General features: G+C 40.1%; 13 protein-coding genes, 2 long non-coding RNA genes and 1 other non-coding gene across 40 annotated transcripts in view; 9 read left to right on the top strand and 7 right to left on the bottom strand.

The window, feature by feature from the left end:
* LOC114160889 (fish-egg lectin-like) overlaps positions 1-7,452 on the bottom strand; it is an 11,333-nt gene extending 3,881 nt beyond the window's left edge. Inside the window, exons 1-4 of the mRNA XM_028043805.1 lie at positions 7,323-7,452; positions 2,872-3,012; positions 2,662-2,763; positions 2,179-2,304 (exon numbers count right to left, since the gene is read on the bottom strand). Coding sequence (XP_027899606.1) covers positions 2,179-2,304; positions 2,662-2,763; positions 2,872-2,941 — 298 coding nt within the window. The 5' untranslated portion in view covers positions 2,942-3,012; positions 7,323-7,452. The remainder of the gene's footprint in view (positions 1-2,178; positions 2,305-2,661; positions 2,764-2,871; positions 3,013-7,322) is intronic.
* Positions 5,715-14,049, top strand: e2f7 (E2F transcription factor 7). 2 transcript variants are annotated; one of them, XM_028043801.1, is made up of 13 exons: positions 5,715-5,979; positions 7,090-7,188; positions 7,344-7,652; positions 7,779-7,938; positions 8,023-8,262; positions 8,381-8,536; positions 8,623-8,766; positions 10,026-10,184; positions 10,293-10,377; positions 10,623-10,944; positions 11,442-11,598; positions 11,696-12,090; positions 12,728-14,049. In XM_028043801.1, exons 2-13 carry the CDS (start codon positions 7,099-7,101, stop codon positions 12,881-12,883), a joined length of 2,373 nt encoding a protein of 790 aa, XP_027899602.1. In that variant the 5' UTR covers positions 5,715-5,979; positions 7,090-7,098; the 3' UTR covers positions 12,884-14,049. The 2 variants fall into 2 exon arrangements, with proteins under 2 accessions (XP_027899602.1, XP_027899601.1); XM_028043800.1 differs by having other exon boundaries at positions 10,620-10,944.
* On the bottom strand, positions 8,331-15,792 carry LOC114160891 (uncharacterized). Of its 3 annotated transcripts, XR_003598885.1 has the most exons (5): positions 14,778-15,792; positions 12,694-12,959; positions 10,744-10,840; positions 8,615-8,754; positions 8,331-8,513 (listed from the first exon to the last, which is right to left on the bottom strand). It is a non-coding gene; the product is annotated as an uncharacterized LOC114160891 (long non-coding RNA). The 3 variants fall into 3 exon arrangements; XR_003598883.1 differs by lacking the exon at positions 10,744-10,840; XR_003598884.1 differs by lacking the exon at positions 10,744-10,840 and having other exon boundaries at positions 8,368-8,510.
* Positions 14,296-21,442, top strand: csrp2 (cysteine and glycine-rich protein 2). The gene is made up of 6 exons (XM_028043806.1): positions 14,296-14,475; positions 15,799-15,921; positions 17,762-17,930; positions 18,977-19,106; positions 20,524-20,617; positions 21,260-21,442. Exons 2-6 carry the CDS (start codon positions 15,810-15,812, stop codon positions 21,334-21,336), a joined length of 582 nt encoding a protein of 193 aa, XP_027899607.1. The 5' UTR covers positions 14,296-14,475; positions 15,799-15,809; the 3' UTR covers positions 21,337-21,442.
* A 2-nt stretch (positions 21,443-21,444) lies between these two features.
* zdhhc17 (zDHHC palmitoyltransferase 17) lies at positions 21,445-42,621 on the bottom strand. 2 transcript variants are annotated; one of them, XM_028043802.1, is made up of 17 exons: positions 42,491-42,621; positions 37,121-37,224; positions 36,099-36,221; positions 35,863-35,940; positions 33,299-33,443; positions 32,366-32,430; positions 31,991-32,153; positions 31,193-31,318; positions 29,494-29,636; positions 29,180-29,280; positions 26,692-26,816; positions 26,012-26,074; positions 25,835-25,928; positions 24,690-24,773; positions 24,449-24,606; positions 24,259-24,353; positions 21,445-24,092 (listed from the first exon to the last, which is right to left on the bottom strand). In XM_028043802.1, the coding sequence occupies exons 1-17, from the start codon at positions 42,551-42,553 to the stop codon at positions 23,954-23,956; spliced, it is 1,869 nt and encodes a 622-aa protein (XP_027899603.1). In that variant the 5' UTR covers positions 42,554-42,621; the 3' UTR covers positions 21,445-23,953. The 2 variants fall into 2 exon arrangements, with proteins under 2 accessions (XP_027899603.1, XP_027899604.1); XM_028043803.1 differs by lacking the exon at positions 42,491-42,621 and adding an exon at positions 42,217-42,376.
* Positions 42,622-45,764: 3,143 nt separating this feature from the next.
* osbpl8 (oxysterol binding protein-like 8) lies at positions 45,765-119,555 on the top strand. 11 transcript variants are annotated; one of them, XM_028043792.1, is made up of 25 exons: positions 45,765-46,106; positions 70,536-70,633; positions 86,223-86,259; positions 89,108-89,290; positions 101,964-102,037; positions 103,385-103,465; positions 103,698-103,799; positions 103,885-104,088; positions 105,539-105,623; positions 107,458-107,623; positions 107,843-108,059; positions 108,435-108,619; positions 108,725-108,806; positions 108,888-108,986; positions 109,332-109,428; positions 109,508-109,606; positions 109,688-109,785; positions 109,977-109,982; positions 110,382-110,471; positions 111,020-111,156; positions 111,347-111,532; positions 112,634-112,721; positions 114,499-114,601; positions 115,463-115,568; positions 115,651-119,555. In XM_028043792.1, exons 2-25 carry the CDS (start codon positions 70,589-70,591, stop codon positions 115,778-115,780), a joined length of 2,700 nt encoding a protein of 899 aa, XP_027899593.1. In that variant the 5' UTR covers positions 45,765-46,106; positions 70,536-70,588; the 3' UTR covers positions 115,781-119,555. The 11 variants fall into 11 exon arrangements, with proteins under 11 accessions (XP_027899593.1, XP_027899588.1, XP_027899594.1 ...); XM_028043787.1 differs by having other exon boundaries at positions 112,634-112,787; XM_028043790.1 differs by lacking the exon at positions 45,765-46,106 and adding an exon at positions 59,669-59,688 and having other exon boundaries at positions 112,634-112,787.
* On the bottom strand, positions 55,232-64,484 carry LOC114160892 (uncharacterized). The gene is made up of 3 exons (XR_003598886.1): positions 64,475-64,484; positions 64,425-64,431; positions 55,232-55,545 (listed from the first exon to the last, which is right to left on the bottom strand). It is a non-coding gene; the product is annotated as an uncharacterized LOC114160892 (long non-coding RNA).
* On the top strand, positions 112,002-112,073 carry trnad-guc (transfer RNA aspartic acid (anticodon GUC)). Its single transcript has one exon. It is a non-coding gene; the product is annotated as a tRNA-Asp (tRNA).
* LOC114160888 (E3 ubiquitin-protein ligase TRIM21-like) lies at positions 116,284-122,489 on the bottom strand. The gene is made up of 2 exons (XM_028043804.1): positions 122,419-122,489; positions 116,284-122,257 (listed from the first exon to the last, which is right to left on the bottom strand). Exon 2 carries the CDS (start codon positions 122,246-122,248, stop codon positions 120,635-120,637), a length of 1,614 nt encoding a protein of 537 aa, XP_027899605.1. The 5' UTR covers positions 122,249-122,257; positions 122,419-122,489; the 3' UTR covers positions 116,284-120,634.
* Positions 122,490-140,203: 17,714 nt separating this feature from the next.
* nap1l1 (nucleosome assembly protein 1-like 1) lies at positions 140,204-157,657 on the top strand. 4 transcript variants are annotated; one of them, XM_028043297.1, is made up of 16 exons: positions 140,204-140,348; positions 143,569-143,595; positions 144,886-144,974; positions 145,835-145,937; positions 148,004-148,145; positions 149,386-149,478; positions 149,609-149,737; positions 149,843-149,914; positions 150,015-150,154; positions 150,234-150,379; positions 150,466-150,485; positions 150,572-150,694; positions 151,517-151,549; positions 151,629-151,679; positions 153,094-153,130; positions 155,879-157,657. In XM_028043297.1, the coding sequence occupies exons 2-15, from the start codon at positions 143,579-143,581 to the stop codon at positions 153,097-153,099; spliced, it is 1,164 nt and encodes a 387-aa protein (XP_027899098.1). In that variant the 5' UTR covers positions 140,204-140,348; positions 143,569-143,578; the 3' UTR covers positions 153,100-153,130; positions 155,879-157,657. The 4 variants fall into 4 exon arrangements, with proteins under 4 accessions (XP_027899098.1, XP_027899097.1, XP_027899096.1 ...); XM_028043296.1 differs by lacking the exon at positions 153,094-153,130 and having other exon boundaries at positions 149,386-149,466; positions 155,879-155,992; XM_028043295.1 differs by lacking the exon at positions 153,094-153,130 and having other exon boundaries at positions 149,386-149,466; positions 149,603-149,737; positions 155,879-155,992.
* A 229-nt stretch (positions 157,658-157,886) lies between these two features.
* phlda1 (pleckstrin homology-like domain, family A, member 1) lies at positions 157,887-248,850 on the top strand. 2 transcript variants are annotated; one of them, XR_003598814.1, is made up of 5 exons: positions 157,887-159,750; positions 161,270-161,475; positions 193,751-193,818; positions 225,596-225,705; positions 248,322-248,850. XR_003598814.1 is itself a non-coding variant. In XM_028043299.1 (2 exons), exon 1 carries the CDS (start codon positions 159,001-159,003, stop codon positions 159,709-159,711), a length of 711 nt encoding a protein of 236 aa, XP_027899100.1. In that variant the 5' UTR covers positions 157,887-159,000; the 3' UTR covers positions 159,712-159,750; positions 161,270-163,884. The 2 variants fall into 2 exon arrangements, 1 of the variants encoding a protein (XP_027899100.1); XM_028043299.1 differs by lacking the exons at positions 193,751-193,818; positions 225,596-225,705; positions 248,322-248,850 and having other exon boundaries at positions 161,270-163,884.
* On the top strand, positions 203,760-206,827 carry LOC114161284 (WD repeat-containing protein on Y chromosome-like). Its single transcript, XM_028044503.1, has 2 exons — positions 203,760-206,536; positions 206,797-206,827. The coding sequence occupies exons 1-2, from the start codon at positions 203,760-203,762 to the stop codon at positions 206,825-206,827; spliced, it is 2,808 nt and encodes a 935-aa protein (XP_027900304.1).
* LOC114160632 (cAMP-regulated D2 protein) lies at positions 236,885-251,082 on the bottom strand. Its single transcript, XM_028043293.1, has 8 exons — positions 249,847-251,082; positions 248,670-248,871; positions 248,314-248,447; positions 247,333-247,460; positions 247,043-247,161; positions 245,560-245,700; positions 245,208-245,380; positions 236,885-237,906 (listed from the first exon to the last, which is right to left on the bottom strand). The coding sequence occupies exons 1-8, from the start codon at positions 250,306-250,308 to the stop codon at positions 237,454-237,456; spliced, it is 1,812 nt and encodes a 603-aa protein (XP_027899094.1). The 5' UTR covers positions 250,309-251,082; the 3' UTR covers positions 236,885-237,453.
* A 363-nt stretch (positions 251,083-251,445) lies between these two features.
* LOC114160915 (uromodulin-like 1) lies at positions 251,446-259,763 on the top strand. 3 transcript variants are annotated; one of them, XM_028043839.1, is made up of 19 exons: positions 251,446-251,564; positions 251,650-251,702; positions 251,778-251,838; positions 252,906-253,060; positions 253,139-253,203; positions 253,316-253,409; positions 253,623-253,886; positions 253,982-254,275; positions 254,513-254,764; positions 254,891-255,205; positions 255,291-255,412; positions 255,955-256,165; positions 256,256-256,408; positions 256,856-257,046; positions 257,225-257,376; positions 257,468-257,725; positions 258,388-258,541; positions 259,320-259,449; positions 259,628-259,763. In XM_028043839.1, coding segments are annotated over exons 1-19 (3,048 nt in total). In that variant the 5' UTR covers positions 251,446-251,562; the 3' UTR covers positions 259,750-259,763. The 3 variants fall into 3 exon arrangements, with proteins under 3 accessions (XP_027899640.1, XP_027899638.1, XP_027899637.1); XM_028043837.1 differs by having other exon boundaries at positions 251,474-251,702; positions 259,292-259,449; XM_028043836.1 differs by having other exon boundaries at positions 251,477-251,702.
* Positions 259,764-260,559: 796 nt separating this feature from the next.
* krr1 (KRR1 small subunit processome component homolog) lies at positions 260,560-264,300 on the top strand. The gene is made up of 10 exons (XM_028043840.1): positions 260,560-260,698; positions 261,151-261,326; positions 261,774-261,908; positions 262,023-262,148; positions 262,464-262,547; positions 262,747-262,803; positions 263,130-263,300; positions 263,463-263,540; positions 263,693-263,789; positions 263,866-264,300. Exons 1-10 carry the CDS (start codon positions 260,623-260,625, stop codon positions 264,015-264,017), a joined length of 1,152 nt encoding a protein of 383 aa, XP_027899641.1. The 5' UTR covers positions 260,560-260,622; the 3' UTR covers positions 264,018-264,300.
* Positions 264,301-264,962: 662 nt separating this feature from the next.
* glipr1a (GLI pathogenesis-related 1a) lies at positions 264,963-276,665 on the bottom strand. 5 transcript variants are annotated; one of them, XM_028043844.1, is made up of 7 exons: positions 270,137-271,336; positions 267,345-267,528; positions 266,746-266,991; positions 265,949-266,058; positions 265,638-265,723; positions 265,487-265,513; positions 264,963-265,390 (listed from the first exon to the last, which is right to left on the bottom strand). In XM_028043844.1, the coding sequence occupies exons 2-7, from the start codon at positions 267,495-267,497 to the stop codon at positions 265,224-265,226; spliced, it is 789 nt and encodes a 262-aa protein (XP_027899645.1). In that variant the 5' UTR covers positions 267,498-267,528; positions 270,137-271,336; the 3' UTR covers positions 264,963-265,223. The 5 variants fall into 5 exon arrangements, with proteins under 5 accessions (XP_027899645.1, XP_027899644.1, XP_027899643.1 ...); XM_028043843.1 differs by having other exon boundaries at positions 270,173-271,335; XM_028043842.1 differs by lacking the exons at positions 265,487-265,513; positions 265,638-265,723; positions 265,949-266,058; ... (1 more) ...; positions 267,345-267,528; positions 270,137-271,336 and adding exons at positions 273,970-273,996; positions 274,121-274,206; positions 274,453-274,565; positions 274,828-275,076; positions 276,252-276,602.
* Positions 276,666-287,039: the final 10,374 nt, after the last annotated feature.

The following is a 287,039-nucleotide window of genomic DNA, read 5'->3' as shown; positions in this document are numbered from 1 at the left end:
TCAGTTATTACAACTAAAACCCAGCGATCAGGCCTGAAACCTGGGAGTAGTGATGGACTCTGACCTGAACCTCCAGAGCCACAAAGTCGGCCTTCTATCACCTGAAGAACATTTCCGGGATTAGAGCATTTATGTCTCAGCCAGATCTAGAGAAACTCATCCACGCGTTCATCTTCAGTCGTATTGATTATTGCAACAGCGTCTTCACAGGTCTGTCTAACAAATCAATCAAACAGCTGCAGCTGATCCAGAATGCTGCTGCTCACGTTCTCACTAAAACCAGGAAGATAGAGCACATAACACCAGTTTTAAAGTCCCTCCACTGGCTCCCTGTAGCTCAAAGAATAGACTTTAAAATACTGTTGTTAGTTTATAAATCACTGAACGGTTTAGAACCACAATACATTATAGATCTGCTGTTGTTGTATCAACCTTCCAGACCTCTCAGGTCTTCTGGTTCTGGTCTGCTCTGCATCCCCAGAACCAGAACCAAACGAGGAGAAGCAGCTTTCAGCATCTATGCACCACAAATTTGGAACAAACTTAAAAAAAACTATAAAACAGCTGAAACACTGACTTCTTTTAAATCTCGACTAAAAACCCACCTGTTTAGGATTGTATTTGAAATGTAATCAATTACAAATTTAATGATGGAACTTGACTTAATGTCATGTTTTGATTTCTGATTCTATGTTGAAATTGCACAAAAATCCGTGAGGGACGGCAGAGTCCCAGAGCAAAATTCCGTGAGAGGTGTACGGAGCCTGGTGCCAGAAGAAAAACGGCGAGTGACTGAGGGTCACTGCGCGTAACACAAACCCTGTAAATTCTAGACACAAAGATCCGTGAGGGACGGAGGAGTCCCAGAGCGAAATTCCGTGAAAGAGGTGTATGGAGCCCCGTGCCGGAAGCCCATTAAAATGCTGTCTACATCGTTTTAACCTGTGTGATTGTGAGCGTGAGTGGGAACAAAAATAGCAACAGGTATTTTGTTCCATATAACACAGTAGGAGTGTAACAGGTAAACCTTCTGTCGATGCAAACTCGACTAAAAACCCACCTGTTTAGGATTGTATTTGAAACGTAATCAATTACAAATTTATTGATGGAACCTTGACTTAATGTCATGTTTTGATTGTTGATTCTATCTTGCATTGTGTTTCTGTCTTTGATATGATGTAAAGCACTTTGAAATGCCTTGCTGCTGAAATGTGCTATGCAAATAAAATTTGAGTGATTGATTGATTGATTGATTGATTGATTGATTGATTGATTGATTGATTGATTGATACAGACTTAACAAAGTGGTGCTAGGTCCACAGATAAATCTGATTTTTACATAACACCGTAAAGGGAAGGTCAGATCTACTCTAAAGTGATTTAAAGAATAAAAAATACACATTTCCAGCTTTCACTAATCACTTTGTTACAGTTTTCTAACAGTTGACACTGACGACTCCTACACCAGTCCTCTAGTCCTGCTTACTGTGTGTGATGGCAAGATAACTACAGGTCCTCTTGGTGGTGAGTGGTTAGAAGTAACAGACAAGTCATGTCATGTTTTTACCCCAGTCCAATGGAAAGTCATGCTGACTTTGTTAAAACTAATTTCTCAACCTTGAATTTTTTTTCACCACTGAATAAATGTGCCCAGATGAAAGGTTACATATTCCTGTCTAATTAGAGGAGCGCTGTTATGTATTTTTTTTAGGCACATAGTGCCATTTTATTGCACAATCAAGTTACTGTAACTTTCAGTTGGTAGAAACATTCTGAATATATCAAACATGATTTAACACAAATCTGACTTGGAAATGTAATGCCTTGAAATCGGGCCTCTCTGTTCTTTCCCTTCACTCTTCCTGCCTGTTTTGCGGTCGTCACAATGAAATATTTCAAATATTATCATTGTGATTATTATTAAAATGCTCATTGCCAAGCAATACAGCTGCAGTCAAGTTAGTATCGCGACATCTGAAATAGAAGTCACATTGTTTGACCGTGGCAGCTCCACACTCCATCAAAAGTGAGTTGCCACTGATATGAGTGGCAACAGTGTTTATAGTTTTTGCATTCTGTTGCACTGGGGACCCACGCAAAACAAAAACCTAAGCTGTCCAACGATCTAAAATATTAATCTTACTGATTTCAATACGATTTTTTGCTATTTTGACTAACCTCCAGACGATTGTAGTTTTTTAACCATTTCGGTGAGGTTAGCTTTGAGAGTGGCAGACAGCTTGTCATTGGTGTCCTCGGTCAGGCTGTGCTTGATGTCGGAAAGATGTGCTGCCAGGTAACGAGCTGAAATATACCAACAAACATGTTTGTGAAAAGAGGAATCATCTTACTTTCACTTGAAACTTAGAAAACAGCTTAATAGCTGTGGTCGTATTCATGCCTGCGCCTGTAAACTGTTGTGTATGCGCTTTTAAAAACAGGAATAGCATGTCAACTCAAACGGCGGCGAATGAAGAAGTGCTGCCGCTGCGTTCTGCGGAAAGGCCAACGCTGAAAACCAATCAAACACACGTCGTACTTATTTTCACTAAGCTTTGTCCTTTAAAACCCTGGTATTTAGTTCATTTGATTTCAGAAGGGGCTGATGACATTAGTATTACTGGAGCATAGAGTATTTATGATGAGTAGAAGAAGACTCACAGTATACGCCGAGGGCAATGAGTCCAGCCAGCAGTACAACGTTCAGGATTCCCAGAAATATAATAACTTCTAGGTAAAGTCTCTTCTTGGAGCTGCTTGAACCTTAGCAAGCAAAATTAATATTATTAATATTAACTTTAAAAATAATAATAATAATAATAATAATAATGATAAAATACATAATGCATTTCTCTGTTATTTCATTCTTACCTCTGTTCTTACATGTAGGAGTTTTGTAAACGGGTTCATTAGGATCCAAATTCCCATAAGTTCCTTCCATTGCTTGATGCTCAGCGCTGGTCGTCTCGCACCGACTATAAAATCTGCTGCAGTCGTTACGCTAAGTGAAAACTGCAGAAAAGAGCTATGTCACCTGATGGGAAATACCATGATTAGAGATAATGGCAGAATAAAGAAACTTGTGACCACAGTTTCAACATAAGCTTCCTGAAACTTATTGATTTCATAAGTGTAGATTTGGTTTTGCTCTGAGTTTCCTCGGTTTTGAGTAAAATTGTTTTATATCTTTCAGCTCTTGAACTAAAGATACCTGTAACTTGAGACTTTTCTTTGCCGTTTCCCTCTTGCTAAGTTTGCTCCCTACACGCCGTCGGAAAAGTAGGTCCCAGATATTCTCACTTTTTAATCTTCTGTATAAGAGGTTTAGTTTTAAAAGAATCAACAACTCACTGCGTTTCATTTACTTTGTACTTTTAAAGCAAGCATCTTTATCGTGCTGTCGTGTCGACCGGTTTTGGAAGTACATCAGGAGATTGAAGGAGGGAGAAAGTTTGTTCCTTTAGCAGGATGTCGTTGTTGCACTTGATTATTCCTTTACAGTGTGATGGTTTCATCAACAAGGGAAAAAATGCTCTAGGTTGGCTGGGGCACCAGGCACAGCTCTACTGATCCAGCACTGTTTATTCATGACTATTATTATTTTTTCGTCACTTCAAAGAGTCTAACTTGTTGCCGCGGGTTTTAAGATCCTTTCTGACAAACATCTTGAATCTATGGAAGAGGTTAAAAAATATGCATTTACGTCCAACACTGGATGTTCATCAGAAGAAATCATGTTTATGAATTTAAAAATAAAAGAAAGAGTGTTTTCTAAATATGCTAAATATTCATACAAGGGTCAAATACATGTTACTTTGATATAAGACAAAGCTTTTTTTTCTATTAGTAAAAGACCAAAGAAATGTTTATTATTATCCTTTTGCCTCACTTCAGATTTTTTTTTTTTAACAAAGAGAAATAAAATGTCATGAAACTTGAATTTCATTAATTATTCGTTTCATGAATTAATGAGGTTTATGACACAACAGTTTGATTTTATTCCCTTAATAAAATCATCATGCACAAGCTATATATTTTTGTGATATCACATATTTTTTGGTGATATATGCCATGTAAGAGGAAAAAAAGACATTGAAAATAGAAGAAATCAGCAAGTGAGGCAATGTTTATATTTTATATTTTAAGTGTCACCCAGAGCCCCAACTTGAACGTAATAGAGAATCTGTGCAGGATAGTTGAAGATTAGGGTGAAGATCAAATTGGCAACATTTTAAAGAGTATCACACACTTTTACTAGGTGTTGTTAGCCTAGTTAAAGTAATCTGGGATTTAGCTTTTCCACCTACACCAACATTTCCAAACATGTCTGAACATGCTCCCATCAGCTTCACCTGATGCTCATCACTAATGAGCATCAGTCAAGAGACAGAACAAAAAGCCATGCACTGGGCAGAAACTCTGGCTGCCTTTATGTGACGCTTTAAACCAAGAAACACATGAACAATACATTTCTTTTTCAAGTCAACTTGAAGGAAATGCATTTGAATTGACACTCTAATCACTCAGCATTCATTCATCTGTCCATCCATCTATCTCTAGCAGGGACAGGTCGTTTGGTTATGTTGTGTGAAAATAGAGGGAACAGAGAATTTATACTGAAGTGCAGTATAAATTTGGTTTTCTTGAAGTGAAGTTGTATAAGATATTTTAGAAAACAATACATTAGAAGCTTTTTCCCGTCCATAGTCAGAGTCCAAGTGCTCGAATTTGGCGTATCAAGTGGATATTATGCAAACTACAGGGGTTCGCGTTCTCTCCCACGTTTATTTGCATGCAGAGCGGGACCTCTAGTTTCCCTCCCGCTGCAACTTTTCGCGCTATGGTTTAGGTATTGGCAGCGCCATCCGTGTAAATCCCCACGTGGCAGCTCTCACTTCCATCTGTCATTCAGTTTCATCCGTTGATTACATCCCACTGCAGAGACAAACGCCACGTTGATTAGTTAAAATCAGAGGCTTTTGTAGGCCATGCGTCTCTGTGGGAATTGGAAAGAAGCAGCGGTGCAACCCAAAACTATCTGCAGAAGAGCAAAGATTGTTGGTAAGGACGATGAGTTACTCTTTTCAAAGCCCTGGCGTCCAAATTGTATGTATGTGTACGAAATGGTTATTTTTGTCGGACAAATGTCCCCTAATTAAAAAAGGTAATAACCATGAAGAAAGTATTTAGTAGAACGACGTGATTTGGAGTATTGGTAGTGTTTTTGTTGCAAACTCAACGAAAAAAATTAAGCATTACTGACGGGTTTTTAACAGTAATTTACTGATATACGTTATAATACTTTTTTGTTCCCAATATTTTGAATGCGTTTCATAGCTCATCATGAACAAGATCATAAATACTCTGTGAAGCAACTTTGCGGGCTTTTTCTGGAGATTGGGTGTGTGTTCGATATGGCTGAATATCCCGTTTCCACACAAAAAAACGCATCTGTCACATGGCCATAGGTCTGGTCGACAGATGCGGTTTTTTGTATAAATGGGATCTTCGACGACATCCTAAGTTAGGAAGCAGGGTGCGAAAACACGTAGAGAGTGAGACCTCTTTTCTTTTTTTTTTTCAAAACCTATCTTGAAATGAGCGCGCCGGCTGCCCCGCCACCAAAATCAAAGGCGTGGTCGTTCAGCCTCTCACTCCCTAGGAAGCGCAGAGCGCAGTGCTGTTGATTGGCTGGAGCTCGGTGACGACACCAACCAACGCGGTTCCCGATTGGCTGGAGCAATCCAGCTGCTTCAGAGCGCCAGAAAACAAGCTTGAGCGGGTGTTGCTGTTCAAGCGGGGCAGCAGTACACAGTGTCCGCTCTCCGGATGACACGCAGGACACACATACGCGGCTAGGAGTTGCCCGCTAATTTTAAAGAGGGAAAGAAGCGGCTATGTTTGGCTAAAGCAGCTAACGCAGTGACAAGACTGTGACCCACATCGGAACACATCATTCATTTCAACGGTCACAAAAAGGTGAATAATTGTGCATTTCTTCCAGTTGTTTCCTGTTATCTGTGTCGTGGTATGCTGCTCCACTGACCTAATACCTTCAGCTAAGTTGATCATTAAAGTTATTTTTGATTTCTTTTACTATGTGTAAGTCACAAATAAAGTATTTTTAGTTCATAGGTAGCTCATGTAGTGCAAGTAATTGGGATTAATTTAGCCGAACTGGCCCTTTTCTGGTTGATATCGTTAGCGGTATAAGTTACGTTTCAGATCGGATTGAACTTTGATTTGTTGCAGTGTAATAACACATTAAGTTTCCATCACATGGCACGGGTTATATGTCAGCAGGTTAAGCTTAAAACATGGTAATAAGGGAGCGAATTAGCTTGCTGTTAGCCCGCTAGTTACCAGATGTTTGCGCCAAATTCTTCTGAACGTCTCGCCTGACATTAAAGCTACTCTTCCGCGGTGGGTTTCTTTATTACTAACCAACGTACAGTGACGATAAAACCGATGGGTAACGACGTATGGATCACATTTGGAGGATTTGGTCAAACAAAAGGTTTTCAAAAGCATACAGAAGTGCCATTCCTGGTTTACGTTCAGTTGGGTCGATGACATCACAGGAGGGACGATCAAGTCAACACGCTGGAGTTTTGATCAACTTGGAGATTTATTCTCAGACGTCAGAGTTGAGATCTGTGCATTAAATCCCATCCGAGTGGAGAGGATTCTAGTTGCAAATCGAGGAAGACGGTGGAATTAGCTTCCTGTTGTAATTGCACAACAAGGCTCTCTGGACTCCCTGTGAGATCAGAAATCCAACAGGGAAACCCAGAAGTCGCTGAACTCCCAAGTTCAGTATCCAACATGCTACGCGTTTGAAATGTTAAAGTTGTAGGTGTAAACCAGCGATGCACAATATGACTAGTATTTATCGCAGCATTTATTCGTTTTTCTTGCCCACATCCGTCTGAATTGCTATGAAAAAGTGCAATTTCTCTCTGCGATTCATAAAGTATTTTTGAATTTGAAACAAACAAACCAAAAAAAAGGCTGTTGCATAGGTAAGAAACTGCAACAAAATTTTGTTTTGTGAATTCAAGTCTGAGCACTGTTACTTTTTTTTGGCAGGTTTTCCAAATGGAGGTGGAATGCCTGGCACTGAAAGACCTCACAAGTGTGGGGAAAAGTTTTTCTGTTCCTAAAGAAGATGGGAGACAAGGTGAAAAGGTGGGCTTGGATGTGCTTTTTACTGTTGAATCTACGCCTAGTCAACTGCATCCAGTAAAATCCGGCAAAACGTTTTCAATCCAACTTTGAGTTTACGCAAACGCACAACGAGCACAAACGTTCCCGATTCTCACCAAACTCTCTCTGTGTTGCAGGAAAACGTGTGCTTAGAGAGGAGGAGGTCCACCCCGCTGAAACCGTCAGAGTCCGGCGTTCCCGTTTTCCTGGTGAGCCGGAAGGCGTCGACCTCCGACCTGGCCCACATCACTCCCATCAAGTGTGCGGGCTTGGCCGAGCCGTGGTCGCCCACAGCCAACCTGAAGGTGCTCATCAGCGCCGCCAGCCCGGACATCAGAGACAGGGAGATGAAGAAGGTTCTGTTCAGACCTATAGAGAACGACGAGGACCAGGTGGTAGACTCAGAACCAGCGGTGGAGGATGCAGAGGTAGAAGACCCAACTCAGGTATTTGGACCCTGGAAAGATTGGTACCGAGCCCAAACTTGATAAACATGACGTATTAAGGGATGGAAAACAATTATGGAGTCTTATTATATATACGTCTATATATATTTTTGTTTGTTTTTTTAGTTTGAAGGGGCTTTTGAGGAGGAGGATGCAGAGAAGAAGCCGAGCAGGAAGGAGAAGAGCCTGGGTCTGCTTTGCCAGAAGTTCCTGGCTCTTTACCCCGATGACCCACCAGCTCACAGCCCCGTATGGATCTCGCTGGATGAGGTCGCAACCAATCTGGGTAAGTGCAAGAAAGCGATCGGAAGAGCAGCTTTACCTTTTTACAACCCGGGGCTGTTTTCATAAATTCCACTACGGCTGTCAGGAGTGGAGCGCCGACGGATCTACGACATCGTCAACGTGCTGGAGTCGCTGACCATCGTGGGCCGGATGGCCAAGAACAGCTACACCTGGTATGGCCGACAGCGGCTGTGGAGCACGCTGGAGGTGCTGCAGCGGAGGGCCCGGGAGCAGGGCTACCACCGGCAGATGGACCTGCCCGCCGAGGCCAGGAGGTCCGGACTGAGCCGAGAGGAAGATGGAGGGGATGGAGACTCAGGAAATGGTAAAAAACAAAAAAAGACAATCAGAGAAATACCAATGTTTTAGGCATTTGTTGATAAATTTATATTTCCTCTTCTCAAATAGCCTGAGTGTGAACTTAAATCTGCTTCGTTCTGCAGCCGGGGGCAACAGAAAGGACAAATCTCTGCGCATCATGAGCCAGAAGTTTGTCATGCTCTTCCTGGTGTCCAAAACTCAAACCGTTACCCTGGACGCGGCGGCCAAGGTCCTCATCGAGGAGAGCCAGGACTCCTCGAGCCACAGCAAGTACAAAAGTAAGAAAGAACCACAACGCGTCGCACTGTTTTGGTCCAAAATCGGAATACAGCCCAAAAATGTTTCATTTTCTTTACCCGTTTAGCCAAGGTGCGGCGTCTGTATGACATCGCCAATGTCCTGACCAGCCTGGAGCTCATCAGGAAGGTTTATGTCAGAGAGGAAAGAGCCAGGAAGCCGGCCTTCAGGTGGCTGGGGCCCGTGAAATTCAGCAGCTCTGGAAAAATGGGTAAGAGTTAAAGAGAAGCTCAGAGACAAAGCTCAAAGAAAATATCTGATCATCTGGATTTTACTGATGGAAAAGTGGAAGGAAAGATCTGCTGAATGGAATCAGCTTATTTTAAGCTTGAGTGGCTATGAAATGAAAAAGCTAATCAAACCTGGTCGCACTAAGAACAACACTTTTAAATGCGGACATTGCAATTAAGTGAAGAGGACTCAAAATTAGCTACTTTTAGTTATTAAGGCATGTAGCAAACCAAACTATTTCCTGTGACATTTTCAAGCATGTCTGCTGTTCATGCAGGTTGTGAAGGAGAGCAAAACTAAGAGACAACAGGAAGTAGGGGCGCACCGACTGCAGTTTTCTGGCTGATCACCGACCTTTAAAAAGATTTGGCCAATAACAATTTATTTTTGCTGAAAAGTTGCCAAATGTAGCTATAAATATAGCTAATATGGGTGATCCGTGGTGACGTAGCGGTTAGCACAACCCGTATTTGGAGGCCTCGAGTCCTCGACGCGGCCGTCGCGGGTTCGACTCCCGGACCCGATGACATTTGCCGCATGTCTTCCCCCCTCTCCTTCCCCGTTTCCTGTCAGTATACTGTCATATAAGGGACACTAGAGCCCACAAAAGACCCCCTGGAGGGGTAAAAAAAAAAAAAAAGCTAATATATTAAAGTTGCTAAGTTGGTGACTACAGCGGAGTTTCTGTTGTTAGCCGCCCATGTGCAGATGTGACCTTGTGGGTGGGTTTGTCGGGTTGATTTTAAGACTTTTGCTGAGGTAGGTAAGATCGGTTAGATTAGATCGGTTTCTTAAGTATCGGCTGATCTCCCAAAGTTGAAGAAACTGGGCCAATTTATCAGTTGACCTCTAACAGGAATGCTAAACATAGTACAGCAAAGTAGATCTTTTTATGGAGAAACACAAAATGCAGAGTTTAGTTAAGGATTTACATTCTCCAAAGAATTCACACAGTTTCAGTAATGCTAACCATGCCATTATAACTAATTTAAGATGCTAAAGCCATCATGAAATATGAACCCTATAATTTCTTAGCCTTTATTTTAGAGTAGTAAACCTGCTTCACAGCTTTTGCTCAAACATCCGAGCTCTTCAAGGTAAATCAGAACCAAGCTTAAAAAAACAATCGGAAGCCGGCCATAACATTCTGATTGGTGCATCTGCATCAGACATGCATGTCCAAAGCTTTGCCTAAATTCCGGTACTGTGCCATTGTTTTGTTTTTTGTTTTTTTAACAGAAAGCTCCTTGGATGACGCACAGAGCGAGGCCGCAGCGAGCGAGGACTTCAGGAAACGAAAGATGGCACGCCATTCCTCCTTCACCGTCACACCTGCTGCGGCCGGTGTGCAGCGGCAGGTCAGCTCTGCCCCCAGCAGCCCGCGCCACCACCTAGCAGGTACCAATCACATGAGGATGCTGGCTTTGACTGTTTTTTTTTCTTCCAATTATTATTCTTTTTTTAGCTCAGAACATACAATTAAACTTGATATTCTGCACGCTGCAGGTATCCAGAATCACTCTTTGGATTACTCAAGAACGACCACAACCAACAGTCCCGCGTGTCAGCTGCAGTGTGGAGGCAGCACAGAGTGAGTTCATACTAAAACATTCTGAAACGTTTTGAGTGCGCCTTGTAAAAGAATTTGTATTATTTCAATTTTTGTCACATTTTGTTGCGTTACAACCAGCGTTCGATGCTTTTTGTTGAGATTTTATGAGAAGGATCCACAGGAAAGAGTAAAGCAGAAGGAAAATTAAACTAGTTCCCATTCGGGTTTTGATTTGGACTTTGACTAGGCAATTTTAAACATACAGTATTGTTTCTGTCCAGCAGTTGCCTCAGCATGCCGCTGTACGCCCAGCTCACACACACCGCCAGCAGCTCCCTGCCCCCGGCCTCCACTCAGCCCTGCCCTGAGCACCTCCTCGTCCCCTCCCCGCACTGCCTGGCCTACCTGCCCAGCCTCTCACACCCCTCCGTCGTCATGCTCTACAAGCCGCCGGAGCAGCAAGAATGGGCGCCTGAAGGTCAGAGGTCAGCCAAGATGGAGTCTGAGGACGAGGGGAAGAGGAGAAGAGTGTCGGGTGAAGGTGAGGAGGAGGAGGAGGCGGTGTTGAGAAAGAAGAGCAGATCTGGTTCAGAGACGTCTGAAAAGGTGAGGGGACAGTTTGTGGCGTTTTGGTTAAATCCTGTAGAGGTCTCTGGTCCGCACATCCTTAAAAAGTCTTCAATTCATGCATCTAAAATTAGTTAAAATATCTTAAATTTATTTTAAATAAACAATATGCTAATCACAGGTCTTACATTTTGTGGTAGCAGGATTATTTAATCTCGTATATTCTATGTAGTCTTTTTTTTTTACTTGTGGGACTTTTCTGTCAGGCAAACGTTGAAGCTGCTTCTTCATTGTGTTCTGTGACTCGAGGCGGTTGAAGTTACTGGTAAACTTGCTGCTAATATACCGTTGCTAGCTAGCAAGGAACCATTGGTTAGGGTCCATTTCTTTGTACATTCCTGACATTATATGGGTCTTAAATTTCATTCCTAATGGTCTTACAAAGGTTTTTAAAAGTCTTTATTTTGAATTGGTGAATCCTGCAGAAACCCTTTATGAAAGTGTCATCCTAAATCCCTGTTTTTGTTTCTGCGCAGATCGGAGCTCAGTCTCAAAGAGAAGCAGCAATGTTCTCAGAGACTTCTGCTGTATCGTGCCCCTCTGGCCAGCAGAGGGCCACAGAGAGTCGTGCTGGCAACAGCATTGGGGAGAACACGCAGCCATCACACTACCTCTACGTCCCCAACAGTGCAGGTAAAACATGCCACACTCAGAGAGCAGGCATTAAAAATATGAACGTTTAAGAATAAAGAAATTATAGGCTCCCTTCTTCTCCGTGTCTCTTATTCAGGATTAAACAACTTCAACTTCCTTATCCCCGCTGGACAGCCTGCAGTCAACATGTCTCTCCCTCCCAGCAGTGTGCCCACCATGGCTCTGCCGTTCGTCCTGGTGCCTTCTGCCGCACTCTCTCACTACCCCCTGGTGGCCGGTGGCGTACAGCAGACGCAAACGTCCGATAATCCCAGCGGTCTGCGTTTCAGTCTGCCCACCATGATGTCCCCCGCCACCTTCATGGTGGGGACGGCGCCTCATAGCGTAATGGAGGCATCAGACATCAGCGTGCAGCATCTTCCATCGCCGGTCGCTCCGGAACAGGGCAGGCACCGTGTGTCGGCAGCGGGGACGCCGCGCTCTCCCGCAGGGCCCAGACAGAACGTCGGCGTCAGCACACCAGAACCTTCGGTACGGACCGGCTGTAGAACCTCCGTCTTTCTCTTTCTCCTGCTTCCGTCTTCAAATTCACTCGTACCGAATTATGATGCTGCATGTTACATTTTGTTTGTTGGTCAAAAAGTTCTGTTTGGGTCTGGTCCAAACAGAACACTTTCTTCCAATGGCTTGAGTGAACTAAACTATAGCTTTATGTACACACCATCATTATGGGTTCTATTTGAAAGGTTACACAGTCAAAAATAATTTAGATTATTTAGCCTGTCAGATGAAAAATAAAATTGGAGTTAACTTCTCAAAGTCATATTTTCATCATGTTATTCATATTTTAATAAATGTCACAGCTCTAAGTATCTAATTAGCCAGATAGGTATTTTGCTCCTAACTAAATACTTGGAGGTAAGTTTTTACCTTACTAATTAAATATTTTTGATACGGAGCTAAACTTTCAGCACCAAGCTAAATTTTTAGTTTGCTCAGTATGCATTTGGTTTGAAAATAAATATTTAGCTTGCTAATTTAGTTTGAAACCGTGACATTTATTAATTAAATAACAGGCCAAATTATCGCTGGTATTTTTTTTGACAGTTTTAACTTAATAAATGACACTCATACCTCCAGTCACATCTTTCTTCTGCTCTCTTTTCAGACTCCACATACACCCAAGGAAACCACAGCTTCCTCTTCCAAAGAGTTCTTCCAGACCCCAGGAACTCTGGGAAGTGTAGTGAGTGCCGTGCCAGCCGCGCGGAAAAGAGGCTCCGCCCAGAGGAGACTGGACGTCGGCCACTCCGCGGCGCCATGAAGGGATGAGAGTTTGCGTTTAGGCAGCCACTTTAAAGTGGGGAAACATTAAGGAAAGCTTTTGGTGCTCACGTTACCTGGAAACAAAAGGGAGAAGAAATGTTTTTAGCAAAACGACTGAAGTTTTTTTTAATTTTTTTTTTTTACTATGTATCACTCTGAAGATATTAGCAGATCAAAAATGCCTCGAGGTTCGATTCCAGGACATTTTACGTAAATTAGCCAAGCAGTATTGCCAATCTACTGCCCTCTCGTGGTGGGGATTGGTAACTGCTCTGTTTTTTGTTTTGTTTTTTTAAATTCAGCCTTAATATTCCCTCCCATACATGATCAAGCTACCTAATTCTTCCCATTTTATGTATAAAAGCCCAACTAGTATTTATACTTTAGCTAATATATGTTAATTACAGAAGCTGTAATGGGACACTTAGCTTTCTTTTAGCACTAAACATTTATACGTAATATGCATCTCATTTTAAAGAGATCTTTAGCTGGCCCCCATTGTATTGTGTTACATGAAGAAGGTGTAATAGGAAATCTGCTCTCGGTTAGCGGTAGGAACGACCTCGTTTTAGACATTTCTGTACAAATCACTAAAGCCTTAAACGTTTACAGCCTTTCAAGTTGATATTACTCTTCAGGAGGATGTTACTTATTTTATTTTCAGGGTAAGCCTCAAAAGCCCAGCGCTAATACTAAGAACGAAATGTGACGATGCTCTCAGGTACTTGAATACTGGTACTGCATGAAATGTATTTATATCAGAGTACTGTAAAAGACGTACAGGGGGATCGATCTTTTGTGTTTTTAATCTTTGTCCTCACATATCCAGCAGCCTTACAGTGTTGGATGTTGACAGCTGAGATAAGAATGTTGTCTTTAACCACTGGTTGGTCTTGCTTTCAGTCAACCCAACAGAAATCCTGGTGCTTATTCAGGACTTTGACACACCACTCTAACCAGTGGGTGTGTGGGTCTCTATTTTACAGGTTAATGTCAGTTGTTAATATTCCTAAATAATAGCCGGTGTTCACCGAGCAGAATGTGGGTTTCTGTGTTGCTCTCTCACTGTAGCGCTGCTCTCTATAGTTCTGGGAGTGCACCGGTTTTCCTTCGATGCATTTCACAAGCTTCATTTTAATAAAATGTGGTGTTTTTTTTTTTTTAGTTTTGTGTTACATGTGTGTTTTCATTCCAACATTCCATTCAGCCAACAAGCAGTTTTGTTTTTTATCACAAGACAATAACGTATTAACTTATTGAGAAACGGCGGTGTTGCATTGTGTTAAAATGTCGTGTTGAGTCAGTTTTTTTATGCCGAACCGAGGCTCGGTGCTGCCTCGTGCCGTTACGTCACACTCCGGCCGTGGTGACGAAGCTGCTCTGTCAGGTGCGCTCCGCCCTCTACGTCAGAGCCGACAGTAAATGTGAGCTGAGCTCACCCCTCCGTGAAGCTCCTCCTCCCGGAGAAACAGTAGAAATGTGGAATATGTGGCATTTCGGCGTCGCTGTTAGTCTGGAGCCTCCGTGGAAGCGTCTGCATTCAGGGTTAACGCGGAGCAGCAGCTCAGCTTTTCTACCCTCCGGAACCAGGTCTGCCTTTTAATGAGCGAGTACTGTTTAATTTGAGTTTTCTATCAACTAGAACTCTTAATGATAATGTTGCTCTGCTTGTGTTTATAGTACTGAAGGTAATATTTAGCTAGGAGGTGCCGGGGCTGCTTTCCAGCTGCATTTGCTAAGTGACGCAATGTTTTATTATTTAGTGGATGTAACTCAGTTTGGTTGTAGAGTTTTACGCTCAGCCTAAATATAAGGCGCACAATACATCTGTTAATGTTCAGTTGCAGTGTTTAAATTGACATTTTACCCTTATTTAACAAAAAAATGTTTACCTTTCCCATGACGTCTGTTCTCATTTTTGCCTTAAGAGTTGTTCCACAATGTTCCACAATGCTCGAGTTCTGTTAGTGTTGGTTCTGAATATCAGCTTTTATATCCCCCAATTGTCCCCAGGATGTTGCAGGTCCCCTTCTTGGGAATAATTAGTGAAAACGGGATCAACTTTCCCCACTTTAAAGCTAAATCCAAACTAACCAGACCTTACTTTCTATTGGTCCGTTTCAGTGAAAGTGCACCTTGCGCAGACCTGGATAAATATCTAAAAAGAAAACGGAAAAAAAAAAAATTCCGGACTGTAACCCGCACTATCCATTCATCTGTTTTTTTTTTTTTAAACAAAAGAGATTATGGGAGAATGCTTATTTTTTTCGTTCTATAACAGATGTTTTCATCTGGCTATCTTCCATTCATTTGTGTGGTATAAAGTATAAAAATAATCAACATTTTCAGACTTTATTCACTATCTTCCTTTTAAATTGCTCTTCTCTCCATGTTTGCAGCTCCCATATTGGAATATTGCAAACAAATGCTAATAAAGAAAATACTGCCAAAAAAAAGTCAGAAAAATGTGTAGACACCCTGTAATCACCGACTGCTTTTCTACTCTCTCCGGTTACTTTTTAGTAGGTCAGAGTTCACATAACGTTCATATTTTCATCTGTCGAACAGGAGTGAATCTACAAAGCCTGGAAAGAGCGCAGCTTCTCACTCAGACGCCGTCATGCGCTGATCCCAGGGCCGCTGCAGCCCCAGGCATGGCGCCTCGCGAACATTCCTCTGGGTATTAGTCTGCCCTCTTGTTTGGGTTGACCTTGTTTGCACAGCTTTGTTTTTATTTTCCTCCGTGTAGCAGATGCGGCCATGATTTGGGGTTGATGCCTCAAATTATGGACCGTTAGCGCAGTAACCACAGGCTTTTATGGAGGGGGCGAGTACAGTGTCAGAATGCAGAACGGCCTTTTGTTGCGGGGCATGTCAAAGCAGGACGGTCATGATCTCACCACCTTTCCGCAGAAAGACGCACAATGCCCAACTGGGGAGGAGGCAACAAGTGTTCGGCGTGCCGCGGAACGGTTTACCACGCCGAGGAGGTGCAGTGTGATGGGAAGAGCTTCCATAAATGCTGTTTTCTTTGCAGTAAGTACATCTGGAAAAAACACACAATAGGAGAGGGAGGGTTTTACGAGAGCTCCGCTCAGCGTTCATGTAAACAGGAAAAAAAAAAGAAAGAACAGTAAAATAAGTCGTACCGTCATGGTAACAAAAGGATATTGCAATAGTTACGAGGTCATAGGTGAAATCGGAGAAGTTTAAAAGATAAGGATGTGTCAACGGTGTGTGAACTCGCCACGCCAAGCAAGTGAAACCTTGAAGCAAAGTCTTGCTGAATGCAAAAAATGATAGAGTGAAGCTTCAGCTAAACCTCATTGGATTTATAGCAAAGGAAGAGAATTTCTGACTTTGAAAAGTCAAAAATTGCCTAGAAAAAAACTCACATTTTGAGGTTAATCTCAGAAATCTTTAGGAAAAAAAAAAACATGGGAGATTTTAGAGTTTAAAAATATGTTGAAAATGTTTGACTCTTCTGATTTCTGGTAGTGTTTTTTCTAGCAAGTTTTTGATTTTTCAAACTGAGAATGTGAGATTAATGCCAGAAATTTTATGAAAAAAACCCAACAAGAACATTTCTGAATGTTTTTTTCTGAAATTTGCTATTTTACATTTCTTTTATATCTACGGTGGCCCCAACATGCCATTGATAGGAATGACTTGGCTAAATTAAGTTTCACTTATTTATTTTTGTCATGTTTTCTTGTTTGTCATGGTGAATTCACACACAGTTAACGTCCTTATCTTAAATAGCCATAAACGTCTCAGATTTCATCTATGACCCTGTAACTGCTGTACAGTCACTTTTATATAACGATGGGAAATAACAAATCCACACTCTTACTCTTTCAAATTTTATGTTTCAACATAGGAAAGACTGCACTTTAATTATTTAGCCTCTTAAGTCTGCTTATGGAGACTCAGAAAACTGCCAAAAAGTCCAACTCTTCATCAGTGGAGTGTCACCATTAGAGGAAGTTAGAATATGGTAAAGTGAAAAAGTTGTGGCTAAACTCTTCCGTCTCGGCACATGGCACCATCTGATCGGATGTTATTAAGCCGATGGTTATGGAAATTTGCTGCATATATTTGTTTATCGGGAATATGGGGAGATGTGTGTTGGTTTCACAGCCATGAATGGTCATGGAAGCCGAACTCTGTCTCACCTCTTCATCAGCCTTTTTGCTCAGGTTATTGAGTTCGCGTTTTCTTTTTGTGGAACGGCTGAACGATTTCATCCCCGTCTTGAACTGGCCTCGAAGGAACCCTGAGTAGGAGGATTACACGTATCTGTAGACAAGAAGAAAATGATCAAAGCTGCAGAAAAGGTTTATTTTTCACCTAGTTTAGAGAGCTTGCTTTATTAAATCTTTTTTAAACACGTGTATAGAGGTCTTTTTAGTCCCTCCCTTTGTTTCTCTTGCACCATGAAAGACGTCTTTATTTGCACACTGTAGAAAGAAGGGGCCTCATATGACTCTCTGTATTTATTGTCCGTTTGCTCACAGCCAAAGCTTCTCACCATAAAATTGATGATGTAACTGTACAGTAGTGAGGAGGAACAGTAAACACAGGGCCTAAACCTCGGAGATTCTCCAATTAGAGCAAAGACAAACAAGATGGAGGGATTGGACGTGCTTTCACCATAAAAACGATGCTCACCAGAAAAGGAGTCCTCCTGCCATTCAGTGAAAATCTTTGTCTGACTTTGAGGTTATTTATCTACAAATTAAGGGAAACAGAATTGTATTCTGAAGAAAGAAAAAATTAAACCTAAATGACCAATTTGTTTAGTTTTTGAACCGTTTTCATGATCTAATCAGAAATGTTTCAGCTCATGTCCCCGCGTCTTTGTGCGTGTCCCCAGTGGTCTGCAGGAAGGGTCTAGACAGCACCACGGTGTCCATCCACGACCAGGAGATCTACTGCAAGTCGTGCTACGGGAAGAAATACGGACCAAAAGGCTACGGCTACGGTCAGGGAGCGGGAACGCTCAACATGGACCGAGGCGAGAGGCTAGGGATCAAACCGGAGGAGTAAGTCGGCCAGCCCCATCGGTGCAGAATGATTACAGAATTATAGGTTGTTCGTTTTTGTTACTAGGCCTCCTTTTGTCATTCTAATTCAGTCCAATTTTCAACTCCAACCCGACTCTTTGCAGTTTTCCACGTCGTTTCCAGGTTTTTGTATATGAGCGGTCACAGGACCTAAGTGGAGCAGCGAGGTCGACGGGTTCTGTGGCTCGTTATGTGGAATGATGCTTATTAGATGTGGCTGCTGACCGAGACAACATGTGCTGGAATCTGTTCTGCTCAAAAGCTAGCCAAGCTTCACATGGAATCAGTCATTATGGCATTGCAATCATATGTATCTTTTCTTTTTGATAAAGCAAACATCAGCCTCATACACACCCATACGTCAGGTGATTAGTTATGAAAGAGTTGATTATGTAACCCAAAGAACCCTGTTCTCACTCTGCTCTCTGTCCTTCACAACAAAGACCCTCATTCAGTCATCTCTCAATAAGCATTGGATCAGGGGTCCTAGAGTGGGGAGGAGTCAGGTTTATGCTTCCATCTTTTAAAAAAAAAACATGTTTATTCCTTTATCTTTCTCATTTTTGTCACAATCAGGGTGTCTGTGCATACTTAAAGTCTTAAAAAGTCTTCATGTATCTAAAACAAGGCCTTAATATTTCTTAAATTCATTGAAAAAAATAAGTTAGCCTTTAATATATTAATCACAGGACTTACATTTTGTCTTGGCAAGTCTATTTAATCTTGTATTGTTTCTTTTCTTGCCGAGAGGCATTCAGACCCCTTTGTGTTCTTTGACTTGAAGCATTTACTGCTAACAAGCCCTTGGTAGCTAGCTAGCTAGCATTTTTGCACTGATCATGGCTAAGTGTAAAATTATCACTACTTAAAAAAAAAAATCCTAAATTTGAGGTGGTGAACCTCAAATTTAAGTAGAAACAAACAATATCTCATTGTCAGATTCTTAACGTTGATAACTTGAAGGAGGAAAGAACCTGTTGACGGATTTATTATTTCAATATGGGCCAATTTCTTTCCTCCTGTAGGACTCAGACTCACAAACCTACAACCAACCCCAACCCGTCCAAATTTGCCCAGAAGTTCGGCGGGTCGGATAAGTGTGCGCGGTGTGGAGACTCGGTCTATGCAGCAGAGAAGATCATGGGGGCAGGCAAGGTGAGGCCACAACAACCGCTAGCATCAGCTTTGCATGAAAACTTCCATCTAGTTTTTTAAAATCAAAACTCAAAATCCAATCTTACGAGTTACATTGCAATTGCATTGAGTCCTTGAACTTTTTGACATTACTTATCTGTATTTATTTGTAAAAAAAAAAAAATGGAAATAATCTTAGAAGCAGCTTTGTGTTGGTCCGTCACCTAAAATCCCTATAAACCCATAGAAGCTTGGAGCTGTGATGTACAGGGTCTCCATGCATCTGAAACTGAAGGTCTTGAAATGTCTTACATTTTTAAATGAATTTTAGTCTGAAATATGTTAATCACAGATCTTCAGTTTTGTCTTGGCAGGACCCAAGAATCATTTAATCCTGTATATTCCAGGATTTTCTACTAGAAAAAGTTTGTGTTTTGATCACGTTCTGTGTCTCAAGATGGTTGAGGCTACCAGCAACTAGCTGCTAATGTATCCTTGCTGGCTAGCTTTTTTTGCATCCATCATAGGTTAGTGCAAATGCATCCCCTGTTGGATGGACGACGTTTGTACATTTTTGTAGGCCTTAAAAAGTCTTTCATTTGAGTTGCTGAAGCCCACAGAAACTCTGTTGCAACAAAGTATGAAAAGGTTTCAACAGGGTGAGCAGTGATGAACCTGCCACTGTGAGGGCTCTGCTGATTTACAACAGATGAGGTCACATTACACATTAGGAAATTAATGAACCATATAAACAAATCCTCAAATAATAATTGTTTGCAGAGAAGAGGGTGTTTTTTGTTATTTAGAGGCAGACCAAAGTATTTCCTCTAGCTGATGGGTTGTGGCTTCACTAAAGAGCCGATTTATGGGCCATGATGTAACCAGAAGCAGAGTCGTTAATGGTTTTCCAGATGAGAGCAAAACCTTCAGTTGGTGCTGAAACCCTAACCTGTATTTTCCAGAGTAATGAAGACACCGAGAGGAGCCCCAGGCTGCTGGGAAACTTTCCTTTACGGCTTTTAATGGGAGGAATTTAGAGGCTTCAACCTACATCTGGAATCTGTTAAAATCACTTCTGTCTTACAAATCTATAAGGAGTTGTAAAGTTGATTTTTTTTGTGTGTGGACATTTTACACAAACCTCAATGAACTTTATTGTGAATCTGAAAGAAAGAAAAAAGCAAATAACCTGAAAACTGAGGCAATCTAGCAAGAAGAAAATTAGAAAATAGCGAGTGTAATATTAAAGTTTATCTCCATATTGATTACTTTTGCAATAACAAACAGCTATATCTGAATGTGTTATAATTAAACTGGCAAGTTCAACTAATTGTACCATGTGCTGGACACCATAATCATACTTTCCTTTGCAAAGGTAAATAAAAGTGAGCAGAAATTGAACTAAACTGTCACTTTCTTTGGGGTTCTGTCTACGTAGCCGTGGCACAAGAACTGCTTCCGCTGTGCAAAATGTGGCAAAAGCCTGGAGTCGACCACTCAGACTGAGAAAGATGGAGAAATTTACTGCAAAGGTAAGACGGAAATGAATGTGATGTCAGTCAGTCACTCTGATGTAGCTTTGCTTTTTCTTATTTGAATAATCTACTGTAATAATCTCATCCTTATGTAATAACCAGATGACTCCTGAAGACAACTTTCTTCAGTAGTATCAGTAGAGTGGGTTTACCCTAATGCACAACATAACTTTACTCGTTAAAAACACAAAATGCTGTAGGCAGAAGCAGCAAACTGTACATTTATCATCAGTAAGATAAGACTGCAGCTGCTGACCTCTGAGAATCTGGTCCTGTTGGTGTTCATCACGTTCCTCTCCTCACATCAGCCTTAGTTTTGTTGGTTTGGCTGGATTACATCAGCTTGGTCCCCGTCCAGACAGTGTTGCAGAAACATCCATTATTGTTGCTCTCCCTCACCACAATGACTCACAATGGTTTAGTTAAGCAGGCGACACGCACACACGTCAGCAGATGGGTGTTTGCTCTGTGTCAAAGTGACGCCTGGCACTGATCAGCAGCGTCAGGCTCAAAAAGATGCAGTGATATCTGCTGTCTCTTTAAGAGAGCAGGAAAGTCTCATCTGGCACATTGCTGTTGAGAGATTTAAAGCAGGGTTTGGTTAGGAAACATGTCAACATTTCTCACCGTCTTCTGCAGCGTGCTACGCCAAGAACTTCGGCCCCAAAGGGTTCGGCTACGGCCAAGGAGCCGGCGCTCTGGTCCACGCTCAGTGATGTCACTCCCCTCCATCTCCAACTTGAATATTTTCTGACTGCTTAGTTTCCTGATGTCCTGTTGTGCTCAAAAAATGTGCTGTTCTAAATAAACACATAAACCAAATATTCACGTTTGACTGTATTTTATTATTAAAGCCATTAAAACTGAACCATGCCCATATGTTTACATCTGAAGCGGAGTTACAGTGGTATCTGAAGGTGGGCAGAGAGGCACTGGAGATGATTATGTGCTTTTTTTTTTTTTCTTCTTCTTCTTCTATTATCCCACATGGTGAGGTGAATGATCTGGGGTGGGGCAATAGAGTAGACATTTGCAGCTGCTGGAAGATCTAGTGTAATATAAGACAGGTTTTGAGATCACAATGAGCCTGAAAGTGGTGAACCAAACAGCCAGCATTCACTGATGTCCACTTTAAAAAGAAAAACAAAAAAAGGCATTGTATGATATGAGTCACATGTGAGGCATCCGTAGTGACATCAGTGATTAGCAACGGGCGTAGCGCCGCCATGACGACGGAACCGTCTTCTTCTAGTGATGCAAAAGCCGCTTCGTAACCTCTCTATCCTTTAAAACTATTGCATGAACAAATCTCCGCTTTTAGAAAAAAAAAGAAAAAAATGTTGTATTTTTGCTTTACAATTTTTACATCCAGTGGTATAACAAAAACCCAGCAATGTATGACATTAAAAAAACTAAACAACAACAACAAAAAACAAACTTGAGTATGAAACATTCAAATATATTACACACCTGTTTGGGATGGCCCACCTGGGAGTCTGGCAACCTCCACTTACAACACACTGGATCTGAAGAATGACTCAAAAACCCCTCCCAAAAAACTGGATGAACATAATGCAGAAACATACTTGCAAATACTTTAACATTCACTATATACAGACAAACGTGGCTTTTGCTGGGCCGTCACCATAGTGACCATGATAAGGGGGGGTATAGGGAGGGCCCGTTGCGAGAGCCCAGCTGTCCTGTACATGCAGTGGAGAGATTCCAGGTACTTAAAGGGGAATGGGGCGGGCTCAAATGCCTATAGACAGCAGCGTCGGACATCACTAAAAGCTACAGTCATACAACATGGATTATAGTAATTTGACTGTCTCCGTTTTATGTTTAGGTCAACAAAAGAACAATAAAATAAAATCCCCAGGAGCACCTTCAACTAACACTGACAAAGGAGAAAACTGTTTATATACAAATGCACATTCTTTACATCTCAGTCCTTCCTGCTGCTGCTGCAGGATCCTCTCACACACGCACACACGCACGCAGGGGTTTCTGGGAAGAGAGGACCTTCCCTCCCCCCACGGTTCCCCTCTCTGCTAACAATGGAAGTGTTGGCGTGAAGCTGCTGGACCTCCTGTTCAGTAACAGCCAAAACAAAAATAATTCATCGAACTAAAATAAAAACACGATCAGTGCAACATCGTAGGCAGACAAAAAGACACAACAAATAAGACTTTACAGCTTTAAAAAGAGAAACGTCTGGAATGAGGCTTTTCTGTAAACTTCTTACTTCCTCTTCTGTTTCTATGAATAAATACACTCACCGTACCTGTTTTGTTTTCTAGTTATCCACTTTCATGTCATCTATACCTCTTTAAAATGCTCTCTTCCTTATTGAAAAAAAAAGGAAAAATCCTACACAGCTAAAATGATGTGAAATGTAAAAGCGCTGGCGCTAGAACATAGTTACTTTCTCTATAAATAGTTTTCAAATAAATAGACCTGTATCACATTGTCTGGAGGATATCTGTGGTGTTCAGCGTGGTGGCTGCTGACGGAGTCCCAGTTCTGCTTGGGCGCTGCACGTTTCCAGATTATTACAGTGGATGCAGCTTTATTTTAGCAGAAAGCGGTCGGGGTGGGAAAAAAAAAGGTGCGATTCCTCCAACAGTTCCCTCCTGAAATCCCAACACTTTTCATCTGGTAAGTTCGGCAAGTCCTCGTCGGCTCTGTTCGTGATTCGGCACGGTGCAAAAATCAAGACCTTTAAAAAGACATTCCCTTATTCCTATCAAACCGAGAGTCAATTCACGTTTCCTTTCCCTAAATATCGCTCCTTTAGGCTTCCCTGGCAACAATTTAGCACTGCCAAACCGAAACATCCCCGATCCGATCATCATTCGAAACATCAAAGACACACAACAAAATTGGGATATGAAGTACAGGGAGGGCAGAAGGGACAATGCTGCCTCATCACTGAGTTTCACGTCTCCGGGACAGACAGACGAGCTTTTATTTTAGAACTCTCCCCACTCTGCTTGTGTTTGGCAGCAACACACCGTCCAAAAGGCCCAGGAGAGAAGATGTGGGTGGGAGGGGGTAAGTAGTAGTAGTAGTGAAAAAGGGCAGGGGTGATGATGATGCCCCATAACTGCATGCTTGTCTTGTCTAATTCTCCAGTCATAGATTGGCAAAGGACAGGTGGTCCGCAAAAACAAGAGAAAACCGAAATGAAGAAAACCGCTCCAGAGAACCGCATCACTCAAAATTCCAGCGCCAAAGGGGGAGGGGATCAATACTTCCAAAAAGCTTCGTTTTCCACTATTCGCTTCCCTCTCAGCCTCTCCGTTTTGTCTTTGTCCGCCACTTCCTTCTCTACACCAGCTGGTAGCCTGAGCCGGACGTCTGGTCGTAGTCTATTGTGTACTGCGTGGTCCAGTCCACAGTCACAGGCCGGATCAGGCCACAGCAGCGGATCTCGAAGAAATCTATGAGATTTCTGATGCAGCCGTGGCTAGAGGGAGTCACAAAGAGAATGTCGCAATGCCCCAGTTAGCTTAAGATAGAACAGAATAATTAGCACGCAGCTGGAAGTTGCTTAAAACTAAAAGGAAGTGGCACAACAACGGAACCCTGCGGCACACCTCTCCAGATGATATGAAAACAAGGACATGACTTACTTGAAGGGGCTCTCGATGGACGTGGCCGTAACCTTAAAGTGCTTGTATCTGCGAGCGTTCATCCGCTCGTTTGTGGTGATTCCAAGAGCCGCGATCTACAGTCCACAAAGACATGGTCAGCTGACATTCCAGAGAAACACCAAACCGTGTCCCCTCCCATCCACCCATTTTCATCTAGATGAAGCTGTACCTGGTAGAGCTGACACATGATGAGCACAGCCACCCACATGAAGTGGAAGACGCTGTTGAGGAACATCCAGAAGATCCAAGGCGAGCAAGAGGCAATCTGGGTCAGGTAGAGCCAGAAGCCATCCTTGGCATAACTGGTGGCGCAGTGCATCTTCCAGTCTGGAGATCAGAAAGACAGGAGTTAGAAGGACGTTTGAAATTAGGAACAGATGAAGATAAAACAAAAAGTGTGCGGAGCTTACAGGAGATGCAGCCATATATCATCCAGCAGATCATACAAAGCAGAAAGAAGAGATAGCCCATGAAGTAGCGGTGATTCCCACTTCCTGTAAAGGACAAAATATTTGATTTCATTTATCTATCTGTTTGTTGATTGTTTATTCCTCCTATGGTACGAGTCGGTGCGGTTTGGTATGCTATATTGTCCATGTCCTTTAAAGTAGTGGCCAATCATACCACACCATTCTTAGTCCACCTTTAGTTGTAGGTCAATAGGACGATGGTACGGAAAGGTTAGAGTGGAACTACTGGCATCACTGAACACTGTCCATTGAGTGAGAGTCCAAATGTTTATGGAAACACTTTCCTGACTACGCCAGACCATAAATTACCATACCGAACTGACCGTTGATGTACAGCGCAATGGAAACGAGACATAAGTGTTGAACATGTCAACATTTTTGCTCAATTTAAATCGTTCTGAAGGAGTCATTGACATACAACTCACATCAGATGTCAGCTACCAACTCAAGTAATTCACAGATACAAAGAAATCAAAGATACTTTCACAGATGAAGATATGGTTAAAGAATTTGAATTACAGGAAGTAATAGGACTATTTATAGAACAGGATTGTTTCTGACCAGTGTCAATATCATTGTTCCAAAATTGCAAGCAACTACTTAAATTACAATTAGTGGGTTTTAATAATATTCGATGATCCCACAAGGTGAGGCGAGTGTAACACATGATGCTGTATTATATCTCTGAAGAAGTTTTTAAAACAGAGGTTAAGATTACACAGATGGACCTGCTGTTTGTTCAGACAGTTTCCTCACTTTTAAACCATCATCCTGACCACAAGGTTAGAAAAAGGAACTGTTCAAAGCCCCCCACCCCCTGCATAACTTCCTTCCACTATGGTCTCCATTCTGTTTTACAGACAACAATGACTCAGGTTTGCTTGTTTTTCCCTCCATTCTCTACATTGTTGGGTTTCTGTGGTCAATTGTAACCAGTTTTCCCTTTTCCAGGATGTTTGCTTCAACCCACCAGGGCCTGATGGAATACCATGAATGTTCAGACGCACGCTGGGTCTTAAAGAGTTAAGATGCTTACATCGGCTTCTCAATCTTGGATGTTGAACACATCCTGGTAACTGACTTACCCACACAGTTCCCCACCCAGGGACAGTGGTGGTCAAACTTTGCGATGCAGCGGTTGCACACGGCACAGTGTTTGGACCGGACGGGCTTCCGTATCTGAAAGAAAAACACAACCAGGTGAGCTCTGCTTTCTTTTCTTATGACCTGCAGGACATAACAGCTTTCAAGGAGGAGCTTACCAAGCAGGTGCTGCAGAATATGCTTAGATCCAAGCTGCCTGTCTCGGCTAACTCCACAATTGTCTGAAGAAGAAGAAGAAAAAAAAACTGAACAGAAAATATTTATGGTCTACGCTATACATTAGCAAGGATCACATTATGGTCTTGGATAAAGGAGAGGCACAAATCAGAATATTGTGGTCAATCTCTTTAGCATCTTACATAAGCAATTAGCAGTGTGTACATCTGGAAGAATTTAAAGCCTCATTTCAATTCTGAATTGTCAAATAGCCATGTTCCATTGCAGACACAGGCAGAAAGCCACATACGGCAAAACGATGCAAGATTGCAGTACTTTATTTAGACTTCCTGTTATCTAGTGAGAGTCTTGGTCTCTCTTGTAGCCTACATGAACTGCGGAGGGCTTTGTAGTCTCCAAACTAGGGAACATTTGGCTTTCCTCATTCACAGGTTGTAGAATCTGGGGCCTGGTAGGAGACAGAGACCCTTCTCTCCTCTAATACTTTGTGATAATGAGGGACAAAGAGGCCCAAAGCAGCAGGGCAGAAAATCTGAAACGTTATACAACACTGCAATGCAACACGGAGAGAAATATCAGCCAAGACTGTAATTCAAAGTAGAGCAGAGAGATTAGTGTTATATAATCACCCAGTGATTATAAAGCTGGAAGGGAGGGATACCTTTTTCTTCTGCTCCTCTGACGCCTTAATGATTCCAGGATCAGACTTCCAGGATTTGCCAAAGTTGTAGAACAAAGCCAGGGTGTTGACCAGGAACGGTATATGGACCGTGGCAAATGGAAGGTGTGCAGAGGGGTCAAGGCAGATATTGAAAATATGGCTTTATTTATTTGTTTTTTTTTTAATTCTCTATGATTTTTACAGTGAACTGACTCTTGAAAACACTGAGCTACTAATTTAAAACTGACTCCAGTTGGTTTTACAATGGCCACTTTTTATTCGTTTCTCTTGATTGAAGCGAACTGAAAATATACTGTACAGTACTGTGACTTTAAAACTTAAGTACGTACTGAAGTGTGATATTTGTGCGCCATTACACCCCTAACTAGGACTATTTTGTTTCCTTTGTATTCAAAACTACTGCCTCCATGTAAAAACCTGCAGCATTATTTTACTTTTATTTTTTTAAGTCATTAGAAAGGGAGCAGCATCAGGAAGCCAAAGAAATCTAGAAACTAGTTTTAACCAAATAAAATGGTTTAAAAAATTCTTTAGCGAGTAAAACATGCAGCATATATAATTTTCTTTCATGTTTTGTGATTGTTAAAGAAAAAAAAACCTGATTCGCAGGACAGACCTCAAAGAAAACAGGAAATTGGTATAAACAAGGAAAAAAGTTGCTACAAGGTACAATATTAGAACTGAACTTGCTTTTGCCAACAACAATGGCCTTTAACTATTGTTAAAGGCTTATTTTAACAATAAAAAGTAATAATTCTAATGAAAATGCAGTTAACTGTTTCTCAATAACATCCTGAACTGCGGTGAGTATGTTCAGTGAATACTAGAGGTGCACTGATAAATCAATGCCAATTTCAGTCTGTACATGTGCAGTTAACAGTTAACAGCCCCCCCCCTCCCCCCCACTGCTCCCAATTTGGCAGGTTTGTCACTATTTTTTACTTTTCAGAAAAAAAAGAAAAAAGAAAAAGTTATCGGAAAAAATTGGAAACAGTTTTCTACTTTGAGGTTCTCGATTAACACTCAGATGGAGACACTCGGGTCTCCTCTGTTTCACAAACACACCCAGTTAAACTGGAGGTATCCTGCACCAGCTCACCCCAACTTCCTTCCAAGAATTCATTTGGAAGCTATAAATCACAACTCATCTCACTCAGGAAAAAAAACAAAACTTCTCCAGCTCCATCAACAACTGGGATTTGTTTGCACAAGCTAGGATATGAAGTGAACGATGCCTGGACCTAGAAAACCTGCGTGTGACGCTGTCAGGGCAGCCAGTCACTGACGTTCCTCTAACCAAGGTGAAGGAAGGATGATCAGTTACTGGACTGTCGGCTGTAATTTGACGGTGAGTCAGCTGGATCCCACAGGAAACCAGCCAGTAGACACTCCGGACAACGCCTTTGTGTGACAGGCTTCTAAAGAAACATGCAAATCTCCAAACTGAATCAGAATTATGAACCAACGATTCATATAAAACCAAAAGATTCCTGTAGCGCTGAAGACATGAAAGGGAAACAGGAGCTTAATGTTACAAGGATGTGTCACCATCTTCCTACTGTGTGAAAGAAGCCCCAAACTCATCACCTTCAGATTAAAACATCCAGTTTAAGGAAAATTTGATTTACCAAAGACTTTCTGGAGAAAAGTTGTATCATCTGTTGAGATAAAAATCAGCCTATTTGACCCCAATGAGGCTGACATGGCTAAATGAAAAATCTGTAGAATTTTTGCATCTGATTAAATAAAAAGCAGATTTTTCCATGGCTTCCTTTTTGTATTTTTGTGCAGAAAAACATCTGGATGACTACTTCCTGTTGGACCATAAGGCACTTTAAGGGGGACAACTACTGAATTAACACCTGCTGAAGCTCACATGGTTATTTCTAATTATGTCTACACTCTAGTTAAAGGTTGACAAAATAATCTAGAACTTGGTGTATGCATCAGCTAGTTTCTTTATGTGACTGAACAGAACAGAGCAATATGCTAAGTGCTAATCTTTCTGCGAGTAGCTGCAAGCTAACACTGAAGCCAGCAAGAACAAACGGAACTGAAAGTCTAGGTTTAATAGGAACTCATTTCCCCTTGACTAATGATCCATGTGCGATCACTACGCCATGATCGACTTTCTCTCTTTACAGATGACTGCACGTGTGCAAACATGTCTGCTCGAGAGCATTTAAGCAACTGTAATGGATGTAATGTTAATGCACCGTTGACATGGCAAACATTCGCTTTTCTTCTTAGATTAGCTCAGGTTAACGAAGCAGTCAGCGCCCTCCCACATTAGAGATGCAATGAGGTGTAAAATGAATGTTTCCCACAGCAATGATGCCCTTATCTCACCTGGTGTAATTAGAAGCTAGTGACCAGAAAGGCTAAAACGCGAGTACTGATCTGCTGCGGCCGATTGCCATGAGAACCGAACACGTGCTGCGCTCGGAGCGCCGGGGTGGAAGGATATCATTCCAGAACCAGTAAAACCAGGTGGAGTACATCCAGAACTTGGTCGCCAGGTAGATTCCCAGAGGCAGAGCGCTGTGCATGGAGTGGTCAAAGAAAGCCCTGTAGAGGAAGGGGATCGGGAGGGGAAACGGTTGCCGTTAGGAGCAGCTTAGCTCTGATTGGACCACAGCATGTAAGTTTTTCACTTCCAAGTATGTGCATGCACACAATAAGGGTGATAAAAGAGGTTCCTTTTTGCTCCTAAAAAAGTTAACTTTAACTAAACAAGGGAACGTGTGGAATCTATTTTTATTTTTTTAAGCTGGGACATACTTGGAGAGGAACTGCACGGCGACCCAGACGCCAGCATACATGACGCCCTTGATCAGCCAAGAGTCGACGTCCAGGTCAGCGATGAAACCCACCAGCCAGATGACGACAAACGGAGTTCCCAGCATCACTTTCTGTCTGAACTCCTGATTTACAAAGGAAGACATGAAAATTTTAAGAATGCACAACTCAAAAATATATATAAGAAACTAAGTTATAAAGTAAAAGTATGAATGTTAACGAGTTTGTTTCCAGCCTGAGAGCAACGTCCAGCAATGTTGAGCACAAATGAGCTGAGACACATGTCCTGGTTTTACTATATAAATATGAACTGAAGGCAACTAAACTTGGTGACAAAAAGACTCTTTTAAAGATAAAAAGCTGCTTTAAACAGCCAAGTCAGCATAAAGTCTTGTTATCTATTGCACGAGTACAGGGTGAATCTAGATTGGACCAGAGCAATGAAAATGCAGTAAACAGAAAAAATTGGAGATATTTGCAGCATTACTACCTGTCCTCTGCGACCACTCCACAATAACAACATTGGTTTCCCTAACTGTGGGTGATTGGCTGATGTTTACGTGTGAAATCAAACTCATCTACTTCTGCAAAGGTCTGAAAATCTATCACTCTGACAAAAACCAGACTCGCCAGGTCCGTTTTTAAATATATTTTCGAAAAATCTGTTTTTGGCCGCAATAATTTACAGTAGTAATACTTAGAGACCCACCAATGAACTAGGATAAAACTGAAATCGGACAGTTTTCTGTTTTTTTCTGATAATTTAATATATATATATATATATATTTAAAAAAAACTTCGGTCTATAGAAACATCAACTAATTCCTTGTAGTTTGATGCAATCTTTTTAGTTTAATTCAATAAAAAAAACTGTTAGGCTCCTAACAAACTAGTCCAAAACACAAACTCTCTTTAATCAGACATTTTGAGTTTCCATTATTATCAATAACATACCACAGAACACCATTTCTCCAGAATACACAGAAGTTGCTGTTCAACAATAATACACTTCTCTAAATATGACAGGAACATTCAGCAGTCTCAACCTGGAATTATTTGTAAAGACATAAAAGAAATTTAATGAATAAGTTCTGGGACCATCTGATAACTACAGTAATGTGAATGTAGCTAAAAGCCAGGCGTGTCGCAGGAATCTAAAACTACTAAAGCCAATCTATGCAGATAATGGAAAGCAAGCTAATTTACCTTCATGAGCTAACATTCCAACAGGTAAGCAGGGAGACAACAAATCATTTCAGGAGAATTAATAAAGATAATAGTTGAAGCTTTGAGACAGTCTGGGGTGTGTTTTGGCTCGTCCACCCACTCATGTTAAGTTTAATGATCAAACATCAAATTCAGGCATGTTTAAACGCTGCTGTAGGATTTGCTCCTTAATAAAAACAAATAGAAGGAACCACCCAAGGTGATCCGAACAAAGACAACAGACTGGGACACTTCTGGCTGTTCTGTTCTGACTTCCTTCAGAAGCCTTTTTGAAAGGAGATGTTTCTGGACAACAGGAAGCAGCAGTCTGACCAGCCTGGGATGACATTAACTATCTCTGAATAAAGTTGGAAAGGCACATTCAGTCTGAGCATGCCTCCAGCTGCCGTGTTCACTCTTAAACAGAGATTATTGATGCTTCTGATAAACTATACAGCTACAATAAAATGTGTACCTTGTCCATCTTCAGTCTTTTCAGATATGACGGGCTGTCGTAACCTTTGGCCTGCCGCGCTTCCTGTAAGTGATTGATCATCCAGACATTCTTCCTTTGCTTGGCGAGGTCCAGAGGCGTTTCGCCCTGAAGGTGGGAGAAAGAGCAGTCAGTACAGAACATTGTTCTGGTTTAGGGCTGAACGGTCCAGGAAGAGTCATTATTCTGTCATGCAAAGTATTTTGCTCACAGCCGCTGATATTTATTACCTAAATATGAGGGGTTGAGGAGGTTGTGGCGTTTAAATAACCTAAAATCATTAAAAAATTTAACTTAAGTCCATGATTAAATATCCAAACTTGCCATTCCACACAGAGGAATATATTACAAGCATTTGTTTCTGATTATTTTGACTATTAAGCTAATCGAAAACACCTAATTTAGTTTCTTACAAAATTTGAACTTTGCATTAAAAAAAACAAAGTCTATGTAGGGTGGGCTTAACCAAAGTCTACGCCTCAAGAATCCTCTCCTCCGTCAGCGGCTATCCTGTTGTTTTCCACTTTTTCCTTCCACTAAACATCTCATTAAAAATGCATGGAATCCAACATTTTAACAACCTGCAGTCAATTTCTGCATAAAACAATCTTTTTTTTCTTCCAAACTAGTCTTATACTTTTATTTTCTCAGAAAGTTAGGATTTATATTAGCCGAAATATATGAGAGTGCAATGACTTTTTTCCGTTTAATTCCTGAACTGAATGAATTTCTTGGTGATTTTTACACCGACAGCTGTGCAAACGAAGGGGAAAGCATCACCTTGATGTTCTGCGCGTCGACGTTAGCGTTGGCGTCCAGCAGCAGGCTGATGACGGTGGTGTTGCCGGCCAGCACGGCCCAGTGCAGCGCCGTGTTCTTGTGATACTTGTCGCCTAGATTGACCGACACGTTAAAGGTCAGCAGCAGCCGGGTGGGATCGACGCTGGAACGAAGGGAAGAGAATAAGGTCAAAAATAGAAGAAATCCTATCTGATAAAGATGGTCATCTATGTAGTGCTTTCAGAAAACTACAAGTGTAGCTTATCTGGGCTTTTATGTACCGAATTTTATGATTTTTTACATTCCAAATGGTTTTCCCACTATGATAATGTACAGCACTATAACAAAAACATGCTACTGTACAAACATACACACCTGTGTGTCCTGTAAGCTGCCCACATGAGAGGAGTCATGCCGTTCTGATCCATCATATCCACATCCTGCCACAAAAAAAATAAAAAAATAAAAAATCATAGGATCACTGGAAGAGGAGGCAGAAGAACAGGCTAAAAAGTGAAGCAGTGGGCGCCCCCTGATGGAGAATACTGGTAAAAAATAATAAAAAAAAAAAACTTGTTTCCTTTCCACACCTGAAAATAAAATACGCATCATATTTTTTACAAGATTATTTCAAAGAACATCTGTGTCTGACTTCATATTTAAGAGGAAACCCATCTATTGGCCATTATGTGATAGATTGTTAAACCACTGATTCATTTATTATAAAGATGTAGCAACCTGTTGTTTTTCATCATCCTTTATTTGCAGTTGCACAAGAGGTGACGTCACACTGTGTGTGTTAGAGGTTTATATTTTTCATGCTTTGATGTTAAAAACTGATTTCATTACTTTTAAAATGAGAAAAACGCAATTACAGAGTTGACATTTTAAACTAGGGTTTAAAATGGGCTTTTAATAGCTAATATTAGCATTAGCATTGTTAGCGCAGTTAGCATTATTAGCAGCGGTTTCTGCATGTTTTTCAGCTACACTTCCTACTTCAGAATGTTTCAAGCTGCCTGTTATTTACTGCACTCTGGCATTCTGAATTATCACTTCTGTAGATAATATTTTTCCTTTAAATAGACCAAAATGTATAAGAAGATAAATCTGCATTTATTTTATTAGTTTACACTAAACTGAACCATTTTCTTTACTCAGTATCAGGAGTGTTCTTGCCAGAGGCATCTAGCAGTGCTTATGTACTGTGGAATTGCTAATTAGAACACAGTTGTTTTTAAGGGTTTGTTACGGGTCAATCACTAATCATGGAATCAGTCAGATTGGTAAGTAGTTGGTTCTTCCTACCTGTCCTTTGGCGATGAGGTATGCCACAATAGAAGTGTGGCCGAACTGGGCGGCCAGATGAACACAACTGCACCCTTCCCCATCGATTAAAGACGGGTCTGCGCCATACTTCATGAGCTGCACCACCATGGAGAGATGGCCTTGTCTGTAGGACAAGAAGAGTACAAGACTTTAAAACACATGCAGATAATTCTTCTACACCATCCACTGATTGGGGGACAGAAAAATATCACATACTTGTAACCAGCATGTGACAAACTAGTGCGTCACAGTTGTTGTGGCAGTAGGATGATGCAATTTTAGGAATTTGCGTTTAACCCTGTCTGCCCAGTGAGAGTCCAACTGGTGGTGGAAACGCTCTATGATACACCAGACCATAAAATAGTGCACAACCATAGTGCCGTACCACTCAGTGGAGACAAAGGATTATCTATATCATGACAGAGACGTAAAACAGAAATACTGAACAAAACTGAAATTATTAGGGTACTTTTGTGGCTCTTGGCAGCAGTTTTGTACTTCTTGCATAGCATATGTCTTTCTAACTAGCTAGCAAGCAGCTTGTTGCCTGATTGAAAAGTCCCAGAAGAAAAAAACCCATACGGAATATATGAGATTAAATAGTGGTGACACGCAAAAATTCAAGACCTGTGATTAGTGTATTTAAGGCCAACTTACATTTTCTTTCATGTATTCAAGACATTTTAAGGCCTTAATTTTAGACAAATTAATTTAAGACTTTAAATAACAACTAAAAAAACAGAAGTTCCCGAACAGTTGTTAGGGGCTTCAGAAAGGTCACAGACAGCTGGTGTTGGTGGCAGGGGGATGAAACCAGACCCTTCGGTGTCTAAAGCAGTGATAGTGCGGATGTCTGCTGTTGAATGGGCCCATCAATAATTCAGGAAGAGGGAATGCAATGCCACCTGTGTGCTTTGGGTGCAACTCGTGTGACCTTCCACAAAACGAGGACTCAGTGGATATTACGGAAAGAAATAAGGAAGGAAGTGTTTTTAGTGCATGAAGACACGGTTTTATAGTCTTAACAGTGAAGAAAACAAGTCCAAAATGTATGACTTAGAAACTGATATCCAGAAGATGGACACATTTTTATATAAAGGAATTAAGTTTTGGATGAAAAGGTACATATTTTATAGGTATTCTTCTATTTCATTCCTTAAAATGTATGAATTTACAACATACATACCTGAAAAGGGTAATATAACGAACAGAAATACTTCTGACACTTTAAATATATGTGTTGGAAAACATTAACCTTAAATGGCAGCACTGCTGAACCGGTTAGGAGTGTTGAGCTATTCCAAGGTTTTAACTGTTCTTTTTCCATAACCAATACAATTTGCCGTCACACCTTTATCGCAGTATGGAGTCCTTTTAACAGGATGCCAGAGGATATGCTGCGGTGACCACGCTATTCTCAAAGCATGCAGGAAGAAAGTGCTGGCCCTTCCCTTACATCAGGGGTCAGCAACCTTTTCAGTTCAAAGAGTCCTTTTTATGCTAGCACAATAAAATACACCTAGAACCATAAAACCATTTTAACTTCTAGAAAAATGATTGAGATTTGTTTCCATTTAGACAAGAAGTTGAGTCCTAGAAAACACAGAGTGGAGTACCTGAAGCTGCCTGTTTGAATGGGCTGACTTCATTAGTTTGACAATCTAGAAGCTACTTCTACTATCCTTCTGACTCAGTTTGAAAGGAGCTGGCATCATTGCAGATGAGGTAGAAGCAGGAAGTACCTATGAGTTATGCATTTTTAAAATAATTGCATTTTTAAGGTTTCTGCAGGTTTCACCAACTCAAATTTCAGACTTTTAAATACCACTACAAATGGAATTTAAGACGCATATCTCCACTAAAATGTACTAACTTTGGCCAATTATCTGCTGATAATTTTTCACTTACACAAAAATAAACACAAAAAAGCTAGCTAGCTAGAAAAGGTATGTTAGTCACCTTGAGTCACAGAATGGAATAATGATGTCTGAGTGTGACTCAAACTTTTGCCTGATAGAAAAGTTCCGCAAGTTACAAAAAACATGCATAAAATATACAAGAATTTTTAAAAAGTCCTGCCACGGCAACATTTGTTAAAGGCTAATTTACTTTTTATAGTGGATTTAAGGCATTTTAAGGCCTTAATTTTATATACATAAATGTATGACTTTTTAAGTTTCTTTGTAACTCATTAGTACTCGACGTGCGTCATCCCACCCCCAGGTTATCTCTGGAATATCCAAATAATAACCAGGGTTAAGAAATAAGTGGAATAATGGCGTTAAATAATAAATAATTATTGTTTTGTTCCTCTTTGTGAATTAGCTCAATCTCAGTCAAACTCGATGGGATTTATTAAGTACAGGAGACTCAACCACAAAAAGTAAATTTCAGTTAAGACGTATGAATCACAGTACAACTCTTTGGTTCTTAAATATCCATTTTCTTGTTCTGCTACAGTAAAAATGAAATCCAGTATGTTTAAACTCGATCATATGAAGTGATTTAATGTAGACAGGTTAGATCAGGAAGATGTGTGTCACCTTGTGGCCCAGTGCAAAGGTGTAGAGTTGAGGTCTCCGCCCAGCTGGTCAACTATGGCCCCCTTTGATATATAGTACCTGCACACAAACACAACACACTGAGTGAAATATGCCACTTTGTCTATTTTCCCATCTTATCAGTGTTTAAACTCTATAAACAGAGAAAACAGCTTGTTCCTCTCACAGGAAATTACACCCAAGCTACTGCAAGCACAAGATGTTCTGCTCCAACTTACTTCACCAAGTCTATCCTGTTGTTGATGGCGGCCCAGTGGAGAAGCGTTACGTTTTCTTTGTCTGGCTGCCGAACGTCAAAGCCCGCCTCCACCAGCTCTCTGCAGCGCTCGAAGATGCCGTACCTGCAGCACAAGCAGGAGCGCGATCAGACACTAGCTGGGTTTCCACTGACTATAGAATTGCACAATTTGACATTTGCTTTATGGAAACACGGCAATTTGATATTGAAAAAAACCCCCCTCATTTTTCAATAAAATGTTTTGGCGCTGGGATGAGGTGGTTTGTTTGGCCGTATCGAAACTGGTTTACTTCACAAAAATGGAATGGAAACACTTCTTATGCATCACACGAGTCACATGATCAACAACGGGAAGTTACTACTGACGTAAACTACAAAGAAAAAGACAACAGGAAGTAGTTGCAGGATCATAGTCTGGCATATCTTTTAAAGACTTATTGGGTGAACAGAGTTTTTCACTTGTGATTTTTATTTTTTTTAGGTGTTGTTGTCTCTAGTGGCCTTTATTTGAAAGTAGTTTGACAGGAAACAGGGTAATGAGAGAGGGAGAAGACACATGGCAAATGTCGCCAGGCCAGGAATCGAACCTGCGACCACCGCCACGAGGACTAAAGCCTCAATACGCGGGTCGTGCTTTGCCCCTGCGCCACCACAACACCCATTCACGTGTGATTTTAACTGCGTTTCTTTTTTAATGGAAACACCACAATCACAAAACAGCTTTTTTTTCAACACTCGTGGAATATTGACAAAGTTTCGTGCACCTTTGTAATATGATCAGGTTTAAACGATTCAAATTCATTCATGTGGATAAACCCCACAAGACATTATGGAAAGTGGTTCCTTACACTAAGAACAAAACAGTTTGTCATTTTCCTAATAATTTCTCATAAAAACATTCAGTTACTTCAGTAACGACCACCCTCATTAAGCCACTCGTTAGTGAGAAAGGAGTGGCTTAATGAGTCCATTTCCCCTGACACAGACAAGTCTTGTGCTCACTGTGTGGCTTTGACGATATCCCAGGTGCTGTAGTCGTCCACATGGTTTTTCCGGCTGACGTTCTCGCTGTAGCCGTGGTTGTAGTGACTCTGGGGTTTGATTTCCTGGGAGATCAGAGGAAAAGAAAGGAAAGGAAAAGAAAAGCCAGGTTAGGCTGTGACAGAGTCATGGAAGAGACTGTAGACTGGACCGTGTGTTTCGAAGAAGACAAAATATCATTGTTAAAGAAGCTGGTTGTTCACAAAGTGGTGTATTAAAGCATATTCAAAGAAAGTTGAGCGGAAGGAAAATCCGCACCATCAACGGGGATAAAGACAGTCTTGAGAAATTTGCTGTATTATAAATTATTAACAGTAATTATTGTGCCAAATGATAATATTGTTGCTTTGAAAACATTTTCAAGAAACATATTGATAATAACATAATAATCCAAATTTGCTCTCTCTGAAGATTTTTTTTGTAAAGAACATTCAATACTGGAACTGGAAGACATTTTGATATAAAAACGCAAAGTCAAAACCAATGAATAAAATGGAAAGAAAAACCACAACCGAAGCCATAAATCAAATGGATTATCATCTCTCTGTAAACAAAACTGCCCTTCAAAAAATATTAATCATCAGAATGGAAATGATCAAGCACATTTTAATTTATAACACGACTAATTGCTCATTGTGACAGACTTATTCTAGAATTGCATAAAAAAGGCTTAAATGAAAACTTTTATAAACGCAAAATGAGAAATTTTGCAGTTTTTAACATCCAATTAATCTTCAGAATAATCTGTAGATTAATCGATAACTAAAATAATCTTTAGTTGCAGCATACTTTTAAGCGTGCCTCTGGATTTTATTTGCAGGGGACGTCTGCAACTGTAAGCCTTCCAACTCATCTGGAGACTCAGTTAAGGGGAACAAATGTCTTTCTGCTTCCTCTGAGCCTCTGGAGCAGAAAGAATCTGTTTTTGCTTTAGCGATTATTATTCAGTCGCTTTCTCAGTTCCTCCCTTCCTGTAGAGAGAACCTCTGAGCTCTGTTTTGATCCACCTTCTCCCCTCTGCCACCTGAAGAGCTGAGGATTGCATTTGTCGCCATGGTGATATCACCTGGGGGCATTTCTTTTTTCTTTTCACTTATTTTGATGTTGTTACCTTAACGTTACGTTCAGGTTGGTGCATCGTCTTCAAGCTGGGCCTCGGCAGAGCGGCTCGGTGAGGCGTGAGGCTGCCGTTCCCTAGGAGAACCGGCTCACATGTTTAAGGCTAAATACGATTCCCACAATCATATATCACACTTTTAGTTACTGCTGTATAAGAGAATCAGCATCGGCTGAAGATTCTCACTGAACTTGGCTGCCTCCCGGCCATTCTTTAGCTGCTGCCGGCTGTGGCCATGGCTAACAATCCAATTCAGCCTGAAATTAGAGTCATTTCAGGAGGCTAATTCAATACAGAAGAGCAGCTACAGTGCAGTGATTGGAGGGAGAGAGGGAGAGCGGATGATTCTACTCATTCTTCACTTGAGTAGAAGAATCAAGTGACTGAGCATCGGCCTGCCTTTGTTTTCATTTAATAACCAAGCGAGCTAAAAGCTTTCTCACTCACGTTTAAATTCTTTCTAGAGTCGCGCCGCTCATAGCGTTGGTATGTTGGAGTGGCTGTGTTAATGCTGCGGCAAAAGCAAATGAGGTGGATTAGCACCGGTTGCCAACAACGAATGGTTTCATCCAGGATGCGCTGCTGTGGCCTATCGTCGCTGCTGCGCAGAAGTTTATTTGTTAGCATGCTAATAGTCTTCGATCAGAGGCCTCTGCAAATGAGTCACCACACTGACTGCTACTGGCCCACAGCATCACTGTCCACAACGGCCTTTTGAAGATACTTGTGTGATACGAGTTGTGACAACATCTCCTGTCTTTTTTTTGTATTTTTGAGTAACTGAAGTTGATAAAGAATAGGTTAGGTTGTTATGGTTCCTTTTAATTTTTCATATGAGAATTAAACACCTTCTCACAAACCAATTTTCTGAATTCTCCATCTGTTTTTTGCGGATTTCTAAAATACAAAAATAAATATTGCCAATTATTTTAACATCACTTTTTCTACGGAGATCTGGACTTTAATATGAAATCTACAAAAACGGATGGAGTTCCATAGTTTTTCAGTACCTGCAAAAACTATGGAACTATGGAACCAAAAATCATTGGTTCTGAGATGCTATGCAGATTAAAATACGCAACCAAAACATACAAGCATTTACAGTGTAGTTTTCAGTTATTCTGATAAATTTCTTAGAAGAGCTGTGATTTCCATTAATTGGAATAAACTCCAATTAATGTCTAAAACCCCACAAAACTGTCTGGATTGATAGTTTTACTATTTTCTCCACTGTTTGTTCAATCAATACCAATAAATTTAAAATACATCTTTTAACAAATTACTTTGTGAAAACATTACACCATAAAAGCTGATATGGTTTTTCTAACAGCGCAAGATAGGAAATAACTCCCAACGAGGACAACATCCTGTTGTGTTCTTCCAATTACAGAACAAAAAGAGTAATTACATCTCATCTCCACAACAGCAGGCACTGCATCTCATTCAAGCTCCGTGACCCACCCGTCTCTTCTTCTATTGTTCGCCGGCTGCGTGGGAAGACAAGGATCAAGACGGGGAAACCTCCAGCTTCAGTATCAAGACTTTCTACGCAAATATAGACAGGAAGGAATCCCAAACAATGGACAAATGCTTCTGTTCTTCTGTATTTCACAAATGCATCCACCTAGAACATTTTTTAAAAAAACAACAAAAAAACCCCTACAACCTCTATCAAATGAGGCTAACAAAACCCCCCGCCCCCAAAAGCAACAGATATTGGTATTAACCCCAGAAAGCATGATCAGAGCATCTGTAACCTCTACAGAAAATCTGTAGAGTAATATCAGAAAACCTTAACTGGAGTACAGCACAGCTATGAATAGTTTGTGAAATTGTGTTAAATTACAAATAGAAGCCATAACTAAAATACGTCCAGGTATGCAGTTTGTACAAAGTGCCAGAAATCCTCCATCTAAAGCCATCTTTACTGAGTAAATTAACCCATATGGCAGCATATGGCTTGAACAACGAAGTGCCACCATGAATCATTTCCAGTGCTCGCCGTTGAAGGCGACAGCAGGATCTAAACCGGGCCCTGCTGGCCACAAACCAAGTAGTGAAACAGGACTGCTGCTAGAGGAGCATGCCAACTACCGCTGAAGCAAACTACAAACAGACACGCTGCGACTGAAATCCCTGCCAAGCAAAAAGAGCAAATAATAAGCAGTGCACAGACAAAGTAATAAAACAGAGATTGAGAATAGTTTGAATTTACAATTTGTCTTTTTCTAATGTGTGCAATATTCGATAAGCGGCTTTGACCGTAAATGATCTGAATAAAGTAATAAATTAATCTCGGTGTAGATCACTGGGTTTGTTCAGAACAATTAGAACATTGTACTTGTTGTCAGGTTAAAGTAAATATGCATAAAATAAATCAAATCAGAATTGGTCAAAATTAGTATCAGCCAGGACATTCTTATTGGTTTGGAAATTTGATCATTTCTATGGTAAATAAAAGAAAATATATTCTGAAGATTCCTCAATGTAGATTTGAAGCCAGCAGATTTTTTTTTTCATAACTGATGAAGGAAATGCAACAAAGTGCATCCTGCCGGTTGATGATTTAATAGACCAAAAATTATGTTTGATAAATTTTATATATAGGAAGAAAGAATTGTGCACATCCAATTATTTTTGTCCTCAGACTTTATGTCAGAAGCAGGAAAACAATGTTTTGGGTTGTTTCTGATCTGCAGTGCTCCACAAATATTAAAATCCTAGTAAGGAAAACTGGTGTACCACATCTAATTAATTCATCACACACAATGACACATTCCCACCAAACCTCTTCCTTCCACTCAACTTTACATTTATATGATTAGATGTCGTTATCTTGGATTAAATAGAGACTGTTTTTAATGTATGTTTTTTTGTAAATATTTCACAAACATAAAAGTATCTAATTTGGGTGAATAGCATTTTTTTCTGATTTTTAAGTTTTGGGGTCTCAGTCAGTGACCCAAAAGCCAAAAACATCAATTATTTGACAATAATTGTTATGGGAAACCAAGGACAAGTGTGAATAAATGTTAAATGCTCTTTCTTTTGATGACTTTTATCTTTTTAGATTACTAGACAGAAAAATGTTTGGCAATTTAAACATAATTGGTTTCTTGTTTTCCCCCCAAAATTTCATACTTCATGAAGCTTGAGGAACTGAATTGTGGATGGTTTTATTAAGTGATCAACCCTAATACAACACAACACTGATGGTTTTTTTTTTTAATCTACAAGAATTAAAAACCTTTCTAATGACAATTTAACTTGAAGAAATAAACCTGTAAACATCGTTGCTAATCATATTCACCAGATCAGTGTTCTCTGCTGGCGAGGGCTTCTTCTCAGCAGCTCTACAAAGCAGAAGCGCTTCAACAAAGCTGCATGTTCTACAGATTTCAATCCGCCTTTGCATCCATGGATTGTGATGGAAAATCAAGTAAGATCCGAGGAGGCCAAGCCTCACAGCTTAACGCTATTCCATAGCTTTAAATGGTCTGGGCTGTCTTTGGCAGAGAAGGGAATGTTAAACAGGTGGCCATAATGCAAAGCCTGATTATATATACGCACTTGTTTGTAAATTGCACATTTTAAAGCACGCGCGACAGAAACAGGCATGTTTACAAAAGTGTTATCCGAAAGAATAAGTGCTAGTTTTGAGAAATATCAAAACATATTAATTGTTGCCTAGTAAAGCATTTTGTATTCCTTTTCCGGCATGTTTAGTATATCATGGTTTTACCTAGTCGCTTTGTGGACAACTGTTCAGTTGACGTTCATTTCCATATCCCAACCAGCGATAACAGCAGCAGCCAGGGCTGTCACTTTAGCCACAAAGCTAACCTCCTATGACAGGAAGGATTAACCCTTAACGTTTTCCGTCGCTTCCTTTATTGTTCAGCCTCGCTCGGGACACACAAACACATAGTTCCTCTCTTACCAACAACATTTCTCAACGGTAACATCCACACCAACATCTGCCCAGCGGTTGCTGGCTGGGCAGCAAGAGGAGGGGGCTAGCGTTAGCGATTAGCATCGCTAGGCTAGCTGGCTGACACCCCCCTCACCCGCCTCCATCGGTGGTAATGCAGGGGGCATTCGGAGTTTCCAACAAAGGCCCAGAAAAACAGCGAGCCGCACCGAGCCAAACCGGCAGAACCCGTTTTGGGTGTGTTCATACCGCCGTGCAAAGGCGTGGAGCTCCCGGAGCTTACCTCGGGATGGAGAATAGGGACGCAGCCTGCTTCTTTCTCATATTCCTCCATAGCGTCGGCCATCTTGGTGGTGACAGTCGCCTAGCATTGTGGGAAACAAGAAGCTGCGTAGGGGGGGAAACAAACAGAGGCGGAGGGGTGGGGGGCGGTGTCAAAAACAGATTAGATCAGTGCAGCACTGATTATATGGGGCCCCAACTCTGATTATGATGCAGCTCAGTTTAAGTTAAAGGTAAAGTTTTGATATTTTAAAAGGAGATTCTGTTAAAAAAAAAAAAAAGCAATGGTTCCTCTACCTGTGGTAGAGAGATGTAGATGTCACACTGGGTTTGTAGAAGCTTAAATAAACCATTGGATTCTAACAGCTAGCCATAGCCATACCCTTTCTGTTTCAGCTGTTTTGTTTTAAAATTTGAGTCAACTAAAATTGAAAATGTTAATTTCCCTGTTATGAGGCGCTAGTACAGTAGAGCACCCTGGATGTCATAGAGAAAAGAAAGATATCCAGAAACTGCTACTGATGCAACACCACAAAGTGCATTTTTGTTGTTGTTGCAGTGAAGGCTGCACAGTTCATCTCCATTTTGGATTTGAATACAGGCCTTGGGTCTCTCCACATTGCATGTACCAGTTATGTCCATGTTAATGTCCTAATGTCATATAGTTACATTGCAACATTTCTTTTTTAAAGGTTCTGTTGGCTCTAGTGGCCTTTATTTCAAAGTAGTTCGACAGGAAATAGGGTAATGAGAGAAGGGGAAGACATGCAGCAAATGTCGCCAGGCCGGGAGTTAAACCTGCAACCACTGGCACGAGGACTAAGGCCTTAATACGTAGGTTGTGCTTTACCCCTGCGCTACCACAGCACCCCCACACTGCTACATTTCTGTAATAAAATAATAAAACACTGTAAATAGTTATTCAGTAAGTTCAATAAGTGAGGAGCATTTATTAAGTGGCAGTTCTTGCATGACTCCTTCTGGTTCCCTCCAACCAATCAAAATGCGGGAACTTATGTTAAACTCTATGTTGGGATAAAACACAGTGGCTTTGCATTTATCTCCATCTAGCGGTTGTGCGATCCCTTTGAGATGCCGCCCTGGGCCACTGCCTATGTGGCCCACATCAAAAACCGCTACTGCCTTTACAACAGAATATATTTTGTAAAAAGACACCAAAACAGCACCTGAATTTTTATTTTTAATTTTGGAATTCTAGATGTTTACAGCCGATTAAATCTTTAACAAACATACAACTATACATCCATGAATATGTTAATTGAAAGTGACTTTTCACCCATTTTCATTATTTTTTTCAGATATAAAATCGACAGTGACATATCATTCTGTAGGTAGCAAATTGTAGCTAAAGTGAGTTGGTTTTACTATTAGTTTTAAGTTGTTTTTTTTTTAAATAAAATGTTTGCGTATTGGAATTAGGACAAAATATTATTATCTAAAGAGTGATTTAAGCAGATTCATGTCTGATCATACAGATGCCATTGTATTAACAAGTGTTTGATACAGGCTAGAAACATATTAGAACACAAATAAACTGATAAACTCGGTCAAACAAAAAAAACAAAAAAACATTACAAGTCTCATAGAATACCTAGAGATTGTTTTAGCTTTTCTGCGCTTGGAGGCATCTGGGATAGATCGTCTTACAGAGGAATCAGTATTTCTTATACTTTCTGGAAGAAACCTGCACTGTGTGCTCTTGATCGAAGCCAATAGGATCATCCAGGTCATTGGCAACAACTAATTTAAAAACTTGGCTCCTGGATGGTATGAAATTTTACAGACGTTTTAAAGAAAACTTTACAAAAACATACCTGAGAACAAAGATGACCTCTGCACTGCTCTGACTTTAGAAACTGGATTTGACCGCATGTAGTTTAACTAGGATTGTTTGTTTTGTAAAGTGCCTTAACACTGGTGGTTGTTGCCAAATATGAGTAAACTAAATAATTGTAACCTGTTTTCAGTGTGTCATAAGAAATTATAGTTGAGTAAAACATTAGGCATGTATAGAAAACAATTTTTAAAAATCGTACTGACATCCTTATATAATTTGAATGTCAGGATAAGGGCTGCAGTTTCATATTTCTGCCTCTAGATGGCCACCACGAACAGTTTCAATCAGGGGGAAAAGCAAGACCTGCAGCGGCCGCGAGATGTCGTCATTTACCAAATTATGAGCAGCACCTCTCCCCTGAAGTGGTTGGGCATATTAAAAATGTCAAATATTACTTTATTTTACAAGTCAAAGGGGGAAAAAGATTCCTACGATTATACCCCGATAATGCATGTTATTTAATTAATCTGAACCTGAATGTATCAAAATTATTATGCAATAACCGTATATTTCCCCAATCCTGAAGCACATATACAAACAGCCAAATATCAATGTGACCGAGTTGTATGTAGCTTTTTTTATTTAGGGTAACATAAGACGTATTTATTTAGCGCAAGGCGATTATTATCTAATGGAAATTAAAAACTATCTTAACTGTGTCCATGCTGACCGACGTGACAGCGCACATGAACGATCACGTGCGTTGCTTGATCTGCCAGGAAAAACAGACGATCGCCGAGTAAGAACAAGGGATATTTCGCCTTTCTCTGCTAAATTTCAACATAATGATAGTCACGGATGGGTGTGTACCCTTCAAAATAAAGTTCGTTTGCCTTATTGTTGAAAAGAATACAGCATTTACAATTTACACAGTTTTACAAGTGTAACAAATTCATGTAGCCTTTGAGATGATCAAATACTGGAGAGTCTTCCTGTCGATAGCATCACTCACAACTTTTGAATATAATTTGAGTGATACTTGGATGATGTAACATTTATTTTCCCTTTGAAATAACTAAAGTATTTTTTGAATTGAACGGAATTTGAATTGAATTGTAAGAGAAAAAACTAAAGGGTCTCACGCCCTTGACTTCACTGTTTTCTATTGAAAAAACACTTTAACAAAATTGTAATACATTTTTAGACTAACATAATTCAAGCTTATTCAAACCAGGTAGAAAAATGTAATTGCATTTTAAGCAGTTTTTGTGTGAATTAGTAATATATTAGTAATATATTACAGTATGTAAAAATTATTCATAAAAACGAGGCGGGATTCCCCGTTTCCAATTACTCGTACACCGCTTTCCAAAGTCAACTTGACACTCACAATATGGCGGTTCGCTGGCGTATCCTTCCCCTCTTTCGATGCAGTTTTTAATGTGAAATTTTAACCGGAAGTGACGTACCCTTCAACAGTTTTCACGTGTGCTCACCCCAGCAGTTGACAGAAGAATTCAGACTCTCTGGTCGCTTTCAACCACACTAAATTGGTTGAGAAATGGACAGCAAGGAAAGGGGGAGGAGAAAAATCGTGAAATTCAATTTGAACTTTTCCTAACTTTAATCTTTTAGCGAGGCGTCGCCATTGCGCCGAAGGCTAGCGCGTAGCGCCCTCGCGCCAACCACTGAATGCCGAGGGACATTAATAAACATTAAGCGTCGTCAGCTAACAGTTAGCGAGCCAGAGGACTGCTTCACTACCTCCTCCCAGCCTGTCACGCAGTCAGAGAGGAGAACCCCAAAGCCTGAAGCAGAGGTGAGTGCCATGTAAACAAATAGGCAAAAAAAACTGCATTTATTTCTATGATTATTTTTTTCTAACCCCGCTTGTTGTTAAACGCGACTTCCCTAATTGCTAATTCTCTGAGTGTCTGCTGGGGGTGACAGACGGATGCTGCGGTCGAGCAATGCGTATTATTATGTAATAAATCAGGATTAGCGGGTCTGGGGTGAGCTCGTAGCAGCAGGTTCATCCCTGTACGCTGCCCGTTGCTTTTGTCTCCGAGTCTGTCCCACATTGAGTTCAGAGGTGAAGCTAAACCAACCCGCGCTGCTGGGACGGCATGACGTGCAGCAAATAGTTTCTGCTTCTGTGCTTCACATTCCTCCCAGTCGTATTATCTTCCCACAGCCTCCTCAGTCCCAGTGTGCCGTTACCACTTTCACCCGGAGTACTGATGGAGGAGACCGCTTCCTGTTGCTACCTGGTATCAGGTGGCAAATTGCTACGCGATATCAACCTAGCTTCAATTTCTTCATGTGCGGTACCATACCACACTATTCCCCTTTAACTTTTCTGCATTTTATCACCAGGCACAATTTTTAATGGGTGAAGTGTGGTGAAGGATTTTTAAAAAAAATTCAATTTATTTTACAATCAATTTTTAATTGATCTAGGACAACTAAATGCCTTCAGAAGTGACAGAAATTTAAATCTTGATGATGAAACAAAAATGAATAAAGGACAATACTTGAAGAAAGTAGCTGTAAGAGGCTGAAAAAGACTTGAGTCTGCGGTAAAGAGGCAACAATCTAAAACAAACAGCCTGAGGTAGAGCTCGGCAATGTGGCTTAATAAATAAAATGTCAGATTTTTTAAAAAACCAAATCCAATTTTTTTCCCTCTTCTTAATTTATTTTTATAAATGACAGAAAATATACAAAAAAAATGGCTTTAATTTTAATCATTCCTTCTGTGAGTTCACCGAAATTCAAAGTAAAAGCAAAAAACAAAATAACTTTTGCAAGATATGCATGCTAAACAAGATGGTCCTTTGAAAAAAAAAATACCAGTATATATTTTTAATTTCTCAAATTGACAGTTGAGAAATAATTTAAAAAAAAAATCCAGGTTATCCTGAAAACTGGAAAAATTTGATTTATCGATATAATCAATTTATCACCCTGCCTTAGCCTATAATGAAATAATTTAGATCAAAACATCTTCATGGCCTATTCAAAGTCCAGGCAAATGTGATATTCAGACACTCCAATCTGAATTAGGCTGAGCTAATTTGCTGAAAATGAATCAAATCCATCAACGTAAAGATTTTCTTTGTGGGGGAAAAAAGAAACGTGACGGTAATTTAGATAAGAAGTTTCCACTGTTTTGCCCGTGCCCGACTCTTGTCTTTTGGAATCTTGTCGAACATTTCCATATTTCCACTCACTGCTTGTTTGCGCATGTAAAACCGAAACGGGTCATCCCAGACTGAACTTCTGTTTGTTGGCAGGGAGCAACAGACGGGCACAAGAGCTCCCGGCTCATTTGCAAGTTAAATGCAGTTTCCGCTCTGCCCTCGTCAGAACCATGGCGCCGCCCCGCTGCCGCACGCTTAGCTTCGAATTTGAATTGAGTCTGCATTTTGGAGCAGCAGAGAAGCTGATGTGAGAAGAAAATGTTTCGCTGTGGTGCGTTTGTGGGTGTGTGTTTTAAAAATTGGCTAACCAGAGAGGAAAGATGCAACTCTGTGTTGACAGCGGATGTGCTCACTTCCTCTAAGTGTTTGGCCTTTTGAGATCAGATGATGTCAAGTCATGAAGGAAATGTATATTTAGGAGTCTGGTTGCCATGGAAAATAGGTCTTCGGTGGAGTATTTACCTCTGGATGTGAACTTGTGTAACCGGAGCTGATTAATTATGCCGAGTGCATGGCTTGCATATGGAAAGAGGCTGCAAAAGATGACTTTTGCAGAAATTTCACATAAGTAATTCTTTGCTAAATCAGATGAATGTGCATGAATTAAATTTTTTTAGTTGACTCATGCTTCTATGTGCGAGACGAGTTCCTTAGTAAGGATTTTAGCGCATTTTTGACTCCACAAGATACTCCAGAGGTGGTCTAGATCATGTCAGTGCATCAAAATATGCAATAAGATAAAGGATGAATCAATTAATCACACAATAAATTAAAACAAACAAAATTTCCATTTGCGTAATTTATTGTTTTTCTCTTTTCTCTCTCTCTTTCTACCAAAAACTGGACAACAAAAGTTTTAAGTCTGGTGCATTTATCTCAGTTTGCCCTTTTTTGGAAGGACAATTTTGTTTACTGAGACTTCATAATTCATTTTATTTGTTGTTTTTTGGATATGCCGTTGAGTTCCAGTGTTACATTTTCAATAGAATTTAAAGTTTCTTGATCTTTGAGAATGTATTCCTGCATCATTATGCCATTATCATGATATTACTTGAAAATGGTCTCAAGACAACAATATCATTTTTTGCAATAACGTCTGGGAGAACTTATCAGCAAAATTTGTTATTGCAACAGGCCCAGGTTGTCATGCTTGTATAAATAATCTCTTGCAGCATTTATTTATTAATAAGACCTGTTACGTGTTTGCTGAGTTACAGGCCTTATGTGTGACTTGTGTGGGCCTTTTTACTTTTCCACGGAGGTCATCTGTTTGTGTCGCATCAGAAGGCGTGTTTACATGCACATCAATATTCAGACATGATCCCGATTTAAGAGCGTACTCAAAATGACATGCAGTCAAGCATTTGCCGATCACCTCAGCCTGAAGGTCACATTCAGAGTTGGTAATAATTGAATTAGGCCGAGTGGAGTATCTCCCACCTTAGTGTCACGCTGTGGAGGGGGAATGTTATTGTAAAGCACAAAGCAAAAATAAATCTGTTTTGGTTCAAAAATTTCAACAGTTTGGGGAGACATTATGTGTAGCAGATTTACTAAATTAAATTACAATATACGCATGGAGTTCATGGAAACTAGGGAAGCTAAGGTCTCCGGATGCCGTCACTGTTTTGTAGAATGTAATAATCTTTTGCATTTGGTTGGCTGCCAAAAAGTGGCACGGGCTGTTACCACATCAGATATCGATTTAGTGACCGAGGCGCTTAGGCTCCCAGTAAGTGATAAGGAAAGTGATAAGGAAACAGAAGAATGAGATAAATGGGCCTCAGGTGCAAATCTCTGCCTTGTTCAACGATTACTGCTGTTGATGTATCATCCCACATTTACAAACAACTGTACCATTGTAATATTTCTCCTAATATTTGAATATTTGGATAGTTTATACAAAATAATGACATTTTTGCTCATGGTTGATCTCTTGACAGTTGAGAAATTAAATTGCTGTCAGTTTCTATCATGATCAAAGCAGAATCGCTAACTGTGTTCCCGTTGCAAATGTGCGCAAAACTTTGTCGACAATCCGCTAATGTCGAAAAGACACAATTTGCAATTGTGGTGTTTTCATTAAATCAGAAATGCAACTAAAATGAAATGAAAGAGCAGGGGGGCGCTGCTGAGCACCGACTATGTAGGACGTGTTTTGCGGGTGCTCGGATGGGATATGTGTTTTAATGTAAATTTTTGCACCTCTTTACACACTTTTTTGGAACATACTGGACTATTAGTGAACGAAAATACATATCTGATGTGCAACTTGTAAGTACCGTGGTTGAATATGGGGAAAAACGACAAGGCTACTCGCAGCAAGGCTGACCACGAGGCTCCTGCTGAACCAGATGCTAATAGCATACTGCTAACCAAGATGCAAGAGATGCTGAACGACTCTCGCACTGATCTCATCAACAGGTTTGAGAACATTGTTTCGAATGTAGTTAAGACGGAGATCTCAGCCGCGCTGGCACCGCTAGAAGCTAAAATTGCCTCGTTTGGGACTGCCATTCACGATTTGGAGCGGGCTGCTAACGATCAGGATGGGAGGCTAGCTACCATGGAGGCCTCGGTCAAATCGTTAAATGTATTAGTGGACACACTGTCCAAGAAATGTGAAGACTTGGAGGGTCGCTCCAGACTAAATAACATCCGCCTTGTGGGCGTACCGGAGGGATCCGAAGGTCAACAGCCGACGAAGTTTGTATCGAAGCTGCTTCAGGATCTGCTCGGCCTCGACGCTAAGCCTGCCCTTGACCGGGCTCATCGCACATCGCGGGCCAAGCCAGCAGAGGGGGACCCACCGCGCCCGTTCGTTGTCCGTGTCAACCTGTTTCAAGAACGGAATGAGATTCTACGGAGGGCTCGTGAGTCGTCTCCCTTACTCTATGAAGGAAAACTTGTGTTCATTTTCCCCGATTATTCAACCTCAGTTGCTAAAAAACGCGCATCGTTTACCAAAGTGAAGAAGGAACTCCACTCTTGCCCTGGAATCAAGTTTGGGCTTCTTTTCCCTGCAATACTACGGATCACTCTTCCCAACGGGCAGACCCGTAAGTTTGAGGACCCAGCCCTTGCTGCAGACTTTGTTGAGAAAAACATTAAAAATGTGGTTGATCCAGCCACAGTTTGAAATGTGGTTGTTCCGGCCACAGTTGAATCCCAGAGGGGCCGCTACCCAGTGATGGGATAACATTTTGTTTGGGAACTGTAATACTCTGTACAATACAATTATTATTTAATGCATTGTGGTTCTCTACAGTGCCTTTTGAGTACTCTGGATACACTGTGGATTTAACTCCTAGTTTGGAAATGTATTTTTATTTTCTTGGTTCTTGTTGATACAAGGGGACATTTGTGTGTCCGATTGCACATTAGTTTTACATGCCTTATAATATATTTCATGTTTCTACAAACCTGTTGTTCTCTAGATGGTGCATTTTTCGCATATTGTTATATTTGCATCACATTCCCAGGAGAGTAGTCAGTAGTTAGGACTACTTTCATTTTTCAGCCTCTAGTAAGCTGGATGCTATTTTTTGTTTTCTTTTTGATGGGGTTTCGCGCATCCCGTTTGGGGGAATGCTTCAGCGAATGGGTTGGTTTAGGGAGGGTTTCAGGTGGCAGGGGTGTGTGCGTTACGTTGTTCTTTTTGTCTGTGTATGTCTCTTTTTTTTCGGGTGACCAGGGTGATTCTCGTTTACTTTTGTGTTTTACTTTGACCTATGGCTGATCTTCACTTGACACCAGCTACAGCGGTAGGACGAGAGATCCATTTCACCAGCTTTAACTGCAGGGGGCTCAACAATCCGGTGAAGCGCAGTAAGGTATTACATCATTTGCAACGATTGGGGGCACAAATAGCTTTCCTTCAAGAGACACACCTAAAGAACGTGGACCATGTGAAACTGAAGCGCACCTGGGTTAGTCAAGTTTATCATTCCTCTTTTAACACTAAATCTAGAGGAGTGGCTATCCTTATCAGTAAATCTGTCCCCTATGTGCACTCTCAAACCATTTCTGATTCTTGTGGTAGATACGTTATTATCACTGGTACCATTTGCAATATCCCGGTGGCATTGGCTAATATATATGCTCCCAATTATGACAACGAATACTTTTTTAAACATGTTTTCCAGTCACTTCCCAATCTGTCCACTTATCATTTAATATTGGGAGGTGATTTTAACTGCTGGCTTGATCCTCAGTTGGATCGCTCCTCAACAAACATAACCATGCCCTCGCGCTCATCTAAAATGATTAACTCCTTTATGTCTGAATTTAATGTTCATGATGCCTGGCGTTTTCTTCACCCCTCCCAGAAGGTTTACTCATTCTTTTCCCCAGTCCACCACACCTTTACGCGTATTGATTTTTTCTTGATTGATAATAGATTGCTGTCCTCTCTCACTGGGTGCAAATATGATGCTATTGTCCTATCAGATCATGCCCCAGTTTCTATATCTATTAGATTTGACTCTCACCCCATTGAGCGGCCTCCATGGAGGCTAGGCACCCGTCTGCTATCAAATGAAAAATTTGTATCTTTTGTAGCACGACAAATAGATTTTTTTATAGAAAATAATAGAGGACCTGAGGTGTCGGCCTCACTACTCTGGGAGACACTTAAAGCCTTCATCAGAGGGGAAATTATTTCCTATGTAAAGTATGAAAATAAGCTGCGAAGAGAGAGAATTAATACTCTGACACGCCACATTTCTCAAATTGACAACTTGTATGCAATATCACCTTCTCCCACTTTGTACAAGGATCGCCTCGTGTTGCAAGCTGAGTTTGATGTGCTCATGACACAACATACTACTGAGCTACTACTTCAATCTGGTGCCCAGTTTTACGAACATGGAGATAAGGCTGGTAAACTCCTGGCTCACCAAATTCGACGAGTGTCAGCCTCTCGCCACATCTCTCAGATCCAAACTACCCAAGGCATCACAACTGACCCAATGAAAATTAATTTGGCCTTCAAGGATTTCTATAGGTCATTATACTCCTCAGAATGTAATCCTTCTGTAACCGACTTTGATAACTTTTTTAACAATTTGGAAGTCCCCACCATCAATCAGGGTGTAGCCGACGATCTTGAGAGACCTATTGTAATCTCCGAACTCACTGAGGCAGTTAAGGCCCTGCAGGGGGGTAAATGTCCAGGCCCTGATGGGTACCCTTGTGAGTTTTATAGAATATTTTGGGACAAGCTTTCTCCACTACTTTTAGAGGTATACAACGAATCTTTAACCTCTGGATGTCTACCTCAGACCCTTAATCAGGCAGTTATTACTCTACTGGCTAAAAAAGGCAAAGACCCTCAACTCTGCTCTTCCTATCGCCCGATAAGTTTACTTAATGTTGACTTTAAATTGCTAGCAAAAACAATAGCTCTAAGACTAGAAACAGTGCTTCCCACTGTGGTTGGGATAGATCAGACTGGATTTGTACAAAATAGGAACTCCTTTTCCAACATAAGACAACTCTTTAATGTAATTTACAGCCCACCCTCTGTCAGTACTCAAGAAGTTGTGATATCTTTAGATGCTGAAAAGGCCTTTGACAGAGTGGAGTGGCCATATTTATTCTACTCAATTAAGAAATTTGGCTTTGGGGAAAATTTTCTGTCGTGGATTAAGTTACTTTACTCTGACCCATATGCATCGATTAGGACAAATAATAATCAATCTGACTATTTTCGCCTCAGTCGCTCTACTCGCCAAGGCTGCCCACTGAGTCCCTTATTATTTGCTTTGGCAATTGAACCCCTCGCAATTGCGCTTAGATGTAATACAAGTATTATAGGTATTAAGAGGAATGATACGGAAACAAAGGTCTCTTTATATGCTGATGATCTTCTTTTGTACATTTCTAATTTGAATATTTCTATTCCTGCTGTACTTGCCACACTTGATAAATTTGGGCAGCTGTCAGGCTATAAATTAAACCTCAGCAAAAGTGAATTACTCCCAGCTAATGCCTTAGCCAAGAGTTACCCACTGCACACATTACCAATTAAGGTCATAGACCAGAGCTTTACCTATTTAGGAATCCAGGTTACATCTAAATACGAGGATCTTTTTAAAGCTAACTTCTCTCCTTTATTAGTGCATGTTAAGGAGGACTTTGATCGTTGGTCGATGCTTGGCCTCTCGTTGGTTGCTCGGGTTAATTCAATCAAAATGAACATCCTCCCACGTTTTTCCTACCTATTTCAGTGCATTCCTATCTTTCTCTCACGGTCCTTTTTTAGCAAACTCGATAGTATAATTACCAAATTTCTCTGGAATGGGAAGGCCCCTCGTATACGCACTCAATTCTTACAAAGACCTAAAAGGCTTGGGGGGATGGCCTTGCCAAATTTTAGATATTATTATTGGGCTTCAAATATTAGACTTTTTAGATATTGGCTCCAGTCAGATAGCCCTTCTTCTCCAGCTTGGCTTGTTATGGAGGCCAACTCTGTAAAACCTGTGTCCTTGGCAGCCTTACTACATTCACCATTACAGTCCTCAACGAAACCTTATACTTCTAATAAACTAGTTGATGCATCCTTGAGGCTGTGGATGCAATTCAGACGGCATTTTGGCTTGCAATCTCTTTCTGTCTATTCCCCTATAGCTTCAAATCATACCTTTCAGCCGTCTCTCACAGATGGTATCTTCCTGTCGTGGCGGAGAACAGGAATTTCAACTTTTCATGATATGTATATTGATAATACTTTTGCCTCATTCCAACAAATCTCTGAAAAGTTTGGTATCCCGCGCCATCATTTTTTTAGATACTTGCAAGTGCGCAGCTTTGTCCGCTCTACTTATTCAGATTTTCCCAACCTTCCCAAAGATTCACCTTTAGACATTCTTCTAAAACCTACTGTCAAATTGAAAGGAGCCATATCTTTTATTTACAATCAAATCACGCTTCTACGCCCACAAACCCTGAATTCCTATAGATCACTTTGGGAGGAAGACCTTGGACAGTCCATTTCAGAGGATCTTTGGACACTAATCCTGTCATTGGTGCATAAGTCCTCTATTTGTGCCAGACATAATTTAATTCAATGCAAACTTGTGTATCGCACTTATTATACTAAAGCACGTCTGGCCAAGTTTTACACCAACGTTTCTCCTGCCTGCGATAGATGCCAACATTCTCCAGCCAATTTGATCCACACTATCTGGCTTTGCCCTCAGCTTTCTAACTATTGGTCCAAAGTTTTTGCTATTCTGTCAGATATTTTTGACAAGAAATTGGAGCTTGACCCCTTGACTGCTTTGTTTGGAGTTGAACCTCCACAGTCCACCCTGTCCTCCTTTCAGAAATCCTCCTTGGCTTTCTTGACTTTTTTGGCACGGAGAGTGATTATAATAAAATGGAAGTCGCCTCAACCTCCATCATATACCCACTGGCTTAGAGATACACTGTATTTCATTAAACTTGAGAAAATCCGTTTTACTTTAAGAGGCTCTTCTACGAGATTTTTGGGTTTGTGGAGCCCCTTATTAAGAACCCTTAGAAAGATTAATTTCCCTAATATTCCGGACTGATAAGGTAATACCTACTTTATGTAGCTGATGTTTATTATTCTTATCAATATTTCTCTTTCTTTCATCTTCTTCCTTGAGTTAAGTTTGATTGATACATTAACAGAAGTATCCCCTGGCACCTGATTTTTTTTTTTTTTTTTTTTTTTTTTTTTTTTTTAATTTATTTATTTATTTATTTTTTCTCTCGTTTTTCGAGTGTATGTTTGTATGGGTTGAGGGAAAGAAATTTACATATATTTAGTACTGTGGTCCCTTTTTATTTTGTTTATCTTATGATATATCTGTTTCTGTCCGCTAACGCAATATGTTTACTTTGACTTGATCCATTTTATGTATTTTGTGTAGGTGTATATATGTGGGTATAATTGGGCTTGTTCTAGCACAATTATGTTTGTAGTTAAAGGTACACTGTAACTATATAACCATTGCATTGCCTTTACACTGTACCTCATGTTAAAGCATAAATAAAGTTTGGAAAAAAAAAAAAGAAATGCAACTAAAATCGCACACGAATAAGCTTGCAAAATACACCGATTTTGATACAGCCGAGAAGCCATCGCGTCCGAGCGCAAATTTTATTTTTTATTATAGAAAAACATGAGCTTTTCCGTAATTGCCGTGTTTCCATAAAGCAATTTATTTTCATAATTCCAATATGCACAAATATATGGTCAAGGGAAATGCAGACAATGATTAGCGATAATTTCCTGGACGTAGGTCTGGGTGATATGACTTTGAAATCAAATCTCAGATTCTTATTTGATTTTTGATTTTTTTTTGTCCTTAAAAAAAAAAGGAAAGTATCTTTTTTTAAGAAAGTATCTTAAAAAAACAGGCTTTTATTTCAGTCGTTTTTCTGTAAGTTGACCTGAATTCAAAGTTGGAAAGAAAAACAGAAACTGTAAAACAAGCTCACCAAACAAGCTAGTTCTTCTTGGGTGAGCTAGCTAGCTAACTGGAATATTGTTTTATTGGAGACGTAAAATTCCTGTGACACAGTAGACTATGAATGTGTTGTAGTAGATAAGTTCTTGATTAATTATGCTAGATAGAGAGATATAGTATTATTTTAAATATTTGTCCTAATATTCACACCTGATTCAAATACAAAGAAGCTTTTCCAGGATTTACTCCGGAGATAATTCAGTCATGTGACGCATAATGTGTCAGAGTAGTTTAAGAGCCAGCAGGATCCAACGAGAGAACATCAGGGAAACGTTTTTGTCCTCAATCTTATATTTAAGTTAAAAATATCTCCATTGTCGAAGAAGAATACAACCCCTCCACAACAGACCTCGTCTCTTCTGTTTCCATAGCATTTGCGTGGATCGTAACTAAATCTTTGAGCTTATGAGGTTATCGAAATGCCAAGCCTGATGCGGCGGTCGAGGATAATCTCTCCTGCTGGGACGCTAAAGCCGCTGGCTGTGTTTGGCTGATTGGATCCATTTGTTCTGGCAAATGCCAGATGTGCTCGAGGAGTTGTTGCCTCGCGCTTCACGTCAACGTTGATTTTCCCAGACAGCAGCACCTGAACCAGAACGCAGTTCAGCCTGTCTTTCCCCCAGTGACCACCTTTATTAGCCTCCTCACGCCCCGACCCCCTCCAAAAGGTTAGCGAAGCCATACTGAACTAAACAGCTGCTTAGATTCCAATAAAAACAACTGGGGTTTTGCTGGGGGTTTCATCCCAGCGTCTCTTTGCTTTCACCAGTTCTCGTATGTCCAAGAACACTGAACAAACGGAGCATTAATTAGCTCGGTTTCTAATGTATACAGTCTCACAGGGTGCAGGTAGAGGGGGTTTTGTTGGGCTGGTTAAAAAGCGTGGGCACCTAAAGTCCCAGCGCATTACCTGGACTGTCCATCCTCGTTAGACTCTCAAAACATTTCTGTGGCCAATATTTTCTTTGTGTGATATGCGTTTGTTTTTCTTCATTTTATTTCAATGAGCTTTTCTGCAAATTTTCTCTCTTTCTCTAAATCCATACAGGCATGGGGACATTTTTGGGCATCACCAGAAAATATCCCTCAAAATCTTTTCAGCTACAGCATTTTCACTGCTGTTGCAGCAGCATAATTGTCCTCTCAAAAAGCATAATTTTGTGTCTCATGAAGCATTTCCTCGGTGGTTTGACAAAATGCTTGAGATCATTGTCTCGCTTAATCACCCAGTTTTGCTCTTAATTTACTATTTTCACTCCACAAGAGTTTTCATTATAAAATTTAAAAGAGGTTTCTGTAACAAGATTCCTAGGGTCTTTAGTTGAGAAAGTGGCCCACAGCATCACAGGCTCTCCACCATAGTTAACAGTAGTGAGGTGGTTTTCCATGTATAGTGGACCCTGGTATTCTCGAGGGTTAGGGACAAAGCGACTGTGAAATGGCTAAAATCTGCCAAAACTTGAGACCCCTTCTAAAAACACTTAGAATTTCATATTTTAATAGTTCAAACAGAAAAAGTACTTTAATATACATTAATACACACAGTGGAAAATGTCTTGGCACTAACACAGAAGCTAAATTCCACAGTCTTCGCTCTTGGGGGTTCAGCCAATCAGCACCAAAGAAAAAAAAAAAGCTCTGGGATTGGCTGCTTTGTGTTAGGCAGCATTGAATCAAGATATTTCAGCTTCTCAAGTTGTGTTTATATTTTTATTTCAAACAAACCCAGAAATAGGTGAATTTTCTCCAAATAATTTGGAGTTACATTCTGCAATTCCAAAATCTGCAAATATGTGAATCTGAGAATAGGTCGGAGTCAGCTGTATTAATCCTTTCTTCCAAATCTACCCAGACTGGGGCTCCAAATTAGTCTCATCTTCTAGTACAAAGCTCCGGTTAAGTCTTAGCTGAGTTTAACTTACTTCATATCACAATTCTTAAAACTAGCAAGACCCCACTCTAAGGCAAAGTGTAATGTAAAAAAAAAAAAAATTTCTTGACGTTTTTTTTTTTTTTTTTTTTAATGTGGCATAATGCTTTTGTAAGCAAAGATGAATTTATCTGAAGGCTTTGTACCCGTCTTCACTATGGGTGGCCAACAGATTTGTTTGCTTTATATCATTAGCATTTCCTGCTTCCGTCCTTTCTTTTTTAAGAAGCATGTTTGTGTATTTCTGTTTCCTTGTTACATTCCTCTGACTCCTCTTTCACATTCCCATTTGCTTAAAGCTTCAATGTGCAGATGAGGGAGGCCTTCTTTTAGAACCTATGATATAATTAATATAAAACATTGCAACACAGACTGCATTAATTGCATTAATGCTGTAAAAAATTGCTCCAAAGCTACTTCTTTGCTTGTTCTAGCTTTTTTAAAAACCAAAAAAATGCTGCGTTTTACAGATTAAGAGATCGTGAGAACGGAAGTTTTCCCAGTGAAAACGAGAAGCTGCATTTTCATGATTAGTTTTTGTTTTTAGTGCTTATTTGCGAAAGGTTTGTGCATTGTGACTTAAAAACAATCATCTGCTCAGGCACTTTAGCAGCTTCCCTTATTTGCATAATGAAAAGGAAATGCACGTGGGGACGTGAGAAGGTGTCGGAGGAACGTGAAAAAGAGGCACAGAAATAAACATGCCTGAGTAAATAAATACGAGGGGAAATTGCAAGAAGGAAATGCAATACTATGTAGCATTAGAAAAGAATTAGTGGTCTGTTTAGGGAAATAAAGAGGAAAAAATACAGCTAACTATAAGTAGATTGAGCTTTTATCGACCTTGTTTAGTCATGCTGGATATTCAAAGCTTCAGTCACCAAGCAACACTACCAGTAAAAGAAAGCTTTTTAAAAATGTCAATAGAATTTACCGGTCTCTTAATATACCCACTGAGTTGGTTAGAAACACTAATTTATGTAAAAAAAAAAATCAACACACACTCCACACACAAACTTTCATTAGCAAGGAGCCAGCACCAAAGGGCATTTATTGTGGCGTCACAAATGGAGTGATGCGCCGCTGCCAGACGGCATTCGGCAGTCAGGTACAACACTGACCGGATGTCAATAAACAGAAGCATTACATGGCATTAGCTGACCCTTGCTGACTTAGAAAAAGGTTGTATTCATGTGTTGCAAGTGGTCATTATGTTGGGCACACTCACAGTGAGGGGTGACGGTATGCTCCACTAGTACCCTCTAGAGAATGCAGAGAAGTGTGCTGATGACCGGGACAGGACAGTTATCTGCATGATTGCCGCCAATCCTTGACCAACCAGTGTTGAATTCAAAATCGTATCCCTGCCTACATAGTCACACAAGCTGCGTTTCCATTACAAACGTGCACAAAACTTTGTCAGTATCCTGATAATGTTGAAAAAACACAGTTTCGCAACTGCTGTGCTTACTTTTAAATGAGACACGCAATTAAAATCAACTGAATACATTTGTTTACACCATAAGTCATTCAAAAACATGCCCCGCCATCATCCTCCTCTTACTTCGTGTCGTCGTCTTCTTCTTTGTGGTTTGTGCCTGTAGCAACATTTTGTTATTGATCATGGACCCTGTTACTGAGTGAAGAGGACTCAAAGCAGCCATTTTCACTGTCACATAGGGGTTTGAATTGAAAGTAGACGACAGCGCAGAGACGTCAGGACATGTCTATTCGTGAGGCTGTGAGCATACCTAAAGTATTGTGGTAAATTTGCTCTTGTTGAACTTTCTACCTCTGTCTGTCATCCAACATGTTAGATTTGTGAATGTTGGCAGACTTAAGGGCAGGGTCTACATTCTTTAGGGAAGGCTGCTTTGTCTTAGTTAACTATACATTTGTTGTTTTATGTGGGAGAAAGTTCTTAGATGATATGAGTTAGGGTAAGGTTTCCCTGTGTTTTATTATTATATTTTTAACTTCGAGTAGTTTTGTTCCTTAATTCACTGCTGCTCCTAACTCAGATAACTTCTTTAATATTATCAGATCAAACCAAGAGCAAGAAAACAAAGGCCCGTTCGTGGCCTCTACCCTCTACTCGTTCGTGGCCTGACTCTTAAGTGAGTCAGGCTAAAGCTCTGACTCACTTAGAAATGCAAACAAATGTCAGATTATTTATCATAAATTTATCATAAAATTTTCAAACAAGAACGGTTTTTGCAGACGATTTTTAATAAGTTGATGATATACTGTACCAGTATCTGCTGCGAGTTCTGAGACCTGGTTGATTAAATGTTTTAGAGAACTGTGAACTCTGGTATATAGTTCAGGCTAAACAGGTTGCTCTTGTGTGTGTAGTTTCTAGGTAAAAAAAAAAAGAAACTAATTTCTGCCTCTCAGAAGGATCCGGAACTACATCCGGAAAATCTAAGACTGAAGAATGAAGAAGAGAAAAGCTTCTTAACAGTTATTTCTACAAGTTAAATTATTATAGCAGTGAGTCAGAGCCCAGCCTCACCTCTCACAATGAAATCCTGTTTTGCAACATAGCTATTGCACTGCTGCTATTGCTACAAAACCGCACTTTCACTCTACAGCTGTCTAAACCTAGTACATTTAGATAAAATAATCAGTAGAGTCAGTTTATTGTAAATAAGAAGTTGCAAGTGTAATATTTGGATGTGTTATGGGAGTACTTTTGTTTGTTCTGAATTGAAATTGTGGGAAAACAAACAGCCCACCCAAATAAAGTTTCTGTGGGAAACACAGGCAGGTGTGCCAAACCTGGAATGAACACACCCCACCTTCATACTGTGGACATGTTAGACATTACACAAGGCTGTTTCCAAGAGGCAAATAAAACCAACAGATTAAAAGTTGGACAGATGGTGCCGTTTGAAATGGATCATAGCAATCCACTGGAAGAGGTATCTGAAAGAGAATTAGTTTCACAGAATCTAATGGCAGCAGTATCTTATTGTGTTGCTCATATATATGTTGGCACAAGTGCTTCTGTCTATAAAATCAGAGCCAGCTACTGTATTCAAACTTGGACACAGCAGTGCATGTTTGTGAAGTGGAAGGAAAATGGCGCGTTGTTTGATACAGATTTTACAAATCAGAATCTGAAAAGTGTTTTGGGGTGGCTTTGGGGGCGAACAAATGTCCTTAGCACTAGGACTACCAGGATTTTGAGAAATTCCTATCTCTACCAAGAGGGGCCAAATTGGGTATCTTCCTAGAACTACCGAGAGAGGGCCAAACTGGGTTATTAGCATCCAAATGTGGCCAAACTGACAACTCTGAATGGTCTAATTAGCATCCCTGTAGATGAGCAGGGGGGAGGAGAGCCAAACTCACTACATCAACTTTCACGCTGATTGTCCTTTGTCATTGTCAGTAATGGCCTTATTTACATAACAAAGGCGCCTCTTCACACCCTGTCTTGGAGGGCCAAACTGGCCCCTCTCTGGTACCTAGACGAAGATTCCCATTTTGGGAATCTTTGGTAGTTCTAGTGTTAGACACATTTGTGCCCATTTCACTTCAGATAATTGCTCTCTCTCATTCATAGATTTTTAATTGGATTGAGGTTTGGACTTTGATTGAGCCATTCAAACACTTTGATCTAAACCAGTGCATCTCCAGCTGTATCTTTAGTGTTGTTGTCCTCAACGTTGCTCCTAAGTTGACTTGTAGCAAACAGCCTTTTTTCAATAATGGCTTTCATCTTGGTAGGTTTTAGGTTTTGCGTCACGAGTGCCGATACGGTTTCAGTTCATAGCTGACTCATTGATATATATATATATATATATATATATATATTTTTGAAACCTCAGGAACTCTAGGTTCTGTTGGTGTTCTGCTGTGTTGTGTCCTAGCTGTCTCAGTCAGGCACCAGAGCGCTGTGCACAGCTGCAGCTCCTTTAGGATTGCACAATGCGTTGCTTTTGAAGAGTCTATTTGATACTGTGGGATAGCAAAGTGTTGTTTTGCTGAGCCCTTGTTCTGACACAGTTTGTGGTGTTTAGCAAGAGTTCATTTTGCAAGATGCTAGCACACGGTATCATGATGACTAAAGCCAGTGTGTGCTCAGCTTCTCCTCTGTCTGGTTGAACTGATCTCTTTGTTGATTGGAGGATTTGAAAATTGTAAATCAACCATAGTCACCCAGTGAAGTGGACTTTTCCTGAAAAATGTCCAAATATAGGATATTAACAGTACTGCGCAAATGTATTAGTTGATTTTGTAGAACAGTCATTTAAAAAGGTTGTGAAATAACTGAGTTTAACTCCATATTGGATGGTGTACCACAAGGATCTATTTTGGGTCTGATCTTATTTGATTTCTATATATTGTACAATTTTGAGACATGTTGTTGAAGGCAGCAGAAGAGATGAACTTTCACATGTAGTGACTCAAGACTGACATACAAATACATATACTTTTCAGCTTTTTATTTTGTAATTTTTAAGCTAAATGACATAATTTTATCTCTGCTTCAGAATTGTGCAACATGTTGTGTTTATCTGTTTCAAACCCCCATTGTAATATAAAGAACTTATTATTGGGGAAAAAACATGTTTTGAGGCATTGCACTCAAAAACAGGTAAGATAAACATTTGAAAACTTACATAAAACTGAACATTCACCACCAGCTTTACTACAGTAGTTTGCCATTTTTCCAACACTGGTGAGGTATGTACTGAACTTAGTCCCTTAGGCTACATTTGCTTCATCTCCACACCCGGCTGACTCACTGCTACTTTAAGTCATTCCTAAATGGAGCATCAAATTAAATGTGTGTTTTAATAAATAAAAATACATTACGATTAAACTGTTGTGAAAGAATAGTTTAGATGGATGAACACCTATAATAGGGTGTGAGGGTGGAAAATCTGCCATGATAATGCAACAAAAAAAAACCCAACTCATGCAACTGTATCAGAATACTTCTATTTTTAATTACTGTAGATGTGCCCCAGCTAATTTCTGCTTTCCAATATGTAATTATTAATCTTAAATTTTAAGACTTAAAGGGGAGATGCTTAGGACCATGTAATTTTATTTGAGATAATCCAAAGAGAGATTATGAAAGAGGTTCACACAGATTTGCATGATTATCTTTCTTTCCTTTGAGGAGGCTTAATCAAATAGTTTATAGAAACTAATAAGTTTTTTCTAAATTACATTTGCAAGAGAGTTTTTTGTCTGAACTGCTGTCTTAGTCAGAATCACATTTTAAAAACAAACATGGTGAATTTTATTTTATTTTTCTCAAATCCAGTTGATTCTAGTTTAAAGCTTAGAAGCCACTCAAAATAAATTCTAGTTTATGTTGTGCAGTGGATTTGCAATATTTGTCTAATTAGTAGGTTTTTATGTGTTTTTCATCATTTAAGTCTTACACTGCCGTGTTTAGCGTGCCTTCCAGTGTCCAATTCACTGTATGCAACACCGGCCATAGACGTGTTTTGTCTGGTTGACAGGTCACATGCCTGAGTGTCCTTTTAAAGGGAAACCTGGTGTCCGTTTCCCTCATAATTTACCCTAATGGATCAGCTTAGCAGACGTAGTAAGCAAACAGCGCCTGCTGTTCACATTTAATATGGTGACCTGGTAAGGGGAGACAAAGCAAGTTTATTTGTGCCGCAGCCTTCATACACAATTATTTAAATGGCATCACAGAAAATAAAGGAACTGGGTATTAAAAATAATGATAACATTTTGGCATCACAAAATATAATACTTTAAAAAATATATATAAAATGTGATCAAAATAAATTGATCTATGACCCTTATAGGAAAGCTGTGGGAAACAGAAATGTTTTCAGCCCTGATTTAAAGGAGGCAGCCGTTTCTGCAAATTTCAGGTGTAGGTGATTTGCTCCAAGAGCTGGAAAGCATAGAAACGTCATTATCTTTTTTCTTCCTTTGCTAAGTTTGGGTTTTTGAACGTGATGGTTCTAGATGGTTTAGGGCTGCAACTAAGGATTGTTTTAGTAGCCAATTATTACAGGAGGTGTTTTGGATGAAACATGTCTACAGACAAAGGTGCTTTTATTAAAAAAAAACAAATAAACACCTTCTTTTAAGTGAAGACAGATTTTTATGAAACAATTTTTTTCCTTTGAAAGCAGAACTATCGACACAGTTTTGACTTATGTACTTCTCTAAGTTTTTTTTTTTCACTAAATGGTTTATTTTGGGTCTGTATACTGCAGTTATCAATTAATCAACGGTTATTTTAATAATCGATTAATCAAGATTGATTGTTTCAGCCCAAAGATGGTCCAAGGCCCAAGACCGTGTCCTTCTGACTTTTCAAACCCCACCTGACCACTCTTATCAGTCCGCATGTGGGATTTTCAACAAGACGCCGCAACACTTTAGCTATGCCTGTTGCTTTAACACACGCAATAAGAGGTGCAGCGGAGGCTTTACATGTGGGACACACACACTCAGAGAGGGAGCTTTGCTTGCTGCTGCTCCTCCGCTGACACCGGCAGCCTTGCAGCAATAGCCTACATATCAGAGGAGGAGGGTGAAAAACATGATGTCATCTCGAGGTTCCTCTTCTTCCTCTGTTTGTCCATCTGCGGTCCGAGCTGCGTAAGGTAGGTCTTTCCCCCCCAGACCTCTCCCCTGTTGTTCTCTTCCACACGTGCTAGCTGCGCCGAACAGCCTCTGTTTTTATGTCCTCTGCTTTCTCATTAGAATTCCCAGTGTCTGCCTTGCATTGGCTCTCCGATAGATGATATCACAGTGTGTCTGTGACAGAACAAGAGATTGTCAAGCAGGGAAGTCGCGTCCTGCCGTGGGATAGATGCTCTCTATATCTCTGAATGGTGTGTGTGTGAGGGGTCGTCGTCCCGCTCTGCTTTAAGGTCATTCTCAGGTTACAGATATATCACTGGTGACCTTTGTGTCTGTGCAACTCCTTCCGACGTCCTCAAATCCATCAGAGGTTGTCTTGGAAATGACTGCATAGTTGAGCTCAAATCTGTAGCCTTGTGTGTCCCGTTTTTTTTTTCTTCCTGTTTTGCACAAGGTATGGCAACACAAACACACATCTTGTATTCCACTGGAGCTGCATGCGTCATCCACATTTTCATTTTGCAGCGCTGTAGTTGAGCTGTCGCCTTGTTTGCTCTGTGATGTTCCTTTCGCTCTCTGTTCTGCGTGTTATCAGCCAACAGTCAGTTCAAATCTGAAGGACAGCCATTCTTTCTCTCATCACAGGAATGAACAGTGTGAGGTGTCCTTGACGTCCTGCGAGCCCAGCGCTCTCCACCTGATCAGCATTTGCGTCCACAGATGTCTGAATCACATTATTTTTAAAGCATTTTCAATATGCAGGCTCATACTTATAGTCTTTTTATGTGGATGTCTAACAATGAATAATATGAACTTCACATTAGGGCTGGACAATAAATCAGTTATTGACAATAAACATATGATCAATATCAATAGATAATACATCTGTTACATTATTCATAGAATATTTACTGAACTCCGATCCAGCATTTTGGGAGATGTAGGCAGAGGAAAGGGTTTCTGTTCTCAACCTCTCACAGTGAGCTAAGCAAGGTTGGTGGCATCAACCAACTCGCTCTTTGGTTACCTAGCAACAATCTGTTGAGTGTATTGCAGCAGCAGTTTAAGGTTTTGCCACACCGTGTCTCATGGTGAAAACTGTGAATAAAACAGGGAAGGCCACACCACCACTTTGGCATTATTTCAGATACATACTTCAAACCAAAAAAACCGAATCAACAATTATCGATATCGATTGATATTAAACAGTTGTATCTTCACAAGTTTTTCAACCACATCGTCCAGCCAGACTTCACACACAAAAAAAGAAAATCTGGACCTCATCAATTATTCCTTCATTGTAAAAAAGGATCTTGGTGATGAACCTTATGTCGTTGGAGAGCCGGAGTTTGATTCTTTAGTGTCATTTATTAGAGTAGATACATTTTGTAGAAATAACATTGGCAAATACAAAGAATTTTTACAATTTATTGAACTGCCTGACACCTCATCCTCCAGCGTGGTCACACACTGCTGTGGGAAGGCCTATTACGGTGTTGGATTGTGGTCCCTATGGTTACTTCTTGATGCGCAATTCATTAATTTTTGCTGAAATCTGTTTTTTCAGGATGTTCAAACTGTTAATTTCATTATCAATTCAAATTAGCTCAATAATTAAAACTCTGGTGATTAATATTTTTTGAAGGGCAATTTTGCTAAGAGAGACTGCATAATCCATATTCAGCTTGGTTTCAGTGGTGTGTGGTTTTTATTTCCTTTTTATTCATTGGTTTTGGTTGTCTTGTTTTATTTTGGACATTTAAAATGTTTTTCAGTCCATTGTGGAGTATTCCTTACAAAATTAGTTGGAGTTTATAGGTCTTTGAGAGAGCAAACTTGCATTATTATACCATGATCAGTGTATTACTTTATGTAATTTCTTTTGTCAATGAGGATTAAAAAAATCTAGTCATTACTAGGCCTTCTGCTACATAAATATCTTTTTAAAACATGCTCTGTTAGTGTAGAGATAGCAAAGACTGGCTTGGTAAATTTGTTTTGGAATTATGGTACAAAGCTTTTCTAAATTAGATTCAACCTTTTAAGCCAGGGGTATGTATTGTTTTAATATTGTATCCCTTAAATGAATCCCCATTTCTCTCTGTTTTGGTTTCCTTTATGCAGAGTCAGAGTTTGTTCATTTAAAACCCCACTTGGGAATAAAAAGCAAACCTTATTTTTGTAGATATTCTTCAATCCTCTTTGCACTTGAAAGGCAGTGGTCTGTCCCTCAGGCTCGGTTGATTAATATTCCACTCTCTCTGACCTACATGGTTTAATTTTTCTTTTAAGATGTCTTTCCCCTGAGTACATCATCAAACTGGGACACTCAGAAGATTACATTGGTCCGGCTCTCCTTCTTCTAATCTTTGTCTTTTTATTACCGGACATTCATTGAAGCATTTACTCCTCAATTCTGGCAAGATGAAATTTGTCATAAAGTTGCATATTTGCAACCATAAAAAGCATGACGTGCAGGTTGATAAAACCGCAATGTTTGTTCAAGTCTAGGCCTCTATCATTTTGTATTAACGTTTAAGTTATTTCGATATGTAGTAGGGATACTTGGATGAAGTTTCATCCCATAGAAAATACCTTTGATTGAAATTGATTGCCACACCTTGGATCTTGTTTAATGTTCAGTCATAGGGATCTTAGCTGGTTTAACTGGATATCAAGTAGCCTGTACATCAGCTAAAATCAGAATCGGCAGATCAGGTTTTCTACAGATCGGTAATCAGCCAGAAAACTACAATTGGCACACCACTACCGAAGAACAAATGTCAATGCAAACATGGAGAAAAAATACAAGGTGTGGCACTCTATTGGCATTAGCTGTACTTGTCAACATTCTGTTCTGTAACCTAATCCAAATCTCCAAATACCAACAAAAAGAACAACATTCTCTTGATAAAATGGTAAAAACAAACCTTAGAATGATGGCGTAAGTCATCATAAGTGATTTGACCAAGAAATTATCCTTTTTTTATTGCCCTAAGGTGATTTAGACAAAAACAAAAATCACTTTGGGCAAAAATGTCTTGGGAATGTCTTTAGGAATGTGACTATTTGCGATGCTGGAATCCTAATATAACTTATTTCTTATACTATTAGTTACTTTAAGCTCACTGAAGCCCTCCTCCCTGACTAATAAGAATCAGACTACCTTTAGTCTGAGAGCAAAACATGCACACAGGGCATACATTAGCTTAAATACTCACTTTTCTGCATTTACAGAAACTTTTCACCTTTTAAGTAGCATTAGAAAGTTGTAAGTTTACGTAATCAAAGTGTTAAAACCACACACTCTTCTCTATTTAGACTTCAGTTCAGTCTTCTTAAGATCGTAAAGTAAATTAGATATTTTCTGTGATGTTTCAGTTTTCTTAATCTTTGCAGGATGTTTAAAACTTGACAGTCATAAGTCGATGTTGATAAGACCCTAATTAGAGCAGGATAATTTCCTTAATTGGACTATAATTCTGATAGTAATTAGGCCTTCCTTTGCGGTGTAATTGCTCTACAATGGTTGAGCTTAAAAAAACTCTCAACATTTTGGAAGCAGCTCTGTCACATCTGCCTCAAAGGAGAAACCCACCAGCCAACTGTTCTGTCGAGGTGGTTGGCTCTGCTGGTTTCTAAGGATTCCCTCAGTTTCAGTGTCCAACAGTGAGTCAGAGCTGTTGGCTCACTGAGGTCTGTGGGACAATTTAAACAAACTGAGTGGTGCCAGCTTGCAGTCAGAAACGGACCGAGTGAACATTGGGAAGGGAGTCAGCACAGCAGATGTTAACGGGAATTGACTGCTGCTGGTTCAGCCACCGCTTCCAAAGTGGTGGAAATTTAAACTGTTCTTCAGATCTGCAATCCTCAAATAAAGTAGGAGTCACACGTCAACACTAACTGCGCCACAAACCAAAACTTGAATAAAATAGCCCAGTGTGTTCCTCCAACACGACTTCCTAAAAGAATATGTATTGCAACTAATGTGGCGAATATATGCCTCCAACTGCTTCTTATTAGGACACAGTGGATTACTAAAACCGTAGTGTTGCAAACTGCTACATTAAACAGATGTTGCGTGATTTAAGGAGAACAGGAGGGAAGGTATATGCTGATCATAGCTGCCAATTATTGCCCACATAACTTATTTTGGAGCCATTTTAAAGTTCTGTACCTTCCAAAATGTCATCACATGCACTTATGGAGGGCCGCAAGCTACAGATTTTTTTAATTGTCAGAAAAAAAAACATGAAATAAAAAGATTTTTCTATTTGTGTATTTATATGAAATTTGGAATCGGGTTTTTGATACAGCAGATGCTTCTTCCAGTCTTAAGCCTTGGCTAATGGCATGTCTATCTCAATTGTTTTAAATGGTGAATATATTTTAGCAATCTGTTGAGTCATGTGGGTATGTCTTTTAGACTCTTACTCATTGTTATATATTTATTGTGTCTATCCAGCTAGCTATTTTGCTAGACACGTGTTACTAGCTATCTGGTAGTAATATGGCTAAGAGTTTCCACAGTGACACAAATCTGCTTAGTGACTTTTAAAATTTTCTTTTTCTTTTTACACCTTTGTATACTCAAGATAAATGAATACAACATTCAAAGGCTTTAACCTTCTAAACTTGAGAGTCTACTCTAAAGGCTTTAATTTGGACTTAAAACTGGAGAAATTGACATTTGTTTTATTGGATATTGCATTATTTTAAACATCTTTACTCATTTGAATAAATTGCCTTGCTGCTTGAAAATAACCTAATTTTAGCTTCACAAAAATAATGTAAAGTAATATAATGAATGGAAAGGCAGATTCCCAGGCTTTTGTGCAGGAGCAACAAGGAGAATAAGAGAGTCTTAGCTTTCAAACGCTGCTTTTCAGTACCTCCTTGTGATGTACGATCAGTGAGATATCACCGGAAATGCTGGGAGAATCATGCTTTAATGCGGATGAATGACTTTAAGGACATTCAGAGTTAATTGACAAATACATCAACTTTATGTGAACATTTGGCAGTGCTGACCTTTTCTTGTTTATACCGTCTGTAATTCCCTCTGCCACACCGGGTATCAATGTCTTGGCCAAATTGTAACTGATGGTGGCTAATTCTTTTCTATTTAGCGGTTTAAGTTGATCACATTTTCAAGAGCTGATCTTTGAGTTTGATGCTTGGGTTGTTGGAAGAAACTTGTCTTGACGGAGTGCGTCTTTCAACATGAATCTTCAAATTTTCCCCCCCAGATTGGCAACTAGATTTCGGTCTGGGCTGAAAATGCTGTTCTACGATCTAAAAATATTTTTTGACCTAATCTGTTGCATTACCTGTATTTCCATCTACCATAAAGGTGTACAAATTGCAATTATGAAAATAGATTTGCTTAATGGAAACACACAAATAAAAAAAACAAAACTTTTTTTTCCCTTCATCACACGAGTCATGCGATCAACTGGCGAAAGAAACAAAGAAGACAGTGCTGCATGTTTTTAAACCTCTTATCACATGAATAAACTTATTCACATATGATTTTAATTGCGTTAAAATCTGAAGTAATTTCTTAAAATGATTCCTTTAATTAAGGGATCATTTTGTATGTAAAAATTATCTGAAATTATGGGTGATTTTGAAGTTTTGTACAACGTTCCACATTTGGTTGGATTTGAGCAGTTAAAATGACAAGACGTCATAAAGTTGAAGTTAATAAAGGTTAAACGTTGTCATGCTCCAGTGATTCTACTGGGAAGAAAGGTGAAAGCAATGGGAAAAGATGCATTGAGAGAATATTTTTTGCAGGACACCTTGGGGAAGGCAGCTGGCAGAGATTCAGATCCTCCTCAGTGTGCAGTCGAAACGGGTCATTTATTAACGGGCAGAAGTTTGGCTCAAGCAAACTTTTAGGAGCGTGGAGAGCAGGTGTTTTACAAAGAACTAAAATCTTGACTCTACTTTTACAAAGCTCACTTCATTACAGGTATACCATGTAGTAAGACATTGCTTCTTCGTCTCCACAGAGATGCAGTCATCAGCGCAGCATAGGCAGACTTGACTCCGGTTACAGACAAGCATGGAGTCCTCTTCTGAGTCCCAACTGGAGCCTGAGACAACTTTGGTAAGTAGCTCCACACTTTCATGGCAATACACAGTTAGACTGAGAAATATTTTGAGTTGTTTGGTAACTTTATGAAGAATCCACATCAACCTTTTGTTCTATAACTGACATGATCAAATAACGTTTGCTGTTCAGCATTGGAAGGAGATGTTGAAATGTTAGACATCCTAGCTGTTGAACACCACATACAACGTTTCTTGGGAAAAGAGAGAAACAGTACTAGTTGCTAATTAAAAATAAATAAATAAACAGCTGCTTAAATGTGTAAGTTGTGTTTCAGCTATGTTTAAGTATTAAAATCCACTATGTTCCAAAGCTCAAGAGGGTAAAACATAGGTATGCAAAAGTATTGCGCTCTCTCACAGCCTAAATAAATCACAGATATATCGCAATATATTTTACATAGCTTCTTCAAGATTTGTCATTGTCATTATAAAATTCTTCACTGATATGTTTAAAAGCTAATTTGAGTACCTGCAGTCTGTAACAGCACTCACAGCAAAGGCCATGGTTAGCATCACCTGTTAGCATTCAGCTTCCATATCCACCTTGCAGAGTTTGGTTCCAACTTGGCTGGAGTGAATGCTACAGATTTGAAAGTTATCCAATGCCATGGACCCATTTGCAAACCGTCTGGGTTACTGAAATCATTAGTGCGTGAGAATTTAACAAAGTCTGGATTTTCTTTCTCTCTTTCACTGACAGTATCTCTGTTTAATGTTTTGGGTTCGCATCAGTGGCTTTCCAATGTTAATGCCACATTTGGAGTCAGCTTTCTCTTTAAGCCCATATTTACTTTGTAGTAGAGTGTAACCTTTCTATATTTTGGTGGACAGAACACACAACTTGGATGTAAATTACACCACAACTATATCTGGTGATTTCTGGACATGGAAGTATTTTTCTTTTTGTACATCTGTATTTACAGGAATTTAACAAATTATCAACTATTATATATATATATAGTAAATTCCAATTTAAATTATGAGCTAATGCTCCTCCCTCCCTGCGTTATTGCTTTCTACACATTGATAGTGGTCTTTACTCAATCCCCACGCTCTAATGCTAAATTGGAGAAGCTTCCTGTGTCCTGCTGGTATCTGTGACATATTATCTGCTACTAGAGTGTACCCTTTGAACCTTAATAACCAGTCTAAGGTACAAATACTCTCAGTCTACCACAGGCTTGTCTGGCTGACTGTGACAGACACTGAACTTTGCTGTACATAGTTACACTTGCCTCAGAGCTTGTGTGGTGGAGGATGGCCACTCTGCCTACAGATGATTAAAGGTCAGCCATGTCTGTTCAACATCCTCTTTCCAAAGAACAGAGATGGTGAATAAGCTGGTGGCTAAAAATAAAAAAGAACATAGCAATCCACACTTTCTTGTTCCGCACTTTGATGGAAAGTTAACACTTCCTGGTATTAGAGCGCTCACAATACACGCTACAAATGCTTGTTTTGCCTATCTTTAAAAGGCAAACAATCATTAATTTCTTAATTTGTATGTCAATATTTTTCTTCTTTTTTTAGTTGTTTATCTTTCTGGAGGCTTAATTAGATTTCGAGTTTTATTTTTTGCAAAGCATTGGATTTTCTAAAAGTACATGTGATTGTATTCCATCTGGTTAACAAACTTGCCAGACGTGGGGGAAGTTGTGAGAACATGTAAGCCCATATTTACATGTTCTAAATATAGAACATTTGTGTAGTTTTCATGAATTTCTTCCAAATTTCTTTTAACTAGAAATCATTTGGATTTCATTCACTTCTGATCCAAAAGACTTATTGGGTTCTGCTCATGGGTTGGAAACATCAGGCTTAAAAGTTATTGTCAGAACAAACTATTGGGGCTTTTAAGGTCAATAAACTCACTGTTAAGGTCATTGTTACAAACATTGTTAGTAGACGATCCGAGAAGATTTCATCATCTCAGACGTTGCTATCTTCATCAGTGACTTTGTGCTTAAGATGGAGATGAGCCGCTGAGTTCTCATCCATTGAATTAAGCCGTTGAGCCAGTCGAAAGTTGTTGTTAGGAGGCTTTTCATCCAGTGTGACTTGGATTAAAAAAGGGGCAAGAATTCAGTCTCAGTCTCTAACTGGAATAATAAAGTTTTCTTGTACAATTTTACACCACATTGTCCAAAGTTTTATTTCAATCAATATAGAAAAACTGAACTCATTTTTCTTCTAGTTTAAATGTATTATGTTGGCCTGATCCAATGCCTGTAAAATACATTTAAAGTTTGTAACATCCCAAAATGTCAGACATGTTTTAAAATATACCTCTTTAAAGTTCCCAATGTATCTGAATCATCATCCTAAGCAGCAGCGTTTCTAGGAATAATGGGGACTTATGGTGACAGATAAATTAGGTAATATTAGTCCTGAATCCATCTCCCACAGTTTTTTCTGTCCAATCAACCACAATGAGGTTGAGTGGGAGCAGAACTAAGCACTTTCCCCTCTTTGACACAGGCTGAAAGTGGGTGTGAGTTTTAATAATGCTTTTTTTCTTCTTTTTTTTTTTTCTGTGTTAATATTGCAAGCTCATTCCCCCTCCCAACCCCTCCTGCCTACATCCCTCCCTAATTTAGTCAGTGGATAATTAATCTGCCGATGATGGTTAAATTAAATTGGTTTGAAAGCTATGTGGATAGATTTACTCTTGAATACATTTTTCTAATTGACTTCCTGGGCTGTATGTGGGGATTCTATCACTTGGGGTCCACCTTAATAAGAGCTTGTGCAAATCGGAGCGCCAACCAGAGCCCCTTGGAAACATCCACATAATCAAAACCAAGTTCATATGTCTGTCAGTGCCTAGTGGGGGGGGGATGAATAATCTTCTGTACCCTGAAGCTGTGATTATGATCATGCGGTTGTTCTTTTGTGAGTTCTGGCTCAGCGTCTACCTTTTTTTTTTTTTTTTTTTAGACCCGGAACATTCTGTGAAAGTCTGCCAACTAGCAATGGCAAAGGAAGAGGAAATGTGTGGTTTTAAGATGTTTTTTAGTGGCTCCAATGAATATAATTGTGCTTTGACTGCTGTATATATCAGCTAATTGTCTAAGCACCATGTGTTCAAGCTTTCTATGCCTGTGATAGATTTGCTCTATTTGAAGTGACATTAAAAACTGTTGGCCAAGTCAATAAGAAAGGACAACTAATGTGCTTTAATGCAAAAACAGCACAAGTTGGCAACTTTGTCAATAAAACCTTGATGCTGAGCTAGATATCTCAAATTGTATTTTTTTCCATTAGGGACTGCAAAGGACCCATGCCTATTTACAGATTCACCTATTGGCACACTTTTCTGTGGAATGTAACTCCACATTACTCAAGAAAAATCCACATATTGGCAATTTTTTATTTTTTATATCAAACATATCTAGAATATTTTAAAGCACATGTACCTTGGGAAGCTGAGACATCTTGATACTTGATATGCTATTGGCTAGCGTTTGCCAGCCTGCCAATCGAGGAGTGTAATCCACCAATCCTATCTCCTGGACTGGTGGATTGGTGCACTCCACCAATCCAGGAGTGCAGATTATTTTCCTTGGTGCTGATTGGCTGGACCTCCAAGAGCAGAGATAAGGAAGACTGTAAGTGTTAGCTTCTGTGGTAGTGCCAAAACGGTTTCCTCTGTGCGCATTAAAGCATATTAAGCTATATTTGGTGCTATGAAGTCATAGACAGACAAGTATTCAAGAGTGGCTGTGAACCCTAACGTCCACTGACACAGCTATGAAGCCAAAAGAAAGAAATGAATTAACACATTTTATTTATTAGTCTGTAGTTTTCACAACTTTCACCAATATTTTTCCACATCAGGTTTTTCCAATATTGTCACAAGACTTTTCCATTGTCTTTTTATGGGTCAGAAGTAGAGCTGCACAGTGTATTCAATTAAAGATTCATTCTTTCATAGCAACACCGACTTAAAACTAAGCTTCTCTTTTCAAAGCCTGATCTGTGGGGGGAACTGGTATCGAGTCCAGGAGGCTAATGGAGCCAGATGTAAAAATTGACTTGAGGCTTCTGTTACACAGCGAGACACCAGGTCTGAGTCAGCCTCTGTACATCAGTGGTTGGGGGAATGGGAGGCGTGGAGTTGATCTGAGAAGCTTCCACTTTAGAGACATTCTCTCTGCTGTAGTAAACTGGTCTAATTGAACAGCAGGGGGGGGAAAAGACAGTATCTCCAGCAGTAAATATGGCAAAGATGTTGCGGACAAAAAGTTAGAAAAATATGCAGCCACTTGGTATGTAAATGATGGAGTGAAATGCAGATGATGTAGGTGCAGTTGCATATTTTAACATTCAAAAAGTATAAATTTCTAGGCAGATAAATCAGCTTGTTGGGCCAGAATGGTGGGTGGAGGACAGGCAAGAGAGAAAACTGAGTGGATGAATAAACACTGTTTTGCAGAAGCATGTGAGTAGATGTTTGACTAAAGTGTTTTCCAACTCTAAAACCTCAATATAATTATCCCTTTGAACTTAAATTCATAATTAATAATTAGTTGAGGTATTTAGCTGATCTTTCACTATTGACAATATTGTAAATCTGTCAACACCTTCTACAGAATGTGAAGTCAAATTTGCATCCAAGCAAAAATAAAAAATTGTTGTTAGGTAACCAGTGTGGTGGTGTGTGACTCAAGTTTTCTATTGGTATTCTATAACAGGGAAAGGTATGACTCATAACTTTATTCTGACCTGCTTTTAACGTTTTTTTTCTTTTAATTTGCACATTTCATTTGGTTTTTACAGAAATAGTTTAAAAAAAAATGCAATTCTCTTCCAGTAATTGTTCAGAGATTTTGTTCTGCTGTCATGTAGCCGCTATTAAATGGTTCTGTTTTTCTGGTATTTGAGAAAACCTATCCAAAGTCACAGACTGAAAGTCACTCAACAGGGGGTTTCCTGCCCACAGCTAAAGACTGTAGTCTATTTCTAAAGGCTGGTGTTCGACTGCAAATGAGCTTTGCAGTAAGAATGACTAGTTTTTTTTCTGCTATTTTGAGTGGAAGAAGCAGTTTTTTTTTGTCATTCCAAAGATAATGAGTCTCATGATGTGAATCAGACTACTCTGTCAGCAGACTGGAGAATGTTTGACATATTTCAATTATTGCTTTGTGAGTGTGAATGAAAAAAATGCAATTAATGTCCTCAGTGTGACTCGTCAGGAGAGTGGGATGAAAAGTAAATAAGTAGAAATGCTTATTAGACATAATTGATAGAAAATTATGTCTAATAAGCATTAGACATAATGCTTTGCTGTGCCTTAAAGAACTATTTATGCCATTTGAACCTCTTTTTTTGTCATGCCTTTTTTATGCCTTCTTTCCACTGAGCGGTGCTATTCGTTACACTATTTTATGGTCCAGTGTATTTAGGTTTCCACTGCCAGTTGGACTCTCATTGGGCAGGAGGTGTTAAACATCACATCAGACAAGAAAAACAACAAACTTGATGCAATAGAATGTCTTGTTTGTCACAAGCAAGTTTTTCTTTTCCCCCAAATCAATGGACTGTTGTATAGCTTCACCATAGCCATACCAATGGACCTACTACTGACGTAAGCCCTCGAATGGTGCGGTACGGTTCTGTTGTATGGGCCGCTTTTACAATGGAAGCACAAAATAGTGTACCAAACCACACCAACCCGTGGCAAACCACTCGGTGAAAACGAGGCATTATGTCTTTCTAAGTGGAACTATAAAAAGGTTTCAGGATGATTAGGGGGTAAGCGAGTCGTCTTCAGAGTTGATTTTCCATTGTGACCTATGGAGATTACCCTGGTCACTGCTTTATTGATGCAGTGGTGCTTCAGTCAACAAGTTCCCAGGAAGGAGTAGTGTGGTTACAGTAATTGAGCCGGATGGCGCACAAATCCCCATTTTTAATAGCCTACCCCTCATGTTTGGTTTATATTTTGCTTCCTTATAAACAATTAACGGCGTACTTCACTGAGGTGGTTGCTTGAAGTTTTGCATTCACGGTTGAATTGCGTCTTAATAAGACCAGTTCTCAAAGCAACAAGCAAGGGGGTGGATTGATGAAGAGATAGGAAGGGGGAAATCACAAGGGCTTTAGAGAATGGATGAAAGCTGAGTAAGAGTATTCAATGGCAGTGATGTAACAACCGCTGAGAAAGTAAACAAGTAAATTACTGAAGGCTTCATGTGGGGGGGGGGGAATGTAGAGGAAGAAGAAGTAAGCAAAGAGAGGAGAGATCTCTCATCAGAAAGAGAGAGAAAGGAGGAGGCTCAAATTCTCCTGCATGTGTGTTCTCTCTCCGTCTTGTCTCCTCCTTTCCTTTCAGTGTGTGTGTGTGTGTTGGAGCTCAGCGGCATGTCACACCACTTTTAGTCTGAACAAGAAAACGGTAGCAGCGATAAACTCCTCTCCCTCGATTGACTGCAGTTCCTGTGTGCTGTAAGTGAACCTTAAACTGTTAGACTCATAGCAGGAAGCAAGAGTGGGTAGCTTAGACTGAGGAGAGTTTGGGTAATGCTCCGCTACTCTTGAGGTATGTTGCTCTATAATTTACTAGAAAGTCATTTGTTTTAAATAAACCATTTTCTAACCATTGCTTATCGGCTTTCTGTGTAGCTGGGTGTTTTCTTCAGTTACACAGGTACAGAATCACAAGTGTTCAATTGTTGCGTATCAATAAATTATCAATATTTATTTTATATTGGGTTTTTTTCTTAGAAAATCTTGTGTTGTACTTACTTCCATTGACTGTGGTTCTGATTCTTGTCGGACCAGTAAACTCTATTAAATCAGACAAATTTGGACTCCCTCAATCGAACCAAAATTCCTCCAACAGCATTGTTGTTCTAGATGTTTATTGGCCAGATAGCAACACGGTCTTTAAAATTTCTGGGAAAGTTTATTTTAGTATGTTGCATGTCTGGATTAGTATGGAAGAGAAAATTAAATTTTCTCTTCCATACTATATATAGAAAATATAGAAAAATTATTGTAATTTCTAGACTTTTATCCCCCAGATGTTTATTTTTTATTTCATTCTTTCGTTTTTTATTTTCTTCGTTCGTTCATTCCTTCGTTCTTTCATTTGATATTTCATTCATTCCTTCGTTCGTTCATTCCTGGTTCCTGTGTTCGTTCTTCGTTCGTTCCTGCATTGTTCCTGTGTTCCTTCTTTCCTTCATTCTCCTATTTAATCTGGCATAGTTAGCTTTTTTGTTTTATCTTTTTAAATGAACAAGAAGGACCAAGAACTCTTGAAAGTTGGAACCCCACTTTGATTAGGTATAGAAAATTACTTTAAATTGTCTTTAGCAAAATGTCGTCATTGCAAGTATCAGTGTTTGTTGCTTTAATTGTCTTTCAGTTATTCTTCAGAAGTGAGTAAGGAAGACATCTAGGCTAAGAGCTGAACTATGGTGCAAATAACAGGAGGTACAAACGGCTACCGTTTGAGATACGAAGTACTGAAGCATAACTCCTTAATCAGCAAACCCTTTCCAGTCCACCTACATGCCTACTCCGGAGTTAGCTCCTATCTGTAAACGCTGCTGAAATATCCAACCATGTTCATACTACTTAGATGGGAGCAAATTAACTTGATCTGTTTCTAGGGTTCTGCTTTGTATCATCAGTATTCCAGAAACAGTTGCGTTTTTGTTCCTATTTATTTTCCTCACAATACAGTAGAGGCTCTGCGGGAGTGTTGGCTGTGTTCAATAGGTGCAGGCAGACAGGTTAGTGCTGAGAGTAATCAGCCTGACAGCACTAGCCAAGGTCTGTGCTTGTTCATTCTGAACAGCAGCTGGACTGTGAAGTCTACCTTCATAACGCTTCCCCTCAAAACGACAGATGCAGCTTTTAACCTAATAGATAGAGACTCACCAATCACTGCTTTGTGGCTCATTTACTGTATCTGCCCTTGTAGTTTTAATTTTGAACTAGTTTGATGTAGTTTAAGACATAAACTACATTCAGATTATCTCTAACCTCAACCTGCATAAGATTAAAATTTAGCTTTATCTCAATACATTTGAGCTGAATTCCAATTTAGCTAAAATTGTATGTAAAAATTATAAATAAAGCCCCAGAACATAATTAGATGCATTGTTTATTTTTTGTTCTCCAAAGTATGCTCTGAGATTGTTTTATTTCTGGCTTGGGGAGAGCTACGCATCAGTTCTGGACAAAAGCTATTTTCCAACTAGATGCCAAAAAATACTAATAAAATGTTCCTCCTGGTTCGTGGTATGTACACAAGATCTTAATTGGTGCTCTCTTCCCCAAACTCTCCTAATGAAAACCTCATGCAGACTGTTTACCCAACTCAAGCTATCATCCTTGAGCCGGTCCTCCATGTCACTTCTTGGTTAAAAATCTTACATTGCTGATTCTTTTCCAACTGAGAATCATTTTTATTTTATTTTTTATTTTTATTTTTTTTTCTCCGAAGAGTTTTTGCTGCGCTAGTGGCTCGTATTTTTTCCGACAGTAGGCAGACAGGAAGGAGGGTGAGGAGAGGGGGGAAGACATGCGGCAAAGGTCGTCGGGACCGGGAGTCCCGACGACCGGGAATCGAACCCGCGACGTCTGCGTCGAGGACTAAGGCCTCCAAACGTGGGGCGTGCTAACCCCCTGCGCCACCACAGCACACCCCCAACTGAGAATTTTACTAAAACAATCTACCCTTCTATTTGTCTTGTTATCTATTATTACATATTTTCTTTTTAAGTGGGTTCCTGCTTCTAAATGTTGTGTGCAGTGTACCAACAGAGCTTTAGTTAGGCTCTTTAACACTGGTGAAAGTCTATTATTCTTGAGGACTTTCACCACCTCACCTCTGCGCTCTTCCTGAGCCCCTGGTCTCCTGCTGTGATGAAACTGAGACACCACTTAGTGTGAGGCCCATTTAACCACCAGGCCATCCTCTATCTTGATCTTTTTGGATCATGTTGAAACACTGCTGTCTAATGAGATGCTGCAGACAATCCATCACCATTGCCCCTACCAATGCCCCACAAAAGAATTTTGTTGCATTCACACCAGCCCTGTTTAATCCATTTTAATCAAATTCTTGTCCGTTTGTCTAGAAAGTCTGGTTCATGAATGCACAGTCAAGCTCTTATATGGACTGAACAAGCAAACCTTTGTCCATTTACAAACTTAGGTTTGGTTCAAGTGAACTCTGGTGCGGTTCAATTGCATATGGGAATTCAAATGGACCGGAGATTGCTCCAAAAACCTTGTAAATACAACCAAAACAAACGTGGTAGTCTAGCGCTGGGGGGAGATGCGGCTCGTGGTCTCTTACCAAACACTAAAGAAAAAGTTTGCAACAACTAAAATCTGATGTTACTCCATTTTTGTTTATATGTTGTGAAGAAGGGAGTTGTGATTGCGTCTTCTTCTGAGGTTTTTGTGTCGTTTCTTCCAGGGGTTCTTAGTGCAGCACCACAGGAAGGGAGGGGAGCTGTTTTTTTAATTAATTTGCATCATTTGGCAAAGCAGAGTTTGTAAATTAACCACACCAGCTAAAAATGTTGCAATTTTGGTCCCCAATCAATCAGAGTCTACCGCACTGTCAAGTGTGAAAACACCCTTAGAAACATCCTTTTTTCTTAATGACTTACTTACTTGATGGCTTTGAGAAGGATAGATTTTATTTAGTATTTAGGGGGAAAAAAAGAAACAGGGCCACTCTGTTTAGAAAAGGGTTGAAATTAGTTTTCTTTCAGATCATTGTCTCGTTTGGATTGTCATTTTGTCGTTATTTGTATCAGAAGTAATGTAGACTTAAATGAAAAATGGTTAAACTAATAGAGGTTTATTCATACACCAGAAAAGTGCAAGACTTGCTATAATTTTGGGAAAGCTTGATCACATTTTTTCCACAAATGGAGTAAAGGTTTTACAAACCCAAACTGTGTTAAAAAGTTTGAATAACTCGGCCAATCCTTGTAGTTTTTCTGCTTCTGTAATTATAAAAGGGTCCTCGTGTCAATAAAGCATTGAAAAAGCTCCTTGTCTGGGGACTGGATGTATGATCTTTGGGTAACCTTTATACTTTGATATCTTTCAAATTACAGCTAAGGTCAGAATTTCTAGCCTCCCTGATGAAATCAAACAAAACTAATCCACTATGTGTTGTTCTTAATATCTCAACAGAAATAACCACAGTGAAACCTGGTAGTACTTGTATTGCTTCCAAAAGAACAAAGAGAACATTTCCACAAAGTCGGATCAGTATATTTTATTGCCGTGCCAAATTGTAACAAGAACACTGAAAATGTTTGGTGTGATTTCATCACCCAAACATGAAATCACATGTTGGGCTAATGGTTCTGACTGTCTGATCACACAGAGAGTGAACCATACCATATTTTCATATTTTTATTTGTAGAAAAAGTGTGTGATTTTTTTTTTACTTCCACTTTACAATAACACACTTCATACTATTCCATGACATGAAGTCCTAATAGAAAACACTTAAATTTTGTTAGCATGAAAAGGATCTTAAGCAATTTATTTAGTAACTGGTTATGATTACTGGTTAGTTTTAGTTTGTCATTATGTGATGAAGATGGCTAACATACAGTAACGGTTAGCAGCTCTCCTTGCTCATCACAACTCTTTAGCTACTTAGGATCATAGTAATGAGGTCAAACAAATTGTTTCTCCTGTTATTGCCACATGTATTTTCGGATTGGAATTGTGAGACTCATCATATTGGACAGCAGCAAATTCCATTGACTCAGGCATTTCTTCAGACCATACCTTCTACACTCTATAAACCAATATGTTCAAGCAATATTATTTATGGTTTCAGTTCTAGCTCCTTCCGGCCATTTGGACAGACTCCAGGTTTTCCATCTCATACTGTAGCTCTCTGCCTGCCTGGGCTCAGGCTTTAGCCATGAACTCACTACTTTACTGACAGACCTGCCAGTTCCTTAATAATGGATTCAGCTGTTCTGACGTCAAACACAGGCTGAAATGATCTATGTGATTTCACACCATGACGATACTGCAGTGGAATGTGAATGTAGAGAATAATTGGAATTTGGAGTTTTCTAGTTGATCAAAGTAAAAATTGACTTTTAACCAGTAAGGCTTCTAGTATTCACTGTTAGCTTATTGGTGATTTATATCACCTGCTATTCTAAATGTCTATGTTCATTCTAAATCTTTCATTTTTTTCATACTCGGGAGAATATTAGATCAGTTTTACCCTCATAACATGTTTGAGTTTCAACCTGCCCTTTAGATATAGTACAAAAAATAACTTGTTGTTGTTTTTTACGTCCTCCTCCTCTCTCTGTTGCTGAAAAGGAAACTGGGTCAGAAATGTGCTGCAAGTGATGTTCAAACGTTATGCAATATGTCACAGCGCTTTATCCCCCCGTTAGCAGTCCCCATCTTTTCATAGGAAGAAAGAGCAGCCTGTGTTTTAGGCTGTTCATTCTGCAGACGGTTCGAGGCTTCCAGGGAAATAGGATGTGATACAATAGAAGATTAGGTCCTATTTTTGTTCATGACCCTTATTGTTGTTTATATTGTTTTCTATTTATGTTGTTTGTAATTTTTTAAAATTGGAATTAAGTACATTTTATTAAATCATTTGGACCAGAAAGAATCATTTCTGTCCTAACTGCATTAAAGTGGTGGAAATTCAGACCCGTCTAATCACTGTTTTTGGACACACTGACTGAGTAGAGCAACTATTGTAATGTGTTCACCGATGTAAAACGTTGTTCTCAGAACGTGCATGTTGAGAGTATGTTGCAGTGTTCTGTTGTCTGAGCTAGGATGATTATATTGATGTTAAAGCAACGGGACCCGAAGATAGAACCCTGAGGAACCCCATATTTAGTTTCTATTTCAGATAAAGACTGCAGTGTTCTGAACATCAAGTGAGTAAAGTTGTACAAAGTTGCAAGACCATGTGCTACTGATGAACTGTATTGAAACAACAACTCAGTATTTGCAAATGTCAGTTTTTGAATGGGCATCTGGGACAAACAATCCCGATTGGAACATCAGTAATCTAAACTGTTTACTGTAAGTGATTGAACACTCATTATTAAGTTATTAAACAAAACATTGTTATGCGCCATTGTCCTTCCCTCTTTTTCTTCTTTCTGTGTCCAAGCAAATATGGACATTTTAGGTTGAGCAGTCAAGCTTACAGTCACTGTTCATTACTTGTCAACACAGCAGGGCTGCTGTTTTATGTCTGAAACCAATGAAAGGAGAATAGAACCGATTCCCTCGGAAAAATGTCAACTTTCATATTTATAATCTTCCTGATGCAGAACTGCTCACAGTCAAACTGCATCTTGTTCAAAGCACTCATTCTTAAACCGTGGGCTTATGAAGGCGGGCGCATTTTAACAAGAGCGATTCTACCAAGTAAAGGTTTTGTTGACTGATTTAAATGCATTTTCTTTCATGGCTTCAAGTGCTACATGCATTGTGTCTTAAAGGCAAACTGTAGTTCTTTTGCACAGACCTGGCTTCTCTTTGCACTGATCAAACACACCAAGGCCATCTGTTTTCAGCTGCTATCTTTAGAGTACTACAAGCTCATGTTAACCAACAACTTTGAATGCTTCACTCACAGGCCTTATCTTAGATGTGCTGTTTCACATCCTAAGCTGTAAAGGAAAAACTGCACGCATGAAAATGTTGGTGTATCAGCAGGTAGTTCAAAGGTGATCACATTTACTTTCATTAATCTGTCTGTTTTTTGTAATTTTTTAAATGGCCGCTAAAATGTTTTGTATGTATGTTAAACAGCGTAAAGCACACTATATTAACCTAATTTAATCTCATTATTAAGGACAGTCATATATAATACCGTATAATATCCACAAGCAAGCTGAAAATGTATTTCTAAGGACTGTTTAACTATTCCCAGTTATAAAAGGCTTCTGATTGGAGATTCACCACTGGATACCACTCGTTGCTTGTCAGTTTTTTGATAATAAAAGCTCTAATATTATCTCACCAAACGCTGAAATCCAACAATGCATTCTCTTTCCATTGAGTCAGTGTTTTCCAGCTCTATCATTACATCTTTTTTCACCAAACCTTTGTCTTCCTGCCAGACGTTGTGTCACCTCTGCTTCCTCATCTGCATATGTAGTAATCAGCTCTGACAGCTAACACTTTTTTTTCTTTCAGCCTGGCCCTTTAGTCAATCAAGTAAAGCAACTGGGGTTATTTTAAGTTGACGTCTTATTGAACCAACTTAGAGAAATTGACTGAGTAAGAATAGTTTTATTATAGGATTAGACTCCGGCTGTGATCACGGAAAGCCGCGGTATTATTCAGACTACAACAGCTGAAGATTTTTTGCCTTCGACTATGTACCCAGAACTATCCAGGAATCTCAGACACAAAGCCAACTAATGGTACTATCTCAGCATTGGAAGGGCATGTTTTGGAAGGCAGAAACAGTGTCCAGGTATAACTGTACTTTCCAACCGCATGACGATCAGATGAGCTGAGATTAAGGTTTGTTAATCGACCTCTGACGTTCAGTGACTGTTTGCTAATCCCTTCCTCTTATTGTTGCAAGCAGCTCTTAGTGTTGTCTCTCTTTTTTGTTTCTTCCTCAGCTAGAAAATGTCAGGGTTCCAACTCAACAGCTTTTTGCAATTTTGTTTTCCCTTTCTTGGAACAAACATGGGTGCCATTGTTTTCTATGGCTTCTACCGTATTGAGCTACTTATGTTAGCATCTTTCACCACAAATGTGATGGGAACAACTGTGAAAGGAATCCATCAACAGCACAAATAAGATAAACAGCCAACTCTGACTACACCATATTGTAGAATAATACACCTCCCCTTGAACCTAACAAGAAATGTTAACATTGTTGAATATTATTATGCTGATATCAATTGCGCTTGACACATATTTTCGATGCCACTTTAAAGTACACATCTAGGTCACTTAGATCTATATGAGGTGTTGGCGTAATTCCATCCAACTGGGATTATATATTATTGGAAATCAGAGTTTGAATTTCTGAAATGCAGTAGTATAGAGGAGCCCCTGGACCACAGCCACTCGAGATTAGCTAAACCCTGCAAATACTAAAACCAAATATACATTAATGCATTATTAAGCTCAGTGGAAACAGTCTTAGCCCTATTACAGAAACAAACTTCCACAGACTGTCTTATCTCCACTCTTGGGGGGAACGGCCAACCAGCCGCAAGGAAAATGAACGGTGCGCCTGGATTGGCTGCTTTGCAATCGCCAATGCACCTAGCATTATGTCTAGGTGTTTCAGATTCCCAGACTGCATTTTCAAATATTTTAGAAAAAAATTGCAAATAAGCAAGTTTTCCACAAACAACTTAGAGTTATGTTCAGAGTTATGTTCCACTGAAATAATCATGACTAGGTAAATCCATGAATGCTGAACTGCAAACAGGCGAGGCTCCACGCTTTATCACATCCAACGGTCCTTTCCAATTGAGATATTTCAGTCTGAGATTGAGAATTGATTTATTCCTTAAATCTTCACTGTGCAAACCACACAACTATAGGTTGTAATTCCTAAATTTTCTTTTATTTACCATAACTTTTTTGTTCATTATGTACCAGTAAAAGAATGCAAAATTTCTCACACACGATAATTATCATAATGCTAGTTTTATTTATTCTTGGGGTTGGCTGTACAAGTTGATGTGTTAATATTAACTCCCATCTCTCTGTTAGCCAAAATGCTGTGTCGTCTTCTTCACTGCTTCGCAGCAAACAACTTGGTACAACACTGCCTCCTTGTGGTAATAGAAACTAATTTCACTGTCAGGGTTGAACATGCTTTACAGAAGGTGACTAATCTAAGCTGGTAACAATAACTGTTTCTCTTATTTTAAGATGAAGTAATTAATATGTATAACCATAAAAACATATAGTCATGTCATAATTGACAAATCTAACTGAGAATCTGTTATATGTTTTTTAACTTTTGAGCTGGTCAAATAATGAAAATTAATTTTCTTATTTCACATATTTTAACAAATCCAGTTGAGCCTGACAGAATGGTAAATCAAAATAAAAGGGCATTCTTAGCAGCTACTGAGTTTATGTCTCTTTTGTTTGCTCTGTTAATTTCTTCATCTTTTATTTCTTGAACATAATCCACCGTTGTACCCTCGCAGGCCTTTTTTTTTTTTTAAATGTTTTGCTTCTGTTGTTTTAAGTTGACTCATAAACATTTTAGTCCAACTAATGTCTGTTTTTCATTTGTTTTTGTCTCTTTGTCTTCTTTTTTGGGGGGATTAATGTCACTTGTTGTCGTCCCATGTGGCTGCATCCTCACTTGCTGTTGCTGATGCTGCCCACTGTCGCCAACCCCGCTGCACGCAAACCTGCCAACATCTGGCCAACACAACAACGCATGGTGGACACAAACCCATCTCCGCCCTCCTCTCCCCTCCTTTAATCTTCATCTACAACCCCCCCCCCCCCCCATGTCACTTTTTCAATCCCCACAACTCTTTCCTGCTCTTTTTCCTCTTTTACTTTTCTTGTTCTGTCTCCACCTCTTCCCCCCTCACAAGCTCCATGCAGAGTTGAGAGAGCATCATGCCGCCTCTGGTAAGCCAGCGACCTTTCAGGGGAAGGGCTTTGGGCAGTTTACACAGACAGCAGCCAGTCCAGGGCTGATATTTAGAGCCAGAAGAAGAGAGGGAAATGTTCAACTAAAGTAATTCACTCATTTTTCAAACTTTTTCTGTGAAAGAATTTTGTTGTTGTTTATGCTTTTCCTTTGCTGCTATTGACTTCAGCTTGCAGAAATCTGTTTGACTGTTTTTATGTAAGGACATATATTTATGTTTTACTTTTTTACATTTCTTCATTCACAATTTCTTTATTGAAAAGAAGTATTGAACGTTATTATTACTTGCACCTCTTATTTAAATATCCTTTATGTGAAATTTAGTTTTAGGCCTTTCATGTTAAACTTGGGATTTTTAATGGGTCGATAGAAGATTTTTATTTTTATTTGAATCGTCATTAAAATTCCTTTACATTCACCGTATCACGGTTTTTACACAAAATGTGAAAACAGAATAACATAATCTATTTATGAGAAGCATAAGAAGCTATTTTTAGCTAGTTAATTAGTGTGTATATATGGTCAGGTAGCTAGCCTGCATTCTGCTGCTTTAAACACATGCTACTAATTAGTTTGCCTACTGTACTTAAAGGGTATTTTATGCTAGAGATGTTTGGTCCACTTTATTTTCACTTTGTTTAGACAAAGTCATAAGTCATCTGAACTCTGTGAACCAAACAAGCAAACTCTGTGATAACGAGACTCTCCCTCACTTACAGTAAGAAAGCGTTACAAGGAAAGCCAAAGACATGAACATTCACCTCGTACATGTAATTTTTATAAACATATACGTGATTTGAAAACTTTGAAATCCTCGTTCGGTGTCCGGGAACCACTGTGTTCTCTCTCCATTTCTGTCATCTTTTTGTTTACATCCATGAACTTTGGTCAAAGTAAATCAAGGCAAATCAAGAGGCGAAAATTTTCACCATTCTCTGCCCAATTAAGCCGAGTCCTCAGGACTAATGAAAACGTGTTCCCTCCATTACAGTGACGGATGGTGCCCTTTTAGATTCCACACTGTGACCTTTAGGGGGTTGAGTACAACCTGATAAATTTCCAAGAACTAAATTTGTTGTTCTTGTTAGCAAGGAAAAGGTTTCATACCATTTTTCTTTCATCCACTTAACTGGCAGTACAATGCAAAACTTAAAGGAGCAGTATTATGTAGAAATTGACTTTTTTGAGCTTCACATCATGTTATAATGTTATTCCCTCATCAAAAACATACCTGGAGTGTTACCTTTATTCTTTCATGTATGTCTGAGAAATCCTTCAATCTCCAAGGCAACCATTCAACTTTGCATAACACCTGGTGGGACTGAGGAGCTTTGAGACGAAGCTCTTCCTCGGAGCTGCAGTTTCCAAGCAGCCCTCCCCAGAGACTCATCTACTCAGCTCCTTCAGACTAGTCAGCAGCAATTAGCAAACACCTGGTGGAACAGAGGATCTGCTGCGCTCATTTTAGAAACTACTTCTCAGTGGAACGCTGGTAAAAACACCGCTAAAGGGTTAATAGAGGAGCCATATAGTGATGATTTCCTGAAGGTTTAGTTTCAGAAAGAGCAGGAGTTTTTAAAGAGACAGAGACCCAATTTCAAGGTGTTAAATTATAAAGTAAAGTTTCTTTTAAGTCAAATTTGATATATATAATTATAGTTAACATAGCTACTTGATAAAATAAATAATAACACATAATACTGCCCCTTTAACTACTCTGTCACTATGTTTTTGAAACAACTTTTATAATAGTTTAATTCTGTCTTCCATAGGAAGAATGAGGTATACTTGTGAATAGATTTATGTTTAACTAAAAAAGTCTGGTTCAGTTTGGATAATCCGGGTTATCAGTGTAATAAAATATTCCTTCGATATTTAGTGGAACACTGATTCAATCAGAGAAATGCGCATTTGTCTTTTTATATTTTATTTTAGAATAATAAAATATCCTTAGAGATCAGGATAGAAAGAGAAGAAGAGAAGGAAGAAAAGGGAAGAAGTGAAACTTAACACACACAATTCTCTTGAATATCTTCTTGAGTCATGTACACGGCACCTCCCATCCAGCTCCCTCCTGCAGGACGTTTCTCTCAGTACCTCTGTCCCTAAATCAAACCCGGTTCAAAGGAGTTTTGGTGGAAAGGAGAAGAAAAACACCTCCTCTGAAACTTTCGTTATCAGTTCAGTCTTCCCAGTAAATAAGCCAAAGTTTCTATTTTGTCATTACATCAGCTAACCCTGATATAAAATGCTCTTGCATGCTTGGAGCCTTCAAAGTGATTTGTTTCTAATACATTTTGTATTTTAGAAGAACATTGTATAATTAGAAATTAGAAAAGGTTTGCAAGCTCAAAAGAAAACCCAGTCTGTGGCGTTCAGATCTAGCTTCAAGCAACTATTTGATTAATTGAGCGCTTAACCCACGACACTAATACACGAGCAATCTGCATCTGTTTTAATATTCATCATCTTTACCATTTAACTGCCAGACACCTTAATCTGGCAGTGCAACACTATTGGAGGTGCTCACCTTAAAATGGTTTCCCTTTTCCTAAGCAACAACATGCATGCTAGTTTCATTAGCCTCAGGTAAACATGGTGGAGTGATAAGGGCTCATATATGCAGCTTATCAGCTCCTATGAAACATATTTCCAGTCATAAGGCGTAGATAAAACCGAATGTTATGTAAGTTATCAAAAAGGGGTTATGAAACGGGAGGGATGCACCAAACTGGTGTGCCACAAGAGGGCCCTTTGTAGATCCTCTCTGAAGCAAGAGATGTCCTAATGACCTGTTTTCATCTCATTTCCTATTTCCACCTGTAGGTGCTATAACGTCCACCGATGACCCCATCCTTCTGACCCCAGGCAGGATGAGCCAACGCCAGGCGAAGGAGCGGGACAAGGACAAGGAGAAGGAGAAAGAGAAGGAGGCGGGCCTTCAAACGCCCAACAGGGAGCACATAGCCACGCCCTCTAACCTCAGCCCAGGGGTCAGCTACACCCACGGTAAGACCCACTGGCGCGCTGTTTGCTCTGCAGTTGTGCAAAACATGGAGGTTCATTCACTTTTTTCTGTTGTAAATACACACTATATTCACATTATTGCTCTGTGGAAAACTATGCTTCATCCCTTTGGTTCAGTCGAACTGGCTTGTTTGAGTGTGGGATATACACTTTAACACTCCAAAACAAAACAAAACAAGATGATAATGAATAACACGGGGTTGTCATAAGGAGTTATTCTAATACGAGTCTTTTTTGTAAAACTTTTTTCTTTTTTTCATGTTTACAATCAGCCTTCCGCCTGATTAAAGCAGTAAACATTTATCATTTGCAGAATAATCAGATTAGCTGTCTTAGTCTGGATTGAGCAGCAGCAGCATGGCTCAGAGTATGCCTGCACTACTGAGTTTGAGGCGATAAAAACCTTGTCTTTTCCTCACTGTGTGTTTAGCGCTTAAATGCAGGAATTTAGTTTTTTTTTTACCTTTCTGTTTTTTTTTAAAGTTTGTTGTTTTACTTTGAGAATCATGTTTCAACATATTGAAATCAATTGAAAGGAATGAAGATATAACAATCTGGGTGCATAATCGCAGTCATCAGTTAAAAGCCTGGAGGAATGAGTTCATTTAAGGCCTTTTAAGCAGGATGGAGCTGATTTTAGCGCCTTATCCACTAACACTGACGCCACTCTAAAAAGTACAAATGTATCTCTTTTCATTAGATTAATGTTGTTCTGCATTTTTTCTCACACCAGATAAAAGTCTTGCTGTGGAACAAAATAGAGTAGATTTCACTAAAGTCTTACATAACCACTCATTCATCTCATTGCAGTGTCAGTGCGCCCTCTTGTGGCTTTCTAAAGAATCCGAGTTCATGATTCATGCAGGTCTTATTGATGAAATTGGAGTTTCTGTTAATCACTGATAGGATTATGGATTGAAGAGCTTCCTGAGGGTGGTTGCTCTGTTACCTTAAAGCTACATTACAGTATATCATCTTGACAAAACTCCATTGATTTCTCTTTCTTTTGATCAGTTCCTCATTGTCTTAATAATGAAGTCTCTCCTGATCATGGAGGCAGGAAAGAATGGTTGTCCAACTTAGTGATTCGATGTTGATTAGATAGGAGGTGTAAAATGACGCCATAATGTTAGAGCTTAATTTCATTTGTTAGTGGTTTTAGAAAACATATGTAGGTTTAAAAGTGTGATCATACCACAAGAGGGAGCTACTATCACACAAATGTAAATCTGCATTCAGTCACCTTGAATTGTTTTTTTTTTGTTTTTTTTTTTTGTTTTTTTAAGTTACTGACTCAAAGTAGTGCACAGTTCAGAATTGGAAGAAAAATTCCGCTTGGTCTAACATCAAACATTTTAAAGCATTCTCAACATTATTTTTTGAGAAGAGGAAATGGAACAAAGTAACATCTGTGTTGTGAAGTTATTATTTTAAAACCATATAGATTGAAGTTTCTGGTTTTAATTTGGCAATCGATGTTTTCGATGTCCAGCGTATTGCTATCAGTTATGATCCAGATTTAAAAAGCACTTTAATATTTTCCTAAGGAGACACCTTAATATGCTGCAGCATCATCCAAACTGCCTTTGTTTGTTTTCACAATGACTCGCGAAAACCTTCTCTGACCCTCAACTCCTTCAAGACCAAAATAGGTATCCATGGCAACAGATTTTCAGCCCGAACAATACTGATGTCAGAGCCACTAATGGCACTGGTCTTGATCTGTCGGAGAAAAATCAAAGCTGCGGTCCAGAACAACCGTCTCGATAACAGCTTGAGGTTTGGTTTGCCTGTTTAAAAAATGTTGTAAAAATGTTTTATCCCCTTACCCACATAATTCGTCTGTCACAATCCTTTACAGTTTGTCCGTACAGCGAGACGCATGGCGGTGATGTAAGATTACTCAAATCCAGCCGGAGCTGTGAGGGAACATTCACAGCTGAGGTGTGAAAATGAGCGGTTGTTTCAGCAGTGTCAAGTACAAGTACGAAGGTTTAGCATATTAAATACACGGAGTCATCTCCAGACATCAAAGCTCCACTTATTCTCATATTTATATGCATTTCTTCCATATTTTAACTTGTTTGCGTTTGTTAAAATCCCTCCATGATTCTTTCGCACCAAGAACTGACTTCTGGAATCCTCTCTGAAGAATCATGCATTAATGTCAGTGTTTAAATATTTAAAGATGCTACTGCTTTCATGGTGCATCGGCTTCATCTCAGTGATTTCCTATCGCACATGCACAGAAACGGAGTTGCCTCTGCTTTATGACTCAGTGAGGAGCCGTTTTGATGAGACGCCTTTAGCCGTGGGCGCCGACTCCTTGAGGATCAGCAGTCTGGAGTCAGAAAACAACCGACTCCAGTTCTTACGTATTTATTGCACCTTGAACGTTTTCTCATTTCCTCACGTTGTAGCCACGAGCCATAGGAGGTTTTATCTGGATTTGATGTGGGACGACGATCTGAAAAGTGTGACGTTGGGTTGGTTAAGTACTTTGCGGAAGCACCTTTTACTGCAGTGACTTCTCATTAAATTTACAGCCTTTGACTGGGTCATTTTGACACATGAATGTGAACTGATCTAAACCATTCAGTTCAAATTCAGTTCAATAATACTGTATTTCTACCAAAATAAAACTAAACGTAACTTCTATCATCCAAGTATCTTTGAAGAGTTGTCCTAAGTGGTGATGCAGCGGACGGAAGGATCGCCGCCTGTCATGAAAACAAATTTTACTTGACAGTAATTTGTGAATGCAACAAATAATATTGTTTTGAGACCATTTATAACTAACAACATGCATAACAATACAAATACATGCTTTCAAAGATTCTTACTGGAACAGGAAGAATCTTGTCTCTGGTAAAAAAAGAGAGACGAGAAAAAAACCAAACCACCAAGAAAATGAAAATTAGAATAAGTGTTACTGTATTAATCCAGGGCAATTTTGTTGACAGAAATGTAATAATCCATTTTATTCATGGTTTCGATTGTTAGGTTGTCATGTTTTATTTTGGATCTTTAAAAAAATCTTCCAGTTCCAGCGTCAAGTGTTCATTACAAAATTCAAGTTTATTAGTCTTTGGGATGTTCAACTTATTACTTGTAAATTGGGTCAAAACGACAATATCATCATTCATCTCAATAATTACCGGGACAATTTATCATCCGTCAAAATTTCTTATTATGACAGGCCTGTAATGTGGCGAAACGCAGAAAACTTCAGTCTGCTTAACACTTTTGTGCGCGCGTTTCCATTTAAAAGAAAATGAAACGGGCAGCGGAGGGAGATGAAAAGCGAAGGGAACAGGCGGGGTCAGTTTGGATTTAGGATCAGCTGCGAGGATTAGGCGCTGCCATACCGGGTTAGCTACACAGAGGGGGCCACTCTGATCTGCAGCCTCCCTGTCTTCCTCCAGCGGGCTACCCGAACACCGACTGGGTCAGGAAGACACGATGGACGACATCTCCGTTTGGGTTTCTGAGCACTGCTCGGACAGCTGGAGCACTCGGAGTGACCATAGCGCAACATGGGAGGTTAAGCTGCTGTCTGCTCCTCAGCTTTGGACTCTTTTGAGTTTCCCTTGATTGTTAGCCAGAAGAAAACCGAGGTACAGTACGGTAGAGTAGTAGTTGTTTTTTGTGTTGGCGTCGTGGTTTTATACCTTCTATTTTCCTGAAAATTGCTGATTTAAGGACAGAAGAAAGATGAAAGGAACACAAAAAACCAGATTTGAAAGTTAGTAATGTTGCTGCATTGACTCAAAGACAGTAGACGGAGTCGATAGATCAATGATTTAAATAGCCTTTTTGTTCCAGAGGTAATCCCAGGCTTACATGGTGTCTCCTTTAAGGCTTTGGTTGTGTTTTCAGCATTTGACAGACTGACTCTGATGTACATGTCACTGTTGCTGCTAAAATCCTCAATCCTTTCAAAACTGCATGTCATTATATTTTCTTCAGTTAGACGTGCACCCAGTTTGAAAAAAATGACCCAAATGCAGACTAATTTTAGGCGCAGCAGCGATGGACGCCTCCTCTCCCCGCAGGTTAATTAGCTGTGGGAAATGATTCACTCGTTCCCAACATCCAATTACCTGTTTTAATTAAAGCACGTTTGAGTCAGAAAGCCTTTGCCATGCATTTCTCAGGAACGGAACGGCGGGTTGCCACGGCCACAGAAGTTTTAGAAGGGATTACGCTTGTTTATACTCCTACAGTCTGTCTCTGATGAACAGTCTCCACGGACGGAGACTTGACAACAGGCCAGCGGGACGCTCTGAGCTTTTAGATGGGTTGAAGTCACAACAATAAACAGGGCAGGCCAGCTGATTGGAAAGAAGATGGCGACGTTGTAGATGTTCTTCCTTACAGATCGGGTTTTCTCATCCCAGAAAAAGGCAAATAGTTTGTCTTCCTTCTGTCTTTAACAGAGCTTTGCGCTTGTTTTTGTGCTGCCCGATGACCCCTGACCTCACAGCAGCTACTGGCCTTTTAGGATTACAGAAGGACTCACCCCTCATTAGGAACATTTCACTGCTATTTATCAGGATAATAGTGCCACAAACAACAAATACAGTAAGATTCTTGTTAATTCTGTGCGTTCTTGGCCATTTTAACCCACGTCATCAAAGACTGGGTAATTACAATACAACAAAATGAAGTTTCTAAAGGACAAAATCTAAATGAGGGTATAAATCTGTAAGTTTTCAGAAAGTAGCTCTTTGGAAATCTCTTTACTGATGCTGAAGTCCTAATTAAACTGGATTAACTGTAGAAGTTTGGGGTTTTTTTGTTATTTTTTTTACAAATAGAGAGAAATAGGTTCATATAGGTATGAATAAAAAGAAGAAATATTAAGATAAAATCTGGCAGTTTTGAGTCTGGGATGAAATCTGCGAATGTGTGAGAGCGGTGGGAGCTTTGGGGAACCCAAGCTGTCGTGGAGCTTTTGATTCTGCCTCATTCTCATCATCCTCTGTCTTCTCCGCTTTGTTTTCCAAAGATAAAAAGCAGGACAGAACGTCACAGATATGAATCCACGATATCTGTGATGTGACTGATTACTATAACAATAAAAAATTATGCTCCGTTTTTACAGCCGCCATTGAAAAAAACACCAACAAAAAGAAAACAGGCGTCTTAGTTCAATGTTTAGAAAAGATGAATCATCTGGGACAGTAGTGAAGTGTTTCTTTACGTCTATAGGAACACTTTAGACGTGATTAGACTCCTGAGGAGAAATGCAGCAGCAGAGGAAGACGAGACGTAGAACACATCGAGTCAGGATGCAGCTCCCCTCCCATCCGGAGCACAGGGAGTAGGCGGGGCTCGGCTTATTCCTTATTAAGTACTTACAGCCTCTCCCCTCTCATAGCAGGGAGAGAGTGTGTGTGTGTGTGACGGAGAGGGGGCCAGTCGGCTGCACTGATTCAAAGGCTGCATGTGTTTTTGTGTTGTGCTCCTCCACCGCTTCACTCGCACACTAGAGGGAATTGGATTCCCGATCACCCTTCTGCCCCAGAGCGTTCCCTCCCCCTCCTCCCTTCCCTCGCTCCCCCTTGTGTCTTCCTCCCGCCCCGGCGAGGGAGCGCCTTGCCGGCCCCATGATGAAGGAGGAGGGCCTGCTGAACCGCCGGCGGTTCTCCACGTGCGGCGGGACGGCGTCGCTTCGACCTCCGCACCCGGACGGACGCAAACTCATCCGCAACGCCTCCTTCGGGGGCTATAACGAACTGTCGCCCATCTCACTTCCAGGTGGGTGTGCTCCCCGGGTTGCGGGGCGCCGCAGAGTCTTTTAGTAGTTCAGCTTGTGGTTGCGACTGTTTTCTACTACAGGATTTACTCTACCGCGGGGAGAGTTTTCTCAGAACGCTGTGTTTTACTACTTTGTTGGCATCAAGACGGGTCCAACAATCCTCCCAGATCTATAATCTACTAATAATGTTTATGAATCTGTAGTAAAGCTGATAATGAGTCCAACAGGGTGAACTCCTCTTTCCCATCTGAAGCAACTATACTGAAAAGTGACATACCTTGCTGCTGATTGGGGGGAAAACTTTAGGAATTGAGGCGTTTTTATCATTTTTTTTCACATCCCTCATGATGCGACCACTCATATTGAATTTAAGGTTGTTGTGACTTTAAGTATGACGTCGGGAAAATCAGCTTAAATGAGATATTCTCATCGGTGTCTGTGGAGGAATTGGTCTAGCATCTCTCTCAAGAACTCTTGTAGTTTGCCAACTCTTAGACTTTTCAGTTGTTTTAAGGTTTAATTTACCAATTTTATTTTTCTTAATTGGGATTTTAACTAAATCAAGTTCGTATTAGTACAATAGTTAAATCTAGCAAGCATTGACCTTCGCAGCATGAATACGTTTGTACCTCTGTTTTACAGTAAGAAAAGAGACAAACATTGTTAAGCATAGTTCAAAACGACGTTCACTTGAATGTGTTTACTGAATCTGAAAAAAATGGGAATTTTCCATTTTGCTGCATATTCTCTTCATAATTTTGTATTAGAATTAAATAAGCTTGTGCAAGCCAGTAATGGACAACTCGTCTTCTTCGGTTGGGCTTTACATCGGGTTCCAGCCATTCCTCAACGAAAGTGCTGTGTTAATCCTCGTTTTTTTTGTTGTGTTTTTTAAGTGCATTTAATCCGACGGTAAACGAAGGATTAAATCAGCCTACCATTCATTTGTAAAAGGACTCTCAGCGATCTTTGCTTTTGTTCATCCTGGTGAAAAAGAGCATGGAGCCGGAGGCGGACAGCTGGAAACCGCACAGCGCTCCCAAAGAGGGAACGCGTCCCCTGTTCCACCTTTCCCCACGACTATTTTTAACTTTAGTGAAACCAAGTAAAGGCTGACTGTGCACAAACCTTGTTTTGTAGCCACAGACGGATGCAGTATTTATGACTCTCCTGCATGACCTGGTAACTCTGCTAACTCTTTCTTTTTGTGTTTGCCATTTTGAGTCTCAGCGCTTACGGCCGACTTGGTTGCAAGCATTGAAAGCATTTGCCATGGCTGGCGATTTACTCTGGCGACCTTTTTGGCCGAAAGACGGCTTCTTTCCTCCTCTAAAGTACCTCCTCTAGCTATACAAATCTCTCAGACTTCAAGACAGCGTCTCTGAGTCATAGTGTTTCTCCTCCTGCAGCCCCGGCTCCATTTATCTTAATTTTTGACATTCAGCTACCAGACGGCAGCGCCAAGAGCCTCTGAAAGAGATAACTGGATCAGGCAGGTTGGGCTAACCCACTTGTGCTTGTTGTTTTTGATTTGTCTTTTGAGCTCCACGCCTGGTTATTTTTTTTGTTTTTGTGTTTTACTCCCACATCTCTCCTCATCTGCAGCTCATAGAAGCTTGTTGGCGTCTGAAAAATCCCTTGCCTTACATTCTCCTCTCATCAGCTTACACCTACAGGTTTTCTAAAGGGTTTAGACTGAAATGTCAATTTCAGTTTGATTCTGGGGCGTCATTTCTAAGATGACTTTGCCACATTATCTAGATAGTTCTTCCAGTGTTCTGCGATCGAGGAAATTCACATAAAATCCCTGCATTTATTCGCTTTAATGCAGGGAAAAAATACATTAGAAAATCTTTGATAACTGATTGGAAGTTCCCCGAAACAAATTGTAAGTTTAAAAAAATCTTCCTGACTGAAGTTGCTTCAGTATTCCCACATAATACTGTAGTATTCCCACATAATATTCAGTTCTCATGATGCCACCTATTTTATGCCAGCAAAATGGTCCCACAGCATTGTACCATACCACACAGTTAGGATGGTATAAGCGTCCTGCATTTTTCACTCCAAATGCAAAAATGGTTATTATGTCCAAACAGTTCCACTTTAGTTTCATCAGATGAAAATGTCTCCAAATATGAAGGTCTTGCTTTTTTTTTGTGTCATATTAGCTTCCTCTTTTTTCTGCACATTCTGGACCCAAACACATTCATCTGTAGGTCACAGAGCCAGTCTCCTCCGTGTTACGATGGTTGGACATTCCCATCATCTCTGTTCTTGTGTATAATTGATCCTTTTTCTGATATATTGGCTTATTTATTTTGACTTTCCCATTGTATCAAATAAGAAAACATCTAACTTAACTTCAAACAGTGAGAAAGTGTCTTGGATTTTATTCTGTGTATGTACTGAATAACGGTTTCAACCGTAGTTGTTGCCCTGCTGTTCTTGTCTTTTAGATTGTCCTGTTTTAATTTACTATCCAGATAATTTACTATGTTGAAGATGTTTGGTAAGAATAGGAGATCTTGTTGGACCCATGGGAAATCAGGCTGAGCTGTATTAATCCTGCTTTGACTATTTACTTGGACATGGATATAATTATTGGTTAATACCACATGACTTTGAGTTTTGCTTTTATTTTGGTTTACAATGTGCCTTTTCTTAACAGTTACTTGGTGGTACATACAGTATAAACTTAGCCTCACCAAAAATATAAATAGATTAACCCATGCAAAACTGCCACCATAGAAATACAACCTACTGCACCTTCTCCCATTCAGACATCCATGCCTAAAATATCCCTCCATCTGAAGGAAAATTGATTTTTCTCTTACTAAGAGCCCATGACCATTTTAACGCTTCATTCATTTAATTTCTTTTCTTATTTCTGTTTGTGAAGCACAGTGATGGGCTGATGAATTAAGGGGCTTCATGGCTGGGGCGAGAACGTCACGTCTTAAGCGGCACGACTGAGCGGCAGAGACTGTTTTAATCTCCAAAAATATATTAAGAATAGAAGTGTGTAATCAGAAAGGACTACTGAGATGCAGCATTCGGAACATGATTTATAATATGTTGTTGAAAGTGATGGGCCAGTCCTCTACATTGTTGAATTCAGTTGTCCAACCACTTCCATGACTACAGATATATGAAACTCAGCACCTAAAGGATGCAGTTGTGCAAGCATTTATGAATTTGTCTCTCTCAAGATGTAATTGACATTTCTTTGAGATTGACGTTTCCAAAAGTGAAAACATGTTTTATTTTTTACTAGTTAATTGCAACTTTCAGCTGTGTCAATATCTACATACCTCAGGTGTCTATGGATACCTCAGGTGTGCTGTAGATTCAACAGACGAGTCAGGTTTTGGTTGTTGCCCAGGGAAATGGCACTTGTGTTTCTGAGGGCATTATATTATGGGGCTATTTTTCATTAGTTGTGATCATTTTATCCTTCCTACTTTGTTGAGCTGTTTGGGGATGCCTCTTCCTGTTCCAAAATGGCTACCTACTGTAACCAAAAGCAAGTTACCATAACAACATAAGTGATTGAGTTTGGTGTGGAAGAACAGAGTCTGATCTCAACTTGTTGCAACATTTTTAGGATGAATAGAGCACACACTGAGGAATTCTCGTCCAACATCATTAGCTGTGTGTCCATTAGAAATTGAAATTACTCTGTAAAGGTTTAAATGAAACTAGAACTGCAGGCAGTTACCATATTGGTCCAAGCACTACCTAGCAGAAAATGACCTTCCCTACCCGTGCCGTCTCTCCATCTGTTGACCGGATGAACCATTACCCCTCAAAAATTAGACTTGCTAGAAAATAATACGTATATAATACATGTTAACTTTTTTTTACTAGATTACAAAATACCTCGATGAAACTGCACTGAATACTTCTGGGGAGAGCAAATTATATCCTTCACATGTGTTTTTGTACTAGAAAGAACTCAGTGCAGAAAGAATAAACATTGAAATGCAATTAGGACATTTTTGAAGACATTTAAAAGGAGCCTACCAACATGTGTGTGTCTGAAATCCAGCATTCTGATCTGGAAATGAGCAACAATGCTTAGGTGAACTAAAATGTAGTCATTAGCATCTGGGGTATCATTAGCATACTCACTAACACTGACTTACTCCATTTACTATGCAATATGTGCATGAACTAAAATTACCTAAAATGCTAAGGTTAGTTTAAGCTCTGTTCCAACCCAAATTGGGGGTTCTGATGCTGAAATTAGCAACAATGCTAAGGTTAGCTTCACTAGTGTCAGTAGCATGTGGATTATCAGTAATATGATAACCCACATGCTACTGTGGGATATCATACTCCACTGTGTATGCTAAATGTGGCTAATATGTCAAACGAGACAAATAACATTTGAATACGTGTAAATATTTAACATGCATTCCTTTACGTTTGCTGTCTTGTGCCATGTTTGTTCTCCAACATTCCGGGTAAGGCACATGGACTGGGTTCTGACCTTATGAGGCCGGTAATGGATGTGGAAAACATCCAGTCTAGCAGCATGGTGCGCTCCCTGCTGCTCCTGTACCGTTGCATTCCATTTGCTCTCCTTTCTTCCCCAACATCTGATCTGTCACAGAGGTTTTTGTTGACATATACGCTACAGTCGGGATGCAGTGCCGCGTGACTCATCCACAACTGAAGGCTTGCAGATAAACATTCATCCCTTTTCGCTTTCTATTTGAACGTTCAATCAATGGGATGTGGTGCTCACTATGTTATAAAATATATATATCAAGATTTATTGACATCAAGATAAAGGACTATTTCTGTTTTATTTTGCCTTTTTAATGAGACTTTATTAAATTTGACCATCTCTATTTCATTATTTTACCTATTTAAGCTCTGGCTGGCAAATTCCATATTGAACAAAAATTTCTCAATAAGACGCAATTTGAAATTTGTTAAACTTATTGTACTTTGAAAGCAAAGAAATGTTTTTGTTTTTTTTATTAAGTGAAATTGTAGATTATCTGATAAAAACACTGCATGGTGTTTTTGTCAGAACACATCAGATATGCCGCTTTGGATAGAAAGGACTGTTTATGATGTAAATACTCGCTGCTGATGCTAAGATGAAAACGGCAATCGGTATGTTGAAGGTCATGCTCGGTTTCTTGTTGATTTGGCATTGATGTGCAGAAAAAAAGCACAAAGTATTGATTTTGGAGAAAGAGGCTGTGAAGGCAGTGTTTCGCTCTCAGACTGGGAGACTCTGCCCTTAGGAAGTCCTTGCAGCAGCTGTCATTCTTCCTCAGCTGGAGTATTTCTCAGAGGTTAGAGGAGTTGGTAAAATGGAAAATAAAAACCAGGAAATGTGTTTTCATTGACTTACTACTTTTTAATTGGTATGAGATTTCCTCATACTTCCTCAAAGTATCACTTAGCCTTTGATACTGAGCCAAGGTAATATTTTTAACTCCTAGAAAAGGTCAGGAGAGTGAGCTAATTAGTTTAAAATTTCATATCAAAGCTGCTGTCTGAGAAACTCTAACCTAATAAAACTTATTAAAAGTTTATAACCAGTTAAAAAGCAATAAAGTCTTCATGTTATGTGTTGCCGTGGAAACATAATGTGGTTAAGAGTAAAGGTTGCATCTTTAGGCGTCTCAGGTTGAATTTGGTTATTTGATTACATGTAATATTTTTGTTTGCTAGTTAAAACATAAAGTCAGTTTAGCCCAAATTTAGTAGCATAATCATAATCAAAGAGACAGAACTGATCTGAACTAAAGTTTAATTGATATGAGGAGTTTATCCTTATTGCAATATCCTGGTAAGAGAATTGCCAAAAAACAAAAAATGTTCACCATTTTTGCATGCACTCTATAAAAATGCTTTAGAACTTTTGTCAAAGTTCTTGCTTTGGCTTTTTACTAAGGGTGCACCGATTCCGATTTTGGCCAATATCAATTTAAAAAAAAAAACCCAAAAAAACACTGTTGCCAAAGTCTTCAATAACACAGAAAAAAGTTGCTGGATTTGTTACTTTTTTGAAGAAGAAAAAAATTCTCTAGTGGGTAAGAGTCAGTCAATCGGCAATCACCTGAAATTAAGAAAATCTGTGCCGATTGATCGGTGCACCCACCCATATTTTCTGCCTGTTCGACTGCAAACCATATCCAAATCATTAACCTTCCACTACTGTGTTCAACAGTTTGAAGTCTTTCTGCTGGTTTATGGTTTATTTTTACTTTCAAAGGAATGTTGTTTCAGTGTTCTTTTAATCAAGCCATTGTTAGTTTTCAAGACAGTAAAAATCAATGACCGAATGTTTAACCTCCTAATTGAGGCCAGGGAGTAGACCTGCTGATTACACTTCAGGGTAAATTGTCTAATTCAGACGACTTATTGGTGCATTGGCCTTCAATCAAGGCGGCATCTTTCCCCACATCATCTGGTGACTTTACTGAAAACAAATGTATTCTCCAGTGATTTGTGTCTTGAATCATTTTCTGCACATCACTCCTCCTCTGGGCTCTGTTCCATATCACAAACTTGACATTTGAAAATGAGCCTCTGCAGGGCTTCCTCTGCGCTTGCAGCAGAGTGCCGGAGTCCCGGAGTTATGGGAAAGAAACCATGAAATATTTACAGGCCCAGGCGTCCCCGTTGCCGGCCGCTGCACTCTCAGCGGGAGAGCCGTTGTTTGGTTTTGGGAATTGGTTAGAAACTCACTAATTGGAATGAGAATTCGCCGAAGTGAAAGTCAAGTTTCCCTCAGGACACGGTTCTGCCGACGCCGTTTGACATTTCCAGAAACGCAACATTAGTCCGAGTCTTCCAAAGAATTTTGACGAGTTGCAGCAAAGTGAGCATCAACATTTTCTTTGTTCTTTACTTTATTTTCAGGTTTCGAGAGAGTAAAGGAGGACCTTCTTCCTCTGCCTTTGAAAGAGGATTCAAATTCCATATCAAAGAGCAAGGTAACAAGACAAAAACTCATGTTATGAGCCATGATGACTCATAACACTAAGCTGTGCTCTTTACTGTTTTCGTTGTAATGAGAATCATTAAATATGAGGAAGGATTACTTTGTTGTTTTTCTATTTTACTTTCCCGGTCTTGCATCAGCAGCGTTAAACACAGCTGAGATGACTCATGCATCACACACCAACACTGTTGAGCAGCTCTAGTTTGTCTGCTTTTACGTGCAGAATGAAATATTTACCAATGTTCAGATAAAACGTGGCTGTCTGTCAATAATAATAATAATAATAATAATGACTCCTTTTAAATGTATAGCCTGATCCAGTGCACTAACAACTGTTTATTGTTAATACAGGCATGTCACTGTGCTTCATTCACTGCAGAAACACAAAAGTCTTACCAAGTATTTTCGGACTGGTTTCTAGAACGAAAACATTTGAAGTAACACAAAATTAACTTACAAGTAATTTTTCAGCAAGACGTAGGAGCTTGTTTTAAGTGAACATTGATGAAAAAGTATTAGATTATTTCGCTTATTGCATGAGGAAAATGTCTTGTGGAATTATTGATTTAAAAAAAGCTCCAGTAATTTGCTGCAAAGTTACTTGTAACTTAGTTTTGTCTTATTTCAAACGCACAGAGATATTTGCACTAGAAACTAGACATAAAATACTCTAAAAGATTTAAAAGCAGTGTTGTGATTTCAAACTCCAGTTAAGATTTTGGTGAAGTTCACCCAAACATATCTGAAAAGTGTGGCATGTTTTTCTTGCACGTCTGTGAACATAAATCTTTAAGCTTTGCCTCAGACTCTTTTAAAGACGTAAGTCTGGACTTTGACTGGACCATTTTAAGTGTTTTTCACTGTAGCTCTGGCTGTATATTTAGGCTCATTCAACAGGAGGGTAAACGTCTCACCCCAATCTCATGTCTGAAATGGGATTTAAACCTCATTTTATTTGAGGTTGCCAGTCATTTTACAAATTTTTTACTGTCACATGTATTTTATTTTAAGGATATGTTGAAGATCAGTATGAAGGAGTGGTAATTTAAAAAACAATAAACTTCTTTTAACTCCTTTTCAAACAAGTATGGTTGCTAAAATGATTCCTATGTTGTTGTTTTTCCGTTTGTGTTCAAGTATTCTTTTTTACGAATGATTTTGTTCTAAAATAAAGATAGCATTTAGATTTTTATTGTAGGGAAATGTAAAAACATGCGTCATTTTCAGAACAGTTTACAGATACTGGCCAATTTTCTATGGAGTTGTAAAAACTATAGAGAGGCAGATGGGATGTCTTCTTAGATAAACATGTTATGTTTTCTTTTTTTTTTCCCCCAAGTCTGAAACCAAGCTGTACAATGGCTCAGATAAGGATGTGCCAGCGTCTGGCGGAAAGCTCACCAAGAAGGAGTCCCTCAAGGTGAGAACGCTCTAAAGCAGCTTAAGTCCCACATATCCGGATCCTAATTCTCAGAGGCTGCCTGTAAAAGTCCGCTTTCATGCAGGGTGTGTCTTGTATAATCAGGGATCGTTTGTTCTTATTTCACATTCGACACTCGTTCTCACGAGTTCAGATTGTGCCACTGTGTAACAATGTGTGAAACAAACAACAAATACATCAAATGTAATGTGTTCTTCCTTTTTCTCTGCAGGTGCAGAAGAAGAACTACAGAGAAGAAAAGAAAAGGGCGACCAAGGAGCTGCTTAGCACCATCACAGACCCTTCTGTTATCGTCATGGCCGACTGGCTGAAGGTGGGGGCGCCTCACCTTTTTTTTCCCCCTCCGTTTTTCCATCGAAGCGGAAAACACTTCAGGTTTGACACGTTTCCGTCTGCAGATCCGAGGCACGCTGAAGAGCTGGACCAAGCTGTGGTGCGTGCTGAAGCCGGGCGTCCTCCTCATATACAAGACTCACAAAAACGGCCAGTGGGTGGGAACGGTGCTGCTGAACGCCTGCGAGCTCATCGAGAGGCCGTCCAAGAAGGACGGCTTCTGCTTCAAGCTCTTTCACCCGCTGGAGCAGTCCATCTGGGCGGTGAAGGTCAGAACACCCAGCAAATATACAGTATATAACTTCTGGTAGATTCAAACTATTATTTATACTAAAAAAATATTTTATTTCAGAGTTAAAGGGTCAGTATTGTGTAAAATCAGCTTTTTTGAAGCTTTACGTCTTGTTTTAATGTTATTCCCTCATCAAAAGCATACAGTACATGGCGTGTTGCCTTGATTCTTTCATGCGTGTTTGAGAAATCCTTTAATCTCCATGGCAACCAGTCAGCTGTGCAAAACGCCGGGGTGGATGTAGTGAACAACGAAGCTTCTGCCTCACTCCATCACTCAGCTCCTTCAGACTAGCCAGCAACAATTAGCAAACACCTGGTGGAGCTGCACATCTGCTGCGCTCATTTACGAGCTACTGCTAAGTGAAATGCTGGTAACAATGTTGTTAAGGGGTTAACAGAGGAGCCATTTTATGATAACTTCCTAAAGGCGGCGTTTTAGAAAGAGCAGAAATTTTTAAAGAGACAGAAGCCCAATTTCAAGGCGTTAAATTAGGGAGTAAAGTTTCTTTTAAGTCATATTTGATATATACAGCATTTTGTATAACAACTGAAGTTAACAGTTTCTTGATTGTGTTATAAAATGGCTATATGTGCCTGGAAAACACATAATACTGCCCCTTTAATGATGCTGCTTTAACAATCAGGTTCTTATGGAACAGGCCCACAGCATGACACTTCCTCCACCTTACCTAACACTTATGAGGTGCTTTTCTATATATTCACAATTTTATCCACCGGAAGCGTTTGTTGCTGACAATTTTAAGAGATGGGAGACAGTTTTCAAGTGGAAAACCCATAAATAAAACGAGAGCAGTTGCTTTTTTTAAAATGTCCCCCGGTTTGTCCACCTCCAGAGGAAAACAAAAGAAAGAAAGAAGCCTGGTTGGGATTTGAAACCCAGAAGTGGATATTAAGTCATAATTATGAGAGCATCCTGCTGTAATTTAGGACAGACAAAAGAAAATGATTTGTCCAGGAAGCCATTTTCAGATTTGGCAGCCCACGCGCCGTTTGCTCCTCAGTCCCCGGCTCTCAATGGGGCCACTCCAGCTGTAATTACTTATTCATCACTGACCATAAAAGCTCTCCAGCGTTTTTTTGTTTTTTTTTCTCGTTCTGAAGAGAGCTGCCCTGCTCCGCTGTTCATTAGCCGCTGTTCAGCTGTTCATCACCAAATTTAGCTTCTCACTCATCCTGCATCTGCCCCCTCTGAGCCCTCTCATGTTTGCATAATTGACACATCCACTGTGGTTTATATTTAGGATCGAATTAACTAAACGGTAATATAAATCAAAAGTGTAAACATATTAACTGAAATGAGAATCTGCCAAAGAGTCGGCGCCGGATCTCAGAAGTGACGTGGTCCGTCACGTCAGCCTGAAGCTCTGTAATTGTTTTCAACACGCTGTCCCTTTCTGTCCTCAGGGTCCTAAAGGAGAGGCAGTGGGCTCCATCACGCAGCCGTTACCCAGCAGCCACCTCATCTTCCGCGCCGCATCAGAGTCTGATGGTGAGAGACGGATTGTCATTCACACATCAATCTCTGACTCCGCCGCTAAAGTAAACTAACCGATCTAACCCAATGCTGTCTTCAGTCGCATTAAGAAACGAATAAATTAACCGCATGATGAATTAAAATGAACTGAATAATTACCATTCTGAGGATTTCATATTTTTTGAAGAACAATTTTGTTTTCAGCAATTTTGCTGTAGATATTTGTCTTCCAGTGGCAGTGTGGAGTGTTATGTACTAAATGAAAGTTTATTGGAACTTACTAATGTCTGCCATTGTCTTTACATTAGTAAAAAAAAGCTCTCAAAACTACAGGATTATTGGGGTGTGCCGTGGTGGCGTAGCGGTTAGCGCGACCCGTATTTGGAGGCCCTGAGTCCTCGACGCGGCCGTTGCGGGTTCGACTCCCGGACCCGACGACATTTGCCGCATGTCTTCCCCCCTCTCCTTCCCCCTTTCCTGTCGGCCTACTATCATATAAGGGACACTAGAGCCCACAAAAGACCCCCTGGAGGGGTAAAAAAAAACAACAACAAAAAAACTACAGGATTTCAGGGACAATTTATCGTCCTGCAAAATGTATCGTGACAAGCCAAGCATAGAGTAAATATGTCTGTGGCGTAAGTAAATCCACACAATCATTTGCAAAAGTCTTCACACTGCTTTAACTTTTGCCCATTTTGTTTTGTCAGAACTTCAAACTTCAGTGTTTAAATGGGACTTTTATGTGAGTGAGTGTGGGAAAATTTCTCTTTTCAGACCAAGCTAAATAATAAAAATATATTATGTTTTACCTACATTTAATGTTGTTTGAGTGCAATCTCTCTAGATCAAGGGTGTCAAACTCCAGTCCTCAAGGGTCGGTGTCCTGCCGTTTTTAAATGTGCCACAGATACAAAACACTGGAATGAAATGGCTTAATCACCTCCTCCTTGTGTAGATCAGTTCTCCAGAGCCTTAATGACCTAATTATTCTATTCAGGCGTGGTGCAGCAGAGGCACATCTAAAAGTTGCAGGGCAGTGGCCCTCCAGGACTGGAGTTTGATACTTGTGCTCTAGGGGTTTAGAGAAAACAGGAGGAGTCGCAGCATTTATTATGCTGTCCCTGGTGCTGAAACATGGAGAGCCGTTCCGTCTTGCTTCACAGAGTCTCTCTCCGTGGTGCTGGAATGATTCAAACTGGAACATTATTTCAACCATTAAGGTTCATTGGGTCTACCTTTTGAACCTTTGAACACTTGCAAGAAAACATATTTAAGTTGATAATCACCAAACAGATTCTGACCTTTGTTAATTTTTTACTGATTTAGGTTACTTTTCAAGAAATCTAAATCTATTTGTTGGTTTAGAAACCAACAAATATTTTAATTCCACTTTTTGATAACATAAAGGTTTAACTGTCCTCACATAAAATGCTTAATGGATAACAATATCATGAATTTGTCCAAAAAAGTTAAAAGTTATGCCTTTTCTGCATCACTATTAATCTATAAATACAGTAAGAACTGTACTCTAAGACTTTAATATTTTATTCTAAAAGATCCTTTGAAAGTTAACACTATGTCCATCGTGGAATTGTATTCATCTGATTCTGAAGAATAACTAATTTCTCTGGTCACACGCCTCTATTTTGCATTTGTTAAAAATCTTTACATTCCACTTATTCCACAATCCCGTATTGAGAAAAAGTGTTCCAGGAAGGGATATAAAACATATTTTTTTGAGTTACGATAATCCAAAATTAAGGTTTTTTAGTGATTTTTTTAGTGTAGCACCTTGTGCAGTTTTGTTCCTGACGTGTGGGTGTGTAATTGGGACGGTTTCACTCAGGTCGATGCTGGATGGATGCCTTGGAGCTGGCCCTGAAGTGCTCCAGCCTGCTGAAGAGGACCATGATCCGGGAGGGGAAGGAGGACATAAGCACAGTGTCCGCCGGTGGAGAGCACTCTATTAACTTCTACAGCCTCCTCAGAGCCCACAACATGCAAGGCTTCCAGTGAGCGCACACGACCTACACTACTGGACAGAGAGACGCATATAGAGTTGACATTACAACAAATATTAGTTTTAGTCTGCACTTATGTACTGGCAAAATAGTTTGAAAACCATTTATCCTTGACAGGTAGTTATGAAAGAATCCAGGGGATCCACTTACTGATTATTGACTTGGCGAATCTGTTTCCCTTCACACCCGAACCGTCTCGTCTCGTCTCAGGTTCAACGACAGTGACCACCTAAAAGACCCGGACCTGTACTCGGACAAGTCGGACCGGGAGGGCGAACAGGACCACGAGGAGTCGGACCCTGAGGGCCTGGAGGAGAGCGACAGCGACACATCGGAGCGCCAGGACGACTCGTACATCGACCTGGACCCCAACGAGCACCTGCGGGAAACCCCGTACATGGAGCAGTCGCACGAAGAGCTGGGGGAGGTATGGCTTTACATTAAACTTTCGTTATGTCCTCAAAGGATTTCAACCATTTTCATCTCAATCTTGAACTGTAGAATCATAAAAAGCTTTATTTTTAATGTTTCTACACAACATGTCATTCTGTGATCATAGTATCTGCAATTCGCTCTGTCTAAGAGACTTCGGTGAGACGATGGCAAGTGTGAAAGTGCTAACTCTCATTTCCATTCTGAGAGTCTATCAGCGTACAAATGAAACACTTGGTGGAAGCTCAATGAAACCTTCACATTGACAAGAGACTTAGCAGCCTCAGTGGGACTTAGTGTTGGCACACCACAGTTAGTTGGTTTTGGTTATGGATGTTTTAGCTAACATCGTCGACTTGCTCCGTTTCAGGCCGGCGAGGCTGCACAGACGGAGACCGTGTCCGAGGAGAATAAGTCTCTGATCTGGACTCTGCTGAAGCAGGTGCGGCCAGGCATGGATCTGTCCAAGGTCGTCCTGCCCACCTTCATCCTGGAGCCGAGGTCCTTCCTGGACAAGCTGTCCGACTACTACTACCACGCAGACTTCCTGTCTGAGTAAGAGCTTCCTGTGTTTTCTGTTCAATAAATGCACTGTCAATGGAGAAGATGTGGTTGTTACGAAAACATGGCTCAGGCAAAAGTCGATTTTGCTTGTTCCAGAGCTGCAGTTGAAGAGAATGCCTACAACCGGATGAAGAAGGTGGTGAAATGGTACATCTCTGGATTTTACAAAAAGCCAAAGGTCAGTTTGACTCACTTCACATTTTTTTATTTATTATATTTATTTTGCTCTGCTGAATCATGTTTTTGTTTTAATCCACAGGGGTTGAAGAAGCCGTACAACCCCATCATTGGAGAGACGTACCGGTGCATGTGGCTCCATCAGAAGACCAACAGCAAGACTTTTTACATCGCAGAACAGGTACCACCACCTACAGCAGCAGCAAGCATACAGTGCTGATGAGAAGTTTACATTGCGATGAATATCACATTTATTGGCTGGTTGAAATTATTCATTTTTACTTCCATAAATTAGACTTGTCCAGGTTTCAGTCATTTGCATCCATTATTTTAAGAAGGCGACTATATCTGAAAACTTTATATCTGTGGGTAGGTCTGAAGTTATTCAGTAGATTACATGCAGTAAAAGTTGAAAAGAAATGTTGAATTTGCATGACTTTTGTAAGATGCACCATTTTGGGACCTACAGGAAGAAAGTGTATAACTAAATCAAAGTTGACTTGTGGGTAAAAACCTTTCTTCCCAGGTCTCTCACCATCCGCCAGTGTCGGCCTTCTACGTCAGCAACAGGAAAGACGGGTTCTGCCTCAGCGGCAGCATCCTCGCCAAGTCCAAGTTCTACGGTACAAACAACCTCAGCCGCCTTAATTCTCACCTCATTAACATTCACAGAGCACTGATGAGTTTCCTCTCCCATGCCAGGAAACTCCCTGTCAGCCATTTTAGACGGAGAGGCTCGGCTCACCTTCCTCAACCGAGGGGAGGACTATGTTATGAACATGCCCTATGCGCACTGTAAAGGTCAGAGCGCACGCCACAAACCTTTGTTTAACTGCGCATCTGGCTGATCTATATTGACTGGAACATGTTTTTATATGAAAGGCATACTGTACGGAACCATGACCTTGGAGCTGGGAGGTCAGATCACCATTGCGTGTGAGAAAACGGGCTACAGCGCTCAGCTGGAGTTCAAACTCAAGGTACGTTTGCAAGACTCGTGGCGGTCATCATAGACTGGGAGATGGTCAGTGTAAAAGGAGCAGAAATGTTTCTTATGCGATGTCTTTGATTGTCCCGCTCCTCCGTCAACATTTCCGCCTGTCCCACCTCTTTACCCAACCCTATGACCCAACCCCACCATTACCAACTGCTTTACCCTGTCATGAACCAGCGGCAGGTATGTGCAGGACAGGATAGGTGACTTTAGTACAAGCGGTTTATTCCTATCACTCATTTCAAAAAAAGTGAGTCTGATCGAAGTGCTTCAGTAGAAGAAAAAACTTTTTTTTTCAATCTAATTAACTAAAATTGAAGTTAACAGGGCAGTGCAGCAGGATTTCTTGTCAGATTATGAGTGTCTTTTCAAGCAGTATCGGTAAATATTTAAAGAAATTTGATTTAAAAGGAAAAAAACATTAATACAATGTTCTTTCAAAGTAACAACAGTAAGTCCATTTCTTTTCTCTGGTTTTACTGTCCTGTGCTTGACCTCCATCTTGTGTCCTGTTTTCCCTCGTCCTCGATTCCTCTTGCGTCCCCTTCGCTTCTTGTCCCTCGTCTTGCTTGTCTTTTTTAGCCGTTCCTGGGCAGCAGCGATTGTGTCAATCAGATCTCTGGGAAGATCAAGCTGGGAAAGGAGGTCCTGGCTACTCTAGAGGGACACTGGGTATGACTCCACATATTGTTCTAAATTACACTAAGTATGTTTTTTTTCTTGCCTGGAATATTTGTTTTGTTTTAGTAGCTTGAATGTGTTTTTTTAGATTTCTGTTGTTTTGTAAAGCTTTAGTCAAACATTCAGTTATTCTGTCACTATAAAATCCTGGTTTTAAGTAGCTGGTTGGACTGGAAAGTAGCTTCACAAGCTACTTTGTCAGTATTTTGCCAATGTTGAAAAAAAAAACACAATTTTGCAATGCCGTTGTTTTCATTAAATAAGACACACAATTAAAATCACACGTGAATTATTTTGTTCACGAGATAAGTTATTAAAAAACATCCTTCTAACACTTCCTGTCGTCTTGTTTGTCGTTTCCGCCAGCAGTAACATCCGCTTCATAGTCAAATAACTCGTGTGATGTGAAAAAAGTGTTACCGAAAAACTTTTTTTTCTACATTGGTGTATTAAGTAAATTATTTTTGTAATTCCAATTTTAACAATTATATGGTTAATGGAAACGCAGCTAATGATCGTGTTTGAATTTCCTCTCACAGGACAGCGAGATCTTCATCAACGACAAGAAAACGGGGACGATGGATACCTTCTGGGACCCGACGCCGGAGCTGAGGCAGAACAGGCTGACGCGCTACACCGTCCCACCTGAAGAGCAGGGGGACTTCGAGTCAGAAAGGTGCACTTGGATTTATTTAATAAACATAAATAAGAATTCATAAGAATAAGAATTCATCCACCGTTGTCCTCGGATAATCCTAATCCCTTCCGCTTTAGAGTTCTGCTTTTAAACATTTCCAGACTATTTGAATGAAAGGACAAACTTGAGGAATGTCCAAACGGGTTTTAATGTATTTATGAAAATCCAGACTGTGGCAGCACGTGACTCGAGCGATCAACAACAAGGACCAGACGGAGGCCACCAACGAGAAGTTCATCCTGGAGGAAGCTCAGAGGAAGGCGGCCCGGGAGCGCAAAGCCAAATGCGAGGAGTGGATCCCCGCCCTGTTCGAGCAGGACCCCATCACCGGAGAGTGGCATTACAGATATGCCGAGTGAGTGGCTCCTCCCTGGCCCCGCACACCAGCCAGTGCACCCAGGTTCACCTCCGCAAGGGCAAAAAAAATGTCTCTAAATTTCGACTTTTAGCATCTAAGTGTTTTACAGTTATAAGGCATTTTCAATGCAGCTATAAAAAATAGTTAAACCTTAATGAGCTTCTCTTTAAAATTATTCCCATTTGCTTCTTTGTTTTTTCTTAGCAAAGTGTAAGGGTGCCACCTTCTGGTGGCTACTGTAACTGCAGAGTTATCGTGATCAAAGGAATATTGTGTTTTTTTTAAATATTATTACTATTTTATCTGACCTTCAATTTGCATGACCCTTTTGATTAATGTTTAATGTATTAGTTCAACATTTATATTGAACTACATAAACAATATAGAAAATATCAAAATCAACATGACTTATAAACAAGATTATTTAGAAGACAGTATTTTCACTCTCCCAGGAAGAATTAATATCTCCTCGTTAGTACAGTGGTGAGTATCCCCGCCTGTCACGCGGGAGACCGGGGTTCGATTCCCCGTCGGGGAGTGAAGTTTGTTTCAGGTCCCTCTTGAAAATGAGATCTAGATCTCAACGGGGTTTACCTGATTAAATAAAGGAATATTATTATTATTAATTAAGCTTTAATGTACACTAAAGAATATGTCATGACAAAGGTGTAAACTAATAACTCAATTCTGCCATGTTGCAAAAAACACACCTGGGTGTTAACCTGTTCGTCCAGCCAAACATACTACAGAGAGAGAATAGTTCTCTCTCTGTAAGGTCGGGTAGAAATAGGAACACCATAGCAGTACAAGAGTCATTTCTGGAAAACACAAAGTTAGTTTTATTCATAATAAGAACCAACAGCACTTGAAAGCCTGTTAGAAGCTCGGAAATGGGCCACATCACATTGAATAAGCCAAGTGAGTAGAGTTTATCCGCACTTTAGCTGTAGACATAATCTTCTAATTTTGTGAATAAATATGGGAAATGGAAGGAATCCCAAAGTCAAGCCTTGTGGTACTCCAGTTTAGAAACTTAAAGAACAGATTCTGTTCCTCTTCTTTTGCCTTCTCATTTCTCCTGCTTGTGTGTTTCCTCAGCACCAGGCCGTGGGATCCGCTCAATGACCTGATTCAGTTTGAGATAGACGGCTGCATCCAGACCAAGGTCCGACACCGCACCCCTATGGTACGTTCTGGCAGTCTTATTAGTCTGAGTAACCAGGGGCCGCGGAGGGACAATTGCAAGTGCCAGGTATGTTGTCCCGGTGACAAAGCATGCCACCGCCTCATCCGCCTTTCACGCATCAGCCGGCGCACCGCCTCCATTGTCGCTTCATCTCTTTGTGCCACCACCTCCCCGCTGCCGCCATCATAGCCTGGACTCTTGTGTGCCTTTGTTTTTTTTAATCCATTATCTAAAACTTTTTCTCTTACACCGGCTGCTCTGTCCTCCTCACCTCATTGTTTCATTGTTGTGTCTGCATGACTCATCAAACACAAACCCTTAAAGTAGTTTAAATTCATTTTAGAAGGCGGCGAAATGTTCAGTGTTTAGTAGCGATTTTCCAGATGCAACAACCAGTAGCAGCCAGTGTTGCAGACACGTTAACTGTTATTGTTTAAATCCAAAAGTTTCACACATGAGCACAAACGCTGGAGGGGAAAAAGACAGGCCTTTTACTCGCCATCCATAGCCATAGCCGCGCTTCTGTGGTAGAGCAGTTCTGTTCACAAAATGAAACTGGAGATGTAAGTGTTATTAATTCAGTGCAGTGCGCCATGGCAAAGGGAAAATAACGTTGAAGAATAAACCTCTCGTATTCTTCTTTCTTCTCGCTCTCTGTCGGCTTCACGCTACTCGCAGACCTGTTGCCACAGCAACCGACAGAGCTGAGATTATATTTAAATGTTTCAGGATTCAACACCAAAAACATTCCCCACTTGAAGAGCAGAATATTCAGTCCGTTATGGTCTTACGTTTTCAGGCTTGATGTTTATTTTGCAATTATTAATCAGTGATCGACTGAACCCAGCGGTGATTGATTAGCTAATTTAAACACCTGCTCTACTGATGATCTGCCAGAGAGTTGGTGTGTGGGTTGCCTTTTTTTTTATTGAACTAACACGCAAGAAATTCTGCAGCACATATACATATTAACGTTGTCAAAGTCAAGCTAGCATAACTGATCTACTTCTTTTTCCCTCGCTAGTTTTTTTTTTTTATTAAAACTTTTTACTTACCTGCAAAATGTGAAACCCTTGGACCTCATCTAGCTGTTAGTGTTGACAATTAATAGCAAAACGTTGCGTCCCTTTTCTTTTATATCTCGCTTAGCAACAACTTGACAGCTGAAACCAACGGTCGTCATCGTTGGCCAGACGTTTTTTGCCCTCCAAAAAACTGCAGGAAGGCAAAAAAAATAGCGTCTATATATATTAATTATATCACCTTAAATAGAGCTGTACTCCTCTAAATGGAAAAGACAAATAAACATAATTTGTTTGCTTGTACTCACTTCATTATATTTGATCGTTTTCTTCAATTATGCACCTAATATTGAAGTTGGGTTGTTTTTTTGTAAAATTGTGTTTTTATTATTAAAAGAAACTTAAATTAAGGAGTTTCTGATCAGATTTTAACTAAAATGTTTAATCCAAGCTGTTTGCTAGTTTGCCCTCAATACTGCAAACAGATTCTGTGTCCCAACTCTCGCCTGGTCGGTTACTTTTGAGTGCTAGCTGTGTGTTGCTATGATTGCACTAATGCACCAGCATGTGTCACTTAGCCGCCGTTATCCGCCGACACCGGTGGAGTTTCCTGCACAAGAATCCTGATTTTAACGCTGTGTATTCTCTCTCCTTTGCCCTTTTATTTGTGTGTTTATCTGCTTTTTGCTGGCTGATAACGTTCCAACTGTTTATCACATATGTTTGTGTGTGTCCATCTGCGAATGGCTAATCAGGTAACGGTGCCAAAGAGAAAACACAAGAGCGACAAGCCCAAGAGCCCGGAGAGCGGCTGCTCCTCACCAGAACCTGATCGCCATGACTCATCGGGGAGCGAACGTGAGTCAGCCTCATCGAGCGTGTCGATATGCAAACACGGCTAGATGAATGGGACGGAATTATACCGCTCAGTGGACTTCTTTTTAGAATTTCTGTGGCGTTTTCTAGCATTTTCTGAAGTTGTAAAATGGATTCTAAACAGAAATACATGTAGTTTGCATAATGGGCAGCACTGAAAAAGCTTCACATCATAGAACAGAGTGAAATTTGTCCCACAATGACCAAATTCATGGTTGTCATCAGTGAAGTAAAGGGCACACAGATACAACAAAAAATAATTGGGATAAGAAAAGAATAAATTGTGGACTAAAGCAAAGGTTTATGAAGAATGTTGAAAATACTCCAAAACATTCAAATCTTTTAGACACGCCCAAGAAGACTAGAGGCTGTGTTTGCCATCAAAGGTGCTTCAAGAGAACGTAGAAAAAAAGCTGTGAATACTTAATAATTTTTTCTGTATGTTTTGTTTCTTAATTTTAACAAATTAGCAAAAATATCACCTTTTTACTGCATTTTGTGTCAAATTTTGAGAAAAAAGTGGATTTAATACATTTAAGATAAGGACGTAGCGTAACAAAATGGCTTATCAACATCATCAACAACTTTATTAGACATAAATATATCTATATGAAAAAAAAAATTAAAATACAAGTAAATAGCACTTTGAATACTTTGCAGATGCTCCTTAATCAAGCAGTGGCAGCATAATGCTGCGGGCATGTTTTCCATCGCTAGGACCGGTGATAAACATAACGGTGACATTCTAGTTTTTAGATTTTAAAGCAGTGGGAGGTCTAGAAATGTATGGAGTATTAGTCGGTACCCTGATAATGACAAAAACGGCAATTTATGTTGTTGCAGGACACAAAAGCAAGCATAACAGTCGGCTGAGGAAAAAGGGTCCAGACCTCAGCGAACTTCAAAGTGCCATCGACTCCATAAAGCAGACGCAGGAGGACATTAACAGGTGAGGAAGAACTCGAATCGTCCCGTGACACAAACGTGTCTCGGTGCCGCGCACGCTAAAGGTTCCTATCTGTGTTGTGAAGGAGCGTCGCGGCGCTCCGGATGCGTTCAGCAGGCCGGGCGGAGAACACTTCCTTCCTCCAGCAGCGGGACTACGTCGTCATCGCCTGCCTCGTCGTCCTTCAGGTTCTCATCAACTACATTTTCAAGTAGCGGCCACAAGGCTTCACCCTAACTCCCTCTCTCTCTCACACACACATACCGGAGATTTTTAGACGAGCGGACCTCCAGCTCACTCTTTCTCTCCGCTTAACAAACCCATACCTTTGTGTCCTGGAAAAGCAGAAGAACTCGGAAAGAGACCATTTTTAATGTATTTATTCGCAACCATCACCATTCCAAATCTCCGCGGAGATGCACGGATTTCAAAGAGAGGAGCAGCGGTGAGGGGATTTCGCATGGAAAAAAGGCTCGACTGCCTCTCGGGATTTTTTTTTCTTTCTGTTTTTTATTAACTTGCCTTGATGTCAAAGGCAAAGACAGCAGCCATTTTTTATTAGCTGTTTCATTATTTTTGCTCTTTTTTTTTTAAATGGAGTGATGCTATTCTGATGTTTCACATTTCACCTCAAACGACAGGGACGTTTTAAACACAAAAACAAGGACCACAGGTCAGATTGTAACACACGCACACGAGATCCCTTTAATGTTAGTGCTTTTTTTTTTCTATTTCTCTTTTCTGTTTTCCTATCTCATCTTGTGTTTTACTGAAGCCTGCTCAGAACAGAAAACAAACCAACGCGATGGAAAAAAAGGGAAAGAAAAACAGAGTGGTCCAATGTGTGCAACTTTTATTTTTGTGTGATCAGATCCTCTTATATTCACCCTCGATTCCACATCTGGAAATAGAAGACAGTGAGAATAACACAAGGGACAAAAGGAACAGAAGCTATAGCACTCCGCTTTTTGCATACAAAGTTATTGTTTAGAGAGAAAAACAGAATAGATCACATTTGACACATCCTATGTGTATATTGTAAGTAGCGAACTTTAACCCTTTGGAGACCATTTTTGTCTTATGGCACAAATGCACTGGAAATGTGGGACATTCACTTTGGTCTCGCCTCAGCATTGAGACAGACTGATGCTCTAATCAAGAAGATAAAAAATTATATATATATATGAAGTCTTTTTAAAACACCCCAGTGACCACTGCCCTTTTACAGTTCTAATTTAAGCCAGCCGATCTTTTTGTTGAGATTAGTAATAAAGAATCTTAGAGCAGCACTCTGTCTTCTTAAGTCTAACTTTGTAGTATTGGTAGTTTCTTCAAGGTTAAAGTGAGAACAAATGCTTTTTTATGCTCACTATTTTAACATCTCTTTAACAACTTAAGTATAAAAACCTCACATCTAAGTTTGAAAGGGTGCCGTTTATTATTACTCTTATTAACAATGTTTCTACCAAGCCGGTTCTAGTGTTGAACTGCATCTGGTGCTGTAGCCGGTTTTTAACTGGCTCTATAGGAAATCCAACAAAAACGAGCTAAAGCACGTCATTCATCTTGTTATCGTCAACCAGGTGTCCTAATATAATTGGTTACTCATCCAATTCATTTAAATGTGGTTCATTTAATAATGAGTGACACCTTCATGATTTTATCATTTGTTTCTAAATATATATCTGAATGTTCCGGTAATAATGTTTCTATGCAGGATGATCAGTGTTAACGTGGTAAGCTGATGTTAGCATGCTTCCTGTTGGTTTAAGTCGACACTATTTGAACTTTTTCCGCATTTCAATTTGGTTCCAGTTAATTGTACGCTGTTAGAGATGACAGAAAATGAATGATAAATCTGTATTTACCACAGAGAGTAGAGTCTGCACGCAAAGTCGACACCTGTGGTTTGATTGAGACCTTCCGACTTGGAAGCAAAAGTTGATACAAGTCTGGAGTTGAGAACCCCATCACTTTTAGTTTGTAAGTAATGCTATCAACAGTTTTTCTTCTGGTTGGAAGTACCATTAAAGTATTGAAGTCCTAATTTAAGTGACACAGGATCTGTGCTAAAGATTAGGGTAATGACAAGAATACAATATAAATTATTTTCAGCATATATTTTTTAAATAAAAATATAAATAAAACAAATATTCTTTGATTTTTCAAAACTGATACTCCTTTTATATTGCTTTATCTTTTAAGTGGCTCTTTTTGTTTGTTTTCTTTAATAATTATTTGAATTCAAAATCTGCGAAGGGTATGAATAATTTAGAGCATAGCTATAGCTATATGAGCCGTCTTTTAGAATGCCAAATGGACTCTGTTACGTCTTGTTGGTGTTTCTAAATAGCTGCAAATTGGAGTTTAGCACAAGCTGTTTCAGTCAGCATATAAACAAGAGTTTATTAATTTTGTTTAAGATTACAAGTGTGAAAACAACTCTGTGCACTGATCTACTTTTACAACATGGTGTTCACAACCTTTTATCCGACTGCTGGTGTCCATGAGTGCACCTCTAGTAAATAACCTTGCCCAAATATAACTCCTTTATTTCTTTTTGTGGTGCTTCAGTTAAAAACGAGTGCCAAGCAAGCACCAGCAACAGTTTAACATGTGAACTGGATTGGTGGGGAACTAGTGTTTACTGTAGAAAAAGAAGCATACGGCAAAAATAGGCTCAGAGTAGACAAAATCAAAGCTCAACACTTTGTTCGAACTTCACTGCCTGACTGCAGCAGCTCCGCTGCGCGTCCGATAAAGACCATCAGTCACTTCCTCCAGCGCATTTGAGCCTCAAAGTTTCAATATGTAACCTAGAATAGACTCTGTTCTGAGGCTCCTCGTCGGAGCGCGTGGACTTGTAGACTTTTTCTAACCGTCGCCATGTTAAGAGCATTCCAAATGTACAAAAAACTTGCAGCCAAACTCTTTGTGTGCTAGAGTAGAAGTCGATTGGAGTCACTGTGTAAATAATCCGGGTGGGCGACGGCGCCTCCGGAGCGGCACGCGGACACTCGCACTGTGCACAAACCGTTTTCCTCCTCCTGTTTGAGTTTTACTAGAACATCCTGGTAAGTTTAGCAGCACTGTTTTAATGTGTTTTTATTTATGTCTTCGCCTGTTATGATGTTAGCCTTGTCGACGTTTACATATATCCGATTGCCTCCGCCGTCAGCAGACTGTTAAGCGATGGAAGCTTCGGGACACAGAGACCGGTAGCGTTCGTAGGAGCCAGCTGTACCCCTGGAAGTTACCCGGCTGGCCCGAGTGTATGTGTGTTTGCTTTTTCCCGTGCGTCCTCATTGCCTGAGATGGTAGAATGTGTGGAAATAAGTACATACCAGTGCCTTTTAGAGTCAGACATGGGGTGAAGTTGTAGCTTAAAGGAGGTGGTGTGGGCAGGGTGCAACAGAAGGTATAGTTTGAATTTAGACTTGGATTGTGGTTGGGTTTACTGTAGAGTTGTAGTGTGGACGGTGCCATATGAAGTCTGACTCCACAGGTAGACACCCGCCGCCTGTAGATACACAAAGGCCGATCCCCTGCCACAGGAGGAAGAGTGCAGTTTTCCTTCCCGTCTCCCTCGCTCCCTTGTCTTCAACACACAAAACGTGGAGGGAAGCGGCCATCTTTACTGTACGTCGTCGTTGCCGTGTCTGTAAAATATCGTTTTATTTATTTCTCTTTTGTATGTGGGTTTATGTTGAACATTTGTTTTTCAGCTCAAAGTTTTAGGTCACTGTTCTTTTGTCTTATTTAATGTTTGTTTTATTTTTCAAAATGCACACAATCGTTTTTAATCCACTTCACGTTAATACCAGACACACGGGACTGTCCAAACTGGGGCGCCTCACTTCCACACACATGCATCACACATCTTTTTCCTATTCAAGTAATTGAATATATTTACTGTATCTCCATGGAAACTGTAACTTCTCTGAAGTTTATGGTCACATGTAACACAATAAAAACAAATGACATACTTAATTCTGTTGTGTGTGTGTGTGTGTGTGTGTGTTTAGTTTAGTAGATTCAGTCGATGTTGTTAGAAATGCAGAATTACCAAATCTATGCAAGATGTTCCCAGATTTATTTCTTATGTGAACAAAGTTGAGGCAAATATGTTATTCCATGGCCTAATCCTTTGATATCTTAAGAATCATTTAGATGTGGTCCTATCATTGGCCAAGTGAAAACTTGCATCTTTGTTAAATTTGCTGATGGAACAAAACAAAAATCAAATAAGAAATTCTTAAAATGTTCATGTTTCTATAGAGCTTGCCTGGCATTGGCCAGCCACCAATATCAAGGCAGAGCAAGGTTTTAAATCGTTATATCTTCACAACTGCTAGTATTAGGTTTTGTTAATAAATCTAAACCACCACCAGAGGGCGCCAGAGATCCTTCAGTGACTCATTTGATCTTTCCAGTCATGTTATTCACATTCTCATCTATCACTATACATCGATATTCCACATTTATTTAAAGTCTCACAAAGAAATTATTGTGTTTTACACATTTCATATACCTCTGGAACATTTTGTATTATTTGGGATTAGAAATAATCTTAAACAATTTCAAATGTACTCAAGAAATCTCGAGTAATATCTAGAATTATTGGATTAGATCAGGTGTATACAGCTCAAAGTGGGGTTGAACCTCATTAGTTTAGCTCAACTTATTGTTTCCATCAGCCAGCTGTCCCTGTTGCCAGTTCTCCACCCAAGGACGTTGACAAAGGTTGTTAAAGCAGAGCTGGCCTTTCTGTACCTCTCAGATAACAGTTAAACATTTGATATCAGTTCATACTCTGTCTGGAGGAGGGAGGAGGAGTAACGGACTGTAATACTACCAACAAAGGGTACAAGATGTAGAAAATTATTAGAAATGAGGTTCAGCCAAAAGCTGTTCAGTTTATTCTCTCTCTTCTCCCTCTTACAGATTTCTTCTGTTTTTGCTTTTCATTTATCACTTAAATGTCTCAGATCAATACATTTTTACGTCAAGTATAACTTGAGTAAATCAAAAATGTTTTCTTAAAGCGATATGTGACTGCATTTGGGCTATCAGTTTAATGTGTGGCTGATGCTGGAAATGATCAGAGGGGCTGAGTTTTTGCCACCGTCACTAGGACAGGGACTGAAGTAAGGATAGAGTTTCTCACTGAAGTTGCAGCTAGTAAAGGAGAAGATGAGATGTGCTGCCTCAGCATCATAAAAGGAAACTAGACCCTCGTCATAATCCACAAAAACCCCCACCTTCTGGGGCTCAGACACCAAAACCAGAGGCACAGAGGGCCCGGTAAGAGCTCTGTAATGGCTGTTTCTTAGCCATACAGCCCAGTAGCCGTTTTCAGGGCAAATGGCGTTCTCACCCTTCCTGTCAATAGACTCTTGGACCACTCCTAATTCCCATTTAGTTTTCCCTTTAACTTCAACTTCGTAGTAAAATCGTCCTGAGGAGAAACTTTGCTTTCCCAAGATTCCAAAGGCTGACAGTCTCTCTGGCTTGTCTGGGAGGACCTGTGTAACATCACTGCATCGTACAGTTTTCCCATCGTCGGACATCACCAGATAGGGGTTTGCAGTATTCGGATCCAGAGTCACGTCCACTACATACAGCCGGACTCTCGCAAGTTCAATGCGAGCGCAGAGCTTCTTCATCTCTGTTCTGATCGTCTCCAGTTGAGCTGCAGCCGTCCTCACTGTCGCATCGCAGGAGGACTGGACTCTGACCTTGGTCCAGTCCTTGGCGGTAACCGTCATTGTTAGGGTGTTTTGGAGCAGATGGAAGTGGTCTTCGATTTGCGACAGCTGCATCAGCTCAGATCTTTTCTTCATCAGCGTGGAGATTTCCTCTTCCAGCTCCTTTATGAAACCTTCTGCCTGTTCTTCTGTTGCTTTCTGCTTCTGTACAATCACGTTGATGAAATGATCCAGACTTTTTCTTGCAGCATTGATGAGATCCGAACAGTCCTCCGCAACAGCTGCTGTCACTTCCTCCGCATTCCGCTTGCTGAGCTTCACCGACTGCTTAAACTGCTCCATCTTTAGTAATCTCCCCTGAATCATCTCCTCAATACAAACTCTGGTCTTCTCCAGCTCTTTCTTCTTTTCTTTACACTCTTCCATCAGAGCGACAACCCGATGCTTCTTGTGGTCGGACGCAGCACAGCTTGGACATATGCACCTCCGATCGGTCTTGCAGAACAGCTCCAGAGGCCTCTCATGCTTCCCACACATCATGGTCTCCAGTTTCATGACTGGATTGATCAATGTATGTCTCTTCAGCACTGTGATTCTCGTATGAGGCTCCAGGTGAGTATGGCAATAGGCAGTAGCACACGCCAGGCAGGACTTAAAGGCTTTCTGTTTGGGTTTGGTGCACACTTCACACAGAATCCCTCCTGAGCCGGCCGATACTTGTCCTGACAAGCTCCTGGCATTCCTGAAGTGAGAAGCCATCTCGGATATGAAGGTGTTGATCCGCAGAGCTGGTTTGGGATCAAACTGTTCCTTACACAGCGGACACTGCTGGTGGCGGCTGATGTTCCAGTGCTTTGTGATGCACGTCTTACAGAAGTTGTGTCCGCATGGTATGGTGACCGGATCTGTGAACACATCCAGACAGATGGAGCACAGAAACTGTTCTTCGGATAAGAAACTGGAAGCAGTCGCCATGTTCACTCACTGGAATCAAAAGGGTGAGGGAGGACTGTAAAAATCAGCAGTAACTCTTCACAAGATTGTAACATTACTTTAAAATCCATCAAAATGAATTAGTAAAGACATTTGGTTGTACAGGAGGTTATAAGAATCTTGTTGAAGGGCATTTGAGTGGCTTTACTCACCTGTGTTTTGTCGAAGAACTCTACCTTAAGTGAGTGAGTCACTTGTTTTTCTTTTAACAGCCCAGTTGCTCCTTTAAAACTCCACCTCTTGTTTCATCTCCTCCCTCAAGTGGGATTTTGGTGTCTTATTGCAGGGTTTTTGTAAAACAGAACAATGAATCCCCCATGTCAATGCTGGAGTAAAGAGGACACCAGCATTTTTTGCTAAGATTGTGCTCCTTTGCATCTACAGTCATGACTTAACAGTTTTGGTGTTGACGCAAATGTTCTTATGTTTTTATGACGTGGCGAAGACAGAGTAAAAACATTTTGTATACTCCAAGCACTTTTTATTAGCAAATATGTCAATGTTTCCAGTGTTGAACTATTCTTCTTCATAGCTCCTGTCGTTCTCTCTGGAAGTTGATGCTGGATGTTAGTTCTGGGCCAAATCCTGGCTGGTGGTGACCCATTAGTATTTTAGATAGTTGGTTTCTATTTATCCACCTTCTTTTTAAGAATCACAGATTCTCAGTGGGGTAAAGACAGGAGTTTTCCGACCATTTGATTGTTGCTAATGGCCTTGTGATATATTGCTCCATAGGGACGAATCCACAGATCAATTTTATGAACGAAGTTGTTTTTGGTATATGTTTTGATCCCACTTTTTTCCCCCTGAGATTTTGGACACAATTAGGAGGAAAACACTTGACTGGATGAAAACCAACATCACCACTGGATTGTATCTGGATGCTTCTCGGTTGACAACACACCGAACTCATGGTAGCTCTCACCTTTTACTTCTCTGGACAAATGATTTTCCAATTGTACCAAACAATCAAGATGCTTCATAAGATGAAACAAACTCACCTTTAACATAATTTGTTATTCTAATAAGGAGACAGTCCTGGTGTTTACTTTTAGAACCTCCTTACTTTCCTGAAACTAAATCAAGTTAAATGTAAGGGAAGTATGAATGATCACCTTTTTGAATATATGCTGAAAGGCAATTTCCAGATCATAATCTGTCCAACAAAATTACAAGAAATAGTCTATTGGAAAGTTAATCTGATGCTTTTCTAATGTCTTGTAGCAGATAGCTGTGCAGCAATCCTAATGTTAGCTTATTTGGTTTCTGTTATGATTCGTTTTTCGTGTTCCATTGCTACTTGGAAACAGAGGGGCAGTTTTAGTGTATATTTCTCTTCCAGGTTCAGTTTTGCATTTCAAATTCAGTTATATTTAATACATGTCACAGTTTGTCCCAACCACGTATTTTGTAGTCCTTTCTGTACAGTACACAGATTTAAGCAACCCTTCATAAGTTTAATACATACATACATACATACATACATACATACATATATATACTGTATATACATAATACATATCACCTCAGGAAGTTTTTAAGCTTAACCTTCTTAGTGTAGTAATACCTCCAGCATTTATTTCAACCTCTTCGTCCAAAGCATTTGATTAGAAATACCCTTTCTTCCCAAATATTACATTTGGTTCATCCCTCTGCTGAATAAGTTGGATATTACTGTTGCTAGGATACATCACCCTCAGGATTTTTCAGCTCTTCTTCAAAGCATAGAAAGAATGAGAGAGCACAGACGCTGGCAAAAAGGAAAAAGGAAAAGCAAAGCAAAATGTTAGAATGGAACAGGAAAAAAAATTAAAGACAGGTTGGTCTTCAAGACAAAAAGGGGGGTTGGTGAAGTAAAAATAACAAACATAAGCAACCATAGGGGTAAGATTCCAAATGTTAGGGTGGTGACAGTGGTTTATAGTGGAAGTGATAGTAAAGGGGAAGGTGGTAACAATATAGAATAATAAAGGAAGCATTCTGGGTTTAAAATATTATATAATCCGCCTTCCTTTTTTTATTATCATTCTCTCTCTTTGGCATTGTCCTGTCAGTGTCCTGTCAAACTGAGGTTGCTGGTGTGATTTAATGACTCTGTGAGCCATTTTGATAAAGTAGGTCAGTTAAAAATGCATACACACACACACAGGTTACATTTGAAGTCCATTGTCCTGAGAATCTGCCAAACATCACCAATTGCTTCTTGCACAAGAGTCTGACGTTAGCCATAGCAATCATACCATTAGGCATAACACAGGTGAATTTCTGTTAGCTGGGTAATTAGCTGCTTTAAAGATGTTTAACTGTATCTTTTTAAAAAAAAAACCAATTATGTAAATGTCTAATTTATTTTAATCTTGGGGTGGTGCACAATTTAATGTTTTTTTCTTTTTAAAAATAAAAAATAATGTTGCAACGAGCGATTCACTTGCTAGCTGGCTAACTAGCCTCCAAGCTAGCTGCATCAAGTTAAGAGCAGATTTTATTTATTGTAAACTAAAAGTAGCAATTTTGTCACAGCACATCTCTGAGAGGAAAAGAAATATTAGTCAATTAAAATATTTTAAGACAAGTATATGTGTTTATGTAAACTGAGTCGAAATACAGTGTTTAAGAATTGGTCAACAAAATTCGCAAGCATACCTAGCAATCGCCTAGCTCCATTTCAAACAAATTAAACCGTCAATAGTTTATTAGAAACATATATAGTGTAGAGGGGTTGAAGCCGTCGGACGGAACGACATGTTATCCCAAATCTCTCTGGCCACCTTTGCAGCTGTATTCGTGGCGAGGCTTAAACGGGTTAACAGACATATAATGAGGTAATCCGCAGTGTTGGTGAGGTTGCGCTGGATGCTGGCTCAGCGTTTATCCCCTTGTGGTATCGACAGAGCAGAAAGGAACTGCTGCAGCAAGCCGCCCTCATTCATAGCCGGATTAGTGCAACGTGCAGTGTCTTTTTTTAGGATCTTTCCTCTTCTATTTTCTTTTTTTTTTTTAACCTGGCTGACCCAAACAACAGAGTTTAAGCTGACCTTCAGGGCAGTGCTGCCCATTGAACCTCCTTTTTAAGTTTTTAGTTAAATGACCGCAGCAAAGATCTCACCTCAGCGTCTTGCCGCTCATTCACTTGAATGAACGAGAATGAATCATGCCTGCAATGATGACTTTGTCCATCTAGTCCAGACTTGAGCAATCTATTTTTAGAATGACCAATTGCTGTGGGGAACCCCTAGAAGTGCAGCTGCCTCCTCTCCTCTCCCTGAATGCAAACATTTAGCTGCAGTCCAGCAGTTTAATAATGAATAAACTCCCCGCTCCTGTCTCAGGTGTCCCTCATTTAGCTGTGCATTGCCATAAAATCAAAAGCTGATCCAACGTTGGCGTGGCTGACGGGATCGTCAACAAAGCCCAGGTCCGCTCAGATTTCACCACCCAAGCTCTTTGTCAGAGCTAGATGTGCACCGGTGCTCCTACGGATCACTTTAGAAGGACTTTCTGCTGGAGCTGCTATTGATTAGTCATTGGATTCAACCAGTCTGTTTTCACTTTGTGCTTCTTCAACTTCACCTCAGAGTTGGGAGCAAGTTGGAGAAGCACTTCCTTTACTTGAGCTAAGACAAATCTGCCAATTCCATTTTGCACATCATGTATTTTGATCCTACTCAAAGTTCGAAAGTACTTCCCCTGCCTCGACTCAGTTATTTTATAACGATGCCGCAAATTAAGGCCTTATTTCTAAAAATGTTTTATGTGCTTAAATTGTGTGTCAACAGCTGTTTAATAACAAATGTTCCAATGTAAGTCAAGTTTCTTCCAAGATGGTGGGATGTTAATTTCTTAGAAAATGTCAAATGTTCAGTGGAGAAGATTTGGTTTGAGATTGGTCTGAAAGTGTTTGACACAGTTCTAACATTATCTTACGTGGATTCCTTTCATTTTTCCACAAAAATGTTCCTTGCCAAGCAGCTTAAGCTGAAAATGGCACATCAATTGTTTTCAGTGTTTATTACTGTAAATGGAGTCCCACAGGGCATCACACTGTGTCCAGTTGTCTTTTAATTTTTTGTTTTTACAAATGATTTACCTACTGTGTGTAGTAGGTAAATCTACACACATAAGACAAACAATGTGGTGTCTTATAGCAGAGCTAGCATGCTGGCTCACTGCGTATTGCGTAAAGGTAGGTTGGTTCTTCTTACCTAATCGCAATATATTCAAACCAGGACATTGCATCGTTGTAGAAATACTTCACTGTCTTTCAAAGAAAAAAAAAAGCCAAGCTTAGTGTAATTTGGGAAATTTTAAATATTAGATATTCACTGAGTAGAGTCCCTCTCATATTAGTTACTGTATTACAGGTTGCTCTAAAACAACAGCCAGAACTTTAAAGTCTTTAAACTACTGTTAATTAAGCAAAGAACAAACTCATGCTTTCCTGTGCAGACTCTCTGTCTGCACCAATGAAAATTCTCTGACCTCAGGGTAAAGATGGCTTAAAGTAGCTCGACATTACATTGCTGTTATGTCAACAAGTGGGGAAAATTTTTTTACTTAATTTATCCTACACAAAGAAAACAACCCAGGACATGTTTCGGCTTTTGTTCTAGTTTTTATATTACAGACCAGTATATTAATTAAATTAGCTCCGTTTAGCAGCCTGTCAGAGACTAACTCTAATCTGTTGTTTGGTGAATTGAAGCTAAAGCCTGACGGATCCATATCTGATCGACTGTTTCTGATGTGACATTGAAGCTTATTGGACTGAACAGTCTCAGTTCATTTTTTAATTCAGTCTTTCTCCAGGCTGCATCAAGCTGCTAAAAATAGATAACTTTTAACGGTGCTGCCGGATTCTGGGTTTATTGTCTTTGCCGTATCTTGTCAGTTTGCAGTCTGAGATGTTTGACGGAACAGTTTTATATCCTGAAACTCTGAATAACTGTGTTTTCACACATGGCTTTTTTTTTCTGTTTTGGATCTCTTTCCAGAAACCACAGATATGAATGTCAGAACCCCATTTGCTTCTGCGTTGTTTTTTTTTCCTTTTTCTTCCAGCTTCCATTGAGCTTTTACAGTCATCCGAGCGTAACCACAGCAGCTAAAGGTTCCTCTGTTAGCTCTGTTTGCACGTGCTGTCACAGAGACGGGTGGCTGAAACAACACATGGTGAGGGAGAAAAATGAAGTTGGAGCTTCTGTCAGAAGGTGGTTGGGTGGGGGGCGTTTGGAGGGACGGATGAATCAGCAATGAATCAGAGATTTCGAGGCTGGGCCTCCTCTGGTTGCCTGTCTGCGCAGCAGACAGTGTGCCGACTGCCGTATCAGGCAGCTCTGTCTGGTCTCTGAACGGACCAGACAGAGCTGATTTAACAAATGTGGTTATTCTGTTCCTATATAGCATTCGCACCACTTAGATTTCACCTACAATTTATGTTTCTGAAGCAAAATTGTGCAAATTTTTATTGAGAATACTGAGACTGTAATTTGCACTCTATGCTTTTATTGCTCTTCCACATCATTTTGATCGTCTCTGCCAGGTTTCCGATTCAAGATATTCTTTGTAAGATATCTCAAGCTCAATCAGATTAGACGGAGAGCGTCTGTAAACGTCAGTTTTAAAGTATTGCAACAGAATGTTCAATAATTTTTTGAGCAGACTTTGAACCATTTTAACGCTTGAATATGCTAAATTATTTCATTGTAGCACTGGCTGTATATTTGGGGTTTTTTTTCCTGCTGTAAAGTCAAACCTCATCTAGTGCTATTCAGAAAAATGTATCTACTTTCAGGATCGCCTCGTTTTTAGCTCAGTCCACCTTCCACCTGTTATACCTGCTGGTATATCAATCCATCTCATCAGTTGAAACTCATTATTCATGTTATGTAATGCTAATCCATCACATAGGGTTAGTTAGCCATACACTGAAATCATTGAATGTCCTAAAAATGGCTGGCGTCCTTTTAAAGGTATTTCTTGTACTTTAGACTTTCATAAACTCAAAATTTAAGAATCTGTTCGATTATTATCCAGCACATTTTGTTTTATAATTGTTTTCCTGTTATTCTCTTTGGCGCACATACAGGTTCCAGTTAGGAGGTTTAACATGAGATGACAATTATGTGCATAACTGTTAAATCGCTGGACAAAAAGCCTGATTCAGGAGTTTTATTTACACATTGCCTGCCTACAGTGAAGGCAACACAACAAGACAGATTATTGATGTAAAAGAGCATCCAGAAAAAATACTACCCATCTCCAAAGGTCAATCATTTGTTTTATTGTTTAAATTATATATTGGCAGACACCAATCTTCAGGTTTTGTTGGAATCTAAAGTACTTTTTTTTTGTGGTCACTATTTCTTCTGGATGAACATAGAAGTGCACACTCTTCCCTTAATCGATTTAGTTGAACGACTCTTTGTGACTTCCTTTTATGGAACCGTTTTTTGTTCAAACAAAAAATTGCCCTAAAACCGGTCAGTAGTTGCTGAAACAGAGTTGCATAAAAAAAAAAAACACCAAATTAATGTGATTGAAAGTGTCTGAATGAGAACCAAAATATCTTCTTCTTTACTGACTCGACACACAAGCGGTAATATTTAGTCATTGTTGGTAGAACACTGTGAGCTGGAAATCAATGGCAGCATGATTCAGTGTGAGATGCCTTCTGTCACAGATCCTTCATAAACAGTTCAGGAATAATAATAAGAACAGCCATATTTTCAAGGAGTTTCAGTAACCCCAGGATGCACTGAATCATAAAATATTAGCACTGACAGATTAAACTCTGTCATCGAACATATTTATTGCATATTTTAGTGTTTGGAAACAATAGAGTTGACTGGTGTGATTTGCTGCAAACTTCCCAGTCTGACTCATAGATATTAGCTGATGTGGATCACACTCTCACCTCTAACATAACCCTGCTGCTTTATATCTGCTGTATTAGCAAATCTAGCGTCACTGAGAAGCTAGCAGCATGTTTCTAGCTACTCGTCCCTGAGAGTATTATTACTGTCTGTGGGTAACTAATAATTATACAGATGACAGTGATAGATGTGCTCTTGTTATTAATGTTATTCAGCGATGACTGATGTTTTTCATAAAAGAAAAGGCCTTAATTGGCTGCTGTGCCGTCCTGGGGGAAAGAACCAACTCACTTTTGGCATCGGATCTGTATGAAAACTGTGCCAGGGACTAGCAGCCGCTCGCAGGTTTGTCCAGAGCTGTTGGACGACAGTCCTCCAGAGGTCCGAGCCTGCTGATGGTCACTTACAATGTCCAAAACAGCAAAGGTGGCGCTTTTCATTGAGCCTGAGGATTATTTGGAGGCCATGTTAGCTCTTTTTGTGCTTAACACAACATCATTTGAGAAGTTCTTTGTCATGAGAACAATGTCTGATGCTCTGTCCTTTGGGTTAAACACAAACTACTCGACAGGTTAGACCCCTGTTAGCTAACTGATCAAGAGCCATTTCTCTATGCTGAGTGAATGGTGATCTACATTCTTTCGGGTTTGAAATCAGAGGGTTGGACTGCATTTGTAGTGCTGCATTCATTTATTTTACCAATGATAACAACATACTGTAATTTGAGTAAATAGATAGAGAACTAGCCTGGCCATTGCCTTCCTGTGCTATTCTGCTTGATTCAAATCTCATTTCACAGCACAGTCTGAGCTTCCTCCCCTTCTCTTTGACTCTCTCTATTAAATTTTCTACTGGGCCAATCAACAAACAGAAGGAGAAGTGGTGAACGATAACATTAATTTTTTAGAGTTAAAGTCTGTTAGCGACTGGGTAAAATTTAAAACCTCAACAGCGCTTACAGGAAGCAATCGTTTCTAAACAACCGATGGTCCAGACAGTCTGTGTGAAGCAAAGCGTAGAATAAGGGGCCAGTTTTTTACCAGAGACGTAACTGGAACCTTTGAGCAAAGTGTTAACATCAGCATTAGCATATAAACACCATTATTTCCAAATATGGAGTGAGAAGTAAAACCCAAATTAGACTAGGTCTATAGTGAACATTATTACATAGCATAGCTTGGTATACGTTAAACCAAGTGGATTGAAAGTGCAGCCATTTCTAGAGATTTTTCTCTTTTTTTCATTTCCTTTTTATTTTGCCCTTTTACCTCGTCAATCGAGAGAATGTTTTCCCAAAAGTTTTGGGGGTCAAAGTAATGTTTTTTTTTTGGGGGGTAGGGTGGGGGGGGTGAAGCATGAGGGGAATATAAGATAACCATTTCAATTATTCCTGCACATGTGATTTTGATCTTCCCCAGTCCTGCTCAGATTTTGTTTGTAATGTATTTTTTAATTGCTTTGGGAGATTTTTTTTTTATTGCCTACTTCATGTTGTCAAACAGCTGTCTGTTGGAAAAATATCATCAACTTATGATTTCATTTAGGGAAAAAAGCTATCCAAACCAACCTGGTCCTCTGTGAAAACGTAACCATGAATCATGGATTAACCAATCATGAATTAACTGGGATTAACCCCATTTTTGCTCCGACTCTAAAAGTAATCAGGCCTCAGGCCAAAGAAGAATCAAGAAATAAGGTGTGATATAAGGAAAATGTGGTTAAAATACAAGAGAAATCCACAGGGAAGTAAATGTGTTTTTACAGCACTGCAAATGAAATATCTTTACTGGAGAAATAGATGAAAAACTGACTGTAAGTAAATGCAACTCACAAAAATCAGTAAGCAATTTTAATGTCCTCAAAGCTTTTCTGTACTTCTGTAAACAAAGAATATTTGCATATTATCTGAACTCCACAAAGATGGCTACAGTTTGCACATTTGCATCAGGGTAGAAATCCTGTAAAGAAGCATAAAAAAAAGGAAAAGAGAACAAAACCTTGAAGGTTCTTCCTCCAACTTTCCTCCCCAAAAAACCAGGATTTCAGCAAAAAACCTCCTACAAGTCAGAAGTCATTTCTGAACTTGCCTCGGTACATTATTCATGGCCTAGCTGCTGCCGTTGGCCCGCTCGTGTGCCATGGCCTATTTACTGAAGTGCTCATGAATCCATTAGCCGTGAACAGCGGAAAGCTAAGGCTCATCCATAAGCAGATTCACAGCCACATTTCATTTCATAATATCTCGGACAATGAGAGGGAATAAACAGCAGCTGGACTGTGGCTAATTCATCAATCGGGGGGGAGGGAGGGAGATATTTCTGTCCATAACGACACGAGGAAACACCGGCCGAAAACTGGAGAGTAAATCCTCACAAAGTCAATAACGCAATCAGTGAAAAACAAACATTACGTGACTTGTGTTGCTACTACTACGTCAAGTATATTTGGCGTCAAATACCACTCTTTATTGATGATTCATACTTTGCAAAAGTATTCATGACCCTTGAAGATATTTTGTCATGTTGAGGCCACAGTGTTCTCGGTCTGGCTTGCTAGTTGGTAGAAGTTAGTCGACTCCATCTGAAGCAGTTCTCAGAAACAGACAACTAAATGTTTGGTCATTCAGAGGAAGGCTTAAACCTTCTAGGGTTTTAGAGTAAAGAGTAAAACAAAAAATGGAGACCAAGCTAGTTTTTCAAACTTTGTGAACCTGCAATTTCTTTTCCCGATCTTTCTGTACGGCAGTGTTTCCAGTCCTCACGACCCTCCTGCCCTGCATGTTTTAGGTGTTTCCCTTCTGCTACACACCTGGATTGAATATTTTGGTGATCAACAGGTTTCTGCAGCACTTGATGGTCATTTAATCATTTGAATCAACTGCTTCTGGAATAGAGGCACATCTAAAACATGCAGAGCAGACCTGAGGACTGGAATTGAGAATACAATGCTGTACGGTAAGAACTAATTTAATCAGTTTTTCTTCTTGTTTTTTTTTTTTTTAACCAAATAAAAAGTCTTCCCAATGCATTTGAGAGTACAAAAATGAAAGCTACTATGAAACTGAATCTTAATCTTCCTCTGCAGCCGCTAGGTTTTCACCAAGAAGTGACCGCGCCGAAAAGAAAAAAACAAAACCATTTTTTTCAGTCCCACCGCATATGCTGTGTTTCCATTGCGCAAAGTGAAATTACAAACATAAAGTTGCAACCAGATGTTACTACTGACTGGACAGATGAAGAAAACGACAGGAAGTGGTAAGAGGACAATGTGGTATCTTTTTTAGTGAATTAAAACGTGTGATTTTTGTTGCATTTTCTTATTTAATGGTAACGCCGCAATTGCAAAATTGTATTTTTTCAACAATAGAAGCATATCGACAAGGCTTTGTAATAGAAAGGGAGCTGTAGAGAACAGATGAATGCGTGGGCAAAAGAGCGAGCCCCTTATGCCTGCATAATTTTTATTTTCTGGAGATGTGAGGGTTTTTTGTTGTTGTTGTTTTTTTTTTTTTTTTACATTATTGCGTGATATTTGTTTGCTGGGAGATTAGACGAAGGTGCCACATCATGTCAGACCAGACACATCACTGCAGAATGTAACGCAGGAAGGTACAGCCGTCAGATTCACTCAAAAGGGAGGAGAGGATGTGGGAGTCTCACTGATACACTCTGCGCTTTACTCCCCCTGCCCTCCTCTGCTGGCATCCTTTGGTACCATTTGTGCCATGCTAATTAAGTATTTATTACATCAGGTGGAGCTGGCAGACAGCTGCCACTTGCCTCCCTCTGTTCTCCTCTCTCTCTCTTCTGCCAGGTTTGATCTATTTTTCCACCGACTAACCCAGTTGTCCCGATCGGTCTTTCAATCAGCCTGCCGCATGCGCTGCCCCACGCGCGACAGTACGGACGTGACATTTTGTTCTCGTGCTCGATTCTGATGCAGCACTGCAACCTAACCTGTTGTTTTTCTTCAAGGGATGCGCCGCGGTCCTAATTATGGGAGCGCGGAACCCAGCCGTGCGTCGCCTCAAGACGAGCAGAGGCAGAGGCAGGAAATCAAACCTCTCGCCAATGGTGACGGGTTTTGCAGCCGCAGTTCGGATTAAGCCGACATTCCCATTGTGCTTCAAAGGGGTAGATAGAGAGCGTGGGCTGGCATTCAGTCGGTCAATAGAGCAGGGGATTACACCAATAGCGGCCTTTCCAGTGAAGCCATTTGCAGGAGGGCAGGATGGTGAGTGAAAAGATCAACCCTTTTGGCAGGAATCCCCTGTGTCCTTGCTGCAAGCAGCAACGAGAAATGTCCAAAAGGCCAAACTTTGTGAAAATAATCACAAACTAGAGAATGATGGCATGTGTTTTCACTCTTCCCTCGCCAGGGTTACTAATAACTACATATTTATTCAATCAAGAAGTGAAATTGAAAGGGAAAACAATTGGTTTATGGTTTATCTTAACCACGTCAAGCCAAAAGAAACCTGCTACGAAGCCAAGTCTTCTCATTTCCATCGACACAATATTGAATAAGACTCCCAAAACTTCTCATCCAGAGAAACTACTGTTTGGTTTTGGAAATCCAGTTCTAATTAAGTTCTGGCTGAATAACTAGTGATTTCCAGGACAATACCTCATACCTCTAATGTAAGTTCTAAGAACTTAGATTTGATGAATGTTCTGGTAATGTGCTTTGTAAGTTCTAGAAAGTACCTGGTAAATACCTAAAGAGCACAGGGTAAGTTCAACAAGATCTCCTGGATCCAGAAGATCATCCGGACAGTTCTGTTGGAGCTCATGGAAATCACCAGATAAGTTCCACGAAAAAAATCACGTAAGTTTGTGCAAAGCCTGGAAAGAACCCGGAAAGTATCCAAAGGAATCACAAGAAGAGGTTTGCTGAAGTTCATGAAAAGCACTTAAAGAGTTCTATAAAAAGAAAGCATGTGGAAAATTCAGCAAACGTATCCAAAACAAAGCAGTAGAAATAGATCCACAAAGTTCTACCAGGGATCCTTCATTTCTTTCTTTCGTTCGTTGTTATCTCACCTTGCTTATTTCTTCCATCAAAGTCTAACAGCTCTGTCAAGTTGCATGTTTACTCCTAATGTTTCCACAGAATTGACACCTCTTATCATTGTGCAGCAACATTAGTCTGCACTTCCCACAAGCGTTCACCCGGGACCAAGTGTTACGTCTACTTCTTGAATGGAAAATTGCAGAGGTGGAATATTCACCCACACATGTGCCGGAGACAAATGCCTAGCCGGGGCTCTTGAGAGTCACAACTAAACTCCCATTTGCATTTGATGGTCTCATTAAACAGCCCATTAGGGAGCCTCGCCATGCGATGGGGAGGATTTCTGCTGTAATTTGCAGTCTGATGGCCGCGGCCGTGCTTTTCTGCACAGCTCTACCAGGTGCCCTTGGAGAGCAAGCTGGCATTTGTTCTGACGAGGTTCCACAGTGTGTGTGTTTCTGAGTATTGATTGGAGTGGGTCGCTATCGTTGAGGTCTGGTGGTGACACAATTGCTGATTCAGTCTAAAACTAGCAAATCTAACTGACCCAACAATGAGCAGTATCATTTGAACGGTCGTTTGCTAGTTTCTCCTAGTGTTGTACTTATCGTTCTTGCACAGTTTTCTTTCTAAAGACCAACATTTAGTTTTCTCTAACAATTACATAAGCTGATCAAGATGGAATTTGTCATGATTTTGATTGGCTGCCATTCAATCATGGTATCATAAATGTTTATGGGACCAGTCTTTATACCCTGGTGCTTAATTTTACACACCTATGTTCATCTGAATTCATTGATTTAGAGTGCAGTATTCAGTCTGTACTTAGGACCAGCATTTGGGCCTCAACACCCAAAGGTTTGTTTGATGCATGAACAACACTGAACATCCCAGAGTGGACGGTGGTGGTGGCACCATCATGGTCTGGAATTATATTTGTTTTGAAGTTATCAAGGAAATCATTATCTTTTTGGTCAATTAAATTATGAGCACTTTGAAATACCAATTAGCTGGAACTCAAAACTCGCAAAAGTAGAGACATTTTAGGATGGTCTGCCCAGTCCAGAACCAAGAGAACATCCTGTGGGTCTCCCTAAAAGGCTTTTGGAAATTTGGAGAGCTCCTCCATTGTAGCTGGGGCAAACATTCCCAACTCAAGATGTGTGATGCTAGCCAGACACCTTCCAAAGAAAAATGAAAGTTTTATATTCATCTTCTTGACAGATTTGTTTATATTGGATTATGTCACATTAATGGTGGAAAAGGCTTTTCTATGATTGACCATTGTCTGTTTTGGTGGCCTCACAAAATCTTATTATTATTTCACAGATGACATAGGAAGAATGTCTGCCAGTCAAACTAGCACTTTTTCATAAATATTAAGGAATTATTATTAAAACAAGCTCCTATGTCTTGCTGAAAAGTTACATGTAAGTAAATTTTGTCTTATTTCAAGTGTTCTAAGATATTTGCACTAGAAACTAGACCAAAAATACTTGGTAAGATTAGTTGTTTTTCAGTGTACCTGTTTATTGGACTCTCAATTCCTTTCCATATAACACCATCAGCATTGGTTTGTAGATCCAGGTGCTTCACATTTGGAGAAAACGTCTCATTAAGCCTTTAAAGCCAAAGCGGTGAGCGGCGAGTGTATTTGGGAGTCGTGCTGCGGAAGCAGGACAAAACTTTACAAAAGAGTGTGTCAGGTGTTTTCAGAACGCCCACACTCTTACGGCGACAAAAAGATAAATTGGAATCTGCTAAGCTGGAAAAAAACACACTTGCTCCCATTAATTAGTCGGGTCTGTAAATGTTAGAAGAATGTCACAGCTCTCCCTGAGCTGTATCGCTTTCTCTCTTTCTCTCTGTCCAGGATCCACTGTCACCCTTTTAATGGGAGTTCACTAGAAGCTCTCAAGTTGAGGTATATAAATAACTCTCCTATTGTTTGGACACACAGAGGCGAAGACCCGGCTGTTTGTGAAGGGGAGCGCGCATATCGGATAGTTACCTCCAATGCATTCAGGTTGAAAATTAAACTTTTACAATCTCTCTGCATTATTAATGACGGAGGGAGACCTGCAACTTTGAAAATTTTTAACTGCAAGATTTTTTGCTTTTCAGCTAATGATGCACTAAATAAGAACTAATATGCTGTCCTGTGTCGAGATTAAAGAGCGGAAGCGCCAAGTTGGTATGACGCATCCTTAAAATGACACTTTCATAACGATTGTATTAAATTCATCTGAAGACTGATGGTTGTTCTTCGATAAAAACCGCCCCAGCTGATATCTAATACTTTTTTAGTACCAGCAATATATTGGGTACTCAAAGAGACCCATATTTTGCAAAAACTAAAGATTCTTTCTGTTTTCCTCATATTTTTAACAATTAGGCTTTACAAATCAAAACGGTCCATCTCCATTGCACAATTATTCAGATTATATTTCACAGTTTTATACACTCTGATCTGAATATAACTGGTCCCGATGCACAAATGTTTTCATTTTGTTTTATTTCTGCTTTGTTTTTTCGAAATAGAAAACTATTATCACTATTATTGAAAGAGACAAAGGCCCAAAGTCATATTGGAGAAATAGAACATTTTTATCACAACTGAAGGCAACATGGTTACGTGATTGTGCTCTAAAATGACATGACAAAATGTGTTTGCTTCTTTATTGTTATACTAAGTTCTGACGTCAGAGGTGAATTGGATTTGACGACATTCCTGAAGCAAAGTTTCAGTGTAACTAATTGTGATATAAAATGGGGAAAGTCGTATTGTATGTTGAAACATATTTTGGTTTCCTTTGCACATCTCCATGCTGTACCCTCACATTTCTTGCTCGTGATTTTACCTGGCAGTCGTCTTTTGGAGCCCAAGACTATTGCCGTATCGATATAGAGCCGCTCCTCTTGGGGTTTTGACCCACCGTCCTCCGTCTCCTCCTGAGCTCAGCTGACGATGAGTCAGGGAGATCTGCAGTCCTGTTGTCTGACACAGATAGATCGTGGGAAGTATTTCTCCTGAGCGAAAGCGGCCTAAAAACGGAGCGTTGGGCTGGTGCCAGATATTGCTCAGAGGAAGACTGCTCCCGTCTCATGGATGAATCACTCACACATTCTCACAGTCTTGCCTTCTGGCTGTGTTTGGGGTCTCGAAAAAGATGTGTGTGTTTTTTTCTTTTTTTATAGTGTTGTGAGAAATTTCGACAAAATCTCAGGTTAGGGGTCATTTGGCGTAAACAGTGAACAGATTGCAAGTTTGTACTTTAATCACATTATAAACACAAAACCTTAAACAGCTTCAATACATTCTCTAAAAAATGGATGGCAAACTAGAGATGCACCAATCCGATATTACTATCTGTATCGGTCCCGTTATTGAAAAAGATTCTAGATTGGGTATCGGTGACGATACACTCGACCCGTAAGTCAGATCTATTGAGTGAAATTCCTGGTACTCTGAGTCAGGCTTGATTATTTATTGCACATTATTCTTTGAATTTCTGAAACAAGGGTTGTTGCAGTTTATTTTTTACACATTTGACCAAGGTAGTCAATCTATTGTTTTATAAATAGAAAAACAATATTTCTAAACTTTATTTATGAATAAATAAAGTTTGTTTTTTTATTTATTTTACATTGGCTACTCTACTCCTGGTTGAAGAAATTAAAGTTGCGTTGTTTTTACGGGTTACACCAAGCTTGTGAAGCTATTGGTGTATTTAGTTGTACTGTACTGGTGCAGAGTTATGAAATAAATTTGTAATTCAATACATTAAAAAAAATGTTCTGAGTGAATTCAACTGTTTTTCTATATCGGATCGGTATCAGCTGATAGTAAACCTCAGATGTTTGGTGTCAGAAGTGGATCAGTGTGTCCCTATATGGCAAACCTTAAGACATGGCTGTTCACCGAACCTGACAGGCAAAGATGGCGTTGATCAAAGAAGCAACCAAGAAGCCGGCGGTCACTCTGGAGGAGTTGCAGGAATCTACAGCTCAGGAGAAACAAGAAGAAGGTGGAAAAGTGGAACAGTTCTTTTGGTTAGTTCTCATTTTCTGTCCGGGCTTCAAATTCTTGGTGTTCTAATGAATACACTATTATTAGAATGAAGAACTATTACATCATTGAACTGTTTCGGGAAATCACTTAATCAAAGCTGTATTCATGTCTTAAATAATTTTTAAATGAACAAATCTTTAATCTTACGGCTGTGACTTAGTTTTTCTTTTTATTCTAAATGTTTCTTGTAAATTATACTACTTTTAGCTATACATTGAATTATAGCTCATGTATGTTGTTATGCATGTTAATTGTAATTTTTTTCCATCCTTTCCAACAACCTGCTGGAGGACTACAGATGAAAAGTAGCCTCTTTGGCTAAATCTGGCATATTTACATGATGTATTCATGTTGATTAATATGCATGGGTCTCCTTAAGGAAGTAAATAAAAGTCACACATTTTAATTTCAAACAAGACGGAAGCGGCATCAGAGTATGTAGAAAAATATGGAAAAAAAAACTTTAACAGGGCACTACTCGGGTCAATTCATAAAAACTAACACACACCCATATGAACAATGAATTTATCCCAGTATGTCCAAATCATATTTTAGATTTGCTCATTTTATCATCTGGTAGCAACAGAAGTCACCATGGTGATATGAGGTCAGTCAACTATGAAAGAATGCATGACAACAAAATATTTCCTTATCAAGATGAGCTCAGAGAGACAAAATTGACACAACCGTAATCCTTACCAAGAATATAGTTTAAATACTGAGTTAAGTAAAAAGCTCAAGAAGACAGAAAACTATTAGGAAATATTAGAAAAAAAATGTAACTCATCAAAAATGATAAAGATTTCTTTTTTAGCCGTATAAAGATTTTTGAAGTTGATATGGTGTCATACAAGAAACAAGAATCTGTTGAGCAATGCATCGACCAGAAACTCTGGTCGAGTTGCACCACAGCTCTTTTCAAACGGAAGCCAGACGAGAATCTAAATTACAAATAACCACTAAGTGAAATATTGCGGTTATTTTGAATGAACTCTCAAACTGTGAGTGGCTGAATATGCTTCCTGTATGCAGAGCTTGTGGCCGATTAAACAGACCTGTCACTTCCTGTTTTGAAAAGTTCATCTTAACAGTCCTTCAAAAATGCTTACAGGTTGTTACATATACTACATAAAAGTAGTTTATGTTGAAATTAAATTATCAGTGGTGATTCTACTGGAAAGTATGACTATTAATAAACAAAAGGCTTTTCTACCAGTGTTTCTTTCCATTTTTTTCGTAGAATCTCCATCTTCCCATTAGTTTGGACCAGGATCTCAGCATCCCCCACAGCATAATGCTGCTGCCACCATATTTCTTTTGTAGGATTCAGTTTTATCTCAGGAAAACACTTTTTTATATGCTTGCAACATCCTCTATCTGACTTAGACTATAAAACTAAATATAATGCTTCGTATGATGTTTTTGGTGTGCCTTTCCCCCCCATAAAGCCCAGATTTGTGGACTGATAGTTATAGTGTTGAAATAAATCAACCGATGCTGAGCTGTGACTAATGAGCTGTATGAGATATAGTTTGGAATATTTTTGCCACCTATCTCTGTTTTAAACTTCTCCGTCACTATCTGTGCTGTTTGTTCTCTAACAAACCTTTGAGACCTTCATAAAACAGCTGGATATATGGTCGACACAGGTGGAGGCCATTAACCAATCAGAGGAATCCGGAAGGGGATTGGTTGCACCGTGGTCTTATGGTTCAGTACATTGAAATATGTGCTTAAAACGTGACAAGATATGAAAAAGATTAATGGATGTGGATACTTCTGGTCCGCACAATCACGTTCTGATGTATTTATGAAAAAGAAATACTGAAAAAATAAAAACGCTGAAGAAGAGCAACAAACAAGGTTTTGTGTTTTTTTACGTTAGCATCATTAATATGTCAAGATGAGGAGGATGCTGGTTTTGATGAGGAATCTTCACCCTCGCCCCTCCCATGAGCAGCGTTGCCTCGGCGACAGCAGGTTTACGTGATGACGTCGGATGTATATGAGCGCAGGCGGCGGGATCTCTCTCCCTTTTACCGCCATCGGAGCGGAGTCTCTTTCTTCAGACTACCTAACTGCGCAGCGCCGCTAGACCAGTTCATCCTCCGGCCGCAGAGCGAAGGTAAGCGACAGCGCTCGGGAAGGACTCGGTTGCCGACGCCCAAGACTTTTGCGTTGCCCAACGGAGTTCAATTTTCAGTCAGTTGGCGAAAACGACGCGAGGAGGACGTCTGTGGTTTTGCTAGTGCTAGTCCAAACGAGATAGCGGCAGCAGCCATTGAGCGCAGGCGCCTCCATGATGCGATAACGTTACACGCCTGTAGAGGAATAAAACAACGGTTCTCCGTCTCTCTTTGTTACACCGGGATGCTTTAAACGGTTATTCCTGTAACATGACAACACGTTGGGATAATTGCTATAAGCTTCGACGTTTATAGCATTTGTTGACACGTGTTTAGGTTCTTGTGTTTTCGGACTTAACGTTATGTTTTGGGACGGTAATACTCCGGGTGGGGAGCAGCGGGTGGGACGCTGCTGCCCACCCGACGCGACGACCGCCAGGAGTCTTGCATAAAACCAAAGGGGGTTAAAACGTGGTGTCGGGGACGCCTAGTAACTGGACCACATTATGTAGCCGGGGCAGCCTGCCTGTCTGACTAAGACGTTCCTCCCACTGGTTCGGGCGGAGTGGTGCGCATCAAGCTAGCAGCACAGAAGCTAGCTAACTAGCCTGAATTAGTGGAGCTGCTCGGCGGCAAAAGCGGGAGGCCCGGCTGGAGTTGCACCGGGTAACACACCGAGGCTAAATACTGACCTACATTTATAGGTTGACTTGTGCGTTTTTGGGACTTTTTTTTATTTTATTTGCATGATATCTAAATGTTGACAGGCGCGCAGCCTCCCATCCAGGCTTAGACTGATGGTCTGGCAGACCTCAGCGTGCAACACGTGGTCGTGGCCGGGATTAGGAGGAGGTCGGCTCTCCACAAAAGAAAAGTTGGGCCCAGTAATCTGCTGCTGCGGTTCTGTTCCCGAACATCTTTCTAACGCACTGGGGTTTCACTGGAGGAGCTGGGCCAGGAGGGCCTCTGCTGCCTCGGACACCCGATCCTGGATTAACCGGATAGTTGGATCTTTCTAACCAAACATGATTTTAGTTTTTAGTTTTTGATTTGATTGTACAAGATTGAAATGCTAAACCACTGTGGCTTGTTTTGAGATAATGTTGGCTTAAAATAAATTCTTTTAAAAAAACAACTTTGTAATATACCTCATGGGCGCATGTCATTAAAGTAGAATAGTGAGGCAAAAATTATTTTCATATTTCAAAATCAGAAAGTCGTATTATATAGACTCATTATACATGTAAGGGTGCATTTCAAGTACATTTGGATGACTTTGGCTTAAAGTGAATGAAAAGTAGAAATGGAGAAAAAAATTGGGGGGGAAAAATGTGATTGCTCATATCTGCTTTTTTTAATTTTTCAAAGAAACGTCATTATGCTGTCCAGGAATTTACTGTCCATTTATTTACAGGACAAAAAACATAAGTCAACACCAGCAGATGACATGGCTTCCAAATTAATCAGTGTAGATACTTAAAATTATACTTCAAATAACTTTGGTTCTGTGCCTCTCCACTCTCCCTGCAGACTGTTGTACCTTGCTGTCCTAATGAAAGGCCACATTTAATTCAACCTGAGTGAACCACCAAGCAATAGTGCATCAGTTTTTATCCATAAGATGGATAAGTTGGTATTTGGTGGATTCTAAGCCTTGAGAATCTTCTCCAATCTCTTAAATGGGCTTGACAGTCCTTTTGAGGATGCTTGTGAGACCTTTTCTTTTTTTTCCTACTTTTTCCTTCCTCTCAACTTTCTTTTTTACACACTTGGGACCCGCACACATGAGCAACCCCCTGTTGACCTTTTCTTTTTTTTTTTTTTTAAATGCGTCTTTAAAATAAAATCATGTGACTGCATCTCGCTTCAGCTGCAGATCTTGGGATGTTGACTCTGAAATCAGGCTTGTAACATTTTATCTATAGATTTGATGGAACCCAGAACCTGTTTTGCTTGTTGTCGTAAGAGCATTGTTGCAACATTTTTATGTTTTTAAACCTGAAGGCTCAAACTGCTGGATCAAAACAAAGATGTCCCCCATGGGATGGAAGAAGGCCAAACTCTCTGTTGGCATGGTAATCTATTCTTCCCAGCTCAAGTGGGAAACGCGTAAATGTGTAATGGTGTAAATGAAAGCTATTGCTAGTGGTGTAGCCTACACCAACATGATCATTAGCTAAAAATGGAGATTTGGACAGAATCTTCTGGTTACACTATCCTTCAGACGACGTGGGCTCAGACTTTGATTGTTCTCTGATTCAGGATCTGTGTTGAGTGGGAAGGAGCTTGACTGTTTATGATTTATTTATTTTTTAGCACTGGAGGCTGTTGTAGTGACAAAGTGAGGATTCTTGAGTATTTCTCCAGCATCCACACAGAGTCCAGACATTTCCAGGCAGGTTTCTCTGAACAGAAAGAAAATACGTTGATCTCTTAAAATTGCATGTAATCTCTGTGTGACTCCTGACTCCATTTATTCCTCCTGAACAAGGCTTCTTCTTCATACTCGCTGATCGTCATGCAGATATTCTTTAGCGACATATTTCAGTAGCGAGCGTCATCTGACAGCAAAGTCTGTACACTCTCCAATCGTTTGTTTGCATCTGATCATAAATGTTATTAGAGAGGTGCACCGATCAGGTTATTCCTGAAGACACCAATTTCTATTTAAAGTTGTTTTTTTTATTTTGTTTAAGAGCTGATCTGCTTGATGTCTCATCTCAAAGTTAAGTCAGCAGTCAGTGACCAAGTTTGCCGCCATTTTCTCAGCCAGTCTGTCATTTAGTGTTCCACGTTTTGATAAGAACTATTTATTACTCTTTTTTTAAAAAGCTACCTGTATGATTCAGCAATTATAACCCCATGAACACAAATACAGGTCTTGTAAAGCATCCCCATTTGCTTCGTTCGGACATCGGTCACAAAAAGAAGTGTGATACGCATCGTTAAAATACACACAGTAACTACATTTAATTATATTTTCATATTTATTGACCTCATTGAACAAACAACAATAAAAATAATAATAAAATGAACAATTATGACAGTGTAGTGTTGGAGGTTTTTAAATGGCATTGACTGGAATTTATCAATGCGAACGGTAAATCAGAATTATTATAAGAAATTTACCATAATAAATGATACAATAAATAGCCATCCTTATCAAGTATAAAATGTTTTAGCAAAAGACTTGACATTGTTTTTCTTTTATCTCTCCAGTATCATCAAGATGGCAGACATTGACAAGTAAGTGTTGATCACCATTTGACTCACTCAGTTATTTAATCCATTATTTTTCAGAAGTTTTTCTGGTCTATTTTTGTTACAAATTAAAAGAAACAAGCATACATCACCTCAAACAAAAATATTCTACCACGAAAATGTAGCACAACTATATAACAACTAATGACCAATTCTGCTATAATATTTGAGGTTATTTTAAAAGTATTTGCATATGAATGGGAAATCATATGTTTATGAAATCTCCCTAATATTAGCAATAGATTAATTGCATAGCTCAGAGTTTTCTTGCCAAATTCAAGCTTGACTAAAGCGTCCTTCGGCCTGAACGTGTTTAGTTTTATCCTCAACAAATTTCTCTCAAAATGCCCCCCTGAGTTAACTGGGGTCACTTGACACCTGCTGACATCACCGATTCCGGTGGGGCCTGCGTAACTTGACCTCTAGAGGGCAGCGTTACCAACCAGGTCTGCTGGCTACCACCAGGGTTTTATTTTCTTTCTAACATTTGAGCGACGGTGACTGCGATCCGCCAACAGCTGAGAGCGGCTCTGTGAATGTCGGCCGTCACCGTGGGGACGGATCCGTCTCCCTGACAGCCAGCGATTGATTATTTCTCACCCCTGAGCTGCAGAGAGGCTAAGCTTCTCAGCTGGTGATGGCGCTTTTAAAGCAGAGTGTTGGAGCTCAAAATGTGCTGCCCGTTGCAGGTTAAGCAACAGAATGATCACTTATTTTAGAATTAATCGATTAATCAATTGAAAAAACTACAGTTATTTTAAAATACTTTCTGAAAGGGCTGAAAAGATTAATCAATTGAAATGACTACTATTAACATAATTATGAAATAGTATTTGTTAGGGCTGAAATGATTGATTGATTGGAATAATCAACTAATTTAGTAATGATTAATCGTTGGTCTATGAACTCAAAACGCCATTTGGTGGAGGATAAAAAAAAACACCCAATGTATTCAAAGCAGCAATTAAGCCAAAACTATACAAACTATATCTACATTTTGCATTTAAGTTAGCATGTTTTAATGTATTTCTAATATTGTATAAGAAAAGCAGTTTGAAATTGAAGGATCTGTAGAATGTGGGATTAAAAGACAATATGATTTAATCATCAGAATAATCGATCTTTAAAATAATCCTTAATTTCTGCATGTGATGATGCTGTCGGTTTACCTGCTGAAACGTGTTCAGTGATGTTTCTGTGGACTAGAGGAGTGTGAAGTGTGTGTGTGTGTTTTGGCTGACCGCGGTCTCTCTTCTCCCCCTCCACCCCGAGCAGCAAAGACCAGGCTGAGATGGACCCTGCAGACATGGAGGACGTAGAGGATGTGGAGGAGGAGGAGACCGGAGAGGACGAGAACAGCAAAGGTCGGCTTTCAACCGCAATAAGCAACTTCTTGTGTTGGGAGTAAATTACTGGCGTGTAAAAAAAAAAAAAAAAAATAAATAAATGCCAGCGGGGCAGTCGTGTTCTTCTGTTTAAACTAGCATGACATGCTAATCCTCTTTATTTTGAATGCTGCTGATGTTCATGCATTTCCTTTGATGCCCCCGACGCGCTGCTTCCTGTGGAGAGAAACGCTGCTTCTGCCTCGTCCAGTTCAGACTGCTTCTGCATGTAATCTGCAAGCTTAGAATGATCTCTCTCTCCTACACTCACTCACACACTCCAGAGTCCCTCTTTCAGGTTGTTGGAGCAGTGAGGTGACGGGAACTTCACCAGCAGCTTTGTTTTCTAGACTATGCCAGTCCTTGTTGTGTTGACGAACAGTTTCATCATCTCCCAAACAGCAGCTGCTGTTCTCTTTTCTTTTTTTTTTTCCCCTGTCATTTTCTTTCCCCAAAGAAGTATTTTTGTTTGAAAACAAGCAGCTTGAGAAACGTATGTTTGTTTGATTCTTCGTCTCCTTTAATCTTCACACCTGCTGGCTGAGATTTGATAGGTGCTAGCAGCACGTGGAACACAGCAGCTGTGCTAGTTCTCATCAGAAGACGACACCACTTTGTTGCTAAAATGTGTTCTGTAGTGAATTTGCATCACATTTTATCCTACTGAATAAAAGCTCTACAACCCGTACAGGCCATGTTTTTATCTCGTTTGCTTCCCTAAACCTGTCAAAATCGTCATACTTTGAGTGAACTCAAGATGGCAACAGCAGGCAGGGCTCAAGAAAACAACAGATTAGATGCATGTATAATTTTTCCTTTTTAAATCTGTTTTCTTGCAGCTCGTCAGCTCACTGTGCAGATGATGCAGAACCCACAGATCCTGGCTGCGCTGCAGGAAAGGCTGGACGGCCTCAACGGCTCCCCATCAGGATACATGGAAAGGTGGGAGACTTTTCTCTTCCCACTGGTGAACGCTGTGAAATATGTAGAACAGACAGTTTTTGGAAAGCCTTAAACTCTTAATCTGAAGTATTTTTTTACTTATTTAGGAAAACAAGGGCCCCGTCATCAGATATTTGAAAAATTAGATATTTATGTGAAATAATTGAAGCTTAAATGTAAAAATATGCACATTTACTAAGCTGCCATGTAAAAACGAGTGACTTAAAGCAACCTAAAATCCTTTTCTTTTTTTTTATTCTGGTAGTTTATAGGGTTGCCATGATGCTAAAATTTTAACCTCACTTGACTCATTATCTTGTTGGCTTTCTCTGCCCTAAAGAACTGTAATATATTTATTGCTACAATACTTAAATGTGGGTAGCACATTTTCAGCAGCAGGGCAGTTTTGAGTGCTTTACATGATTTTAGGAGGAAAATAAAACTACAAACAAGGAAAAAAAACATTACATTCCAGTGACATAGAGTTGTAGGATGAAAGCTGGGATGATCACAGGAGATAAAGGAAGAACCAGAATCTAGTTTTAAAATGTTTATCCAAAGCTTTTCCATTGTTTACAGTGTTGAATAAAACCTGCATGTTTCTCAGCTGGTTTCAATGTGCTGTGAAGGGAGTTCCTCTAGTACGCATTAATAATAATTAGAGGATAATACACACTGAGGCGTTTGCCAAAACTAAACAGAGAAGACGCACTAATCAGTACCAGAGTTATGTTGCTCTGATTTGTTATCAGCAGGTTGGATGCAAACCCTTTTTTTAAGTTCAACAAACGCATCAAAAATTAAGAATACAACTATTTTCAGTCAGTTTTTATGAAGCTTAAAGACGTGCTTTGATAATTACAGCAGATTCTGCCCAGCTGTTTGGTTCTGTGGGAAAACATCTCTCTCTCTTTCTCTGTGCCTCCTGCTGCTCCCCTCCTCAGCTGAACCCCCAGCCAGCAGCTCTTTGATCAAGTGTGTCAAGTGTTTGGCAGTGGCCAGTGAACTCACCAGTTCCATCCCTGCACTGAGGGACCAAACACACTCTCTCGCCAGCATCGGGCCGGCATTTTAATTTGCTGCACAGCAGAGAAGCCCCCTACTGTACTGGCTCTTTCCAGCTTCCAGCTGGGTGGGCGGAGCTTCAGGAGGTTTAGATGGTGACTTGTGAAGTAGCTGGAGCAGCTGGAGACCAGGTTGCAGTTGTAACCCCCCCCCCCCCCGTTTCTTTTCATTTTCCAGCCAAAAACAGCAAGTGGATTTGATGGAACTGCAGCTCTAATTACAGTAAATGTTTCCGCAGATTGTTGCATAAAAACCAAAAGCTGACAATGTTGCAGTGTATTTGTTAGCAACACATTAGCACATTGTTTGATGAGGAATGACCTGCTTTGTTCCAGATGGCTGAATTTATTTTTTTATTAAATCTGATGAATTTCACCTGAAAATCGTTGGTATTAAGGTAACTAAAGTAGTTTAAGTGATTAAATTAAAAATGGCTGGAAAACCTTTCATTTTGAATTCTTAGCTGCAGTTTCAGTAAATTACTTGCAGGCAGATTATTGGCCTTTATTTTTACTAAATACTGGCTGGTAAATGATGGTGATGAAGTTAATCTTTTTGGTTGGATTATTTAACAAACTGTAGCTTTCATAATTCCCAATCACTTTTAATGGTCACTAAGTCTAATGAGCAATTAACCAATAACATTAGATGAGATTGATTACTTCCATTTGTTCCTTTTTTTTTTTTTTGAAACTCAACTTTGAGAGACAATATATTTTCTTTATGGTTTCGGTTGCGTTTTATTATTTTATTCTGTTTTGAAGTCACTACTTTGCGTTGGTAAATCAGGTGCCATCAGAAACCAGCAGTTTCTGGTTAACAGGTGAAAATGTAACTTTATGGAGTCCAGCAGTGATGAAACGGTTGAGTTCATGGTCCTTTCAGCGCGTCTACCTTCAGATTAGAGCTGCTGTTTACAAGCTGTTTTGTTCCTGTAGGAAGTTCCTCTGTTGGGATATTTAGCCAACAGACCCCTGACAGCACGTTTCTGCTCCCCACAGCTTACCGAAGGTCGTAAAGAGACGCGTGAACGCTTTGAAGAACCTGCAGGTCAAATGTGCCCACATCGAAGCCAAGTTCTACGAAGAAGTTCATGAACTGGAGAGAAAGTACGCAGCGCTCTACCAGCCCCTCTTTGACAAAGTAAGTTGGTTTCTCTCTGTTCACATGTAGCTTTGCTGAACCCAGAGCTTTGTGTTCAGTGGGTCTGGAGACTCGGTTTGATTGGAGACCAAAGTTGCAACATTTGTTCCATTTTCATCTGCTGCGGTTCACCTTCCCTCTGCACTGTCAAACAAGCCAAACCCTTTAAAAAGTCTGTTCAACGTCTTGCCTGTGGGTGGCGCTGCACCAAGAACTGCTGAGATGACATGAAAACCTCTGAAGACATGAGAGCAACTTCCTTCACAAAACAGAAAAAAAATATGGTGGTATAGAAGTTGTAGGATTTCTCTTTTCTCTTGCACTAGAGACTTGCGTTTGTTTTGGTTTTATTTAGCCAGAATGCCCTGTGATATAGTTCACTTCCCGCTTTTGGAGCGGTCTCCATTCTGCTTGCAACCACATATACATTCGAACTGCGCCAGAGTTCACTTCAACTGAACCGAGGTTTCTAAGCTGACCAGAGTTAATTTTTTTGATTGTGCATTCACACCTCCCCAAGCGAACTAGAGTTGGATTGAAGCGGACCGAACAGGACTGGTGTGAATCCACTCAGAGTCTTAACCTTCGGTTTCTTAGTAATAAGTCAACATCGGTATTCTTAGAATTTATATTTGTTAAAAAATATTGGCTGCTGTTCCCCATGAGCAACAAAGGCACTTCTTTCCTCTGGTCCAGAAGCCACCTGGTCGTTGTTTTTGGGACCATTTCCCAAAAATTTGTACCAGTGGAAATACAGAGAACTGGTTCTGAACGGTTCCAGAACCACTGTGAGAGCCTCTGCTCTCTCCCTCCACCTCTTGTAGTCTATCAGTCCTTCAAATCCGGAAGCGTTTTCCTTCTTCCTTGTCAATAAATGCCTCTAACTTTATCCATTTTTATTTATAAATAAACCAAAAGCATATTTTTGTTTTGTTTTGCATTATTTTAAGTTAAACATAAGAAAAAATGTAAAAGTGAGTAATAATAAATTAGAATTATTCCAAAGTTCTACCTCTGTGCTTTAGTCTTCAGGAAAAACTGGAAGTTGATTTGAAATATTCATATTTTCTCAAAGAAAATTAGAATATTTAATCGACCAGTAAATCCTGACCAAATTCAACAATCAGGCCTGAAGTCGCAAGTTGCCTCCTAAACAGGAAGCAACTTGAAACTACAACTAGTTGTGCTCCCAACACCTGCTAATATCTTCTTCCTGACTCATCTCTAATTGTTTTTGCAGAGAAGCGAGATAGTGACGGCAGCTTACGAGCCTACAGACGAAGAATGTGAGTGGAAGACCGATGAAGAGGAAGAGCTGACAGTAAGTAAGCAGGTACAGGTGACTTATACAACCGCATGCTTCCTGTCTCCCTTCAATCCAATCACATCTGTCCATCACAAATCAATAAAGACTAAAGGCTTGTCAGTGCTTTGTTCTGTCGTGTTTTTCCCCTCTGGTTCAGGATGAGATGAAGGAGAAGGCCAAGTTGGAAGAAGAGAAGAAGGACGAAGAGAAGGAAAATCCCAAAGGCATCCCAGAGTTCTGGCTAACAGTATTCAAAAACGTGGACCTGCTCAGCGACATGCTGCAGGTACAGACCAGAAAATGGGTCACAAATCATGCAAATATTATGGTTTGCTGCCACCTGCTGGCTGAGACTTGATAGTCCACTAAACGGCATCATTTCCTCTTTCAGGAGCACGACGAGCCCGTTCTAAAACATTTACAAGATATTAAAGTAAAGTTCTCCGATCCGGGACAGCCAATGGTGAGTAGGCATTATTTAGACAGTAAAAACTAGGAAGTGAAATGCTATGTTTTTTTTTTTTCTTCTTCTTTTTTTATATCTGGGGTCTCTCTGTCCTCAGAGCTTCACATTAGAGTTTCACTTCGAACCCAACGAGTTCTTCACACAAACAGTGTTATCGAAAACCTACAAGATGAGGTCGGAACCGGACGAGAGCGACCCGTTCTCCTTTGACGGGCCAGAGATCATGAGCTGCGTTGGGTGAGCAGTCGCTCCCACTTTTGATTCTCTTAAAGAATGCTTGTTTCTTACTGTTTGGTTTTATTTTTTCTTCCAAAAGATGCATGATCGACTGGACGAAGGGAAAGAACGTCACGTTGAAAACAATCAAGAAGAAGCAGAAGCACAAGGGCCGCGGCACGGTGAGGACCGTCACCAAGACCGTCCCCAACGACTCCTTCTTCAACTTCTTCACCCCGCCTGAAGGTAAGAGACGGTTTTTAAATTCGCTCAAGATTTTTTTTGTTTCTGGTGGCTTCACGTATCGTCTTTTTTTCCGTTGTTGTTTGCAGTTCCAGAAAACGGAGAGCTGGTAAGTGTTGCAGCGCGTCGTCTGTCCAGTCGTCTCCTCGGTGATGCTATTGTTTGGAGTGTCAGACATTGAGCGCTTGTCTTCAGGACGAGGACTCCGAGGCGATCCTGGCAGCAGACTTCGAGATCGGCCACTTCATCCGGGAGCGCATCGTACCGCGCGCCGTTCTCTACTTCACCGGCGAGGCCATAGAGGACGACGACGATGACGTGAGTGTTCTCTCCAACAGGACTGGGCCAAATGTCTTAAAAATAAAACCTCACACTTGTTTCTTTTCATACTAGATCAGATGTACAGTATATAATATTTTTGGTTGCTTTCTTTTCTTAAAAAGAAATGACAGAAAATATTCCAAAAAGTTTCTTTTATTTCATTCATTGCTTCTGTGAGTTGGACGACGGAGTTTCAGGGCCAGGCTGTGAGAACTTTTAAGGACAAGAATAAAATCGTTATATTAGCAGGAAGAATGATGCAATTTTACCAGGGAAAACTGCTGCACATGTGGCTCTTCAAAGTAGAAAGTTGATTGCACCATTGTTTCAAAGTTTTACTACTGATGATAATTTAATGCGTTAATGATGTGTTATAGGATTATATGTAAAATTTATACCAAAGTACAACTTCACAAGATGCTCAACAATCCTTATTTTAATTTTTAATTTAGTTTTTCTTATTGGGTTTTTCATAAAATTACAATTTTTATTCTGCTTGTATTGAGACTTCTTTAATTTTGACTTTATTGTTGCATGACTTTACTATTGTAATTAAAAAATAAAGATATTGCCTGTCCCTAATAATTTCATAGTTGACCTGAAATCAAAAACACAAGATGGCCGTCCTGACTGCACTCACATAACTCTGAACTACAGAAAACTCCACAAGTGCATTGGTGGGGGGAGGGAATCAAAATTTTCCCAAAAATTTGATCTATCAATAAACTCTGTGGCGCAGTAATAGATTTTTGGTTTCATTGTGGCTTTCAGACTCTGAATCTAAAGCATTTCTTCTTCTTCTTTCTTCTCCTGTTCCAGTACGATGAAGAGGGTGAAGAAGCAGATGATGAGGTAAACATGGTTTAAAGAGCTGGATTGAGGCGAGCGTTGAAGCAGAGTTGCTCACGTAAAGCTGCTTCTCTCCAATCAGGAAGGCGAGGAGGAGGCCGACGAGGAGAACGACCCCGACTACGACCCCAAGGTGAGCTAGCGAGAACACGCCTTGATGACTTCCTCTAACGATCTCTGGTGTCCTGAGAAAAGACCTTGCTCAGCAGTTCCGTGCTGTCGGCTCAGGACGCTCCAGGCAGAAGGCTAGCTGCAGCTAACGTTAAAGCTACACCCGATCTCTCTGCAGTGCACTTTTCACGTTCCTCTGGGGTCCTGAGCCGCAGCAGGAGAACAGCTGTCCTCCCAAGACTTTTCAGATCTCAGCATACAGAATACACTCTGTCAAATTCAGCTGATTCACAGCCACTTTATCTGTGGTTTCCCGCTGAAAGACAGGAATACAAAAGCTTTTTTTTTCTTTCCTCTGCATTTCATCTAACAGTCGCTTAAAATTGAATGCTGCATGCCGAAACTAAAATGATAAAAATAACACAACTAGTATCCTTTTAAATAGAAAGTGTAAGGCTTAATTTATCCTAGTTGGTGTATTTTAAGTGGTTAGTCCTGCAAGTGCTTTAGTTGATTTGTTTCCTCTTTTTTTAATTTTATTTTTTTACATAAAGTTGAACAATTGCAATATAGCACTATTTTCATAGCCAAAATCCTTATAGAATTAAATTTTTAATGACCATATTGTCTGGTTTAGAAAGTGCTGTTTCCATAATTATTCTGATTTGATGTCTTTTTAAGATTTTATATAATTCTGATGATCATAGCTCACAGCTAATGAAACCCCAAAATTCAGTTTGTTAGAAAATTAGAATCACAGAAAAGCAACCAACTAGAGAAGCCTGATGAAACGTGTGACCAATCCTCATTTAGTGATTGGCTGCATCACTTACTGAATCAATGTGCCACAGATTAATATTTTATTTTTTTGTGCCACAGCTTTAAGAGGAACTTGAGATTTTCTGAAAGCCTAGCCTGCTTTAAAAGCAACCATCAGTTCATCTTTGCTGTTCGGTCTGGCGCCCCCTACATTCCTCATAAATATAGACTTGGACTTTGTGTGTTTTTTGAGCAGATCTTGAGACAACAGTTTTCCTTGAGATCCAGTGCCTGGGGAAAAATTTAAACGTTCATCCCTTCCTCACATTTTTTACCACACTTTTTCCTACCACTCATCTTTCAATCAAAATTTAGCAGTGATGTGAACTGCTTATTTTTCTAAGAAACTGAATTCTGGGTTTTATATTGTTTTAATTGTTGAAACAAACTAATGGCTGGTATAGCTCTATACAAGTAGCAGGCAGTTTGTAGGGATGCTTCACGGCTCTGATCAGTTTTCTGTAGCTCTTATTGCTGCTTCCTCCTGAGCTCCAAGGTCTTTTGACATTCTGTATTCTGCTGGTTGTGCTTTAGGTTTGTTTCCTGTTCATTAATGTTTCTTCATCTTCAGTCACTTGCATCTTTTGTCAGCTACTCTTTAAATTTTTCCTCACTAGGTTTAAATGGTGACTATAGACAAATAACCCTATCCTGGTAGGTACAGCTTGCGATTTGTCAGCTTACTACCATCAACCTCCCCACCCCTTCCTGCCCTACCATCCTGCCACTTTTATTTATTAGTTGTTTTTTTTTTAAAGTTTGGCTTTCCTCCTTTTGGTTTCCATCCGCCGTCTCTCTGCACTCCCCTCCCGCTCCTCCTCCTCCGCCGCCGTCCTGCACTTGACCAAAAGTACTAATCCACCAGTTTGTTGTTGGATTTCAGTTGTTTTTTGTTTGTTTTTTAGTTTAACCCATGAGATCAGTATTTGCACCTGTACCATTTCTGTGTATTGAATCTTGTCCACCCCTCTCCTGTTTGCTTATTTTTGTTCCTGCTGTGTTGAAATTCTGGTTTCCGCAAACACCCAGAAAGGCTGTAGGCCGTACACCCTAAGCCTTAAGCATGTGAAATTAATCTAAAATTTCTTTTAATTTCTTAGAATTAAAACTTTACATTGGTCTTAAAAAATTGAGTCAGACGCAGACATCTTCATTGCATTCTGTAACATGAGGCGCATGAAGTTCCTTCTAAGTATCTGCTAATATACCGTATTTTCCGCACTATAAGGCGCACCTAAAAACCTTCAATTTTCTCAAAAGCCGTGAGTGCGCCTTATAATCCGGTGCGCCTTATATATGGACCAATATTGAGCCACAACAGGTCTCGCAACTACGGTAAGCAGCCGCTGACTTCATTTTCCCCCGTAGAAGAAGAAGCGCGCGGTGCACGCTGGGTTTTGTGTAAAATGGCTCCTATTAAGAGACACGCTTACGACAGAGTTTAAGCTCAAGGCGATCAGTCAGGCAGTAGAACATGGGAATAGAGCAGCAGCGAGAGAATTTAACATGAACTAATCAATGGTTATAGCGGAAGTGGATATATATTGTGATTGCACTAACGTTTGATTTTCCGAAACAGCATCAGACTGTTTTTTACGTGTTTATTGAATCGAGGAAAAGTTCCCTTCCACTATATGTTATACCTTGCTGTTGTTAAAAGATAAACTGTGTCACGAAAATACCACCTCACTTACTTTACCTCGGAGAAAATAATAAAACAGCTGTTTATTCATTTTGGGAACGAACAGAGTTGAAGGTGCGCCTTATAATGTGGTGCGCCTTATAGTGCGGAAAATACGGTACCCTTGCTGATTAGCTAGCTTTTTAACATTTTTCTATTATTGGTAAATCCAAATTTATCGGCAGCTGACTGACGTTGGTTTTTGTCACTGGTTTGCTTTTGTTCCCAGCACAGTGCAATAGAGAAGGATCTGCTAACCATCTCCTATAATGTATTTTTGGTCTTGAGTTTCATTCAAGGCAGTATTAAAGTCTTTAAATTTCACTTGCTGAAACCTGCAGAGTGACATGGTGCTTCTGCTACTGAAGTTTTAATCTGAATGCTTCATACACATCTCAACCAGGGGTACCAATAAATGTGACAGCAAAGTATTTGGTGTCTTACTGCCCATTAACATGTCATTTGTTGTCTTATGCTACATGCTAATCTGCTTTAATGTCATGACGGCTAAATCATTTCAGGTCACCTTAAGATGCTAACCTGAGAATTAGATGTTAGCCAGCAGTAACCATGTGCTTTCTATAATGAGATTTAAAAAAATAATAATAATTTTGTTACATTGCTATCAGAGCTGATTGCAGAGACGCCCGAACCAAAGTGTGATGGGACGTTAGTTCTGTTTGGGAATTCCTGGTTTCTGTATCCTGAGATGTGGAAAGGATTTGAAGTTTAGTTTCTGCTGCTGCCTCACATTGACAAAATAAGCCACAAGCAGAATTGAAGGATTGTTTTTACCTCTCAATTGTAGTTTATCTGATTTGAGTTGTAAAAACATAGATTTTCTGTATTTTTATCAGAATTCAGAAAAATCTGCTCTTTGTCAGGTTTTAAATGTGTCCAGTTGTAAAAAAATAAATGCACAGATTCTGCACTTTTCTGTAGACAAAGTCATGATGGAAATTCTGATGAAAATGAAGCCCATCAAAGGAATTTTGGGGGCTTTAAAATTGTAAAAGAGACAGGCTGCTTCTTTTAATACCGTTGTACAGAATGAAGAAGAGGCCAAGTGACCAGGGTCCAAACCAAACACTGTATGTTGGTGGCATCATACCTGATGTCAAGCACAGTGGTGACGAGTGATGATCTGGACTTGTTTTGCCTCCAAAGGACTTAGGATGCTAGCAGTCCTGACTTGATGCTCCTCAGCCACCAGGCCAGACATGAATACCTCTCTAGAGTTAGAGATGCTGAACACAGCTGAATGACTGAAAAGAATAAAGTAATGCAGTGGTCCAGTCAAAGTCCAGACCTCAATCTGATTGAGGACCTTGCGAGATGGGACTTGGTATGGATAGTTTAAGTTTAGAACCTTGTAAAGAGCAGACCTGCATTGATGCCCAACCACTTGGATGAAAAGAATCAAAACTTTGTGATATAGTAGCAGGAAAAAACCCAGTGGAGACATTTCCATTACATAACTGAAGGACTTTAGTCAACAATATAGTGATTTTACTGAGTGTCCTCATCGGTCTGAAAAGCCCAGAATCAGAGCACCAAGTTCTTACAAGCCAAATAGATGCTGCTCACTATGACCGTCCTTCAGGCAGTGTGACCTCTACAGCTTCCAGCTGCTTGTTGACCGTGGCTTCATGTGTAGGTTGTCTTACTGTCCCATGTAGAGGCGTGGCCTTGACACCCAACCCTGTTGTGATTTGTTACAGAAGGATGGAACCCCCCCAGCTGAGTGCAGGCAACAGTGAGTCCTTGCCTAGCTGCGATGAGGATCAACTGCACTGTTCTTGCTTCTCAAATAAAAAAAATTTAAAAAAAACACACACAAAAGAAAAAAGAAAAAAAAACATACAAATAATAAAAAAAAATAGTTACTTATCGCCTTATAATGTTTTGTATTTTTCTTGGTAGGGAATTTGAAGAAAAAGTTTCCAGATTTTTGTTACGAAACCAGTGGTAATATACTGCGAGCTGTTTGGCTCAATATACATGATATTTTACTAGACCCGTTTCCTCCTCGTCCTTCTCTGTACAATAGCTAGACGACAGGAAAATGTCGCCCTCAAACAGCATGACTTTGTTTCTTCACCGCTAAACTAGTTTGGGTTCTTGTGAAGTTTTTTGGATGTGTTTGCTCTTAGACAACAGCTGTGGTTTAGACTGCATCATAGAGGCATCAATTCACACCACCCTAACCCCCATCCTATTGTTGTCCCTTCCTTCCCACCAATGTCCAGGTTAGTTGGTTCTGGCTGTCCCAGGTGTTTTGTTTTTTTATTATTAATGACGCCTTGAACGCACTTGAACTAGCACTGTAGCATTGCCAACATCATACACAGGACCTGCAACTTGGGTGTTCATTCCCCTTTTCCCAACTTTTACTTTTTCTCCCCAAAACGGACGCCAAAGTTGTCCACCTACTGGAAGCGGCTTGTCCTCAAGGTTTTCCCTCTCGATACATTCCAGTAAGCAGACTGGCTCAACGGCGAACCTCTTGGTCTGCCGCTGTTCAACTGGACGGACTGTTAAAATAGATCAAACCCCCGTTGCTTGTGTCGACATCCTTGCTCCTAGGGCTCGGCACAAGCCCGGTTGAGTCTCTCGAACATTCCAGGGATTTCTATTGAGTAAGGACTTGGCGACCTGTCCTGTAACCTCGTGATAAAGCTTTTCTTAGGCTCGCTGTGGCCTGGCTGTCGTCTATTCTATTGCACTTTGTACTAGTGTGTGGTGTGCCAGTGGTGTTGTGTCATCAGTTAGCAGAGTATTCCTTGTAAGCAGCACTTTGTCACTCTCTGTCTAAAAGGACCAGAGGGGATGATGGGAGGGTAACGACGCTATGGAGAGCAGAAGTTGTTGGTCTGTGGTTTTTAAGTGCATTTCCTTTCCTATAGAAAGAGGCACATTTTCAGAAGCTTTATCAAATCTTTGGGCAGATGTAGCACAGGGGATGAGCAGAAAGTGTCGGAGTCACCTACCCATACTTCTATCCCCCGTTTATCACCCTGACCTCTTGTCGCCAACTTGTCCAGACTAAAGCCCAGCGGTTGAAGTCCTTTGTACATTTATTTAATTCACTGTGAAAGGGGGGAAATCACATGGCCATCGTTTTGGCCAATGACCTTCCTCCGACCCTGCTTCCATCTTCTTCCTTTTTTTTTTATTTTCTCCTACCAAGAATGCCACAGAAAGTATGTCAGAGCAATACTTAAAGCCAAGAAGGGACTATGAAGAGGAATCCTAGCCTGCCACCCTCCTGGTGTCTTCAGTTGTTGGTTGTGTTGGACCTTACTGTGTCCTCTGTGGAAAGCCGGGGGTATCTCTTATTCTGCAGGGAGCATTCACATCATTCATTGAGAGAAGATGCGACTGGGCCTCTGTACGGTCACTTCTGAGCAGCTGTTGTCGAGGCGAAATGCTATGCTACAAAAATACTAATGTACTCAATACCTGTACGTGTATGTTCCTGAATAAATTGGTTAAACATGTCTCCTTGTTGGGTTTTTTTTTTTCTTGAGAGGGTACATTTGTTGCAGCCATAAATGGGGATATTTTAAACCATGATGAGATGAGTACACGTTGATCCATGCTGGTTGTGAATCGTCCATTGCTGAACTTATTTGGGTACAAAATGGTGACGCCTTCTACAGGACGTTTTGTACCCTCCATGCTTTTGACATGAACTGATTAAAGCTAACGTTCTAATATCTATCCTGTATCATGGAAGGAAATTTGATAACTGCTGTTAATCGGGTGCCACCTTTTATACCAGGAGATGGTGTAATGCAACATTTTCTGGAGCAGACAAAAAGACTTTGTGCTTAACAGCTCAGGAGAATGAACACAGCCGGTTTCATAGGAATGTCAGAAAAATTTAATTGAATTGCTGTCTGAAATTTGTAAAGATAAAGACCTGTTTATTTGCATCTTCCAATTTTCAACAATGGTAGAGAAATTTCTTAGACTAAATTGATTCACTGAAAAACATTTAAGTCATCAATTTGGTTTTAGAACTAATCAATTCACCTTAATGGTTGTAATATTTCTTTAGCTTTGAATAAATTTTACTGTGGGAGTATTTACTACAGAAACTAGAGATGTGGAGGTAAAGCACAGCTGTAAACCAGTCATCTGGAAGATCAGTACCAATATGTTACAAGAAACAAAATAATATTTAAGCAAAGTTGCACTAAATAGATTGTGGAGGCTCAATCCTGGGTCCTGATTTATTCATATAGTAATGAACTCTAAAGTTTTGGAACAGTTTTTATATTTGCAGATGACAAATTTAAACTAAACTGGAAGCCATATATTAAAAACATTTAGAACATTTTCTGTCACAAAATGAACATTTTAAACCAAATCTATTCTTGTACTGTTGTACGGACCTTCATCGTTCCACACATTACTTTGGAGATTTGAGTAAAGTCGCTGTAAATATATAAGAAATAACTTTTGAGAAATCTGGAGAGTTCCTGTGCTTTCGTGCTGTTTTTATGTTTCGCGCTGAATTCCGCCAGAGGGCGCTGTGGTGCTATATTTCAAACACATGGCACTTCATGGACTCTTAAGGGGTTTGCACTGGAAATGGAATATGACCACTAACACATCAACCAAGAAATATACAGTAAGAAAAGGCGATCCGCAGCAGTGATATAATAAATTCGACATCGTGGAAGTCATGTAGTTGGTAATGGATGGATGTAGAAACAGCCTCAAGGATTCAAATTTGTAGTAAAAAGTAGATTTTCTCCTGCAAACTTTAAAAAGGCGAGCAATCTCAGGGGAGTGAAGATGGAGGTCTCGCTGTGTAGTATGAAGGGGAGTCTTAATGACCGCGCTTCCATGGTCTCGGGGGGGTTTTACTCTACTCAGGGGGGCGGTGCACTTCTCCAGACCCCTCCCGCCCCCAAAAGCCGCTCCACAAACAGTGACCGGCAGGCAGGCTGCTAGTCAGGCGCTTCTTCCACATCCAGCAGCCACAGCTGCATCCCATGCCCGCAGCCTCTCCGGGATTGAGCGCCATCGATCAAGCAGCGACCGTGCGTCCATCAGGCTGGAGGTCCGCAGCGGTCGGCCGAACATGCTGGAAAACGGGAGGAAGGTGTACAAGGAGGGTCTGCTGGAGAAGCGGAGCGACGGGCTGCTGCAGCTTTGGAAGAAGAAGCACTGCGTCCTGACCGAGGACGGCGTGCTGCTGCTGCCGCCCAAGCAGCACGATCACCCGCAGCAGCAGCACGGCGGCGGCGGCGGGGACACGGGCAAAGTCAAGGAGCTTCACTTCGCCAACATGAAGACGGTGGACTGCGTGGAGCGGAAAGGCAAGTACGTCTACTTCACCGTTGTCATGACGGAGGGGAAGGAGATCGACTTCAGGTGCCCGCAGGACGAGGGCTGGAACGCGGAGATCACCTTGCAGATGGTCCAGTACAAGAACCGGCAGGCGATCCTGGCCGTCAAGTCCACCCGGCAGAAGCAGCAGCTGCTCGTCGTGCAGATGCCCGGGCAGAAGACCGTCCGGAGCTCCCCGAGCGTGGCGTGACCCGCGGGGAGCCCCGCTCACACCGGCGCGCCTTCAGCGGTAAGACAATGAGAGAAGGACCGGGGGGAATAAGGGGTGAAAAAAAAAAAAAAAAAAAAAAAGCAGGCATGCCATACTATAAATTACAATAAAAGCTTTTTGACTCAATTTAATAATTGTTAAAAATCACAAAGTCTAAGAGATATTTATTGAAACGGCTTAGAAATTAAAAGGGCAGTAGGCCAAGTTAGTAATTTAAAACGCGGGAGCTCCTGAGGTGTTGCTGCGTAGAATAACTTCCAAATTTGCACCATGATGTAAGAGCAGCTCTCGCTGCTCCACTCAGATTTCCACACACGTGGCTTTTCTGTGGCAGCAGCTGATTTGTGAGCTTCTAACACAATTTGAACTGTTATTTTTAATAGCTGGTGACAGGAAGTATATTCAAGTGCCACATCTGCTCAATTTTGTTTTTCAAACAGGGCCGACCCAAAGTTAAAGGGGGGCCTGGGTTGGACTTGATACAAGCCCCCACCAGCTAGCACAGCAGCACCTTCTAGATCTGGTTTTAGATGACTCCAATGACATCACTATAAAATTATTTTTTTTACCCTTATGGTATAATTCAATGTTGATACATTTTTCATTGTTCTCCATAATTGACAACAAAACAAGGTGTTAGTCTGTTGGCGCTAAAGGGCTCTTGGACAGTTCAAAGTATTCTGCTTAGTGAATATTTTCACTAAACGGAAAGCAAAAATGCTGATTCAGACAAGGACCACTTTCTGGAAAAAATCTTATTCTAAATGTTTTAAAAATCTCAAAATGTGTTTAAAAAAATTCATAAAGTTAATAAATTCAGTTGAAGTCCAACTAGTCTAAATATGTAGCCTTTTGAACTACAGCTGTTAAATGCAACTCATACTTCTTAAAAACTGTACGCACCACAAGGGGGCGCCAATTCTCACTGACTAGAAATGCTAATGCACAAAGTATTTAAACTGACAGTTTAGAGTTTTTGAAGTAAAGCTCCACAATGTTATAATCAATATTAGTTTCCTTACCTCTTGACAGATGACATCGCTCTATTTTTAGTTTTAGAAACATGAATAAGCACTAAGCGCGGTGGAATGCCAGCTAGCAGCTAATCAGATGGGCACAATATTTCAGTTGATTTTTTGGCTATTTAAAGCAGAAAAGGTGTAAAATCTTCACATTCCTATGAGACACATTGCTAGGGATGATTGTTGTTGTTTCCCTGGTGACCCATGGGCATGACCCCTGCCACAACCACCTAGAGTTGAGGAAACTCTAGGTGGTTGTTTTTTTTATGTAGAAAACAATATCAGACACAACTATTGCCAATATGTTTTGTAGTCTCACAATAGCCTTTGCCTGCACTGGTTTAGTGAGATCAGCAGTTTAATCTATGGGCATTAGGTCTATGGATTTTGTAATTACGCTTACCTTTGCTCTATAACTGTAAAAGCAGTTCTATTGTTGTGCCCAGAGTGGAGTTTTACCTTTCCTCTGCCTCTCTCTGCAAACCACAGTCAGTCTAATTGATTCTTATCCGCAGGTGAATCTGACACTCAGCCGAGGAAGACAATGAACCCGGGCTTCATCTCCCCCTGCTGCTGCTTCACCAAGCTCCATTCTCCAGGAGAACTGAACACCCCACGCCCCAAATCATGATGTGGTCTCCACACACCAGCCCTCCCGGCCCCCCACTCCTCTTTTCAGTACAGAGACTTGCTTCACAAAAGACTGATGGACTAAAAGCATGTGAGAAAACATCTGTATTCTACCGTGCAATGGGTTATTTATTAGATGTGTATATATATTTTTTTATATATGTATATATATATATATATATAAAAAAAGTTGTCTGAATGTAAAGTGTGAGAGTCACTGGAGGTAAGCATTCGGTCGACTTGGACTATCTAACAAACTGGAACCTTTAGGGAACGTTTGGTGACGTTCCCTAAAGGTTACGAAGCCTGAAACTTTCAAGAGATGATGATGAGGGAAGGCTGGCTCAGTGACACGCCAGTCCTTCCTGTAGCTTTTAGGGAACGTTCTCTCAACGTTCCCTAGGGTGGACGCTGTATCTTAGCTGAACCAGCTCGTTATGGATAAGACGTGTCAATGCTTCTGGTTTAATTTTCTAACAGAGCCAAAGACTCATTTGATACATTTCTCTTGTTGCGCAGTGTTTCCTCTCACTTCACTAAACATGTACAGATCAAGAAACTGATCGCGCTCTGTGGATTAACGGTTGGGTTTATATGCTTGATTTCAACAGTGTATTTTAGTGTTTCCATTGTGTGCTTCGATTGCTTTCCGCAACTTTATTTTGCCACATTTGTAAATTGAAGGGAAAGCTGTTGCTATGTTCTTAAGTGATGGGTGTACTCTGGCTTTTTAACCAGGGTAAAGGTGACTATTTCAAAAACTGAGCTGCTTCAGAGACCGTTTCAATGCTTGGATTAAATCTTAGTGGAAACATAACATCACACTAAACTTAGTTAGACCTTGACTGATCAGAACCACACCAGAATCGTCACAATCAACAAAATGGTTGTCATGAGGCTTGTTGTGCCTCTGATTACGAGATTTAGCCAAAGCTCTTTCTCTTGGCTACAGAAACCAGGAATTTATTGAAATAAGTTAGCATGTGAGCGATTTGCCAAAGCAAATTAGCTTGCGATGCGTTCGGTTTGTATGCTGAAGTTGGAATTTTGACTTGGTAAATCAAAGCTTTCCAATTAGCTCAGGTCCAACTGTTCGTTGCACTTCCGAAATGTTGTCTTGTTCTTGGCTATCTCATAATAGTTATAAAAAAAATGGATTGTTCAAATACAAGAGTGTGAACAGGTACGAAACGGAAGAGTAAAACGAAAAAATAGTGGCGTGTGAATACACAATAGGGTAAGAATTGGCAATTGAGCAAAGTTTGCTATTTGTACAACTGTCAGTTTTTGTTTTTCTTTGTGGCAGAACGTAGCTGTGCAGCCAGCTAATTTAACTTCCTAGCTGTTTGATTTGTTAGCTTACCAATAGCTGTCCTAAAAAGTGTGACAATCTTTATTGTCAAACAAGCTGTTTTTGACAGTGTTGCTATTGGTTATTTGGCCAAATACTACACTAAAAGCTGTTAACTTGGATTGCAATTAATGCCTGGCAATACTATTAGCCTTAACAACGAACACAGCACTGGGCAAATCTCACTTGGTTTTGATCACAAAACTGGAATGCATCTGTGGAATCATTTTAAAATAAAGCAAAAATGCTGCCTAGCCAGCCAATGTTTAGCTTGTCAACTATTTGGTGTTAATTCCTTAAATCGGTGTGCTAACTCTGGTTGATAGCACTCCTGGTGTGACAGGATCCTAAATAACACCATCATAATACAAGATGACAAAGTCATTCTATAATATTGCTTTTTGATGGTCACAACAGGAAAAAGTTTCCCTGATCTCTATAATTTAGCCTCTTTACACCGTCTCTGTTTCAAGTTGTCTCCTGCTGATTTGTAGCAATTTACTGAAGAGGGACAGCTAATCCCTATCCAATACTTATAATTAGATCCAGATGGCTTTTGTATGACTCGAATAACAGAACAGCAACCATCTAATAAGAATTTTACATTTTAGTAATTGGAAAAAGAAGGACAAAACTATCCAAATTAGTCTCTGTTACAGCTCAGTTTTTTTGTAATGTTTGGAAAGAAAATCACTTCTATGCTTAACAGATTGAAGGCATGGGAGAGTTTTTATGAGGAAGTAAACATATTAATACATATAAAGGTGGCGGTGCAGAGCAACAGTCAGTGCCACATGTCAATCAGAGACTTCAGAAATGTCTTGTGTTTCTACCAGGACGTATTTTATCTCACTGTGGCTCATGATGTTTCCTGTTTCCTGGGCGGGTCTCCCACCGCTCACCAGCGTACCGCAGTTAATCCAGCACATGCCTCTGTGTTGCTGTCATCTTCCACACAGGGCCGGAGCCGTGCCCTTTATCTGACGCGGCCGGCGCGATGCTTCCCCGACATGCCTTCCCGTTTTCATCATTCCGCACTGTTAGGAACCACTGTCCAATTTCTTATTTCCACGGAGATTTATTTTCATACCTCGAAAAGATACATTCCATTAAAAAAACAGACAAAACTAAAAAAAAAAACTAAACCAGGCCAGCGTCTTGTGTGGTTTCTGTTTTTCTCCCGCAGCAGCAGATGAATGGCAGGACCCTGTGGCTCAGTGGGGTCACGGTAATGACCTGTTTAAGTGGCTCCCACTCAGTCAGTCTCCAGCCTTTCAATCCTTTACAGCCGCTGAACCGCTCGCCCCGTGTTTCCTGGTCTAAATGTAGCCGCCACACAGAGAGTTGGATTTCTCTGCCAGTTGCTGCCGCTTACACAAACTGCCAGTGTGTAACGTGAACGTCGCACGTGGCTTCGGCCACTCTGTTGTCTAAAACCCCAGTTAATTCAATTAAAGTGGGCCCGTGTGACGGCACCTTCGCTGATCCGTGGAGGGCTTTATGCTGCATCAGCGTAATGTTGCTCAAAATTAAAATCTGGATTTCACTTTCAGCTGCTGCCTGTATCCATTACGCAGCTGTTGGTTCTTGAAAACACAAGAACCAACAATCATCGGTAATGGGTGTGTACAGTATTTGTCACGCAGGTTTCATGATATGTAGTCTTGCATTAGCTTTGCAAGAAATGTAAAAAAAAAAATGCAACTGGATTCATAACCCTTTGCTACTACGGCTTGGAAAATATTCAAACTTGTATGTTCTCCATTAAGCCAGGTTTAATTTTTTTTTTCCTCCAGGTTATTGAAATAATATTCAACACCGACTCATTTATATACTTTTGGCCACCTTCACATTTCGTCCATCCAATTTCTGAAGAAATTTCACCTTAAGACGAATGGGCTAGCATGCTAACGTGACATTCTGAAGCTAGTACATTGCTACCTTGTTTGCCACGTTGCTTTCCTCTACAATCTCTGGAAAAAAGTGCATCCTCTGAGATTTACTGCAAAAAAATAATGTCTGATGGACTCTTGAGGAGTATTTTGAAGAGAAATGTCAGGCAAAGTTGAGTTAGTTTTTTTTAAGTGGAGTTTTACAAATTGATAGCAAAGTTAATTGTCTACAAACAGTCCTCTAGCGTCAAAAAGCCCAGTTTGGTGTCGACAGACACAGAGAGAGATTATGTTCTGTGTTTAAACAGATGCGTACAAAACAAACTTTATTGGACAGGAATGAGTTTATAAAGGGAGCCTCAAGTAAGCACCATTTTACGACAAAGAGTTAGCTTCTTTTTTTTTTCTGCCTGTATACTTTGTACAGACTTTGGTGGTGCCCTGACACTGAACCCCGTCTACTGAAAATTCCAAGAATTTCACAAGACACGTGAAAATAAAAACACAAGATTGTGTGCTTGTTTCCAGGCTTTGGTTTGCGTAGTCAAATATAAATTAAAACCAATTAAAAAGTATGAAAAAACGCTTAAACGTTTTAACTTTTTCATTCGTAGCTTTCTGTAGAAATCGTCTTCCAATCTTGGGAGGAAAGATCAACGGGAAGACAATTTAAGTTAGAGTCCCTGCTGCTGTTGACAGACCTCTTTGAACGAGCCGCTGCAGCTGCTCTTCAAACATCACTTAAGAAGTCTTTGCTGAGACTCGGGAGTGCCGGATGACCGCTAACTAATTTCTCGCCGTCGGCGGCTGTCTGTGATCGGGACAAAGTTGTGTGAACTCGTGGCAGCAGGCGCAAGTGGCTGCAAGTGATTTAGGAAGAGCATCCAATCCAGACATGCAGAGCCTCCTGTTGCAGCTCAACTGCGGCTGTTTTGACACAAAACTTCAACCGACTTACAAAAAAAAAAAAAAAACTTTGTACGTGCCTTGTGCAAGGATTCATACAGCTTAAACCACTCCAGAGAAGGAGTGGTTTATTGTATTGTACCCAACGTCAAACCTGCCTACCTACTAAATCTTTGTTGGTACTTTTCATACTTTTTGGTATGTAGAAGACACAGCAGACAAAGAAGAAAATGGTCTGATTGGATGAAACCAATTTTTCCACATTTCCGCTGTGACACATGGAGGAAGTGGCATCATGCTATGGCGATGCCTTTCTTTAGCAATTACAGGGAAGATGCTGTGCTGACCAATGGCAAAAAAAGAGTTCCTGCAGGTCAGCTGCTCAAAGGTTACACTAGCTGCGTTCCCATTAACCACAAAGTTGCGCAAATTTAAATTACGAAACTAAATGTGCTACTTTAGAAGAAACTCAAAGTTTTTGCACTGGGATAAAGTTGTTTTTCAGTCGTATCAAAATAGATGTATTTCGCAAAACTGCAACGGAGACATTTATCTCCCCATCACACGAGTCACGTGATCAACAGTGGGAAGTTACTACTGATGAAAATGTTGTAAAAGACAACAGGAAGCAGTAGGATGGTGGTATGTTACACAGTTCATGAAAAATTTTAGTATTCAAATGTGTTGAATCCACATCTTTTCTGTAAAATTGCAATTTCCCCAAAACACCGCATACGTAGCCAAACCATCTTTATGTGTTAGAATGGTCCAGTCAAATCCATCCAGTTGGCAATCATTGGCAAGACTTGAAATTTGCTGTTCAGATGTTTACTATCCAAAAATTTGCAAAAAAAAAAACAAAAAAACGCAAATCTGTTAGAAATGTATCATAATAGATGCCCTGTTGTAATTACAGGGGGAGATTTGTTAAGCAGAACTAAAAAGAACAACAGCTAAATCAAATCTCCAGCTTGGTGATCACCGTTTCAGATTCCCTCATGGAGCGTCATTTCACTTCCATGTCCAGCCACAGATCCCTCAGACACCTGGAGGCCGCCTCCTGCTCAGATCGTTTCGGTTCTTCAAAGAGATAACAGGTAGGCAAAGAAAAGCCCATTATTCAGGGACATTTGGCGTCGGCGCAACTCAATAGGCTCCGTCAGACGGTGAAACAGCTCATCAGAACCAAGAACAGGGAACAGATTGTTCACACACTCGCTGTTTTGTCTTCTGCCTGCTGTGTAGGTGGGAGATAGTGTTGGATTGCTTTGTGGTGCTTTGCTCAGGCTGTGTCTTAGAACTGAAGCCAACTTGTTTGTGCCTTCTGGGTCTACTGTATTTCTGAATTCTAGCAAGACTCCCTCTGCCTCTCTCTCTCTCTCTCGCTTTATATTTCTTTTTACAACTTGCATTTTGAAGCCGCCGAATTTGCAGAGCAGAATGACGTCATACCTTAGAACTTGTATTCGGACGTTATGTCTCTAATGATCAGCCACAATCTGCCAGTAAATTGTGACGTTAGCATTTTGAACTCCCAGAACACTTAGCCATCTGCTCAGCAGTCCATAAACTCTGCTGCACGCTTTCTATTTAAATGACCCAAATGGCAAAGAAATGATGACAATAAGCACGACAAGCTGGTGTGCAGATTCTCATTGTTTGAGTTCACTCAATGATTGTGTGAGTGTGTGTTTAAGCACAGCCAGGCAAAAAAAAAAAAAAAAAGACCTTCTCTAGTAGCTGGTAGTCTTTGTGATTCATAGACACAATGTGTGCTGATGTTTTCATTATCAAAGTGTGTCGGTTGCATCTGTGCTTTTACAAAGACCAACATTCTTACAGGAACTAGTTCTAACTTCCAGTCCTCCGTTTTAAAGCAAATTTATTTTCAAAGTGTCAAATTGTGCCCGAGTTGGTCTTCTTCAGAAGTTCTGATTCTGTCTTTGGTTCACGATTACGTATACATAAGTACTTTTTTGTAAAAGAAAAAAAAACATTGCGTTTAAAAAAAACTATAAAGATCTAAACTTAAATACAAAGTTACTGGGCAGTGAACTGGAGCAGTATTGATGTATTTCAAGCAGCAGTTCACTGCTTCTCTCTGTGGATGGGTGTGTGTCTGTGTGTGTTAAAAGTTTGCACTGTCAGTAGATTTGGCTCCCCCTCCACTTCCGTGCCCTTTGACTCCGTCTTTGGTTGCTGGCTTTATTGCTGGACCACCTTCCACTCCTAACTACCATCGCAGCCTCACCACACACACACACACACACACGCGCGCGCGCGTGCACACACACACACATTGAGCAGCACTTATTGCTGCTCAATGCTGCTTTATTCCTAGGGCCAACCACCCTGCAGAGTCAGTGCTGGTCAGCTGGCTCAGCCTCACTCGGCGATCAGAGAGGAGCGCTAGCGTCAGAAGCAGAAATGTCACCTTGGTCTCTGCTGCAGCTGAAAAAAAACGTTTGGAAATTCAAAGCGACGGGGAAATCACATCCTCTACCGGGGCTTACAGAGCTAAAGAAATCTAAAACTCACTCTCCCGCAGACGTTGTTGACGACTCCATGTTTTAAGTGTAATACAAGTTTGATTCATCTTGATGATGGTTGAACTTTCCTTATTGTTTGGTATCTAATCTTCCTAGTGCAACAATATTCAATTTGTACCAGATTTTCTTCCAGCATGGCCTTTGCATTTATTTCCTCCTTCACATTTTTGCCGAAGGTGCAACCAGACCATAAAATTGCTCAAATTGGAATTTCGAAGATAAATTTGCTAAAAGGAAACGCGTCAATTTCAAAGAAAATAAAAACCCTCATGTTTTTTGATTCAATTTTGTTTTTGTTTTTTTTTTGCGCTAGGTGAAGTGTTTTTTTCCCCAGCCCTATCGAAATTCATGTATTTTGGGAAAAACTGCAATGGAAACACTTTCTAGTGTCACATGATCAACAACCAGATGTTTCTACTGGCGGAAAAGACAAAGAAGACAACAGGAAGTGGTGGGAGGATGATGTTTTTAATGGATTAAAACGTGAACAAAGTAATTAGATTTTATTGCGTTTGTTATTTAACAGAAATGCCACAATTGCGAAATTGTGTTGTTGTTTGTTTTTTAACATTAGCGGAGTATTACCAAACTTTTTACGCACATTTCTAATGGAAATGCAGCCAGTGTCCACGGTGAAACACTTTCCTTACGAATTGAGGAATCTTTGCGGAAAAGAAAAGGTTCTGTGCTTAGATTAACAGTGTATGCAAAATATCTGGTTTCAACTGTTGGCGCTACTTTGTGTTACTCTATCACAGACATAGTTATCACAAATTATATATGAGCTCTCCAGGGCTCTATGGGTTTTTTTTTTTTCTTCTTTTAAATTCAATACTTTCCTCCTGTTCAGCAAATGCTCAAACACGTGATCCAGGAAGCAGGGAACATATTTAATCCGAGTTTTCGTCTCAGTCAAGCGGAGGTCCAATTGTGCCGCCTCTTGTTGTCCACACACTCACACATAATAAACGTCCTCCGCCTTATCAGTATCAGTATGCTGCCTCTGTACGCTGAAGACGGCTCCATACAGACAGGCTGTCTGCACCGCGCTCGTTATCTGTCCCGTCACCTGTGCACACACACACACACACACACACACCCACACACAGGTGAGCCGACAATAACAGCAGCCAGGCAGCTGAGATGACTCGACTTCCTCGTCGCACACCCACCCCCAAGGTCAGCGATAGGCCAGGCAGCAGCAGGGACACCTGTTCCCCAGCCAATCCCTGACCTCCCTCTGTTTGCGTGAAAGGCGCAGTTCCTCTTTTGCATGAGATAAAGCCGTTTGTTACACTGGGATTATTTTTTTTGGCCCCGGGAGTCAAACAACAGTTGAAAAAAACAGCACAAATGGAGATGTTGCAGTTATTTGCAGATGAACTGAGTTAGTAAACAGCGCATCCCAAAATCAGTCAGGCTTTCTGCCCGTTCTCCACCTGTGTTTTCAGAACAGCCGCAACTTGCTCTTCTTTATCCCGTTTTGGACGCCGCCCCATGTGTCTTCATTGTTAAAAATGTTTCATGTAATTATTATTATTTTTTAAAACATCGTCTAGTTAAGTCGAGAATTATTCTCACACCGATTTACACTGAAAATAGTTTTCGTTCGACCGAGAAGTTTGTTTCTGATAGAAAATTATGGAGCTACATCGGGGGCATGAAGTTTGTTCGGAAGAAAAAAAAATTGAAACAGATTTGAAATTGAAAAAAGGTTTCAGAAGTGAAAAAAACAACAACCTTGAATCTGAAAAGTAGTTTTTGAATAAATTTTTTCAGTTTCAATTTTTCTTTTCAGTTCAAGTGTTTTTGTTTTTTTTTTTTTACATTTTTTGTTACCAACAGGAAAAATGTATAGGATATTTGAGAATAACTGCATTTCTGGTCAATGCTGGTTCTGCGGACAACAGCAGCAGACCAAACATTTCTTCAAACTACATAAATACGCAACCTTTTACGCCTCAGAGGCAGATCGGACATTTCCCACTGAATTCTCTGCAGTTACAGCTAATCGGCGTCGCTCTTCCTCAGCAGCTGGCTTCCCTCTATTCTGTGTTTACCGCCGTAAACACAGAAACCGTTTTGTCTCCTGGAATGTGATTCGGCAACGCGGACCTGAGCTAAGGTAAGAGCAGCAAGGCCTGTAATATGGGTGTGTTAGGCTTTGTGCGTGTGTGTAGTGACAGGAACTTCTCAGGTTTCAGGGATAAACATGGCCACTGCTGCGTTCACACCTCTTATCCTCTAAAAACAGAGGATATGATAATAAGATTAGACTAAAACAAAAGCTTTCCAGAGAGCATTATCTCAGTTTCTGGACACACAGAGATATTTAGAAACAGTGTTGTAGAAATCTAGTTTGCAAGCTCTATATTACATTTTTGCCTCAGACGTCACTATCCAGTTATAGTGTACAGTATACAGTTATTATTGCTATACAGGTCTGTTAGATCTTGTCTCATTAGTATTGCCTGTTAGTTCTTGCCGTATCTGGTAATTCCTTTACATTTAGTTTCCTCCTTTATTCTGGTATTCTGTCTCTTGTACGTTTTGTATTTATTTCTCTTCCGTTGTTTACAAGGCTTTGCTTTAGTTTATCATTCAACTCCCCATTCACAGCTGTTTCCCATTACCTGATTCTTCACATTTGCCTCTCATTAGTTCTTGTGGTGTGCTTTGTCTCTTCCTCACTATTTGAGTTCCTGAAATTTCCATTGTCTTCTGGATCCTTCCGTCACGCTGCCCATCTGACTCCATGGTTCATCTCCTGCCTTCTCAACCTGTAAGTTCCTGGTTTGAACACATTTCGCTAGTTAGCCACAGCTTTGTTCTGCATTTAGGACCTTTCTACCTACTAACATGGCACTGTCTATACATCAACGGTCTAATGCTATTAAGAAAAAGCCTACTACTAAAGTATGGGCTCTTTGCACCTGCCATACTAGTTTTCTGTAGAATTTTAGTAATGCCAAAGTTAAACATTGATAGTAGATAAAAACTACTTCTATAGCTTCTCTATATTGTATGGTATTGAGAAATATAACCAAAGAAGTACAACTAAGTCACTAATTAGGCTGATACAGGTTAACTTGTATCTTTAGTTCAGCCTGGCCATTGCCTTCCTACATTATTCTGGGCGACTCTAATCTCGCTTTACAGAAAGTCTGGACCTTCTCCCATTTGCTTACTTTCCTCCAAAAGAATTTCTGGGCCAAACAGCGAACAGAAGGAGAATTTGTGAACAATGACGTTGCTTTTTCTGCGCTGTTTTAGAATTGTAGTCCGCCGGTAGTTTTAGCAATGTCAGCGGAGGAAGTGAACGAAGCAAATTCAGATAGTAGAAATATCACATTTTTAGGCTATGTCAATCAATAAAGTTGATTAACAGAATATGATAGTACTTATATAAATTAAGACATTTTCAGCCCTGCTCATTACCAGTAGGTGGCGGCCAACTGCCAATAGAACTCAAGAAGAAGAAGAAGAAGAAGTTGTTCACGGAGCCGTTCAGTCGCTTCCAAATATTGAATTCACATGAACGTTCTCCTCGTTCAGCTTGGCCCTTATTTCACAGTGGAGGACCGTTGCTTACAGCGGACACAATTTCCGGTAAGCTTCACAGCGTCAGAACTTGCACATTACAGCCATCACTTTAGCAATTGGGTAAAATTTAAAACCTGAAAACAGCCCACTCCTCCAGAAAGCCACCATTTCTCCATAGCCAAGGGTCCAGACTGGATGTAGGAAGTGAAGCGTAGAACAAGAGACGGATTTTTACCAGGCTATCTTCAGCTATATGGCTTTTTTATCTGAGTAAAATTAAAATACTGACGTGTTTCGCACAGCTAAGCAAACAACTAATGAATGCAGTAATATAATCTCTGTATTTATTTAAATTTGGAAATGCACAGGCTACAGGCTCAACTATTTAGTAAGATATTTTTTGGACGTTTCTTTGCTGAATTACAGCCATGTGAGAGTTTCTGGTGTGAATACACAAATGCAACCATGTCAGAGCAGTTCAACAAGGCTTTAAACACAACTCCTGCATTATGACAGGGTTCTCTGGGAAGAAAATGTCGGAATAACCTAATCAATAAAATGTTTTTATGTCTCAAAATAGGCCACCATGCACTCAATGCTCCAGCTTCTCAGAAACACGCCGTCTTTAGTCATCTTTCAGGTCAGAAGGTTCAGGCCTTTCAGCCGATCTCATGAGGAGGCTTTCAGTTCCAGGTGGAACAAAGCTTCCTGCTGACCCCAGGATGGTTATTGCTGTGCTTCTATTCTCAAAAACGCCCCTCTAAACTCTCCTGTTCCCATACGCCTACAGTCAGCGTCTGTGTTTGTATCGGAAGTTGCTATTACTTTCCTGATTGAGGAAAAACATGTGGTACATCTGGACCTATGAACTGATTAACCTGATTTCCTGTCTTTCAATAAGAAGGAAATCGATGCACTTCTTGCCACAGGTTCTTAATTAAAATTTGACTTTGACATTCCTACAAACACATGTATTTCCCCAGGTGTTGATTGCAATTCTGCGTGTTCAGAGTTCTATCCAGATGGAAGGGAAATATCAAAGTAGTTACGCAATTTGACATTTCTAAAATTAATGGAAACACAACAATTAAGAAAAAAAAAATCATTTCTGGATTAAAAAGTTTTGGCACTAAGATGAGGTGGTTTCTTTGGCTGTTTTGAAATTGGCTTATTTGGCAAAACTGCAACCGAAACACTTATTTTTTTATTTTTTTGCATCACACTAGTCACATGATGTTGCCACTGGCGCAAACCATGACGAAGAAGACAGGAAGTAGTCTTCCTGTGAAGGCAGAGGAGCCTGTTTTTAGTATTTAAAATTTTATTTTCCTTTTTTTATATATACATCCTGTCTCGTACTATACTGTAACAACAGTGACTGTTTGAACAAATATGTTAAAAAAAAAGTTACATACTGCAGCTTTAAATGATACTGAAGTTTGTGGTCGCAAAATGAGCAAAATGTGGAAAGGTTCAGGCAGTGTGAATCCATGTCCAACGTACCTCCTGCCGAAGATCAAGACTCAACGTTTCATGCCGATATGTTTCTCACTTGATGAAGTGAGAAAATTGGAAGTGATCCTGTTTGCAGCCCGGTTTACTACGCAACACTCGTCCCCGTCACTTAATCCATCGGTCTGAAGCACAGAGTGGCGTGTTTGCACGCAGGAATATGAGCGTAAGGTGGAGTTCTGTGATCTGATACCACAGAACAATGGTCTCTTTTATTGGCAGGGACTGTCAGGTCAGAGAGGCAGAACTCGGCTCCTTGGTGTTTTCTGTTGCATCAGATATCAGGAGCGTAGAGCTGGGACGGGTGGCTGTGTCCGGGGTTGACGCGCAGTTGACACGTCGCGCTCGACACCGTCTTTGATCGGACTGGGCTTTTGAGGAAGTCTTGTTGTCATGGTGTTGCTTCAGGTGAAACCACAGGTCAGCTGGTGACCTTTGCAGGTTGCCTATCTCTATGCCTCAACATATTATATTTGATTCTATATGTTGATAACCAATGAAAAGGAAAATGAAACATTTTGAAAGTGAACATCTGCTGATGTTCACTTTACCGTGTGAAGTTGTTTTCCCCCCTTTTTGATGGTTTATTCCCTGTTTCAGGGACACGTAACTTTAAAGCTTGTTTGCGCCTTTACCTTTTTAATCAAATGGAGCTTAAGCTGGTGAGGGTTAAAGATAAACAAATTTTGCCATCAGTGGATTGTTTTCCATCTGTTGCCAGCAAATGAGGAACCATACGGAAGAAGATTGGGGCCAAAAACAAAATTAGACTTTTTCTCGAAATTCAGATTTTGGATCTCAGAAGATTAAAGTAAGAATTTTTCTTTTTCAGTGGCCCTAATCCCCTTCCGTAGAATCGAGATGTAATAAGTGTGGCTTAATTCTCATGGCGTTTACAGTTAATATAAATCGTGTTTAGTTTGTTCCAGAGGCTAAAGCTAGCAGCTATTCAGAGAGGGAGTGTTCAGCGGTCAATACCAAACAAATATAAACTGTCCTAACAGAACTATGATCTCACAGAGAGAACTTTTTTGTTGAGAGATCACCGTTTTGTTTAAAAGGTCATGTAATCAGTCACCTTTTAAACAAAACCTCACATCAAACTGTCCCTTTTTAGAAGCTCGACGTCTTTTGGTTATTATTTACATGAGAGGGCACAAAGGAAAAAAACTCTAAATATGAAATCATCTTCGAAAATGTGGGAAATGACCTAAAGGTGGACCTACAAACACAACAGAGAAGCTTTTATAGAGAAGAAAATTGAGAACTGGTGAACAGTCTTTTGAAAGGCTGCCCTTCAAACGCTGGCCTCTCCATTTAGTTGGGTTGTCGTCTTTTATTTAACTCAGAAAAATATTAAATCCTTTTAATCCTGCAGTGACTCTGAATGTTGCGTAGATGGGATACGCAATGGCAACATTTTGAAAATCAGACGTTACCTGCAGTTTTCCTGGACTTTTGAATAGAATTTCCTAATGTTTTCCAATGTAAATTTTCTCTCGTCCTTCTTCCTCTCAATCTATCCTGCATTTCTTCTCGGTAACAATGAAATTTTCTTTTTTTTCCCCCTCCATGTTCTCTGACCATCTCTCTCTCGTTTTCGTTCTGACACTTCCGACCTGTCCTTCTCCGGTGCTAAATGACAAAGATCTCATTCACGCCTGCTTGGGGGACATTTTTTGTGGCACCCAAGAGAGTAGAGGAAGGGTGGGGGGGCAATCACACAATGCCAGCCGGCAGCCGAGGGACGACGACTCGCATTTAAGAAGAGAAAAAAAAAATGAAGTTGGGGTTGCAATTTATGCAGCTTCTTTCAATGTCACCGTGTGGTCTACCTCACTTCCTCTGTGTCGTCGTATCCCTCCGCCCTCACACCAGTCCCTCGCTCTCATCCCGCTTTTGCTCTCCAACCTTTTAATATTCCATTGTTCCCCCCTTACAGACGACCATGCATTTTTCTCCCAGAAGCGGTCACTGTCACGTTTATGAATGTTTCGGAGTGTGCAGAGCGGGGCACGAGAGCGAGGAAGAGCCTGAATTCTAATGCGACTGTCGCCGCAAAGGGCTGCCGCCGCTCCAGCTTGAGTTGTGGCTTAGCGGAGCCCGTTCAGTCAACCCCGAACGCGTCTGTTTTGCTCGTTTTAAAACAGGAGTGTGTCATTACGCCTCTTAATTGCAGTGAACGGTTGGATGGCGACGCCGAAGCTGTCAGTAGACGGAGGCAAGAAAAGGGAAATATGGCGGAAAATGAAAGCCACCTGGGCAGAACATTAGAAATCAATCTCTCCAACGACGGCTGTGATTACAAGGCAATTTAAAACGGTGCAGAACAATAAGCTTAATCAGCAACAGAGCCAACGTTGACGCTCCAAGTATTTCGTCTTGGTTATGTTGTGTTGCTTGGCTTTTGTTTTAAGAGCCTCATTGTAAGGTTTGGTTTATTGAATTTGTACTCGCGGCTCTTCAGCCAGGTGATTGTTGAAGAGCAGAGAGTATTTATGTTTAAGTCTCAGGAGTCAGCGTCTGATAACGTCTTCTTTGGTGCAATAACCTGGCTCATACGTTTTCAGTAGCCGTGTTTCCGTTAACCGTAAAATTGCGCAAATTGAAATTCCAAAAGTAAATTTGCTTAATTGGAAACACGGCGGCAATTTAGGTAACAAAACAAAAAAAGTTTTTCATTGAAGGTTTTGCGCTAGGATGAGGTGGCGTTTCAACTGTATTAACACTTTTTTTTCACATCACCTGAGTTGCGTAAACAATAGGCGTCTGTTGCTGCTGCCGAAAATGACAAAGAAGACGACATGAAGTAGTTGGAGAATGGTGATTCGTCTTCGGTTCATTTTTCAGGTGCAGCTGGATCCACCAGAGCTCTCACAGCATCACACACTTCATAAACAGCTGTGTGTCATTCCAACATGTTGAATCCAAAGCACCTCTGTAAAAATCACCGACTACAATTTCCCCAAATTGCCGCATACGCAGCCGTACTCAAGTTTAAGGGGCTTGTTGCTCGAAAGCCTAAATAAGACGCCGACATCTCTGACAGCTGACTGATGAATTATGAATATATCTTCTGTAACTTATTCATGTGACTTTTTAATTTCAATTCTTATTTAATAGAAACACTGCATTTGTAAATTGTTTTTTTTCCTTCACATTAGCAGAATATAGACAAAGATTTCACAATATGGAAAACAGCTGATGTTACTTAAAATGGATATGACCAAGAAAAAAAAACCAAACTGCTTTGCGCAATAAATAATACTTTGACTGCAGTTAAGAATAGCTAGTAGCTAGTTGTTTTCTTTTTATGGAGCTTACACAGCTTTTTACTGTAAATCTCAATTTCAAACAAAACCACAAGAAATGTGAACGTTTCAGTTGCAGTATTTCATCTACAACTTTTATTACTAATCAGCCAGACGTTTTGAGTGTGGTTCAAGTTGAAATTTTATTCAAGGATACCTCACACTTTCTCTTGTCTATTATTAGAATGCAAGTTAATTAATCTTTTGAGCCAATTCAGCAAAGAAAAGTGACTTTTTTTTAGCTCTGAAATAGTAGCAGTCAACATTACTGAATCTAACTGACAGATTTGGCCTGAATCAGACACCCACTTGCATCTTTAGCGCTTTGAAATCTGTTGACAGAAATATAAATGATGCTGTTTTAAACTCTGACATTGAGCAAAGCACAGCAGAAATTCAGGATTTAAACCTAGAGTCAACACTCTGGCACGCTGCGGCCTTTCTGAACAGCAATGATGGCAAAAAGCTGAATTATGTTGGTCACAAAGTGAAACATTTGGGATGCCACGCCATGTGGTGCAGTTGGCAGAAAAATTCTGAATATATTATTTATTATCTGAAGTCTTCACCTCCTTCCCACCTCCTCCTTTCTGTACATTGTTCAACATAAAAGAAAAAGAAAAAAAACTTGAGTGACGATAGATCATCAAACTCGAAACGGATCCAACGGATGCAGAACTGTTCCAGATCGCTGCGTCGCTCATCAAACCGCCGCAGGGAGTTTCAAACCACTCGTGGTCGTAACACAAGGGTAATATAAGGACCCCGAAAAATAGGACAACTAAGTTGCATCACACGTTGCAAACACAGCACAAGAACCGCACTCCTGACTGCAAGAGTGTGATCAAAATTAAAACCAGCGCACTCTCAAAACAGGGCCGAGCCATTTATTATTGATGACCGAATCCCTCTGAAGATGCCCTAAATAGAGATGTGTAGTTGCTCAAAAAAAAAAGAAAAGCTTTTGAGAAGTCAATGTCTCTTTCCTGCAATTAGTATCAAAGTGAAATTGAGAAGGATTTGTAGCAACAAGCAGCAGACTGACATCTCCGTTTAAATCTGGACCAGATATCCCAAAAGAAACCAATGCACACAAACAAAGATTATTGGTTGTTTTGTCTATTAGGTAGCTCACTCAATAATGCAAAAATACTTTTAAGCATTTTGCAAACTACTAAATTGCAAAATGCAGTCCTAAATCTGGTAGTTTTCTCATATTTTGTCATGTTGCATGCAAAAACGGATCAGGGAGGGACAAAGTTAGAAATTTAAACCAGGATTACTTAAGTTTTTTTTATTTTATGGTAGCTCACTCAATAGTATGAAGTCTTGTTTTTAAATCGGCAGAAATTCTATGTGCCTCTCTGCTGATGCTAAATGCTAACACTGAAAAGCAGAAAAATACAGTTCTCAATCTGAAACTTTCTCATTACTTTTTAATGTTACAACCACAAACGGGTCAGGGAAAAAGTTAGAAATCTAAATCAGGTTTAGGTAATAAACCATTAATCCAAGCTGTAAACATTTTACAGAGCGCTGTTCAGTGAATTTCGGTGTAAATGGAAAGGGGACGAGAAGTAGACAGACTCAGGGCTGGGTCCTCTTGCTGGGTAGGACTTGGAAACCGTTAACTGCTTGGATTACAATTTTGGCCAAAACTAATGATGTTTGGGGAAAACTAAAAAAAAAAAATAATCAAAAAACAGTATTATTGACATTGTTACTTTTAAATTATTATTATTTTTTCTTTCAGTGCCGGTTCCATGAGCGCATCAGATCTGTTAAGCAATAAAATCGCAATACCTGATATAACTACTGTATTGAAGTATCTTTTTGATAATAAAATCTCAAAGATTTTCAGTCTGGCCTAATCCAGGATTTAACTAGGCAACCATAAAACATTTTTCATTTTGTTTTTGTGTTTGTTTGTTTTGTTTTTTTTACTTTATTTTACTAATTTTAAGCTTTTCGTGGCTGATTTGCTGCGTTCGTGACATGAAATCAGTTACCAGAACAGGCAAACTATAACTATTGTTCAAATTTCTTTCACTTTAATCACTGCTGATGCACCACTGTGCTAAATATTATACTTAAAAAAAACCTATCCCTGATATATGCTGCCATTTCCTAATTTAATGAAAAAAAGATGTGATAATTTTCCTTCCTACTCACAATTATCTACTACTTTTTAGCCTGTCAGACTAAATTCTAATAAAGTTAATGGAAGTCTGTGGCTGTAATGTGAAAAAGTTAGAAGCATGAATACTCGTGCGAGTCAGTGTATTTCGGTCCACTAGGATATTTACATTTGTCTGCTCAGATGTTTGCTTACTGCTCTGTGTCTGATGAGACTTCTTCCCTGCTCAGGGATTTGCAGGCTATCAAAAAGCTTCAAACATATTTCCTACTTCAGAAGCAGCCGCAGCTGCCTGCAGAGAATAGAGAGAATACTCGGCTGGTTTCTGTCATGTTCCAAAAACCTTCCTGCTCTTAAGTCGAAAACCTCCTCGCTGCGAATGTCAGCATAATGGGTTGATTCATTTCTCACGGCACGCTGAGCTTGTATCAAGCCGCTCCTCTAGTCAGTGGAACACTTCCACGTTGCGGAGAACACCCCGGGTTTCTTCCTGACGCAGACTTTTAACGCTACCGTCAGCACGCTGTCGTCTCTCTGTCTGTCAGTGGAAGCACCAACTGGAAAAGTACTGATGTCATTGGATGGTGTGGTGGCTCGGATGGTTTTATCCAAGATGCGACATGATGCCAACCAGGATACGCTCATCAGTTCACTGAGTGTTTTTCCAAATCGCTTTCGGAACATCAAGAGGTTTATTTTTAATGCAAACATTTGAAACAAATCTTTGTGTTTAATTGTTTTTCTCTTCCGAACTCTCCCATGGATGCCATTTAAGTCTCGCTTTACTGTTGTTGAACGATAAACTCTGACCTTAACTGAGGCAAGTCATGCCCTGCAGAGCTTTAGATGTTCTTCTGTTACCTCATCGATGCGCTCTTGGAGTAATTTGAGCAGGCTGTCAACTCCTGTGAAGGTCCACCATTTTCTCTTGTGGTTAATGGCTTTCATAAGCCTTAGAAAATGACTTTAAAACCCTTTCCACACTGATGGATTTCTTTGTTTCCCACCTGTTTTAGATGACTTTAGATTGGGACATGATTTGTTACATTTTGTTCCCGCTTACTTCATGTTGTCAGACAGGTCCTTTTGAAGTTACTTTAAAAGTCTCAGTACTAAAATTGCAGTTAATCACGGTTGATGTGTTACTTGAAGGGGCAGTATTATGTAACATCAACATTTTTGAGCTTTACATCATATTATAACGTTATTCCCTCCTCAAACACCCAAGGTATGTTTTTGATAAATCTTTTAATCTCCCATGGCAACCAGGCAACCATTCAGCTTTCCAAAATGCCTGGTTAGACCTAGCGCTGACTTCAAGGCGCAGCCGTCCCCCACTACTCCTCTTACTCCACTCCTTCAGACTAGTCATCAGCTATTTGCTGGAACACTGGTGGAAATGTTGCTAAAGGGTCAATAGAGGAGCCATGTGGTGATGAGTTTAATGAGTTTCAGAAAGAGCAGAGACAGAGGCCCAATTTTGAGGTGTTAAAAGAAATCATATTTGATGTACACTGCATTTTTATAACAACTGAAGATAACATATTTACTTGATTGTGCTATAAATTGTGCATGGAAAATACATAATACCGCTCCTTTAACAAGGAACTGGACGGACAGGGCAGTGAGAATCAGCTTATAATTTCAATTAATAAACATTATCAATCAAAGGAAGTCCAGTCCATTGCACTGAGTCGATGACTTTCCTTCATCCAAGCTGAATATCTTTACAAGACATCATGTATAACACGTGATGTCTCCACATAACATGGCATTACTTTTAAATGTCCCCCTCCCCCCGTGCAACCCTTGGACAGAATCATTTACATGCCAACTACTGCTCTGGATTATGCCTCACTTTCTCTCAACATTTCAATTTCTGTCCAGCAAATTAATGTTTCTGATGTGATCTAAAAGCTTGACCACGGTTGAAAAGCAAAAGTTGTAAAAGTGATGATGCGTACCCCTCATGAACACAACAGCATCCATTGACGATGTGACAAAATGACTGTGACCAAATGCATCGACGATCTTACACCCTGAATCCAGCCAGCCTGTCTCGCACTCGACCATTGCTGTCCTTTTCCCAGACGATCCACCCGCTTGTACTTTTCCATGGCCGTCGGTTTCTATGGCAACCCAACGGGAGGAAGACAGAGCGCTGTCATGCAGACAGCACCGGGGTGTCTGGGATACTCGGGAGGTAAGAGAATACCCGTAGGGAAGGAGAGGAACAAAACAGGGGAAGCAGGGGAGAGCTGCACGATTAAAGCCCATTCCAAGCTCAGGTTGGTTTTAGTTTGTCCTGAGTAACGTTCAGTTCCAGTGCAAATTCACTGATCCATCAGCACATAAGTTGGAGCCGGCCAAAATGCTTTGGTGCAAACACCGCACACTGACATCTCAAGACTCCTTCGTTCTGTTTTTGTTTGATTAATCATCAAAGCGAAGCAGCGATTGCAAACTACACAGCCCAGCAGGTACCGAGGGTACGTTTCTTTTAAAATAGCTCGGCTCAAAGCTGCAATTTGTTCCCTCAAATTAATATTTCGCTCACTGACACTGCCAGGTACTTTCGACTAAACATCCCTTCAAATGAATTAATTAGGATGTTGTACCAGCAGGACCGTCTTGTTGGGAGGAGTATCCAAGATGTTGGTAAATGTATTTTCCATTTTCTTTTAATTATTGCTGGGAATGAGACACATTCTTCGATCTTTTAAAAAAAAAAAAGAACGAAGAACGAATTTGCGGCATTACGGCAAATGCCGTAATGCCGCAATGTGTACAGCCGTAATGTGCACATTACGGCTGTGCACCACGCTTTGTCAATATTCTGCTAATGATGGGAAAACACAATTTCATTTCCATTAGATAAGAGTCGCAATTAAAATCACATGGAAATGAGTTTGTTTGCACGATAAGTCATTAAAAAAACATGCTGCTCCATCATCTACCAACTACTTCCTGTTATCTTCTTTGTGGTTTGCGCCAGTGGCAATATCCGGTTTTTGATCATGTGACTTGTGTGATGTGGTGAAAGTGTTTCCATTGCAGTTTTGCAAAAATAAACCAATTTTGTTACAGCCATTTAAAAAAAGTCCACCTAATTTTACCAAAATACAAGTATTGTTTCTTTTAAAATTCACATGTTTCCATTGAGCTAACTTATTCTGGAAACATCAAATTGTGCAACTGCACCACAAATGGCACCAAAGCTGCCAAAACCCATTTATTGCTTTTTAAGGATTAGGACAGTCCCTTTTTTACAGTTTGGAACAATAGAACTGTTTTCTTTCCAACAAAGCTTTTACTTGTGATGCATCAAGGTCTCGAGGCAACACATGGTTCAAGAGAATGTGATGAGACGGGACTTGGCTAGAAAGCAGTGTTTATAAGAGAGAATAAAGAGTCCTTATTTTTTTGCTTATCACAAATAGAGTAAATATTTCATATATCCCTTGTGCTTTAAAGAGGTGTATAAAATGAATTCCAGTTTTGCTGAACTCATTCGTTTTTAGACTCATCTCAATGTAAGGTGGTTCTACAGCCAAAAAAAAAAAATTGTTTTGTGATCTGAACAGAATGAATTTATTTTCAGGTGTATTTTAAAGGATATGGGTCACATTCAGGAATGCATTTATGGGTGCTAAATTTGGCTTGAGTTTTTGTGTGGCTTTACTTCTGAAACTACAAGTAAAGGCGGACCTGCTTCTGACATAGCTTCACTGAGAAAATAGCATCGTTTTGTGCTGACCTAGCTCTGGTTTTGTGTCATGCAGGATAGTATTTGAAAATGCTGTGAGAAGGAGAAAAAGTCAATCTTTTGATGCTACGTTGACAACAAGGAGGGTGATTCAACAGTCTCAATATGTTAGATTAGAGGCTAGCGATAATCAAATGCAGTCTACAAAACAGATGCTAGCTTGACTCACATTACTGACTAATGATTGGCCAGTTGCTAATGATTAGCAACTGGTTAGCAACTGGCTAACCAGTTTTGTAGCCCATTTTTACAATGGAAACGGACAAAATAGCATACAAAGCCACACCAATCCATGCCGTACTGCTCATTGGAAACGAGGCATTACTTACTTCAAGAGATGAGGTCACCAATGACAGCAACTGGATGGTAATTTGCTAAACACACTTCACTTTGATAAATATTGGATGTCATTACACCTTATTACATGTTTACTTTTCGTTTCTCCTCCAAAGAGTTTTTGCGGCACTAGTGGCTCGTATTTTTTGTGACAGTAGGCAGACAGGAAAGAGGGCAAGGAGAGGGCGGAGGGCATGCGGCAAAGGTCGCCGGGACCGGGAGTCGAACCCGCGACGTCCGCGTCGAGGACTAAGGCCTCCAAACGTGGGGCGTGCTAACCCCCTGCTCTACCACAGCACGCCCTTTACATGTTTACTTTTTAATAAACAGAATTGATCTGATGGAGCACATGCTAAACATCACATTCACCATGTAGTGACATCAAAAGAATAACTGTGGATAAATTGTAGCAACATGACTAATCTCCAAAAGTGACACCGCATGCTTGAGTCTAAAAAGGTTCGAGAGCGTTGCAAAACAAAGTCATTGACGTCTAACATTAAAAGGGTTGCAAATCTATAGCTTTGGTACTCTGGCATACCCAAGTTTGACTCGCATTTCACAAATTAAAACAAACAAACAAAAAAAAAACATCTAACAGCCGTGAAGCCTTCCCTGTGAGGATTACGGGAAAAAACCCACAGATGAACTTTAAACCAGCAAACCTCTTTCTTTGAGGCGTCCGCGCAAACCACCATGACAGAGCAGCCCAAGTCGGGTATTCATCAAACACAATGTTATTCACTGCATGCGTAAATGGCACAAAAGATCTTGAAGGTTAACAATTTCTACTTGATTAAAAAAAAAAAATCCAACCTGACGAACATGTTTTTAAAACGTCTCTGCCATTTAGCTTCCAGTTCCTTTGAATTTCTGAAAGCGGCTAAACAAAATGATCAAGGATGTCTAAGAATGTTTCATTTCACACATAAATACAGCAAGAAGAAAGCAAAAAAGGTACAAGTACCACATTGCTGCAAACAAACTCAATGACAAGAACCATAGACACGCGAAGCATTGGGGGTGTGAACTTGGAGCGCGATAGTTGAAATGTTGGTATCCAGCATTTACAGGGTAGTTGTTTACTTAAGGGCTACTAAGTAGAAAGGCTTATAGAAGTATATTGTAACCACTCAAACATCAAATATGCCCTAATATACATTAATACAAAGAGTGGAAACTGATGCTCATATCCACAAGCTGGCAAAAGTTTAGCAAAACAAACTATGTGCCCAGTTTGAAAGTACCAACCTCACAATGAGTAAGGCATTCTGTAGACAAACCCAGGTATTTTTTTAACGTTTATAACTTATAAATGGTTATAAAAAGAGGCTATTGCAACAGACGTGGATGTCCGTCTCCATGGACGACGATCAACAAATTACATGGCATGCAATTCATATGCAATACAGCTCGCCTAATTTTCTTGATGATCTGACTTTGAAAGCAAAAACACAGCTATGATTAAATGTCCTATTAAAAGGCTAAAAAAAAAAAAAGCTCACATCTTAACAGGTGCTGAGAATTTACCAAGCCAGCATTGTGTACACGGTGTTCTAATTAACCATGTAAACACACCAAATGAAAACCTTTTCAGCAATTTTGGCTCATCATAGCAGAAAAGATCCGAAGCTTAATTAATGACTAATGAAGGCGGCCGTGTATTCAGGTCTGCTCCAACTTGACAGTGTGGAACTGTTCATAGGAAAATGAGAATTTAGAATTCAGTTTCTCCCATATAAAGCTCTGCATAAGTAAAAGACAGATCTTTAAGTCAACTTGGTCCAGTTCCCAGTTTTGCTTCTGTGATCCAGGCACTCTGTCTACTTCTCAGTCTAGGATTTAAACACTCAGCTTTAATAAAACTTTATGTGCTTTTTCTGTTGGGTCGCATATTCATATAGGCTACATAATGATTCAGAAAGCAGTACTTTTTCTTTGCTTCTTTTCTCTCCCCCCTCCCCCATAAGAAAAAGTATGGAAATTAGTGTATTTCACAAAACACTTTTTTTGCATTACACGAGAGTCATGATCACCAACCAAATGTTACTACTGGTGGAAAAGACGAAGAAGACGGCGGGAAGTAGTTGGAGGATGTCGCTTTTTTTCCCTCTGACTTAATTTGTGTACGAATTTATTCACATGTGGTTTTAATTGCGTTTCTTTTGAATGGAAAGATGACACAGTGAAATGGTCTCTTTTTTTTTTCAACATTAGCAGGATATCGCCAACGTTTTTCTCACATTTGTAAAGGACACAGCTATTGACGGAGCTATTTTTGAATGATGTAGTTGCCTTCTTTGTGTTTCTTTTCCATAGAAAAGTACTCCAGTTGTCAATTGTGTTGAGTTTGAGAAACTGCAGTGATGGCAGTGACTTTATGCAATCTGCATGGCTTCCTTGGTCTGAACTGCATTGCCTGCATATGGATATGAATCTGCCTGTATGATAGATTTGAATTTAGATGAACTAGATTAATATAAATTAAACTTGCACCTATTTAGACTCTTTTTAAATGGGTACAAGTTGTGTTTTTTCTTTCTTGCAAACTCAATTCCGGTGAAATTTGCTGCGACATGAAGTTACACAGTTAGAACTGAGTTCAATACAAGTTGCATTATTATTGTTGCACAGTTTTATTTTCCGGTACCACTACAGGCACACAGATTCCTGTAGTAAAACACATGGATTTGCAACCGTAGTACTTGACTGTGCCGCTATTTCTTCTAAGGTAACGTTGCGTCCATCAACAGGCTTTTGACACACTTCCGACTTGCCGCTGAGGCTCCAGACCTTCCTCCATTAATGAAAGACTTTCAAATGAACAAGAAGAGAACACAACATGTGACCGCCACAGGCCACCGGGCTGCTGTCTGGGAGCAGCTGTAAACACTTCAGAATGAGATCAGACAGAGCCCGGCGCGCACATACACCGAGAAGAAAGGGAGCAGAAGGCCGGTCAAAGCCATTTCCTGTCCTACTGAGCCGGCTAATTGGGAAGTAAAGTCGCTAATCTGTGCCTGGCTCCAGTTACGCTCTCCGCGAAGATGAGTATTTGCGCGCTAATATGTTTTGTACTTCCACTGCAGCTGTCTCCGTCCATCAGTACCAGCCGGGCTTTTGTGGTGGTTGATGGTGTGAGAGCTTGCAGCATGAGACGGGAAGAGAGGAGAAGAGGGGGGGAAACGAAACCAAAGGAAACTGAGCAGATTTGGGGAGCAAAGCTGCTGCCTAAGCAGAGCGTGTGTTATATTGAATTTTACAAGCTCTCATGAATAAGAGCTTCACACATTGTAGATAAATGTTAACATCCCCCTAGGCTATTCGCCGCACTTCGTTCTTATTGTACGACAGTAGGGGTCAAGTTTTAAAACTGCTCTGTAGGGTGTCTGCCAAAAAACGTCATAATTTAGTTACTTTTTTTTTAAATAATTGTGTAATCTGGTTAACCTTAAGCTGATCAGAATGAGCCATGAGTAATATGATGTTTTTATCACTCAATCAATCTTTGTAGGACTATGTAGGCTAGACTTGTAGTATAGTGGTGCATATTAGAAACACACATAGATATTGTGAATATATTATTTGTGAATAAATTGTGTGTTTAAGCGCAGTGAGAAAAGTATTTTGTGGCTGCTGTCATAATTACCATTCATGTTACTAACATTCAGATGCCATTTGCAATGCACTTCAGCTGTTTATGTCTGCAATTTCATGGGCGACTCCTTGAGTCAATCTTGAATAATGTATATGTATAAACATTTAGGAAAATGAACAAAAGTGTGATTGATTTAAAGGGGCCATATCGTGTATTCCAGGCAAATAGTGTCATTTTATAGCATAATCAACTAACTATTGCTTTGTTTCCACTAACCATAACATTGCGTAAGTTGAAATTATGAAAATAAATTTGCTTAATGGAAATAAGGAAATTTGTTTTGGGATTTTTTTGGACAATATGCAGCAAACTTTGCATGAACTTTGCGTAGTTCATAAAAAGTTTGCTGAATTTATTGCTCCTCTGTAAAATGGCCGACAACAATTGCCCCAAAGTGCTCCATACGTAGATGCTCCCAAGTGTAAGGGGCTTGTCGCTCCAACGCCTCAATAATCGATAACCGACATCTCCTATGATGGATGATGGATGATGGATGATGGACGCCATGAATTATGAATGTATATCTCATGTAATTGTTTACATCCGTCGCTGCCATGATTTTTAATGACATCACATGAACGAGTTTATTCGCGTGTGATTTTAATTTCACTTCTTATTTAATGAAAAACCACAATTGCGAGGTTATGCTTTTTCTATGTTAGCAGAACACAGACAGATTTGCGCACATTTGTAATGAAAGCACAGTTACAGTATGTAGCAAAAAAACTTAACAGAAATTTGTTTTTGCATCACTGCAAAATTGTTCCGTCTCTTTAAGAACCTCCTACCTTTTCCGACACTCCCCTTTTAGCATGTCGTTACAATGCTTTTCCATTATGCTGTTTACAACTGTTCTCCGGAGAATTGTAGTTCATATAATCTTTGCAGACCTGCACTTTCACCAGGTGTTTGCTAATTGCTAACTGCCGCTGTTAATTAGCACACATTAGGCAACTGCAATTTATCTGTTCATGAATCTTTTGCTTAATCATCACTGTTTACACTTTGTTACGAAGGTTAGCATTGAGAAGAACCCAAACCGCAAAACAAAGTGTTTTTGTGAAGCAATTGCTTCTGAACTATCAGCATGTTGAGTGTTTGAACAACATTGTCAGGCCCAAATGATGGGTTCCTGGGAGCTGCAGCAGCGTAGGGGCATCTCTGAGATTTTATTTTATGGATTTTTGTAGAATATTAACCACTAATATGATTACTGAGCAGAAAAAGCAAGTTGTTTCTAAAACTACTTGTGAGTTTGTATGTATTCCTTTCAGCTGGAGTCATAAAACATGCGGGACAGCAGGCGACACCGTAGCACACGCCACCGGTTTCCTATGACAGGGTGCCACATCCTGGACACACACATCGTGTGTTTGTAACCTGATTCCTCGGTACGTTGCTGGCAAACCAGAGTTGCTGCAGAATCCAAAAGTGTTCAGGTCAATTGCTTTGTCAGTGTTGATTCCACTGCAGCCAGTGTTTTAAATAGGCCACAGATCCGCCAAAAACAAAAAGGTCTGCTTGTCAGATGTACAGAGACGCTCGGCGGACTGCGTTCTGAGGAAGTCTGCTCCTCGTGACTAATCAGAGCCGCTCCTTTGATCACTTAGGAAGTAAGGAGTCCTGCAGACGCTTTATCACCCTTGTTGATTTCTTATCGCTCACACAAAGCGCAAGCAGATCCAGCACAGAATTACTGGTAGGATGATGAGTTATGAGGATGTGGCCGCGTTGGTGCCTCCGTAGCAGATTCTATTGAAGTGAGTAAGGCCAGTAATGACTGCATATTAAGCTGTTGGTCTGGACTGGGTGAGGAGTAGGGCGCTGTCGGAGCCATATGGTCAAGGTCAAAGAGCAGAAAGAGGAAAGAGGACAGATGTTACTGAAAAAACATAAGTTAAGGAATAGTAGACAGGGTGGAACTCACATTTATACATTGTAGAGTTATTAGTAGAAAGACAATAATATACTTACTTAATATCTCTGTGGAACAGTTACCAGCTAAATTAGAGATCCAATATGTAACTTTAAGTTTTTAAAAAATATATATTTGTTGAAACTGCCACCATGGTGTTACTCCAACTCCTACTGCCATGTGTAGAAATGCACCACTTCTGATCAGAAACAACCAATCAGAGCCAGGAGGAGGGCCTAGACAATCATGCTCGTGTACAGGCTGCTTAATGTGCTAATCCCATTCGGTGGCCATGCTAACTAGCCTTGGCATTCACAGCAGGTTCAGTTGTTGGGAACTAGTTGTAGCATAGAAGAGAACAAGAGGAAGGGTATGAGCAGCGTTGACACAACCTTGATTGACAGCGCTAAGAGTCTCCCACCTGGCTCTGATTGGTTGTTTCTGACATAGCAGTGTAGGGGGTAGGACCACAATGAGAAGGCAGAGCTCTATTATTTTATTTTATTTTTTCTTAAATTGTCTCATTCTGTCAAGCCATAGTTACAGGTTGTAAGAAAAAAATGAAACATTGTTTGTAAAAGTTACACATTGCATCTTTAATAATTTGAGGATTTAATTGCCTTTAATTGTTTAAGCATCAAATACACCTTGACATGCACTGAAACGCAGAGTGGAAACCACCTTGGCACGTCTTCCTCTTCTCTAGCCAAGGAGAATCAAAGGCGCTCCCAGATTGGCTGCTCTGCAAATGCCAACCAGTAACATGCCAAGTCTCATTGCAGCTGGGCATTTCAGATTTCCAGCATGCATTTGTCTTTTCGAATATTTTAGATGTGCACTTTGAACACATAGGCGAGGGTCCAATGTAGATTGATTTAAAGGTCAGACAATGAGATAAAAAAGGGTCTTTTTCTACAGTGTGTGTAAATCTGTGGATTTAACTCTACTACCTGAGCCATGTTTTCAGTTTAGTAAATGAATCGTCCAGATACAGCACAGCATTGAAAAGTGGCTCCCTGTACTAACGCAACACTGCCGTTTTAGATATGGACTGAATGTATCTACTTTATTTAGCAGGATCTATCTACACATGGAACATCCCCCGTTGAAGCAGTGAAAAGGAAGCGCAGAGATGGCAAACTTGCATGTGTGTGTGTTTAAGTGAGCAGACGGTGTAAATGTTGAATGTGGCAGGAGAAGTTAATTAACATTTTCCCTGCATCGGTTGCAAGTTGTCGTGCCTAAAACGATCCATGGAGATCTCTCCAAACCTGTACTGAACACCATGAACTTCACTCCCCAACAATTTATTGAATGACAGCGGAAAAGGGCGAAATAAAACATTCAAATGGAAAAAACAAAATACAAATTCTGACTATAAATTAAAAGCTTGAAGTTCAAGGTGTAAGCTGCTGAAAATTCTGAAACCTCCAAAATTTTAAATGGCCTCTTAAAGCATAATCTAGTCGCTGCCAGCATATGTATGTTTCACTGATGGAGTGTAAATGTTTGACATATAAAAGCCTAACACTTATCCCTTTTTTAAGACTCTAATTTTCAGGTAAGAAACTGAGTTCTTGAGTTGCTCTGCGTTATATCGAGGGAAACGGTACATAAAAACTGCTATTGGGCTGGCTATTAACACTCCCCATTTATAGATTTGGTTTTTTACCTGGTTGTTTTTGGCTTAGCCCCTCGGTTAATGAAGTATTAAGTGGTTGGTAGCATCCCTCTATGCACCACTAAACTTGTGTGAGAATATTCAAAGTTGCTTGGACAAGGTCACCGTTTCACTGCTGAAGCTAGACGCCACAAATCCTGGTGTCACAACCAAGGTCCTATTTTTATTTTTTGTTAACGTTGGTTCACCAGCTCTTGTTTCTAGGTCATTATTCGGTAAAAGACGGAAAGCCAAGTTGGGTTTGTCCCACTGTTGCTTTGATAAGTCTGAGGATTTGAAGATTTACTTTTGGTCGGTTTTAGGCAAGTGGATATTCTTTTTCCACGTATCTATTTGAACTATTGCGTCTCTGATCTTGTCTTTACTGCAGATGCTCCATGCTGTATCTACTGAAGTGTCTGGAAAATGCAGTTTACTTTTCATCTGACAAGTAATGGCTTAAAACCACATACTTTGTTGTTTTTGTAATGCAGTGATGTCACGGAGTAATTTAAATAAAAAAATAAAAAATTCAGCACCTTGCTTTCACTTCATCTGTAATTACTGACCTTCAACTGAACACCTCGGCATTAACTGTCTAATTTCAGGTCACCTCCGCTGACACTGCTCAGTCATCTGACGTTGCAGTCTCACTCCAGGCTGTTTATTTGGTTCCTGTCGGGAGCTCTAACAGCATCAGGGCCCTCATCTATTTCCCAAGTCGCTTCCCGTGATTTCTGGCATCTAAAGCTTCTGCTCCCATCTATCATATTCAGTGATAAATGATTTAACACACCTTAGTTTATCTGAAGGTGACCTCCCCTCGCAGCTTCTGCACTTATCAACCTGTCAGTCAAGGGAATTGTTTTATTTTTGTCCCCAAGCTGGCAGCAAGTGATTAGTTTTTTTTCTTCTCTCTTATAAATTTGCTTTATGTATTACTTTTTAGATGTTCTGGGCTTTCAGGTGTTTGACAGCTTTTTAAAAATCATTTCTGGGTCAGGTAAAAGTCAAAGGGTTCCTGCATTTACATTGTCCAGTGTTGGACAATTGGTCAAAGTTTTGTTGGAGATGCCTTGTCTGATACAATGTTGCATTATTCTTTTGCCACTGAATTGGTTAGTAGTTAAATTCAGTATCGGATTAGCCTGCCTTCTGCAGCCTGGGCGTCGGTATCTTGGTGCCTTGTTTAAGAGTGGTTATAGGATCAATTGGGGTGTGGAAAAATGTATCCATTGAAGGCAGTTTATTGACCAAAAGAACAAGATCCTACATAAAAGCAGTTAAAATTGGCTTCCTCCATCTTTTGCCATTGAGTTAGGTTTAGGGGTGGTTATTGTCACAATGACCGAAACAGTTTGGTGTAGGGAGTCAGAGGCAAGACATGGGTGATGCATGTCACTCAAGAGCCCACTTCCAATTGTTTGGCTCAAGTAGGTACAGATAAGTTATACAAAATTTAACTGATATTTCAATGGCACTAAATATTTGGAAGTAATTTACTAAATCCTAAAGGTTGGTTTAAGAAACTTGATCCGTCCAAGGATTTCTTTGACCAGGAATTTGACACTACTTTTGCGTCTTTGCATTTGTTTCTTGATGAATTGTCCAAGTGTAGATAGCAAGTGAGTCTGTCTTAATTCTCAGTTTCCTTTTTATTACCGATATTTTAACCTTATGCAAAAGTTTTCTGTTGCTTGATTTCAGAATCTGCATTATCCTGGAATGCAGGTCATTGTCAAGAGAAAGATCGCACATAATTGCAAACTGCTACGATTCAGCGAACTGTTAAACTATAAACTATGAAAATAAGTTAAAATAATAGATTTAAAAACAGTTTTATTCTCAGATTTCTCTGCAGTTCAGTCGCTAAAATTTGGTCATAATTCACCTATTAGACAAAATCTTGGTGTGGATTACTGTCTAATTGTCCCCTTGGTATTAAAACACCCTTTATAGACATTTTTAGTAAAATATCTTCCAACCAGTGCTGTTAATAATGCTTAAAATTGTAGATCTGTTGTAATTCCTCAATTAGGCGTTGACTTGATGGATATACCACGCAGTAAAATATATAAAACACCAAAACTGTTAATGTACCATTGGAAATAAAGCACATCCATCAAGTCTATATTCCTCATGTTATTGGATGAAGAGTGAATTTCAATTCAGACGTGTAACATACCACTACAAACTGAAAACGACGCCATGACGGGTCCCCAGTCTATAGTCTGCCCCATCTGCAGACCATATTTCATTTACAGCTTTTTAATTAACTGCAGCAGCGGCTCTCTCTGGGAATGCAAAACAGCTCCTCCGGTGTCTTGGCTTTGTTTGACAGCCGCTGCTCCACAGATGCTGCACTCCGCGCCGACTCCATCTGTCTCCCTCCCCACCCCGAGATCTCACCACTGCCTTATCACGCATCATCGATCGGGTCCGGGCAGGAAGCAGTGGGGGGGAACCACCTATTTGTTTTCCCGCTGCTCTTGTTTACGATCAGCGCAAACCTCCCCATTGCTCCCTCTCTCTCTCACACACACACACACATATTTTCACATCGCTCCCAATGCATTCACAAAACACAAGTGGCTCATCCAGAAGTGGACTGCATATTGTACAATCTGCACTGATGTCAGAGTTTTGTTTTAAACAAATGACATTTTTTTTCTTAGTGTTTTCAGACAAAATTATGATTGAGGTCCACCTTAAACTCATCATGCTAGTTATACAATTAGTAAAGGAGTCTGTGCTTGGATAGGATTTTTTTTTTTTTTGTATTTCTAGAATCAACTGGCGAGTTGGAAGTGAAATAAATTGAAATACAACCAAAAAAAATCATTCATTTTTCGAGGCTCAGGGGACCTTTGTAATAGCTTACACATTTTAAGAACATGTACTCCCCAAAGTGAAAATTACTTACTAATTCACTGGGTGACTCACTAAGCCAGCGTGTCTTTAATGTACAAAAAGTAAATCTACTTTGTTTAAAAGAAGCTTATTGATATGCAAACTAGGCATATGGCATTGTAGATGGGAAGAAAAGTAAATGTCCTTCAAAATCTCAAAAATTTTGAGATCAATCTTAAATTCTCTTGAAACAAAATATCAAAATTTCAGAGTTTAAAAAGTCAAAAATCTGACTATAGAAACTCAGAAGTTGCCATGTTTTTTGTTTTGTTTTGTTTTCTAGAAAATTTCCAAAATCTAAAAATTTCTGAGTATTTTGTTCTAGCAAATGCTGGACTTTTCAAACTCTAACATTTCCAAGTTGTTAGATTAATCTAAAAGTTTGAGTTTTTGACAGAAATTTACTCCCATTTTATTTTTTTATATCTACAATGGCATAATACGCCGTTCCGAATTTAGGAAGATTTTCAGGAAAACTATGAATCCTGTTTTTTTGTGTGTGTTTTTTTTGGTTGGTTTGTTTTCCACATGACTACCTCTCTGGTAATTTGGGTCAAGATTTAATTACCATATTTTCCAGACTACAAGACGCAGAACTCAGCTCAACTATTTAAAAAAGTGCAACTTCTATTCAGGAAAATATGGTATTTTGCCCTGGATGCAAAAACACTGAGGCAACAAATACACAGTCGCTGATGGCAGCGTGGTATTTTTAGCATGTAAAGCAAATAGACATTTATTTGTAGTTTTTCATGACAAAAACACAAATTACTATAAAACCAGTTGTAACATGGTTAAAAAAGCAGATGTAAAACACATCAGAGTGATGTACAATCAAGTCTGAAAAAAAGGAGTTTTACTTTGCTTTTTAGAAAAGAGTTTAAAGATTTAAAGCTCCACTTTTCTTCTTCTTCTTACAGAGAAGCTGGTCAGAGTGGATGGAAAGATGGAAGCATAAAGCAACCCTGGAAGAAAAGCTGACTTTTAGGTAAATCGCAGAAGTTTCTTCAAAATCAGATCCTTTCACATTACAACCATGCATATTGTATTGGTTTAGCACATAAACTCTGAATATTTTTTGTGAAATTTATATTGCAAAGTGGAAAAATATAAAAAAGTAACTCGTATATAAGATTAAATTTTTTTTAAGTTGGCTATAATTTCAGTTATATTTCTATGCGGTGCGGTTGTGCTGATGGGGTCGATGTGGTTTAACCTCGGATGGACTAAAGTGAAACTTTCATTAGTTATACATTATACAGCCCCAGAATTACACGTGTCTAGTCCAATCATTTGGATAGATGTGAATAAATAAGGCAGTCTTATGAAATGGGGCTGCATTTAAAAATGTGAGTAATTGCGCTGCTTCCTCCTACCGCTCTGTGCTCAGAATGGAAATCCCTCTGAACGCACACACACACTCATCCTAATAACCTTCCCCCCTTCCCAACAGCAACGCAAACCCCCTTAGCTCCAAGGAGACCGGATGTGCAGCAGGCAGAGTTGGTAGGTGACGTTGCGTAAGCCAGTCACACACTTTGATGTGTTTCATGGGGCGTGGGCTTAAATTGTTTTGTCCCCTCACACGGGGAAGCTCCTGACAAGGACACGGGCATAATTGGATTGATGTTGGAACGCGTGTGGCCATCAGCTTCTTATTTAGCTCCCCAGACTCACTCATTAGACTTGGAGGCAAGTCTTTAATTATTTTCAGCAGCAACTAATTAAGAGCAGAAGTATGGTTTGAATTAAAATGAATGAATGGTGGGCCTCAGGCTGTGCCTGTTGATGACATCATATATATATATATGTATATACTGTATATATATATATATATATATATATATATATAACAACTGGAGCAAAACAGCTATAAATATCAACTTATAAAGCAACGGATTTGGTAAATAAGCTTCCTAAAAACAAAAGAAGAGCATACATCAGTGGTTAGTACTGGACATCTATAGGAAATGAAATTTGCCCTGCACCAGATTTTTTTGGTTTTTGCTTTATGGTCACATGTCAGTGTTTCAGATCATTTAACAACGAGCATCAACACCACGTTAGAGCGGGAAGAGGGAGACTTGGGATCATCTCATCCTTAATTTTCACACTTCCTGTCGGTGGCTTGTCGCTCTGCCTGCCGGCATGTTTGTGGTTCTCTGTGTTTAGGGATAGATTCTCAGCGGCTTCTTGGTGGATATGGGCCCCATGCCTCTGTTGGGGCCCCTACTCAGGGTTGGAGAATACACATGATGAAGCCTGAAGAGCTGTAATTGTTCTGCAACCTACTGGATGAGTTGCTGGGGATTACTCTTCACATAGAGCCTATTTGGTTTGGACAGCTACCATGTGAGCACATTTCTTTAGCTGCTTGAGCAATTCATATAAATATTAGTTTCATCATATAGACCCATTTACATGTGAAGAGAAAAGCAAATTATACCAAGAGTCAAGTTCTTCTTGGAACAGATTTCGTACACTTTCAGATTTTTCTCAACCGACAATCCATCCTTCCTGATGAAGGAAGAAAGACCACAGTCAACTTTCTGATGTGGTTTTCCTGAGATAAAGCCATCTACTTCCAGTATGAAAGTTTTCACTCTCCGTTTTGGATGGACTCTCACGTGCTTGAGGGCTTTGAAAGGTTGTATTTTGTATCAAAGGCAGAAATCTGACACCTCTCTTTCAAATTCCTCTTGATTTATTGTTGACTTGTGCCAGGAGTCATCCACAGACAAAGGATCCTTTCTCCACATCTCTAAAACTCACTTGCTGTTTGCAGCAAAACTCCTCGTCTTTGTAATGTTGTACCTGTAGAGAACAAATGAAATGTGAAATGTCAACGGACTGAAGAGACGTTTCTTCTTGTGGCGTGGTTGAAGATGGGTTTTCTACTTCAATTTGGTTATAAACAGTCGTATTCTTACTTTAACAGCTTGGTAATACATTTTCTGCCAGTTGCATCAGATCTGTTATTCATCAGAAGGTCCGTTTGACAACACCGGAACGACTGCCGTCAATGACCAAGGTCTAACCCCAGCTGTGTGTACATTTCTAGGGTATAACCGGAACAGAACGCATCAGATTACTGCTGCGATTTGTAAATGGCTTCGTCTCCACCATCACACTTGTAATGATTTGAGCAGATGGCCGTCGTCTTCTCAAAATACTTGGCGGTCCGTTCTCATCTGAAGGATAGCACTCAAATAAAGCCCACCACTTGCCCCATCTGTCTCTTTGTTGACCGAGTAGTCTGCTTGCTCTCTCTCTGCAGAGTGTCTCCGAACTGTTGTATCATGCAGGCTCCTTTAGTGGATGACTGGTCAGCAAGAGGCTTTATGATTGCCTGAGTGTGATTTTTAAAAAGGTTTTGTTGTTGTACGCAGACTGAGCTTTGGTAAGTAATTGTTCTTTGCTGTCAAAAAGTGAAGAAATTCGCGGATTTAACTCTAGCTTTTTGTTGGAATCAGTTGAAAATGTAATAGAGAACATAAACCATGGTAGGATACTAGACACAGTTTTGGGGTGAACCCTTCCAGGCTCTGCATAGAACTTAAGGAAAAGATGGGTTTTTTTTGGCAATTACCCTGATAAATTCTTGGAAGATGCTGGTTGGACTGTTTGGATCAAACAATGTATCTGTACCATAATTCATTTGGATACTTTTTACCCCAGGAAAAGTGAAGAAATGCAGCGATCGACGTGAAAGGTTTAAGGCTTAGCAACTCAAGGCCTTTCCAGATATAATATATAATCACATTATGAAGTATAATATGTTTTAGGTAGGAAGAGACTTTTCCTATTAAACAGATCTCAGTTATCTGGTCCTTTCTGTTGAGTAATGAAGAAAAACGTCTCCATTGGATGACCTCACACTTTTAAGGATTGAGTGAAATATTCCTTAAAGGGGAAGTAGGTGGTATTATGTATTTTATACATAACATTTTGTACTATAATCAAGTATCTGTTGAATCTGTGGAATTTTGACTTTGCACCATAGCCGTATCTGACGCCTTGTCACTTTAAGAACCTCCTACCCTTCTCCCTTTGCCGTCACAAAGCTTCTCTATGGCATCCATTTATGTCATTTACAGGCGTTCTTAGGAGCGTTGCAGTTTATGTGATAAGCACAGCAGATGGCATCTCTACCAGGTGTTTGTTGATTACTGCTGCCACTAGTCTGGAGGAGCTGAGTGGGAAAGACACAATCCTTCTCCAGAGGGTCCTCTGTGATACAGAATCTTGCCTTGAGACTGAATTCCCAAGGCTTAGCTTTGGGTAAATAGGCAATGCAGTGTACAAGCAGGTGTTAAGGCGCCGCTGAATATCTGCCATGGGAGATCCAAAGATTTCTCAGACATTCATGAAAGGACAAAAGCAACACTCCAGGTATGTGTTTGAACAGGGAATAACATTATAACATGATATAAAGCTCAAAAGACTCCCCCCTTTTAAATAATAAATAAACAATTTATACTCATTTTGGTCAAGTTTTATCATTTTCCAGTACATAACATCTTCTTGAACTAAAGGCGTACTCTGCAAACATTTGACACAGTAAGAACAAAAGGCCCTCATACTTGGGAGCTGTTTTTTTTTTTTTTTTTTAAGTGTAACCAAAAATGGCATCTTTGCTTTCCAAACCAGTTAGTTTTAAAGAACATTTTGCCCTTTTTCAAAACCAAACATCTTTGTAAGTGACAACACAAAGAATGGGGGTAACTCAGGAAATTGTCTAAAATCAAAAAGGATTTTTTTTTGGAGCTGCTGGAGTGAACGCCTGACCTTAATGGTGAACGTTTTGTCAGGGAGTCGGTATATTAGCAGAAAAATCCATCCATCCATCCATCGTCTGTTCACCCTGTGTCCCTAATGGGGACGTTCCGGGCGAGAGGCGGGGTTCACCCTGGACAGGTCGCCAGTCTGTCGCAGAGCAACACAGAGACATACAGGACAAACAACCATGCACACACACACAACCCTAGGGAGAATTTAGAGAGATCAATTAACCTAACAGTCATGTTTTTGGACTGTGGGAGGAAGCCGGAGAACCCGGAGAGAACCCACGCATGCACAGGGAGAACATGCAAACTCCATGCAGAAAGACCCCGGCCGGGAATCGAACCCAGGACCTTCTTGCTGCAAGGCAACAGCGCTACCAACTGCGCCACTGTGCAGCCCAGCAGAAAAATCCTTACATTTTAATCTGAAAAGCATTTCACTTCCTTCATCCTCTGGAAGACACACCAGCTATCCGTAGATGTTTCAGTGATTTTGCCCTTTTGCTTTACAGTGATATTTTCCGAGACTGCAGATGTTTTTTGTTTTGGCTGCTGAAACCTCCTCCAGTTCTTTACAGCTGTGGCTTTGACATCACGCCGATTGTTGCCGGGCCCCTGGTGTCACCCCCTCCACTGCCTCAATGCCCTGTTGTTGCAAAATAGCCTGAAGGTGGCTGTGAGGCGGTGGCTTCATCAGGACAGTTCTGTCCCTCCACGCCATGACACAAACACAAGTCTGTTTTCTTGTCGAAATGAGATTTAGTTGAGCGGCTAAAACCACTGTATGGTGGCATGAGGCCAACGTGAAGAATACACCCGACACTGTGTAGAGTTTTATGGACATCAGTCAAAAGGCGGACTTGAAAATCCTAAAGATTGCTCGATGCCTTTGTCTTTTGTTCCCTTTCTGAAAATTCAGGCCAGTACAGTAAATCTGTGTAGACAGGGGTGAAAATTTGCTGTCTAGCAGGACAACGACCATTAACAACACAGCCAGACAAGGGAAGGTTTTAGAGCCGAGCATAGCCACGTGTCAGAATGGCCAAGTCAAAGTCTGAGGCTAAATTGGGTTGAAAATCTATGTAAAGACTTGAACATTGAGGCTCATTGGCAATCTGACAGAGTTAAAAAACTCAAAGGGGTAGAAATGTCTATTTCTTGATGTACTAAGTTGACATATCGCTGATCAAAGTCCAGAAAACTAGAAACATATTCCTTAAAGCGGCAGTATTATGTAGATTCCCTCTTCCGCCCCCCCAGCTCCTTCAGACTAGCCAGCAGCAATTAGCAAACACCTGGTGGAACTGCACATTTGCTGATCTTATTATAGGAGCTACTTTTCAGGGCAACACTGGTAAAAATGTTGTTAAAGGTAAATGGAGGAGCCATGTTGTGGTGACTTCCTGAAGGCGGAGTTTCAGAAAGAGCAGGTGGTTTTAAAGGTACAGAGGCCCGATTTCAGCGTGTTACATTACAAAGTAAAATTTCTTTTAAGTTATATTTGATATATCTAGCAGTTTTTTTAACAACTGACATTAACATAGTTCCTGGATTGTACTATAAATTGAAAAAGACATAACACTGCTCCTTTTTAAAATGCAGACACCCATCAATGTAAAAGCTGCAGCTGCTCTCAGTGGCATTCTAAGTCTTTAATTTATGTTATGCTCTTCAAAAAGCAGAAATGTAGAAGTTTTACCAGAAAAATGCAGCTGAAGTGCTTGAAATGCAGTAGAGGAAGCAGCAGAAACTAAATCTGAGTCTGAGATAGAGTCTGGTGTTGGTTATGAATGTTTAAAACCTCATTTATACTCGCTGGCCATCTCTGAATTGTTCCTAATAACTGATTTTTTTTTTTTTGTTGTATTAAGAGGCTCCACACAACAATATGTTTATGCAGGTTTCAGAGACTCGATCACTGTTTGGGAGAATTTTTGCAGATCCTCTAGAAACCACTGCACATCTTCTGAGCCACGGAACCACAAACCTTTTCATGCATCAGCCGTCAACTGCAGCTGATTGTCTCTTTATGCTACCCATTCAGCGCGGCTCAATTATGGTACAGTGCTCTCCTCAGAAAGCCTGACAGCTCCGAGGACTTGTTGGTTGATCCCTCCAGTATGTCTCTGAGGCTGCGCCGTAATTATAGCCTCTTCTGATCTGCAATCTCTGGCAGAGGCTGCCTCTCAGAGAGGGGAGAGTCATCCATCTCCTCTGCCCACGGTTTGACACTCATTTGCAATGCAGATATTTCGCCTCGGTTTTGGAGTTTTAAATATATAAATGAGTGCAAGACGTTACGGAAAGGGTTGGTATAGGTTATAGGTTCTTTTTTTTTGTCTTTTGCTAAAATACTGTAGGTATTGTACAGGAAAAATATATAAATTTAATTGGATTTCTGATGCCAATGTTTTTTGTTCTAGAAACTATGTCAAAGCAGTTGATTTGACCTAGTTTATCCACATATTTTAGAGTGAGAAATTGGGCTTTCTTCTTTGGCAATACTGACTTAGGATATTTTTACTCTAAAAGTACAAATTTGTCTTAGAATCCCCCCAAAATTGAAAGAGTAATATGTGCTATGTTTTAATGGCAAACCAAGATGTGCCTCTAATGATGAAAAAACACATTTTTGCAATTGCATTTAATGAGAAATTAAATAAACGCAATTAAAATCACATGCAAGTCATTAAAAGTCCTCCGGCATCATCATCCTCCTCCTCCTGCCACTTTCTGTCGTCTTTGTCTTATCAACAGTTGTTGATCACATGACCCTTGTGATGCGAAAAGTGTTTCCATTCCATTGTTTTGCAAAATGCACAAGTACGCTAATTTTGGAAAATCACCTCATGCAAAAAAAAATGTTATCGATAAATGTCAGGGTTTTTTTTGGTAACACTTTATTTGAAGGGATGTGCATAAGACTGACGTGTCATAAACATGACACAACACCTGTCATGAACATGAAGGAGTCTTCATGAATGTCTGACTGTTGTCATGAAGTGTCATTCGGTAAATAATGACACTTTCAATGCAAAATTGTACTAAAACTTGCATTAAAGGTCCATTAAAAGTGTCATTATTTACCGAATGACACTTCATGACAACAGTCAGACATTCATAAAGGCTCCTTCATATTCATGACAGGTGCAGTGTCATGTTTATGAGTGTGTCATGTCAGTCTTACGCAAACCCCTTCAAATAAGGTGTGACCTTTCTTTTTTTTTCTAAATTGGTGTGTTTCCATTAAGCAAATTCATTTTCGTAATTCCAATTTGCACAAGCATATGGTCAAAGGAAACGCAGCTAATGAAGATTTCCTATCCTAATTCTGCCAATAACATATCTCGGTCCAGCAGAAGACTGGTCCAAGATGGAGATGAGCAGATGAGTTGCTGTGACCTCAAAATTGTTGGGAGTGGGAAAAACAAGGCATTCCGTCCTCAGTTCAGAAATGTAATTGTACCAGGATGAGCGATGTGCGGTGATGCTGGACAGGAATGCGTGAGTTCCTCTTCCCCTCATGCTAAGTATTGAACATTACTCAACGTCTGACTTGCTCCAAGAGTTTGGGGGGCCTCTTACCTCTCATCCGTGACCTGCCGTCTTGCAGTGAGATGTTGGCCGCACCAGTGCGTGAAATTGTAAAATTGCTAATGACATTTCTCCCGCATAATGGGGTCTTCTGAAATCATGCCCCCACGTTCTGGTGCTTTGATTGAGAACTGCAGTCTGCAGGATGTGCGAGTTAGGAACGGCATGCCTGGGGACTCATCCCCCATTTCTTCAGTTTCTGTTTCCCGGACTGCCAAAGGTGCTTTATGTTGGTAATAAATTTAATTGGATGGATAACGAAGCCACTTGTGTCATGCCCTTGACTCGTCCTTCCTTTCCGTCTATCCGAAAATCTCTGTACAAATCTTTTCACTACTAAGTCAGAGATATATTATGAGCATGCAACAAATAAGTTCCAGATGTCTAAGAAAATTGAATTGTACGGGAATTTATTGAAGGTTTTAAAGTCTTTCACACATAAGTATGAGACATTCACCCAAATGCTGCATTTTTCAAATAGACAGAGGAATCTTTTGCGTGTGAATAATCAATTAGAAAACATATGAATCGATATGATCGCTTACGAAGTAAAGCATCATGGTGCCAGTTTCTTGACCTAACCCAGTGATTCTTGGAAATGAAGTACATTTCCTCAAGTTCAATTTATTGTTGGTAATTTTTCCCTGGTTTCCTCAGTGCAAATCAATGCAAAGACTTTAAAATAAAAATAATAAAAAAATTTTATGTAATAGTGGGCTGGCAGGTCAACCAGCCAGCCCACTATTACAAAATCATATAAATTTGTTGTCAATCAACTGCTACAAAATTTTTAGCTACACAAACATGACAAAATTTATATCTATTTCATTTAATTTTATAAAAATCTTAATTATAATGACTCAAGCGAGTTTTGTTTTTTTGCTGCACAAACATAACACAGTTGATTGACACCATAGTTTGTTCGATTTTTAGACGGGTGGACTGACTGGTTGACCTTTGACCTCCGGAAACATTTAACAGTATCTTGTCATTTAAAAGATTGTGGCACCAGTAAAAATGTTTCATTTTTGAAAATCCTACACCTGTATTTCTATTTTACTTCTATGTTATTAAAACTGATCAGAACTCTTCATTCTGACATAGAAGCTCCCACTGCTCGAGTTGGACCTGCAGGGGTCACGGCTGGGTAACTGTCTAGACACCTAAAATGTTAAATCAATAAGTAAATATATAAATATTCTACCATCCAGCCTATATTCTGGTGTGATGTGTGTATAATTCCCACTTTACGCGGTTCTGCAGACACTGAAAAGAGCTGGAAGAAGAAAGTTAGTGTCCAACGTGTGTACATCACGAGTTACACAATGCGCTCTTTGTTGGCCCAATTTTGTTTTGTGTGGTTTAGATGAAGGGGGGGCAAAGGTCGGATTCGCCAGTAAAAAGACGGACTATAAAAGTTTCATTTATTCATATAATTAACTGTTGCTATTTCAGTACCGGCACGTGACTTGGTGCACATTGGGAGACGAGTTGGTGCATGTTGTGTTTAGCCCCCTTCCACAAGTCAGACGGTGCCTTACGAAAACATTCAGTCAGGCCGCTTGAACTTTTACACATTTTGTAAAACTACAAACTTACATTTATTTTATTATGATGCTGTGAAAGACCAACAATGGCACATTAAGAAACATGTCGTGTGCAAGACCCTGAATAAATTCCAGTGCAATCAGTTGTCTTCAGAAATCATGTAATCACTAAACAGAACCAACTTCTGCGCAGTAGAGGTCTATTAAAGAACATTGATGAATAAGCACCATTTATCCGTACCAAGAGACAAAGCAGACAGGTCAATGACAGGGTTGTTGAGCAATTAAGAGAAGGTTTTAAGTTATTAAGCAATATTCCAAAATTTGGCTGTCCTCCTACAATGCGAGGCCTGGAGGACTGCTGTTTTCAAAGAATCAGCCAACATGCCTGTAGATATCCACAACAGTTTTTGTTTCAGTCAATTCTCAAACCTGGTCTTCATCCCTACGCTTAGACTGTCTGGATTTATTTGAAACTTTATTTAAAATCAAACCGTTTTTGCTGTCGATCAAATGCTAAATGTAGCAGAGATTGTTATTTTGATTCCAGTACACTGAACTACTTTAAAATGGAGCTTAGTACTGTAAAGTAATTGTGTGTGTCAAATGTGAATCAACTGGCATGGTGGTTCATCAAGACAAATATAAATGGCTTTCAAAACTGGACACCTTTCTAGTTTAAAAAAACTAGAACTCTGAGTTTAACATTTGGTAATTGGATAGTTTTAATCATTCCATGATGTCAAGCACTGAATACATTAAGTGATACAAAATGGGCCACTTGGCCTGATTTTTCTGCTCCTCCCACACATGCTGTTGTTACCAAGCAACATCACCTTATGTCACAGGGGGCTTTGATCTTTGGTGACAGCACCTAATTCCAGGGTGCTAAATAGTAAAAAAAAATGTAAATCTCATTCTTGATTTGTTTCACTTCTAACAGAGTGACACGTGATTCCAGAAACCAATATCGTAAAACTTTCTAAAATCACTTTCCAGGCAAGATGTTTCAAAAAGCAGGGAAAGCGATGAAAACGGATTTCTATGAGGCCGAAATACTGAAGTCCCTCGACGGACATTTTCCCAAGTCGATAGCCCACATAGAAGAGCCTTTAAAAGTGGATACAATGTTAAACGAAGAAGCATCATCGGATTCGGACGCAGAGAAGATGTTCACAGCGGAAAACATTCCAGAAATTGTGAAACTATTCAAAGAGGCCGACACTGATGAAAGTGGAGGCCTGGACATGGATGAATTTTATGAGATGATGGCGCAAATAAACACAGATATCACAAAAGAGGAGGTTCGTGTCTTACACATGAAAATTGACACAAACTGCGATCGAACCGTAGATCTAGGAGAACTTTTGCACTATCTCCTGCAGAGAAATGAACAAGCAGAGACTTTGGACTACAAGAATGTACTTTTCCCATATGATTTTACGTACACACAGACTGACTGTCTGAAACCAATTGTGAAAATGATTTGCCGACCCTCCAATCTGAGAACTGCACAGGATTTCAGGGACTACTGCTTAGTGGAACCAATCAGGTCTTACAGAAGCTATAATTACATTACGGTCACAACAAATGGCACGCTGAAATACTGGGCAAATGACTTAAAGATATCAAAATGTATTCCCCTTCAAGAAAGAGAGACGACAACACCTGCTTACCACCATACTCCCAAAATGCATGTTTTTGATGTGTTGTACATCAGCGATCTCAAAATGCTAGCTGTCTCAACGTCTGACCGAGAGATCTTATTCTATAACTGTGAGAACTTTTCTGATTTAACGAGAATCAAATTCTGCATCTTGGAGGAAGAGTTTACAGCCATGGACTACTATTGTAATGGGAACAAGGGTATTTTTGCGTGTGGCGACTCAAGAGGATTTTTGTTTGTGTACGTCTCCTATTACATCCACGATAATGGCCTTTTCAACAAGAAGAAGTTGCAAAGAACTTCTTTGCGACACTACCCAACAGTGACTGTCTCATCTCTGCTGGGCACCGCCTGTGAAAACTTTGACAGTCTGAAGATTTTTGTTTTTGATGACATTTGCACTCAAGTGCAATACATTCCATCTTTACAGTCTTTTACCGTGTGCGGTGCGACGTCCAAATTCATGGCCGTCATAGAGTGCATGTTTGACCAAGAAAGAAGTGAGCCTGCTGTCAACGCACAGATCTATAGAAGCCCTGGGAACTACAGATTCTACAAGTCTGTTGCATATTCTCCTTGGTCCAGGTATTTCTTGACCGGTGGAATGTCTGGCGTTCTACGGGTGTGGTTTCCTCACAAAACCAAATCATATGAACGTGAATTAGTAGGACATAAGGAAACTGTCAGCCATGTTGTGTACAATTCCATAGAGAAAATGTTTGTCTCCATATCAGTAGACAAACAGATATGTTTTTGGACTGATGGAGACTGGAACCTCAAGCAGCGTATTACTCCCAGTGGCTTGATACCAACAGCCCCAATCACCAGTGTATGCTACAACATACACAACAATGAGTTTTACGTTGCTAACTCAATTATTGGAAAATGTTTTGGAAGGGGAACCAATGTTTTCCATGAGACCTTGAAATCCCACTACATGCCTTTGTGCAGTATGCTCTATCACGGGATGTACAAGCAAGTTGTCTCTGTTTGCCAGAAAGGCATTGTGACAGTGTGGGACATCTTGACTGGAAAGGCTGTTATGGAGTTTGACATTACACCAAGCAAACAGAAGATTGCTGGAAACACATTCATGTCATTCGATGAAGTCAACCGCAAACTGATCACAATTTCTTGTGACAGGTTAATTAAACATTGGAACTTTAACAATGGAGAACAGCTGGAAATCTTAGAAGCAACCGTACCGAATGATGTGACCAGCATTGTCCTCATGAACGAGGACATGTACATTTCCACAAAGGATTCCCCAAAAATCTTACAGCTGGATTCTAATGGAAAGTTATTGAATGAGTTCGAGCATTTTCTATTGAGCAATATTTCCTCGATGGATCACCATGACGACAAATTGATAGCAGCATCCAGCAATGGCAATGTTCTCACTTGGGATTTGGAAACTTTAACCGTTTTGTACTATATCAACACAACAAACAACCCTAAAATACAAAGTGTTGAACTGTACCTTCGCCAGCAAACGCTTCGACATGATTTGTTGATCGAGTCTACTCTGATACAAGGTAAAGTAAAAAGAGTTCTATTAGTAAAATCGCTGAAGAGCAGACAGGTTAGTGCTACAAAAGCCACATTGCTGATAATAGGAGATCTTTACATTACGGCATGGTCAACGACAATTAACGGAGGACTGATAAGTAGGTTCAAGGCAGTCATACAAGATGGTGCTAAGATTACTTGTGTGTCACTTTCTGAAAGTGAAACAATTTTACTGACAGGTGATAGCTGTGGAGTAGTTTGTTTGTATGATATTGAGGATTTTGGTCTTCAAACAAAAGATAATGTGGAATATGAGACAATCGGTGGATGGCAATACCCTTTGCAACCACCTCCACTGATAGCCACTTGGAAAGCTGGTACTTCTGAGTTGATAAGTGTTGCATGTGACCCTGCTTGTGAGAAAATAATTACAGCAGAGGTGGATTACAATGTGAAACTCTGGTCAAGCACTGGTACCTTTGTTGGCATCTTTGGAAAGGATCGATGGGTGAACATGGTTCCAAAACAAGTTCCGGCGGTGGAAGACATAGGAATGGATGGACCAGAGAGTGTGCCACAAGAAGAAAAAGCTACAGATGGCATGGAGTTTGACTACATGATCTATAAACAACCATTTTTGTTAACTTTAATACATTATCTTCAAGAGACAAAGTACATGCAACGTTTGACGAGGCCATTGCCAGAAAATTCTTCGCCTATAGATATTTCAGTTGAAGGTGCAATTGCTCAGTTTGCTAAAGTTAGGAAGGAATTACTCTTCATGAAAAAGCTGAAGCAAACATACTATCAAGAAGTCCGTAGCAATAGAATAAGATACCTGTCTGGACTTTTCAATGTGCCTATAGAGCCGGAAACATCAGCAAAATCTCCAAGTGAAGATGAGGAGAAAAGAGCTGAACAGCCTCCGGATGAGGTCCAGGTGCAGTCTGAATGTCTTGAAACTGAACAACCTACATATATCTCAGAGATTATAGCAGGTACTGAGGCTGACGATGTGGAAACATTTGAAGATGATTATCCATTGACTGGCTTTGACAAAAGCCATGAATACATCAAATTATCTGAAAGTGAAGAATCACCAAAATTATCAGACGAAAAGGAAGAGGGGAAGCTATCTTGGCCTATGAAATTATTAGAACAGTCCCCGCCTGAGTCTCCACCTGATGAAACAGAAAGTATGAGCTTTCTGGAAAAGCTGCCTATGAAGAAAACAAATCTTGATAAACTACTAGAGAAGCTGCTAGCATTGCCGCCACAGATCCAAACAAGGCCTCGGTTAAGTCGGTCAGAAAGTAGAAGTTATAGTATATTTGAAAAGGAGTCAAAAAGTGACGATACGGAGACACCAGGTGTCATTTTGTCATTATCAGAGAGATTAAAAATGTTTAAGTCAATCCAGGAACAATTTGACTTACTTGAACCTGAAGAGTCTATAATTAAGGAGATTAAAAAACCTGAACCGCCCTCTACACCATCACCAAAAATAAAAATGGTAAAGTTCACAGAACCACTAGAGCAGCCAAAACTTGCTGAGTCCCTTAGACTTAAGCCTGGGCCTGTAAAAAGTGTTCTGAGAAATGCAGGCACAGTAAAACAAATGCTTGAGAAGAAAACAGATGCTGTACCTCTAACAAAGAGCCCAGAGGAACTGCAGCCTTCAACACTTCCATTCCACGATAGCCGATTTATGCAGCTAGATCGAGAGAAGCTTGACAAACATCCTACTAGTGATGTGAAAACATTTTTATTTGCTCCATCGCCAGAGATGTGGACTAAAATGGACACCTTGAGTAGAGCAGAAAAGAAACAACAAAAACAATCAATCTCAGAAAGGATTAAAGCCCTTCAGTGTATCCTACCAACCTTTAAACCTGTGACGACACAAGCCGGAAGTCAGATTAGACCAAAGACAAAGACCTCTCGTATTCCTTCATTATCACCAACATCCAAAAAGGTTCCCTTAATGCCAACCCATCATAAACCACACCCACCCAAGAGTCCTGCAGATCTAGCTACGCCATTAGGCATCTCAAGACTATACATGGGCACAGGCAGACATATGGGTGAGAGGGAAACAAAAGTTCTACCATCATCTTTAAAGAAGGTGGAGCCCCTGAAACCACAAACCACACAGAGGGGCAAAAGAGAAAGTACGTATGAGGTGGAAACAAAAGTTGAACCAAAAGAGGTTCAGTTCACTGAGAGCGAACAAAAGCCACAGACTGCTCCTCTGTCCAAGCGTAAAAAATCCAGATGCTCAAGAGGACATATACACGAGGACGAGATTTGTATTGAGGTATCGCCTTTAAAAATGCTACAGATCTCAGACAGCGACGACGAGTTGCATCCTGCACAGACACCTGCGGTCCAAGAGCAGAAGAAAAAGAGACGGACCACAAAAGGATCTATTCAGGAGACGAAATCTGTTGAAGCAGAATTGTCATCAGCATCCAAACCTTCTGAAAAGGCAGAGCCCCCACAGATTAAACAGAAGCCTTCTACTCCCCCGACTCGTTCAGCCACGGCTTCAGAGGTGACGACAATACGGAGATGCAGATTTGGACATTTGTATGCAATTGAAAAAAGTCTTCAAGTGTTGCCGCCAATAACGAAAAAGGTACCCCGTTCAACAACTCAACAACAGCCACGTTCATTGTTGACTTCTGAAGGTAAAGCTCCCCTGATGGATCATTCACACAAATGCATCAGTGAAGCTATGCATGCGAGGAGAACAAATCTTCTTTTATTGCCACCAATATCAGGAAAGGTGGCGTCCCCTGAAGATAAAATGGAAGTGAGGGACGGGGAAGAAGTACAACAGAGACGTGACGGATCAGAAGATGTGCAGACCAAACGAGATTCAGAACCACATGCTCTAGCAACAGCTGAGGAGCTTCACAGACTATCAAAACATGTACACTTTGCATCTGAGTAGAGTCTTCTGAACAAATTTGCATTTGGTTTGCTTTAGGAATTTACCAATTCAATACACTGTGTGTGTTGTCTTCTGGTCCGTCATTGGGGTTTTCTCCGGGCACTCCGGTTTCCCCCCCCCCCAAAAAAACCCTCTTTTCATATAATGACTAACTTTAAAATGTTAAGAAGTTTATCTAGCTCTTGGCCAATATCAAAATTGGCTTGTGAATGCTGTCATTCAGTAGATAATGGCACTTTTCATGCAAAGTTGACTCTTTTAATTGACTTTTAATATAGGTTTTAATGGAACTTTGCATAAAAATGTAATTATTTACCAAATAATGCTAAGTTGACACTTTTAATGCACTTTTTTAAAAGTATTACAGATTTTTCTTAGTTCTATAATGCATTATATTGATTGTGTATATTTTATGTGTATATTTGTATATATGTATATTTTGCATGTGTATTGCTTAAATATATTTAAGTGAATGTACTTTAAAACATTTCATACTTGCTTTTATTTGCAGTTTTTTACTATCTGTGGGGTGATTTGTGAATGTGGTGTATCTAGGTTGTCTATATCGTAACCAAGTTAAGAAATCCCATGCAATTTTTGTTTTAGTTCACATTTTTTCAAAAACCCTCTAAATATCAAACACTACCACATTGTGTTCTGGATAAAATATATTATTAAAATTCAACTATTTCCAGACAAGGTGAAGCCCCTAATATTTCAGGATCCTACCAACATGTCTGGGACCTGAGTAGGAGCATTAATGTGATACAGTACAAAGCAAAATGCCATTTTATCTGAGGTTATTAGTCACTTCAGCCATTAAATATCAAAAAGCTATTTTGAATCATGAAGACAGACATGGAAAAATAAACACTGGAGTGTTTTGCTGACTCTTTAAGACCTTCTCCTTGATATTTACCAAGCTTTTAAAGACTGTGACCACTTATGGGGACCAAAGTATGATATAATGTGGTGTGTTTTTGTTTCTGGCGTTAAGACAATAGCATTCCCTTCTTACTATACAATCTCTTATTCTTATATTTATACATTTCACCTTTGTGTCAATATGCATGCTTCCATTAACTTGCCGCTGGTACTTGAATTTCCCTACTGGTTGACGATAAGATATTTCTAATCTATTCTCTATACTACAGAAATGAATGGAAGACTTTGCAATGACCTAATAGTGTGTGTGTAAGTGTGTTTTAGTATTTCTCACCTTGTAAGCCCCCTTTTTTCCAACAAATACTACGCAAAGCCTGGACCCCATAAGATGGGCTGTTTTTGGTAGAGCTGGGCGGATCAATCCAAAATACAGATAATATCAATACCAAGTTGATATCAGTATCAGTATCGTAGTAAGGTCGATACTTTAGTTTCACATTCCCTCTTGAAATTTCAACTCACTCTACTTCAAAAGCAATTTTGTTTTGATTTGCTCTGAAATAAAATATATTTTTTTATTCTGTTTATTTAGGAAAAAATGCTCATGGATCTATTTTGTTTTTCTATTGTTTCTATTTGTCATGTTAATATGTTCTTAAAGTATTTTGTAGACTATAAAGCCTATAAATTGTGTCCAAATTCTGTTCTAGGTTTTAGCAAATTAATTCAAAGGAACCCCTTCATCCACAAGAAAACACCTAAACGTCAGAAGTTTGATATAATCAAATTTGATTTAAAAGTATCGATATCATATTGGCATCGATGACATTGGCACTGTATTTACTCGGTATCGGATCAATGCCAAAATATGATGTATCGGGCGCCTCTAGGGATTAGGTTTAAGACTAAGGAGTGAATTTAGGTCGGGTTAGACTACGTAAATGAATGAAAAATGAATAGAAGCCAAGGCAAAGTCCTTGTGACAATAGAAAGACATACTGGGTGTGCGTGACTGTGTGTGGAAAGGAGCTTCAGAAAATGAGCATATATTATCAATTAACCTTCAGACGATAAATGAATGCTTATGGAATAAAATCTCCTGCTGCCAAAAGCTTCAGTCTGTTAAAATGGCAAGCAGAGACGAAGAGCTCCTTTTCTAGGGCAGTGACACGTTCACTGAACCCCCTCATCTCTGATTGATGGTAGTTGCTGGTGTCCCGGTCATTCAGCCAGTGGATAAAACTGGATCAATGTGGCAGCCATGGTATTTTACGATGCCAATAAGATGCTCTCTTAGTTTCTTTCGCTGCTATAAACAGAGCAGCTGGGGTAATGGACTAGGCAGGTACTTGTAAAGTCAGAACAACCCTAGCTGTAAAGAAATGGGATTCCAGTGTACCTCTCCCTTCAGAGATGAGTGGTGCTTTTCAAGAGTAGTTTCCACTGACCTAAAAATGGAGCCCTTCTCCAGCCCTCCAGCGTTCCTCATTACACATTATAAATAATGGATTACCTTTTATCTTTCTTGACTATTTCAATCTCAATTGTGGGTTTCAGTGTTTATTCTGGTCATGGTGTGAAGAGCTTTTCTCAGTTTGAGGTTCAGTTCTTGAGCTTGGGATCTTTGCTGCACGTCTCCCCCCCCGCCGCCCCTTCTCTCTCCCCTTTTCCTGTCTGATAACTGCAAAAAAGGCCACTAGTGCTATAGCAAGACTAAACAAAACAAAACACTTGTCTAAGTGTACAGTTTATTCACCAGATAGGTTTTTGTTGGTGTCATGAGGTGCTTATGACACCAACAATACCCTATTACAGCACCTATTGGTAAATGTGAGCACATGCGCACCACTGCCACAAGATCTATGCTAAAACAACGCAAATAACACAGCAATGATCAAGCAATAACATTACCAAATCTAGTTCACTCTCAAATTTTGATTTTGGTGGCATCGACCATCTTTTCTAAACTGTTGCCTCTTAGAGCAATATCAACAGTTTAAGAAAATCAATCTATATCCATCTAGATATAACTAGCTAGCTATCTGGCTAGTTAGCTACCTAGCTATTTAGATATCTAACTGAGCAGCTAGATATCTAGCTAGCTAGCTATCTATCTAGCTTTTGGCAATGTAGCTATCTATCCAGCTATCTAGCCAACTAACTAGCTCCTTTGGATGTTCTCAATTGGACATATTTTTTATGAAACATAGCCCAAGGATAGAGCAAAAAGAAATGCAATCCAATAAGAAATGAAATCAGGGCGTGCCGTGGTGGCGTAGCGGTTGGCGTGACCCGTATTTGGAGGCCTTCAGTACTCGACACGGCCGTTGCGGGTTCGACTCCCGAACCCGACGACATTTGCCGCATGTCTTCCCCCCTCTCCTTCCCCGGTTCCTGTCAGCCCACTATCATATAAGGGACACTAGAACCCACAAAAAGACCCCCTGGAGGGGTAAAAAGAAATAAAAAAGAAATGAAATCAGTAAAAGATGTTCTGCCCTTCGTGTCTTGCCTGGTTTTCTTATTATGAGGTGATGTAGATGCCTGATGTAGTTCTGCCCCAGAGACTGCCATGTAGCGTTGATGAGGTTTTGATAAGACTTGCACTCTTCCTGACACCCGCCCTGCTCTCCCTTCCTTTTTATTTACAATGTAGCACACAATTACCTGTCTCCCCTCCCCCAAGTCAAATGCAAATATAAAGGCCCTCAAAAATAGGTTTGTGTTTTGAAATTATCCGAGAGAAAACGGCAAGGCAGTTGTTTTTAGCTAGTCCTGCAGGGTGGCTCCAGGAAAGCAAGCTGTCAGTCAGCTCACTGCTGCATACCTACACTGGTGTAATTGGGTGAGCATGCAAATGGTTTAATAATATTAATGTCTTTGAATGGACTAAAATACTTTTGGGAAGTCGGGGTGAGATATAAACCAAATAAATTCTTCTCTAGCAAAGATCTTATTGGCAAAAAACACCCTAAGATGTATTATGTTGTTTTTAGTTGGAAGTTACCATAATTCTGCATCTGTATTCATCTCTAGTGAGCTCATATTTTCAAAGCCCAGCACCAACAAACAGCTCAGCCGTCTTAGATGGCCGTGCAGCTAATCAATTGCAGTTCATCTTGGCTCCGCGACCCCGACTGGACCTGCAGGTTTACCCCCAGCACCCACACCCCTCCTAGGAACATCTCTACTCATTATGGTGACAACTGATAACAGGGAGATGGAGTGAAAGCGAAGGGGGGAAAAGGGAGTCATTCCTCCGCGTTGCTTGGATAATCTGGGAAAGGTTGTAGAATCGGTGTCTTCCTGTCACTCGCAGGCCAGAAATTTACGATCGCAGGTTTCATGTGGACGCATTCTAATAAAATCTGATTACAGACGCTGCTGCTGCAATTAAATATTAGATGACAGCTCCCCGTGCCCGGTATGCTGATCAGACTGGTAGGAGTACTGCAGGGTAGGCGGAAGGGGGCTGCTGTTATAGCTTCACTAGTCTTCAGCAACATATGTCTAAAAGAAATGGAGTATTAAATCGGCATATTTTCTGGGAATATACGTACAGTGCTTACAGTGATTCTGAAATTCAAAATGGTTAGAATTGCGAATTTCAAGCCTTACGTGTGAATCTGTTTTATTCAATTGAGAAATGACATTTCAGAAAAAATGTCTTTACTCAATGACATTTTTTCACTGTAGACGTTTTATAAAAATAACTGTAGACTTGAGATAATCATGATCAGAGTGTTGGCTCGTTGACATTTCTAAGAATGTTTAAAATGTGTTTACAATGATAATTCCAGTTATTGTACACTGCTTCTAATTTGTTGGTCAGTACCTAAAATGTCAGAGTCAATCAAGAAGGTTGTCTTGACAGGATCAACAAAAGAAGCAACTAAACAGTTTCTGTGTTGTGCATGACATTATGTTATGTTAATCTGTTTTTGTGCAGGTTCCAGCTTTTCTTCTGTACAATTTGGACATATACTTAGCACTACTTTTTAATTTTCTTTAGCTATTTTTTCATATCCAATCTGGTCCTTTATGTGATCCAACATGGGGGATTCTAAACATCCAATACCCAGGGCAATAAGGATTTGCTTTCTTGTCACAATCCCCTTCTCCATTGTCGAATCACATTCTAGGTAAGATAAGGTAATTTTATTTGCATAGCACATTTTCAGCAACAAGGCAATTCAAAGTGCCCTACATGAATTGGAAAGAAATACAACAAAACAACAAACCAAAGGAAAGAGCAAAAGAAGAAAAAAGAAAACAAAAACAAGTATAATCCCATTTTTAAGAATAAGTAGTATGTGATTTATAAACTAGTAGGGGTTCTCTGGATTCTTGTTCTGATAATGTAGATCTAAGGTAATGAGTAGTTTCTCTAGATAAACTAATAAGAGTTTCTCTGGATTCTAAATTTGTTTTAATTCCTGCTCTGAGTTTCTCTAGCCAGTTAAAGTCTGGCTTGGTGCTAGCCAGGTTAGTAGCCAGTTCCTCACTATGTGGGCATGTTTATGGGCAGAAATGTTGGAAATAGGGCTGGCCTTGAGTGTGCACAAGCTGTGGTTGAGTGTCCGGTGATGTAATTTTGCACATCTACCCTTAAATGTCCAGTTTCTTTGAAACTCTTTGTGTATTTGTTCGTTATGAGTTGCCTCGAACAGTTGAAGAGTTTGGACCTCAAGGTTTGTCCAAGGAATTATCGATTTGCAGCTCGCCATCTCACCAACTACTACAGTCTCCTTGCAGATTGAAAATTGTGACTGAGATGTTGATGTAAATTCACAGGCCAATCAACGAGCATAGCCTACTGCCAATCACACGTCACAGAAGTTACAGAACAGTAAGTGTTAAACCAAAGTGAGTTACTCAGTTGTGTTGTGGCAGTTCTGGTGCTGAAAACCAATGGGTCAAGACTACTCCTAAGTCTCCCGATTCTTCTTCTAATGTATAATAAAGCAAGCTTTAAGAAAAGGTGGGATTCCTTACTTCAGAAGGACTTTTAATAGGTTATGATTCATATCTCAATCATAAAAATCAATCAGCATCCCTGGATATCATTTTAAGAGAAGGGCTTAGAACCAGAAGGTCTAGATCTTTATCACAGTTTTTGCGGATGTCTATTTTCTCTTGCCTTATTTTGTTTTTGGCTACATGGCTAAAAAGCAACAAAAGCACATGTGCTGTGATCTGTCTCAACACATTGAATGCTTAAGGGCAGTCTGGGAAGGCGAGATGAAATTAGGATTCTTCTTGTTTATTTCCAAGATTAAAAAACAGAGCGGAGAGGCCTTTGGCGGTAATATTACATCAAGACCCCAGTTCAAGTTTTGCTCTGAACGCGCCAAGTTGGTTCCTCCTTATATCTTAGTGCTGCAGGTAAATATGACTGAGGACACACTCTGGGGAAGATGCATCATTTCTCGAGCTTTGAACAAGACAGCCTAATTTCTTTCCTGAATTGGATTACTTTTAACCCTGTAAAACTAAATACTTGAAAGAAAAATGCTTCAAAGAATGGTTGATAAAACTTGAGTTCAACAACAAACTCAAGAGTAGTGCAAAGTACTATTTCACCCATTCAAGTGTTTCAAGAACCCCTGAGTCATGTAACTTCTTGTAAATATTTTAGAAGTGTGGACTGTGGACTCTGACATTAGCATGGGGGGCGTCTGTGCAGCTCCATTGAAAAGCTTCGCCGATAGGCTAGCTCCTTTTAGCAGAACTTGAACACAACAATAGTCTTCTCTAGCATCCTGTCAGGTCGTTTTTTGAATCATAAATGATCGCCCAATAGGCCGAGAGAAGCAGTTTTGTTGTTCGTCACTGCTGTTTCCAAATGTCGGTTGTGCGTCAGGTTTCTGGGCGCACCAGAAACATCTGCATACAAAGGTTCCGGCCAGAACCATTGTATGGAAAAAGAAAAATGTGATTAATTGCATCAAAAATTTTTTACGTGTTATGGAATTAATGTGTTAAAGTCCCAACTGTAATATATCAAGACTTTCTGTCTTCGTAGTCTTACGTCTTTTCCATCCTCTAACAGATGCTCTTCCTGGATTGCCCTGTGTTTGTCCTTACGTATATTCTTGTAAACGTTGAGCTCTGCTGAGGAAAAGCTTCCACATTCTGCCACTTCCAGCTACGCCCCATTCAGTCTGTCAGATGCACATGTTTCTTGCCAAGTAATCACCCACTCAATTGGAGAAAGACGATAATTAGGGGCTCATCTAGGACTAAGAATACTACGAGTAGCAGTGCTACTATAATTAAGTATTCCACGTGAATATTTTTAGTACATTTTCTATTTCCACTCAATCAAAACTAGCAAACAATGAGAAGCTCTGCTGTTGGCTGACAGTGTATGGGGTCTTTGGGACATTTCTCAACAACTTCTTAGGTTGGTGTCAAAGGACTTTAGTATTTCAGGAGACGTATATCTGAAGGTTGGTTCTATTATGCTTTCTCCACCCAAGTGAGTTAACAAAGTCAGAGAGTCAGGGCGGTTTGTCATTCCTAGTGGCTGGATGAATTATGTAGTGGTATTAAAAGTGAATGTTGGTGTTAGCTTATTAAAGTGGGTAGTAAAAGTTGGATATATCAGGTTTTTCCTTCAGTGTTTTAAACAAATACCTTAGTAGCAATTAAAGATTCAACCCCATACCGTTAAAGGGCAACTTTTTGTCTTTGCCGATGAAGTATTGCAGCCGACCCGCTCTCTCGGCTGAGTGCAGCCGCGTCCGGCGTTGACTGTGAATGGCTGAGTGCGAATTACACTGCTGGAATAGCAAATTCTGTTGTTGAAAAACCGAGGCTGAATAAATGCGTTCCTGCTAATCAGTGAACCAAACACCAGGCCACGGGTGGAAATGACAAAAATTAGCTAATCAAATTGGATTAGAAGTACGGCGCTGGATCTGCGCCGTGAATTTTATTGAGAGAGGAAATAGACTTTTGAATAAATTCTTTGAGGTTCACTGCTCGGGACACAATTATCTTACATTTAACTGTGCTTTTCCCATCATGTCCTTATTCCAGAGGGGAATGCAGCTCTCCTATATATCCTTATTAACAGAGTGATGCCTCTCCATATGGTGGTGGTGGGGGGGGCAAACACTGGCACATCCTCATAAGGTCCTCTAGGCATAAACCCGTTCAAACGGCAATTAAAACTGAAAAAGTCATTTAATCAGCTTTCCTGTTACTCAGTGATACATAAAGCATGTGCACACAAGAAGAGCTTGTTTTAGAGGATCTCAGTTTCTGCTGATTTGCAGGCCTCCATCAGAATCCCAGGAGGCTTAGCGCGAACAAGGAAAAGCAGCAGCGGGGGCTTATTTTCTCCATTTCCCCCAACTGCTCAGAAATTGGTCCCAGGAGCTCTCAGAGTAAATTCAGAAGGTAAACGACACTGCAATTTGTTCATAAATCCAACAGATTGTAGCTCCTGCTGAAGAAGTGTTAAGAAAGCGACAGCAATGTATTTAGAGCTGCAAAGCTCCCGGCGCAATAATGTTTCACTGCACGGCTTTAAATCAGAGGATTAGTTTCAGTTTCCAGTTTGTCATCTTTTTGATTTTCCTCTTTATCAAGCTGCTAATCAAACAGCTGCCACTGGAACCCACTGCTGCTTTTCATGTCCAGTTAACCCTGGGAAGCACAAAAAGGTGTAAACACTGGTATATGAACACAGTGATGGGTTTTGATAGGAGTCAAATGGGTGGTTGCCCAGGGCGCCATTAGAAAGGGGAGCATGAGTACTAGATAAAAAAAAAGACTAATTTGGGTGGGGGAGGAGGGCAAATAAAGGTGGGGCACCCCTCCTGAACATCGTTGGAAATCTACATTGTCGCATGTACCAGTACATGCAATTGTTACATTGTATGTACCGATGTAGTAATTGGTACATCTTCTGCAACATCCAATGATGTGCTGGACCAATAAGTTTTTAAATATATGGGCGGAAAAATAACAAAGTGTGAGGAATTCTGTGATGATTGATATACATTTGTGTTAACCAAATGCAATGTTGACCATTTAATCCCCATCACGGCATGGTTTAGCCAGATCAGGTACATTACTGTTGCCATGACAACCTTGTCTCATTTGTTAATGTAATTTTTTTGTGGTTAGTTTTCAGTGCTTTGAATCTCACCTTACGGGTCAAGTCACTTTTTAGATGAATTCATCAAAAAGTAGGTCATGCTGTCAGTTTCACTTTTTAGCTTTAAGCATCCAGATAAATGAAGTGTAGGGTAAGATTAACTAATGCTATGATGTACATGTCTGAACTGTAACTTTATGAGGTGGAAATTTTCAACCTGGCTAAAAAAAACCCAAACATTAGTAATAATAATCCATTCCAGGCTGGCTTATCTGGTGATCAGATTGTGTGGGCTAGTGTCAGATGCACGGTAAGCAAATGCGGTAAATTTATCGACCTCTTCTCACAGCCTGTGGGCGGATTTACAAATGACTGGGACAGTTCAAGGTGCACCTGACTGCTTCCTAAGTCAACTATACTCCTCATCAGACGGTCCCACAGGCCAGTGGTTTTAAGCACCTTAAATAAAGTTAGTTTACGAGGCCATTTCCTCTTTATGTGGAATAATCATGTCAGTAAGCACTTGGAGCAGCGCAGAATTTTAATCCGGGGTTCAAACAGCTGTGACTTGCATCTTTAGGCTGAATGAATATGAACTGCAAATGCTCCAATCTGTCAACAAGTATTAGGTTGCAGTGCTGCGGGCTACTGTGAGCTTACCTCTCCATGGGAAATGAATCAGTCGTTAAGGTAGCTGCAGTCAGGACTGCTAAATCCTGTATTTTCAACTGGTTGCAGTCTGAAGATGATTTATACCATTTAAAAGAAAACGGAAGTGTTTTTATTTTCCTCTTATGGATAACTTTTATTGACCAACAGACCAAACATATTGGAGAATATGTCTGAATAGAGAGAATGGTAGTCATAGTTATTGTCCTCGATGTTGAAATGCAAATAAGTAGGGCACCATATTTTAAATACACTGCTGCTGTTGCACTCCTTACATGGTGGAGTTCACCTGTTCCGATTCAAAAGATTGTACATTCAACTGTAAGATACAGAGATCTCAACTCGTACCATAACAAAAAAATATTTTTTTCATTTGCAACACAAGGAAGTAAAGCCATTGGTAAGTGACAAATCACTGGTATTAACATCACTCTGGTGATCTTCCAAGATATATATGAGAATATATGCAAACATTTTTGCTTAAAGTAACAATATAACACTACAATTATATAACTACAATTTCTATAAAGTGACCAGCTCTTTTTCTTTTTTAAGGAATACTATATTTCTGCCTTGGCCTCCCATTTGTTCTTATATGAGAAGTGTTCCTTTCCTAAGACCGCTTCGGGATACGTTTGTCCGTGAAATGTCTTCAGCTGTTGTTTTTTAGCTACTTCATGTAGCACACCCTCAACAAATAAACGCATCACAAATGCAACCTTAACATTGAACATGTAAAAAGGATAGAATGGATGCACGATGCAAGCTTAATGAGCTCCCATGAAACTGTGATTAGTAAAGATTTTGGGGGGAAATCTGTAAAAAATGGACTTTGTGTCGTTTTTGAAATGTTAAACATTTCTACAAATGTTTTCACTGAAATGTCAACAGAAAATTACACACTAATTGACATTTTCACTCAAACCTCCTCCACACAAGATCAGGAAGGAAACATGACTCAGCTTTTTCCAACATCTCCACAGCCACTTTCTGACGCTTTATAGTTAGGATCTAGATTTGTTCCGCTTGTGTTACGTACAACAAGATACAAAATGGAGGCTGGAAGTTAGTTCATCCTTCGTTGTTTGTCCTCTAAGCCATCTCGAGCGATCATTGGACGAGATGCATAGTGCATCCTGGACAGGTCTTCAGAGACACAAGACAAACATCTGTCTTCTCAACAGACAGTTTACATATGAAGCATATGTTAGGACTGTGGGAGGAGAGAAACATGCATTCACAGGAAAAACATGCAAGCTCCACGCAGAAAGAGCCCGGTCTGGGTTTCCAACTTGGGATCTTCCTGCTGCAAACCACCAACAGTGCTAACCACTGTGACAGGAAGTGTGTTTCAGAGAAGTTTTTACCAGTAAAATCATTTAAACTTGCGCCGCAGGCTTGCTGGTCGATGTGCCACTTCCTCTAGGCTCACCTAGTAAGACCTGGTTGCTTGATTCTCTCACAAGACCCTTCGACACAGCATTTTATGTGCTCGGTGGATGTTACCATGGTGATGCAGCGGGGTCATTGAAACCTCTCACCTTCAGTTTAGCATAAACATTATCCATGATTTGTCATTCACCCCTCAGGTCACATCTAATTTTGCTCAGCAAAGACCTTTTTTCCCCCTTTTAACTCACGCTCAGCGTATTACCACACTTTGTTATCTACAATAAGAATTTGAGCAATTTATTATTCCTCCCTGCAGTTTTTTAGCTTACTTTTCAGACTAGCATATATCTTCCACTTGGGGTTTCTTTGCCTGTTTAAAACTGATCAGATGTGTTATATGTGGACTAACTTCTCAGTTGACATTAATCCTACCAGACAATTGATCTCCCTGCTGTCGTACTGTGGTTTGTCCCTTACTGATCACCTTATATCCCTTCAGCCTCTATCACAACACATCACATCTGCCTATGTCAGAGTTGGCATTGGTGCCTTTACCAATGGCATTGAGAGTGTGTGCACTACTTGGGGGAAACACAAAACTGTCACATTGTGTGGTGGGTCTGTTTTCCATGTGGGGACAAAGACTGACCACATGATGCAAATCTTTAAGTTTTGAGCTAGCGGCTGGGTTAGTGGGTTGTAGTTTGTGTGGACATTCGGAGTGCCATTAACCTAATGGATCTGGAAATGAGGTCAGGTTCAAGCAAGCCGTGTTCCAGTTGCAATCAGGAGGCCAGCTGAGTTTGCTGATTATTTTGGTTCAAGTCAGACTGTCTATTTTTAGCAATACAAAAGCTGACGACAATTATGTATTTCTCTGCACTTCATGCAAAGAGGATGCATGCATGCTCTGTGTCACTTATTCATTAATACATACCCCATTATAAGAGCGAATAATAAGATAAATGCTACATATAAAACCAGATCTTGTACCCAGGGCATTTTTCTTTTACTACTAAATTGAAACCTGGAATTATGACTTTGGATCCTTGAGTCTCCCTTGTGTAGCAGTACGGTTCAAGAATATGACTATAAGGAGAGATATGAAAGGCAGAATCATCCTGTGTGTATTTGTTCGTGCCACCATATTGGCTGTCTTGCAAAGAACATAACTTAAAGCATAACCGTGAATTCAGATTACCAAGACAGGGATGCCAGGCATCGCTATGGTTTCATAGTTTAAGCTGTGGGTGAAGATCTTTGTTGAATTTTAATTTCAGAGCAGAAAGCAACTAAACTGTAGCATCAGAGAGTTATTGGACTTCAAATACACTGTGGCTAAATAAATATTACTGGTATCTCACTGCCACTTGTAGCCCGCTGACTAGAACCTTTCAATCGGGCCAACGGGACGGTTTGTAATGGTGACATTGAGGGAGTGCAGAGGTATGTTTGGTGGCTCTTCTTGGCCAGACTAAGGAATTGCTTGGTGAAAACACCTGTGTCTTTATAATGATGTATTGTCAGATGGCAAAAAAAAACCCAGTTGTGTTGGGCAAGTCCATTGGGAGACTCAGAAAACCCAACTAAGATTGAAGGGATGGGAGGTGAGTGGTCAGATGTCTTCTGCCACATCTTTTGTCTCGGTAATCATTCCAGCTGATGAAAGTGATACATAATAAACTCTTTACTACAGTAAAACTATGAACTGCTGTATTTTTATCAGCTTATTAGTTTATCTGACTGAATCATTAATCATACAAGTGGTTAATGCAAAGTTTGATATCTAGCATGTATGGACGTACCGTCACAAATCATCAATAATAAACATTGACCACTTCAAGATAGTACCGAGTTCATTCAGATGCTTTGAGTTGCTGAATTAGTCATTCCAGATAGTACGACACTCCAGTGGGCAAACACACACATCCATCCATCCATTTTCTGTACACCCTTATCCCTAGTGGGGTTGGGAGGGGTGATGGTGCCTATCTCCAGTGAATGTTTCGGGAGACGGGGTCACCCTGGACAAGTCGCCAGTCTGTCACACACACACGCACACACACACACACACACACACACATAATCTATTAAATGTGTTCTTTCACTGACCTTGCCCTATTTTGTCGTCTCCAGGCAAGGTACTGAACAAACATACTAGATGTGACAAGTTTGGTCTGTTGGCTGAAATGTCATCAATGTAGCTGGTAAAAAGAGACTTCTTTCCAAGAACATGGCCTGTATTTATCCCAGATATGTTTGGTATTTTTTATGGTTGTTGTCAAGATCATTCAGTAGATAATTTTACATTTCAAATGTAAATTTATAATAGGGAATTTTTAAAAAAACATCTTATGTTTGTGACATCCTGTATTGGAAATTCACATTTTTTAAATTAATCCTGCTGTATTTTCTTTTCAAATATGATTGTACAGTTCTGGAAAAGTAAATATGCCTCTACTTGTTTTCCTTAAGTAAAACTTCAGTCTAGACAGTATCAAGTTTACTCTGAAAACAGATTTTCTGTGAACAGTGAGCTCTTGTTCGTCATCGTCCCGGACGTCAGGGTTAGTCTGCTGTTTCATAAAGGAACGGTCCCCATGGGGGAAACAAGACGCCAACATCTGTGCACCGCCATCTCCAAACCCTGCTTGCAAAAATTACAAGCTTCAGAAAACGTGCGTAACCTCGATCCCTACCTTCTCAAATCTTAAAAATCACCCACATAGTAGTCCAATCATGACATCCAAGAACCCTTTTGCAATTTATTATAATTATCCAAACTAATAAATGCGCCTATGAAGCATCTCCCAATTAGTATAATTTACAATACAATTGCAGCTATTAAGTGATGCGTTCGTGTTTTTTAGCTGCAGTTGCAGACCATTCAGTGCAGCGATCCTCGCAGTCAGGAGGGGCTGCTGTAATTACCAATATGATGTTACATTACCTCTGTTTTCTTTCTTGTGAAACTCGACGAGTATCCAAACCTACAATGTACTCCATGCTGCAGAGCATACAATGGCAGAGGTTTATACTTTCAGGTAAAGTCTCCTGCACCTCTGCACTCACCACCTACTCCGTTACCATGTCACTTTATACCCCAACCCCCATATGTTTTGGACAGGACTGATACATTACCCCGGTGGGAAAGCATGAGAGATGCCTACACATTGATGGAGCCTGTTGAATGGATTATGTTTGGGTCTCAGAGTGAATTGTAAGAGTTGAAGTGGCAAAAGCAACTGAGCCTGTTGAAAAATCTTTTTTTTTTTCTCACTTTTTTGTCGCCCTTTTGAAGCGGAGGTACAATACAAGATTGACATTTTGCACATTTATATACAGCTTCTAACAACACTTAAAAACATCTGGCCAGTTTGGCAATAAGTGTCTAGAAAATGACTGTAACGTAATAAGTAAGCAGGCACTGTCCCTCACCTAGCAACCCCAGCGAATCCTAGCCCGTCACCTAGCAACCCAAAGTGAGCTTCAGTGCATTTGGTCAGCTGGTTTTACCGCTGTACAATGGCTGCTGGGGGGGAAAAAAAGTGTTTTGTTGTTGACTTACCATTCAGAAACCTCTTGCTACATCCTTGTTGGTTGTGCAGGAGGCTTTACTAATGCTTTTCAAAGATGTACCGTTGTATAATTGCTTATCTGTTTGAATCCATTGTCATAAGTTTGTGTAAATGTTGAGATGGAGTGAGGGTGAGTGTGGCCAGTAGCAGCTTATTTTAGATTTAAAGTGACAAGACGCCCTAAAACATCTCATTCTGAAAACAGATCAAACTAGACAGAACTGAGCAGACTGTGCAAAAAATGGAATGAATATGTTTTGTATAGTCTAACCTGTTCAAGGAAGCATAGTCATCTTTTCGATGTAACGAAACTAAGACGATTGGCTTAGGCCAAGACTACTGCACTGACAGAAGAAGTATACTGTGGAAAACAAGTATTTGATACACCATTGATTTTTTAAAATGTTTTTCCATCTTTGTAATTTTCAACTGCACCTCAACTGAGACAACCAACAAAAATTGAGAAAATCCCATTACAGGATTCATGAAATTAGTATTTGATGATCTATCAGCCAACTAGCAAGAACTCTGACTCATACAAACATGTTAGTTCATCTTTAAGAAACCTTCCTATCCTCTGCTCAATATGAAAATGGACGAAACATGACAATTAGTTTCCTCTGGCCTGGGCTCTATGTCAGATCTCACCTTGTGGCGTATCAGTGACCATAAGAAAGGAAAGGGCTCAGCCTTGAACTACACTTTTTTTAATGCGTCCTGTCCAGCAGTGTGGCGCTCAGAGTTGTCTGAGTGTCAAAGTGAGGCCCAACAGCTTTACTTTCATAAGTGATTCATCTATATGACTTTATTAGAAATGGTTTTGAGTTTATTTAAAATGTAATGGGCAAAGAAATGAGAAAAGAAAGGGAGAAAGGTGTGGAAAAGATTTGAAAGGAACGGAGATGTGAGTAGAGCAGAGAAAGAAGTTTAGAAAGAACACAAGTCAACACTCTTGAAGTCTGCCTCTAAACCTGCAGAAAGAGAGAAAACAAAACCGAGAAACCGCAACAACAAACAGCATATACAGTACATATATAATAGCACATGTAATACACGGTACATGGTAACACAAGATGTATTTAGTGGCAACTGCAACCCACCTGAGACTGTCTCTGACAAATACTTGAATCTTAGCACCAGACATACCTGGTCGGTGACCTGAAGAGAGCTGGAGCCTCATTCCCAAGAGTTACCATTAGTAACGCACTACGCAGTCATGGATTAAAATCCTGCAGCGCTCTCAATGTCCCCCTGCTTACCCTAATATGTATTCATGCCCATTTGAAGGTTGCTAATGACCATCTGGATGATCCAAAGGAGGCATGAGAAGAGGTTATGTGGTCAGAAGTGCAGTTTTTCTGTAAAGGGGACAGAACAACAGGATGGGATTACAACATTTTGGGCACCAATGTCCTTCCCTCAGTAAGATCATTGAAGAGGAGTCATGGCTTGGTTTTCCAGCGTGACAGTGACCTGAAACAAACAACCAGGGCAAGTGAAAGGAGAAACCTGTCAAGGTTTGACTTAGCTAGTCTCCATACCTGAACCCAATAGAAAATTCTTGATCCCATATATAATTTATATTTAGCTGATCAAATTCTGATTTTGATTCCAAAGGTTACCTGAAAACATAGATTTACAGCGCAATACATTAACTAATTACATTTCAGCAGTATTTCTGTTTTTTGTACTATAGGGTACAATGTTGGCATTAGTTGGTATTAAGTATGTATGACTTATAGACTAGAATGACTGCTGGCATCAATATGTGTTTTACCCAGATGTTATCCCCTGCTATTGATGAGCCCAGCCCATTTTGTTTAGTTTTCCCTGGTTTGGTCAACCATTCTTTTTCCAACATTACTGTTCGGGTTTAGATAACTCTGTATTTGAACAGAAACTGTTTGGATGCTAAACCAGGTTCATGTTAACCAAACACCCAAAGTGAAACAGGATTATTCCCACAACCAGTGGGTTGTTTTCCATTGGTTACCTACAGATAAGGAATTGAGATGAATGAAACATCTTTTGGAAGTAAATACGTAAAAACTGTGTTTCTTCATTTCACTTTGCAGACAACAAGCCAACAAAGGAAAAACTTCCCCCGCCTCGTGTTTCAGCTCCGCTCAACGACCGAAACAAAAACTTCTCAAAAGGACAAAGAGCGCTGCTGAGTTTAAATCAAGTATGACTTTAGGTTTCAGAAATAACACTCAAATGAGCTTCTTTACCTAATACTACAAAGTGGGACGGTACAGATATGAACAGATACACTTCAAAAACACTACTGTGATAGCTGCAGAAGGTGGTTCAACAAAATACCGACTCATTTTCCTTCCACTTCACACTGCTGTTGTCTTTTGGATTGGTCTGTGACATGAAACCTCAATAAAACTCATTACCTGCATTTTCATTACAAGTGTACACGTGAATAAGTTTGTTTATGCGACAAGTCATTAAACATGCCATGTCATCATCCTCCAACTACTTCCTGTTGTCTTCTTTGTGGTTTCCGCTAGTAGCAACATCCGGTTGTTGATCATGTGACCCTTGTGATGCAAAAAAAAAAAGTGTTTCCATTGCAATTGTGCGAAATAAACTCCATCCATCCATCCATTTTCTGTACACCTTTGTCCCTAGTGGGGTCGGGAGGGTTGCTGGTGCCTATCTCCAGTGAGACTTTTCGAGCGAGAGGCGGGGTTCACCCTGGACAGGTCGCCAGTCTGTTGTAGGCGAAATAAACCAATTTTGTATAAAGGTGAAAAACTCCCTTCTCATCCTGTCACTAAAACTTTTTATCGAAAAGCAATTTTTTAAAAATAATTGTTTCCATTAAGCTTATTTATTCTCAAAATGTCAAATTGCGCGATTATCTGACCAATGGAAAAGCAGCTGATGAAGACTGTGGATGTGATCAAATGTCAAAAAGTTAATGGGTTTCTGAATACTTTTAAGCGTCTGTATAACCACCCAGATTAACTCATGTTGAGAATGATAGTAGATCTTCCCTGATCTGAATGCAGGAGCAAAATATCTATAAAGATCAGACCTTAATTAACAGAAATTGGTGCGTTTCTGAATGGGACTCATGACAACAATGGTTCAGCACCTGTAATGGTTACATATTGGTCTTTCAGCTCAAATACACATAGTGAACAATAACATATTACAGATCAAACGTTGGCGTAACTCGCAGAGACTAAGAGAGCACAAAATAGGAGACACTGACAGCAATGTAAGCTGTGAGGCGTAACAAAGCCTCTATCTGGCCTTTTCTTCACAGTTTCCCAAATAGACAGTAACAGGCTATTTTCACTTCTCTCCTTTTGATTTTCTTCTTGTCACACCGTCTTGTTTCCACTTTCTCCGAGGGAAAAAGGAAGCAGTGGGAAGTGTGGCTTTCAAAAAGAGGGAGGGTGACGGCAGATGCCCCGGCCGTCTCCGTTTCTCAGCGTCTTCACACCTCAGATTGTGCTAAAAAGAGATGGAGGAAAAACAGAAAACACACCCACGCCCTCCCACTCTTTCTCCTCCTCCGTCTTCCTCTTCCTTCTCCTCTATCCTCTCTCTGCCTGCAAATTTTGGATTCAGCTCGGAAGGTCTGCTCCCACATTTGATCCCCGGCACTTCCCTCCAGGGATTGAGTGATGTGCCCTATGCGTGTGTGTGCGTGTTTTTGGATGTGTGTGGAAAAGGGAAGAAAAAAAATGTCAGCCTTCAGCGCTCCTGGCCTGTTAAACAGTTTCCATAGCAACATCCAAGGATAGCTTAGCAGGTACGGGGACGCTAAAGCTCAGAGGAGTCGATACTCGGCGGCCTCTTAGTGAACTGTCTGACTCTGACTGACGGCCGGAGGTTTGATTGAGGCCTGTCGCCGTGTGTGAACAGATCGCTTCGCGGAATAGGCGGGGGACACAAAGCGCTGCTGTAAAAGTGGAAGTTAAACACTGACAAATGGCCGGGCGCGTTCTAATAAGTCCATGTTGAAACACAGGCGTGGCAGGACTGGTGATGGACGAGAGAGAAAATAACAGTATTGATGTCAGTAAATGCGTTTCCATTGACCATATAATTGCGCAATTTGACATTTTGAAAATAAATTTGCTAAATGGGAACGCCACAATTTCGACAAAACGTTCATTTTCTGATACGTTTTTTGCGTTACGATGAGGTGGGTTTTTGTTCGCTTTATCGAAATCGGTTCGTCTCGCAAAACTGCAACGGAAACACAACTGGATGTTGCCGTTTTGCAGTTTTCAGGAAGTTTAGGAAAAGATAAATGTTTTCTGGTCTGATGAACCTTGATTTCACCTGTGACATTCAGGTGGAGGACTCAGAATTTGGTGCAAACGACATAAAAACATGGATCTGTTCTATATTGTTGCAACTGTTCAGGCTGCTTCCATGTTTACAGGACTCCAGTGAGTAACTACTCTTATTTCTTCTTAAAATCTGAGCTAGTGGGAGCATGTAGTTATTAAATAGGAGGTGAACCAGTATTGAACCTTGGGGTACCCCAAGCGGGACTTCTTTTTGCTATGATGAGTTATCTGTCGACACAAAGAAGTCCCCGGCCATGACTGTAAGGCACAGTGCTCAGACAGAACACTGGGAATCAAGTTCATTTTACATAGTTACACTATAAATATTTAAATTGCTTTTTTCTTTTAATGAATAAAAAAAGTATCCCCTCTGCCAGCATGGTAAATGGTATTTACAGTTTAAGATAAAGGACCCAGATTTAGAGTATAAAACACAGGTTCCTTTTGTTGTTAGCCATAAAACAATAAATAAATTAGGATTGTATATATTGATTCAGACCGAAATAGCTCGCATGAGCGGTTGGCATTTCTCTACACAGCCAATATTTACCTTAATTTAGCGAGTGGGTGTGCGCGCGTGAGTTGCAGAGAGAGAGAAACGGAGCAGGGCTGAGTCTGCACAGTGCATACATCACAGACAAAGGACGTCCCAAACACTGACAGGTCCGGTAATTGCCTTCAGCCGATCATAAAATTGCACGAATTGCATCAGTCTTGCCTCGCCGATGTGGGGGTTGGAGTGTTTTCGTCCCGGGGTTAGAATGCCCGGTGCGTTTCGGTGCAGCTTTGGTTAATTAAAAACCCGAGCGCCGTGCGCGTAGCAGTGCCTCAGCGCGACGTTGGCTGTCGCTGAAAGTCAACCGCATGAGAGGATCCCCAGTTTTCTGCCATTATTCTCGCCTCCAGCCGTCTCATCTCTGCACATTTTCAGGATTGTCCGCCTCACTTTGTTCAACAGAATGAAAGAGCAGTTTTGCGTGTTTCCCTTATCTCAGCAACATAGCACTTTATTGAATAACCCAAATACAACGTCAAATAGTCACAGGCACTCAGATAGCCTGGAAGTAAATGCGTTTCCATTGACCACATATAACCCAGAACGTGGGTATTGATCCCTGTTATAATCCATATCAATCATTTTTATGTACAGGGCCCAAACATTAGCATTTCAGCGGCGCTACGGCCAAGGCAGTTGTCTTGTGTTTAATTTGAGCTGAACTCTATTGTACATCACGGAGCAAAAGGCCCGACTGCTGTCTGCATCATCTTGATTTATCGGAACAGAAATAAATCTGTCACATTCACGGGGGGACAGGAAGCAAGTTTCTGCATTTTTATGTCTAATTTAGCTCCCTTCACATTTAAGGATTCAATTTAGCTGTTGAGGCAGCAGAGATTGATGGGCCTGAGGTACCTGGCAACGGCTGTTCACATTTCGTTCTTCTACAAACACAAACATGCGTGTATTTTAGTGGGATTTTCGTCAGATAAACCAACACAATCTTCAAATGGTGTACAAAAGAAGATTAGAAAAGGGCGCATTTGTAGTCAGCCTCCCATCCCCCCTTGTAAGTAGCTTGTAGAAGTTTAAGCGTACAAAGGCACAGAGTGTTGGTCTATATGCAAGCAATATATTGAGAATTGAGTTAGCATGGCAAAAAAGTAAAATATGTAACTGATTATGTGTCTGATTGGGTGGTTTACTCTTCATAAAGAGTAAAAGTCTAAATTTAACAAAGTAATTAGCCATAAGCTAAATATTTAGTTAGCAGTCCAAGAAGAGGCGGGGAGCACCCTGGACAGGTCGGCAGTCCATCGCAGTGTAAGCTAAATATTTATCACTATGAATAATTTTTTTATTTAATTAACAAGGCTTTTTTTTACGTAAAGCTACTCTGTGCAACAGCCCAAACTGATGAATGTTGCATAAAGGTTTTTGGCAGGAGCTGAACATGTCCATGTTAGGAACAAAATTACAGCGATAAAAAACGATAAAACTGAGAACTTCTGGGACTTGATAAAGAACATCTGGGTGTGAGACACAGCCGTAGTTTGAGGCCGGAGGAGGAGTGTCTTCCGGCCTTCTGAATGAAGCGTTTTGTCTCTCTACCCAGGCAATCAGATGTCTATTGAACCTCAGGAAATATAAAAGTGCTTCCGATGGGGATTATGTTAGTGTCCCTGCGCATTAGTTAAAGCTTTAGTTTTGCTTCAGCAAAAACTGCTTTATATCTTTAAACACTCTGTGTGTTTTCATTTTATAGAAAATAAAAAAAAACACATGGTGCCGCTAAAGTTGCAGCCTCCTTTGAAGCTTCTTAATGGCGCTCAGCTAACAGCTATTTCACAGTTTTTATCAAAGGCGTGAACTCGAGTCATGTGACTTGGAATCAAGTCACACTGCAGTCACGAGTATGTTTGACTTTAGACTCGGCTCACAAAGGACGTGACTTGGACTTTCACACCAATGACTGGAGCTTGGGTCAAATTAACTTCCATTAGACTTATAGCTAATGCAGTGACTAATGCATGGTTATTGTTAGCATAGCAAGATGCTTTCTAAATCTACAAATTATTTCAGAAACTATTTGTTTGAATTTTTTAAAAAAAGAAAAATTTAAAACCAAGTTTCCTTTTCTGTTCCCCAAAAATCTTGCAAAAATCTAATCTCCTCTCACTGTCGGAAACTAATATTGTCGGGCAACTTTCCATCAGGTTTGAGCAACATATGCACTCTGTTAAAATGTCACAATTTCAGGAAACTCTTAGGCCACAATTTTCCAAACTTATCTCAGCCGTTTTCACCCTAAAACTTCCAAATTGTGGCTTTATTTTCATTCTCCAGACTAGTAGTAATTATGCCTTGGGGGGGAAAAAATGTGCAAGTCTAATGAAGAGGGGAGGGGAGAGGTGTGAAGAAGAGGAGACATTTAAAAAATCCATTGAAAATTACAAAGACTTCATAATAAGCTGCTATTTTCTCACTTGAATAAAGCTTTTATGGTCTTTCTCTGCCACAGAACAGATAACGAAAAGACAAACGCTTTGCTGCCAAACAAAAGCCAGGGCTTTTTTTTTTTCATTTGCCAAAGAACGACAAAGGACTTGTTGACAGGCATGTAAAAAAAAAAAAAAGAAGCAGGTTTTTTCACTCTTTTTGGGGGGTTTGAAGCTTTTAAGCACAGACTCATGCAGGGAGCCTGGGGCAACTGTCTTTTTCATGTATTTCTCCAATATTGCAACATTTGTAGGTAATGAAATCCCTCGCTGTGTCCTTGAAAAGGACATTCCCCTGGGGAAAAAGATGCACAACAACCACGTGTTTTTGGAGCAATTTAAGAAAAATAGACACAAATCAAGAGTGCGCAGGAGGGATAAATCAAAACCCGAATGAACGCCCCCTCCAGCTAGGCGCCTTTGTGCATTATGTTATTCCTTGTAGCCATTTGATAAAACAAAGGCTTCTCTGCAACCTTTGAGTGTTGTGATTTCCATGGCAACTACATGTATTGGCGGACTTCAAATTTCTGGATGCGGCTCATATTTCATGGAGGGTCACGGTGAGGCATCAACGAACACTACAAGTGTGTAAAAAAGGAGAAAAAGGGTGAACAAGTCACGCATCGGATTTCAGTGTTGGAGCAGAGGATGGCTTCTCTCACGTTAGAGAAGCCATCAGATGTTTCCACAGTCAATATTCCACTGACGGCCAACAATTTTACAACTGCGGTGTTTCCATTAAATAAGAAACGCAATTAAAATCCCTCGTGAATAGGGGTGTTCGTGCGATAAGTCACTAAAAAATACGCAGTGCCATCGTCCTCCAACTGCTTCCTGTTGTCAACTTCGTGGTTTTTGTCAGCAGCCAACTTCCTGTTGTTGATCAGGTTCACCCTGGATAGGTCGCCAGTCCATCGCAGGACAACACAGAGACAGACCACACACACACTCACACCTAAGGAGAATTTAGAGAGACCATTTAACCTAACAGTCATGTTTTTGGACTGTGGGAGGAAGCCGGAGTACCCGGAGAGAACCAACCAAACACAGGGAGAAGATGCAAACTGCATGCAGAAAGGCCCCGGGCCAGGAATCGAACCCAGGACCTTCTTGCTGCAAGGCAACAGTGCTGCCTACTCCACCACTGTGCAGTCGTAGCACTGTGAAGCCAATTTCAATTCGGCCAAAAAAATCCCACCACATCATAGCGACAACTTTTTAAGAAAAAACATTACTTTTGTTTTCAAAATTCCCACATTTCCATTAAGCAAATTTATTTTTGAAATGACAAATTGCCCATTAATATGGTCAATGGAAACCGGGTCTTTGACGATATCTTGTCAATGTGAGATATCTGAAGTTTTATATCTTTTTCCTCTAGGACTTTACGATATGGCTGGAAAAACTTATCAGAATATAAGCGTTTCATGTCAGTCGACATCGATAAATGTCAACATGGTCAATTATTGATTAGTTTTTTTGTTTGAATATCTGAGATACTGCCAAACTGGTGGCGTGACCTTTCCTGTTTTATCCACAGTTTTCACTTCATGTTGTTGTTTTTCATTTTTATATGAGGCACAGTGGCCAAACCTAAAGCTGCTGCTGCGCAAGTTATTCAACGGGTTGTTGCTAGGCAACCAATGACGCAGAGAGTTTAGTCGATGCCACCATCCTTGCTTAGTTTGCCATCAGAGGTCGGATGCAGCTAAATAGAGGTCACTCTTCTATAAAGCCTGTTAGAGGCTTACAGATAGACTACTACGGAGGGGTTTAAATAAAAATGTTCTTATGTTAGAATGGCTTAGTCAAAGTCCAGTGCTAAACCCAACTAAGTCGCCACACTTGATTGATCGCAGCCGCTGTAAAGCAGTGGAGCGTGGTTCAGCAAAGGGCTGAATTCAAATCCCGTCCACAACATTTTGAAATTCATGTCAAGGTCCATCACATAAAATCCACTTTTTTTTTTCCAAAGGACCCATAACTCCAAATGTACCGATTGCATAATTTTATCTCCAAGTCAAAACAGTTGTTTCAGATCAAAACAGCACATTTACACAACTATGGATTTGTAGGGTTGTGTCTTTAGTCTTAGTTGCAGCTTGGTGGGCTCAAATCAATATTAACGGAATAGAAATTTCTCTGCGACGTCATTAAATCCACTGAAAGGAAGACAGCAGGGACTTTAAACTGATTACTTAACTGTCAGTCTGTGAAGTTACAGGGTTGACTCTGATTGCTGATGCAAAAAAGAATCTATGCAAAACCCCCTAAAAAACAAAGAGAGACCCGTTCAGCGACTTGATGTTTGCAACAGGATCCATTAACTGTTCTGTCCCTTAAATCAGACCCGAGAGAAGAAAAGGTGAAAATCACCAGATAAAATAATGCAGAAACAGCTGGTAGAAGGTCCAGAAATACTCTACACATATTTATTAATGCCATTCGCCTGTTAACCTAACAGTCATGTTTTTGGACTTCCTCCCACAGTCCAAAAACATGACTGTTAGGTTAAATGGTCTCTCTAAATTCTCCTTAGGTGTGAGTGTGAGTGTGGTCTGTGTGGTCTGTGAAGGGTGAAGTGAAGGGTGAGAACTCTGCATCACAAAAAAACCAACTTAAAATCAATGTGGACTCCTTTAGATCGGCTCAAAAGAAAACCTGGACATGGCAGTAGCTTCCCCACAAACAAAGGCAGCAGGCGACTGCTTAAAGAACCCGAACTGCAACTGCTGCGAATTTCTTTAGCAACTCCAAAAACGACTCAACATAGCCAATGCAACAATAATGTACCAAAGGGCTACATTATTGTAATCTATAAATAGCTTTCCAACCAAGACCAGCCAAAACCCATGAAAATTTCAGTTAGCTACTTTTCTAACTTCTTGAAACAGTGAGTTGTGCTACAGCTCTTAAAATGGCTTTTACGTGAACAGAAGGAACAAGTGAGGAATAAGGTTTATTTATTTTTAGTCATTGTTATATTTCTGTTTTATTTGCATCAGTGTATCTCACATGAAAGGCTGTAAAGCTAACACAATTCCCCCCTACACTCAAACGTCTACAAAGGTTTGATTGGTGCACAGGGCTACACATTTAATTACCATAAAAGCATTATGTGCAGAGAATAATTCTGCGCCTCGTCACTACAAAACAATAAAACCAATGTTCTAGTTCCCATCGGAACAGAGTTGGTGCCCAAAGACATAATTATAAAAGACCAAAGACGAACCGGTAGTGGTGGAGTTAGACGCCGTAAAAGCCGCTGTCATCTCCAAAGATAATGTTTACGTTTTCGTCAATGCACACAACTGATTTTGAATTCCCTTTCATGAAATATTAGGAAATAATCTGGGATGCCCACAAGCTTCTTTGATATACGTATTTAAGGCCGTCACTGAAGTGGGGTGTGATGTATGTCCAGATGCACTCCATGGGAGAGGTTTGATGGAAACCATCTCATTTGTTGGTTTCCAGAATAATGGGAGGTTATTGCTTATTGAATTTTTCGTCAATATCTTTGAAGTCAGAAGTTTACGTACACGATATTTTGTGATATTATTGTGATAATTGTAAAAGTGACAATTTTTAGGTAATAGCAAATTTATTGATATTTATTGGTGCTATTATTGAAAAAAATAGTGGATAAAATGTTAAAACTAACATTATGGACGGTTTTGGTGATATTAGACAGTTTTAATTTATAGCAACAACAATAAATCAAAAATTCCACCATGACAAGAAATTTATCACGATAAATGATACAATAAACGCACACATATCCGAGATTACTATGGTTTTATCCTACTGGACAAAAATACCTTAAACTCCTAAAATGAATGTAATTTAACTCCAATTTCAAGGCGTTAAATTACGTAGTCTAACTTTTTTCAAACTTTATTTAATATATACAGCATTTTTATAGCAACCAACAGAAGATAACATAGATACTTGATTGTACATACACAATATTGCCCTTTAAAGCCATTTTTCCAACTACTAAAGAAATGTATGTGAACATTATTCTGCCATTTAGCTAATGGGAATAAATCTGGCAATCCTAACTGGCCTAAAAAAAAGAACATGTTTAGTCTGATTCAGTGTCAACCAGTGGGGAGGGGGAAAAAAAATCGCTGCAACAAGTAATGACAGAAACTGTGAGTGAACGTGTGATTGACAGAAACATCTGTCATCCCATCTGTTTGAAGACTACATAAAGGATGTAGCTGGGTGCAGCTAACACACGCCGCGTCCTCCTAAGACGGTGCAGCCGATTAAATGCCTGTCTCTAGGCTGGCCGTGGGCATCCAACATGGCCGCCGAAGGGCCTGGTGCGTCTCCTGACAGCGTGCTTATTGACTCCATCAGGTTAGGATTGCATTATTTCAGAGCAAGTTAACATGCGGGTTGTTTCCATTACCCTGTCAAGATGTTTTGACAGGTGCCCCCGCTGCCCGGCTCTGGAGGCCGGACACATGAATGAACATAGTGGTGTGGAACTATTGACATTATGTGGGATTTGTAGATGGTATGTTATTTCCCCAGAGGGGCCCCCTCGCTGTGTTTCCTCTGCAGCAAACAAAAAGCTGTGCGAATGAAAGTCTTTTTGACATCAGCAATACCTCCTGACAAGTAGTGGGCACGCTCTGCCAATTCTGGATAAGCACGGACCGCGAAGTTGCCGTGTTGATGTGTGTGTGTGTGTGTGCGTGTGTGTGTGTGTGTGTGTGTGTGTGTGTGTGTGTGTGTGTGTGTGTGAAGGGAATTGGAAAGACGGAGGGGGACAAAATAAATAAATGCCCAAAGACGGCGTTCAAATCAAAGCCATACAAAGATCAAGATTTTTTTTTTTTTTTTCTTCATTAATTACCCGATTAAAAAAAAAAAAAAAAGCAGGTCTGGCAAGCTGTAATGTAGCCCAGTACTGTCAAAACTTCTAAACATCTAAAGTTTTCTCTTTCATGCAAAGAGAATATTTGATTTCCAAACACAGTCAGCTGGTAAAGAGGGAATTGCCTGCTGTTGCTCTGAGGGTAACAAGATTTTCCTTTTATAGAGAAAAATACTGTTTGATTTCTTTTTCTCTTTTTCCCCTCTCCATAAGGCTGTCACTTCTAGCTCACAAACAGGTCTTTTGGATTAAAGTTTCTCCTTTTTTTTTTGAGACACTGGTGTATTTGAGAAGATAAATGTTGCTTCAGAAAGCAAACACGAGTAAAATGGATTTTAAAGATACACCTGAGTTTATAGAAGTCTTCCAGCCGATAGTCTGGGGAGAGGATAATCTCTTGGCTAATATATGGACAAACCGTCGGATCTATGCATGGTACTCCTCACTTCTGTATTTCCATCAAACCTGGCCATCCACAAGGAAATTTAGGGAAACATAGATGTCAGTTTATAACGTTAAGGAGAGGCTAGCCATCTTTCTCTGCCTCATTCTGCCATGGTCTTCTGTGACAGGAAATTTTGCTTTTCTTTTATTATCTGTAAGTGAGAGTCATCAAAATGACAAGAAACAAAGGTTCGGAATATGTCACGCTATGACCTTCCTGAGATGTCTGGCAAAAAATATTGCACTTTTACGCAATAGTCCAATTTTTTTTAACGGCCAGACCTGGATGATTTCTTCTGAAGAAAAGATTTCCGTCTTCATTTCTACTTCTCAGTCCAGACATACAGAGGATATTTTAGGAGCAGCCGACTCTCCTCCGAGCTGCAAAGCACTCCCGTGCACATGGAAGGTCACGGTTCGATGATGCCAACAGAACCACATGAATGAATCATGTTGTCTTTTTTTTTTTTTTTTTTTCCACGGCTCTGCTGGTGTCAGCCTCTTGGGGAAGGCATCAAACAAAGATGTTCCATGAGAAGAGGGCAAATGTGTTGGAATCTGTTTTATCTGAGTGAAAAAGAGGAAACGCTGGTGTAGCTTAAAGCGCAAACGTCGAAGATGCATGATCATAAGTTGAAGGATCTTCCGGTCTTATCTTTGGAGGATCCCCCTCCAGAAAATGTCAAGGATCGGATACCACAGATTGGTGCAGGATACTATCACTAGGTTCCATTAATTATGCTAAAAAGTTTATTTTTCTGTCATATCAGACAGATTCTGTGATAAACAGGAAACGGAAGAACTAGACAGGAAATGGCATGAGTAAATCTATTTGACAAAGTAGAAGCTATAGGCTAATAATTTTACTTTTAAAGGTCTGTAACTTCTTTTTTGTCGAGCTTTATTCTGACAATGTTTTAATGCATAGAAAGAATCATTGCATTGTTACTACTGTCATTGCAAAAGATTGCTTGACTAGTTTATGACATATTGTATGTTGACTTTAGCATGATAGGGTCAAGTTAGCATGCCACACCACACATTATGACACAAATGGCATCCCTGCACATTTGTACAGTTTTTTAGAAGTTCTTTGTATTGTTCTTCTCTCTTGCTGATGTGATTTTCACTATCAAAGTCTTCGGAAGAGACGATAAAATAGGTTTGCATGTCTTCATTGAACAAGTTTAGTTTCTTGACTTCTTTCCTAAGTTGTAAAATATGGCAATGCTGTTCATTAAGACCCAACCTAATCTCTCTAACCAGCTGGAACCAGCTAGTAGATGCCCAGCTGGTCCCAGAAGTCGCATATATGGTTTCTGGTTCCGACTTGCGCATGCAACCGCACCGTCAGGTTCATGAAGAGCCAGCCACTGGTGTCAGAATAGCGTGGCCAAACGGGAAGACGTTGCTCGCGACAGAAAACCGTCCGCTCAACCCTTGACGATGGGTCACCAGTGTGTGCGAAAGCCCCCCAGTAGCACAGCATCCGGTTAGACAGGAGCTTTTCAGGCAAGGTCAGGGAGTAGTTGGCCACCGGGGCAGAGTCGAAGAGAAAGGGCAGCTCCGCCCCGTGGCAGACGTGCTCGTAGCAGAATGTGAGACCGGACCAGACGCCTCGGTCTGAGGCCACATGGTCAAACACGTACATCCATACATGACCGCCAGCAGTTGTTCCGGCACGCGCCGACCTCCTGGACGGACACAGGAAGACGTAATCGGTGATGATCTGAAATGAGAAATAAAATGGTCTCAGATAAGTGATTTCACCACAACTAGGTGCTGCATTATGATTAATTTAGTTCCTTGTCACCATAATGTCACGAAAAGCATGAGTAAATCTAATTGACAAAATCCGAACGGTTCTGTCAGTTCAACTTGTTACATGGTTTTGCTCATTTCTGGACGTCCAGGGTTTTCTACATGCTGTTATATCTGGGACAGCTGGACCACATGTTTGAATTCATGCTCATTCATGCTCTCTACTGCTTCAAATATTTTTTGTTCTTTGTTTTCTGGCTAGGTCACAACAAAACAATATTTTTGTTGACTAACCAGTTCGTCAGCACTTCAGCTGGCCGTTTGGATCGTAGTCATGCTGAGACATTCTTTGCTACCAAACAATGGGTGGAGTTGAGAATCTTTAGTCTTTTTGTATTTTCCAAAACCTCTTATGCTAACCACCAAACTTGTCTGTGGGGATAATGTTCTTGGGATAGAACACATCTTCTTCTCTACCCTAAACAGAGAGTTCACCAGTGGAGTTAAACAATTCGATTTTTGATTCGTCTGACCACAAAACACAAGACCAGGATTCTTCCTGATTGTCCAGATGGGATTTTGAAGATGCTAAGTGGTGGCTTACTTCTGGCTCAGCACCCAAGGACTCCATCAGTATACAGTATCCGCTGGATTATCTGCTTTGGGACGTTGTCATAACGTAACCCAAGGATTGTTTTTCACCTCTCACACTGTCAGCCTTGCCATTTCAGATATCACTTGACTTCCTATCACGTTGGATTTTTTTTTTACAGATGCCCCTGAAACTCTAAGAACTTTTATCCAAACCTACTTAATATTTGAATACTTTTACTTTCTGGGTTTCCCTGTAGTATATTTATTGAATTAAATGTTGCTGAAGTTTTTCTAAATTCATCCAACATAGATCTTCTTTCTGTCTTGCTTCTTCAACATATTAAAATAACATGTTCTAATATTTCATTTTCTCCATAATACTGATAATTCCCTGTGTTGTGTTCTCTTTTGTTTCATCCGGTGATTTGATGAACACAGTTGTTCCCAATGAATCAAGGTAATTAGGATGCTTCGGAACCTCCTGTGGAACTTTTAGTGATCTATAGAAATTGTTCTGTTTTTGCTAAAACTATGGCACAGTGTCATATTTCACACAAAAGAAACATGTTAAGATGATAGATTCCTTTATACTCAATCCATCATTGGTACGACTATTTTTGAGCTTTGCAGCAAATGTCCAGTTATTGCTAGATATTTATTTGCTTTGTGTGTTTAATTTGAAGAGATGCGAAAATGTTTGCTCTTTATTTTTATCGTTTTACAGCCGCAATTAAAATGGTAACAAATCCGTAATTAAAATACGGTTCGGCCGTATTTCAGGGTTTTAATTTCTCATTCTGCTTGTTGCACATTGGGATCAGTTTCAAGTTGGGGAATAAAACGCCCCGCGTTCGTCTATTGATTATTAAAGAGTCTGTCAAATACATTTTTTTTTAAAAGTCCATCAGTTTAAGCATCACTGCTCTTTAAAGGTGCCGCAGACTACAGTGTGAGCAGAAGTAATTAGTGGGATTTCTACGGGAAGATGCGCTTGGGGCAGAGAGATAAAAAATACAAATCGGGTGTTCCCTCTTGCCTAAAGGAAAGCAACAGAAGTGAAACCAGACTTCCTCTCTCCTGCCTGTTACCTGGAAACCAGTGTGTCTTTTTGGGCAGTGTGCGACTTGCGCCCACACAGCTGAACATCTCACACCTGAACACAAACAGGCTTCCTGTAAAAAGTAAAAAAAAACAAACACAACCCCTCGCCCCACCACACACACACAAACATACACCTTCTCTCTTTTCTCATATTAGGCTCATGTCTGCTCCAAACTGTCTCAAGATGAAATGTAATAACTCAGAACAGACACATTCTGTACCTGAATGCTGATATCAAGTGGGTATGCGGTGTTATGCAACAACTCCCCCTCTGCCTTCGAGTGGCAATGACTCTCGCACACAAAAAAAACCTTCTAATCCATGCCAACATACAGTGTACTACAATTACAACTTCACATCATTTTAGTTGGAGTTTCTGAAATAGACCAACATTGCAATGACTTATTGTGAAGTGGAAGTAAAACATTACCTAACTGGTAGCTCTGTAACTGGTAGAGCTCCAATGATTTACTTGTGCAAACTTTTTTTTCATGCAAAAATGGTATGTGGCATGTTTGTTAGCTGGTTGCTAGTTTTTATGTGGGTGTGTTGAGGAAAATGGATGTTGCATCCAACGTTTGCAGGCTACAGACGTTACCTTCCCCTTCTCAACTTTTATTTTACATATCGTTTGGAAATTGTTTCTAAGCATTACATAATGTGTCTGGTACAAAACGTCCCATAACTCAAGTCGGATGCTGCAGTCAAAATTAGGCAAGATCACGTGTACAGGGATAAAATATGTCTAATAATGTAGAGATAGTTTTTAAAGTGCGTCACACTTGGCGTTCAAGCGTATATTCTAGCGAGTGAGTGTGCTGACCCCAGTTCCTGTGGAGAAGTGTCCTTTATTCACATTAACATGAGGCGTATGCAGTGGGGCCAGCTCTGGCTGCAGCTCCAGCGTCCTTACTGACCAGCCAGTAAGGACTGGCTGGTCAGTAGTGACCAGCCAGTCCTGGTCACTACACAGTTATTCACACAGTTATTCAAGTGTGGCTGAATAATAGAAATGCATATTTTGTCAGGCTGTGTAAAGTTGGGGCATCATTTTGGTACAGAAATCATGATTAATTGATGCGCTCGGGCCTCTGAAGACATAAAGTATGCAGCTTTGAGATAGAAGTCTCGTCTTTCTGAGAAACACAGCTTCTTCCAGTGGAAAACTGACTCTGTCTGAGCCTTATAGCTAAAGAACATCAAGGCCCATCACACAGACTGGGGTTGTGTGCGCAGATGAGACATGACCATCTCACTGCTTCTTACACAGAAAATGCTGGAATGCTAACCCACATAGGGGAGGAGATGTGATTAAAGTAGACAGAAGGCTGAGAGGTAGCGATGTTGGTCAAATGATAAACTTGCGGCGGTTTGCAAGAAATGAAGCAACCCAACACAACGTATAATTGGTACAAAATATATAATGCCATATTTAATTCAAGATAACCGCCTAAACTCCTTTATGACGAGCATCATTAGCTCTTAGTAGTAACTTTCTGCAGTTATGTCCTGCTGCAGCTGCCAATGTGATTGATGGACAGACACTATGGAGTGAAAATAGTCTCAAAATACCTGTGTGTCTGTGTAATACTGGAATTGTAATCCATGTAAGCATCTTTGTGTGTAACTGTGGATAGTTGTTTCTGTGAAGCATAATTTGTAAACCGTAAAAAGGACATTTGTGCATAACTCCTGGTACTTGTAAATATGTGGTCAAATGCGTACACAAATATGAAGAAATCGCGGATACAAAACAAAAGTGCACACACACAATTACAGTCTCTAGAAACGTTAGATTTCTACACACAGATTTTTTAACTTCAACTTCACAAATCTGATAATTACGAATTCAAACCTTCTCCTACGCCTACAAAGTTTAAATAAGTACGCACGAGTCGCCTGATACACACAGACAAAACTGTGTTTACGCACAGATCCGGTGACGAGTGCACAAGGAGTTTTGAGACTAACTTCTACAGAGCTTAAACAGACTCATAATCCACAAATGCACAGAACGAGATTTTTGATGCAAACACAAATATATCTTGATTTACAGGCCGTTTCTGGCCTGTGAGTTGCGTTGCATTTGTGTGTGAATTTTTAGATTCCCCGATGTCTCAATCCACAAATTTCTTTTTTTAATAGACAGTCTATCTGATTGGATAATCAGCAACTAATCAGAGAGCTGCCTTGTTTCAGCCATATACAGAGCCCCATGTTGGGGTAACCTATTTTTCAGCCAATCACATTAGCCCATTCCAACAGCGTTGTAGCCATGTTGAAGCACAGACTGGCTTCTGGCAGTGACAGAAGAGCTGCAAGTGAAAATATCTATCTAACATATTTAGCTATTTATCCCCATGTTACGATTATTAATGTTAAAGCGACTGAATTGTGCAACAATCAACAAAAGCTAGCGATCCAAGTGAGTAAGCTGTGCTACCGAGCTACGCTATCGCTTTTACAAAACAAAACAATCCCACCTTTTTTTAATGTATAAATAAAATTAAAAACACTTTGGAAAAAAATCCTGACCATGATTCATGCATGAGAGGGTTAAATGATCAACTTAGTGCTCATTCAGTCAAGCTGCTTGTGATTGCACCATTCTTCCTCTTCCAGACACACTGCTGCTCATCCACTGGCCTGAATGGTTCCAGGTTTTATTAGTCGCTCCACGGAGTAAAATTGTTAGCTCTGATTAAAGTGTTGCTGGGTTGTTTTGCTTTTGGGTCAAGTCATTTACCTCTTGCAGTTTATGGGATGGATGCTTTCACCAGCAGGTTTTTTGCAGTCAGCCAAGGATTTTTGACCACATGGCTTGTCAGGAATCCGGTGGTAGCCACTGATTGCTTCCTGTCTCTGCCACCAGGTGGCGTAACCTTTGTTCCTTTAACTTTAGACTTGTGAGTTTCATCTGTGTCTGACAGAACATCTGGATCCTTTGTCTTCAAAAAGCAATCTAAGACGATAGAAATATGTTTTCTGAACCGTTTGGTCAAGTCGCTCTAATTTACTATATTTCTAAGACACAATAAGACATTATATGAAACAGTCCAGATAGTAGAGCTAATAAACATATTTAACTTTAATTGCCTCCATGCGCTCCATTTGGAATTTGAGTGATTTTAGATGGTGGTAATTATTTAAAGCAATTTTTTTTTAAGTGGCTCATGTTTAATTTGCTTATTGAAAAGACCTACCAAAAAAATCTGAAATTTGCCAATAACCCTAAAGTAGAGTGGAGAGTTGAATACTTTTAGGCGCAACAACTGTGAATCCAGCCATCAGGTTTTAAGTCGTGCAAAAACCTCTGGGGAGTTTAAGGTTTCTGATTTCATTGGGGGAGTTTTTTTGGTAAATGGAAATGGGTGCTACAATATTGTGTTGCCACCAGAGCAGAGCTTGCTGTTATTAATGACAGGTTTGCTTCATGAAGGTAATTGACTCGGCTCAAATGTGTTGAATTTTTTTTCAGCGCACTATTATTTAAAAGTGCAAAACCCAACGTCTGTATAGCAGTCTAGACTTCTGACTGCAAATCTAGAATAACAAGTACATCTCAATAAATTGGAACAGACACGACGTGTTTCATTAATTCAGTTCAAAAAGTGGAACTCTATTTGTAATTTTATTTATTTGTATTCCTAATGAAAGCAAAATAAAAATCTGTTCTTAAAATGTTTGATCAATCAAAAACGGGTAATTGCTAAAGAATAGGGATATTTTGCTGTGCAATCTATCCAAGTATCTTTGTGAAAAGTTGAGTGGAAGGAAAATGTCTGTACAAAAACAACAAGAAACGCCACAGTTTATTTCGACCAGTCATCAAAATGAGTAGAAATAACAGTGGAATATCTAATGGATGTACATAACAAGTTTCACTTTTTGAACTGAATTGCTAAAAAACATAACTCTGATGATGATTCATATTCACCAAAAATCATTGGTACATAAATCTGAATCTTAAATCTTACCATATGATTGGATTAGGTTAAATTAATCCAATTGAATTCATTCAAACTGAATTTGGAACTAAAACGGACGCTGCATTACATGTCGGTCTTCTTTTGCTGTAGTTGTGATTTAGCATGACATAAATAATTTGAGTTGAAAATACTTGAATAAAAGCTGCTACTTTCACACACTTTGGACATTTCTGAAACACCATGTCTTTATCCAACTCTCTTCTGGTAGTGACAGTGAGTGCCTCCTCTTCTGGTGAGGCCGTGGTCTTGATCTGTGATTCCACAGCTGATCCCACCCGTCACCAAGGACCCGCATGAGAATGGAGTCCCTGTTTAGCGCACCAGTCAGGGTTGCATCTTAAGCAGACAACCGTTCTGGCTTCAGGTGGTCTGCGTGCTTCCTCCATGCAAATGATGGAGAGTGGGGGGAAAAGCACAGTCTGTCACTCAAGGTTAGAGATGTTGGAGCGGCAGAGCTGGAGCTACAGCGCCCACTGCAGGCCATTTTCAGACAGTCTGAACTGCTGACTACTGGAGAACGCTGTAAGTTTTTACTTTATTTTAGCAGCAAAAGAGAACAACTGATCACTGTTTTTTCTGCTCAGAAAGAAGACAGGGAAGGAGGTACGCCATGTGCTGTGACACAATCAACCTGCATCACTTTGTGTTGTGTAAAATCCCAACAAAATACAATGACGTTTGGGATTAAAATGCAAAGATTTTCAAGACATTGAAACATTTGCAAGGCATAGTTCAGCATGTTTTCATCAAAACACATTGCTCTCATTCTGCTGGTTTCTTTGTGGTTCCGAGAGTTTCCAGGGGTGCATTCACACCAGCCCAGTTTAGGCCGCTTTAATCCAACTCCAGTCTGTTTGCCTAGAAAGTCTGGTTTGTTTGGGGAGGTGTGAATACGCAACCAAACTCTGATGTGGAGCAAAAAACTTGAACTCTGGTCCGCCTAAATACCCTGGTTTTGGTTTGGTTGAAGTGAACTTTGGTGTGGTTCGAATGCACATGTGGATGCAAGCGGACCAGAGACCGCTCCAAAAGTAGGAAGCGGACTACAGCGCAGGGCATTCTGGGTAAATACAGCAAAAACAAACGTGAGAGTCTAGGGTTAGCAGGAGAAATGGCTGGTGGAGAAATCCTACAACTTCTTCTCCAGGGGTGTTTGTGTTGTTTCCTTCAGTGGTTCTTGGTGCAGCGCCACTACAGGCAAGGAGGCAAACAGGTTTTCCAAAGAATTTGGTTCGTTTGACACCAGAACTGCAGCAGCAGAAAATGTAACAAATGTTGCATCTTTGGTCCCCAATCGAACCGAGTCAACTGAACTATCAGGTGTGAAAATACCCTAAAAGCAGAATGAAAGGAAGAGATAACATTTTCTTCCTCCGTATTTTATTATGCTGCTTCTAACTAGATTTAATCTAGTTGTATTGGATTCAGCTGCATAGGATTAGCTAATAGATTTATCTTTACATTTCTTCAGCATGCAAATGGAAAGTCCAAAGCGGTCAGTGTTAAATCAGTTAGGTTTCTCTAACTGTGCCAGTTTCCAACTGAACCTGGCTTAAGGAGAGGATTTTAGCTTAGCTTCATCTACCTGTGTTAGCATGTTTCTGCGGTCAGCCTCCTTGTAGAGCGGCAGGTATTTGTGTAGGATCCTCAGAGAGTGCTGCTTAAAGATGGCTGCGATGTACACGGTGGCCTCCACAACAGACACTGGCTTGCCGAAGACGCCGTAAACAAACAGCACTCCTTCTTCAGAGGTCGTTCCTGCAGGGCAGAAAACAGTCCAAAGGAACAAACGTTGCAGCGCTGTCGCTCCAAAAGAATATCACCGACGTTAGAGTTCCTTGCGATCGACGGATTTTTAATGAGGACCTGTGGGAGTCCAGTAGGAAGCAGGATGAAAAATAATAAGGCATTAGAATTTGCTGCTGCTGTTGCCTCACCGAGCAGCAACGCCTTCTCTTTTTGCCAGTCGCCCTTCTGGAAGGCGGTGATGGCCTGCTCTGTGATCAGCTCTCCGTCGATGTGCGGGCCCCACGTCTCGAAAACCTCTAGGAACCTGAACGGGTTCACGACCTTAGAGCCTGCGAACGGAAAGAACGCCACAGCGATTTGGAAGTGAGCTTTTTAAAAACAGAGGAAGGAGCCTTACAAACAGCACATTAAGCTAAATAACTACATTACTGTTCTGAATTTTTTTTAAAAAGAGATTTTTAATAGCAGGAGTTATGGCTGGGCGATATGGCTTAAAAATAAAATAAATTTTTTTTTTCATACCAAATTTGGTTTCCAGTTTCAATCGATTTATTTTCTTGATTTCAAAATGAAAAATGACAGAGAATATTTCCCAAAACTTGCTTTCATAATACAAAATACAACTGAATACAAACTGTAAAACATGCTTGTAAAAATAAAGATGGCTGCCTTTATCACTCTGAGCTACGGAAGCCCAAAGAGCACGCTGGTGGAAAAGAAATCTTGATTTTCCAAAACAAAAAATGTTATTAATTGATCATATTGATTTATCGCCCAATCCTAGCAGGAAGCAATAATTATTACATACATACAGGAGAATTAAAATATCGTTTGGAGAAACGTGATTACCAAAATCAATCAAGTTCACTAGTAATCCATCAACATGTATTTGCTACTGACAAATTAAATAAACAATGACAAATCTGCTCGTCTGATTGGATGAGTGACCGACCAATCAGATGGCTTCTTATGAATCAAGTGAGTTTTATAGATTGTTTTCTTACAGCCTCTTTTAAGCTACATCAATAATAAAACAAATAACTCAACTTACCACTTTGCTCATAACAATCTCATGACTTATGCTTCATACTTTCCCGTTCTACTAAAATCTTCCACATATTATATTATTGAACTCCCACAATATTGACATTTTGACCCTCCAAAAATAACCAAATAACCAACTAATTAATAGTTATTTTAAAACTCTTTCCATTTCCAAATAAACGGAACAAGATAACTGATGTAACAAGAAACATGTTTTTACAAAGACCCCAGCAACACCTGCGTGGTCCTGAATTTGCTTTGAATAAACAGTTAAAGTGACTAACAAAACTGAGAGTTTTCTCTCTATTTTCTTTTTTAGTATAAAGTAAAAGTGAAAACTGTCTCTCAGAGCAGAATCCCGGATTTAAAGACACTGATCAATAAACCTGCCAACCATAGATGGATGACATTCATTTTCTGCTGTGAGGCAGTAAAACTCACCAAACGGCTCCTTTAGGGGCTAAAAGTTCACTTTAACCCATTTTGTCTTCTTCTAACTCGAGATAAATAAAAGCTTTTCATCATCTTTCCCAGATAGACCCGCCGCGTCCTGCTGTCTGACTTATGTAAGTGTGTGGGCAGCTCTAAATTCGGGTGGTGGGTGGGTGGGGGTTTGTGGCGCCCTACTTGTTTTCATCTGTGCAGCCAGGACGGCCTGCGGAGCGAGAGACAGCAGGCAGACGAAGTCGCTCGCCGAGCAGTTGGTCTCTTTAGCGAAGTCTTTCCCGAGCCTCAGGGCATCGTGACTGGGAAAAAGACGGGGGGGGGGAACCAAATTAGTCCGCAGCTCGAAGTTATCCGGAGGTGTGCCAAAGACGGCGAGAGGGCTGGGTGCAGCGTAGAGTCCTTTGAGCGAGTGCGAAGGCATCAGGTTCTGTTTTTAGAGCGCGGCTGACCTCGAGATGTGGGTTTCCTACCTGGTCTTGAGGGGGATGGAAAAGGGCAGGCTCTGCAGGACGGCCTGTTTGAACAGAGGTTTGCTGCTGTGGATCATCAAGTGAAGACTCACCGACTGAGCGCCGGCACTCTCTCCAAATATCGTAACCTTAACCACAAAAAGAGGCGAGAGTGATAGAGATAAGAAAATCCACAACAAATGTATATCCTGTGTGTAGTTTTCAGCCAATTTCAGATTTTGAGAGGCTATTTGTTTTTTATTTAACGGAGACATATTATGCAGAGTTCATGTTTTGCACGTTTTTGTTTTTCCATTCAGGTATCAACTGCTTCTGAAAAAACCCCCCCAAAAAAACCAATCCAGATGTTTTTATGATGTCTGGAAAACAAGCTGGTTCAAAAACCTCCCAACTTTTAAGTCACACCGTGACCTAGCAACCCCAGTGGAGCTCCAGCACGTTTGGTCAGCTGGTTTTGCTGCTGTACAATGGCTGCTTTAAAAGACAAGTGTTTTGTTGATGACTTACCAACCAGAAACCACTTGCTGCATTCTTGTTGGCTGTGCTGGAGGCTCCACTTCTACTTTTCAAACATGTACGGTTATAGAATTGTGCATCTGTTTATACTCTTTTTCACATGTGAGCGTAAACGTTGAGTTGAGGGAAGCATTGCCAGCAGCAGCTAATTTGCATTTAAAGTGACAGAGACCCTAAATCAACTAATTCTAAAAGAAGCTCAACATTGGCTGAACTGGGCAGACTAAAATCTCAATAAATGTTACAAACATGTTTTGTCTTGCCTAACCTGTACAGGGAACCATAATAAGTCACCTTTAATATGAACAACAAAGAATAGTTCCCGTTTATTTCTTTTTTTAAAAATGCTTATTTGTGACTTTTTATTTCAGAAAATTGCATCCCAGTGCACTGTTACGAATATTTTATGTTGGAATGCTACCCAACGCAACCATTTGTGGTGTGCTTGTGTGCATTTTTGCTTGCCTTGCTAGGGTCGCCCCCAAACGCTGCGATGTTCTGCTGCACCCAGAAGAGCGCCGCCTGCTGGTCCAGGATCCCGTAATTCCCCGTAGCGGAGGACAGAGGATCTTTACCCGACACCAGGAATCCAAATGCCCCTTCCACCAGAGACCAGTTCGCATCATCAGCAAAAAAAACAAAAAAATCAACTTAGGCAAGACGCTCATTTCCTCTGAATTCCAAAGAACCAATCACATGCCCCCATTTCCAGCCTGCTGGATGGCCACTTCATCCAATTAAACACTCATTTCTCCTGTTTTCTGTTGCTCGTATATAGTGTTACACGTTCCTGGTGCTAAAACACCACCAGTGTTTCTCACCTAGTCGGTACTCCACGTTCACAACAACTGTGCAAGTGAAGTTGCTGATGAAGCGTCCGTCATACACGGGCTTGGAGGCCGAGCCGGCTATGAAGTCACCCCCGTGGATCCACACCATGACAGGCAGGGGGAGCAACAGAGGGGAGGTGCAGTTGAGATCCAGAGGCACGAAGACGTTGAGGTAGAGGCAGTCCTCGCTGAGCTGTTAGGGACGCAGGTCATTTAGCTCTTGCTATGCTAGCAAATGACTGCACTTTAAAATAAACACAAATTCACATGCATTCCTTCTGCCTACTCTTTCTTCCTACTTTTTTCCGTCTCTTTCTTCTTGTAGTTTGTTTTTTGAGTTTAACGCTTATGCCTCTTGTAAAAATATTTGCTATAAATACATAGTAAATATTACATTTCACAGCAAACTTTGTGTATACTGTTAATTAATTTGTATTATTATGTACTATATTTATGGACAACCCTGAGCATCTTCTTCATGACTGTCATAGAAAAACTCTGTGCCTTCAGTCAGAGGATTCTTCAAATGTGCTGTAATACAGACTGCTACAGGAGATCCTGCCTGCCCACAGCCACCAGAATCTACCACACCTTTTGGAGAACCTGGAATTATTATGGTATTCAACAACATTTACTTTCCTTTTTATATTTATATTTATACACAATATCTATATCTCTTTGCTATAACCCCTTGTAGTCCATACATACATAGTCTTGTACATCTGTAAATAAATATTTATATCTCATAGAGCACCACTGGATAGATGCAAACTACATCTCGTTGCTTGTACTTGTGACAGTGCAATGACAATAAAGTTGAATTCTATTTATTCTATTCTTTTAGGATCAATAAAGTATTTTTCAATCAAATCAAAAAAAGTTGAGCAGGTTCTTAGATTTACACACCTGGTGTAACTAAAGAGATTTGAATACAAATGTGTGCCACACTTCAGATTTTTTTAAGGAAAAAGTTTAGAAAATTTGTTTTACCGTACATTCTTAATTTTTTGGGTTTTTTTTTTTTTTTGCGCAAACTGTTACCCCTGTTGCCCCCAATAAAATACATGTAAATTTGCAAACAAATTCGGAAAATGTGAAAAACGCATTTAGATACTAAAACCCCACGAAAGTACCCCAGCAGCGAACAAAAAATGTTTGCGTTTCTCACCTTCTTAGGACACTCCGAGGAGGTGGATCCACTGCAGACCTGCATGCACGCCGGCCGAGGGAACGACGCATCGTAGACCCCAGACCACGGGCTCACAGGTCTCGGGGGTTTCCAGCGGTAGGCACCGACTGGAGGGTCTGCATAGCGCACCCCGTAGAATACGTGGGCCTTATCCACAGTAACGCCCTTAATCTGCCCGTTTTTGGTAAACGCCACTGGCCCATCAGCGCCGGCTCTGCCCTCAGTTTGCTGTGTGCCTGCAGGCTCCGCTGGGCGCCTCAGCTCTTTAAGCTCAGAGTCCCTGATGAACGGCTCGGCCCTCACCAGCAGCCTGCCGTAAATATTTCTCAGAAGGCCGATGGGGTCGACGCCATCGTCATTTCCCCTCGGTTCTCCAGGGCAAGGCCTTAAAGTAACTGCAGTCAGCAGCAGCAGCAGCAGCAGACACTGCCGGCTCTCCATAATCGCACCACGGAGCTTCTTATAGCTCTGGACGGCTCGCTGCCTAGATCATGGTTTGACTTGAGTTATGAGATGAGGCAGAGGCGATCCTCGAGCTCTTCGCAGGCGGCGCGTGACTAGAATTTGCCTGGTTCTGTTTTAGACAAAAGGTGCCTTCTCTGACCACTGAATTAACTCTGGACAAATGGACTCCAAGACCACTAATAGAAGACCACTGGCCTTTTATTTGCCTAATCCAGGCTAATCACAGTCATACATCCAAGGTAAAGGGAATATTCTGGATTTATGTGGAGCAAAACAAGGTTTGGAAGTCTGTTAAAAGTCTTTTCTGTTTCAGTGAGATACATTTTATTTTATAGATATTTTTTTTTGGAGAGGGGGGGATTCCTTTAGTGTAGCTTTAAATGAAATTGCAGTAAAGTACACAGTGCCATCTATTGGTCTCCTGTAGCACAACATAAAACTGGAAAATCTGGGAGGTCACCATGGGGTCATTTGTATGAACACAGTGTCATTTGCAAATAAAAAAAACATTCAAACTGTTTCAACTTATTCTCATTTTGTCATGTTACACCTTCACTCTTTATTGCGCTTTATACAAAGAGCCTATGGCAATCTATTAGGGCCATTGTAGATAGAAAAAAACTCCCAGGTTTTGAGATTAATTTCAGAAATTTTCTAGAAAAAAAACCCCGTGAACATTTATGCGTTTCAAAAGTTTTCGACTTTTTGACGTTTTCTGAGTTTCAAAGGTAAAAAAAAAATTCAACTTTTAAACTCAAGACATTACTACTTTTTTCTAGAAAATGTATGAACTTAATCTGAAAATTTTAGATTTTCTAGCAAATTTTTGACTTCAAACTTTTTTTAATGGAAAATTGATGAAGATTTTTTTGGTTGAAGTTTTTTTTTGTATTGACTGGTAGATAATCAATACATTTATTGACATTTAAACAATAATAATGACCAATAATTCTACAAAACCGCAGAAACACCCCAAAGGAAACAAAAAAACAAAATAAAATAAAAAATTCTTAGGCTAAAATTAAAAGTTGTCGTATTTATAAACGACATTTACAGCGATACACAGAACCGTAACGTTATTATATTTCCTTTTTTTTAATCAAACTTTTTTTTTTGTGACGTCAGAAAACCTGAGCAGGCGAGGCATAGCTCTGCACACCTGCCTCTTATTAACAGCCTGTCTGTCGTTGCCTGCTTTTCAGTTTGGTAACTACTCGGAAAAGAAGGAAAATGTAAGGAAATTCATATTCAGAGCGAGTTTAAATACCAGAACGTAGCCTAATTATTTTTATTTAATATGTATTTTAATGTTTTCAGGAACTCGCTAGAATACTCCTTTATATTTTTTATATTAGTGCCTCATTCGTTTGGTAAGTATGGACCTACTCTTCTGTTTAGGTATGTGTACGATAACTTGGTAAATGTCTCCATTTATTTAAATACAGGAAGATGCTACGACATGCTGTTCTCACTTTGTTGGCTGGACACGGAAGACGCTTTAAATGGGTAAAAAAAAAAAAAAGAAGAAAAAAAAAGCTCCTCTCACCAGAAATGTACCTGTAGTAAAACTAGCTGCTGAAATACTCATGACGCAAAACACTTAACTGTCGGCCAGCGCGCTCGTGCTCCCATGCAGTATTTTGTCACGAGCTTTTCTCCCCAACTATATTCCCTAAATTAAAATATCACAAAATAACGAGGAGCGGAATTTCGGTAGCGAATAAAAAAAAACCACACACACAACATAACGTTGTAATAAAATAAAAAATGCTCTCACCGGTCTGGAAATGTTCTTTATGTAACTGCGTCGTTGTCCGCAGTGAAAACGTCACAAGGAGGTTTCCTTTCATTTTTTTCCGTTTCCTAAATGTCACGAAACGGGGCTTGATGTAGAAGAAGTCGAGCCCTTCCAATTTAGATTGAGGTAGACCTGGAACTTTTTACGCAACTAAACTAAACTACTGAACATTAAAAAAAGAAAAAGGAAAAAAAACAAAGTTGTTGCATAGAATTTCTGCTAAGATATATTTAGTACATATTTTCTACTGTTACATGCCTATATTTATGCTCCTGGGCGTTTTTGTCATTCAACCTGGAACTTAATTTATTTGAAAATGAGACGGGGATCACTCAAAACTTAGGCTTTATCAATTTTGATGAACGGTCATTTATTTACATTTAGCATAAATTATGTTTGCTTAAAGTGGTACTCTTTTCTAAAATCCATGGGAAACGTCTTGTTTAGCTTTACAGAATGAATGAAACCCTCCTTATAATTAAAGGCCAATGTTTTGCACATTTCATCCACTCTGTCTACAGCTGTCAGTTAAACAATTTCTGAATAATCATACTGTGTAGCTACAATTTAAGATGCTAGATAGTTTTGCTAGTCTGAATCAAAGTTAAAGCTTCATCTAGCCAAAATTTCTGAAAAAATAATTTAACTATAAAATATTTTAAACGTTGTTTGTATTTAGAATAGGAGATGTAACGAAATGAGAATCATTTTAAGGGAAACAGTTATTGCTCTGAAGTATAAAGACTTGGTTTTTAAAGTATTTTTGTTCTTTCAGGCAAAATGGAAACTTGTGGCTCAACGGCACTTCGTTGAACTTCATGAGAAAAGCAGGGCGAGTTACCTCTGTAACGGTGTCTCCAGTTGTAGAAAACAAGGTTACTTTGCAGTATGGAGGCTTTACTCGGAGATGGACCCTAGCAATCAGCCCACGTAAGAACCAAAGTGCCAAAAAATTTTTATTTATCGATTATTTGTACCCTGTAAGAACCTTCTCAATTTCACCCTAAGGTACAAAGATGATCAAAATCACAGGCAAACACAAACCCTTAGAGCAGCCAGCAAATGCGACCAAGGTATTGCTAACATATATTTAAGCTTACTTTTGTTCAAAGGTGAATGTCATTGATAAAGTGTTATACATTGCTTCCACTGGGACAAAATTCTACTTGCATATTTGTTTTTCAGGGCTTCCTGGAGTTGCTCGAACCCACTGAGGTGTTTGCATGTGAAAGTGGCACAACGTTCCTCCACCAGGACGAGAACTTCTTCCTTGCTGTTGGTACGAAGAACGTTTCATTAACACTTTGAGGCTGATGACTTGAAAGTCAAGCTTATAAAATAGGTTCACAAATATTAATACCTCTTGAAGTTTTCCACATTTCGTCATGTTACAACTACAGTCCCTAAAGAACGCTTTTGGGGCGGAAACGTTTAGATGTGACCGCTGCATGCCAACCACTTGAATGAACATTTTGTCTCCTCTTCCTCTGAGGTCATACGTTGCGCTTCCCCATCAAGCTGGAGTCCAGGAGTCCCTTCATGTTACTGGTGTCCTGGTTGGTGAACAGTCCAGAAGATGTCTCCTCTCACACGGTGACCCTTTACCACACTGAAATGGGATCCTACAACCCCTTCTTTGAGGACAACACCACCCTGGACCACTACCGCTTCACCGCCTTGGACTCCTGCACTTGCTACATGGTCTGTGTGGAGCTTGCCGACACTTACTCTTTCACATGCCTCTCTACTATTTCAGGTATGAACATGTAGACCTTACGGTTGAAAAGGACAGTATTTTAATATGCAAGTTGAGGAATTTCAGTTTCATTAAATTTTCCCCGCCTCCACTAGACCCCGATGTTCCAAAGTATTTCGATGTGACGTCGTGGAGCAGCAGCCGTATATCCTTGGCGTGGGACTGTCCTGCAAACCTGAAGTACTCGGTCTTCCTCCTCACGATCTTCTACCTTAACGGTACAGACCATGTCACAGAGGAGGCAGAGTTGTGGATGACCGACGACAGCTTCACGTTCACGCTGTCCGACCTGCAACCCTGTGTCAGGCTGAAGTTTGGCCTGCAGACTGTTTGCCAGTTGGGGTTGGAGTCCCGCTACAGCAGAATGGTCCTGAATAAAGGAAACTCTGGTAAGTTTGAACTTTAACCGGGCTGTGTATATTGATATACTTTGACCTAAACCTTACAATTATAGCTTTTTCAGTGTGTTTAGGGTTGTTTCATACATCAACTCACAACTGTCACCAAGCTCTTACTTTCTAGGGAAATGCTGAGTTTTTCCATTTTAAAAACCAGCATTAAGTTCTCCATAAAAGTTATGAATTTGATGTCACAGAACCTGATCTGTGTTCCCGTCTTCTTGCCAGATTTCTCCAACATTTACTTCTTGCACCAGACTTCGTTTGCGCCCAACAATTACACTCTAAACTGGGAGGTAAAGAACACCTCGTCCATCTCCATGTTCAGAGTTTACCATGAGGGGGCGCTGAAGGGCACCACACTCTTGACCATGCACACTGTGGCGGGGCTTCTGCCATGCCAGAAGTACCAAGCCAAGGTGGCGGCGGTGTGTGGTGACAACGTGCTCATGAGTGTCAGGACAATCACAGCTCAAACAGGTAACACAAATCTGAGCATCTGACATTCTATTGTATTCCCACCCTCTGTATTCAGGTGGCGCAACTCACTTTTTGCGTTTTTGTTATTTATGTTTGTTGCAAATGGTAAATAATCTGTCTGTCCAGGACCTGGCGGTGTGTCCGAGCTCAGGTTTCGGGCCAGTGATTCCACAGTTGTGTGGACACCTAACCTCCCCAATCAGCAGGCGGTGGCCTACATGTACGAGCTCTCCCTGGAGAACAGCTCCGTCATCGAGAGCAGCCGTGTGTTCAACAACAAGTTGCCTCTTCCAGGCCTGGAGGCAGGAAAAGCCTACGTCCTGGACATATGGGAGGAGCGCAACGGCCTGTGGGCGTCTGAACCGTCCCGTTTGGGTTTTGAAGGAGTCAATTCAACGTTTGAGATTGATGTCAGGGCCATTGAATCCCCTCACAACAATGGTCAGTTGTAGGCGTCATCAGCCCTGTCAAGGTAGACTTTGTGTTTAGAAACAAAAGCTAACTTTCTACTTTGGGCCCTGTGTAGAGCTGCAGATTGATTTCAACAACATTGGTCTTAAGATGGTCGTTCCCTGGTCTCTGCCTGATGATCAACAGAATGACCCGTCAGAATCTAGAGTCAAGCTGGATCAGATTTTAAAGACTAAGGTGAGACAAATGTGTAACTTAGAATATATACAAAAAGGTTTGTGTGTTTTAGTTAAATTTACTATAGTCAAATATGTTGTTCAGGTGATGCCTTGTCAGACATTTACATGTTTCACAACCAATAGACTTACAAATAACTTTAGGGTAAAGGTTTTGATAGTATTGATTGTAAATTATTTATACCTCTTGAACTTTATCGTGTTTCTGAACTGCACAAAATTAAGCTTCAGTGTATTTTACCAAGATTTTATTTGATAGACCAACACAAATTAGTACAACTTTATGAAGTGGAAACCAAATGAAATGTAGTTTTTAAATCTTTCTTTTACAAACTAAAATCTGAAAAGTGCAACATCTATCTGTATATGCTAAAATAAAAGCTTAAAGGTTCTGAATACATTGGCAAGGAACTTTATAGTTTATAAATCATTGTATCCAAGACACATGATCAATTTAATTTAAGCAGCATTTTTCATACGTATGCAACAGACTAAAATGGTTCTGCCGTAATTGAAGGATTGTGTGTGTGTGTGTCCTTTAAGCTGGAGGAACTGTTGAAGGACTATGAGCGGCCAGCCCGAATTGAGCTGGATTTTCTAGGACCTGCAGATGAGCCAGCAAGGACAGCAGTTCTTTTTAGGTCCTTTGATGCCTCAAAAAACGTCGACTTACCAGTTGACGACCAGCTCAGACACATTGGCTCTCTCAACATGTCTGACATCAGTGTAGAGAACGGAGTCATTTACTGGGATGGTAAGTGATGTCGTAGTGCTTGTCTTGGTCTCGCGTATAAGATGTTGTTCTCAGTCAAACCAATTTTTGAGACTTGCTTTGTACTTTCAGGTTCAAACTTGTGTGCGTCCATGCAACCTTTCTGTCCCCGTAATTCTGTGTGCATCAACACTTTGGGCTCGTACAGGTGCGTCTGCCAGGACGGTTACTATGACGTCGGCTCTTTTCTACATCTGCCTGCAGCTTCACATCCAGTCTGCAAAGGTACAAAGCAGCACTCCTGATGTTTTTCTAAACACTTTACTTTTCATTTGAAATGGGTCCAACTCTTCACTGATATTTAAAGGGAAGGTTTGACTCATGACAGTTATTGATATTGGATAGTTTAAAGTCCTGATAAAAAGATCACACAGGATTTTTGGTACTTTGCAGTTCTGGGTTAAACGGGTTTCAACAGAGGAGCAATTGTTGCTATTCATCAATCCAGGAAGGAATAAAAAACTGTTCCCATGCAAAGTTAAGTCCATGGTGTTGCAATAAAGATTATACACCGGTGGAAAACCTTTGACTTACCTGTTGGTCTGCACAATGCGCTGAACACTGTAAACTGCTGAATATATTAGACTGTGCAGTTCAGAGCTCTAACCAGTTTCTTGTTAAGCTGACATCAAAGTCCTGCTAAAAAAATGCAGCATCTCTTGTCTCAAACAGATAGAGGACTTTTCAGCCAGTGTCTGGAGAGAGTTATGATGGGTGGAATAGCAAAAGCCTACCTGACCTCTCTGTTTGGGGGAAAGCTGGAGGTGAAACTGAACGACGGCCAGTGTCCAGTGAATGAGACGGAGGTTGTGTACTACTTCAACACTTCACGGCATCCACCAGGGTGTGGAATGGAGAGAAAGGTCAAACTAACTTGCATTTTGGACGAACGTGCTGCTGTAGTCACTGCATTTGTTTTAAAATTTATTTCATTTTAATTGTTCAATGATGGAAAGTGTGTACATTAACCTGCAAATGCTGCTTTTTGGGGGATGTTTTTAAATGGTTTGCATAGAAGTGTGTGTGCGTGTGTGTATCCAGGGGAATAAAACCCACGTTGTGCTCCAAAATACTCTGAGCATCAGTCTGAGTAAAGAGCATACAATCAGCCGGCGAGATCTCAAGGTTGTCTGGAAGTGCATCTACCCTCGACACTATGTCCGAAATGCTCAAGTCGTTGCCAACATGGAATGGTGAGGACCACATCCTAGTGTTCTGCTAATTTTGTAAGATCAAATAAGTTGGGATAAATGAGTTTGGGTGTGCTGTTTGTTTTGGTTTCAGGCTGTCCTCACTCTCCCTGGTGAAGTTTAACTCATCGGTACTGCTGGGTCTGACCATGTACTTGTTTAAGGACGAGTCTTACAGCCATGCTTACATGGATCCCGTAGAGCTGGGACATGAGGACACCTTGTACTTCCAGGTGGCTCTGCAGACCAACCGCTCGTTTGCCTCGGATGTGCTGCTGCAGGTGGAGTCCTGCTGGGCCACCGAGAGCACCGACCCACAAGACGCAGTCCAGGCTGTCTTTCTTGAAGATGGGTACGTTTTTCTTTTCTTTCTTCTTCTTCTTTTTTTTATTTGGAAAGTGACACAGAGCTCTGTTTGTACCCCAAAACATCCAGTGTTGGTTTTCCTCTTTGCTGCCTCCGATTAATTTTCTCTTTTCCCAGCCTGACACATGAGGTGTAAAGCCTTCCCTTGAAGGTTCACATGTGCTTTTCCATCTTCAGATGGTAAACAGTTCTCTGTAAGATGTTAAGTTTTGAATTACCTTTTATTAGCTAATCATACTTTAAATTTCTCCACAACTTCCGCCCTGGCCTGCTTGCTGTTTATCTAACTAACACTTTGACTCCTTCACAGAACAGCTTGATTATACAGTGAGATTGCAATCTACACAGTTGGTTCCACCAGAATTTATTTAGGAGACAAAACTTAAAAATGTGATAATTCATCATCCTCATGCATCTCTGTTGTGCACTAATTTGTCTTGGTCCCATTACATAAATTATTGAAAAAGAAATCCAACAAAATACTTTTAAATTTGAACAGTTTTACACTGCAAACACAAATTGGTTTAAATACTTTTGCGAGGCACTATAAGTTTTATTTAAGGTTACCTCGTGTCTAGTGTTTTTTTTTTTAAATATTTACTTACTGTAGATTTTAAGGAGACTGTTCGTTCCACTGCTTCCCTTCAGCTGTCCCACTGACAACACGTTCCAGTGGCTCTCTGCTAACGGCCTGGCACAGAGGAGCAGGTTTTCCATCCAGATGTTCCACATGCCCAAAGGCTTACCGCTCTACTTCCACTGCCTGACCAACGTATGTGGGCATAAGGAAGACTGCACTCGGGTAAGACTGTGCAGATAATGGCATCAGATCCACTGAGCATAGCGCTTTGGCCTGGTTCATATAAAATGCACTCTCCTTTTGATCTATGATCAACTATAAGGCGTATTCAACTCCATGTTAATCTGTCCACATCCTGGGTTTTACTTTTCCTTGTATTAAAACCTTGGTGGTGATAAAATCAAACATTTGACCTCTGACTCTGAGCTTTGGAATGCAAATCCCAGTACCAAAACACTACTGGTGTAATATGTGGTCAGTTTGCAACATATTCTTTAGCATCATGACGAGGATAAGCTGTAAGAGCAGTATGTCAAAGCATGTTCGCAGCTTTGAAAGCACAGTTATTTAAAATCTTGCCATACGTTCATACTGGGAATTGGCCCGTATCTACAGTACAGACCAAAAGTTTTGACACACAGTTGTGTCCAAACTTTTGGTCTGTACTGTATATGCAAGCCACAACTTCCTGAATATTTATTCAAGCCAAAAATTTGAATATTTGATCCTGAAGATATCAAACTGACTTTTTTTTTTTTTAAGGATAATCATATTAAAACAAACTAGTTTTTATTTTAGTTGGTTTTAAAATCAGTTTATGAAGAAATGATCATTCTAATGCTGTATAACAAACGTCTGTTAATATCTTTTAAGTCTTCTGATCATTCAAGGAATCTTTTTCTTTTATTTCTATGAAACTGGAAAAGATTTGCAAACTTCAATTTTTTATGTGTTGTGGCCTTGCTTTAAAAGAAACCAGCTGACCCTTATTTAAATGCAGAACTGCAGCATCCAGCAGCGCCCAAAAAGGTCGGCGGGTCAGACGGACAGACAGGAGAAACAAGCTGCTGTTGTGTCTGCTGGACCGCTGACGGTCAGCATGAGGGTGAAGTCCAGCCATCCGTCCGACTGTGAGTCTACCGCCTCAGACTAGCATAATAAATTATGACACAATTCATTCACCTGATGTAATTTGTAGGGGTTTTTTGTTGCATTCAAATGGACACATTTTAATGCAAATGTGTCATACTTACAATAAATGTTCCTAATGTTCTGTGTTTTGGGTAAACTTATTTCTCTTTCTTTCAGGGGCAGAGCACATGAGCATGGTTATCATTGCTGCATCAATAAGCTTTTTAGGAATCTCTGTGCTCTCACTGACTGCTATTAAGGCAGTAATGATGTACTATGAGAAGTTACGGCTTCAATAAACACCTTGAAATCACCTCCCAGACCTTTTTGTGTTGGTGTGACCGTGGAAACTGCTCCCCCGCAGTTAACTGCTATCTGAAAGCTGTTTGAGGGGACAGGCGGGTTACAGAAACAAAACATAGTTGATAGAAAATGCCAAATTTTGATTGCTGCGGTCTACCTAAATATCCTGATGCTTTTCCATGCTGGTTAATTATTGAAGTTTAAAATATGGGGAAAAATAGACAGGAGTGATTTTAAAGGTATTTTATTTTTCAAATACTTGTTGCACTGTAAACTTTGGAGGTCAAGGAAAAATTTCCAAAGTTTACAAAGTGGAGTAAAGTGTAAGAATTCATAAAAGGTAAAAATAATAAATAAATCAGATCAATACATAAGAGACAAAAGCCAGCAAAATGTTTATTTGAAATTGAATTGCTTTTAAAAGTCTGAATTTCTGCTCTGGGGTCTTTACTCTGAAACTGAAGTAAAAATCATAACCTCCTTGTGAAGAGAATTCTCTTTACTCTAATTTTTGTTTTATGTTTTCATGTTGATACTGTAAGTTCGCATAGTTGTTAAAAAACCCATTTGTTACTATAGTGAGCGGTGCGGCAATGCTGATGAAGAAAATAGAAGCTAACAGTCACTTTTCAATTATTGAACAAAAACGCAGTTAAAAAAAACTAATCTTTTACATTTTATATATATATCAATACAACCAAGTCTTTTTAATTTTACATAACGCCGTTTGTTTTGTTTTTTATTTAAAAAAAAGGCAGTCAAGTTACCTAAAACTCCGTTTTATATTGAGAAATAAATATAAACAGTCCTTCCTGTAAACGTTTACAGGAAGAAGCAAAGATTTGCGTCACTTCCGCCGTTTCTCAGCAATGGCGGCCTCCACCGCTAAAGACGGCACGAGTGGAGCCCAAACAGCTAAAAGCCCTAAAAAGACCAAAGTTCCAGGTAGGTTCTGGATCCTACAGAGTTCCGAACCGTCAGCTGCTGGTGCAGGGAGTTAAACAATAGTTTATGGAAGACATGTTTATTCCAAATTTGTTGACGTATTCATTACCTTTCGTGATGCACGCTGTAATCCACTCCAGTCGGTTTACAAAATGACTGCCCACTGTGTTAACTGTTTACAGATTGTATCATAAAGTTAGCAACGCGACATTGAAACTGATTTCACACTATAGAAGTCTGTTACAGATCCTCTGACGGGATTTAAATATAACGGACTCCGTCTACACTCGTAACTTTATCAGGTGAACCTTTGACAAGGTGTTTAGATGCCTAAACGCGTTGAGTTGTTGTGATTGGCTGATGTGCCATTTGTATCAACAAGCCTTAAAAATCGTACAGTCCTTTAGCAGTGGCACACTCTCACTGAATGCGATTTCTTGTGTGCCTCGCAGTGGATGAATCTGAACTCCTGACTGTTCCTGATGGGTGGAAGGAGCCGGCGTTCACCAGAGAGGACAACCCCCGCGGGCTGCTGGAGGAGAGCAGCTTCGCCACGCTGTTCCCCAAATACAGGGAAGCTTACCTGAAAGAGTGCTGGCCGCTGGTGGACAAGGCTCTGGGAGACTTGGTATGTACACACAGTCATCCCACTGATTCTACACTCTGTTTACATTGTTCAGAGCTTTTATTGGATATTCAGTGAAAAATGTAACTTCCAAGATGACTAATGGAAAGATCTTACACCAAATAATTATGTGCGAAGTTTTTATTTTTGCACTGTATTGCCAAAAACAACATGGTGACCACGTACCTAATAGTGCTTCTGTCTTTTCCTACAAAAATATATATTAACTCCAGATTGAAATTAAATGTTGTTCTGGCTTTAGAGCGAACAGCTGAGATCAGAGACTGGAATTGGGACAATCTTATTTTTAATAAATTATAAAAATAAGCTCAAGACTTACAGGTTTCATCAGATGCCTGTTCATTAGTTGTATTGGTATTGCTTCAGGGCCCAGGTTTTCAGCCAACTCTCAGCAGCGGTTTGAATGTTGCTAAATCTTGTTTCTTTCAGCACATCAAAGCCTCTCTGGACCTGATCGAGGGAAGTGTCACCGTCAGCACCACCAAGAAGACATTCGATCCGTACGCCATTGTGAAAGCCAGAGACCTCATTAAGCTGCTGGCGAGGAGCGTTCCATTTGAGCAGGTAAAGGCCTCTACTCTGTTTATCACGACCTACCTGGTTCATACAGTCCCTAACCTGTACCACCCTCAGAAAACTCTGATTATTACCTTCCACCGTCATCCTGCTTGTTTCCAGGCTGTCCGCATATTACAAGATGATGTGGCCTGTGACATCATAAAAATCGGCACTATGGTGAGGAACAGAGAGCGGTTTGTAAAGCGGAGGCAGCGGCTGATTGGCCCCAAGGGCTCCACCTTAAAGGTAAAACCTTAAAGTAATTTAGTTTGTTGCATCAGAGCTAATTCAGCATACGAAGTTCAACTTGTGTAAATATTGTCTCGACATACATATTCTACATCTTTCTTAACATGCATATATTCATCAGTGGAAGTGAATTATTAGTAAAGTGCCACCAGGTGGCAGCAGAGTGTTTTAGCCACATAATTTCTCTTCCCCTCTGCAATCCAGCTTACCAGTTATAATTGTATTACTCTTTAAAAGTTATTCTTTAACCTATTTTTTAAAATATTAAATAATCTTTTTCATGATGCATTTTTGTTTTCTTTTGCTTTCTAGGCGTTAGAGTTGTTAACCAACTGCTATGTGATGGTGCAGGGCAACACTGTGTCAGCACTCGGGCCCTTTAATGGCCTAAAAGAGGTAAGCGTGCCACAGCGTCTATTTTACATAATACTGCCCCTATATAGGAAAATAAACAGGATTCCCAGCAGTATTAGATTTATTGCTAAAAGGCACACTCAACCAAACAGAAATTGATTCACTTCAAAGTTTATATTTTATGGTTCTAAGTAAGTAATGAAAGTACCGCAGAGTGAAGAATAATTATTTTATTCTACAGGTACGCAAAGTGGTAATGGACACCATGAAGAACATCCACCCAATCTACAACATCAAAGTATGTTAGCTGCTCTCAGACTCAGCTTCTTATTTCAGGCCTAAAGGTCAAAGACATTCATGTCCAATGAAGAGTTTCTCCATCCTTGTTCTTGATTTCCTGACGGAAACAAAATCCCTCTGGGTCTGAATGCCATGGCTGGCTCAACCTGGAGCTGAGGGCATAAAAAAAATTATGTTTTGGAAATATTAACAATTGTAGAAAATGCCATTATCATTGGTCATTAAATGTGCACACCATTAATTATCCATACTGTAGCTTTTACTGTTCTGTTGTTCCATCAATCAATGCTCTAATTTTCTCTTTCTTGCTGCCTGAACCGTCAGACGTTGATGATCAAACAGGAGCTTTCTAAAGACCCAGACCTGCGGACGCAGAACTGGGAACGCTTCCTGCCCAAGTTCCGCCACAAGAACCTCTCCAAGCGCAAGGAACCCAAGAAGAAGAGCGTGAAGAAGGAGTACACCCCGTTCCCTCCTCCACAGCCAGAGAGCAAGGTCAGGTGGCGTTGGCATGTGAAAAAAGGAATTTGTGCAACTACCTTGTACTACGCTCCTAAGTGTGTTTGTCTCATTTTCTAACTGACCTGATGTCTGTCTTCATAATTTATCTCACATTGAGATAAATCTGTAACTTTAATTTTTTGGATTCCATCCCAGGTTGATCAGGAGCTTGCCTCGGGTGAATTCTTTTTGCGTGAAAGTGTGAAAAGGAGGAAGAAGATGGGGGAAATTAAGGTAAGCATTTTTTTTTCTGTTGCTTAAATGTAGCCACTTCTTTCATGTGAAAGAGACTTCCTTAAATCTTTGCTAAAAAACCCCGTGAAACATATGAAGTAAGGTTGCATCACCCTGAAGAAATGTAACAATAGTGTTTGTTCTTTTTTCAGGTCAAACAAGCAGAAGCGCTGACCAAGAAGCAAGAAGAGCGGAACAAAGCTTTCATTCCTCCCAAAGAGAAACCGTTAATGACGAAGACGGCTAAAGGTAGCTGAGTTCAGAGGACTTATCTCTGTAAGGTGACTGTAAAGTCCTGATTAACCACCTGAATGTTTGTGTTCAGCTCCTACAGAAGGAAAACTGGACATCGCAGCCATCAAGGAGAAAGTGAAGAAGGCCAAAACGAAAAAACTGGGAGCTCCACCTGTGATCCCTCCTCCGCCCACCAGCAGCACCACAGACAAAAAGAAGAGAAAAACTAAAGACAAAGGCTAACACCTCACCAAGTCCATCATATAAACATGTACTATATGACTGGTAATTGTTGGACAGTCAGGGCGTACCGAGAGAGGACTGGAAGGGTTTAAATTCTTCCCAGATTTCAGGATGCAAAGTGTTAGAGATGATGTACATAAATGTTTCTTCCTTTCTTGTCTTCATTTCTTTATTTCGACAGTTTTGGACAGATGTAATTTCTTGTTTTTGCTTAGACTGTCACTGAGGATGCCGAGTCACTCATAAATGTAAAATTAAAGTATTTTTTATGATATGAATACTGTTAAATTGTTATTTTTGTCATCCATGTTACATTACACTATTATTTTCACCAGAAGCTGACAGTTACCAAGGTCTAGGATAGTCGTCAAGAGTCGGTATCCTGCAACTTTGGATGTCTCTCTACTTCAGCACATCTGGCTCCAATATCAACTCATTAGCTAATGTTGGAGCTAATGAGCTCCAACATTAGCTAATGTAGTGCTGGACTGTATGATGGTGAAGCAGTTTCACCATTTAACTCAAGTGTGTAGGACAAGGGACACATCTAAAAGTTGCAGGTTGTGCTTCTGCTGTTGGCAAAGTGCAACCCACGTATAGAGAACTTAGTCCTTGTAGCAGACGTCACAGGTTTGAGTCCAGGCCTGATGACCTTTGCCACATGTCTTCCCCCACTTTCATTACCTACTCTCCTGTCTAACCACTCTCAAAGACTGCCTGAGCCAAAAACAAAACTTAAGAAAAAAAGTTGCAGGACTTTGGCCCTTGACCACTGGTCTAGGGCAAACTCTTAACCAGTGGGATGCCCTTTGGTATTCAGAATTACATTGTTTTGTTTTGGTTTTTTTACATGGATTGAATAAGGTGTTTGAAATATTCCTTTGAAATTGTGATTCTTATTGCCATACATATATCAGTATTCCAAGAAAATTCCTCACTCCATTGTACCTTTTGCAGCTTTTAATGTTAAGAAAACTGATTGTCACATCTGAATGTAGAAACACTGTTAGTTAAAGGGGATTCAGGTTTAGTTCAATAAAGACTTGGACGTGCTTTTGTATGGTAGATTTTGTCCATACAAGCATCATCCACAGAAAAATCACAGATATAAGGTTATGGTAACATTTTGTGGTTGAGATAATAGAGATGAACATTTGGAGGTCATTGTGGGACGCCATCCATCTGGGTCTCCCTTTAGACCAAAAACTACTCATAGCACAAGAGATAGGGCCAGAAGTAATGGACTGCGTATGCAGCATTGCACATCAAGATGAAGGTGATGGGCCGCACGATCAGGATATCCAGAAAAGAGTTGCAAGGTGCAGCACTGCTTCTAGGTGAAGCAGTGTCCCAGCGCGGAGCCCAGTTGTAGTCTAGGAGACCAAAGCATCTGTTTTTAGATTTACAGCAGAGTACAACTGGTCACTTTAACTTTCATAGGATTCTGGATTTTCTGCCTAGTCACATACTTTTTCTGGAATCTCGTTGTAGATTACCTGCAGCGAAACACAAAATGGTTTAGCAAAGTTTTCCTGGTTCGGAAATGTGGTTCTGGTAAATTTAGTCCAATATTTGCATTGCTATATCTGTGACTTTTAAACATAGAAATGTCATACTTACTACACATTTTGTTGTTGCATTCGCCTTTGCATCCAGAGCATGGATCCCCAGTAGTTGCATAAGGCTGAATTCCATCGATATCGCCACTGCAAAAGGAAGCGTCTGGTTCAAAAACCTTTGGAGTCAAACCTTCCCTCCATTTACCATCCGTCTTTAGTGTATTTACAGGTTTTAAGACATTGCTTGGTTGTTTGTACTGATAGAGTAAATGTGGTTGCTGCTGATTCATCAAAAAGCTTCTGGTTTATACCACATGATATTGTAACGTGTTGTATCAAATGTAAAGTCTATAGGGAAAGAGATCAAGTTACCCTGGGGCGTAGTTGCATACAAAAATGGCACCCGGACGATCAAAGTTTTTGATACTGTGTGGACAGTGCACTACAGCGCAGCCAACCTTGTAGCTTTGTGCCCACACAACCTGAGAAAGGAAGAAGGACACTACATATTCATATATATAGTATAAAACACATAACCTTATTGTTTTTTGTCTGACATTAAAAATGACAAAACTTTTCCTGTCTTAGGTTAGCTTGGAATGCAATAATTCACGCTATCCTAAGCTCTAGAAGGGTGCGGTTTTCCATTTTTTGCCTTTTTTCAAAAGTTAAATGTTTACCATCCGTCTGTCTCCCAATAGTTTGCAGGGATTTTGGTCCATTCCTCCTAATGGAACTGGCATGACTCAGGTTATGTGACTGGCTTACACACACCTGTCTCAAGTGTGTGGTTTGCACCTGGAGTGTGTGCGTATACACCTCAGATACATAGTGGCATCCCTGCCTGGCAGCAACATTCAAATGCCTTTGAACCCTCAAGTTCACTTGACGTGGTGTTTGCAGATTGCAAGTTTCAACCTTTGCCCTTCAGACTTAGCAAAGGTCAGGAGACTTACAAGTCATGACATCATAAATCGTTTCATAAAAAAGGCATATTAATCCTAATAAATGTAAACTTTATGTGTGTACAATTCTCACTGTTCTGTTTAGCAAATAGAAATTATTTCTATAATCCCAACTGATCTTAAACAGGAAAAGTTCAGTGTTAATGTCCGACACTAAGTAAATAAGGGTATGTGATTTTCATACAGAGCACTCTGTGCACATACCTGTCTGTAGTGGTCACAAACAGCTGTGCATCTGTCTTCCTTGTAGCTGTATAGCTTGGCTTCATCCACCCACTTTTGAATGGCATTCTTTACGCTGAACTCATCCAGCGGGCCCGTCCAGATGTTCTCTCCCACAGAGGTAAAAGTGGGGTGCATGTTGCCAACCTCCCTGAGGTGGACGTTGTGTCGATCATTGCAATGTTTTGCCCACGCTCTGGCAGAAATAGCCAACGCCTCATCCCACGACTTTATGACATCAAACAAAATGAAACAACACATTTTTTTATTTTACTTCAGTTACTTTTAAGCGTCACACAGGAAGTTATAAAAATGATGGTGAACAGAACTAATTCTAGGTGATGCTTAGAAACCAAACTGGTGGTTTCATTGATTTAGGCAATGTGAATTCACTTACAGCTGACTCTGTGTTGATAAGAATACTTTTCACCCACTTGTGTGGTCTTCACAAACTACAATGTTTTTCCACTTTTTTCCATTTGATTACAACCAAATTTCAGTTTAATCAACGACATCCTGTAAAGCCACCAGTCTGTTCTCCTTTCTTGGCAGTGAAACACAGTGTGATGTGCAGGACCCACCATGTACAGCATGTCGTTTGCAGGTGGGCTGACAGCTGAGCGGGCTTTGTTGTGCTCCTCCACACACTCGGCGATGAAGTTCTCATCAGTGATTGCCGGCAGCATCACGGCGGAAACCCCCAAATCCAGAACAAGAACGACCCACAGCAACATCTTCAGTTCTCTGCAAAGCGCTGTCTGTAAACTGCAAGGAGTTTCACGAACACAGGAAATGATTCGCTCTTCAAAAACAGAATGTAGAGTAGTTTATTTGAAATCTTACTGGGCAATTTCTACATGTTTCTAGAACGTCAAACTCATCTAACAGCTTTTTAAAAAGTAGCTACGTGGTAGAATGTTAAAGGGATTGCCAAAAGACCAAATTTTCCACTTGGGAATTTGCAAAAATGGAAACAGAAATAGAGGTTCCTCTTTTTCTATATCCTCTTAATAGCTGAAATATCTGAAACAATAAAGTGAAACAAAGTGTGAAAAGTGGGGGCAGTCAGTCAGTCATCTATCACTACAATCTATAGTACAATCTTTGCTCCCATTATCTGAACATTTGAATGCCTTGCATAAACCCATTCCCAACCTACCTGGTAAAAACCAATATCACTGCCTTAACTCCCTAATCATCTCTGTTAGAAACCAGTCTTTCCAATTTGGTCATGTCCCCTCCAAATTAAAGAAAGTCATTATCAGAGCATTCCTCAAAAACCCACTCTTGATCAACAAGTCCTTTTCAACTACAGGGCAGGCCCATCTCCAAATGTGCTTTTTGTATCTAAAGTTCTAGAGAAAGCAGTTGAAATCCACCAACAATATCATCTAAAAACTCAATAACCTGCATGAAAAATCTCAGTGTGGTTTCTCCCTCCACCCTCACTCTCCTGGACTTACCTGCTGTGTTTGACACAGTGGACCATGGCATCTTACTCAACAGGCTTCACTTCAGCACTGATACTGCCCTCTGTTGGCTTCAATCTTACCGCACAACCAAACAGAATTCATCTCCATGGGTCACTCGACATCAAATCGACAGTCACATGTGGTGGTCCTCAGGAATCAGACCTTATTCCTATCCTATTTATCCTTCTTAACCTCTTTTATTCATTTATGTATTTTTGTCCACTCTAACTGCTTGTTTAATTTCTCAATCTTTGTAGCCCTTCGAGGTCTCAACAAACAAAGGACATTATGAATAAAATCTGATGCGTTATTATTTTATTACCCGAATGGTTTTGTGCATGTGTGCAGTGCAACAGGTTAAGCACTTGTCATTGAAGTTTGATTAAGGTAATTTTTTTCTATCTAAATTTAATTTAACAAGGAAAATATATTTCATTACTTTAATAAAATTATGAAATTTACGTATGCTAATATTGCTATGCCTTAATGTCATGACCCACTGGGTGTTTGTTGTTCATTACTGTTGTTTGGGTCTTACCACGTACGTTCTCTTTGTATATTTTGATATATTCCCGTATGTTAGTGGTGGGCCTTTTACTTTGTTGATACTTTTGTTTTCTGTGTTTATTAATCATTTCCCCCACTTTTTCTGCCCTGCATTCTCTCCCAGCTGATTCGTATTCGTCTGATTAAGCTAACCTAGTTTCTATGTCGGTAATGAGGGGCGCGTGCAGCTTTACGGCAGTACGCACTGTGCGTACCTTGAGATTTTCCTCAGAGTAAATAAAAAAAATAAAAAAAACGGTAGGTATTGTACTTTTTATTTTCACCACATGTGTGAGCGTCTTAAACTTTAATGTTATTGTTCTGTTTTGTTTATTTGGCGGCTTGGTGCTCGCTCTTTCTGTGAGCTAAACGTGACAATGCCGTGAAGCTAGCTAAAATTGAATTACCGGACTTTTAACCTTGACGTACTTCTAAGAGGAGTCGCACTGACCCCAACAGAGTTTTTTATATATCCTGCATGTGTACGCTTTGATGAGCTATTTTTTTTTATTATTATTATTTTATTTATTTTTTGGTAGTTTCTGGAACTGAGCCGCTGACGGGACACCATCGACTCTCCATTGACAGACCGTGACATCGTCTGCCGCTTCGCTCGTCCTCAGGGTCACGCTACACTGGGAGAGTTACACCGTTAAATCCAGACGAAACGTTTGTCACAGAGTGTAAATGCAGTCGCTTCACATCCTCCCCGGGAAATCTCAACTAAACCACATGAGCCTGGGAATCTGCGTCTCTCCTCGTCACAAAGGTAGGCGTTGCTTTCCTGTCGTTATAATTTGTTAATAAAAAGACAAAAAGTTACGCGGGCATATAGGTGTGTGTGGATCAGATCGGTGGTTTCTGCGCCATGCGCATCGCGTTCATGTGTAGGTTAGGTTCGTGTTGGGAATGTGGCTGTTGTTCGTGTGGATCAGGTGCAGTGAGAGTTTTGAGCGCGCCCTCCGACAATGGCTGTCCTGCACGCGCCCCTGTCAGTTACCAGCGTCAACCGCCGCAGTGTTTGAGCAGTTGCTTTTGTCCGTTGCTGGTTTCTTCCGTCGCGCTCACCCTGTTCTGCTCTCGGCTCAACTGGAAGTTTATCTTATTTTATTTTCATCCTATTTTCAACTCCCCCACCGTCTCATTTCCGTTTGAACCCATGAGAGTTAAACCTGATGAATAATTAGGTTTAACGGCAATAAACCAGCTTAGCTAAAAAAAATTTTTTTAAAATAACTGTACCGGCTTATATCGTTTAATCTAAAATAACTCATAATTTTGGAATATAACGACAAAAGCACAGTTTAAATCACACAATATTTCAGACATACACTTATTTACGTCAATAAACATACCTTGAGCCGCTATAAAGGGGGCAGCTAATAAAATACCTTTTTATAAGCTCCGTTACAACTTCTGTATGTCGTTTGCCGTTAAGTTGAATTTACGCTAACCGTTGAACAGGAAGTTGTCATTTCAAAACAAAAGCATCCCTACTCAAACAGGAAGTTAAACATATTGTAATCTAAAGGCGAGATAGGTCGATACCTTCCTTGTTTTTTACATTGTTGTCAACGTTATATGAAAATTTATAAATATTAAGTTGTGTAACAAAAAAAAAGGAATGAATTTTTTGTCGGATTCGCACAGGCTACAATAATGTATTCCACTGTTCATTCTTAAGTTTAAAGTTATTAATTTGAGAAAATGACAGGGAAATCCTTGAATGGTATGATTAGGACGTCCTCTAGTTAAAAGTTTGTCACATTTATATTTTAGGCTAATTACGCATTCACTCTGTTATTTGCCTTTGTAGCAATTTTCTTTGTGTGATGTTCCTCATTGTTTTTCATAATCCTCCATCAAAAGATGATGCTCATTTGGTGTGAGGCCTGATGCACACAATTTTTCTGTTGCTTCAGTGAATTTGTGGTTGATGTCATGGTGTCTTGAAGAAATCTATGGATACCCGAGTTACTTGAATGTGGAGGAGTTTGTGTATGTGTGGTGCCACAATTTGCACATAGTGCAACTTTAAAAATTCTGAGTGTGGTATAAAAATATCTGCTTGTTACTGGTATTTTTGACAGAAGTCAACCCAGAAATCCAGACCTATGAATGAATCAGCAGTTTTCCCCCTGAAAACGTGCTAAGCCCGGTGGGCCGGGCGCCGGGGGGTCCACCGGATGTCCACTGTGTTTTTGTATTAAAAGATGTTAAGTAGACAGGGAAATGTAAAAATGTTACTGGGTAGTTATGTTACGGGAAGACATCTCCAGTGAAATGCTATTTAAGCGCATAATTGGTCTTGAAAACAACAAATAAAAAAATACGATTAAAATGAATATTAATTATTTGCACTTTTGTTTAATCCTAATAAAGTCAGCGGCTCCATAGCTCCCCAGCGCTTCAAGACCCCATAAATGCCAACATTTTAACACAGACTACAGATGTAAAAATGTAACATTTGTTTATTGAGATCAATGCTGCTAAGTTTCAGTATACATAAATTAAAATATTTCAAATTGCTTAACATTTAAAAGTAAAATTTTAAGCATCTGGCAAGTTTACTTTGTAAAAGTTCAAAGAGCAATATTCACAGTTTGTTTTGTTACCACAGCTACAATCTGATGCTGAGAGTTTGATCTTTGAGTTTGAGCTCTGTTTGTTCACAAATATAAACCGGTAAACTGCAATTATAACTAATTGATTTTAGGTTAGTCAATTAAACTACTCCCCCTCACCCAAATTAAATCTAACACAGTAGCTGTTTGAGATGCTGATGTTTTTAACAGGAAGAGGGCCCCTAAGTCAAATTCTGCTCAAGGCTTCATACAGTCTTGGACCGGCCCTGCATGATGAGTTAAATCCGCTTCACTATACGCAGAGATGCGCTACAAATGGGAGATTTGATTTAATGCTGCTAATGTGACTTCAGTACCTCTTCTATTTCCTGTCTGTTGAGTTTTTAATAGGTGCCACAGAAACTGTTTGGGTTGCTCGAGTTTATGGCAAGTTTTTCAGATCTCTGCGTTGCCGCACTCATTAACTTTGGCTGACTAATTGGACAAAGCATTTGATATTGTCTAATGTTTGTGTAACCTGGAAAAGAATAATAGAAATAATAATAAAATATAAAACCAAAATGATGCGTGACTACGAGGCGAGCTTGAAAGCTCCTCACCTGACTGAACCTGCATGATGAGGTTAGCGCTGGTTCGTTAACCACTAACGCACCGACCAGCCGGGACCACGTACATAAACTTTATCAGCCCAGACAGAGCCACATGCTGGGCAGCGAGTTGAGATGTAAACGCCACACATAATTCTTTGTTCACAAAGATAAATCATTCTCACCACTCACTCAACGTGCACCTCTGAAAGCATGACTACAAGTTATTCCTGCGGTTCACATAAAGCTCCACAACCAGAGCTAACGTGGCGCGGTTTAGACTCTTATCTTGATGTGGAGTTCGCCAAAGAAACATAATTCCTCACAGGGGGTTGATGTAAATATCAACCTGGTCAGCCTGTGTCCAGTTTGAGTGAAACTGGATGCGCTTAGGTAAACTTCAGAGATCGCGCAGACTCAACGAGCAGAGGCAACGTGAAGGGGCGCCAATTCCGCTTTCCTGGCTTCAAATGCATTAATTATATAAACTTATCTTTTAGGAATAAATCTGCTCCGCCAGGGAAATGCTCAGAGCAACAGAGATGCTTGCAATCTGGCTTTTTTTATAAAGAAAAAAAAAATCTGCTTTTTTTTTTTTTCTTTTCTTCTGAAAACAAAAACACGCTACGCATAGCCTGGCGTGGGGGCTAGTAAAGCATGGTGGGCCACCAGGCTTATGATACACTGGGGGAAACCCTTCAGCACTTTAAATTTTTTTTCTTTTCTTTCTAAGATCCTTTTGCTTTTCTCTCTCTGCTGAGAATAAAACACCCCCGTCTGGCTGAATGACATCCATTCTCAAAAAATGGCACTTGTTCTTTCAATCTCTACTTTTATTTATATATATATATATGTATATATATGTATGTATGTGTGTGGGGGTGTGTGTAAATCAGATAATATTCTGGCAAAAAGCCTCTAAAACAAGAGATGTTGCATCTTTAAATACATCATTAACTTCCAGACAACCTGGTAACTTACATGACTTGCATGACCTGTAATTAGTTTCTCTTATCTCTGTAAGGTGTCTTCATTTCCTGTCTGTTTTGACAGTTTTGGACAGATGTAATTTCTTGTTTTTGCTTAGACTGTGTCACTGAGGATGCCGGGTCACTCAAAAATATAAAATTAAAGTTTCTTTTATGATGTGAATACTGTTAAATTGTTCTTTTGTCATCCATGTTACATTACACTATTATTTTCACCAGAAGCTGACAGTTACCAAGGTCTAGGATAGTCGTCGAGAGTTGGTGTTCTGCAACTTTTGGATGCGTCTCTACTTCAGCACATCTGGCTCCAACATCAGCTCATTCGCTAATGTTGGAGCTAATGAGCTCCAACATTATCTAGTGAAGCAGTTTCAACTGATAGTGAAGCATGTTCACCATTTAACTCAAGTGTGTAGGACAAGGGACACATCTAAAAGTTACAGGTTGTGCTTCTGCTGTTGGCAAAGTGCAACCCACGTATAGAGAACTTAGTCCTTGTAGCAGACGTCACAGGTTTGAGTCCAGGCCTGATGACCTTTGCCACATGTCTTCCCCCACTTTCATTACCTACTCTCCTGTCTAACCACTCTCAAAGACTGCCTGAGCCAAAAACAAAACTTAAGAAAAAAAGTTGCAGGACTTTGGCCCTTGACCACTGGTCTAGGGCAAACTCTTAACCAGTGGGATGCCCTTTGGTATTCAGAATTACATCGTTTTGTTTTTTTGCCCATCTGCCCTGGTCTCTCTTCAGACCAAAAACTCTACTCGTAGAAGAAGAGATTGGGGTAGAAGTAATGGACTGCGTATGCAGCAATGCATGTGAAGATGAGGGCGATGGGCCGCACGATCAGGATATTCAGAAAAGTGTTGCTTGTAGGTGCAGCAGTGCTTGTAGGTGAAGCAGTGTCCCAGTCTGGAGCCCAGTTGTAACCTAGGAGACCAAAGCATCTGTTTTTAGATTTACAGCAGAGTACAACTGGTCACTTTAACTTTCATAGGATTCTGGATTTTCTGCTTAGTCACATACTTTTTCTGGAATCTCGTTGTAGATTACCTGCAGCGAAACACAAAATGCTTTAGCAAAGTTTTCCTGGTTCGGAAATGTGGTTCTGGTAAATTTAGTCCAATATTTGCATTGCTGAATCCATGACTTTTAAACATAGAAATGTCATACTTACGACACAATTTGTTGTCGCATTCGCCTTTGCATCCAGAGCATGGATCCCCAGTAGTTGCATAAGGATGCTGTCCGATGAAATTTCCACTGCAAAAGGAAGCGTCAGTTGGTTCAAAACCTTTGGAGTCAAACCTTCCCTCTATTTACCATCTGTCTTTAGTGTATTTACAGGTTTTAAGATATTGCTTGGTTGTTTGTACTGATAGAGTAAATGTGGTTGCTGCTGATTCATCTGATGGTAAACCATTTCCTGCTTCAGCAAACCGCTTCTGGTTTATACCACAGGTTATAATGTATCAAATGTAAAGTCTATAGGGAAAGAGATCAAGTTACCCTGGGGCGTAGTTGCATACAAAAATGGCACCCGGAGGACGAGCAAAGTTTTTGACACCTTGTGGACAGTGCACTACAGCGCAGCCAACCTTGTAGCTTTTTGCCCACACAACCTGAGAAAGGAAGAAGGACACTACATATTTACATATATAGTATAAAACACATAACCTCAAGGCATATTAATCCTAATAAATGTAAACTTTATGTGTACAATTCTCACTGTTCTGTTTAACAAATAGAAATTATTTCTATAATCCCAACTGATCTTAAACAGGAAAAGTTCAGTGTTAATGTCTGACACTAAGTAAATAAGGGTATGTGATTTTCATACAGAGCACAGTTTCATCTGTAGAAGAGAGATCTCTGTGCACATACCTGTGTGTAGTGGCCACAGACATCTGTGCATCTGTTTTCCTTGTAGCTGTAATGCTTGACTTCATCCACCCAGTTTTGAATGGCATTCTTTACGCTGAACGTATTCGGCGGGTAGCCCGTCCAGATGTTCTCTCCCACAGAGGTAAACGTGGGGTGCATGCGGCCGACCTCCCTGAGGTGGACGTTGTGCATAAAATGACAATGTTTTGCCCACGCTCTGGCAGTAATGGCCAACGCCTCATCCCACGACTTTATGACATCATGCACACATGCAAACAAAGTGCAACAACACATTATTTTTACTTCGGTTACTTTTAAGCATCACACAGGAAGTTATAAAAATGATGGTGAACAGAACTGATTCTAGGTGATGCTTGGAAACCAAACTGGTGGTTTCATTGATTTAGGCCAGTGGTTCTTAACCTTTTAATGAGGTACCGAACCCATCAGTTTCATATGCGCATTCACCGATCCCTTCTTTAGTGATAAATAAAATAATTTTTTTTTCCAAATTCAAGACATACTGTATGTATGTTTTTTTGCTGGTGCATAAAATGAGCAATGCATGAACGTCACCTTGCTCAAAGAACAAAACCATGAACTCACAGCAAGTTACAGTATTACTTTATTCTGGCCCCCCAAAAATATTTCGGCCCCATAAAAGAATTTCAGCCCCCAAAAATATGTTTTTACTATATTACTAATTAAAAATAAATTTGGATTTTTTTCACATAATAAAAAAAACATTTCTTAATTTTTTAAAATTTAATTTGTTTTTTGTCATTTTGAATCCACAAAATACTTTTTGGGGGGCCAGAATAAAGTATTGCACAAATGACATACCTGCAAATCAGTGTGACTTCTGCTGTTTGTCTTTGGGAGACCAGTTCAGAGAGGCGTGGCTTCACCTTGGCAAGTGCATCTTCAGAGCAAAGTCTGTTCATTTTCTTCTTTTTTTGCTCGACATATTTTGTATGGATTAAAATATTAAGAAAGAAACCACGTGACGTACAACTACGACAGCTGCTGATACTGCGTGCACTAAATTCCCCGCAGCACTGATTGGCTGAGCAATGTAACATGATCCTCTGCAGCAAGTGATGGCCAAGCGGGGCATGTCATCACGACTTTACACAAGTGTGTCTTTACCTCCGCGGCAGAGGCTCTGCCAAACCCCTGAGACCGACTCATCGAACCCCTGGTTAAGAACCACTGATTTAGGCAATGTGAATTCACTTACAGCTGACTCTGTGTTGATAAGAATACTTTTCACCCACTTGTTGGATCTTAACAAACTACAATGTTTTCTCACTTTTTTCCATTTGATTACAACCAAATTTCAGTTTAATCAACGACATCCTGTAAAGCCACCAGTCTGTTCTCCTTTCTTGGCAGTGAAACACAGTGTGATGTGCAGGACCCACCATGTACAGCATGTCGTTTGCAGGTGGGCTGACAGCTGAGCGGGCTTTGTTGTGCTCCTCCACACACTCGGCAATGAAGTTCTCATCCGTGATTTCTGGCAGCGTCACGGCAGAAACCCCCAAATCCAGAACAAGAACGACCCACAGCAACATCTTCAGTTCTCTGCAAAGCGCCGTCTGTAAACTGGAAGGAGGAAGGAGAACACAGGAAATGATTTGCTCTTCAGAAACAGGATGTAGTGTGGTTTATTTGAAATCTTGCTGGGCAATTTCTACATGTTTCTAGTACGTCAAACTCATCTAACAGCTTTTTCAAAAGTAGCTATGTGATAAAATGTTAAAGGGATTGCTAAAAGACCAAACTTCCCACTTGGGAGTTTGCAAAAATGGAAACAGAAATAGAGGTTCCTCTTTTTCTATTTCCTCTTAATAGCTGAAATATCTGAAACTCTAAAGTGAAACAAAGTGTGAAAATGCAGCAATGCTTTGCATCACACTCTTCCATTAATAAGCATAAAGAAAGCTAAGTTGTTGTGTGTCGTACTGTGCGCGACAGTTGGGCCTTGCGTGGATCAGATCTGCGGTTCCTGCGCCATGCCCATCGCGTTCATGTGGTATATCAGTGTGGGCTAGGTTTGTGCGGTTGGAGATGTGGCTGTGTTGATGTCAGGGCCGTCCCAAAGCATAAGCAAACTAAGCAGCCACTCAGGGCAACTAAGGGGCCCCCTCAGTGGAGCTGATTCTTTTTTCTTTTTTTTAAAGTAGTGATTTCTATGTCATAATATCAAAAACACACAATTTCACTATGAAGTGATTTGTTTTGACAATAACATATATTTTAGAATGTATGTAGAAATAATTATTTAATGCAGTGGTCCCCAACCCGGTCCGCGGACCAATTGGTACCGGGCCGCACAAGAAATAATTAAATATTTCTGTTTTATGTATTAATTGATTCTGGAGGATCGTTTATTTTGAAAGTCCTTTAATCGGATTCTCTCGGTTACGTCTTGCCCGCCAACATTGAGCCACAAGCAGCAAAATGAGTGAGAAACAGATCAGATGTCTATGGAAAGTTTCTGTGAATGGAAAAGCCCAGAGAAGAGACAGGAGAATGGATTTATCCCGGCAGGTGATTCCCACATTCCAAGCTCTGCATGATATGGTGACCGGATGTTAATGAGACAATGAGAACAAGCACCCTGTGCATAAGCAACACTTCTGGTGTCATTGTCTCTCATCACTCCCAGATGGAACCGTCTCGTTGCAGAGAAACAAGCTCAGGGCTCCCATTAGTCGTTATCGTGAGTTAAAATTTTCACGAAAGTAAAATGTTCGTTTTTGTGGCGCATATGTATCTTATTTTGAAGGGATATATAAACGTTACCATAGCGACCAGAGTCAGCGCGTTAGGGCAGTGGTCGAGACGAGATGAGTAAAGCTTATGAGTTTTAATTCTGGTTCACACGACACGATTTAAAGATTGTCGGCCGATTTTCCAAACCTCTGTGACGACAGAGCCGATAAAAGTACAACAGGTTCGGTCGGTTCGTGTGTCCAGCCACACGGCAGGAGCAACACAGCACAGAACCGGTTCCACTCACGAACATCCCAGAAGAAAATCCAGTAAAACCCCCAACATACCAAACATGAATTTAGAATAATCAAACACGGAATGACAATGTAGAAGCAGCAGTGATAGTTTGTGGCTCATTTTAAGCGATAAAAGACGCAACAAAAAGAAAAGGCGTTTGATAAAAGATGGCGGGAGCAGCCGCTCTGTTTGCTGCTCTATGATTTGAAGGTCAGTTATGTTTGTTCATAAACATTTTTAACTGAATAAACAGAACCACATATAATAAACATGTATAAAAATGACCTTTACATATAGTAATAAACATTTCCATATATCACCTCTGATGTCTGATGTTGCCATGTCAACTGTTTGGGATTCCACTCTGTTCTTACGTCACCGCGCTTTCTGGTTGGCTACCTGTCACAATCAACAGGCTGCGTTCTCACTCCCAGTCAGTAAAATCCCCACAGGCTGAGATAATCGGGCCACGACGATGTTGAATATGCCAGATTTTAGATCGGGCATATTCAACACACTACCACGTAACACACCACACACTGCAGGACGTTGTAAGATTGTCTTAAAGGCAAAATCGGGGCAAAACAAAACAAAAGGCTTTAGCGGGAACACCAACATGAAGAAGCATTATCTGACGACCCCGTCCCCCCGGGACGCAGCAAAATTGCCAAGTCTTTACCGGTCCTCGGTAATAAAAAGGCTGGGGACCACTGATTTAATGGATAAAAAGAAAAATTATAAATTGCTCTTGGGGGGCCCCTGGTGGCCGAAGTAGGTACCGCACACTTCACCGGTATCATGAGCTGCCGTGCAATGAGCAGAGAGCATCCAAACGTCCAAAGCTCCGGTTAGAAGTTAAGTAAGCAAAACAATGTCTCAAAAAAGGACTTATCCTTCAGGGAGGGAGGAAAAAAAGAGTTAGAATAGAAAAAAGCCAAGATAAAGTTTTGTTTTGACGTGTCTTGGTTATTTAATGTAAAAGAGTTGCAAAGCTGCTAATAGAAAATTAGCTTGATAGCAAGCTCCAAACATTTATGCTGGGGTCTTTGTGTTTGTGTGAATCAAATACAAAAAAACTCATTTAAAGTTTAAACTTTAAATGATTCTCATGGTTATCTCTGCATATTTCTGATGCAATGGGTTAATTTTGTGTTCATGTCACCATCTTTGAGTCAAATCTGCTTTAGACCATAGCAGTCCGAGCCGACTGGTGAGCAAACTGGGGGACATGGGTCTCCCCCACAACATCTGCTGCTGGATCATGGACTTCCTGACAGACCACTGCCAGAGGATGAGAGTAGGATCCCACCTGTCCTCAGTACTAAGTGCCAGCACTGGCTCTCCACAAAGCTGTGTGCTAACCCCTGTACTTTACACACTCTATAACCATGACTGTAGCCTCACCCACTCAAACAATACCATCATACAGAATGGAGGTGGGACGACTGTCTGGCGCATCACCAACAACCTCCGTTTGAACACCTCCACGAACTGATTGTTGACTCCAGGAGGTGTAAACCAGACATTCAACCCATCGCTATAAATGGGGAGAGGGTGGAGATGGTGCCAAATTTCAAATTCCTGGGCACCAGCGAAGACCTGACCTGGACCACTTACTCAGTCCTGAAGAAGGCACAAAAGAGACTGTAGTTCCCGAGGACTCTCAGGAAGAACAACCTGAGAACTGGGTTCTTGGTGTCCTATCACTGGTCTGTGGAGTCGGTGGGGAGCCATGGCATCCCGCTTTGGTTCTCCAGTTACATTGCGGCAGAGAGAAAGCAACTCCGAAGGGTCACAAACTCCTGCCTCTGAGGACAATAAAGTCAAGCACAAACAGACTAAAAAACAGTTTCTACCCAAGAGCTGCTGTTGCCCTGAGCACAGCTAATCCATCTAAAACTTAATCTTTATATATTCAATTGATCATCTAAGTTGTTTTGTGAATCTACTCTATTTGTTATATTTATGTTTATTGAGATATACTTATTTATTATTTTATTCAGTTGTTTAAATTGTCTTTGAGAGTTGCTATTTTAAAATTTTTGTGCTGCTTTGTTGTGCACAATGAAAATAAAAAGAATTCCAATTCATTCAGTTTTGAACCACAAGTGACTTTCTAGACCTTCCTCAGAGGCTCTTAATTACTTTGGCAAAAAATGATGAAGACCAAACTGTTTCTAAATATAGATATAATAAGTGCAGATTTGAGACGTTTTGATGGATTTATTTCAGGAAATAGCCACACGGAGGTCCAACCGTGCATTTGGTTGTCTCAATGGCACCACCTGTTGTGCGTGCATAGGGTTAACTTGATAGGGACGTGATTGAATGTGGAGGAGTTGGTGCCACAATTTGCACATAGATTAAACAAACTTAAAATTCTGTGTGGTGTTAAAAAAAAAGAAAAAGTTTACTACTGGTATTTTGACAGAAGCCAACCCACAATTCCAGATCTGTGAATGAATCAGCAATTTTATTTTTTCTCTTTTGCTCTCCTTTCTCTTCCTGCTGACTGTGTCTGAATGAGCTCTGAGGCTTCTTATATGTTCTCAAAAAAAATCTACTTTTTTTCTTTTTTTTGTACCGTAAATCAGATAATATTCTGGCTAAAGGCTAATAGCATATTAAAGAGTTGTTGCATCTTTAAATACACCATTAACTTCTCCCGGAAGTTGATGAGAGAAGACCTTTTGTAAGTTTCCAAAACCCTGTTTAAGAATACATATTTATTTTTCTGCCTCGTGCCCAGAATGCTACCAAAAACTGAATATTCCTTCGACGTGGTTTCATCAAATTCCATCCTAACTACCACCATCAGTACGTGAGGGCAATTGAGAGCGTGAGTATTTATAGCTGTAAAGCCGGACTATTTATATGCGTCATCACTGCTTTTCACTGAGAGCCTGTTGCATTTTGAGCCACATGTAGTGTTCCTATTTTGCCAGTAGGTGGAGTTCTACGCTTTAGAGAATAACCTTTGTAAAAACGGGCACAAGAGCAGAGAGTACTACTAGACAGACAATACCTTCTGCTTTTGTAGCCTGACTTCTTTCATTAATAAAGTGAATTAAAGGAGAATTGCAGCATTTTGAAGTTATCCAATCAAATCAAATTTTATTTGTATAGCACCTTTCAGCAACAAGGCATTTCAAAGTGCTTTACGTTATAAAAACACACAATTACAAAGTCATAGAACACACAGTCAACAACATTACATTTTGCACATCAGATTACTGATTAATGTTTTATGATTAAGTTTCAAAAGCAACACTAAACAGCTGAGTTTTTAGTCTAGATTTATTAAAGGAAGTCAGTGTTTCAGCTGTTTTTGCAGTTTTCTGGAAGTTTGTTCCAGATTTGTGGTGCATAGAAGCTGAATGCTGCTTCTCCATGTTTGGAGATGCAGACCAGAACCAGAAGACCTGAGAGGTCTGGAAGGTTGATACAACAGCAGATCTTTAATGTATTGTGGTGCTAAGTCGTTCAGTGATTTATAAACTAACAGTATTTTAAAGTCTATTCTTTGAGCTACAGGGAGCCAGTGGAGGGACTTTAGAAGTGGTGTTTTGTGCTCTATTGTCTTGGTTTTAGTCAGAACCTGAGCAGCAGCATTCTGGATCAGCTGCAGTTGTTTGATTTGTTAGTTAGACCTGTGAAGACACTGTTGCAGTAATCAATGCTACTAAAGATGAACGCATGGATGAGTTTCTCTAGATCTTCCTGAGACATAAATCCTCTAATTCTGGAAATGTTCTTCAGGTGATAGAAGGCCGACTTTGTAACTGTCTTTATGTGGCTCTGAATGTTCAGGTCAGAGTCCATCACTACTCCCAGGTTTTGGGCCTGATAGCTAGTTTTTAATTGTAATAACTGAAGCTGTGCGTTGACTCTAAATCTATAACTTGTCAAGAAAACTGGTATGAGGTTTGAGATCTATCTAGGTACACACAGAAAAAGGTGCATGAAAGCCTGAAGGAAATAAAGCGATCTTGTGTTTTGATTTATAATGATTGAGTGTTTTGATAATGATTAAGTTGAACATGGATGAATACAATAGGTGTAATGACTGTATGTAAGTAATCACTGAATGATTCTGAAGTGTACGAATCATGATCTGTAATAACATGACAACAATGAAATGATTAAGGTTTGATGATTTATAATAAGTGAAAGAGGTGATTAATGCTTATGATTAATGCTTAATGGAAATCAGCACATAGTTTTAATATTTGACTGTGTTTCAAAGTTTGATGATTTATAATAAGTGATAGAGGTGATTAATGCTTATGATTAATGCTTAATGGAAATCAGCACATAGTTTTTAATATTTGACTGTGTTTAAAAGTTAATCAGAGAAAAGCACATAGGTTTTAATGTTAAAAAGAAAAAGGGAAAAAGCAGAAGGGGAACTTGTGAGTTCCTGCTGTCGCAAGCAGTTCTGAACAGATGGCCAGATGCACAGGATGGGTGGGGTGGTATGGTTGGCTAAGAACAACACTGAGGGAAGGACGGTACTTTCCATCCCAGCCAGCAGACAGGAGGGGCCGAAACCACGTAAACTAACACTCCCCATACACATATATGGCAGAGAACTGTATATAAGCAGACGGAAAAGGAGAAGTTCTTGTTCTTTGTCTGCGGCACTGAAGTAGAGCTAACAGAAGAAGCAGATCGAGGAAAAACCAGTAGACCACACCCTGGAGCCACGGGAGAAAGCTGAAGCTTCGTGCCACCAAAGGGAGACAAGTTCCAATCGTCCAACCCGGGTTCCTGATTCGATCGTCGGTCTTACCTCAACCCAAACATTGCAACAGACTTGGAGAAAAGACAAAGGTCCCGGAGGGATAAAGAGTTGGGTTTTCAAAAGCAATTGAGCCCTCTCTACTTTGCTTCTATTCTAAAGAGGATTTTTCCACACAAAGGATAAAGACTCAGACCAAGGTTTTCGGACGTTCCTATTGCCAAAGATCCACCACCAACTGGGTATAGATCGTTCCTCTTTAGGTCCAAAAATAATAACTTCAGTTTTGTTTCTGTTCAGCTGGAGAACGTTTTGACACATCCACACATTTATCTGTTCTAAGTGTTTATTCAGTGATTGGATGGGCTCTGAGTCACCTGGTGACATCATAATGTAGAGCTGTGTGTCATCTGCATAGTTATGGTAGCTAATATTATTTCCTGTTATAACCTGAGCTAGTGGGAGCATATAAATATTGAATATATTGTTGGTTATAATTAGGAAGCCATTTAATTGTTTAAACACAGCTTTTTTATATAACTTTGCTGATGAGTGTGAGGTTGGAGCATTGGTACTGGATTTAGTACCAATGCTCCAATTTGGTACCAGTACCAATGTGGGTGTGCAGAATAAACTTCAGATTTTTAAATCCTCGAAAAGGGCACAGTGCAACTCCAATGGCCCGCGCACAGACAAAAGAACTTGTGTGGTTTAAATGACCCTGTTTCTTAAAACCACGACATCCATTACATTAAAATTATTGTGTTTCCATATAAAGATAGTTCATTTATTTATGTAACTTGGATTTAACCAGGTAGTCACCATTAAGATTATGCCTCTGCCTATCATTGACAGGTTTCCCTTAAAATCAGATTTTTTTTAAGGGAAACCTGGTAATGATGGGTAGAAGCATAAAACAAAAGTTAAAAGAAACATCCACGAAATGAGTGTTAACTTTTAACACAAACAAATACATTCCACTCAATTAGAATGTGAATTATTTATTTATTAAGTTTTACAAAAATCATATTGTAATGTATATTGTTACCATCACCCATCACAATATACAGTATATTGTGATATGAATTTTATGGATTGTACCCTTTTTTTCTCCTCCCCACCCCCCAATTCTCACTGTAGTGCTTAAATGGCTCATTGGGAACTTTATCCAGATCATAAACCCTTCTCCTCATCCGTTTGCAATGACTAAATTTGTAGAAGTGAAACCTCAAATCTTTTTTTTTTACCACTCCAGGGGTCTTTTGTGGGCTCTAGTGTCCCTTATATGAAGGTAGGCTGACAGGAAGGGGGAAGACATGCGGCAAATGTCGCCGGGTCCGGGAATCGAATCTGCGACAGCCACGTCGAGGACTCAAGGCCTCCAAACGTGGGTCGTGCTATCCACTACGCCGCCACAGCACGCCCCAAATTGTTGCTATTTTAAAATCTGATTTTTCATAGTAACATTTAAGGGTCTTCTTACTTAAGCACAAACGTTATTGGAAGACCAGCTGTCGCATACCGCACGGCTTCGAACTCCAAGAAAGATGGTGTTGCAAGACACGGCTGAGCAATAATTAACCGATTAAACCATTTTTACTGCTCCTGAATAGAAAAACAAAAGAGAAAGTGAACCTCTGACTAGATGTATTAGTGTTAAATAATACAGAGTTACTTTTCAGATCCTTGGTGAAAACAAACTGGATGATGCTGCTGCTCAGCTGGACTAGGATGGATCGGTTCTTCTGTGGCGCGTTCACAGGAGTTTCTGCTGCCACCGAGACTGAAAGCTCACAGTATATTTTGGATTATTTGTTTTTCACTGAATTTTGGACTAGGTTGACTCTTTTCCTCAAGTTGTTCTTCCTGTCTGCCATTTTACCTTCTCTTCGTCTCTGCTCTCCCCACTCTCGACTCCATCCAAAGAAAATGTTCTCTCTTGCCTCCGTTTATTCCATTGCTTGCCTGAGCTCTTTCCGAAACTCAAGCCTAAATTAAGTTCCTATCCTAAGCAGTAGGCATAAACTAAAGGACTTTTATTACATAAATATAGAACATATCCGATCGAATTGACTGTAATTCAGGGTTGTCCAAACTTCCTGTCACATGGTCACAAAACCGTCAATCTGAAAGCACTCACCAGCCAATGGAATGTCTTTTGGAAATAATCTAAAATATTACTCATGCTGGCTTGTCCACAAAAACAACTCAGGCTTCACATTAAAACTCTTAAGATGAATGGGCACCACTATTTCTGCTGGGCGCGCTCTCCAGAACCTGTCTGGGAATACTCCTTCTGTGCCAAGCTGGTCCGGCGGAGAAACGGAGCAGAATCAATGAGGCGTTTGTTTCAAACCGAGGGGAAACGCGTGTGTGGGTGAGTTGAATACCGAGAAAAGTGTGGGTATTAAAACACATGTGCCTAGTGGGTGGAACGCCCGTGGTTTGGTGTAGTGACTTGCCAAAGTATTCATTGACGCTACTGGTCAAATGTGACGTTTTTTTTCTTTCTTTCTTGGGCCTTTATATGAAAACGCTTCACAAAGTTTAGCAGAATATTGTGATTGCGAAGAGAATATGCTATATGGATTTATTAAATATCTTTACTAATAGATATGAAAAGTGCAGCAAACATCTTTATTAAGCCCATTCTAATCTAATATCCTCATGTCCTTAAATATAGTCATTTGTAAAGCAAAAAGGTAGCGTTAATAAAAAAGTATGCACTCAAGTAGTATAAGGGCTCAATAATTGGTTGGTACTCTTTCCTCTTTGCATGAATTACCTTGCCATGATGCAATAATGCAATATGGGTTTTTAAGCTGTTACCAGGAGCAGGGGGAAGTTCTATTTAGACGCTTCTACAGAAATGAACAGCAGGTTCCTTCAGCATTTACCTTTTCCTGTCTTTTCTCTCCTTGCAGATAGCATGAGTGACTATCTGCTTAGCAACTGTGCAAAAACAAAACCCGTTTTTCATTGCTGCTTCTAGTTCTCAACTTAGTTTCTGTTCCCTAACACTTCTAAGTCTTCCTGGAACTCACACCAGACTTCTATATCTTTTCATCTGAGTCATTTCCTGGTTCCTCCTACAGTATGCCATTGTTTTAGAAACACTAAAACAAAAATATAATGTGGGGGAGCTCTGCAGTTTAAATATACCTCTAATCTCACTCCAAACAGCTTCCTGCTTCTAGAGCCTGTTCTAATGCCCAACATGAAAACACACGGGCAACTTTGACTCATGGTCATTCTGCTCGTGGGGTCTTTCGGTGCGAGGCCGCGGTCCAGCACAGCGCCAAGTTTGGGACTCCACCTCTTGGTGCCTCGTGAAAGCTGATGGATGAGTGTGTATTTTAAGGCCTCAAACGCTGCTTGGGCCCAGAAGTCCGGAGTGTTGAAGGCGCCACGTTTATCTGTTTAAACCATTATAGACAAGCATAAACACCGTGAGAGTGTCCAAGTATCATACAGTTTGGTTTTACCAAAACAGGTGTGTTGTGGTTGAAAATGTGTTGAGGAATTCCAAATTGTTTTAAAAAGCAATTTGACGAAAGATATGCAAACATTTGAGTTTAAATAAAGTAAAATATCTCTAAAAATTCCCTCTGGTTGCCATGGCATTTAGTACGTAGAAATAACATTGCCTGAACCAGGACAGGTTTTGTCTTATTTACTGTTACACCATGGAAACATCACCTTCAACTTGATAATCATGACAAATACCACCACCACTGATGCAGCCTAAATGTAAAATAACTTATTACACTGTAAAAATAAATGCCAGCACCAGATCCTTTCTCAGATCTGTTCTGATGTTGTAGAATCACTTATAAACATTGTTTTTCCTTTACCATCATCCTTTAAACAATACACAGTGCTTTGTGTGTCCATTTAAAACGTTAATCATTAGTGCGACTGTCTTAACTGAGAAGAAGGCAAGACAGTTTTCTAATTAACATAGTGCAAAGACATTTCATTAGCAAAGACCAGACCACATCAACATGCACTTCATCATGTAATAACATAAAAGGAATGAAGACGAATGTTTTTAAGTTGGGTTTAATCATTGGAGTCTGTTGATAAGTAGTGTATAGGCTGACCCAACCAAATTCTGCAGACTGATTAAAACTGGATTGGATGGAGTTGGTAGGACGGAGTAACTGGTTTTTGTGAAATGGAACTGCGATTGAATTGATTTTGCACAAGATCCTTCAGTACTTGTGTTGTGAACTGAATACAGAAACCAAATCTGTAATCGGCCCAGCTGTAGAGGCTTGTAAAGACGAGTTAAGAGGTTGAATTTTCAAACTGAGTTAAGGTTCCACTCTTCCTGAACCTGAACTTTGTTCTATCCTAAATGAAATTATCACTATCTGCGTTTGCATTACAAACGTGCAAAATTCTTTATATTCCGCTAATGTTGAAAAAAACAATTGTGCAATTATGGTCT

This window comes from Xiphophorus couchianus, chromosome 17, assembly GCF_001444195.1.
Source record: "Xiphophorus couchianus chromosome 17, X_couchianus-1.0, whole genome shotgun sequence".
NCBI lineage: Eukaryota > Metazoa > Chordata > Actinopteri > Cyprinodontiformes > Poeciliidae > Xiphophorus > Xiphophorus couchianus.
The sequence above is the reverse complement of the archived record's forward strand: the minus strand, read 5'-3'. Positions and strand labels throughout refer to the sequence as shown.

Coding starts and splice junctions, on each gene's coding strand:
- e2f7 (XM_028043800.1), top strand. CDS start 7,099: ATGGAGGTGGAATGCCTGGCACTGAAAGACCTCACAAGTGTGGGGAAA. Junction 7,939..8,022: donor TGAGGTCGCAACCAATCTGG/GTAAGTGCAAGA, acceptor TACGGCTGTCAG/GAGTGGAGCGCCGACGGATC. Junction 10,185..10,292: donor CCCGCGCCACCACCTAGCAG/GTACCAATCACA, acceptor TGCACGCTGCAG/GTATCCAGAATCACTCTTTG.
- csrp2 (XM_028043806.1), top strand. CDS start 15,810: ATGCCCAACTGGGGAGGAGGCAACAAGTGTTCGGCGTGCCGCGGAACG. Junction 15,922..17,761: donor TAAATGCTGTTTTCTTTGCA/GTAAGTACATCT, acceptor GCGTGTCCCCAG/TGGTCTGCAGGAAGGGTCTA. Junction 19,107..20,523: donor AGATCATGGGGGCAGGCAAG/GTGAGGCCACAA, acceptor CTGTCTACGTAG/CCGTGGCACAAGAACTGCTT.
- zdhhc17 (XM_028043802.1), bottom strand. CDS start 42,553: ATGGCCGACGCTATGGAGGAATATGAGAAAGAAGCAGGCTGCGTCCCT. Junction 29,281..29,493: donor GCCGTGCAGTTCCTCTCCAA/GTATGTCCCAGC, acceptor CTTCCTCTACAG/GGCTTTCTTTGACCACTCCA. Junction 24,093..24,258: donor TCCATCGAGAGCCCCTTCAA/GTAAGTCATGTC, acceptor GACTCCCTCTAG/CCACGGCTGCATCAGAAATC.
- osbpl8 (XM_028043787.1), top strand. CDS start 70,589: ATGGAGTCCTCTTCTGAGTCCCAACTGGAGCCTGAGACAACTTTG. Junction 89,291..101,963: donor AGGGGTCAGCTACACCCACG/GTAAGACCCACT, acceptor CTTTATTTTCAG/GTTTCGAGAGAGTAAAGGAG. Junction 102,038..103,384: donor ATTCCATATCAAAGAGCAAG/GTAACAAGACAA, acceptor TTTTCCCCCAAG/TCTGAAACCAAGCTGTACAA.
- LOC114160888 (XM_028043804.1), bottom strand. CDS start 122,248: ATGGCGACTGCTTCCAGTTTCTTATCCGAAGAACAGTTTCTGTGCTCC.
- nap1l1 (XM_028043294.1), top strand. Junction 145,938..148,003: donor CCATCAGGATACATGGAAAG/GTGGGAGACTTT, acceptor TGCTCCCCACAG/CTTACCGAAGGTCGTAAAGA. Junction 149,738..149,842: donor TGCTCAGCGACATGCTGCAG/GTACAGACCAGA, acceptor TTCCTCTTTCAG/GAGCACGACGAGCCCGTTCT.
- phlda1 (XM_028043299.1), top strand. CDS start 159,001: ATGACCGCGCTTCCATGGTCTCGGGGGGGTTTTACTCTACTCAGGGGG.
- LOC114161284 (XM_028044503.1), top strand. CDS start 203,760: ATGTTTCAAAAAGCAGGGAAAGCGATGAAAACGGATTTCTATGAGGCC. Junction 206,537..206,796: donor AAAGCTACAGATGGCATGGA/GTTTGACTACAT, acceptor ATGTGCCTATAG/AGCCGGAAACATCAGCAAAA.
- LOC114160632 (XM_028043293.1), bottom strand. CDS start 250,308: ATGGAGAGCCGGCAGTGTCTGCTGCTGCTGCTGCTGCTGACTGCAGTT. Junction 248,872..249,846: donor CCTCGGAGTGTCCTAAGAAG/GTGAGAAACGCA, acceptor CGTCCCTAACAG/CTCAGCGAGGACTGCCTCTA. Junction 245,381..245,559: donor AGAGAAGGCGTTGCTGCTCG/GTGAGGCAACAG, acceptor TCTGCCCTGCAG/GAACGACCTCTGAAGAAGGA.
- LOC114160915 (XM_028043836.1), top strand. CDS start 251,630: ATGTATTTTAATGTTTTCAGGAACTCGCTAGAATACTCCTTTATATTT. Junction 255,413..255,954: donor ATCAGATTTTAAAGACTAAG/GTGAGACAAATG, acceptor GTGTCCTTTAAG/CTGGAGGAACTGTTGAAGGA. Junction 258,542..259,319: donor ATAAGGAAGACTGCACTCGG/GTAAGACTGTGC, acceptor ATTTAAATGCAG/AACTGCAGCATCCAGCAGCG.
- krr1 (XM_028043840.1), top strand. CDS start 260,623: ATGGCGGCCTCCACCGCTAAAGACGGCACGAGTGGAGCCCAAACAGCT. Junction 262,548..262,746: donor CCTTTAATGGCCTAAAAGAG/GTAAGCGTGCCA, acceptor TTTATTCTACAG/GTACGCAAAGTGGTAATGGA. Junction 263,541..263,692: donor AGAAGATGGGGGAAATTAAG/GTAAGCATTTTT, acceptor TTCTTTTTTCAG/GTCAAACAAGCAGAAGCGCT.
- glipr1a (XM_028043841.1), bottom strand. CDS start 276,404: ATGTTGCTGTGGGTCGTTCTTGTTCTGGATTTGGGGGTTTCTGCCGTG. Junction 275,077..276,251: donor CAAACGACATGCTGTACATG/GTGGGTCCTGCA, acceptor GATGTCATAAAG/TCGTGGGATGAGGCGTTGGC. Junction 273,874..273,969: donor ACAACGAGATTCCAGAAAAA/GTATGTGACTAA, acceptor TTGGTCTCCTAG/GTTACAACTGGGCTCCAGAC.